This window comes from Haliotis rufescens, unplaced genomic scaffold (genome assembly GCF_023055435.1).
Source record: "Haliotis rufescens isolate VD_foot unplaced genomic scaffold, xgHalRufe1.0.p SCAF_3, whole genome shotgun sequence".
NCBI classification, from domain to species: Eukaryota; Metazoa; Mollusca; class Gastropoda; order Lepetellida; family Haliotidae; genus Haliotis; species Haliotis rufescens.
Genome location: NW_025964001.1, coordinates 981,771 through 1,195,794, shown reverse-complemented (window position 1 = coordinate 1,195,794; position 214,024 = coordinate 981,771). Strand labels below are relative to the sequence as shown.

General features: G+C 41.3%; 3 protein-coding genes across 10 annotated transcripts; 2 read left to right on the top strand and 1 right to left on the bottom strand.

Moving 5' to 3' along the window:
* The first annotated feature begins 1,651 nt into the window (after positions 1–1,651).
* LOC125384428 (polypeptide N-acetylgalactosaminyltransferase 14-like) lies at positions 1,652–35,204 on the top strand. The gene is made up of 15 exons (XM_048403535.1): positions 1,652–1,893; positions 10,407–10,561; positions 12,774–12,875; positions 13,894–13,961; positions 16,427–16,492; positions 17,633–17,754; positions 19,848–19,935; positions 20,605–20,683; positions 22,101–22,204; positions 22,632–22,758; positions 25,606–25,698; positions 28,152–28,235; positions 28,875–29,001; positions 30,584–30,700; positions 31,173–35,204. The coding sequence occupies exons 1-15, from the start codon at positions 1,786–1,788 to the stop codon at positions 31,350–31,352; spliced, it is 1,620 nt and encodes a 539-aa protein (XP_048259492.1). The 5' UTR covers positions 1,652–1,785; the 3' UTR covers positions 31,353–35,204.
* On the bottom strand, positions 35,135–186,264 carry LOC125384427 (estrogen receptor-like). 8 transcript variants are annotated; one of them, XM_048403530.1, is made up of 12 exons: positions 186,093–186,264; positions 139,116–139,159; positions 117,207–118,545; positions 109,531–109,659; positions 59,945–60,177; positions 55,250–55,363; positions 53,699–53,824; positions 46,607–46,719; positions 46,099–46,279; positions 45,525–45,666; positions 44,489–44,619; positions 35,135–43,114 (listed from the first exon to the last, which is right to left on the bottom strand). In XM_048403530.1, the coding sequence occupies exons 3-12, from the start codon at positions 118,460–118,462 to the stop codon at positions 42,831–42,833; spliced, it is 2,709 nt and encodes a 902-aa protein (XP_048259487.1). In that variant the 5' UTR covers positions 118,463–118,545; positions 139,116–139,159; positions 186,093–186,264; the 3' UTR covers positions 35,135–42,830. The 8 variants fall into 8 exon arrangements, with proteins under 8 accessions (XP_048259487.1, XP_048259486.1, XP_048259489.1 ...); XM_048403529.1 differs by lacking the exon at positions 186,093–186,264 and adding an exon at positions 185,791–185,927; XM_048403532.1 differs by lacking the exon at positions 186,093–186,264 and adding an exon at positions 185,402–185,708.
* A 13,254-nt stretch (positions 186,265–199,518) lies between these two features.
* On the top strand, positions 199,519–208,496 carry LOC124140723 (apoptosis regulatory protein Siva-like). The gene is made up of 4 exons (XM_046508434.2): positions 199,519–199,715; positions 200,172–200,579; positions 201,974–202,115; positions 207,787–208,496. The coding sequence occupies exons 1-4, from the start codon at positions 199,598–199,600 to the stop codon at positions 207,830–207,832; spliced, it is 714 nt and encodes a 237-aa protein (XP_046364390.2). The 5' UTR covers positions 199,519–199,597; the 3' UTR covers positions 207,833–208,496.
* Positions 208,497–214,024: the final 5,528 nt, after the last annotated feature.

The window sequence follows — 214,024 nt, the reverse complement described above, 5'->3', positions numbered from 1 at the left end:
AATACAACAACTGCATAACAAGTTTCAACGAGTCTAGTTCAGACAAACCAGCACTGGGTAACACGAGCATCGATCCACGCCTCAGTACTCTAATCATATCACCACGTGTCAGTTGGGTTGATAGTTTTAGCCGTTTACCACATTGGTTTACCACAAGCACCTGTATGATGCTGCTAATCCCAAGACTCAAGGCAAATCTGGGATTCGAACCCAAGAGCATAGGATTCGGGCACTCCTAAGGGACGCAACTCTGAAAAGAGAATTGCGGCGCCGTATACGACTGCCCCTTCCCCCCCCCCCCCCAACACCAGCTAAAAGTACATACAATTTTCATGAAATAAAAGTCAAGTCCTGGTTTGAGACGCAAAATGAGGGCTTTTACAAGCGAGGTCTCCATAGTCGCATAAAACGATGGGAGAAGTGTGTAACTCTTGGTGGTTCCTATGTGGAGAAAGACTAATACCTATGCCAAGTTTCATTCCACTAGGTCTATCGGTAGTGGGTCAGGGGAAATCTTTAATGAACACCCCTCGTATATAATTTCGATAGAAACAAATATCTCCATTTAAATTGAAATGAAGCCCCAGTGTGATGAGAGATTCCCTGAACCTGATGAGAATTTACGTTTTAAGGTTTTACATTTGTAATGATAAAAATAAAATCTCCGGTAGACAACTCCATAAAAAGTATATAATAAATAGGATGTTCCATGTGTCTTGTGAAATATCATGTTTCTAACATCTCGTGACGGAGAGAGGAGATATTTTCACTCGTGGCAAACACGATGAGAGAAACATGATATTTCACTCGACACATGAAATATCCTCTATTTATTAGCGTCGGACCAGCGAACGATGTAACCACTCGGCCACCCCATCGCTCCCTTACAAAGAGGTGACTCTCAACCATCTGTCAAGGAACCAGTTCTCATGGAGCAGACATTAGAGGGACATCATGCCAAAGTCATTAATACAACAACTGCATAACAAGTTTCAACGAGTCTAGTTCAGACAAACCAGCACTGGGTAACACGAGCATCGATCCACGCCTCAGTACTCTAATCATATCACCACGTGTCAGTTGGGTTGATAGTTTTAGCCGTTTACCACATTGGTTTACCACAAGCACCTGTATGATGCTGCTAATCCCAAGACTCAAGGCAAATCTGGGATTCGAACCCAAGAGCATAGGATTCGGGCACTCCTAAGGGACGCAACTCTGAAAAGAGAATTGCGGCGCCGTATACGACTGCCCCTTTCCCCCCCAACACCAGCTAAAAGTACATACAATTTTCATGAAATAAAAAAACAGTGTATAGATTGAGTCTGTACACACGGCATGCAAGCACTGACTTTATATATCAATGCACTGCAAGCGATGTCGAACATCCTATGTTTGTAGCGATTCCTGCTAGTTCCGAGATAGAATTACTGATAATGTATTTAACTGGACCGTCCATTTTTATATATGTACACAAATATACATGCACGAAATAACCCTTGTCCTATTTTATCCGTTACAAATCAACTGTTACTATTAAATACATCCCAGTTAAGGAAACTGCGGAGGGAGTAGCGTTTAACTGTTGAAGAATGGTTCCGATATAAACACTGACGGCGAGGTCACGTGACTTTAACCGCGAATGATTTGACAGCTGGTGAAATACGATATCATTCCACGACAACACAGTACCGAAGTTGGAAGAAAAGTTTCGGAGGCGATGTCGGAGTAAGAAGTCGAGAGGTTTGAGACAATGCGGACGAGGACAATTCGAATTCCTTCGTGATGAGACGCAAGAACCGGCTGTTGGGCGTGGTTCTATGGCTGTGTGCCACGGTGGGGGTGATGTACTTATACCGGGGAGTCATCATCCGCTGGCTCAAGGGGTCGGACGTGAGTGAGGTTTTCTTGGTTGCTGAGACTTATTGGGGAGGGGAGAGAGGGGCGGGGGAGGGGGTTGTCTGTGTGGGATGCCATGCAAGCGTTTGTTATTTCACTGTCCATACAGAATTTCTTGATAAGAGTCACGATACACGTGTACAGGATATGACAACCATGGGCCGTCATTACTCACAGCGCTGTATAACAACAGGCTAGGGTATTGATGTATAACACGTGGGTTTGTATACAATACATATTGCAATGATAAATTTCCTATTGAGGCATGCCGAGGCACCATACATATATTGCCAGTTAATGTTCTATTTATATTAAAGCTTATCTTCAACAAAGTACTGTTTATAAAAGAGCTTATTAAGTTAAATCATTGACTTTTCTCAGTACTTCTGAAGATGCTTATGTTTTGAGCTCTGGTATAAAACAACTTTGTTAAAAACTTATAACATTGTTATAACACAGAGATAAACTGTTATACATCATTGTAGCACAAGGTATGTAATTGTTACAGATTGTTATGAGATGTATGAAACTGTTTAATATACATTGTCAAAACACACTATACTTAAACGGTTATACATAATTATAACACAAGGTATAAAACTGTTGCATATATGGTATAAAACTATTATGACCCATGGTACATACATGTGTATATGAACGTCTGTAGTGTACAGCATGTCACACATGCGTGGCAGCCAACTGTATGCTCCTTGACAAGTATGATTAATGAAGGAGTAGCTGTTAGCTGTCAAAGCAACAAAAACACATTATTGAGAGCTAAATGAGTTTAGGATACATTGGTATCAGTCCAACTAGTGAATAACAATCAATCATCCTCAAAGACATGATATTTGTTTAGTTTCACATGTTTTTGTGCACATGTAATTTTTTGGCAATTTAAAGACACTTAAACATGTCAGCCCTGTTGATATAGTCTACAGCTATATGTAAATCGTTTTACACATGACTCTGCAGATATGTGTTTATCATTGACACAATCATGACTGCAGATATCGGTATATCATTGACACAAAAATGACTGCAGATATAGGTATATCATTGACACAATCATGACTGCAGATATCAGTATATCATTGACACAATCATGACTGCAGATATAGGTATATCATTGACATAATCATGACTGCAGATATAGGTATATCATTGACACAATCATGACTGCAGATATCGGTATATCATTGACACAATCATGACTGCAGATATCGGTATATCATTGACACAATCATGACTGCAGATATCGGTATATCATTGACACAATCAAGACTGCAGATATAGGCATATCACTGACACAATCATGACTGCAGATATAGGCATATCATTGACACAATCATGACTGCAGATATAGGCATATCATTGACACAATCATGACTGCAGATATAGGCATATCATTGACACAATCATGACTGCAGATATAGGCATATCATTGACACAATCATGACTGCAGATATAGGCATATCATTGACACAATCATGAGTGCAGATATAGGTATATCATTGACACAATCATGACTGCAGATATAGGCATATCATTGACACAATCATGACTGCAGATATAGGCATATCATTGACACAATCATGACTGCAGATATAGGTATATCATTGACACAATCATGAGTGCAGATATAGGTATATCATTTCCACATGATATATGAGATGCAGGGTCCTGGTGGGGAAGATGTCTTACATCCCCCATGTTCAATATGTGTTTATTCATAATACTGAGAGGCCATAGGCCTATAGTACATGTTATATAGTAATGGATGTATATACATTTATAAAGTAACACATTTACAGTTTCCTAGCTACATAGCAATATGCAATATGTACATTGACAGTTTTTTCGTTATCACTACATTCCTACTTGACATTAATGTAACAAATTTCTGTAAACTTGGATAACGGATATAATATTTATCAGTGAACTGTTTTCTGAGTTCAGCATACAACGGACAAAGTTGTAAGAAATGGTATTCACTTTCTACAGTGTTTAAATCACAAAACTGACAAATTCTGTGTTCTCTAGCAATCCCCATATATCTTCCCGTCTCGATAAAGAGTTCGTGTGAACCACATCTGAATCTTGCAAGTGCAATTTGAAATGTTTTTAGTGTCACATCTGATAAGTATTACTCTCCACAGAGCTGTTTTTAAAGAGGGAATAACTTGATAGTTTCTTTGATACTGATAAGGAAAAATGCCACATAGACACAACAATGTAGAGAAGTGTGTCGTGGGAAAATATGATGCTAATGTAATAGACATGTTTTCAAGCAAGTGTAAAGTAAAATACTCCATTCATGTAACTACTTCTGTAATAGCTCATACTAACAGAGAAATTGCTGTAAATCTGGAAATTAATGTGAAAATAATAGATACCGTATTTGACGTAATAAGCCCCCCGCTCTAATAAGCGCCCACGGCGATATTTGGTAATATATTTGCTAGTGAACAATCCAAATTAGCACCCCTTCCGATTGATCAATGTACACAAGACTTATTATTCGCGTATGATACGCACTCATGTGTTATATGCACCCTTATGGGCAATTAAATTCTGAAAAAAATATATGTCATATATAAACATTTCAGGCTGTCAGCATAAACAACGAAATTTATCTTTCAATTCTGTTTTTTGGCACCAAAATAATATTCTAATAAGAGCCCCCTATTTCTAATTTTGAGAGCACCCTGGGCGCTTATTACATCGAATACAGTAATTTTGATTAGCAATGTTAAAATGACAAATATGTCTTCATTAAAAAATTCAAAGAAATAGTTTCTCATTTATTAGACACACTGTCAGTTGAATAATGATTAAGACTCTCTCCCTCCAAGGTTCCAGCAGCACTGATCTTCAGAAAACTTCTTCAAGCCATTAAACATATCACAATCCTACTCCCAGAACATGTTCTACTTGTCCCTGGCTCCATCAAAGTTGAAGTCTGGTGACTGTCATTGAGCATTACTTTAGATATGTTCAACAACTGAGGAAGGTACAGAGGTTGAACACCACGCAGAAGTAGGGGGTGTGTACATCAGAGTGAACCTGTGACATCGGAGACATCAAAGGATGTGACCAGCTCATCTAGCTCCTCTGGAACATGTTCTTTGATTTTGGATCAATTTTGGATCAAAATCAAACCCTAGATCTTGACACTTGTTGAAAATGGCTTGGAGAAAAAATCCTCTTAACGAGGCTTGCCAGCCAGTAATCCATTCACACATGTGACCACAGTATTGCCCAGTGGCACTCTAATGGTGAAAACTTGGTGGTAAAGTGAAGGTGCTGTACCAGGTTTTGGCGTGTGCATGGTGAAGTAGGGCTCTTGTGGTGGCAAAGGTTCTATGGACCAAGTTTTGGCGCGTGCGGGGTGAAGTAGGGCTCTTGTGGTGGCAAAGGTTCTATCGACCAAGTTTTGGCGCGTGCGGGATGAAGTAGGGCTCACGTGGTGGCTGTATCCCTAGATTCAGCACCACTGTCCTGGATGAGGAACAGTTCAGGTTCTGGTCCTCCTGATGTTGTACAGTATCCTTCAGGCTTGAATTCTTGCTTTGATCATATTTTAGGTGGTTGCCAGTTTTAAGGTGATGCATGAGCCTTTTTGTAACCATGGCTTCCATCGCTTTGCACATATTCATTTTAAACATTATTTACTTTGCACATATTTGAAGTGAGTGAGATAGGTTGATAAGAGTTTGGTAGGGCTTTGTCTTTCCCTTGCTTTAGAAACAGGATAACTGCAGCATGTTTCCATGCTTTTGGGACTTTTCCTTTGGACCATATTGTGTTGAACAACTCAGTAAATAAGCTTTTTGGTTTGATCAGGTAGGTTTTTCAATGTCTCTTGCAACTGGTTGTGTCAAGACCAGGTGCAGTTCCTTTTCCATGTTGTATTGCATTGTCAAACTCTGCCACAGTAAATGGGATACCAGATGCTTGCTTTGTGGCAGTTTTGATATTGTTGGCATAAGCAGTTTCTCCTGTTGGAATTCTTTGCTGCAACTTTTGTTGCTGCTGATGGAGGAAAAGTGCTCAGGTAGAATGTTGGCCTTTCTTTGGCTGTATGGGCAATGTCTAACTTGGGAATTTTGTAGGTTGCCCCTGTATTTTGTGCAAGACTGTTTTACCATTTGTTTTATCATTTAGAGATTTCCAGAAGGTCTGCCATGACTCTTTTTTTATGAATCGTCTCTGAGGTGTCTTCCTTTTGTCCTGGCTGCTCTACTTGGACAAAGGCTGATTTATCCCTTTTTGACCTATTAAGGGCTTATTTCTTCTGTACTTTTATGCCAGTAGAAATGTAAGAGAACATCTTGGAGATGATGAAAGGATTAATAACTCTAAAGGTATTTTATCTACATTCACAAACAATTCCTCCAATGAACTGTTATGTTTGGTACGCCCAGCAGGATACCCAGCATGCTTAGTGGACAGTTGTAAACTCATGAACCCTAATGATATTCTGTATACTTGGTCACACCCGGTGATTGTAAAACTCACGAACCCTAACGTATACTTGGTCACAGCCGGTGGTTGTTAAGATCACAAAACCTATCTATAGTCAGACGTCTCAAATACCCTCATATGTTACACAAACACAACTTCCTCTTAATAATGTAACAAAAACAACAGACTTCCTTTAAATTATTACAATAAACGTGGGGTGTGGGGAAATTGTCTGGTGGGGAAATGTCCGGACCCCTGACCGAGAGCCCGATAAGTGATAACAACTTCTAGGATACAAAACTGGTCCAGACAAGAGGACAAGTACTAATTTCCTGCCCCTGCCATTGTAGCTGTCTTAGTTGAGTAGCTGCCACCTGCTCAATGTTCTAACAGAGTCTTCATACTTAAAACAGTGCCTATTTATGTCAGGGTGATTATTCTGGCATATGATTTACAAACTGAGGTCGCTATTTATGAAATAAGCATGTAGACAAATTAATACCCAATAATCTGAGGTAACTATTTATATATGACCTCTTACACAAGATCTATAGTCTTCTATTGATTTTCGTGAAAGGTCAATTTTACCAGCATGGAAATGGGCAATTATCAAAAATATGATTTGGAAAAAAAGTTTTAGATGTTTTTGTTCTAATATGTGAAAATGTGTGTGTTATTTGCTTCTGAATGTTTTCATGCACTCTAATTGTAATGTTTTTGAATGGTTGAAGGCTGCAATTAATCAAAACATAACTGCTTGCTGGTTTTCTTGTGTCAATGGTAAATAAACGATGGAAACAATGGTGTTTGGTGTTAGTATTCAGGAACATTTGCTATTATTAATGCTTTTTTTGGACATGATGAACATGCATTATTTATTTGAATTATGAAAACAAATTGTTTTGAAACAAGATCATTACAGGAGTGACAAAGACTCGGTTTTACTTTCTAGAGTTACTCTAAAACCATGCACAAATCACCAAAGAAAAATATGTTTTTGAGAAATGGGTTGTCCCCCTGACTTGTCAGACACATGATTTATGGTATTTAACTCAGTGAACTGTTCACACTACAGAAAGATTGATCATCTCATCAGACAATCATCAATTTTGTTAATTTGGATTCAACAGTTTTGAAGATCCACATCATAGTTCATATATCCATAACCGAGGAGCTATTGAAGTGTTAAATCAATCATTGTGACTTTATTCCCATCAACAGCAGTCAGCGCCATCTGGTGGCAAGTGCATCAATGCATACATGTTGATTTATTGTTACCTATATATAGACACACACAATGCCTTGTTCTAGCGCTGCTTTTTGATGGTGGGTTTTTATGGGTGTTTATGGGCATTGTAGAGTTGGGTATGCTCCAAGCTATACGATCACTCCATATGCTGTGAGAAACAGGACATCCCACAACCCTGATCCCAGATATATAATGATGTGAGGCCAAACTGATGTTCCTGCCCTGAAAAACTTAACATGACAAACTCCGTTTGTGCTTATTATGCTCTAGTTGTCCATAGGTGTTTTTCCAGTTTTTTTCCAGCACCAGTTTTTCACATACATGTAGTGCAAAGAAAAGCCACAAAGGAGGAGAGCCATTAAGATAAAGGGATGTTGCTGAGTGAGAGTATGATCTAATTCTAGAAGGGGTTTGTTATAGGAAGGTCTTGTTATTGGTGGGGTTTGTTATAGGGGGGTCTTGTTATTGGTGGGGTTCATTGTAGGAGGGACTTGTTATCAGAAGGGGTTTGTTATAGGAGGGACTTGTTATCAGAAGGGATTTGTTAGAGAAGGGTCATGTTATTGGTGGGGTTTGTAACAGGAAGGTTTTGTTATTGGTGGGGTTCGTTGTAGGAGGGACTTGTTATCAGAAGGGGTTTGTTATAGGAGGGACTTGTTATCAGAAGGGATTTGTTAGAGAAGGGTCTTGTTATTGGTGGGGTTTGTTATAGGAGGGTGTAGTTATTGGTGGGGTTCGTTGCAGGAGGGACTTGTTATCAGAAGGGGTTTGATATAGGAGGGATAATTTGTTATCAGAAGGGACTTGTTACAGGAGGGCCTTGTCATAGGAGGGACTTGTTATAGGAGGAGAATCTTGTTATTCGAGAGGCTTGTAATAGGAGGGATTTGTTAAAAAAGGGATTTGCTATAGGAGGGATTTGTTATGGGAGGATCTGGTTTGATTATATGAGGAAGGGCTTGTTATTGGAAGGGCTTGTTATACTAGAGATTTGTTTTAGGACAGATTTGTTATAAGAGGAGCTTTTTCTAGGAGGGATTTGTTATTGGAAGGGCTTATTATAAGGAAGGATTTGTTACAGGAGAGCTTTGTTATCAGAAGGGGATGTTACATGAGGGATATATTATAAGAGGGGTTTGTTACTGTAATGGTTCATTACAAGATGACCATATTGTAGGGGAGGCTTGTTATGGGAGGGGTTTGTTATAACAGTTTTTTGTTATAGGAGGGTCATGTTATTTGAAGGGTTTGTTATAGGAAGGGCTTGTCACAAGAAGAGCATATTGTAGGCAGGAATTATCATCTTTTAGATTGTGCACATTTATGTGCATATTAATTTGATGTAAATGTCAGGTCACCGAGTGAAGCATAAATTTGAAGTTACGACAGAGAATGCTCTACTAATCACAAAGCTCCACAGTGCTTTGTATTGCCAACCACATCGGCTCAAGCAGTAATCCCCGTCATCAGCAGCTCATCTTGCCTTAGTAGGACTCAAACACACATCCACATATCAGCATCAACCGTGTTTTTACTGGGTGCTAGTTCTATTTCATGCAAATGACATTGCAGTAGCTGCCCTTTTTTGCTTTTGTAACACCAAGGGACATTATTCCCAAAGAACGGATGACGTCACAATGAAAGCATCACTCCTTGTAAATATAGTTCGCTTTACACTATTAAAGTTTAGTGTTTAGATGGATTGTTTTGTCATGATTTATGTGGCAGTTGCTCATGGGGCACTGTCTGCTGAGCTGATGAACAGTGACAACTCCAAGTAGCATTATCCAGAGGTTAAAAAAGTGTGTATGTGTGTACTTTGTGTTTTATTAGCAGTGTTTAGAATACCTGTCTGCCCGCCAGTCTGAAACGGACAGTCAGTTTTGAAAAGTTGCACACCTGATGGTCAGGGTTTAAAGTTACCTAAATGACAATCAACCAGTTTACTGTTATTTTCTAAGAACTAACAGTAAACACTACCCTTTTGTTAAGTTTGTTTGTTACTCTAGAAAATTCTGGACTGGCAACATGGCCTGGTAACTAACATGGCCAAAGTTGACAATCAGTTGTCTGACAGAGATTTTGGGGGATTTTATGCACTGTTGTTAGCTATGTAATATACAGAGATGTGATATGTGTGTATGTACTGTGTTATAAGCAATGTAATATACAGAGATGTGATATGTATGTGTGTACAGTGTTATTAGCAATGTAATATACAGAGATGTGATATGTGTGTATGTACTGTGTGTGTTATAAGCAATGTAATATACAGAGATGTGATATGTGTGTGTGTACTATGTGTGTTATAAGCAATGTAATATACAGAGATGTGATATGTGTGTGTGTACTATGTGTGTTATAAGCAATGTAATATACCGAGATGTGATATGTGTGTGTGTGCTGTGTGTGTTATAAGCAATGTAATATACAGAGATGTGATATGTGTTTGTGTACTATGTGTGTTATAAGCAATGTTATAAACAGAGATGTGATATGTGTGTGTGAACTATGTGTGTTATAAGCAATGTAATATACAGAGATGTGATATGTGTGTGTGTACTATGTGTGTTATTAGCAATGTAATATACAGAGATGTGATATGTGTGTATGTACTGTGTGTGTAATAAGCAATGTAATATACAGAGATGTGATATTTGTGTGTGTACTTTATGTGTTATAAGCAATGTAATATACAGAGATGTGATATGTGTGTGTGTACTATGTGTGTTATTAGCAATGTAATAATTAGACATTGTGATATCTGTATATGTTTGCATTATTTCCACAGAATTACTTCGACCCAAAGTCACTGAGCTACAAAAACTACATCGGCACCATCGACGTAGAAGACCTAAAGATGCCACTACACAAACATGCCTTCAACATCGTAACGAGTAACAGCATCCCCCCTGACCGGAACCTCCCGGATGTGAGATACACTCAGTGAGTAACAGGTCATAGACAGGTCATAGACAGAGAGTAAGTACCAGGTCATAGACCGTAAGTAGCGGGTCATATACAGGTCATAGACAGTCAGTAAAGAGCAGGTCATAGACAGTCAGTAAGTAAGTAGCAGGTCGTAGACAGGCAGTAAGTAGCAGGTTGTAGACAGGTCATTGTCAAACAGGCGGGAAGTAGCAGGTCGTAGACAGGCAGTAAAGAGCAGGTCATAGACAGTCAGTAAGTAAGTAGCAGGTCGTAGACAGGCAGTAAGTAGCAGGTCATACACAGGTCATTGTCAAACAGGCAGTAAGTAGCAGGTCATAGACAGGCAGTAAAGAGCAGGTCGTAGACAGGTCATTGTCAAACAGGCAGTAAACAGCAGGTCATAGACAGGCAGTAAAGAGCAGGTCGTAGACAGGTAGTAAGTAGCAGGTCATAGACAGGTCATTGTCAGACAGGCAGTAAGTAGCAGGTTATAGACAGGTCATTGTCAGACAGGCAGTAAGTAGCAGATCATGGACAGGTTATAGACAGGTCATTGTCAGACAGGCAGTAAGTAGCAGGTCATAGACAGGTCATTGTCAGACAGGCAGTAAGTAGCAGGTCATAGACAGGTCATTGTAAGACAGGTTGTAAGTAGCAGGTCATAGACAGGTCAAAGACAGGTCATTGTCAGAAAGGCAGTAAGTAGCAGGTCATAGACAGGTCATTGTCAGACAGTTAGTAAGTAGCAGGTCATAGACAGGTCATTGTCAGACAGGCAGTAAGTAGCAGGTCATAGACAGGTTATTGTCAGACAGGTAGTAAGTAGCAGGTCATTGACAGGTCATTGTCAGACAGGCAGTAAGCAGCAGGTCATAGACAGGTCATAGACAGGTCATTGTCAGACAGGTAGTAAGTAGCAGGTCATTGACAGGTCATTGTCAGACAGGTAGTAAGCAGCAGGTCATAGACAGGTCATTGTCAGACAGGTAGTAAGTAGCAGGTCATAGACAGGTCATTGTCAGACAGTTAGTAAGTAGCAGGTCATAGACAGGTCATTGTCAGACAGGCAGTAAGTAGCAGGTCATAGACAGGTTATTGTCAGACAGGTAGTAAGTAGCAGGTCATAGACAGGTTATTGTCAGACAGGTAGTAAGTAGCAGGTCATAGACAGGTCATTGTCAGACAGTTAGTAAGTAGCAGGTCATAGACAGGTCATTGTCAGACAGGCAGTAAGTAGCAGGTCATAGACAGGTTATTGTCAGACAGGTAGTAAGTAGCAGGTCATAGACAGGTCATTGTCAGACAGGCAGTAAGTAGCAGGTCATAGACAGGTCATAGACAGGTCATTGTCAAACAGGTAGTAAGTAGCAGGTCATTGACAGGTCATTGTCAGACAGGTAGTAAGCAGCAGGTCATAGACAGGTCATTGTCAGACAGGCAGTAAGTAGCAGGTCATAGATAGGTTATAGACATGTCATTATCAGACAGGTAGTAAGTAGCAGGTCATTGACAGGTCATTGTCAGACAGGTAGTAAGTAGCAGGTCATAGACAGGTCATTGTCAGACAGGTAGTAAGTAGCAGGTTATAGACAGGTCATTATCAGACAGGTAGTAAGTAGCAGGTCATAGACAGGTCATTGTCAGACAGGTAGTAAGTAGCAGGTCATAGACAGGTCATTGTCAGACAGGTAGTAAGTAGCAGGTCGTTGACAGGTTATTGTTAGACGGGCAGTAAGTAGCAGGTCATTGACAGGTCATTGTTAGACGGGCAGTAAGTAGCAGGTTATAGACAGGTCATTGTCAGACAGGTAGTAAGTAGCAGGTCATAGACAGGTCATTGTCAGACAGGTAGTAAGTAGTAGGTCATAGACAGGTCATTGTCAGACAGGCAGTAAGTAGTAGGTCATAGACAGGTCATTGTTAGACGGGCATAGACAGGTTATAGACAGGTCATAGACAGGTCATTGTCAGACAGGCAGTAAGTAGCAGATCATAGACAGGTCATAGACAGGTCATAGACAGGTCATTGTCAGACAGGCAGTAAGTAGCAGATCATAGACAGGTCATAGACAGGTTATAGACAGGTCATAGACAGGTCATTGTCAGACAGGCAGTAAGTAGCAGATCATAGACAGGTCATAGACAAACATTAAGGGTGTGTCCAGCTCGTAAGGGAGAGTGCTGGTGCTAGAAGTGTTGCCCTCACACAATCTATATTTTTTTTCAGATGTAAAATGATTGACTACTCCTTCAAAAAATTACCAAAGACCAGCATCATCATCACCTTCCACAACGAGGCAAGGTCAACCTTGCTGAGGACAGTCATCAGGTACGTACACACATTCAGGTGGTGTGGACACAAGGGCAGCCATGTTTGTACCTATGAGAACACATGTTTGCATCTTTTCACTGTTGTAGGTAAGTGCCATAGATATATCCACAAGTCACAAGTCTATGACACTTTGGAGAAAGGACAAACCTGAAGAATGTGTAGTGAACAAGTACTTCCAGAAAAAAGACTGAACACCAAAAGCCATCCATGAACATTGAGTCCAACACATGGGAAGGATGCCTCTTCCTATGCCACCGTAAAGAGGTGGACAGCAGAGTCTATGTGTGGCAGGGAGAGCCGTGAAGATGACCCCATTCTGAAAGGCCAGTAACGTCAGCAACACCAGAAATAATCCAGAGAATCCACGATATGGTGACAACTGACCTTCAAATGACTGAATGTCGTATTGCTAGTTCAGTAGGCATTTCCCAGGAAAGAGAATGTTCCATTATCACAGAAAAGAAAGTATCAGCTCATTGGGTTCCAAATCTAGCTCTGTTTGAAGCTGATCAAGAAAGGTTCTTGTGGCTGTGGATGAAACCTGAGTTCACCGCTTCCAGCCTGAGTCCAAAGAACAATCCAAACAGTGGAAGCATTTGGCATCACCACCACCACAGAAGGCAAGCACTGTCCCTGCAGCTGGACAGGCTATGACCTCCCTGTTCTGAGATGCCAAAGGTGTCATCATGGTGGACTGTCGATGACTTCATGGAAGCTGTGGAGAACTTTTGGACAGCCATGAGAAGGACTTTAACAAAACTTGGATAATACCCCTCCAATGTGTATTAATGACGAAGGAGATTTTGTGGGAAAAAAATAACTTTAATGGCTTTAGGTCAAGTCTTTCAATATGAGGCTCAGAAATTATCAATCAACCCTTGTACGTAGTTAATGACTGAAAGACAGGATAATATAACTTCATTGTATTAAAAAAATGTATTTCAACACAAATGTAACAGTGTAAAAGAAGATTTTATGATGTCTGATTGGCTGATTCTCTGCCTGCCTGTTGCAGTGTGTTGATACGGACGCCGCTGTACCTGATAGAGGACATCATACTTGTGGACGACTTTAGTAACGATCGTAAGTATCTTGTGCAACATTGAGGTGTACAGAGGTGCTGTAAATTGAAGCACTGCACACATCTCGGATTGAAGCATTACACAACTTTCCTGTGCCGCAGATTGAAGCATTGCACACCGCTTGGATTGAAGTATTGCACAATTCTCCTGTGTTGTAGATTGAAGCATTGCGCACATCTTGGATTAAAGCATTGCACAATTTTGCTGTGCTGCAGATTGAAGCATTGCACACCGCTTGGATTGAAGCATTGCACAGTTATCCTGTGCTGTAGATTGAAGCAATGCACACATACAGGATTGAAGCATTGCACACATCTTGGATTGAAGCATTGCACACATCTCAGATTGAAGCTATACACACGTCCTGGGCAGTAGATTTAAGCATTGCACACATCTTGGATTGAGAGCATTGCACACATCTCAGATTGAAGCATTGCACACATCTCAGATTGAAGCTATTTACATGTGTCCTGGGCTGTTGATTGAAGCAGATGAACACTGTGGTGGCACATCTCAGGATCTCATATTATGTGTGTCTCCTGGAAAAGATTTGGACACATTGACTATCACATGAAGGGTCATGGTCATCCTCAAGGTCATAGGGGCGGTCGGGTAGCCTAGTGGTTAAAGCGTTCGCTCGTCACGCCGAAGACCCGGGTTCGATTCCCGACATGGGTACAATGTGTGAAGCCCATTTCTGGTGTCCCCCGCCGTGATATTGCTGGAATATTGCTAAAAGCGGCGTAAAACCATACTCACTCACTCACTCACTCAAGGTCATAAGCTAAAGAAAAATACATTTGAACGATAACTCAAGAAGCATTTCATGTATGCTAATTTGCAAAGCATGGTTTTTGCCACTTTTTAAAGGTGAGGTGAAATTGGGTTTAACGTCGTGTCCAAGATTATTGCACTTATATAGCGACGACGTGCATGCACGTGTGTGTGTGTGTGGCTGCTTGTACTAGCCCGGACTGATGCTGATTTATAGTGCTAGCCCACTGAGATACCATGCCGCAGTTTAACATGATTGAATACCCCACTCAGACACAGTATACTGGGGGCGGTCGGGTAGCCTAGTGGTTAAAGCGTTCGCTCGTCACCCTGAAGCCCCGGGTTCGATTCCCCGGGTTCGATTCCCGACATGGGTACAATGTGTGAAGCCCATTTCTGGTGTCCCTTGCCGTGATATTGCTGGAATATTGCTAAAAGCGGCGTAAAACCATACTCACTCACTCACTCACAGTATACTGACTCCGAGCCGACCAGTCCTTGTTTTAGCCCTTTAATGCTGAGCGCCAGACAGGGTATCAACAAATACCATCTTTTAACATCTTTTGGTATGATGCGGCCGGGGATCGAACCCCAGGCCTTCCGCACTCCGGGCGGACGCTCTACCACTAGACCACAGAGGCCGTCTACTTATGTATGACAAGTGATTACAGACTTCTGATATTGAAGTAGGTTATGGTGACCACCTCCTTTCAATGAGTACCAAATGAAATTCCGTTTTTGAAGCCATGTGGTGCTGGACATCTCAGGGATATCCTATCATGTATGTCTCCTTTAAGACTCTGGGAAATCATTCTTGCACAGTTATATGGCGTGTCAAGGGTCATCCTCCTTATTTGCCGCATAACTGAAGAAGGACATTCTGCAGGTTAATGAAGCTTGGGTAGGTCCCAGATGGGAAACGACTGTGTTACCGAAGTGTAACGTCACAATAAAGGTCATTTGTAAACTATGTTTGCCATTTTCACTTAACCAGTTTCTGCAGACTTTTTTGCTTGCCTGGCCATGTGTGTTGGCGCCTATGGTCCATCATCTTCCATAATATATTTTTACATTTTGGACTTCTCAGAAATAACTTGGGTTTTTGTTACTATTTGTGGGTTCAAACATGGATGTAAGTGACATGTGTATTAGTACCTAGATAAAGATGTTCTCTGGTCTGTATTAAGAGCATTGAACTTTTTCATGTAGGGAAGTTTCGAGCCAAAGTATAATTCACAGTACTTGATTTTTAAAATGATTTAACCATGTATGGATATGATGTTTATCTCTAAGAAAATATAACACATGTGTGTCAGTGTGCTTTTTCATTCTTGGATAGAAAAAAAATTAAAATGTGAGTATACTGTATTTTCTTGAGTATAGTTCATACCCAAGCATAATGCACAGTACCACCTTCTAGGTGATTCAGTATTGGGGGAAAAAAAGATATTTCAAGTATTATGTGCAGTAAAAAACTACATCGCATTTGTATTCAGGTAAACGAACAATGATAACAAATTTGGCCTATAAAATAAATTAATTTGTGATTAGACATGATGCTTTACCATTTAAACTGTATATCCTGTTCTGCTGAGCATTGTTTTATATGCAGAGAATTAGCTTATGAAAATGGATTGAAAAACAAGGCCAAATACTTTGAAGGTTTTTTTCATGAGAACATTTTGGTTTCAGCCGATGATGGACAGCTCCTCTCTGTGATACCAAAGGTCAAACTGATCCGTAACGCCAAGCGAGAAGGTGAGCTACACAGGTGTAACAGTTAATGGGGAAAATATCAGGTGTTGTACTACACTTTCAGCACATGTTGTAGGAAGTAAAGTTTATTGATTTACCGTATTTCCTCGATTAAACGTCCAGGCCTATATTTCTTTCAGATGCTCTTTACCCTCAGGGTTTAATCGCAAGATAATAATGGAGAGAAGTATGTGCTTAACACCTATCCTCCCTTCAATCATTTAATTTTGAGGCCCAGTGTTTATTTGTTTCCCGGGATTTATTCAAGGAAATATGGTAACTGAGGTTTTCATCAAAGGTTTGGTTCAACATTTTTATCCCCCTGGTTTATTTCTTGTTGAAACTACATGTATACAGATCAATCTCGTAATGAACTGGTGCCCTTTGATTATTTCTGATTTTTTAAATTTAAGTTGGACTTACACTGAAGATGAGGGTAGTACTCGTTTCTGGAGCAGAACTCCAAAACTGTTGAATATTTCTTGATGAAACTATTCAGTGGTGAACTGGTGCCTTTTGATGATTTGGGATATTAAAGATACTGAATAGAATTATTTTTTTCTTCACTGAACTGAACGTTTCCAATGGCAGTGAACCAAAAGTAAGGTATAAGTAGCCAAACTCCCTTTCTAAATTTCACCAGACCGGGGGAGATATGTCATCTCCTGATGACTCTTTGTATTTATTAGAGAGTTTTTAAGTTTACATTATGGTGACTGAGTCCCAATTGACATAAACCTAAGGATGTGAAGATTAATGGGAAAGAAATATTACTATTGTGTGTGGCAACAGATTTTGCATTTGCTGCAGAGGAATTAACAATGTTTGCTGATTAATACATGTCCACTAATTGTCTATTTATGCAAGGAAACATCAAATCTGTCTTGGTGGTAAGTGTAGCGGACTTCAAAATTTGAGCTATTTTTCTTTTGCTGTATTTTGAATTTTTAACTTTTGCCCACCTTGTAGAATTTGTTTTAGAAATACATGATAAATGTATTTTTGTCTCAGTTTATGAAAAATAATTCATTGTTAACTGTATGACCTCAAAAAGTTGAAATCACATTGGAAGATGTGATTGTTTGGAATGAAGTTATCACATGAAGTTTTCACATGATGAGAATGAAACTGGCCCTGTGTCAGGTTTGATCCGGTCTCGAGTGCTCGGTGCAGACATGGCAAAAGGTCCAATCCTGACATTCCTGGATTCCCACTGTGAGATGAACAAGGAATGGCTGCAGCCCCTGCTACAGAGACTGGTGGACGTAAGTCAGGGCCATGACCGGAGGACATGTAGGGGGTCAGGGCCATGACCCAGGGGCAATGTAGGGGGTCAGGGCCACGACCGGGGGGCATGTAGGGGGTCAGGGCCATGACCGGGGGGCAATGTAGGGGGTCAGGGCCATGACCGGGGGGCATGAAGGGGGTCAGGGCCATGACCCAGGGGCAATGTAGGGGGTCAGGGCCATGACCGGGGGGCATGTAGGGGGTCAGGGCCACGACCAGGGAGCAGTGTTCGGGGTCAGGGCGATGACCAGGGGACAATTTAGGGGGTCAGGGCCGTGACCAGGGGGCAATGTCAGGGGTCAGGGCCATGCCCGGGGGCATTGTAAGGGGTCAGGGCCACAACCAGGGGGCAATGTAGGGGGTCAGGGCCATGACCAGGGACAATATAGGGGGTCAGGAACATGACAAGGGGCAATGTAGGGGGTCAGGGTCACAACCAGGGGGCAATATAGGGGGTCAGGGCCACGACCGGGGACAATATAGGGGGTCAGGAACATGACAAGGGGCAATGTAGGGGGTCAGGGCCATGATCGGGGGCAATGTAGGGGTTCAGGGCCATGATTTGGGGCAATGTAGGGGGTCAGGGCCATGATCGGGGGCAATGTAGGGGGTCAGGGCCATGATTGGGGCAATGTTGGGGGTCAGGGCCATGATTGGGGCAATGTAGGGGGTCAGGGCCATGATCGGGGACAATATAGGGGGTCAGGAACATGACAAGGGGCAATATAGAGGGTCAGGACTACAGCCAGGGGGCAATGTAGGGGGTCAGGGCCATGATCGGGGCAATGTGGGGGGTCAGGGCCATGATCAGTGGCAATGTCAGGGCCATGATTGGTGGCAATGTAGGGGGTCAGGGCAATGATTGGGGGCAATGTTGGGGGTCAGGGCCATGACCGGGGACAATATAGGGGGTCACGGCCATGACAAGGAGGCAATGTTGAGGGTCAGGGCCATGACCAAGGGGCAATGTAGAGCGTCAGGGCTACAGCCAGGGGCAATGTAGGGGGTCAGGGCCATGATCGGGGGCAATGTAGGGGGTCACGGCCATGACAAGGAGGCAATGTTGAGGGTCAGGGCCATGACCAAGGGGCAATGTAGAGGGTCAGGGCCATAACCAGGGGGCAATGAAGGTGGTCAGGGCCATGACCAGGGGGCAATGTTGGGGGTCAGGGCCATGACAAGGGGGCAATGTTGGGGGGTCAGGGCCATGACCAGGGGGCAATGTTGGGGGTCAGGGCCATGACAAGGGGGCAATGTTGGGGGGTCAGGGCCATGACCAGGGGGCAATGTTGGGGGGTCAGGGCCATGATCGGGGGCAATGTAGGGGGTCAGGGCCATGACCAGGGGGCAATGTTGGGGGTCAGGGCCATGACCAGGGGGCAATATAGAGGGTCAGGGCCATAACCAGGGGGCAATGTAGGGGGTCAAGGCCATGACCAGGGGGCAATGTAGGGGGTCAAGGCCATGACCAGGGGGCAATGTAGGGGGTCAAGGCCATGACAAGGGGGCAATGTAGGGGTTCAGGGCCATGACCAGGGGGCAATGTAGGGGGTCAGGGCCATGACCAGGGGGCAATGTAGGGGTTCAGGGCCATGACAAGGGGGCAATGTAGGGGGTCAGGGCCATGACCAGGGGGCAATGTTGGGGGTCAAGACCATGACCGGGGGGCAATGTTGGGGGTCAGGGCCATGACAAGGGGGCAATGTAGAGGGTCAGGGGGTCAAAAGCTGTTTCTATCAATTTTGAATTTGTTTTGATCCCTATACAATGTCATATTAAACATGTCGGTAAGATGAATTTGTTGTAGTCTCCAGCTCATGGTATAAAATCTAACGCAGGGCGCATGAAATTCATATATCCCTCGTGATCCTGCTACAACTTATATCTTTATGAGGCTTAAAAAAGTAAAAGAATTGGAATTGACTTTTGAAAATATGGTGCGGGCAGGCAGGCGGCCTGTCTGGTGGTGTATTTTTTATTTATTTTGCTTGTTCAAACTAGTATGTAACATGACTCAAATGGCAAGTACGGTATGTTTTTGTCCTTATTGTCACATGGATGGATGTTTCAGGCCCCGTACAGTGTAGTTAGTCCGGTGATAGACGTGATCGACACCGAGAGCTTCCAGTACAAGGCTGTACCCGACATCCTCAGGGGAGGTAAGCAATACTATCCACGTAGGACAAGGGTGTTGTACTGTCAATATAGGACTGGAGTGTTGTACTGTCAATATAGACCCAGAGGGTTGTACTGTCAATATAGGACACGGGTGTTGTACTGTGAATATAGGACTAGAGTGTTGTACTTTCAATATAGGACTAGAGTGTTGTACTGTCAATATAGGACCAGAGTGTTGTACTGTCAATATAGGACTAGAGTGTTGTACTGTCAATATTGGACTAAAGTGTTGAACTGTCAATATAGGACTGGAGTGTTGTACTGTCAATATAGACCCAGAGGGTTGTACTGTGAATATAGGACACGGGTGTTGTACTGTGAATATAGAACTAGAGTGTTGTACTGTCAGTATAGGACTAGAGTGTTGTACTGTCAATATAGGACCAGAGTGTTGTACTGTCAATATTGGTCTATATTGTTGTACTGTCAATATAGATCTATAGTGTTTACTGTCAATATAGGACAAGAGTGTTGTACTGTCAATATAGGACCGGAGTGTTGTACTGTCAATATAGGTCTATAGTGTTTACTGTCAATATAGGTCTATAGTGTTTACTGTCAATATAGGTCGAGAGTGTTGTACTGTCAATATAGGACAAGAGTGTTGTACTGTCAATATAGGTCCAGACTTTTTACTGTTGAACTTTCAGGCTTTGACTGGAGCATGCACTTCACGTGGGAGGACCAGCCCTTGTCAACAGTGGGGAAAAAGGAGACTGACCCGGTGAAGTGAGTTACCATGGTTACTGTATGCTACTTTAAGCATACTGACCATGAAGTGGTGTTGAGTTAAGCATGGTGTAGGCAAGTGTTATATGGAATTAAGTGCTGCGTAAGTGAGCATGGTGTAAGCAAGTGTTACGATGGTGTCATGTAGAGCTAAGTGCTGTGTAAGTTGGCATGGTGTAAGCAAGTGTTATAATGGTGTCATGTAGAGCTAAGTGCTGCGTAAGTGAGCATGGTGTAAGCAAGTGTTACGATGGTGTCATGTAGAGCTAAGTGCTGCGTAAGTGGGCATGGTGTAAGCAAGTGTTATGATGGTATCATGTAGAGCTAAGTGCTGTGTAAGTTAGCATGGTGTAAGCAAGTGTTATGATGGTGTCATGTGGAGTTAAGTACTATGCAGCTCGAGACGTGCCTTCTGTTGATGGGAATATGTAGCAGGGTGTGGAGCCTTCCCGCAGATGACATCCTTACCTTGTCAGCTTGCTGACGGTGTTGACCTCTTTGGTCATGTGGACAAGGCGTCCGACCTCAGATCAGAAGGTCGGTTGTTCGAATCCCATCATGGAACTCTGAAATTTTATGGCCGCTACACTGAGAATGTAAAACTTCAAGCCAAAGTGTCCCTCAGTTAAGTGGGTGCAACCCAAAGTACAGTCACCTTAAGGAAGAAATCTGTGAGCACCATCCTGTAAGCCAATGATCTTTTGCACAATTTAGTTCCCTGGCTCAACCCTCAAATGGTCTCCTTATAGCAAGTATCTTATACTGTATAAAAGCTGCATTATCTCCCTTGGCCCATCACTGATATCTCCCCACCCTATCCACCAGCTGGAGAGAGAAAGACCAAAAACATGTATATATATATATTTATTTTTACCTCTTCTTTTTACGTGAGACAAGATATTATTAACCTTACATTTAACCATGATGATGAATTAACCCAAGGTTAAAGAATAAAATTATTATCGACATTTATCATAACAAATACAGCAAAATGACAAAACACTGCAACGCGGGACGACAATGTCTAGATTCTATAAATATATTGATTCTAACGACAAAAATAATAAAAAAAATTTAAAATGTTGATATATATCAAAAGGCCAAGTTTGAAACAAGGTTGATACAATGTTTTTCAACAAGGCAACTTTACATGAACTAAATTTCAACATTGAAACAATGGCATTTTCCTGCTGGAAACTGCTTGATCAAGTTTAATATACAAAGTGGCCAGACTTGATGTGGAACTTTGTGATATGTGTCATTGTTCCTGCCTGTTTGCAGTCAACCTGACATGACATTATGTGCTAGAAAATGCAGCACTTTATTAATTCGAGCAAGGGACACTTATATTTTTCACATTCATTTCATGGTTTACAGTATTATGATGGTGTGGTGTGAGTTGAGGGATGTATTGCAGGACCCCCATCATTGCCGGAGGTATCTTCAGTGTCAGGAAGCAGTGGTTCACCAGTCTCGGCAAGTACGACACCAAGATGGACATCTGGGGCGGAGAGAACTTCGGTGAGTATTCCTGTGATAGAAAGTCACATCCCAGATTGTATCTTGTCGTGAACATCGCTTCATATTTGTCTGCACTCAAATGCAGAGTATTAACATGTCTTCACACCATGAACGTCTTTGATCAGGGGGCGGAGCTTACACACAAGGAGGCCCGGGTTACTTCCCTTGGCTTGTTGTAAAGATCCGGTAGCGATAAGTAAAGTTGGTAACAACATACCAAAGAGATCCTAGACTACAATCTGTCCTCCAGCTTGCTTTTGAAGTCAATTTATGTTTTCTGTAAAAGTTTGTAATGTAAAGTATAGCAATGAGTTTATGCAGTTTCTGTAGATAGACACACACACAAAATCTCCAAGCTGCATGGAAATCAAGTACAGTGTGTGGATCTTTCTAGGCTGTCCGTGACTTTTTTCTTCATTATTTACAGAGTTGTCATTTCGTGTGTGGATGTGTGGAGGACAGCTTGAGATAATCCCCTGCAGTCGAGTCGGACATGTATTCCGCAAACGTCATCCGTACTCCTTCCCCCAGGGAAACTCCAACACGTACATGAAGTAAGGCTCCAACATGTACATGAAGTAAGGCTCCATCACGTACTTGAAGTAAGGCTCTGACACGTACATGAAGTAAGGCTCCAACACGTACTTGAAGTAAGGCTCTGACACGTACATGAAGTAAGGCTCTGACACGTACATGAAGGAAGGCTCCAACACGTACATGAAGTAAGGCTCCGACACGTACATGAAGTAAGGCTCCAACACGTACATGAAGTAAGGCTCTGACACGTACATGAAGTAAGGCTCCAACACGTACATGAAGTAAGGCTCCGACACGTACATGAAGTAAGGCTCCAACACGTACTTGAAGTAAGGCTCTGACACGTACATGAAGTAAGGCTCTGACATGTACTTGAAGTAAGGCTCCAACACGTACTTGAAGTAAGGCTCCAACACGTACATGAAGTAAGGCTCCAACACGTACATGAAGTAAGGCTCCAACACGTACATGAAGTAAGGCTCCGACACGTACATGAAGTAAGGCTCCGACACGTACTTGAAGTAAGGCTCCAACACGTACATGAAGTAAGGCTCCAACACGTACATGAAGTAAGGCTCCAACACGTACATGAAGTAAGGCTCCGACACGTACATGAAGTAAGGCTCCGACACGTACATGAAGTAAGGCTCCAACACGTACATGAAGTAAGGCTCCAACACGTACATGAAGTAAGGCTCCGACACGTACATGAAGTAAGGCTCCGACACGTACATGAAGTAAGGCTCCAACACGTACATGAAGTAAGGCTCCAACACGTACATGAAGTAAGGCTCCAACACGTACATGAAGTAAGGCTCCGACACGTACATGAAGTAAGGCTCCGACACGTACATGAAGTAAGGCTCCAACACGTACATGAAGTAAGGCTCCAACACGTACATGAAGTAAGGCTCCAACACGTACATGAAGTAAGGCTCCAACACGTACATGAAGTAAGGCTCCGACACGTACATGAAGTAAGGCTCCGACACGTACATGAAGTAAGGCTCTGACACATACATGAAGTAAGGCTCCAACACGTACATGAAGTAAGGCTCCAGCACGTACATGAAGTAAGGCTCCAACACGTACATGAAGTAAGGCTCCAGCACGTACATGAAGTAAGGCTCCAACACATACATGAAGTAAGGCTCCAGCACGTACATGAAGTAAGGCTCCAACACATGCATGAAGTAAGGCTCCAACACATGCATGAAGTAAGGCTCCAACACGTACATGAAGTAAGGCTCCGACATGTACATGAAGTAAGGCTCCGACATGTACATGAAGTAAGGCTCCAGCACGTACATGAAGTAAGGCTCCAACACGTACATGAAGTAAGGCTCCAGCACGTACATGAAGTAAGGCTCCAACATGTACATGAAGTAAGGCTCCAACACGTACATGAAGTAAGGCTCCAACACGTACATGAAGTAAGGCTCCAACACGTACATGAAGTAAGGCTCCAACACGTACATGAAGTAAGGCTCCAACTCGTACATGAAGTAAGGCTCCGACACGTACATGAAGTAAGGCTCCAAAACGTACATGAAGTAAGGCTCCGACACGTACATGAAGTAAGGCTCCGACACGTACATGAAGTAAGGCTCCGACACGTACATGAAGTAAGGCTCCAACACGTACATGAAGTAAGGCTCCAACACGTACATGAAGTAAGGCTCCGACACGTACATGAAGTAAGGCTCCGACACGTACATGAAATAAGGCTCCGACACGTACATGAAGTAAGGCTCCAACACGTACATGAAGTAAGGCTCCAACACGTACATGAAGTAAGGCTCCAACACGTACATGAAGTAAGGCTCCAACACGTACTTGAAGTAAGGCTCCAACACATACATGAAGTAAGGCTCCGACACATACATGAAGTAAGGCTCCGACACGTACATGAAGTAAGGCTCCAACACATACATGAAGTAAGGCTCCGACATGTACATGAAGTAAGGCTCCAGCACGTACATGAAGTAAGGCTCCAACACATACATGAAGTAAGGCTCCGACATGTACATGAAGTAAGGCTCCAACACATACATGAAGTAAGGCTCCGACATGTACATGAAGTAAGGCTCCATCACGTACTTGAAGTAAGGCTCCAACACATACATGAAGTAAGGCTCCAACATGTACAAACCTTACATCTACAAGACAAATACATAATTTCATCCAAATCAGTATTAAAGCAAACAGTAGTATCTTTCCTTGATGTATAATATTCTCATGAGACATTGTTCTCACATAACAGTGTTCTCACATTATGTTGTTCTCACATGACAGTGTTCTCACATTATGCTGTTCTCACATGACATTGTTCTCACATTATGCTGTTCTTCTCACATGACAGTTTTCTCACATTATATTGTTCTCACATGACACTTCTCACATGCTGTTCTCACATGACAGTGTTCTCACATTCTGCTGTTCTCACATGACAGTGTTCTCACATTCTGCTGTTCTCACATGACAGTGTTCTCACATTATGCTGTTCTCACATGACATTGTTCTCACATTATGCTGTTCTTCTCACATGACAGTTTTCTCACATTATATTGTTCTCACATGACACTTCTCACATGCTGTTCTCACATGACAGTGTTCTCACATTCTGCTGTTCTCACATGACAGTGTTCGCACATTATGCTGTTCTCACATGACAGTGTTCTAACATTATGTTGTTCTTACATTTCTGTTCTCACATGACACATTTCTGTTCTCACATGACAATGTTTTCTTGTGACACTGTTCTCATGACACTTTTCTCATGTGACACTTCTCACATGATAATTTTCTCACGTGACATTGTTATCACATGACACGGCTCTCATATCCTCATATCCTCCCTGCAGGAACACAAGGAGGACAGCAGAGGTGTGGATGGATGATTACAAGCGATTTTACTACGCTGCTCGACCTTCTGCACGCATGCAGGCCTACGGAGAGTAAGTTAAGTAGCTCTAGTAGTGATGCACCCATAGACCTGAACTACAGTCAATACACGGGTATTGATAATGTCATCTGATGACATGGAGTTCCCAAACATGTTCGTTACATTGTTCATGCTCCGACGTTCAGACAATGTTTGGACCTCACTCTATGAAGTTCATAATCCAATGAACTCACACAAAGTGAAAGTGAACTCTTTTTATTTTTTATATCACTTTTTTTACCTGAAAGGACGTAGACCTTGATCTTTACACAATTATATTTAGTATGTGTGACTTCATGTTTACATTGACAGCCACACAGTATCCAGCTACAGTCAAGTCCAGTTAATCCGACATTGTTGGTTGCAAGTATGTCAGATAAATGAAATTAGGTAGTATCAACGTTCGTGATCGAAAATTGGACAATTACAGAATAGATAAAGATACAAACACGTAACAAAAAATAAATAAAAATGAAATATTCATATTGTTATGTTACATTGTTAACGGAATATGTTTTCTAATCCTGCAACTTCTAAAGCTCAGCACAAAACAACTGTTACGGATTGTATGACTTATTCAAAATAATTTTAAAAGCATAATCTGGAATGGAAGTCGCAAGTTTGAAACTGGTACCACAAAGCGAAGGAAGCTGCTTTTCAAGTGGCTAACGTTAACTTCCTGTTAGTTATTTCATTGGTCGGGCATAGTTCGCAAAACATTGTTCTGAAATGATCTGTAATGGGATGTCCTCAGCGATAGCAAGAATTTGTATCTGATTTTAATGATATTGAGGTAATCTAAGCATGTGATTAATCCTATTTTCTTTATTTGAAGCATTAATTGTTTATTGTTAAGCAATTTTATCACTGCAGCCTTTGCAATATGCAGCTACCAGCCGACTTGTCTTGCATCATAAGATGGGCTGTGTACTCGCGGGCAGATGACCACAGAGTACGCTGATTACTGTGTCGGATTAACGAGACTGATTAATGAACGATTTTGGTAATTTGTTGCAAATTAGGTGTGTCGTAGTCGGGAGTGCGAGACTGTCAGATTAACGGGTCTCAATAGCACTGATTTAATCGGTTCCCATCATTAGTGTCAGATAAAGCCGATTGTCGAATTAACGAGTGTCAGATTAATGAGACTTGACTGTATAGTGTAGAATAAAATAGTTCCCCAAAGCAAGCGGTGACATGAGCTTATGTTTGCCAACATACTCAATAGGAACAACTTTTGTAGTTTCTGTACAACAAAAGTACTCAAATAATATCCTCATTAGATGAGAAAGGTAGGTTAAGAACTACCTCAGTAAGTCAGTCACAATGACAGCGCATCATAATACATTTACACCAAATAAAAGACGTCAAAATGGCCGAGACGATAAATGTGACAGGAGAGATTTCCGAAGTTTTTGATGAACGTGGTGCTATAACAAGTGTTTAATCATCACTGATCAATTGGCCGATCACTGAAAGATCGTAGGGGCAGTCGGGTAGCCTAGTGGTTAAAGCGTTCGCTCGTCACGCCGAAGACCCGGGTTCGAATCCCGACATGGGTACAATGTGTTAAGCCCATTTCTGGTGTCCCCCGCCGTGATATTGCTGGAATATTGCTAAAAGCGGAGTAAAACCAAACTCACTCACTCACTCACTGAAAGGTGATTGTAAAGATGTGTCAAATAGATACTAAGGTACATTCATTTATTGCTGTAGACTGTCACTGTAGTCTAGACATGGATCGAATCGATACCAAGGTAGTTTGGATGTGCTTTTCTTCGGTTTGTGCTCTAGGGTTGTAGCAAGGATATCCTTGAATGGACATTCAATCCAACTCTGACTTATCACAATATATGCTAAAATACTAAGTTCAAGATTAAGGGCCTAAATGAATAGAAACAACTGTTCTGTATTTATTCATGCTTGTGAACTCCCAGGGGTGCCCCCAGGAATGTGCAAGTAGTCCGTCAGTGTTTACATCATTTCAAGAATGCGGTCTCATGAAAAACATATGAACGTCAAATTGTGTCGTTCGTACACTTATGAACGCCCATTTCGTGGTCATGTGACCGACCTCTCGTCCAATGGAACAGTCGTATATTGTGTAAACTTCAAATTGCAAACTTATTATCTAATGTTTGTTGTGTATAAACTCATCAAACATTTCAAGATGTGGATGGCCAAGTTTCTAATTTGTGTTCAGAGTTGTGTACTCGAGGCATGCCTAGAAATCTTTGATAATGGGTATGAAACCAAGAATTGTCGTGATTATGTGTCTTGGATTGTCAGCACTTCCTTGCTCATGGGTTTTATTAAAGTGGCTTGTCTTTGACTCGTTGTATTGTACTCACTCCCTCGCTAACTAAATATAACGGATGAGAGCAAGAGGTGATCCTTGACCTGTTTAGGTCACAGGGTATACAGTGGCAGTGTTCAATGAATAACGTGTAGCATTCTTCTGTCTAGTGTGCAGGAAAGACGTGCCCTGCGACAGCGTCTCAAGTGTCAGACATTCCGATGGTACCTAGAAAACGTGTACCCGGAACTAAAGTGAGTGAAGTTATTTTCAAGTCTTTCAGGAATTAAATACATTTTTATTCTTCTGTAGCCATAATCTTTTCTGTGGTACACTTGTGGTCATACTTAAATGTGCAGAGTTGTGCCCCTTAGTTGTGTCTGGAACTGTTGGTCAGATTATGATCTGTTGTCTATTGGGCCCATATCCATGTTTCCTTCCACAATAACTTACTCACTCACTCACTCACTCACTCACTCACTCACTCACTCACTCACACCCACTTACTCACTCACTCACTCATCCACTCACTCACTCACTCACTCACTCACTCACTCACTCACTCACTCACTCACTCACTCACTCACTTACTCACTCACTCACTCATCCACTCACCCACGCACTCACTCACTCATCCACTCACTCACTCACTCACTCACTCACTCACTCACTCACTCACTCACTCATTTACTCACTCACACCCACCCACCCACTCACTCACTCACTCACTCACTCATCCACTCACTCACCCACTCACTCACTCACTCACTCACCCACTCACTCACTCACTCACTCACTCACTCACTCACTCACTCACTCACTCACTCACTCACCCACTCACTCACTCACTCACTCACTCACTGCTGTGTTAACTGAGTTAATGTCACCTGCAGGTTGCCAGTGAACGATGAGTTTGCCTATGGCCAGATTTACCAGGACAACCAGTGTCTGGACATCGTCCCTGGCCAACTCCCAGTCCTAATCAAGCTCCGTCCGTGTGTAGAATCAAAAGACTCGCAGGCAAGTAAAGCTCGCTGTCAGCCATGTCAGCCTTCCTGTGCTTCCCTTCCCTGTGCTTCCCTTCCCTGTGCTTCCCTTCCTGTGCTTCCCTTCCCTGTGCTTCCCTTCCCTGTGCTTCCCTTCCCTGTGCTTCCCTTACCTGTGCTTCCCTTCCCTGTGCTGCCCTTCCCTGTGCTTCCCTTCCCTGTGCTTCCCTTCCTGTGCTTCCCTTCCCTGTGCTTCCCTTCCCTGTGCTTCCCTTCCCTGTGCTTCCCTTCCTGTGCTTCCCTTCCTGTGCTTCCCTTCCCTGTGCTTCCCTTCCTGTGCTTCCCTTCCCTGTGCTTCCCTTCCTGTGCTTCCCTTCCCTGTGCTTCCCTTCCTGTGCTTCCCTTCCTGTGCTTCCCTTCCCTGTGCTTCCCTTCCCTGTGCTTCCCTTCCCTGTGCTTCCCTTCCCTGTGCTTCCATTCCTGTGCTTCCCTTTCCTGTGCTGTCCAACTCTTTTGAAACCCAAATGTAGTATGTTGTAGGCATTAAAATTGACTCAGAGAGGATTTATATATTTTGGACCCCTCCCAATAAAAAATGCTGGATCTGCCCTTAGGCAGAATAGGTTCTTAGTACTTTTGCTTGTCTGGGGATTCCTGGGCAGAATTGATCCTCAGTTCCAGTGCTTGTCTCTACATACCAGAATATCAGCATCTATGCTTGTTTCCACACTGCGATTCCACAAGTGGGAATTCCCGGGCAGATTGGGGTGTCCCTAACTATGTGTTGGAATTCCCTTGCAGATTGGGGTATTGGTAACTATGTGTGGGAATTCCCTTGCAGATGGGGGTATACCTAACTATGTGTTGGAATTCCCTTGCAGATGGAGGTATTGGTAACTATGTTTGGGAATTCCCTGGCAGATTGGGGTATTGGTAACTATGTGTGGGAATTCCCTGGCAGATTGGGGTATTGGAAACTATGTGTGGGAATTCCCTAGCAGATTGGGGTATTGATAACTATGTGTTGGATTACCTGGCAGATTGGGGTATTGGAAACTATGTGTGGGAATTCCCTGGCAGATTGGGGTATTGGTAAGTATGTGTGGGAATTCCCTTGCAGATTGGGGTATTGGTAACTATATGTGGGAATTCCCTTGCAGATTGGGGTATTGGTACCTATGTGTGGGAATTCCCTGGCAGATTGGGGTATTGGTAAGTATGTGTGGGAATTCCCTTGCAGATTGGGGTATTGGTAACTATGTGTGGGAATTCCCTTGCAGATTGGGGTATTGGTACCTATATGTGGGAATTCCCTTGCAGATTGGGGTATTGGTACCTATGTGTGGGAATTCCCTGGCAGATTGGGGTATTGGAAACTATGTGTGGGAATTCTCTGGCAGATTGGCTTTTTTGTAAGTATGTGTGGGAATTCCCTGGCAAATTAGGTCATAGGTACCCATGTGTGGCAGTAAGGTCAGATAAGCCCAGCCCAGAATCCATCATCTACAGGTAGACACGACACAGGAGGATCATCGCTGAATGCAGCGTAAACAACATTCACTCACTCACTGATGAGCCAACACATGTTATCTAACATTTCCATATTGTTGCATCAGGAGTGGTCATGGCGTAGGAAGGGGGTCATCGTCAGTAACGGCATGTGTTTGACAGCAGACGTCCAGCAGACACACTCCTACCTTGTCGTCCAGTTCTGTAACTATGGCGATAATCAGGTGAGTCCAATAAAAAAAATTCAGTAGTAACTGATGACGCCATAGTTCTTTCTGTCCCTGTCTCTATGAATTAGCAAGATCTCCATTGGCATCACCCCGTGAAGATCCGGGTTAGATGTTGTCATCAGTAGACCGTGCTTGTGGTAAGAGGCGACTAAGTGGATCAGGTGGTCAGGCTCACTGACTTGGTTGACGCATGTCATCATACCCCAAGTGCGTAGATCGATGCCACGAGGTCAATCACCGGATTGTCTGGTCCAGACTCATGTATTTATAGGGCACCATTATGTAGCTGGAGTATTGCCAAGTGAGGCGTTAAACAACAAACCATAGGCATCTGTGACCATTTTTATCTATTTGGGGCCCTTTTCTGCAAATTAGAGAGAAATTAGGACTACCACATGATTATAGTTCTTTTCAAATACTCCAAGATAACGATGTCTTGATCATGTGTGTATTGTTATCTGTACAGCGCTGGTACCGACAGAAGAACCATATCATCCACCAAGCCTCCAGCTTGTGTGTCGACAGTCACAAGTCGGAAACAGGACTGGTTCTGGCTGAGTGCGAGGATTACCTCTCATCACAGGAGTGGAAGATCACAGTGGAAAACCCAGCCAGTCAGGAAAAGGAATACTTGGATGACTTATAACATAGACAGGATGCTATAGGATGTATGACCACTGTGTTAGTGTATGTGGGACATGTCGTATGTGGATTGTGTGGCAACAGCCAGCCCTGGAGTAGGCTGGACACAACTGATGATGTGTGTTGGTGCAAGTGAACGGTTTCCTGGAGAGGAGTTCGGGTTAGAGTTGATCTCCAGGAAACTGTGCTGGTAACTTATGGATAGGGTGGTCAGGCTCAATGACTTGATTGCTAGTGTGTCAATATGCCTTGACAATGTGGATCATTGTTTCTGATATCAGTCACTGGATTGTCTTGTCCATACTTGATTATTAACAGACGGCTGTTACATAGCTCCCACACACACACACACACACACGCCACGCCACGCCACGCCACGCCACGCCACGCCACGCCACACCACACCACACCACACCAAAACACACCACACCACACCACACCACACCACACAGCATGGATCTTGGGGAGATTTTCAAAATTGATGTTTGTATTTTTTCTCTAATTTGGGATAAAACTGCCGACTATAAAACTGCATACTATTAATAAGGCTGTTGTTCAGAGAGCCACTCAAGGGTGGATCCAGCATTTTTAAAAGGGAGGGGCCAAAAATATCAAAATCCTCTCTCAGATAATTTTACTGCCTACAACATACTACATTTGGTTTTCAAAAGAGGGGAGTCTGGACCCCCCTCTGGACCCCCCTCTGGATCCGCAGATGGCCACTAGTCCGTGATTAGGAGAGACATCTCGTTTTCTCAGTGTTCAGTCTGTATTCAGCTGTGATCCCAGCTTGATTTAACTCCTGGGGTCTCCCCTTGGTTATGTGAGTGGTGTTCCTGAAGCGCCCCTATCTACAGTACCAGAGTGTATGTGACAGCTTGCAGCTGAGGATTAAGGAACAAGTCTGTAGCATTCCCTCGACACGATGCCCTGTTACTGTGTATGCAGCATACAGATGGGAGAGTAATAACAACAACATTGTTGACAGGTTGGTGTGTGATAAAACTGTTTTATCACCTACTTGCGGGCAGATGTTGTCCCAGACGTGTCATGGAGTTTAGGTGACCGTGATCCTCAAACAGACATGAAATGTACTGTTATGTCGACATATTGTTGCGTAATTATTGTCAGTGTTCTCTTTATAAAAAAAATGTGAAGAAATTTTAAATAATATTTTTATTTATTTTAAGACTTATTTTATAAATAATTTTAAGCAACACACAATTGCCTTTTTTAACTGAATATCATGTATTTTATACATGGGCAAAAATAGTTTTCTTTTAACATTGTTCAGCATTGGATACATTTTATTCAAGTTTTGTGAAATTTTTACGTGGTGTATATGTTGCCTTATATCCCCGAGAACAAAGACACACTGTTAGTGTAGTGAAGTGCCAAAACTATCTTGTAGTATTCAAGTGTATAGCAGGGTCTGACTTTGCACTTGTCATGGTGAGATTATGTATGAAAAGGGCAAGGTCTTAAAATCAAATTATTTTTTAGATTTTAGCATGCATGACTAAATACATACATGTTTGTTTGTTCTGTGTCACAGTGTGGACATTAAGCTATTTGTTATTGTTGTTTAATGGTCAGAGTATGAGCGGAAGAAATCAAGTTTTTGTGACTTTTCAGCGCTGCTTTTGAAGAAACACGGAGATGAAGCCTCTGTGTATTGTTTCTATACGAATTGTTCTTTGAATGTGACTTTTTATTGTGATATTGTTCAGTTCTGCCTATGTTTGGTGTAATTACCTATGAATTGTTTGATAGGCATTACTTAGAATTTAACGGATGACAAAGTAGACACAATTTATGGATAACAATAAAGGCGACATACGGTAAAGATGCTTATACTGATGTCAAGCAAGACTGTCTTGCTTGACAACGGTATCAGGATCTATACCGAAAAAACATCGCCTTTATTGTTATCCATAAATTGTGACTACTTTGTAATTACCTACGTTTGATTTAGTTACCTATGTTTGGTGTAATTACCTACGTTTGGTGTAATTACCGTAATTAGGTACCTATGTTTGGTGTAATTACCTACATTAGGAGTAATTACCTACCTTTGGTGTAAGTACCTATGTTTGGTGTAATTACCTATGTTTTGTCTCATAACCTACGTTTGGTGTAATTAACTACGTTTGGTGTAATTACCTACGTTTGGTGTAATTACCTACATTTGGTGTAATTACCTACAGTTGGTGTAATTACCTACAGTTGGTGTAATACCTACATTTGTCTCATTACCTACGTTTGGTGTAATTACCTATGTTAGGAGTAATTACCTACATTTGGTGTAATTTCCTATGTTTTGTCTCATTACCTACGTTTGGTGTTATTACCTACGTTTGGGGTAATTACCTATGTTTGGTGTAATTACCTACGTTTGGGGTAATTACCTATGTTGGTGTAATTACCTGTTTTGTCTTATTACCTTTGTTCGGTGTAATTACCTATGTTTTGTCTCATTAAGTATGTTCATTGATTATACGGAAGACGTATGTGCATGTTGGATGTACTGTACTCCTTGTATTAGCCCCCAACCAACTTCTAAAACAATCAGACAGCAATCTGTGTGGTGCACACCTGACTACGACTGAACATTTACACAATAATCTGTATTTTCTTGTGAATATTTTCATGGGTCTGACACACGAGATGATTGGAAGAACAGAAGAATTGCAAGACCCACAAGTACTTAAAATTTAAGAAAATATTTTACATAAAGTTGAAAACATTAATCTGAATGTTTTGTACGTACACTATGAGAAAGGTTATTTATATGTTTGTCTTTCAAATGGCTTTACCTATTGTGAATGTAACTGATAAAATAAACATGCAAGTCTTGTGCACAGATTGTCTCCCTTTGACCATGAGTAGTACAATGGCAGTTGCCCCAGTACCATATGTGAAGGAGTTCCATGTGTAATTTCAACTTGTAATATAACAAACAATGCAAGTGCTGTCTCACTTTGTTCATCTAGTCAAATTGTAGGTTGGGTTTTAGAAATGTCATGTATAGCTGTATACATATTTTTGTCACAAATGTTCAGTAATATAGTTATCTTTATTTTATCGTCTACCGAGGCCATATTCAAGTATCTTTCTTACACTATGGCCGCCATGGGGGCTCTGGTTTTGAATTTGTCCCCTGCAACCCATGCTTGGCATAAGAGACAACTTGACATGACTGATATCATGTCTTCTTACAATCATTGCTCATAATATCAATCACTGGTGTTGTCTGGTCCAGACTCAATTATTTACAGTCTGCCGTCATATAGCTGGAACATTACTGACTGGCGCATTAAGCAAACAAATCTGACACACATCATTTCCATACTACACAGTGCCGCCACAACAGAAATTGGCCATTCAGAGTTGTGTCCCTTTGCTGGGCCAGGATCTGTTGGCAGGGGTTCCTGACTTGATCCATGGTTGGTCAGCATTATTTTCAGCTTTCCCTATATCACATACATGGTATGCCTGAATGTTACAGGTTGGTTGTCGCCTGATATTACATTCACGACACACTTGAAGTAAGGTTGCGAACATTTTTGTTTTTTTCTGTTATGGCCTAATCGAAAAATACCAACTCTGATAGTGTCTTATTCTATAGATTGACAAGATGTCCAAATTTGATGTTTTTCCATATTAACCTAGAAAATGATACAAGCAGGAAATAAAGCATGGTCTGCCCTTCTTTCCAACCTGTGTTGCACAATCTGTAATGTATCCATCTGTTCACAACCTTGTTAAAACAAACAAACATGGGAAGCAGTTTCATTAATTTTAATTTTACAGTCATTGTTACTGATAAAGATGAAATAAACTTGTACAACATGTTCGTAAAGGATTTAGTTTGATTTCAAGACATGTTTAAGAGCAAAAAAGACATTGATAGATCTGCCAATAAGATGTTCAGTCAGACCATTAGTTGGTGCCGATGGCCACTATAAGACGTTCAGTCAGACCATTAGTTGGCGCTGGCAGTCACTATAAGATGTCAAGTCAGACCATGATTTGGCGCCAGCAGCCACTGTAAGATGTCAAATTAGACCATTAGTTGGTGCCGATTGCCACTATAAGACATTCAGTCAGACCACTAGTTGACGCCGGCAGCCACTATAAGATGTCAAGTTAGACCATTAGTTGGTGCTCATGACCACTATAAGACGTTCAGTCAGACCATTAGTTGGCGCCGGCAGCCACTATAAGATGTCAAGTTGGACCAGTAGTTGGTGCTGATGGCCACTATAAGACATTCAGTCAGACCATTAGTTGGTGCCAATGGTCACTGTACGACGTTCATTCAGAGCATTAGTTGGTGTCGGTGGCCACTATGAGATGTTCAGCCAGATCATTAGTTGTTGCCACTGGCTACTATATGATGTCCAGTCAGACCATAAGCTGGCGCCGATGGCCACTATAAGATATTCAGTCAGACCATTAGTTGGCGCCAACCGTAAGATGTCAATCCTGAACACTGATTGGCACCTGTGCCCACTCCAGACATCCAGTCCCCATAAGTCAATGCCAGCGGCCACTATAAGAAAACAGAGAAATTGATAGCTCTGCCTGTAAGATCTGACAGTTAGTTGTCACCTGCGGCCACTGTCTGTTTCCAGTCTGACTGTTAGTTGGTTCCAGCAGCTAAGATAATTTTTTCTGCCTGACTGTTAGTTGGCGCCAGAGGGAACTATAAATAGTCCAAACTGACCATTAATTGGCAAAAGCGGCTACTATAAGATGTCCAGTCAGACCGTTAGTTGGTACCGGCAGCCACAATAAGATGTTTAGTCAGAGCATTAGTTGGCGCCAGCAGCTACTAAAAGATGTCCAGTCAGACAGTTAGTTGGCACAAAGGGCTACTATAAGATGTCTAGTCTGACCATTAGTTGGCGCCGGTGGCCACTATAAATCCAGTCTGGTCAACAGCAAGGAATGTAGCTGTTGCTGAGAATACGATACCACAATAAGAGCATCCCTAGGATGGGGGTATGGGGCTGCCCTGACATGGGGGTAGGGAGCTGCCTGACCCCCAAAGTGGTTGGTGGTGGGGGCAGTGTGCGGCAGTCTCGTAGTCATGGCAACCTGTGCAGGCAGGGGAAGCATGCTTCACATGCAGGAAATGAGTACTTCAAATGGCATGTAGAGTATAACTGCTGGCAGAGGAGATTCTGGTTATATTCATAAAGATTTCAAGAGACTATTTCCTATACATATGATTCAATAGGGCTTCACTCCAATGTATTCTACACAAGCTTGAGGACATCAAATCTTAATTTGTATCTGTTAAGATGATAAAAATAACCTGTTATTATAACATAGCGCCAAAAGTACAACACAATATGTTTCATAACAGTTAAGAAATGCCATGTTAAAAGAGAACTGGAATTATGCTGGAGACAGATGTTGATGAAACTGCTAGCTGGTGATCTGTGTCATCTTTCGTTTGCTCCTACACCAAAACCCTGAACTTAGGAGCTTGCTAGTTCTCCTACCAGGGATACGAGCATGCTTTGAGCATTCTCTTTGTTAACATAAACCTACATCCATGTAATATCACAATTTCAATTTATAACTACTGAAATCAGAGACTTATTGTCACCTAAGATGACTGACTTGCATCACAAAAATAACTCATAGGTTTTAACCATAATCGTCCTGCATCCATTACATTACAAAACACTTTCAGTTTCAAGTGGATAAACAAATCGTTATACTTATAAAGACATCAATGTAATAAGATTTGAAAGGGTTAATGTAAGTATTCATAATGGTGAACTCTCAACCACGAAAACACCTCATGGCATGTTTCACTGCCAGCACTTGCTGCCATGGTTACCAGACTGAAGACTATGGTGCCAGACGACAAAGCTAAGCTCTGTACATGGGTATGTTAAAAAACCAGGGTACAACGTTTCAACTGTGACAGATAGGTAAGTTGCATTGTCTAAGCAGTAAAATACATTTATTGTTCTTCTGCCCTAGATCATATCTTTGGCAACTGGAACAACAAGTCCTGCAAATGCCATTACAGTGTATGTATGTACAGAACATGGTGAAACCACACGCAGAGACATTATGAAGAAAAGTACTGCTCGACAGACATGTTGCACATTGTTGAAATGTAGTCTTTCTTGGTGATGTTTGGAAAATAATTTACGAAAATAAAGGTTAAGGAATATCTAGACGGGTCACACTTGGACTGAGTAAAAAAGTCAGTATTTGTCACGCAAGATATCACCTAGGTTTTTCAAAATGTATATAAATAACTGTAAATGTATAAAATCAATCTGATCAGATATTTTATTTATCAGGTAAATTAAAAAACCATGACCCATGATGAAAAGATTTAAAAGAGTTTTTCGACTCTTTGAAACCCTGCTTTGCCACAAAATGAAACTGATGACAAAACCTAGCAAAAAATGAGGCCAAACAGCACAAATGAATAACTGTTTGATATGACCGGTCGATACACCGTTATCTCCTCACGGCAACCTAGGACAAGAAGCGTGGCTTGGTGATAAATAACTCAAGACGTGGGGCCATGTTAGACACTTGGTGATGACGTGACTAATCTTCCACAAAGCAATATTAGCAGTGAGACCATCTCAGTGCCGAGACCGAAATCCTAGCATGGAGGAGCTGTGTGGAAGGTAGCCATGTCATGCTAAAAACCAAGAAACAGAATTTAAAAAATCTCACAGAAACCATTGTAAAAAGCTAATAAAGCTGTTCAAAAAGCCCGATATTATTCTGAAATGTTAACACATTCCATTGACAGTCAGCCCCTGTTAAACAGGACAAAAGTTTAAAACTCTATGCCATGGCTGCACACTTAGTTGTCATTTAAAAATTATCCAATATTGTAATAATACCCCTTCAGCTTAACAAAAATATATATTGTTGCTAGGCAACTGATGAGTTGATGATGCAGGTATTGCTGGATAAAAGATGTATTCTTGGGTAGCCTCATCTGCCATGTTTTAACACATATTATTTTACTTTTCTCCAAACAGTTGTCAAAGTTACTCTCCCGACACGTCCAGTGTTCATCACATAGCTTCAGATACAACTCACTGAATCTTTCTCATGTCATTTCTCGTGTCACCTCTGTAAAAACATTTATATTTATGTTTCTTTGTTAAAATTTCAATCAAAATACCTATTACCATGGAAGTGTTTACTGAAAGAAAACACAATTCTTTTCTACAAACTTAACATTCTCTAAATGCATAACAATAACAATTCTTGCAATATTAAATAAAGAATTAATTTTTAAAAAACACCAATGCACATTCTGTTCAATAACAGGAAGTATAATACTCTCTAAATGCACAACTGTCAAAATTACAAAAGATAGAATATAAATTCCTTTAAAAAATCATGAAAAAGGGTGATGTAAATAAATGGCCACATCCCGAGGATAAAACATCCACATCCTTGCCTATATGCATACTCTGGGATGATACTAACACGCTCCATGACGAGGTACTTTACTAAGGTTACCACAAATTAAAGACAGAATACGCCAAACAAGTTAGCAGCAATTATAATAAATATGGCAGCATGTTGTAATAAGTTGAACTTAATTCATTCTAAGGTTAGTGATATCAATACAGAGTTGTCTCCCCTACTTCACAGCCCAATAGTCTACTAGTATCGACTGCTAGTGTGAATGAAATCAGATTGTAACAAAATCTAGTGGGCTCCAATCAATACTAGATTCGCCATCATTATAAATAGTTCATTAAAGATTTTTAAAGAAGTAAAAATCCTTCCTTATTGGTAGTTCACAGAGCGTCCATGTTACAAACGACTCATCGTCTATGATGATACCCAGGGCAGACTACTTCCATCCTATTCCCTACAGAACAAGCTTCACTTCAAACTGGAACATTTTCCATCCCAATACATCATTCATTTACTTCAGTTATACAGATAACCATGATCAAGAATAATTTCCAATCACAAAAAATTGTTGGCTAAATGTTCCAAATATGAAGTGACTTGTACAGATGAAACCAAACACACACTATAAATGACTGAAAAATGGCAGCACTCTATGTTATCAAACTTACTGCTTGGTACTGATGTATATGTGAGACAGAAGTGTTTATCTTATTCCAAACATAAAATGCAAGTCCGGAACTTTAACAAGGTATTATCATTTCAAAAATTCAAAATTCAATAAATGTTAACAAATTTACCTTGGAAAAACAACACTTAAATTGCTCAAATAAATTGAGAAGGGTCATCATATGCTTTAACTATCTAATAAACCTACAGTTATAGATATAAGCATACTGTCTAGGTTTTTGATACAGTTTGGACTAGGCATACCATGATGAAGAAGATCCCCTTGGTATTCATCTCTACCATGTGTAGGAACACTACAATGTGGGCAAATGAACCCCAAAACAGCAGAGGGGGAATGTGGGATTTCTAAAATTGTATTATCTATAGAAAAAATATGTATTATAACATTTTGGATTACATGGTTACATTTAACGCAGCTGGTGCGTAAACAACTCAGTGTCGAGAGCAGGACAACACTTCTCTCAGTAGCACTATACGAACAAGCATCTGGAAAAGCACTTTTGTCTTCAAAGAATTACTTGATTTCTTGCAGGTATCACCCGTGTCCATGTGCCATTTCATTTTCAGTAACAATAAATGTGGACATTCTACTCAAGGACTTAATACTGCCCAAGTTTTTGTAAAACTCTACAGGCCATAAATACTAAATAGATCACTCATAAAAACTTCCATATTTTCTTTCGAAAGACAACAAAAATTTTGATTTGTATCTCCATTGTGTTTCTTTTCTACAGACAACCACAAATTGTTTTGTCAAAACGGAGAGAAGTAGCCTTCACAAAACAAATAAGCAATATATCTCCCTAACAACTCATTGTTACTTTCGATACATGCTGGTGCAAGGGGCTACAGACCACCAGCAAACTTAGCACTACGACCGTGTCACTCCAGTTACTCTGCTTGCATTAGGGCACACACTCCCAGTGTTACATGGGGCATTCCTATTTTCTGCTTACAAGGGACCCTTTGTCATGTTGGGAACATTCCAGTAAAGCATTAGGCCAACCTTTTTTTCATAACTTGGATTATGCTGACTTCATAAAAAAAATTGTAACCTCAAGATGAGGTATGGCTGTGAGATTCATTTGAAAAACTTTGGACAAAAAGAAAATGATCGTTCTGCATCGAAATGCATCTAAAAAATATACATAACAACTTTGTCAACAGCTATTTTGGTCCCTATCATATTTAATTATTTGTCACCCCAACAACAAAATCCAGGGGTCTGTAATCCGTGTATTAATAAAAGATTGGCCTGATGATGTTTGCTACACGCGAGAGATGCTTCCTGTTACGCTCCTCAACCCAACATAGTCCCACCTCCCACTTTGGCTGGACACATACTACTTTCCTGAAACCATATCTTATATCATCGGAACAGCTCGTGTGATCCCCAAAGCTTTAGTTTAAATGGAAACATCCAGTGACGCAGGTATTATTTCAACTGGTATTCTGAAAGTCACACATTCAACAATTGCATGGCGCATCTGCTCTTATTGTTAGAAGCAGTCATCACTAGAGTAATTCCACCAAATGATACACAGTGAGCGAGAAGCATTAGCACCTCAAAATCAGCACCCTCATCAGTATGAGTGTACAGACACAGAGACAGGTTAAAGGTCATTAAATATAGATATATATATATATATATATCATACACTACTGCACTGAGAAAGGTGAAAACACCCTGACTACCTTATATATACTACTCAAAAGAAGTTAAAGAACACTCGTTTCCTTCAAATCACTACAGTTAATCTGCTATCACAGTGAGTGAGTGAGTGAGTCAATCAATCATTTTATTTCCAATACATATAGGCCACAGGCTTTTGTGTACAAAAGTTGAGTTAAAGTTAAACATTCAGTTTCACATTTCTTACTTCATTTGCATAATATAGTAAGAAATGCAAAACTGAGTGAGTGAGTATGGTTTTACGTCATTGTACCCATGTCTGGAATTGAACCAGGGTTTTTGGCGTGACGAGCGAACGCTCTAACCACAAGGCTACCCGACCGCCCCCTCTCTGCCATCACAGACTAAATGAAGTAATATGAAAGAATGGGGTGTTCTTTTACTTCTTTTGAGTAGTATATAAAAGTTGTTAAATATATGTCTAAATGTAGCCACCTTAACATCAATATTTTGAAATACTTTCTCTTCACTTATTCATACAAAAATAGTTACTTAGTTTCAGGACAGTCCTCCATCCTCTGGTGACCTAGACTATTCGCGACCTTGCAGGTCATTGCTGTATGTATTAGATACACACTGGTGACCTTCAACCTGTCTGTGTGTCAACACACACAAAGGGCAGCATAGTCCGTCGGCTGCTACACCATGTAATTATTCTAATAATACAAACACATTTAATTCTGGGCAATTGGTAGCTCCTCTCAATCTGAAGATAAAACCATTTAACAATATTCATACAGGATGAAACCGATTTCATGTTACCATAATTATTCAAACCGCAAAACCATGAAATATTTCATCAAGGTTTACTTAAAATTTTGCATCCTTGACAAAAGGCAATTCTTCATGTCAATCTTGACATTAAATCTGTTTTCCAAGTAATAATTTCCACATTTATTATGCGCATACATGAAATATAATTTATTTTCTGTCTGAATTACTAGAATAATTATGGTACTTAAAATGGTGGGATTGCGACACAAAGGTGATCGGCCATGACAGGGAACGTTGAGGAGGGTGAAACAATTCATGTGCTTACATCACGTCAAGATGTTGATTCTTATCATACAAACAGCTTTATACATATATTATATTGTCACTTGGTGACGGGTCTAGAACAAGACAGCACAATACAAGAAATATTAAATGCATGATGGCAGATGGTTGATGAAGCGGCTGTGGCCATGAAGTTACGTGACGATGACGTGATGGTGATGAGCATGGATGCATAGGAGATGCAAGAGGGACACTTAGAGGCCCTCGGAACACAGAACTAACAAGCACATTGATGACATGACGTAGTAGTGAAGCTTACAGCCAGATTATACACAACAAGTTCAATAAGATGGAAGGCAGGCAGGGACGAGCGCCACCTACAATTCCCGCACAACACAGCGTAGTATTAACAATGCACTTGGTGCCATATGCAAAACAATATCATTACCTCAAAAAAAAAAAAAAATCACATTATTACTTAAAAATAGAAGTCGTCCACAATCTCTCCAACGAACTGTAGCACAGTCACTATCATACAAAACTTTATCACTGAAATTAGCTTGCTCTTTGGATCAAGATGCACGTTATCACACACTCCCAGGATGCATTTCAGCTACGTTCCCATAATGCATCACTAGTGTGGCTGGGAGGAAGTGACTGCATCACATTCTACATGCATCAGTCAAGTTGTTCCAGTTCTTGCTTTCTCTCCGCTGTGGAATTGTGGGCCTCGAGCATCTCGGTGAGCAGATCACAGAATGTAACGCAGCCCTCTCGCTTCAGCTGCTGGAAGCACGCGATGCCGCGCTCGCCCGCCTGTCGGATGTGGGTTAGGAGCAGCAGCATGGAGGCGAAGTGCTGGACGTCGTCCGCGTGGTATTTCTGCACAACCTCCATCAACGCCCCCACAATTAGCTGACGCATTTCTTGGATCTTGCTAAAACTCGCCAGCCGTCGCACTTCTGAATACACAAAATACATCTGATATTGATACATTGATTAAATTAGAAAGAATACACAAAATAAATTTAAAATGTTTTTTTTGAATGAGAAACCTTGATCAAATGATATTTGATACTGTTTGTGGTTAAATTAGGAATTTCTTTTAACTCATTTCCTTGTTTGAGCACGATAGGACTAGATTTCCTGTTTTGATAATGACGAAATAATCATTGAGAGGAGCCGTTCATGAATTGTCGTGGGTGTCGTTAAGAGATATTATTCAGTGTCAGTGTGGCTAGGTGGCAATGTATCCTGCAGGACTTGGGTGCTAGAGATGTGTTGGGTGAGAATAATGACTCCTCTATTTGATATCATTGTGTGTTCATGTAGTGCTACAAACTATACAAGGTTTTTTTTAATTTAGTTGAAAATTGTACAGATGGTAATTGACTTTAAGTACCATGGTATTAATACTGCAAGGTGGCTGTGTATCAGTGTACTGACCTGCATTGACTAATACTGTAGCTATACTGTAGCTAGGCTGTGCATCAATGCACTGACCTGCATTGAATAATACTGTAGCTATACTGTAGCTAGGCTGTGCAACAATGTACCAACCTGCATTGAATAATACTGTAGCTAAACTGTGCAACAATGTACTGACCTGCATTGACTAATACTGCAGCTATACTGTAGCTAGGCTGTGCAACAATGTACTGACCTGCATTGACTAATACTGTAGCTATACTGTAGCTAGGCTGTGCAACAATGTACTGACCTGCATTGATTAATACTGTAGCTATACTGTAGCTAGGCTGTGCATCAATGCACTGACCTGCATTGAATAATACTGTAGCTATACTGTAGCTAGGCTGTGCAACAATGTACCAACCTGCATTGAATAATACTGTAGCTAAACTGTGCAACAATGTACTGACCTGCATTGACTAATACTGCAGCTATACTGTAGCTAGGCTGTGCAACAATGTACTGACCTGCATTGACTAATACTGTAGCTATACTGTAGCTAGGCTGTGCAACAATGTACTGACCTGCATTGATTAATACTGTAGCTATACTGTAGCTAGGCTGTGCAACAATGTACTGACCTGCATTGATTAATACTGTAGCTATACTGTAGCTAGGCTGTGCAACAATGTACTGACCTGCATTGATTAATACTGTAGCTATACTGTAGCTAGGCTGTGCAACAATGTACTGACCTGCATTGATTAATACTGTAGCTATACTGTAGCTAGGCTGTACAACAATGTACTGACCTGCATTGACTAATACTGTAGCTATACTGTAGCTAGGCTGTGCAACAATGTACTGACCTGCATTGACTAATACTGTAGCTATACTGTAGCTAGGCTGTGCAACAATGTACTGACCTGCATTGACTAATACTGTAGCTTGGAGTAGCAGCAGCTCCTCTTTGCCTACACTATATTGCACCATCTGCTCAGACACCGCGGCCACCTGCTCCAGGATCTCCGTCATCCCCGTGATGTTCCAGTGGTGGCTGCAACACAAAGATCGCGTCAGTCCTCCACCTCTCAACCATGGGAGACAGATAACACTCATCTACCATGTGAGACAGGAAATAATCAACTATTGATTCATGTAACACTCAACTATGTGATTTATGTAATACTCATTAACTATGTGATTCAGGTAATACTCAACTATTGATTCAGGTAATACTCAACTATTGATTCAGGTAATACTCAACTATTGATTCAGGTAACACTCCTTAACTTTGTGATTCAGGTAACATTCAACTATGTGATTCAGGTAATACTCAACTATTGATTCAGGTAATACTCAACTATTGATTCAGGTAATACTCAACTATTGATTCAGGTAACACTCATTAACTATGTGATTCAGGTAATATTCAACCATTGATTCAGGTAATACTCAACCATTGATTCAGGTAACATTCAACTATGTGATTCAGGTAACACTCATTAACCATGTGATTCAGGTAATACTCAACCATTGATTTAGGTAATACTCAACCATTGATTCAGGTAACATTCAACTATGTGATTCAGGTAACACTCATTAACTTGATGATTCAGGTAATACTCAACTATGTGATTCAGGTAACACTCATTAACTTTGTGATTCAGGTAATACTCAACCATTGATTCAGGTAACACTCCTTAACTTTGTGATTCAGGTAATACTCAACCATTGATTCAGGTAACACTCCTTAACTTTGTGATTCAGGTAATACTCAACCATTGATTCAGGTAACACTCCTTAACTTTGTGATTCAGGTAATACTCAACCATTGATTCAGGTAACACTCATTAACTATGTGATTCAGGTAATACTCAACTACTGATTCAGGTAACACTCATTAACTATGTGATTCTGGCTGATAGAAATCTACAAAACTACACAGGTGAAAACACTGACCGATCTAAATGGAAGTCCGGGGCAAACACTAGCCTCTTGCCCTCGTGGTCCATTGATCGAAATGCACAGTTAAGGAGAAGTAGCTCCATCCAGCAGCACTCTATCAGGTGCACTTGGTCACTCAGCGACAGATCTGTGTAGCCTGAAGTCACACAACACACATATAGTAACACATGGTCCTCAAGTCACACAACACACATGGTCCTCAAGTCACACAACACACATGTAGCAACACATGGTCCTCAAGTCACACAACACACATGTAGCAACACATGGTCCTCAAGTCACACAACAAATTGTGTCGACATTATTCTGCCCAGAATAAAAAACATCCAGGGTCCATTCCACAAAGCTATTGGAGTGCTAAGGTTATTGCAACCCCTGTACTTTTTAAATAGACTACGACTGTTGACAGCAGAAAACATGACGCTTCACTATTTCAGTGTTCCTTTATCAGGAAACATGTCACACATAATACAGAACAGCCTCACAACTCATACAAGTTGATCATCTAGAAAGAACAAACGGATGCGACTGCTATATCCCCAATATGTCCAGTGTGACTGTGTCGTACCTGGGACGTGCTTGGCCCAGTTTATCAAGTAGACTAGTTCTCTGTCCGCCAGCTTGACGAGTGTGTTCAGTAGATGGATGCGAGTGGGTGGCAAGTTGTGGTTGTGGTAACTCTCCAGCACAGGGAGGTCAGCTTTCTGCAGCGCCTCTAGAATCATGTGACACCGAGACCGCTTGGCGCACTGACACCAAAAACAGTTACACCAATTAGTTGTTTGGCAAGCAATCCCATATTTTAACAAACAACTCCCCATAATCATAATGCATACCATCAACTACAGAGAAATTCAAAACCCATGTTAAAAAATGTAAACAGCATGATTAAATTGTCAGTATTATCCTCAAGTAAAGTGTAAACTATGAAAACTAAAATTACAAAACTAACGCTAACTAGTTTTGTGGCAAAGTCCCATATGGAATATTGTTCCTACCATATTTGTTTAACAATGCAAAACAGCCAAACAATAGTCCTATAGTCTTCTAGCTATCCTGACTAGATGTAATCTCACCTTGGCCGATCCTCCGCTTGTGGAATTGATAGCGGCGTCGGTGGAGTCAGCACGACAACGTTTCCCCTTCCCTGCGCTGCCTCCACTGCTCTTCCTTTCTTTGCGCTGACTCCCTGTGTGTCAAAGACAATATTCAGTTCCAGGTACACACACAACTATCATCAGACATTACTGTAAGGTTCAACAAAGCGATCTTAGTGCTAACAAAACCGAAACTCCCATCCTCTATCATCGACATACGACAGTCAAAGCCATATGATCTATTCGTGAAACCTCGCCCTAGTCTCAAGTCCACAAAACAATCTTAGTGCATCCTTTCTCATAGACGCACGACAGTCAAAGCCATACGATCGTTTCACGAAACTGGGCCCTGGTCTCAATTCCACAAAGTGATTTTATTGTTAAGACGATCGTAAATCACATGCTTAAACTTTAATCTGTGACAGTCGTAGTGCAGATCGCCTTGTGAAATAACTGTCCCTGCTCACCATAGACAAGGTTTCCATTCACTCCAGGTACTGAATCGGAATGGGTATTTAATAGTAAAAGTGTGGGTCCCCGTGACATTAAAGTGCTGCATAGCTGCTGAAAGCACAGAAATGCCCACTGACTCATAGCGCTCACTTGTATGAAACCAACAAGTAAGACAAATACTGAAATGTGGAAATATATTCAAAAGGAAACACAACTGATACATCTCAAAGGTTTCAACTCATAAAATGTGAACCACCAACACTCTCGGATGAGATGAACAGATGAACACCACACCTGAATATAATGTGAAGCAAGTCTTGTCTGTTCAACACTAAAACTCATAGAGATTATTAAGTGAAGCAAGGCTTGTCTGTTAAACACTAAAACTCATAGAGATTATTAAGTGAAGCAAGGCTTGTCTGTTAAACACTAAAACTCATAGAGATTATTAAGTGAAGCAAGGCTTGTCTGTTCAACACTAAAACTCATAGAGATTATTAAGTGAAGCAAGTCTTGTCTGTTAAACACTAAAACTCATAGAGATTATTAAGTGAAGCAAGGCTTGTCTGTTAAACACTAAAACTCATAGAGATTATTAAGTGAAGCAAGGCTTGTCTGTTAAACACTAAAACTCATAGAGATTATTAAGTGAAGCAAGGCTTGTCTGTTCAACACTAAAACTCATAGAGATTATTAAGTGAAGCAAGGCTTGTCTGTTAAACACTAAAACTCATAGAGATTATTAAGTGAAGCAAGGCTTGTCTGTTAAACACTAAAACTCATAGAGATTATTAAGTGAAGCAAGGCTTGTCTGTTAAACACTAAACTCATAGAGATTATTAAGTGAAGCAAGGCTTGTCTGTTAAACACTAAATGTCATAGAGATTATCACGTGAAGCAAGACTTGTCTGTTACACTAAAACTCATAGAGATTATCATATAAAGCAAAACTTGTCTGCGAAACATGAAATGCCACAATTTGGGGAAGTCCTTCCACCAGTAAACAAAGGCATACTGACGACTAATACATCAACATTATCATCTCAAGATCAGTAACTCTACCCCAGGAACTTGTTACCAGTAACTCCTTCGACACCAAGTGCACCCAGTTACATTGAAACACAAAACTCCAATCTGAAACTATACTTAAGAAAGACTGCACCGAAATTAGGTAAACATATATGTTAAACCTTGCTAATTCATCCCTCAAGACTCGCTGTATAATGAAGTCCCTCCACGTCAAGGTTGGCAACCACACTAAGTACCACGGACTGGGAGCACTATAACATAATACTGACAAATTGGTACGGCTGTGAGCTGTGACCCAACTCTTTGTTGGTGCCACTCATTTACCATATTGCCCTGACTTACATCCAGGTAATAACGTCCCACAGCCTTTGTGCCCTAAACCCGACCCACCCCCACGATATCGGGTGTCTCTCACATCACACCTTCCCTAGTCCACGTAGCCAACATAAATCCAAGACAACAATAAGCCTCCATCCCCTGTAGACAGCATAATAAATACCCTTTTAGGGCCTTTCGGATGCTTAAGGGACCGGTCATTTATTATAGGGGTAGATGCATCAGAGGGAGTAAGGGGAGAGTCACCCCAAAATTTGACAGTCTCTAGGGGAGGGTCATTATTGCCACCACCACCCCACCCCACCTCCAAGACATGGTAACCATGTGTCACAAGGATCTTGCTGCACAACCATTGCAACAAACATCAGTTAAATCAATTGTTGTGTTTAAATGTGTTTACATGATTGTTTTGTAAAGGTTACAAATAATTTAGGTAAGGAAATACCCATATTAGCAAGTTACAATGCAAATACACTGATTGACCTGGTCCGAGCACATGGCCTTGCTAGTCTCCTTCGTCAGTTGAGACTGCTGGATCATGTAATCATTAAATATCAGAGTTAATTAATCGAAGTTACTGACACTAATTGAGAAAAATTAACTGATTAACAAAATCAATTCCCCTGTTGTTTGAACACCACTGATTCATTATGGGAATATGTCGCACTATTGGCATGAGTTAGGTGGTTAGATACAACACATGTATTGACCCCCCCTGTAGTTACTATGTGTTAAGCATGGTTCAGCATAGGTTGTACTTTCATCTGGTTCATGGAGCAGCACAATATAGAAGAAAATGTCAGCTGAGCCTTTCAACAAATTTCAATACGAAGAGACACCATTCAAAGAAACACTCCAACCACCATTTTTTGTTCCTTCTATGTATATCCACCCTTCGAAGCCCAGGGCTTAATTTACGATGAAATATGCGGTCTAAAAAGGTGATAAAACCGATTTTAGAATCCAGGCTTAAATATGCACATTGTCAGCGCTAACCATACAATAACCGTCAGCCATCACATTGTTACAGAGTTTAAGTTCCAACATGTTGGGATAACTAGGTAGATATGTTTTTGAATGTCACAAGTATTTAGAGCTAGCAAGGTTTTACTGCTATAAATTCTTGATGTCATTCCACAAGAATTTCCCCAACTGACCTTCTTGGTGATATACAACTCATCTACCGGTGCCTTCTCATATCATGGGCCTTTTATGTCCCGACTAGATCAACATTAGTTCAATGCCAACATTATTGTTTTACTAATATCATAAGCGAAAATCTAATTTAAAAAAAAGACAAAATTGATTGTATTCCCTACCAAGAGAAAATAGTCAGAAAACAACACTGGAACTCTAAGAAGCCTCCTTCCCCAACCTGCAATATTTATCAATATTTATCAATATTTATCACTATTTATCAATAACACTCAGTTAAACTATTACTGTCAGGTCATGTCACACTGTGTCTGTCCCCTCAAGTCATGCTAATGTTGTTTATCATGGTGGGCCCATGTCTGCTTCTTCATGTCTGCTCCAGGTTTACAGATAAAACAAAGAAGCGCTCCATCACTGTGGCTTCAGGAACGTCAGAATGAAGATAATTTCTATAACCCAGACAAAATGTGTCTGCAATGAGAACAAAATTAGTTTGTTTTATTCGACTGAGTAGCTGTGATTACTGAAGGGGAGAGAATGTCTCGTCTCCGCCATCCATCAGTCGGTGGCTTCGGGCTCGAGTCAGCCAAGCAGAACCATCACAGCTGCTGGAGCGTGACCAGTCTGTCACTGAGAAGCCACTGCATCATAATAATGATAGCTGTTTACCAAATATTGATCTTGTCCCAGTCTGACGACAGTTATTTATACCCTGGCCAGACAGTGAGAAGTAGGTCAGCGCCCTGTGGATTGTGTGCTACCAGAGTAGTAGGTCCACATCTGTATGACAGCGGTAACTGGCTGACAGTATGACCTGCTGGACAACAATATCTGAAGACCATCTCGAGTGACCAGTGCAGGGACAGACAGACCCAAACATCCCGGTGACCCAACGTACGCCACCAGTGTCAGTCACCAGTCAGTGGACAGGTTGCGCAGCACGTACCGACGACTGTCAGAAGTGACAGACTGGCTCAAGTGAAAGACTGTCTCAAGTGACAGTCTCTCTCTACTGAAGACTGTCTAAAGTGACAGACTGTCACAAGTGAATGACTGTCTCATGTGACTGACTGTCTGAAGTGACTGACTGTCTCAAGTGACCGACTGTCTCAAGTGACTGACTGTCTCAAGTGTCCGGCTGTCTCAAGTGACTGACTGTCTCAAGTGACCGACTGTCTCAAGTGACTGACTGTCTCAAGTGTCCGGCTGTCTCAAGTGACTGATTGTCTCTAGTGACTGACTGTCTCAAGTGAATGTCTCAAGTGACCGACTGTCTCTACTGATGACTGTCTGAAGTGACTGACCGTCTCAAGTGACCGACTGTCTCTACTGACGGCTGTCTCAAGTGACCGGCTGTCTCTACTGATGACTGTCTCAAGTGTCCGGTTTTCTCTACTGATGACTGTCTCAAGTGACTGACTGTCTCAAGTGACTGACCGTCTCAAGTGACCGACTGTCTCTACTGACGGCTGTCTCAAGTGACCGACTGTCTCTACTGACGACTGTCTCAAGTGACCGACTGTCTCTACTGACGGCTGTCTCAAGTGATCGACTGTCTCTACTAACGGCTGTCTCAAGTGACCGACTGTCTCTACTGATGACTGTCTCAAGTGACCGACTGTCTCTACTGACGGCTGTCTCAAGTGACTGACCGTCTCAAGTGACCGACTGTCTCTACTGACGGCTGTCTCAAGTGACCGGCTGTCTCTACTGATGACTGTCTCAAGTGTCCGGCTGTCTCTACTGACGACTGTCTCAAGTGACTGACTGTCTCAAGTGACTGACTGTCTCAAGTGACTGACTGTCTCAAGTGACCGGCTGTCTCTACTGATGACTGTCTCAAGTGTCCGGCTGTCTCTACTGACGACTGTCTCAAGTGACTGACTGTTTCAAGTGAATGTTTCAAGTGACCAACTGTCTCTACTGACGGCTGTCTCAAGTGTTCGGCTGTCTCAAGTGACTGACTGTCTCAAGTGACTGACTGTCTCAAGTGTCCGGCTGTCTCTACTGACGACTGTCTCAAGTGACTGACTGTCTCAAGTGACCAGCTGTCTCTAATGACTGGCTGTCTCAAGTGAATGTTTCAAGTGACCAACTGTCTCTACTGACGGCTGTCTCAAGTGTCCGGCTGTCTCAAGTGACGACTGTCTCAAGTGATTGACCGTCTCAAGTGACCGACTGTCTCTACTGACGGCTGTCTCAAGTGATTGACCGTCTCAAGTGACCGACTGTCTCTACTGACGACTGTCTCTACTGACGGCTGTCTCAAGTGTCCGGCTGTCTCTACTGATGACTGTCTCAAGTGAGTGTTGCTGGTACATTCAGTCTCCAGTCACTGAACCATTTGTTCATTTGAAAATTTTCTTGACTTTAAACTGATCCAGATGTTAATTGATGGGAGTTAAACACATTCCTGTACCTAAACTCTTCCCATATAGTCAGTATCTGTTATCTTATCCAATACACATAATTCCCCTGTAGCATAACACATAAACAACAACAAAGTGAATGGAAGTACATCCATGGATTCAACAGCTCAAGGTCACCATACAAGGAAGCTATGAGACACATGTCTCTGTATTCTTGGTCCACATACAACCTTGGTGATAGAGCGACATCAGTCAGTATCATAGTTTGTACAATTCTGCCAATTTATGGAGCACATTGTTTATACAAGCAAATGACAGATTTCTATCAGACTTGTTTTATCCCTGCAAAACATGTCTAAAGAACGTTGGTTAAAGGTCTTGGCCAACCTCATGTACCTTAGGTTTTGATCTTGAAAACTCAGCTGAAACCCGGTAAAATACGGTACTAGTATCACAATGCCATGATCATCAGATTGTTAGGGTCTAGCATTCAGATGGCATTCTGGGCATTCATGTAATCAGTCTTTTCAGGGAGGCCCCAACCCACGTGTATCAGGGAGGCCTCAACCCACGTGTATCAGGGAGGCCTCAACCCACATGTATCATGGAGGCCTCAACCCACGTGTATCAGGGAGGCCTAAACCCACGTGTATCAGGGAGGCCTAAACCAACGTGTATCAGGGAGCCCTAAACCCATGTGTATCAGGGAGGCCTCAACCCAGGTGTATCAGGGAGGCCTAAACCCACGTGTATCAGGGAGGCCTAAACCCACGTGTATCAGGGAGGCCTAAACCCACGTGTATCAGGGCGGTCTTAACCCACGTGTATCAGGGAGGCCTCAACCCACGTGTATCAGGGAGGCCTCAACCCACGTGTATCAGGGAGGCCTCAACCAAAATGTATCAGGGATGCCTCAACCCATGTGTATCAGGGAGGCCTCAACCCACATGTATCATGGAGGCCTCAACCCACGTGTATCAGGGAGGCCTCAACCCACGTGTATCAGGGAGGCCTAAACCCATGTGTATCAGGGAGGCCTAAACCCACGTGTATCAGGGAGGCCTCAACCCACGTGTATCAGGGAGGCCCCAATCCATGTGTATCAGGGAGCCCCAACCCATGTGTATCAGGGAGGCCTAAACCCATGTGTATCAGGGAGGCCTCAACCCACGTGTATCAGGGAGGCCTAAACCCACGTGTATCAGGGAGGCCTCAACCCACGTGTATCAGGGAGGCCTAAACCCACATGTATCATGGAGGCGTCAACCCACGTGTATCAGGGAGGCCTAAACCCACGTGTATCAGGGAGGCCTCAACCCACTTGTATTAGGGACGCCTCAACCAAAGTGTATCAGGGATGCCTCAACCCACATGTATCAGGGAGGCCTCAACCAAAATGTATCAGGGAGGCCCCAACCCACGTGTATCAGGGAGGCCTCAACCCACGTGTATCAGGGAGGCCTAAACCCCGTGTATCAGGGAGGCCCCAACCCCGGAGTATCAAACCCTGCAGTTTCTCTAGCTGTCAGATGCCCATCTCTGAGCAGGTCATGGGACCAATGTCCTCCTAACCATTATGCTTCTGGGATGTTGTGCAAATTGAGCAATTTCAATAAGTTATGCAAATTGCTGTATGTTAATGTTTCTAACACTAGACTGAAAACCTGAAGTTAAAATTCAAAATCTTCTTCTATAGAGATAATAGGCTTTCAGAAGGAAGGGATTATACCTTTGTTCATTCCAACTTCATAACATTTGCGAAGTCGGCATGCCTGGCAGCTCTTCCGACGATGTTTGTCAATTGTACAGTTGTTAGTTGCTGGGCATACATAGTCCACGGGACCTGCAAGACGAACTTAATTGAATTAATAATAATCTTGTAAACTGCACATACATTATGTTGTGTCATCTCTGCATCTCAACAGCAACACTAAAGATGGGTAGGCCACATCTCCTTCAGAACTATTAGGGATGCCTGTATCAATGAGACCACCCATACACCACACACACACACACACACACACACACACACACACACACACACACACACACACACACACACACACACACACACACACACACACACACACACACACACACACACACACACACACACACACACACACACACACACACACACACCCCCCTCCGTGGTGTATCAGGGAGGCCTCAACCCTGCATACCAGTGAGGCCTCCCCGCTGTGTATCAGGGAGGCCACATCCCTGTGTATCAGGGGGGTCTGTATCAGGGAGGCCTCATCCCTGTGTATCAGTGAGGCCTCAACCCTGCGTAACAGTGAGGCCTGTATCAGGGAGGCCACATACCTGTGTATCAGGGAGGCCTCATCCCTGTGTATCAGTGAGGCCTGTATCAGGGAGGCCACATCCCTGTGTACCAGTGAGGCCTTTATCAGGGAGGCCACATCCCTGTGTATCAGGGAGGCCTGTATCAGGGAGGCAACATCCCTGTGTATCAAGGAGGCCTGTATCAGGGACGCCACATACCTGTGTATCAGGGAGGCCTGTATCAGGGAGGCCTCAACCCTGTGTACCAGTGAGGCCTGTATCAGGGACGCCACATCCCTGTGTATCAGGGGGGTCTGTATCAAGGATGCCTCCCCCATGTGTATCAGGGAGGCCTCAACCCTGCGTAACAGTGAGGCCTGTATCAGTGAGGCCTGTATCAGGGAGGCCTGTATCAGGGGGGTCTGTATCAGGGAGGCCTCAACCCTCCGTACCAGTGAGGCCTGTATCAGGGAGGCCTCCCCCCTGTGTATCAGTGAGGCCTGTATCAGGGAGGCCTCCCCCCTGTGTATCAGTGAGGCCTGTATCAGGGAGGCCTCAACCCTGCGTAACAGTGAGGCCTGTATCAGGGACGCCACATCCCTGTGTATCAGGGAGGCCTGTATCAGGGAGGCCTCAACCCTCCGTACCAGTGAGGCCTGTATCAGGGACGCCACATCCCTGTGTATCAGGGAGGCCTGTATCAGGGAGGCCTCAACCCTCCGTACCAGTGAGGCCTGTATCAGGGAGGCCTCCCCCCTGTGTATCAGTGACACCCAGGTCAGAACAGATCCTCAGAGGGAGGAGCATGGAGTTCTGGAAACCTATTCTGCCCTGGAATCTGCATGGAGAGACACACAATCAACAAAGTCGCCTGACAAAGGTCCATTTACTCGCATCTTACAACCAGAAGTTTTCTGGGGACCAAATCTAACCTGGAATCTCCCCAGGGGTAGGCCAGAAAAGAGAGTGGAGTGCTACATGCCTTGATGTTTACCTTGTATGCTTCGTTTGAAAAAAGCCTTGCAGCCCTCGCAGGACCAGACACCATAGTGGAAGCCGGATGCGTTGTCGTTACACACCTGGCACAACTTGGTGGATGTCCCACTCACTGCAGCACAAGAATAAACACAATTTATTATTAAATAATAGCATAAGAACATACCAGAATATACATGATGAATACAAATTAATCAATCGGGTAAGAATTTTTAAGCCAAAAAATTTGTGAAACAAATTATATTTGCATTGAAATCATGTTACCCTCAAACACGGAGGTGCCCACTTCTGTAACCCTTCACCCATCGAATCGGGATCAATTTATGATACAACAACCAATAAGATCTGTACAACTGAATACAACGACCAATAAGATCTGTACAACTGAATACAACGACCAATAAGATCTGTACAACTGAATACAACGACCAATGAGAACTGCACAACTGAATACAATAAAAACTGTATGACTAGATAAAACAACAAATGAGATCTGTACAACTGAATACAACGACCAATGAGAACTGTAGGACTGAATACAACGACCAATGAGAACTGTACAACCGAATACAACGACCAATGAGAACTGCACAACTGAATACAATAAAAACTGTATGACTAGATAAAACAACAAATAAGATCTGTACAACTGAATACAACGACCAATGAGAACTGTAGGACTGAATACAACGACCAATGAGAACTGTACAACTGAATACAACGACCAATGAGAACTGCACAACTGAATACAATAAACACTGTATGACTAGATAAAACAACAAATGAGATCTGTACAACTGAATACAACGACCAATGAGAACTGTAGGACTGAATACAACGACCAATGAGAACTGCACAACTGAATACAATGACCACTGAGAACTGCACAACTGAAAACGACCAATGCAGAAGTGCATGTTCATGTGGAATTATACATACTTCTGGAATTTTAAGAACATTCTTCAATATACTGAAAACATCTGAAGCTATGTGATTCTTATTGCCAACCTTTTCGCACATGCAGCTCCCAACTGAGTGAGTGAGTGAGTGAGTGAGTGAGTGAGTATGGTTTTAGACAGCTTTCAGCAATATTCCAGCAATATCATGGCGGGGAACACAAGAAATGGGCTTCACACATTGTACCAATGTCAGGAATCGAACCCGGGTCTTCAGCGTGGCGAGCGAACACTTTAACCACGAGGCTACCCGACCACCCCGCATTAGCCCTTAGAATTAGCATTGTTCTGGGATCCATTTGGATTTTGGATTTTGCATTTTGTTTGTTTGTTTGTTTGATGTTTAACGCCGCACTCAACAATATTCCAGCTATATGACAGCGGTCTGTAAAATAATTGAGTCTGGACCAGACACTCCAGTGATTGACATCATGAGCATCGATCCAAGCAATTGGAATCGATGACATGTATCAACCAAGTCACCGAGCCTGACCACCCGATCTCATTAGTCGCCTTTTATTTATAAAAAGACACCTTATCTCTGAGACTAAATTCACAGATTCCAGGTTCTGACTTGCAAGAAATGCACAAGCCAAAATATGTCTGTCAATCTTCAAAAATATAAAACAAAATACTCTCATAAAAATTGACAAAATTGTGTCTTCCTTTTCAAAGCGTATGACTAATGCTGTCCAACCTCACTATGATGTACAACTTCCTGTTTCTGCACACCGAGTGCATTATCAATGAAGGGCATGAAGGAGCAAGCTGATATGCAATAAGTATTCTAATATATTCTAAACTCTTCCTGGTAGTGATCTCCATACAGTCAGACACCCACATGAATGACCTCCATCTTGCTGACCTCATCGAATGATTGCCTAATATATCTCACGCATGGTATGACCGTCCATATGATAAAATAAAAGATATATAACACACATGGTATAACCGTCCTAAAGATATATCACACTCAAGGTATAACCATCCATATGATCGCCTAATATATCATGCTCATGGTATAAAGGTTGATATGATTGCCTAATACATCACTTGCATGGTGTAACTGTCCATATGATCACCTAATATATCACATGCATGGTATAACCATCCATATGACCATCAAATATATATCGCATGCATGGTATAACCGTCCATATTATCGCCTAAAAATATATCTCACACGTGGCATAACCGTTCAAATGATCGTCTAATATATCACACGCATGGTATAACAATCCATATGATCATCTAATATATTGCATGCATGGTATAACCATCCAAATGATCTCCTAATATATCACATGAATGGTATAACCATCTATTTGATAGCATTATATGTGACAATGTCATATGCATGGTATAACCGTCTGTCTGATCACCCAGTATATCACTGCAATATCCTCCTATATTCCCTATCAAAATATATGTGACAATATAAGAAAAAAATTTCATGAGGCCTCCAGCTTCCGGATATACTTGATTATTTGAATCTATTTCAAAACAAGTGTTGAGTTAAGAATGGCAATTCATACTTGTTGACCCTGTCAGCGGAACAAACTCCACAAAAACCTTGACCTGCCACTCGGCCTGAGTGAATGGGCACAAGGAGCCGTAACACAGTGCCCCAGACCTCATGTGCTTGGTTTCATCATCGCACCTATCACTAAAATGGACACTCCAGGTTCTTCTCAATTCATAAGCTTTAAAACAGGGACACATTCTATACCTGTCTACCTCCATTGTTGAAGCAATCTACAGTCTATACCTGTCTATCTCCATTGTTGAAGCAGTCTACAGTCTTTACCTGTCTACCTCCATTGTTGCAGCAGTCTACAGTCTATATCTGTCAACCTCCATTGTTGAAGCAGCCTACAGTCTTTACCTGTCTACCTCCATTGTTGAAGCAATCTACAGTCTATACCTGTCTACCTCCATTGTTGAAGCAATCTACAGTCTATACCTGTGTACCTCCATTGTTGAAGCAGTCTACTGTCTATACCTGTCAACCTCTATTGTTGAAGCAGCCTACAGTCTATACCTGTCTACCTCCACCTGTTGCAGCAGCCTACAGTCTTTACCTGTCTACCTCCATTGTTGAAGCAGCCTACAGTCTATACCTGTCTACCTCCATTGTTGAAGCAGCCTACAGTCTATACCTGTCTATCTCCACCTGTTGAAGCAGTCTACAGTCTATACCTGTCTACTTCCATTGTTGCAGCAGCCTACAGTCAATACCTGTCTACCTCCATTGTTGAAGCAATCTGCAGTCTATACCTGTCTACCTCCATTGTTGAAGCAGTCTACAGTCTATACCTGTCAACCTCCATTGTTGCAGCAGCCTACAGTCTTTACCTGTCTACCTCCATTGTTAAAGCAGCCTTCAGTCTATACCTGTTTACCTCCATTGTTGAGCAATCTACAGTCTATATCTGTCAACCTCCATTGTTGCAGCAGCCTACAGTCTATACCTGTCAACCTCCATTGTTGCAGCAGTCTACAGTCTATACCTGTCTACCTCCATTGTTGAAGCAGTCTACAGTCTATATCTGTCAACCTCCATTGTTGCAGCAGCCTACAGTCTATACCTGTCTATCTCCATTGTTGAAGCAGTCTACAGTCTATATCTGTCTACCTCCATTGTTGAAGCAGTCTACAGTCTATATGTGTCAACCTCCATTGTTGCAGCAGCCTACAGTCTATACCTGTCTACCTCCATTGTTGCAGCAGTCTACAGTCTATACCTGTCTACCTCCATTGTTGAAGCAGTCTACAGTCTATACCTGTCAACCTCCATTGTTACAGCAGCCTACAGTCTATACCTGTCTACCTCCATTGTTGAAGCAGCCTACAGTCTATACCTGTCTACTTCCATTGATGAAGCAGCCTACAGTCTTTACCTGTCTACCTCCATTGTTAAAGCAGCCTACAGTCTATACCTGTTTACCTCCATTGTTGAGCAATCTACAGTCTATATCTGTCTACCTCCATTGTTGAAGCAGCGTACAGTCTATATCTGTCTACCTCCATTGTTGCAGCAGCCTACAGTCTTTACCTGTCTACCTCCATTGTTGAAGCAGCCTAAGTCTATACCTGTCTACCTCCATTGTTGAAGCAATCTACAGTCTATACCTGTCTACCTCCATTGTTGAAGCAGTCTACAGTCTTTACCTGTCTACCTCCATTGTTGAAGCAGCCTAAGTCTATACCTGTCTACCTCCATTGTTGAAGCAGTCTACAGTCTTTACCTGTCTACCTCCATTGTTGCAGCAGCCTACAGTCTTTACCTGTCTACCTCCATTGTTGAAGCAGCCTAAGTCTATACCTGTCTACCTCCATTGTTGAAGCAATCTACAGTCTATACCTGTCTACCTCCATTGTTGAAGCAGTCTACAGTCTATACCTGTCAACCTCCATTGTTGAAGCAGCCTACAGTCTTTACCTGTCTACGTCCATTGTTGAAGCAATCTACAGTCTATACCTGTCTACCCCCATTGTTGAAGCAGTCTACAGTCTATACCTGTCTACCTCCATTGTTGAAGCACTCTACAGTCTATACCTGTCTATCTCCACCCGTTGAAGCAGTCTACAGTCTATACCTGTCTACCTCCATTGTTGCAGCAGTCTACAGTCAATACCTGTCTATCTCCACCTGTTGAAGCAGTCTACAGTCTATACCTGTCTACCTCCATTGTTGAAGCAATCTACCAAATCAGCATTCCTACAGTTCTATGTACCTGAAGGCATCTCCTGTTTAGGGTGTGGTGCCGGAACAAGGTTGGTGCGGGGATCAATGGGTGGCAGAAACTTTTTCTCTGGGTCCAGCCCATCTGTTGTGGTTGACGTCGGCGCCTGTGGGTGTGCACCGGCCGGCAACATGCTCTGTGCATGCTGCACCTGCACCGGTATGCATGCACCTGGCGACACCATCCGCCCTTCTTCCTTAGGAGACTTGGTGCCACTGCACTCCCTGCAACAAAACAAGAGAAAGTCAGACATGCGATATAAACACCAAGATGTTCTGGTCAGACAAGTGATATATATACACAAAGGTGTTCTGGTCAGATGGGATATAAACACCAAGATGTTTCGGTCAGATAAGTGATATAAACACCAAGAAGTTCTGGTCTGATATGTGACACATATACAAGATGTTCTGGTGAGATTCATGATATATACACAAGATGTTCTGGTAAGACATGAAATATACACCAAGATGTTCTGGTCAGATATATGATATACACAAGATGTTCTGGTAAGAGATGATATATACACCAAGATGTTCTGGTCAGATATATGATATATACACAAGATGTTCTGGTTAGACATGAAACAGACACCAAGGTGTTCTGGTCAGATATATATGATATATACACCAAGATGTGACTATTGAGGCCAGTATCCTCTATTGATGGGACTATTGGGACCTGTATTCGCTACTGACAGGCTTGTATCCTCTATTGATGGAACTATTGGGACCTGTATTCTCTACTGACAGGCTTGTATGCTCGATTGGTGGAACTATTGGGACCTGTATTCTCTACTGATAGGACTGTATTCTCTATTGATGGAACTATTGGGACCTGTATTCTCTACTGATAGGACTGTATGCTCTATTGAGATTATGGAAATTATCATTTGTATTCAGCATCTGTTTTTCTGTATGGGTGATGTCATCAGCTCATCATCCTCTCTGTAACACACTGCTCTTGAGGCACATTACAATGTACAAGTATTCACCTCATATTACAAGAATATAGTGCTGACAAGCTTCAACAGCAATAACCTCAATGTTCCATCACACTACAACGAAGTGATCCATGCATGCCCAATAACCCAGTCATCTACCTCTAACATGGCATATGATAATTGTACTCCATAAAGCTGTAAACTGGTGCTGCTACATAATCACATCAGCATCTATAAAGTAATGCAGTTTTGTTTTAGGTTCTTTTAACTCGATCGGAACATAAACTTACAGTTAAAGGAAAGTACAACTTAGTCAATGATACACCCAATGTATATTCCAGCAGGGACATATGAAAATATTTATGCTTAATCAACCAACCCAAATGTGGACAGGGAGACTGCTTAACCCATCCAAATGTGGGGCAGGGAGACTGCTTAACCCATCCAAATGTGGGGCAGGGAGACTGCTAAACCCATCCAAATGTGGACAGGGAGACTGCTTAACCAATCCAAATGTGGGACAGGGAGACTGCTTAACCCATCCAAATGTGGACAGGGAGACTGCTTAACCCATCCAAATGTGGGACAGGGAGACTGCTTAACCCATCCAAATGTGGACAGGGGGACTGCTTAACCCATCCAAATGTGGTCAGGGAGACTGCTTAACCCATCCAAATGTGGACAGGGAGACTGCTTAACCCATCCAAATGTGGTCAGGGAGACTGCTTAACCCTTACAAATGTGGACAGGGAGACTGCTTAACCCATCCAAATGTGGACAGGGAGACTGCTTAACCCATCCAAATGTGGACAGGGAGACTGCTTAACCCTTACAAATGTGGACAGGGAGACTGCTTAACCCTTACAAATGTGGACAGGGAGACTGCTTAACCCTTCCAAATGTGGACAGGGAGACTGCTTAACCCATCTAAATGTGGGGCAGGGAGAATTATAAATCTATGAAAAGTCACTTCTGACAAGTTAACAGAACCTCTTTGTTTCCTAAATTTATAATTCATGGCAATTGTCTAAGCTTCGTCATATGGCTTTTATCACATACATTGCTTGCAGGGATATCATTTAGTAGCCAGCATGTAGGCTCATGTAAACGACAACATTGATTCTTGATTTATTATCTATCAATAAATATACAGGACAATGATTGGAATATATCATTTGTTGATAATGTACTTTGAAAAATATTCAGTGCAACAGAGAATGAGTGACTCACTCGATTGACTACTTGGTGAAACTAGGAAGAGGGACTGATTCATTGCAGTTGTGACACATGAAACTAGGAAGAGGGACTGATTCATTGCAGTTGTGACACATGAAACTAGGACGAGGGACTGATACAATGCAGTTGTGACACACATGAAACTGGGACAAGGGACTGATACAATGCAGTTGTGACACACATGAAACTGGGACAAGGGGCTGATCAGTGCAGTTGTGACACACATGAAACTGGGACAAGGGACTGATACAATGCAGTTGTGACACACATGAAACTGGGACAAGGGGCTGATCAGTGCAGTTGTGACACACATGAAACTGGGACAAGGGGCTGATACAATGCAGTTGTGACACACATGAAACTGGGACAAGGGACTGATACAATGCAGTTGTGACACACATGAAACTGGGACAAGGGACTGATACAATGCAGTTGTGACACACATGAAACTAAAGATGCGTGACTGTGGCAAATATTGGGCCACACTGCAGTGGGCACATCTTGCTCTCAACCAACCACTCCTGTGAGATGTGAACTAACTCACTGCAGATAAATCAATAAATAGCAACAACATACATCAAGTGCTTGAAGATTGCATGGTATGATATGGACCTCACCAGGTACAACACCAGCATAGAACACACCATATAACATGTCTACCTGTCATCACAGGAAGTGTTTTACAGGATAGAACATGTCTGGCATCACAGGAAGAGTTCTACACCATGGAACATGTCTGACACAATAGGAAGTGTTCTACAGCATAGAACATGTCAGACATCATAGGAAGCATTCTACAGAATAGAACATGTCTACCTGGCATCACAGGAAGTGTTCTACAGGATAGGACATGTCTGGCATCACAGGAAGAGTTCTACACCATGGAACATGTCTGGCATCACAGGAAGCGTTCTACAGCATAGAACATGTCTAGCTGGCATAACAGGAAGAGTTCTACAAGATAGAACATGTCTGGCACCATAGGAAGCGTTCTACAGCATAGAACATGTCTGGCATCACAGGAAGAGTTCTACACCATGGAACATGTCTGGCATCACAGGAAGAGTTCTACACCATGGAACATGTCTGGCATCACAGGAAGAGTTCTACACCATGGAACATGTCTGACACCATGGGAAGTGTTCTACGGCATAGGATATGTCTGGCATCACAGGAAGAGTTCTACAGCATTGAACATGTCTATCTGGCATAACAGGAAGAGTTCTACAGGATAGAACATGTCTGGCACCATAAGAAGTGTCCTACGGCATGGGACATGTCTGGCATCACAGGAAGCGTTCTACAGCATAGAACATGTGTGGCATCACAGGAAGAGTTCTACAGGATAGAACATGTCTGACACCACAGGAAGCGTTCTACAGCATAGAACATGTCTGGCATCACAGGAAGAGTTCTAAAGCATAGAACATGTCTGACACCACAGGAAGCGTTCTACATGATAGGACATGTCTGTCTGGCAGACATCTTAAGACACTGAGTCACTGTATTGAGAAGATTGTCTTCAAGGTTCAAATGTAATTTGAAGCATGATCAGTTAACCTGAAAGTTAATCAGTCTGGATGTGTTAATTAACTGTCAAAACTTAGATGATTTTTTTCCAAAGTAACATTTTAATTTACTTAATTGCACTGAAAATATGTGCATTGATGCCTCAACCAGGAAGCACTACAAATATCTATAAAACTAATATACAAGAAAAGAAGCTCCATCAAAATTACCGGTTCTCGAATACTAATTATACTGACTGCATGAACATTCTCCTAAAGCATAAGCCATTTCTATTCCACACAGTGTTGACTCCACCACAAAACTAATATATGTCCTGAAATTCATCATAAAGTCTCACCTGTTAACAATAATTCAAGTAAGCACCTAGAAATTGGAATACCACTCATCATGCTCATGGCAACCTTAATATATTGAAAACATTTTCCTAACCTCACCAAAATAAAATCAGATCAGCATAAATGCAAACTTCTGTCTACATTCCTGATCCCAACTGCTTAATGAATACAAATCTGTCATCTGGCACATATTCAAACAAGACCCTTAAAGATTCAGGCGAGAATTGGTTTTCAGCAACCCATGTTTATTGTAAGAGGCGATTAACATAGTCGTGTGGTTAGGTTCACTGACTTGGTTGATGTATGTCAATGCATCCCAAGTGTGTAGATTGATGCTCATGATGTCAATCACTGGATTGTCTGGCACAGATTTCATTATTTACAGACCCCCCACTGTCATACAGCCGGAATACTGCTGAGTGTGGTATTGAACAACAAACAAACAACATATTCCAACACAGTACATATACTGACTATCAATGTGGCATTCCATGTTAAAGGTGGACTCCACTCCAGCTTGTTAGAGTGATAATTACTTGATGGGTCACCATATTCACATAATGTTTCATGCATGCATCTTCAACTACAAGGATCTAGTTCAATGAGACAATCACTAGTCACTCTCGTTTAAGCAGACAGCTATCCAATTTCACACAGTGAACTAATGAACCAGTCTCAGACTGACTAGACGCAGGCACCGTACCTAATTAATGAGGCTGGCGAGTAGACATAATTACTGTTTATAATCTACAGGCTAGACCTGTTTCATGATCCTCGATCAGTTGACATTTAGGAACATGAGTGTTTATGAAAGTTTGCCTCTGTCGGCAAAATAATAATAATAATAATAATAATAATAATAATATGTGATTTATAATGAACCGAATTCCATTCACCAAGTGGATGCTCATGGCGCTACACTCTCAGGGTATAACCGTCTGTGTGGTAGCAGGGCATTGCCTTCTGTATTTACCAGAAGAGTATAACAATAATATATGCATTTATAATGATCCAAATTCCATTCACCAAGTGGATGCTCATAGCGCTAGTGCTACACTATTATTACCCTAGTCATTGGATCAGTGTACACTTGATTTTCATTCTCAGCTCCCTGTCTCCCTGGCTCCCAAGCTGCCTGTGAGGCACCAGAAGGATAACAGCCACTTAGAAGCCATGTCAGTACTTAAAACTCTGCTTCGATGCACAGCATTACAGTAGATACATCCTGAATACTTGGACAATACTAGGATATACTATATCATCATTTCTGTAACAACATACAGTGGAACAGGACCGTGATAGAATCCTGTTCTAGAAATGAATTACCCAGTAGTACACAGAAAAAAATAGTGGAAGAATGTTTTGCAACTGTGTTGCAGAACTGAAAAAAAAACTGTGCTTAAACCTTTAAACATCCTACTGCTACAGTTGTCAGTGGTATAACTTTGTAACATCCTACTGCTACAGTGGGCAGTGATATAACTTTGTAATATCCTACTGCTACAAGGAACAGTGGTATAACTTTGTAACATCCTACTGCTACACAGAACAGTGGTATAGCTTTGTAACATCCTACTGCTACAGTGGGCAGTGATATAACTTTGTAATATCCTACTGCTACAAGGGACAGTGGTATAACTTTGTAACATCCTACTGCTACACAGAACAGTGGTATAACTTTGTAATATCCTACTGCTACAAGGAACAGTGGTATAACTTTGTAACATCCTACTGCTACACAGAACAGTGGTATAGCTTTGTAACATCCTACTGCTACAGTGGGCAGTGGTATAACTTTGTAACATCTTACTGCTACACAGAACAGTGGTATAACTTTGTAACATCCTACTGCTCCACAGAACAGTGGTACAACTTTGTAACATCCTACTGCTACACAGAACAGTGGTATAACTTTGTAACATCCTACTGCTACACAGAACAGTGGTACAACTTTGTAACATCCTACTGCTACACAGAACAGTGATATAACTTTGTAACATCCTACTGCTACAGTGGGCAGTGGTATAACTTTGTAACATCCCACTGCTCCACAGAACAGTGGTATAACTTTGTAACATCCTACTGCTACACAGAACAGTGGTATAACTTTGTAACATCCTACTGCTACACAGAACAGTGGTATAACTTTGTAATATCCTACTGCTACACAGAACAGTGGTATAACTTTGTAACATCCTACTGCTACACAGAACAGTGGTATAACTTTGTAACATCCTACTGCTACACAGAACAGTGGTATAACTTTGTAACATCCTACTGCTACACAGAACACTGGTATAACTTTGTAACATCCCACTGCTCCACAGAACAGTGGTATAACTTTGTAACATCCTCCTGCTACTCAGAACAGTGGTATAACTTTGTAACATCCCACTGCTCAACAGAACAGTGGTATAACTTTGTAATATCCTACTGCTACACAGAACAGTGGTATAACTTTGTAATATCCTACTGCTACACAGAACAGTGGTATAACTTTGTAATATCCTACTGCTACAGTGGGCAGTGGTATAACTTTGTAACATCCTACTGCTCCACAGAACAGTGGTATAACTTTGTAACATCCTACTGCTACACAGAACAGTGGTATAACTTTGTAACATCCTACTGCTACACAGAACAGTGGTATAACTTTGTAACATCCTACTGCAACACAGAACAGTGGTATAACTTTGTAACATCCTACTGCTACACAGAACAGTGGTATAACTTTGTAACATCCTACTGCTACACAGAACAGTGGTATAACTTTGTGACATCCTACTGCTACTCAGAACAGTGGTATAACTTTCATCTTACTGCTACACAGAACAGTGGTATGCCAAATCTGTTTACTGTTAACGCCTTGTCTGGTGATGGCAGCAGTAGGTTGTAATAGCAACACATCACAGTCTCCAACAATCATGACTGTTGTATCACATAGGCTATAGCTACCATGACTGTTGTATCACATAGGCTATAGCTACCATAACTGTTGTATCACATAGGCTATAGCTACAATGACTGTTGTATCACATAGGCTATAGCTACCATAACTGTTGTATCACATAGGCTATAGCTACCATGACTGTTGTATCACATAGGCTATAGCTACCATAACTGTTGTATCACATAGACTATAGCTATCATGACTGTTGTATCACATAGGCTATAGCTATCAAGACTGTTGTATCACATAGGCTATAGCTACCATGACTGTTGTATCACATAGGCTATAGCTACCATGACTGTTGTATCACATAGGCTATAGCTACTATAACTGTTGTATCACATAGGCTATAGCTACCATAACTGTTGTATCACATAGGCTATAGCTACAATGACTGTTGTATCACATAGGCTATAGCTACCATAACTGTTGTATCACATAGACTATAGCTATCATGACTGTTGTATCACATAGGCTATAGCTATCATGACTGTTGTATCACATAGGCTATAGCTACCATGACTGTTGTATCACATAGGCTTTAGCTACCATGACTGTTTTATCACATAGACTATAGCTATCATGACTGTTGTATCACATATTCTCTAGCTACCATGACTGTTGTATCACATATTCTCTAGCTATCATGACTGTTGTATCATATATTCTCTAGCTATCATGACTGTTGTATCACATATTCTCTAGCTATCATGACTGTTGTATCACATATTCTCTAGCTATCATGACTGTTGTATCACATATTCTCTAGCTATCATGACTGTTGTATCACATATTCTCTAGCTAACATGACTATTGTATCACACAGTCTCAAGCTACTATGACTATTGTATCACACAGTCTCTAGATATCATGACTATTGTATCACACAGTCTATAGCTTTCATGACTGTTGTATCACAGTCTCTAGCTAACATGACTGTCGTATCACACAGTCTCTAGCTACCATGACTGTTGTATCACATATTCTCTAGCTATCATGACTGTTGTATTACATATTCTCTAGCTATCATGACTGTTGTATCACATATTCTCTAGCTATCATGACTGTTGTATCACATATTCTCTAGCTATCATGACTGTTGTATCACATATTCTCTAGCTATCATGACTGTTGTATCACATATTCTCTAGCTACTATGACTATTGTATCACACAGTCTCAAGCTACTATGACTATTGTATCACACAGTCTCTAGATATCATGACTATTGTATCACAGTCTATAGCTTTCATGACTGTCGTATCACAAAGTCTCTAGCTACTATGACTATTGTATCACATAGTCTATAGCTATCATGACTATGGTATTAGTCTCTAGCTATTATGAATATCGTTTCACACAGTCTCTAGCTACTATGACTAACGTATCACACAGTCTCTAGATATCATGACTATTGTGTCACAAAGACACAGACCGAATCACATCAACAAAGAAGCACAGGTCAACATCACACTGGCACAAAGAAGAAACAAGGACCTTCACCACTACAGTTCTGTGGAGACCATCTTTCAGCACTAAAGACCACCTCAAAGTATCTTACCCCAACTCTCTCTCTTGGCCTTAACTATATCAAGAAGGACAATGAACTGAGCAAGCAATCCCTTCCACAACTGTAGACCATCAGCTGATTACATATCCCGACAACAGGTGGCCATGGCGTTCCCGCACAGCAATGATGGTCACTGTTACTCCACAGCACCAGTGACCTCATGACCCTTCCTAGGCAGGGAATGACCTTTATCCTTGACTGATCACAGGGCTCTGCTTGGTTCAGTGTCAGGAATTACATAACAGGCTGGCTGGTATTGACCGAGGAGGAGAGGGGGGGGTGATTCAACTGGTCACTGGCTACACAGGCCTGGCCCTCCCCCTTACCTAACTACCACCACCTCCTAAGGTAACACTGCTTCCTTTCTGTGGATTGTATAGTGAGGCCTAGACTTGCGCAAGTCTCTAAGGCAATAAATATTAGTTTAAATTTAATTTCTAGATTATGTAAATAATAAGAACAAGTTGTCCCTGTAGGAGACTGAAGTCCTTAGATCCAGACTTGCCTATTAAGAGGATAGAAGTACCACACATCCATGGCTTTTTCTTTCAGTAGAGAGGCCATATATATATTCCTCCAGAGTGACACTTGTCCCCCTTCACAAGGAGGTATCCTGCACCCCTTCTGAGGTAAGAAACACTGTTCCCTCTTTTAAATCCCCCTCAAGGTAAGACCTGCACCACCCCTCCTGCATTATATAAGATACAAGATATTTTATTGTGCAAACTTTCCATCTTAACTACTGACAATATTCTATAAACTAAATAATTAGATACATAATAAGTCAGGATAACAATACAACCTATAAACACAAAATACTGTGTTATGACCAAGGATTATCTATAAGTATTCAGATTTGCTTGAAGATGTATATGTCATCCATTACATATATCCTTCTATAACCACTTCTGAGGTAACACTGGTAACATCTTCCCTCTTGCCCCTCCGGGTAAACCTTCCCCCTCCGATAATTGATACCAGTGTCTCTATCTCCCCCATAACCTGACAACCCCGTCTCCCCCTTGCTGGGATATGGACATTAAGGTATCCCCCATGCTGGGGTGGACATTAGGTAGGGGGTTGTTGGCAAGCTATTACCTAACATCATTCCCCAAACTGTACTAAAACAGCACTTACAGATGGTTCAAAGGTACATAAGGATCCCCATTAAAAATCACTCTCGGTACTTCTCTACATGTCTTTTTGTGGGATAAAAGAACAAAATTACATATTTACACTATTGTAGACATCTTGATGTTCTTCTCTACACCACTGGTTCCCAACCCTATTCCTCTGCACTCCAAACAATGCAATGATAGTGAAAATGTTACATGAAATCACTTAACATCAACAAGCATAGTACCCTGATGATATTTATCAATGTACTGAACATATTCAGAACTCAATTCAAGAAGATGACCAATGACAAAGTAAAGAAAACAAACTTCGGGGATTAAATTAATTGAAACCAAGTACAACAGTAATCTCACTCTTTTATAACCAAATCCTTCCTAAAATTTATAGCAACTTTACAATCTCAAACCTCCCATAACTATTTAATCTAAAATACCTATAACAAAAAGACATGGATTTTAAACAAAGGAAACCAAGCAATATGTAATAATCACCTTCAGTTGTTGTAATAAGAAGTTATGAGAAGCAGGTCTATGTGTGTCTCCAAAAACTATGACACAAGGGCAGCAGCAGTGACTGCATGGCCATTGTTCTGATACCTCACTTCTTAGACACTGAAGCACAATACAAGGGAAACGCTCACTGAGTCCTTGTGTAGGTCTTATCCATAAGCCAGTCACCAGACAGTCTCCAGGTAATGGACAAGCCTAAATATATCTTCTACTGCATCGATACCCTCCAAGTGGGCAGACGACAACTACAATAAAAGCACTTGATTTACAGTGTCCCTTTTCCACCATGAAAAGCAATATGGGCGAAGATTAATAAATAAACATTTTCAGTCTGCACTCTGTCTGGGAACTCAATCAGATCTTTTCTAATCCCATTTTAAATGCATCGCGCAATATCTGTTTAAAGGCCTTTGATATACAGAAGATTATGCCTGAACAGAAGGAGCCTGATAGGCCTGATTCAAGGGCTACAACAGATCGTGTGTTGAGTACAGAGAGAGGTCGGACATGCAACCACAGCAGACGAGTGCAGTGAACCCTGCCTGCATGTCTACTGCAGCCACCATTGTATGAAAGCAGGTTCTCGTCTGACTTGTAAACCACCCAATCTCACATAACCTGTCTGGTATGTACGACACAATATGTCCCTCTACACACCTCCCTCACTATTCTATACAATCTGGAGCACTTAGCGACCACTAGATAGTCCCGAGAAGCACCAGACAGCTACACATACAACATGGATGTGTGTGAAGGTCAAGGACAACTGATTACAGGCGCGACATATTATATAATACTGCAACACAAAAAACAAAATGGCTGATTTCCCCATCTTGCACAACAAGCAGTTAGGAGTTTATCTCACCCAAATGGTGGTCGGCCCAATAGATTCCTGTATGGACAGACTTGAGTGATTAAGCTAGCTATCCCAATGGCTGGTGTGAGGCAGTGGGCTGACAAAGAAAGCTTGCTGCATGTTACGTCAGTCAACACTAGCGGAATGTTTGCTCCAGTTGCCCACAGCAGTCCCATGCCATAGGTCTGTCTGTCAGGCAGGCAGGCAGGCAGGCCGGCCGGCAGGCGCTCACAGGGCCAGCCCTACCCACAACCAGCTACATCACTCACCTTTGTAAAATATCTGTCATTCGGTGACTAGCTCAGACATTAAATAAGGCTGGATGTGGCAACCCAAGTTGCTAGATCCCACAGAAATCAAACATTATCATCGAGGCCTGCACTGCAATGCAAGTATGGTTGCTAGAGTCACGTGGGTTAGGCTTGGGTTTGGAAAAAATAAGGTCACTGCAAATAGAAAGGATTTCAGTACAATGTCTCCCCAGCATGGATATTTAAACCGGAGGTGCACCTACTGGTGCATGCGATGCATTATGTATAGTAAACGATATGCTCAAAAGGAGTTTTTAACTATGTCACAAGCGACTAGGTTTCTAATGAGAAAATTAGATGGTGGGCCTAATTCAATGGGAATTTTAATGCTGTAATATATTTTAAACGTCACGTGTGCATACCAATGAGTTAAATTTCGAAGGTTTTTTTAACCCATAGGCCTCTTTTTGAAAAATCGTACGATCATGCGCAGTACAATGCCTTATATACGCAATGGTATACTTATATCTAGTTGCACAGTAGCATTGATTTTCATGATTTCTGAACTCCTATTTCTAAAACTTATTTATAACATACTATATAAGCAAACACATTCAGTTTCAGGCAAACAACTGATGCCTGAAAGCAAGTCACCAAAACAAGTGAAGTTCAGAGAAATGTCTCCTTGTGGAAACCTTTCAACACTGTTATAGTACAATTAACACTGTTGAGGAACACAAGGCATGTGCACAGTTGGTAAGTGGTTGGATGTACTTGAACACAGACAGTAACTATGTAGTTCAGACACAATGTCTACCTTGTATGCAAATATTAAAATCGTGATGCCCTTCTCATGAGTAAACAGGTCATAATTTTCATAAAGTGTTCATTCAAGTATTAATATTTTTAAAATGTAAGGATAAGAATCTATGGATGAGTTCATTCATCCACTATTTTTTAGAATGGTCCAGTCATCTTAATTTTTTTACAGCTATTTTTTTCATAAACATTTCTGTGAAAGAAAATATTACCTATATTTTATTATTTGTTAGAGTAGATAACCAGTCCTGTTGCAAGTTTAATTATTTTCCTTGCAGCTTATCAACAGACACACTGCAACTGATAGTGAGTGAGTGGGTTTAGTTGCCACTTTTAACAGTTTTCCAGTCATATACCGGCATATCAGGTAATGTTGGACGAAGCCCGATGTGATGCAGGTCTCAGATGTTTACCGCTTCGGTGAAACCCACAAGCATGAGTATGGTGCTGACAAACCTAGAAACATAATCAGGGCAAACCAGGATTCAAACCCATAATCATAAGTTTCAGGCTTGTCAAGGGATTGCTACTCTGCACAGCGAATTAGGGAGCCTTAGACAACTGGGCCAACCGTGCCCCCTTAAATTAACAATATGGTTCAATGTTTATGTTGCTACTATGAGAGTGATATTAATATGTGTTTATTACTTTGAGTTTAGGGGGACACAGATGGCACAGCAGACCATCATGTTTTAGCTGATTGCTGTTAATGGGTTCAAATCCCAGATTAACAGTGAGTATGATGATCTGTCTGTCCCTACCAGACCCATGGGTTCACCTCTAAGTGGCTGATTCAAACAACCTCCATATGTCTTACTTTCCTCTGACATGGAAGTTGAAATGCCGTGACATGACGTCATAAATTATAGCATCAACATCAGATGTTAACCAGTCTTGATTATATGTCAAAACAGATTCCATTGGGCAAAAAAGGCAAAATAACGATGAAAATAATATGAATTGATCACTGTAAATCAGTTTCAGTGCAGCATTAACCCCAACTCACGCACTCATTACTATACTGTTTTAATTCACAAGTGACCCAATCTGAGGTACAAGCATCTTCACTAATTTTCAAATCAGGCACATCACCCGAATGGTTCCTACTTTCTTCCATATGTTAAGTAGGAGTCCCACTTATAGCCTAGACTAACACTTAGTCAATGAAAACATTTCTTTAAAAAATTTTTTTTTCTTTTCTTCGAAAGGTCCTTTCCTCTTCTGCTGTTTTCAAATGTGGAATCAAGGAAACTAAACTTGGTTTTGTTTGATCTAGACTTGCCTAGGCTTTTAGTAAAAAATAAATAAATATAGATATATATATTCCACAGTCATGGCGCAGGACTACTTATAGCCAATGGTTAACTAACAAGTGCACAGAAATACCAGAGCATAAATTCCCATCTATGAAGAAAAGGTAGTCTTGGATCGTTCAATTGTGGCAATTAGTCTAATCTGGGGAGTCAATACCCATCACAAAAGTTAGTGATTAAACTCCTAGGCCTGTTTGGGCAAAGTAACCTTAGCTCTAAGACCATTGATACTACTAGACTATTGAACCATAGACCTACAAGGGTTTTAATGTGCCGATTTACTTTATCATAAGCTCACAATAGTAGTGAAGACATGGAACTTTAACATAGGCTCACAATAGTAGTGAAGACATGGAACTTTAACATAGGCTCACAATAGTAGTGAAGACCACAGATATTTGACATAGTCTCACAATAGTAGTGAAGACTACGGAACTTTAACATAGGCTCACAATAGTAGTAGTGAAGGCTTTACAGAACTTTAACATAGGCTCACAATAATAGTTGTGAAGACCGCAGATATTTAACATAGGCTCACAATAGTAGTAGTGAAGGCTTTACAGAACTTAAACATAGGCTCACAACAGTAGTTGTGAAGACCGCAGATATCAAACATAGGCTCACAATAGTAGTGAAGACCACAGATATTTGACATAGGCTCACAATAGTAGTGAAGACATGGAACTTTAATATAGGCTCACAATAGTAGTGAAGACCACAGATATTTGACATAGGCTCACAATAGTAGTGAAGACATGGAACTTTAACACAGGTTCACCACTGAAGTAAAGACCAACAATTTCAAACAAACTCACTTGTCACAATCTTTTAAATACCGTACACTTTAATTTTTCACTTTTAAATGTTCTTAAAATATTGGCTGTGTAAAATCCAAACAGTACATCATCTTGTTTCTGTTGATGGTAGTGGATTGCAAATCAAGAATTATTTATAATTCTTGACATTTCAAGGTGGTTAACTGACTCCAAAGTGTTAAAATAACTCTAAATGAGAATCCCTACATATCAAACTCCTCTGGACAAAGCTCATGTCTGTGTCTTTGAACTAACTCCATGAAATTACCCAGGTCTACTTGATCACACATCAAACCCTTCACTAAACCATTGACAGCATTTCGTTCCAAAATCAACCTCCATAGACATAATATACTAAAACACTTCACAAGATTAATAAGGAATTATTGGAAAGTTTTTTGACAGTCATTATCATGTCTGGATCTGGGGAAGTGCTATCAATTTCTGCGGAGCTTCCACCGTCTACATCAGATAAGCAAATCTTGTTGAACTAGACGAATAAATCATAGGTTTGTCCTCAAATAGAACGGGAGAAGCTCTGGTATATACATGCTGTCTATGCATGAACCGGAGAACAAATACATCAGTGATGTCTAACAATCCAACTTGTAATTGTTTTGTATCTCGCTAAAAGAGGCAACTGATAGGGCTCATCCCCAAGAGTAGTCCCATATAACCGCACATATTGTCTAGACTGATAAATAATGTTCCTTCAAATAAGCACTATTACTGGAGGCAGCTTTACATCATGGACACATCTCACCAGGTGCCACTGGCTTCATATACAATAACGCTTCTTCTCAGAAATAAGGTTTCCAGATTCCTTTTATTAAATTGTTAATAATTTTAATAACAAAATACATAATACTCCGATGAAGCTTGCAGAAAGTATGTGAAAATCCAGTAATGTAACACTGAGAGCATTGCATCTTCTACCAGGTACTGTTTACAGCCAGTGCCGGTCATAATCCATGAAACAGCAGGTCAATTTTGACAATTTTGAAATATTTGAAAGGAATACAATATGTCCGTGATGATCTCAGTTCCTCCTATAGTGGCTCGGCACCAGATTTGTTTGTTTATTAGTTATGATATAGTGCCTTGTGTCAAGTTCTGCAGTGGATGAGGAACTCGGGACTGTCTGCTGACCACCGTTACTGACCTACTGACAGTTTTATCACAAAACAACATCCTCCCCGATAAGGACATTTTCTGCGAACTTCTCTGGAGTAACAATAGAAAGAGGAAGGGGAAGCTTAGACTTGCAAAAGTCTCTAAGGCAATAATTATTACCGGTAGTTTAAATCATTTTAAAGTTCTAGATTATATAAAAAATAAGAACAAATTATCACTATAAGAGACTGGAGTTCTTACTGTCAACATATCTGGACTTGCCTATTATGCGGATAGAATTACTACACATCCATGGACTTATCTTTCAGAATAGCCTTGGTGCAAGGCTAGGAGAATCTCTTCAGTTTCAGAAACTGAAGACTTCTAGACTTGCCAAACTGTTATAGGCTTGCCTGTGAGTTGACACACGTGTTTGTGTCAGGGTGAGAATGTGTTACTAGGCTTCATGCCCTGCCTTCCTTAGCCGGTGAGAATGTGTTACTAGGCTTCATGCCCTGCCTTCCTTAGCTGGTGAGAATGTGTTACTAGGCTTCATGCCCTGCCTTCCTTAGCCGGTGAGAATGTGTTACTAGGCTTCATGCCCTGCCTTCCTTAGCCGGGGAGAATGTGTTACTAGGCTTCATGCCCTGCCTTCCTTAGCCGGTGAGAATGTGTTACTAGGCTTCATGCCCTGCCTTCCTTAGCCGGTGAGAATGTGTTACTAGGCTTCATGCCCTGCCTTCCTTAGCTGGTGAGAATGTGTTACTAGGCTTCATGCCCTGCCTTCCTTAGCCGGTGAGAATGTGTTACTAGGCTTCATGCCCTGCCTTCCTTAGCCGGGGAGAATGTGTTACTAGGCTTCATGCCCTGCCTTCCTTAGCCGGCAGATTAAAGGAAACGCAGAAACAAAACAAGTTTTGAAATAGCTTGGTTGATAATAGAAGTCTGTAGATTAAGATAAGCATGACTACATGGATATAATAATGTTTTACTGTACCAGGTGAATGCTCTGCCCTGAACAATGCATGTTTACTTGATATAGGTAGAATCCGATATGTCGTTCATTAAAGGTCTTTCACCCAACGAATGTATGTGACGTTCACAAGAAGCTGAAAACCTATATCTGGATAATTTGTTTTTATTTCTCGGACACTTATTTATTTCATATTAAGATATAAATACTCATGACAGGTCTCTGTAAACATCACAACTTCCCTCTGGGTACATATTGGACACAAATGGGTATTGTGTCACCTGCACGTCACATGCAAAACACCTCAAGTCTTCTTTTCATTATATAATGTTCAAGCCTGACAGCATTTACACAAAATTCATCCCCATTTCACACAACTAAAGTGAACAGTTTGGATAATTTACAGATTGGTATTGGAAACATTTGTTTCATCTTATCAAATGACATACGAAACATTGTACATAGCTGACTGTAGAATCCATGCCCTCAAATATCAGTGTGAACAGTAAAGTGGAATTTTATCAATATGTTTACCCATGTATCTTAAGCCCTTTAAATTATTCTTTGCTGTATGGAATATCACAAACTGGGTCTGAAGCTAGATTTATGTTTGAAAGTTTGATGAAGAAATATGTTACAAGATTAGTTGTTTCTGCATAAGGAAATCTACCAATCAGTTGAGAATGAGAATGATTATGTTGAAACATTTGGTTAAAAATAAATATATGGTCGTCTCTGCTATAATACAACAACATTTAGACAGGCACAAGGAAAGATGTTAACTGGCAGAAAGATGGAGAGATGCACCTCTCCAAAGCACCTTTAGACGGATGGATGCAGAGACGAACAGACGGATGGCTGGAAAGACATATATCCCCCTAGATTCATCTGCTACAAGGGCATACAGATTGATGGAGAAACTGACATCCTCCAAAATACCTGGCTAGACAGACAGACAGACAGATAGACAGCCAGATAAATGGGCATTCACAAAATAATATATGCCAGAGGGATAGAAACTGACAAGCAATAGGTTGTGAACTTATAAGTTGCCTTCCCTAATATACATTGAACGCGGGTCTTACAGCCAGCCACATTAATCCACACTGCCCTCTCAAGCCTAAAAGCACCGGACATATAGTCAGGAATGGGTATTCAATATTGTAGAAAATTAAGAAGTGGCCAAGTGATTCTTTACTGTCTGAAGTCTCTCCCAGACAAAGTGTGCATTATCAATAGCGAGTAAAAAGATCACCATAGGAGACTTGTCACAAGACTGATTAAAGTCTTGCTGTGTGTCTAGTGCGGAAAGCCGACATCTACCAGGAGCCAGCCTATACAATGTGTCATCACTATGGTTGTATAGAGCACAGACAAGCAGCAAAATCGTATTAAGGCTCTTTACAAGCAAATAACTCATTTAAATCATGTTATTAGACCATATCATGTTTACAGGACTTGTCTGGCCAGACAGACAATACCAAGACACACCTACTGGCGATGGAGGAAAAGTGACCACTTGAATAGCGCTGAACCTGAAATAGCTGTTAATGGCCGCATCATTTTGCCCTCCAGACATTGGTGACTTAGCACCCAGACATACATCAAGATAGGCACCATATTCATTCACATAATCATCTCCTCCTCACACCATTGGGAAGCAAATTAACATCTTTTCATCATTTCTTCGAGACATATGACCATAAACAATAAGGATTGACGTCTGCTTCACATCCGCAGCCAGCACCTACATATGGGGGCTTCCAATACAACAAATCCCCGAGCACCGAGGGCACTGAGGATTGCCCACATTCTAACACCCAATTACAAGCAAGAACATACATTTATTACAGGAGAATTATGGAGGACACTTAAACCCTACTACTTGCTTTCATCTAATTCCAACATTAAGTCTTTTACTTCCAAATCCAAAAATTACTCATCCTTTGAAGAATTCCTAATCACTGAAGAGTGAGTGAGTGAGCGAGTGAGTTGGGTTTAACGCCACTTTTAACAGTATTCAAGTTATATCGCGGCGTGTCAGCTTAATGTGGGAGGAAAGCCCGAAGTGATGCAGGTCTCAGACATTTACCACTTCAGTGAAACCCACGAGCACGGGTATGGTGCTGACAAACATAGAAACATAATCAGGGCGAACCTGGATTCCAACCCACAATCATAGGTTTCTGGCGTGCCCAAGGGACGCAACTCTGCACAGCGAATCGCGTCGCTTTAGACGACTGGGCCACCCGTGGCCCCTAATCACTGAAGAAGTAAATTGCAGTAGGTTCATGTGTCCCAGGGTCAATCAGTGAGCTGAGCAAATGTTTGCCCATTTGGAATCAAGTTATTGTGATCAGACTGTAAGCTGGCAACATGACAATGACAACAAGATGCACATGCACACCCACACCAACGTGCACACACATACACATACACATACACGCACATACACATACACATACACATGCACACCCACACCAACGTGCACACACATACACATACACATACACGCACATAAACATACACATACACACCACACAACACACAGGTTTCCTTACATCATGATAACACATGCCACCACCAAGCACACATGCATGCACACGCACACATGCACTAGTACCCCTGAAAACACACAGAAAGAGAACAGTGTTGCAAAACCTGGAACAACAAGCCTGAAATACTCATGTCCCTCAGCCAACAGTGAGTGAGTATGGTTTTACGCCGCTTTTAGCAATATTCCAGCAATATCACGGTGGGGGACACCAGAAATGGGCTTCACACCTTGTACCCATGTCGGGAGTCGAACCCGGGTCTTCAGCGTGACGAGCGAACGCTTTTACCACTGGGCTACCCGACCGCCCCCCCCTCAGCCAATATGACATGTCCGGTTGTGTGGAGCTCTACTGCCATTTTCAGTCATTGCCATTGAAATCCGAAAAAATATATTTTAAAAAAATCCCAAACTATCAAAAGGAACCAGTCCACCACTGGACTTATCTATGTGCCAAGTTTGGGTAAGACATTTCTCATGGTTTTTTAGTTCTGATCAGGAAACGAAACGTGATTGACAGAAGGACGGACGGACAGCACCCATTCCTATGTATCATAAATGGTTCTCAGACTTTCATCTAGGAGATAGATGCAGTTTAACATCTGGCTCAGTACTCAACATGTACTGGGATGGCTTCCATCCGGTGCTGGCCTCTTACCATTGATTCTCTTGTCTGTACTGATAGGAGAACCAGTGTGTATCATAATATAGGCATTGTAACACATCGATACATACTGACTGATCCTAGCTGTAGACAGGGCACCATTATGTGGCCAGTCAATTGAGACACATCGATACATAGATCTGATTACTGATAGCACAAGAGAGAGTATTACCCATACATCAATGTTTGAAACATCCTTGTGAAGAAGATATCTACCTTGCAATATGTTTGGGACTGAATACATTCCATTAAACAGTGACAAACCTGCTGTGCCAATGTTGATGCATTTCATCCTATTCCAATTACGTAGATCGATGCTCATGATGTCAATCACTGGATTGTCTGGTCCAGACTGGATTATTTACAGACCACCATCATATAGCTGGAACATTGCTGAGTGCGGTGTTAAACAACAAACAAAGAAAACCAATCTGATATCTAGCCCAAAGCTGTACAAGTTATGGGTGCCATCAATTCCTGTACATCATATGTATAAAGAGTCTTCAGGGTCCTTTCTTACATGAGTAGAACCTTTGAATTGTATTTGTGTTATGTTGACATTTACAAACAAGTAAAACTGAAAACCCCACATTGAAGAATACTGACAAAGGCAACAATGGCTTGAGGAGAGACAGAAAGGTTATAATCTGGCTGACACAACAGCCTGGTTTGGGCCTGGTTAGGGCTGTTGCCCTAGCACTCCTTGTGACAACTGACAGCACCAAAATAATTCTGACATTCACAACAAGCTACAGGCAAAACCATTGCACCAATCGGAAGTAAAAAGTCCCGAAATACAAGCTGGCCACTACCACCGTTGGTCGGCCATTTCTGGAAGGAACTGCCTAGAAGCTACTGCATTGACTCCCACCTAAAATGTATTTCCAACTACCTCCACAAAGCTGCCCAATAGGGTGAGTGGTAAACAAGGGTGTGCAGTAGGAAGAAAGTTCCTTATGAACTGATGTCCTGATGTACTGACACAATGGTATGTAGTCCTGTGAACAGTGCTCTATGTACTGATGTACTGATGTACTGACACAGTGGTATGTAGTCCTGTGAACAGTGCTCTATGTACTGATGTACTGATGTACTGACACAGTGGTATGTAGTCCTGTGAACAGTGCTCTATGTACTGACACAATGGTATGTAGTCCTGTGAACAGTGCTCTATGTACTGATGTACTGACACAATGGTATGTAGTCCTGTGAACAGTGCTCTATGTACTGATGTACTGATGTACTGACACAGTGGTATGTAGTCCTGTGAACAGTGCTCTATGTACTGATGTACTGATGTACTGACACAGTGGTATGTAGTCCTGTGAACAGTGCTCTATGTACTGATGTACTGATGTACTGACACAGTGGTATGTAGTCCTGTGAACAGTGCTCTATGTACTGATGTACTGATGTACTGACACAGTGGTATGTAGTCCTGTGAACAGTGCTCTATGTACTGATGTACTGATGTACTGACAGGGGTATGTAGTCCTGTGAACAGTGCTCTATGTACTGATGTACTGACACAGTGGTATGTAGTCCTGTGAACAGTGCTCTATGTACTGATGTACTGACACAGTGGTATGTAGTCCTGTGAACAGTGCTCTATGTACTGATGTACTGACACAGTGGTATGTAGTCCTGTGAACAGTGCTCTATGTACTGATGTTCTGATGTACTGACACAGTGGTATGTAGTCCTGTGAACAGTGCTCTATGTACTGACAGGGGTATGTAGTCCTGTGAACAGTGCTCTATGTACTGATGTACTGACACAGTGGTATGTAGTCCTGTGAACAGTGCTCTATGTACTGATGTACTGACACAGTGGTATGTAGTCCTGTGAACAGTGCTCTATGTACTGATGTACTCACACAGTGGTATGTAGTCCTGTGAACAGTGCTCTATGTACTGACAGGGGTATGTAGTCCAGTGAACAGTGCTCTATGTACTGATGTACTGACACAGTTGTATGTAGTCCTGTGAACAGTGCTCTATGTACTGACAGGGGTATGTAGTCCTGTGAACAGTGCTCTATGTACTGATGTACTGACACAGTGGTATGTAGTCCTGTGAACAGTGCTCTATGTACTGATGTACTGACACAGTGGTATGTAGTCCTGTGAACAGTGCTCTATGTACTGATGTACTCACACAGTGGTATGTAGTCCTGTGAACAGTGCTCTATGTACTGATGTACTGATGTACTGACACAGTGGTATGTAGTCCTGTGAACAGTGCTCTATGTACTGACACAATGGTATGTAGTCCTGTGAACAGTGCTCTATGTACTGACAGGGGTATGTAGTCCTGTGAACAGTGCTCTATGTACTGATGTACTGACACAATGGTATGTAGTCCTGTGAACAGTGCTCTATGTACTGATGTACTGACACAGTGGTATGTAGTCCTGTGAACAGTGCTCTATGTACTGATGTACTGACACAATGGTATGTAGTCCTGTGAACAGTGCTCTATGTACTGATGTACTGACACAGTGGTATGTAGTCCTGTGAACAGTGCTCTATGTACTGATGTACTGACACAATGGTATGTAGTCCTGTGAACAGTGCTCTATGTACTGATGTACTGATGTACTGACACAGTGGTATGTAGTCCTGTGAACAGTGCTCTATGTACTGATGTACTGATGTACTGACACAATGGTATGTAGTCCTGTGAACAGTGCTCTATGTACTGATGTACTGATGTACTGACACAGTGGTATGTAGTCCTGTGAACAGTGCTCTATGTACTGATGTACTGATGTACTGACACAGTGGTATGTAGTCCTGTGAACAGCGCTCTATGTACTGATGTACTGACACAGTGGTATGTAGTCCTGTGAACAGTGCTCTATGTACTGACACAATGGTATGTAGTCCTGTGAACAGTGCTCTATGTACTGATGTACTGACACAATGGTATGTAGTCCTGTGAACAGTGCTCTATGTACTGATGTACTGATGTACTGACACAGTGGTATGTAGTCCTGTGAACAGCGCTCTATGTACTGATGTACTGACACAGTGGTATGTAGTCCTGTGAACAGTGCTCTATGTACTGATGTACTGACACAGTGGTATGTAGTCCTGTGAACAGTGCTCTATGTACTGATGTACTGACACAGTGGTATGAAGTCCTGTGAACAGTGCTCTATGTACTGATGTACTGACACAGTGGTATGTAGTCCTGTGAACAGTGCTCTATGTACTGATGTACTGACACAGTGGTATGTAGTCCTGTGAACAGTGCTCTATGTACTGATGTACTGACACAGTGGTATGTAGTCCTGTGAACAGTGCTCTATGTACTGATGTACTGACACAATGGTATGTAGTCCTGTGAACAGTGCTCTATGTACTGATGTACTGACACAGTGGTATGTAGTCCTGTGAACAGTGCTCTATGTACTGATGTACTGATGTACTGACACAGTGGTATGTAGTCCTGTGAACAGTGCTCTATGTACTGATGTACTGACACAGTGGTATGTAGTCCTGTGAACAGTGCTCTATGTACTGATGTACTGATGTACTGACACAGTGGTATGTAGTCCTGTGAACAGTGCTCTATGTTCTGATGTACTGACACAGTGGTATGTAGTCCTGTGAACAGTGCTCTATGTACTGACAGGGGTATGTAGTCCTGTGAACAGTGCTCTATGTACTGATGTACTGACACAGTGGTATGTAGTCCTGTGAACAGTGCTCTATGTACTGACAGGGGTATGTAGTCCTGTGAACAGTGCTCTATGTTCTGATGTACTGACACAGTTGTATGTAGTCCTGTGAACAGTGCTCTATGTACTGACAGGGGTATGTAGTCCTGTGAACAGTGCTCTATGTACTGATGTACTGATGTACTGACAGGGGTATGTAGTCCTGTGAACAGTGCTCTATGTACTGATGTACTGACACAATGGTATGTAGTCCTGTGAACAGTGCTCTATGTACTGATGTACTGACACAGTGGTATGTAGTCCTGTGAACAGTGCTCTATGTACTGATGTACTGATGTACTGACACAGTGGTATGTAGTCCTGTGAACAGTGCTCTATGTTCTGATGTACTGACACAGTGGTATGTAGTCCTGTGAACAGTGCTCTATGTACTGACACAGTTGTATGTAGTCCTGTGAACAGTGCTCTATGTACTGACAGGGGTATGTAGTCCTGTGAACAGTGCTCTATGTACTGATGTACTGACACAGTGGTATGTAGTCCTGTGAACAGTGCTCTATGTACTGATGTACTGACACAATGGTATGTAGTCCTGTGAACAGTGCTCTATGTACTGATGTACTGACACAGTGGTATGTAGTCCTGTGAACAGTGCTCTATGTACTGATGTACTGATGTACTGACACAGTGGTATGTAGTCCTGTGAACAGTGCTCTATGTACTGATGTACTGACACAGTGGTATGAAGTCCTGTGAACAGTGCTCTATGTACTGATGTACTGATGTACTGACACAGTGGTATGTAGTCCTGTGAACAGTGCTCTATGTACTGATGTACTGACACAGTGGTATGTAGTCCTGTGAACAGTGCTCTATGTACTGATGTACTGATGTACTGACACAGTGGTATGTAGTCCTGTGAACAGTGCTCTATGTACTGATGTACTGACACAGTGGTATGTAGTCCTGTGAACAGTGCTCTATGTACTGATGTACTGACACAGTGGTATGTAGTCCTGTGAACAGTGCTCTATGTACTGATGTACTGACACAGTGGTATGTAGTCCTGTGAACAGTGCTCTATGTACTGATGTACTGACACAGTGGTATGTAGTCCTGTGAACAGTGCTCTATGTACTGATGTTCTGATGTACTGACACAGTGGTATGTAGTCCTGTGAACAGTGCTCTATGTACTGACAGGGGTATGTAGTCCTGTGAACAGTGCTCTATGTACTGATGTACTGACAGGGGTATGTAGTCCTGTGAAAAGTGCGCTATGTACTGATGTACTGACACAGTGGTATGTAGTCCTGTGAACAGTGCTCTATGTACTGATGTACTGACACAATGGCACGTGGTCCTGAGTACAGTGCTCTATGAACTGATGTATTAAGATGGGCACATGGTCCTGAGTACAGTGCTCTATGAACTGATGTATTGAGATGGGCACATGGTCATGAGTACAGTGCTCTATGTACTGATGTATTGAGATGGGCACATGGTCATGAGTACAGTGCTCTATGAACTGATGTATTGAGATGGGCACATGGTCATGAGTACAGTGCTCTATGAACTGATGTATTGAGATGGGCACATGGTCATGAGTACAGTGCTCTATGAACTGATGTATTGAGATGGGCACATGGTCCTGAGTACAGTGCACAGGTCACAAATCAACAGCAAGAAATGTTAAGTGAGCGTTAAACCACACGTTGTCTATACATTGCAAGTGACATAAAAAATAAAAGTACACTGTTCATTTAACAAATACTTTGGAAACTGACATATTGTGAAATGTATGAAACACTGTTTGGAGTGGCATTTATACACAACTCATTCACTCACTTCAGTGTCATGAGAAAACAGTATAACTACTAGTCTACCCCAATGGCTGAACACAAGAAAGGTAGTCGTCATGACAACATTCCCAACACTCACCCATGTAGTCAACATTTCACTCACTCACGCGCCCACCAAGCAGTCATCATTTCACTCACTCACGCGTCCACCAAGCAGTCATCATTTCACTCACTCACGCGCCCACCAAGCAGTCATCATTTCACTCACTCACGCGTCCACCAAGCAGTCATCATTTCACTCACTCACGTGCCCACCAAGCAGTCATCATTTCACTCACTCACGCGCCCACCAAGCAGTCATCATTTCACTCACTCACGCGCCCACCAAGCAGTCATCATTTCACTCACTCACGCACCCACCAAGCAGTCATCATTTCACTCACTCACGCGCCCACCAAGCAGTCATCATTTCACTCACTCATCCCTGCCTAACATCACATATTCATCCAAATGTTAAAAATTTCAAAATGAAATGGATGACAAGTGTCTGTAGCTGCTTGGATAGATCTTGTAAGATGTGACATGAAATCCTCACATCTCACTATCACTATAAGCATATTCATAAACATCCTTTTGTGCAGTGAATCATTTGTGAACCCTGTGGCCAATATACAAAAACTCTCACCACGGCATAGCTTAATGTCCCACTACTCGAAGCAACAAAATTCAAACCAACTGCTAGTCAAAATCTGACTACCTCCTGTTCTATCTGATCAAGTACTGCAGTCAAGTGGAAACACTTCCTTCTGGCTGTTATGAATGTGTGGACAAGCAGCATCAACAGAATCTCTGTGCATTAATCTCTCCCTCACTGTGATGCACACATCCCCAGCAAAGCACACAGACATTTTGAGCAAAGCACATTTATTCTCCTGAATAAAACACACATCATATTCACCTGAACAAAACACACATCATATTCTCCTGAACAAAACACACGTCATATTCTCCTGAACAAAACACACATCATATTCTCCTGAACAAAACACACATCATATTCTCCTGAACAAAACACACATCATATTCTCCTGAACAAAACACACGTCATATTCTCCTGAACAAAACACACATCATATTCTCCTGAACAAAACACACATCATATTCTCCTGAACAAAGCACATATCATATTCTCCTGAACAAAACACACATCATATTCTCCTGAACAAAACCCAATATATTGTATGAAGAGTGAGTGAGTGAGTTGTGTTTAACGCCGCTTTTAACACTATTCCAGTTATATCACGGCGTGTCAGCTCAATGTGGGAGGAAAGCCCCAAGTGATGCAGGTCTCAGACGTTTACCACTTCGGTGAAACCCATGACCACGGGTATGGTGCTGACAAACCTAGAAACATAATTGGGGCGAACTGGGATTCGAACCCACAATCATAGGTTTCTGGTGTGGCCAAGAGACGCAACTCTGCACAGCGAATCGCGGCGCCTTAGACGACTGGGCCACCCGTGCCCCCTTTGTATGAAGAGAACTTGGATGCCTCAGTATAATGGTCAGAGTTACGTCCGTTAGTCATGCCAGAATCCAAAGATCATGGGTAAGAAATCTCTGATTCCCTGATTCTTGGTTTGTCAGCACCAAATCTTTTCTCTAGAACCTGCAACCTTGCTCAGTAAGCTGACATGCTGTCAGATACCGTATTTGCTGTAGTAAGCGCCCTGATAAAATAATTTTGCACTTATAAAATTGTATCAAGAGAAACAAGTATCTGAAAGTGTCATCAGATACAATTCATTTAAAAAAACTCATTATACAGTTGATTCTCAATTGACAATGCATTTAGAGTAAATCGACGTATCCATTTTAGTGATACCATCAAATGCATAAATTGAAGAACCTCCATACTTCCATCACCAGTAGATTGGTAGAAAATGTGTGTACATGTGACTGCTATTTGCGGCTTAGTTTATGAGAAAATACACACAGCAATCTTAATTTCTGCATATAAAACAATACCTAGCAGAACAAGAAGTACAATTTTAATGGTCAGTCATCATGTCAACTGATATTTTATGTCAAATTATACATTTTTATTGACCTGAATTCCCTCAAGGGATACGATGTAGTTCTTTACCACGGATAATATGATGTTGACCAATAGCTCTCAGTCACCCGTGCAAGTTGCGTATGCACTAATCAACAAAAAAAACATATGTCAGTGTGACTGCGTCTCTCTTTTTTTTTATCCCTTGTTATGATATCCGGTCTCAGGTTGCATGTCCGGTAAGTATACTTCCTCGAAAATATTCGGACAGTAAATGTTAAAATGTCACAACCGGATAAGTCTGTCGCACAAATCGGTTTCCCAATCCCTGGTAATAAATCAATGCATATATCACATAGATATCAAGGTATATTTCACATAGATATATCAAGGTATATATCACACACATATTGATATATATTTCACAAAGATATATCAATGTATAAGTCACAAAGATATATCAATGTATATATCACACACATATGGACATACATTTCGGATAGATATATCAATGTACATTTCACGTAGAAATATCAATGTATATATCACACACATATTGATATATATTTCACAAAGATATATCAATGTACAAGTCACACAGATATATCAATGTATATATCACACATATATCAATGTATATATCACACACATATTGACATCCATTTCGGATAGATATATCAATGTACATTTCACGTAGAAATATCAATGTATATATCACACACATATTGATATATATTTCCCAAAGATTTATCAATGTACAAGTCACACAGATATATCAATGTATATATCACACAGATGTATCAATGTATATATCACACACATATTGACATACATTTCGGATAGATATATCAATGTACATTTCACGTAGAAATATCAATGTATATATCACACACATATTGATATATATTTCACAAAGATATATCAATGTACAAGTCACACAGATATATCAATGTATATATCACACATATATCAATGTATATATCACACACATATTGACATCCATTTCGGATAGATATATCAATGTACATTTCACGTAGAAATATCAATGTATATATCACACACATATTGATATATATTTCACAAAGATATATCAATGTACAAGTCACACAGATATATCAATGTATATATCACACACATATTGACATACATTTCGGATAGATATATCAATGTACATTTCACGTAGAAATATCAATGTATATATCACACACATATTGACATATATTTCACAAAGATATATCAATGTACAAGTCACACAGATATATCAATGTATATATATCACAGATATATCAATGTATATATCACACACATATTGATATATATTTCACACAGACATATCAATGTACAAGTCACACAGATATATCAATGTATATATCACACAGATATATCAATGTATATATCACACAGATATAATCAATGTATATATCACACAGATATAATCAATGTATATATCACATACATACTGAAGTATATCAATCATATATACATATATGTATCTATCAAGGTTTGCATTGCTCCCGGTGCTTTAAGAAGGAAGCAGGCATTGATATCTAGGCTGAGATGAAAATATCCCACTTGAATTCATCAATCACCAGTTTCCTGGTAGTCCATGCTGCTGACAAATGAAGACCCTTCTGTATCTTCTCAGACAGAGTCTAAACACCAGATCATGGATTTTTTACACCTCTAGCCACAAATAACAAACTTCTATGCTTCCAAAATTGGTGTAAGTATGCATGGTTTAACATCAGTTATGAATCTGAAAATATTTCTCTTTTTTAAAACATAACATAACTAGTTCTCTTATTACCAGTCCTAAAGTCCTAAATATAATTACCAACCACAGTGTGCTGATAGTGGACAGAACAGTCCACAAAACCAGTTATTAACTATTTGATTTTCCAAGACTCAAGATATCGACCAATAAATTGTAACAATGCACATATTTATACAATTATGGAAAATTTCTTTACATCAAAAAGTATCATATAATGTACTCATAATTCTTATGTTAATCAGAAACTATTATCATACGAACACAAAAATAACAATAAAAATAATGTTGCCAAATCAAGAAAAGGGACATAACTCTGGTTTCATATTTGTCCTTGATCATATTCCTAACTAGAAAAATAGGCAAGGTTTTAAAAGGGAGCAGTCATTCTCTATCAGTTAATAAGGACTCGTCATGAAGGACGAAAACATTTTCCAAATAGAAATGTGAATAGGCTTAGTAAATGTACTTTATGTCTATATAAGATGAGAACACAAGGCCACATCAAAACTAGACTGAAATGAAATGGACATAGACTTTTTTTCTTTCTACCACATAGTGGGGAAAAGTAGACACAAAACATATATACAAGGTGCATACGACCGATTTGGTTAAATAATCGTATCTGTGCATCCCTAACGAATTTTTTATGTTCAATGTAACTTGACCATTACAACCAACAATGGAGAATTTTAAAACATTATGTATTAATATCAAGACAGAGCCTTATAGCTCCCACAAAATCACCTAATATGGTATGACTGCGTATTTACAAAATCCTGTGCGAGACATTACGTCATGACATCACTAATGGCCGCCATTTTGAAACGTGCACACAACTTATCATAATCCTCACTACATACACACATTCTGGATTAAAATTTGAACTTGTTTTCAAACCTTTTCTTTTAAAAAAACATGCGATATATGATTTTTTTGTATATTTGCGATATTGGAAATCGTGTATTTTATGTTATATTTGAGATGTGTATTCTACGTGTGCTTCCTTCCTCTAGACTGCTCACTTGACTAACATGCCTTCCCGCCCGTCTGCCTGCCCAGCTGCCCGTCTGCTCCCATGTCTGAGTAAGGTGAATGCATTCTGTAACTAAGTAAGTCCATGTCTACATACAAGTCAAGTATTGATCACACATACATCAGACAGCTTAATCATACATCGACTGCTCTGCCAGTTTATATACAATTTGGACAAAAACTCAAAAACTAGTTGTTGATAATTGTGTAAAACAAGGTCTGTCTAGACAGCCGGTGTGAAGGGGTGACAGCGAGCTCATTAACATGCAGACAGTATTATTATTGGCTACAAATACCAGGGTGGAAAATATTGAAGCCGATATGTAGATACCAGTCGGGGAAAATGAAAAAAAATCCTCAGATAATAACGAAATGTATATTTTGTGTTGATAGCTAAGCAGAGGTCAATCAATACATGAGACTAGAGATCAAGATCCCCTATTCAGCATTAAGTGAATATTTACTGCGGAACATGTTCGGCAGGTTTGTAGACATGATAAATTCAGTTCACATCTATATCATTACATCTGGCCTTGAAGCTATTGCACGTGGAAGAAATTAACAAAATTCTTTAACAATGACCCCCTTTTTGCTCCCCACAAACCCTGTTATTTCAGTATATATGATAATATTAACATATCAAACATAACGCTCAACATTTCAAGATAAAATGTTCCACGTAATTTCAACGAAAAGGCTGATCATCTGAAAATAAAAATATGCCGTCAACGACAAACAATGACACAGTAAACCCAAACTAGGACTACCACAAAGCGGCCTCAGTCGGAAACCTCAGGGACATAGTGTTGTCTTATCAATGATGGCAGCCAGCATCGTCATGGACGGTTAAGACAGCACTGTTTGGTAGACGACATCCAGAGGACCAGTACTCCATGCTCCATACAAAGCGTACTACAAAACTCGGCTCTCTGTCTCTACACTCTACATTCAAAACCAAGGGCTAGGTCATGTCACATTGACCCAGGTTGATGCGACCCAGAAAGAGTTCCCAAACAAAATTGGTCCTCCAACAGTGACAACATTGTATGCTTTAGTCTCGGAATGATATAAAGACTCCCAATGCACAGGCTTCATGGAACACCGTGTGAATAATGATATATCACTGGTGCATAATGCAATTGCTGTAATCAGATTGTATACTTTGATTCATTTGCACAGCACGACTCCATCACTCTGTCATATCCATATGGTGTACCTAATGGAATGGAAGCTACCAATTTCTGTTGACATGGCATGATTTATTTTAGGAAGATAAATCACACATATTACAGTTCTTGAAAACTGTAAATTTAAAGAACCTGATAAACACAAAGAAGACCAATAAATTTATTTATCTTAAATAACAACAGCCTCACACAGTGTATAATAAAAGAAAAATAATTTTTTCCTATCATTGGAACTAAAACAAGTTGAAGAGCAGTATCACAAACACATGCACAGGTCAATGTGAGACCCAAAGAGACAAACATCCTTCCTTGTTCCCTGTCAGATATTGTCAGACAAACATCCTTCCTTATTCCCTGTCAGACCTTATCAGACAAACATCATTCCTTATTCCCTGTCAGACCGGAAGAGACAAACATCCTTCCTTATTCCCTGTCAGTCCTTATCAGACCAACATCATTCCTTATTCCCTGTCAGACCTTATCAGACAAACATCCTTCCTTATTCCCTGTCAGACCCGAAGAGACAAACATCCTTCCTTATTCCCTGTCAGTCCTTATCAGACAAACATCCTTCCTTATTCCCTGTCAGACCCGAAGAGACAAACAGCCTTCCTTATTCCCTGTCAGACAAACATCCTCCCTTATTCCCTGTCAGCCCTTATCAGACAAACATCCTTCCTTATTCCCTGTCAGACCCGAAGAGACAAACATCCTTCCTTATTCCCTGTCAGACAAACATCCTTCCTTATTCCGTGTCAGTCCTTATCAGACAAACATCCTTCCTTATTCCCTGTCAGACCCGAAGAGACAAACATCCTTCCTTATCCCCTGTCAGACATTGTCAGACAAACATCCTTACTTATTCCCTGTCAGACATTGTCAGACAAACATCCTTCCTTATTCCCTGTCAGACCCTATCAGACAAACGTCCTTCCTTATTCCCTGCCAGACCCTATCAGACAAACGTCCTTCCTTATTCCCTGCCAGACACTATCAGACAAACATCCTTCCTTATTCCGTGTCAGTCCTTATCAGACAAACATCATTCCTTATTCCCTGTCAGACCCGAAGAGACAAACATCCTTCCTTATTCCCTGTCAGACATTGTCAGACAAACATCCTTCCTTATTCCCTGTCAGACCTTATCAGACAAACATCCTTCCTTATTCCCTGTCAGACCCGAAGAGACAAACATCCTTCCTTATTCCCTGTCAGACAAACATCCTTCCTTATTCCGTGTCAGTCCTTATCAGACAAACATCCTTCCTTATTCCCTGTCAGACCCGAAGAGACAAACATCCTTCCCTATCCCCTGTCAGACATTGTCAGACAAACATCCTTACTTATTCCCTGTCAGACATTGTCAGACAAACATCCTTCCTTATTCCCTGTCAGACCCTATCAGACAAACGTCCTTCCTTATTCCCTGTCAGACCTTATCAGACAAACATCCTTCCTTGTTCCCTGTCAGACATTGTCAGACAAACATCCTTCCTTATTCCCTTTCAGACATTGTCAGACAAACATCCTTCCTTATTCCCTGTCAGACCTTATCAGACAAACATCCTTCCTTGTTCCCTGTCAGACCCTATCAGACAAACGTCCTTCCTTATTCCCTGTCAGACATTGTCAGACAAACATCCTTCCTTATTCCCTGTCAGACCTGAACAGACAAACATCCTTCCTTGTTCCCTGTCAGACCCGAAGAGACAAACATCCTTCCTTATTCCCTGTCAGACCTTATCAGACAAACATCCTTCCTTATTCCCTGTCAGACCCGAAGAGACAAACATCCTTCCTTATTCCCTGTCAGACCTTATCAGACAAACGTCCTTCCTTGTTCCCTGTCAGACCCGAAGAGACAAACATCCTTCCTTATTCCCTGTCAGACCTTATCAGACAAACATCCTTCCTTATTCCCTGTGAGACCCTATCAGACAAACATCCTTCCTTATTCCCTGTCAGACATTGTCAGACAAACGTCCTTCCTTATTCCCTGTCAGACCTTATCAGACAAACATCCTTCCTTATTCCCTGTCAGACCCTATCAGACAAATATCCTTCCTTATCCCCTGTCAGACATTGTCAGACAAACATCCTTCCTTATTCCCTGTCAGACCCTATCAGACAAACATCCTTCCTTATTCCCTGTCAGACCCTATCAGACAAACATCATTCCTTATTCCCTGTCAGACATTGTCAGACAAACGTCCTTCCTTATTCCCTGCCAGACCCAAAGAGACAAACGTCCTTCCTTATTCCCTGTCAGACCCTATCAGACAAACATCCTTCCTTATTCCCTGTCAGACCTTATCAGACAAACATCCTTCCTTATTCCCTGTCAGACATTGTCAGACAAACATCCGTCCTTATTCCCTGCCAGACCCTATCAGACAAACGTCCTTCCTTATTCCCTGTCAGACCCTATCAGACAAACGTCCTTCCTTATTCCCTGCAAGACCCTATCAGACAAACGTCCTTCCTTATTCCCTGCCAGACACTATCAGACAAACGTCCTTCCTTATTCCCTGTCAGACCCTATCAGACAAATGTCCTTCCTTATTCACTGCCAGACCCTATCAGACAAAAGTCCTTCCTTATTCCCTGTCAGACCCTATCAGACAAATGTCCTTCCTTATTCACTGCCAGACCCTATCAGACAAACATCATTCCTTATTCCCTGTCAGACCCGAAGAGACAAACATCCTTCCTTCTTCCGTCAGACCTTATCAGACAAATGTCCTTCCTTATTCCTTGTGAGTTCCAATCAGACAGACATTCTTCCGTATCTACCTCGTGAGACTATCAAACCAACATCTTTCCTTATCTGCCTTGTCACACAGAACTACACACATTGAATGTATTGTTCATTTCATGATTAAATGTTTAAAAGCAAGGGAAAGAAATTAATGGACTGTTTCCAAGTTATTTTTTGTTTGTTTGTTGTTTAACGCCGCACTCACCAGAATTCCAGCCATATGATGGCAGTCAATAATTAATTGAGTCTGGACCTGACAATCCAGTGATTGACATCATGAGCATCGATCCACACAATTGGGATACGATGACATGCATCAACCAAGTCAGCAAGTCTGACCACCCAATCCCGTTGGTCACCTCTTATGACAAGCATGGGTTGCTGAAGATCTACCCCAGATCTTTGTGGGTATCAGCGCAGACAGTGGTAACATTTGGTATTGGCCACAGCTGTGTGACAACCAGTGCAAGTCATGGATATACATACAGCAAATTACACGAATAGAGATGACACATAATTATTTGATCTATTCATCAAAACACATTACCTCAGTAAATTTTAACTTATTCCTCCAAATGAAATACAAACCACAATATTGTGTAGATTCCCCCTACCTTCCCCCTCCCGTGACCTATTCCCAGCAGTACGGCTGATAACATCCAAGTCCTGCTATCTGAGAGTCCTCTTGAGTCACATTCATAAGAAAACCAACTTCTCTTTCAACCTTTAACACAAGCTGATTTGCATGTAAACCGTTTCTGGTTGACCTCTTTACATATAAAATTTCTATTTCGAACAAGCACCATGTTTGGTAAGTTCACTATCGACTAACTGACATCAGAAGCCTATGTTACATTTTTTCCTATACTCATACTAATAATCACCTAAACCGCAGTGTCTTCTTATCAATACAGAGGAAAGAGCGAACTCCCAACACTGCATCTGTTGCCTGTTATTATCCTAACTCTACAGTGTCTGCTTGTCAATCAATAGAGGAGAAAGTGAAGCTCCTGACACTGCAGTTGTTGAGTGGCAGTAACCTCACTGTGGAGATAATCTAGACAGAGTTACATGCCCTTGCCTGGTTGATTGCTTCTCCAAGTGACCAGCACTATCTGATTCTTGAGCCACACTGATTCGTCATCATGATAGTATTATTTCTTATTAATGGATATAATGACAAAATAACTATTACTAAATTACTTGTAAGTATACTGAACAAAATAAGTTAGGGATCATGAATATTTGTGGGACTATTTTATTGTAATGAGAGCAGGCACACAACTACAGATAAATATCCCCCCAAATATTAATGATCCCTAACTTTTTTCGTTCAATATATCACACTATGCAGTTCCCTATTATGTTACCTATTTGTTTGTTTTAAATGGTCACTTGCCAATACTGCAGTGCGAAACACTCACTCACTCACTCACTCACTCACTCCATGACACAAGTTGTGGAGGTGATACTAAATCACCAACAGGTGCATCTGCTCCAACTATGTTTACATATCAAACAAATTAAAAACACATTCATTCAAAAGAAAATAGCTTCAACAAATATTGATGAACACTGACAGGGAACCCCTTCTGTATAACTTGCACAAAGACCCGGTTAACCCTTGGTAATTTGCACTGCATGACCGACACTAGCCACTGCAAGATGGCACTATAATCTCTGTCAGCTATTATGTTACACAAATCCACATCTGTTGCCTCAAACCGGTGTCGGTGGGGCCAGCCCAGACACAGTCCCCTATCTCAGACAGGGGTAAACAACCACAGAAACACTGGGGCAAATCAATCAGTGAATCTTTAATCTGTTTCAAAGCAGTTTATGCAGTAAATGTGAACTTGAGGCGTGTTGGGTTTCACGTGACACAGCAATCCCGCTTATCTTGCACACGTCTTGACACACACTACATACTCCTGATCCTAGTTACCATGAGTCAGATCTCACACCACATAATTTGTGCCAGCACTAGTTCCTACAAAAATATCCAAGTGACTAATAGAAATTGTTTAAAAATTTCATTACAACATGTTCCAATCAACAGTTGATTGATTGATTGATTGTTGTTTAGCAATAGCACTCAGCAATAGTCCAGCTATATGATGACAGTCTGTAAATAATCGAGTCTGGACCAGACATTCCAGTGATTGACATCATGAGCATCAATTTACACAAATGGGATACGATGACATGCATCAACCAAGTCAGCAAGCCTGGCCACCCAATCCCGTTAGTCGCTTCTTACGACAAGCATGGGTTGAGGAAGATTAATTCAAACCCAGATCTTCACTGAGTCCCAATCAACAAAATCAATGGGGTTTTTTGTTCTCAATATCGTAGGGCAACAAGTTGAACTTGACAAGAAATTCTCAAAAACTATGCAATGAATAATAATGACTCAGTTTTCATTTGCTACGTGACACCTTGACATCAAAGGCATCCGAAGACCGTGCCATAGTGCCCTAGTCTGTGGTACTGATGATAATCAACTACAACGTGATCAGCAACATTGTCAAGTAGTACATTTCAGGGCATCAAACACTTGATACTGATCATTGCCTAAGCTTCTAAAACAAAATGAATAAAAGAGGTGAGGTGAGGGGAAATGGGCTTTAATGTTGTGTGTGTGTGTGCGTGTGCGTGTGCGTGTGCGTGTGCGTGTGCGTGTGCGTGTGCGTTTTTATTAGTTCGGCTTAATGCCGATTTATAGTGCTAGGCAACTGTGATACCATGCCACAGCTTAGCATAAATACCCTACTCATAGTATACTGACTCTGAGCCGACCAGTCCTTGTCTTAGCCCCTTAATGTCGAGCGCCAGTCAGGGTAACAACAAGTACCATGTTTTAACGCCTTTTGGTATGACGAGGGATAGAACCCCAGACCTTCCGCGACACCAGGGAATAAGAGAGACAACAATGAGGTCATCATTACAAGATCTAACAGACAGACAGACAGACAGACAGACAGACCCCATCTCAAAAGTAAATATATATTGCAAAGATATAGTGTATCAACCAAGAATCAAAATTTTAACAAGGAAAATCATTATTTGTTGCCTTGTGTCTTTATTTAGTTAAATGAAACCATTCACTCTTCATTTTGTATTCTGTATTCGGGATTTATTATGAATGAAACACTTCTACAATTTGAGGGGACAATGAATGGGACTTATGACCAGTTACAACAAACAACCTGTTTCAGGTGGGGGGTGTCTAAAATGACAAGTTCAATTGTGCAAGTAACTTTAACAGTAAATCACAGAGCCATGGGTAATTTCTTTGTCAAACACTAGAAATAGTAAGAATTACTAAATCTTATACCAAAAACATAAGTACAAAGTGAAAACACCGTATTCAACAACGAATCAGCATTATGCAATTTTTAACCAAGGCACACATTCATAACACAAAGGTTAAATGCATGGGAATAACCATTCAGAACTTTAGAAAGAAAGTAGATCTAGAAAGTAGATCTAGAAATGTGTCACTGTATGCAAGTGTTGGTTTTAAGTTTCAAGTTCTAACTCTGTCCTTAACCATGAGCTCAAGCTAACGACTGGTATGTTGTTTGGACATCAGTCTCACCAAATTATCCACATCATAATACTTATCTGTCAGAGAAATCTTTCCACAGGTACCATGCTTTGAATCTTTTTATCATAAACATAGCAACAAACTTGAGTTGGAACATCTGCCGTCGCAATCCAACATGGAGTTGCATGATGCCATGTAGACAAAATACTTCAATCACTCACAGTTTATAATCAGTTCTAAATGAACCACGGAGATGCTGAATGCTTTATTGATGACAACAGTTAGTTGATTGATAGACCTACTTGGATGCTGACACACAAGGAAGGCACCAGTACCTCGTGGTTCATCTCACACCACTGACCAGTGGTCAGTGTCCATGGTCCAGAGAGATCACCTTCACAATCTGTCGTGTTTTATTGACAGGATTAAATTTAGGGTGAGTTGGGTTTATACGTCACTTTGAACAGTATTCTAGTTTTATCAGATAATGGGAATGTTTCTTAGGATGAAGCCAACAGATAATATATCAAATATCAAAGATCAAGTACTTCAGTGTTTACAAACAAACATGGTGTCGCCTTGTCATTCAGCGATCGAATCGGGAATCTGTAGAAAGTACTGGGATAATTGCTATCATTATCAAAAGAATAAGCTTAATGTGGGAGGAAAGCCCGAAGTGATGCAGGTGTTAGACGTTTACAAATTGGGTGAAACCCAAAAGGCACAGGTATGGTGCTGACAAACCTAGAAACAAAGTCAGGACGACAAGGGATTCGAACCCACGATCAGAGGTGTCTGAGGTGCACAGCAAATTGCGGCACCTTAGCTGTCTGGAACCCCCCCCCCCCCCCCCCGATTTAATAAGAAAACATGGCAACATAGCAGACAAAAACTACCCTAATGTTTAACATCAACGCTTCATATAAACTCCTGGCTTGAAATGTTCCCATCTGGTGTGCTCATCTCCACACGCATGTCAGCATGTCATAGCAACAGATGTTGCTCTAATCTTTGCTTCTAGTATATACAGCTGTATACAAGGTATAAAACCATTCCACTTGCTAAGCAATCCGCCTGTCTGAGAAAAATATGATCTCGGTAATTTATGTAAAAAGTTGGAATCATGAGAAAAGGGTCTTCAATAGAAAAGTTGGAATGGCTGAACTGGGCACCTGGGTCTCCAACCCCAACTCATACAGCAAGACAGGGTTTTCAGCCATTAAGTCCTCAAGAAAAAAGTCACAAGTTGGAATTTCAGAGATTTCCACGGTAACTCCAACATAGATCAACATGGAGACGGAGTAACAAATGTTATATTTGGAATAACACTTTCTTAGTAAAGTACAGATTCTTGTACTTTTTTTGGGTTGAGTCCCATCTGGGATTCGAACCCACATTGCCAGAGTGAGGCATCTAATCGCAAGCACACAAAATCAGCGATCTAACCCATTCAGCCTCACTCTGGCAGTGTGGGTTTGAATCCTGGAAGGGACTCAACCCCAAAAAAGTATTAGAACCCGTTGAAGAGATCTCACACGCACAACAAATTTTAGCATTTACCTTCTAACTACATACAAATGACAAAAAAATACAAGAAATATTAACCTATGCTTTTGAAAGATATATATACCCCATGGAGACGTAGGGTAGAATGTGCAATACCCCCGGCACCCATTGCTTGTTGCAGTAGACGACTAAATTGGGAACCTGTAGGAACTCTGGGATAGAGTTGGTTATCACCTATGCTGGTTGGATGGGCAACTAAATGGATCGAGTGGTCAGGCTCTGGGCCTTGGTTTATGGCATGGCCATGTACCCCAATGGCATGGATCGTTGCTTATAATATTAATCACTGGATTGTCTGGTTCAGACTGGATTATTTACAGGCCACTGTGTTAAAGCTGGTAGACTGCTGAGTCGGGTGTTAAACACCAAACACACACACTGAAAGCTGCATGTAGACAAAGTCCAGGAAAACAATATTTATTGCAACAGATGGCTGCGAGCTGATATTTGAAGTACTTAATGTGTATATGATAGAATAACATCTAGTCTCCAAAATGAACATATTTTACAAATGAAAACAGTTGTTAAATTATAGTTATGAAATATAATAAAAAGAATCCCAGAGTATATTAAACATCTGTACTCATGTATTAGCAAGTTTAGAACAGAACCAAACTGTGTATTCCCAATGTAGAGGACGCCCTCATATTATTCCTAAATTGTTCATATCACATAATCCCCTTTCATAAAACTTAGGAGTTTCCACAGATATGGTGCCTGAAGACAATGCTGTGACTCACTGTCGATTCCTAATAAGGTAACAAAGACATATACATGCACAGTGTACTTCAAATAACCACTTTATATAATTATTAGCTTGGGAATCTTCCAGGAGTACCTTTTATGGAATGATACATACAATGTCATGTTTCAAAATAAAACAAAGATTGTTATTTTCAGAGTATCAAAAATAAGGTCCACGTCTATAATTTCTTTACCGACGAATTGACTGATCATTACACAAAAATTAAAACGGGATACTTTTAAGTTTAATTTTGTTAGAAGATAGAAGGACATTATTTCTTAAGGATCGGGTTAAACGGTGATATAAGAGGGAACAATGGCTAGAAACAGTCCTTCCATACAACAGTTTCCTCAGCCGTGAGACAGAGGAATGCTGAACACCATATCCTGTTTAGGTGCAGAAGAATGAGCCAAACTTCTCCTGACTCAAGGAAAATCCTACTGTCGTACTCAACCCAAATAATATTTTCAATGCACTTGGTCTTATCTCACTTTCAAGGCAAAGACGGCAGAGATTAGCAAAAGTGACATTTTTAGTAAATATTTCAGAATAATATGCAGTACATTTTCTTGTATTTTCACGGGACCTTTGTAAATAACACAACACATTTGGCTACCGACTAAACATTCTCTACAAACATGAAATCATCATTACTTTTTTAAGATAAGAAAACTTCCTGCTCACATTTCCTACATTACGTAGCAGGACAACCCAAATTGAGTACAACCCTTATTAGGATTAATATGGTGAACACAGGAATTCACTATTTTCTTGATGGGGCTTTGCGCTTATAATCCACCTTATTGTTGCTGTAGCGTATATACAATCATCACCATTATTATAAATCGTTTTATAAGTATTACATTAGTGTCAATAATAGAAGCTGAATTTGTCATTTGCAATTCATGTACAACCTACATTATGGATATCTCCATAGGGCAATGCCATTTGTCTCCGTTGTCACGGAAACCCCACTACCCGACATCTTACCAACAGTATCACGCACAAAAGTAACAGCAATGTTAAAAATACAAGAAAAATACAACTGTGATCAATTTTGAAAGAAATTCAAATGAATATGAAATATACATATATGTTTAATATCCCTTTATTGTTATATATTCCAAATATATTAATTCCCATAAATACTTCAACCAAGCACACCTGAGCCGTGTACTGACAAACACATTTACCTATAACACAACATTAATATAACACAACATTCCCCAAAGCGACCTCCAGTCTCATCAGGTACAGGCTTCAAACCTTTTTTTATGTTTTTGTAAGCTGTTCCAAGGACAAAATATTAAATATTCAAAGAGTCGTTGTGTTTTAGTATATCCTGATTCCTTAAAAGGTAACATGAATACTTTGAGATGCCTTGATAAGATCCAGGGAAATTAAGACTCACAATAATCTGTGGAAAGACTGCATGATTATTAATGTATAGGATAATGTCTGGCTTTTGGAGAGATGTTCAGTACTCCAGCATGGACCCAAACCAACATATTTCAACAACCCAGACAACTCACTAATCCTACAAAATCTGTAACCTCTTACAAAGTCATAATATTACCCTCCTCATCTTATAAAAAACCAAGCCATTATTATTTTCCAATTCTGCCTTTGTGGCCCATTAATATCCTATTTACCATCACACTGAAGCATGACTGACTTGCGACAACGGATTGTGATGTATTATGTAATACCGAGGGGCAGGCTCAATCAGGCGTGTGAACTGACCAGCTATTTATAGCTGAGCCTGCTGATGTAATGACAGAAGAGTACCTACCCTTGTTTCTCTGTTAAGAGTTTCAGGATAGACAAAGCATGTTCAAAATCCTCATCCTGAATAGCGGCTGCAGCCATCCCATCACTTAGTCCAGGGATGGAGAGATGGTCAGCGGGGTGGGCTGTGGCTTCAGGGTGCACATGTCATGGCCGTCTCCTCCAGGGAAGGGGGACTCCAGTGTGGCCGGTGAGTGGACAGAGGTGACAGGCTTTTGTGTTAGATCGTGGTTATAACCCAGACACGTTCAGGCAGACGATACCGGCTGCGAGTTTAGTTGGACCTGAGCATGCATGCGCATGATGTGCAGACAACACCACGTGCACTGACTGCGCGGAGAGCCACTCCCTAAACTTCAGTCACCCGAGCTTGCAGTCTGCCACTTGGGGTATCTCTGCTACAGTAGACAGTCCCCTGTCCTAACTAGACACGATTGTGCAGTAGCCAGACAATGGGGAGGCTGCAGCGGTATAATGAGGCAGGTCGGGGATAAACCTTATACAAAAACAGGATGTGCACAAATCATTTCGTAGCACAGGATTCTGTAATGTTGTAATAGCAAGAAGTTCCTGCTCCTTCATCTGCCCTCAGTCGGACATGGCGCTATAGTGAGGCTTGTATGTAGAGCTGCACCGGCCTAGTGGTCACTTACTTCGTCTGTTAGGGAACCCAACATGGAACTGAAACTGACCAGTGGTGTGTCAACCTGAGTCCGATGTCCGGTACTAGACGGTCAGCACCAGACCTGGACCACCCCTTTGCTCAGGGATGACAGGGCTAACTCGCTGCAATAATGGGCCGTTGGCAAGCCAGACGCTGTAACTAAACTCATACTGGTAGACTCTTGCACAGAAATCCAGACAGGCTTTTTTTTTCCCTTCCTGTCCTTGCAAATGTATAAATGGCCAGCCTAGAGGATCAATCTCCCTCAGACAAATCTGGGAATAAGTTACGCAACTTAAACAGCCATGTCGCTTACTTAACCATTATTTAACAGCAGGCCAGCTAGGCATTAAACCCTGTCATCCTTGAGTAATTCATTTATACATCTGATAAATTTTCTCCCAATAATGTTCCAGTAAAAGCTTATACAAACTTAAACCTGTAGTTTTCATTTAATGTAAGTCTTTTGCTGATATTCATGTTATATTCTGTAAATGTAGCTGTTAAAAATTGTTAATACTCTAAATGTCAATAACATGCAATGTACTCTTTAACACATGGCCTGATGTTCTCTACTGCCATTGGGTAATTTAATACAGTTAGGGAAAAGATCCAAATCTATTTCAAACTTTAAATACTTGGTCGATGAAAATATGTAAAATGAGATGAAATATCAACACTTGGTTCTAATTTAGGTGGATGCATTCTTGTCTAAAAATGTTATACAGTGAAACCCTCCAATTCTGGACACCTCAACAATAAATGCATGGCACATCCTACACAGTTACAGGGATATCACTATATTTCAATGATGTCTTGATTTGAAACTTCATTATCTGGATGATTTGATTGGTTGACATGGCTTCACGATAAACAAGATGTCCAGACTGACAGGGTTTCACTATAAACAAGATGTCCAGATTGACAGCATTTCACTATAAACAAGATGTCCAGACTTTCAGGGTTTTACTATAAACAAGATGTCTAGATTGACAGGGTTTTACTACAAACAAGATGTCCTGATTGACAGGGTTGAACTATAATCAAGATGTCAGGATTGACAGCATTTCACGATAAACAAGATGTCCAGACTGACAGGGTTTTACTATAAACAAGATATCTAGATTGACAGCATTTCACGATAAACAAGATGTCCAGACTAACAGGGTTTTACTATAAACAAGACGTTGAGATTGACAGCATTTCACGATAAACAAGATGTCCAGACTTTCAGGGTTTCACTATAAACAAGATGTCCAGATTGACAGCATTTCACTATAAACAAGATGTCCAGACTGACAGCATTTAACTGTAAACAAGATGTCCAAAATTTTATAAGGGTTTCACTATAAACAAGATGTCCAGATTGACAGCATTTCACTATAAACAAGATGTCCAGACTTTCAGGGTTTCACTATAAACAAGATGTCCAGACTGACAGGGTTTTACTACAAACAAGATGTCAAGATTGACAGCATTTCACTATAAACAAGATGTCCAGACTTTCAGGGTTTCACTATAAACAAGATGTCCAAACTGACAGGGTTTCACTATAAACAAGATGTCCATATTGACAGGGTTTCACTGTAAAAACAATGTCCAGATTGTCACAAATAACTGATTTATTTAAATTAACTCTTGACGTACAAAGTCCTCCTTTTCTACTCTCCTACGAGAACCAAAGCACTAACAGGTAGATTGACAACAAACAAATAGGCAGGAATTAAGATTAAATATGTGTAAGCCTAAAATGTTTTCGATGTTACTTTGTGTAGCAAATCTCAACATACAGTACATCTCAAACAGCAGGCCATTCAATATGTCACTGTAGCCTATATACCACAAGTACTCACACATTGACAAAACAATAGAAGTTTATGTTCTTTCAGTCGCATAGGGGATGCAGGTCTTGGACATTTACCCCCTTGGTGTAATCAATGGGCACGGGCATTGTGCTGACGAAAACTAGGAACATAATCAGGATGAACTGTGATTCGACCACATGATCACAGGGTTCTGGCACATCTAAGGACCACAACTCCACAGAACAAATTACAGCACCTTAAACAACTGGGCCACCCGTGCCCACTCTGACCAAGGAAGGCAGCCAGGAGTGAACGTGGAGCTGTACAGGAGGAGTGAGTGAGTGAGTGAGTGAGTTGGGTTTAACACCGCTTTTAACAGTACTCCAGTTATAACGCGGCATGTCAGCTTAATGTGGGAGGAAAGCCCGAAGTGATGCAGGTCTCAGACGTTTACCACTTCGGTGAAACCCACGAGCATGGTGGTATGGTGCTGACAAACCTAGAAACATAATCGGGGCGAACTGGGATTCGAACCCACAATCATATGTTTCTGGCATGCCCAAGGGACGCAACTCTGCACAGCGAAATCACTGCGCCTTAGACAACTGGGCCACCAGTGCCCCCTCGTACAGGAGGAAGCAACGAGTAGAAATAGACTTCAAATACAACCATCTAACCTTTGGACTGTGTGTCATGACCCAGGTACAGCAGGACCGTGTCGGAATAGAAATCGGAACAAATGAAATATTTCGATTGACCGGCTCACATGCTTTACAACGACAGATATTTCAAATATATTGGGGATTATTTCCGAGATATCTTAGATCATAAATTAGCGTTACTTAAGAAAGTATGGCTCATTGAAAATGGCAGCAGTTTTGGCAACAGTGCAACATGCACAGGTCATGTTGAAAAACATAAGGCTGGTGATATGGTCATCAAAAAACATATTGAAACCTCATCAACCACAACAATATACTGCAGTTGGAATATATAGAGCCAAAACAGGGAATAACATAAATAAAGAGGAAAGCCAAAGGGTTCGCCAAAACATGGACCTATTTTTTAATGGACACACACACACCCTGGCAAACAACACAATTCTCAACAGCACATTTTACAAATATATTAATGTCAGTAAACTTTCCACCGACATATTGTGCTAAAATAACTTTGCATCCTTTCTGAAATATCAAATAGTATGTCTCCAGAGAGAATTAAGACAATTTTATAAAAGGTCACACAGAGTATTATAACACCACTAAAATGTTAAGCCAATGATATCATCAGTTCACAAAGTATGCCAATTTGCTCGTCTTCATTTTTTATGCGGCATGTCAGTTATACAGAGATTTAAAGATCAGATGAGCTTTTCCAGATGGTTTTATTACTTGTACGATATGATCACTACTTTTTCTTTTATCTAACAGTGGTTAGGTAAGTATATATGCAAATGTTGAACAAATACTTGTGTGTTCTTTGTTCAACAATTCTGCAACAAAGTGACCTTTAAAGCTTGCCGTAAAGCTGTTGTTTAGAAAGGCTTGTGCCGAGCCAGTCCAGAATTATCACTTAAGTAAGTTTGCATACATGTGCACAGACAAAACGTAACAACTCGATCGAGTTACCGTCTTCATCTTGACAAAGGTTAACATTTTGAGAATCGACATTCACAGACCAATCAAGCTAACATCAAAGTAATTTATATATTGGCGACGAGACACAAGTGTCGAAAAATGTCATCTTGCTTACGGTGAATATTCTTCAGACAAGAGCGAGCTACTGGTATATCCGTCTCGATTAGATACAAGGTGACTAGACAGCATTGATTGACCAGGCCTAGTGAGACAGCCATCTCGGCACACACCACCAGCGACAACATTTGCATTAATGTCCAATCAGACACTCTACATTATGTCTAAAAGTTGCATTAAGTAAACTTTTTTGATTTGCTAAAAGTTTATCGGAGCCACTGATGCTAAGCAAAGAGCATATGTACAATACTCAGTTAACCCTCCATGTGCTGAAGATGTCACAGAAGATGTCTCACATCAGGGCAGGGATGTGAGAGGGTTTGATTCATAACAAATCATGTATCTGTTCCTCAGACTTTATCCTACTTCATCACATCATGAAAGATAGTCATGGGTTTGTCTTCCTTTCCTTCTCACCTGGGTGTAAAAGTCTGGCAGAGAACCAGCTGATCAGACAAGGAAACTGACAGACATGCATTTATGTATTGTTTTAGAACTAATGAAGGCAACGGGAAAATATCTGCAACAAGTTTCCTTGCCTGAAACTGTTATCTGTCATGTTATTTGAGAAATGAATCTAAAATCGTACTCTACTGATCATCAACAATTCATCAACGAACATTGCCACAATTCATCACTATTCAAATCTAACTTCTTAATGTCTTCTGCTATTACTCTATCTAATCCTATCTAACATACCCCTGTTATACAGAGTGAGTGAATATGGTTTTACGTGGCTTTTAGCAATATTCCAGCAATATCACGGCGGGGGACACCAGAAATGGGCTTCACACATTGTACCCATGTCGGGAATCGAACCCGGGTCTTCGGCGTGACGAGCAAACGCTTTAACCACTAGGCTACCCGACCGCCCCTCTTTTTATACAGGAGGCAAACAGGACACAGAATTGTTGTTTTCATCTAAATCTTCACCCAGATGACTTTAAAAATGGCCAGCATGTATATTCACAAAGAAATATTCATCTGGCCTTTAGCCTTAATATGCTTGAGTTATTTGACTAGGTGACTTATAGAAGTCAAACTGATGGATCAAACAAAATATCCTTTCATTCACACAGAGGCTATCTGTGACATGACAGGGACTTCCCCGTCTCCTATACACTGCCTACATTGTCTATGGCCAACAAGACAAGCCAGGATGGCATCCACCTGTATGTACTTACACGGTAGTCATGTCAGCTAGAGGTTGGCCGCAACCAGAATCAAGGGAAGCAACTCCAGACAAGATCTGCATGTACACCCTCTGCATCCGAGCTGCTATGGAACTAGTCTTCAGCACAGTTATATAAGATGGCGTATGTACGTAGGTGCTAATATCACTGTCACACCCTCATTCAATTACCTTATAAAACCGTTAAATTTCAAAAATAGTTTAACTTCAACCATCATTTCTTGCAATTTCATTTTAGATTTTTCAACACAAGTCCTTTCATTACAGTACATAAAGATTCAAACTAATGAGGAACGTTTCCCAATACATTTCTGTCGACACCGTATGCTCTTAAATTGACAGAGACAATAATGGAAGCCATCCCATCCTAATTCTTCATTCTGACCATGCTTCTTATGGAAGTATAGAAAAGGTTACATTACGTCATGTCCTATCATATATCAAACACTCAAGAAATATACATGCCATGCCTACCTTTGCATGATCCCATCGTGATATACGTAACCTATTTCTTTATCAAAAACACTTCTAAATAAAGATTACTCCAGAAACGTACAGCGGAATACTTTAATGGAATTCAATGTCGATAGGAAGGTGTGTGCTACTAGCCGCATTCACTCAAAGACTGACGTCATTTAGTCTGGTTCCCAAGAACTAAATTCAAAATAGCTTCACCTTTTCTGAATTAAACTCAAACCATCTCTAAACCTAAGCTTCAAAAAAATCTTCAATACTAGAAGTAGGCTGTGGATAAAGACACTCTATTCAGTATGAATGAGGTCGTTTACCAGGACTACAGACAGCCACTGATGCAATTCACTGTATCCTCACATCACAAGGAAAAAAAATATCATACATGTGTACAACTTTATTTGATGTCACGAGACAAGACGACAGTTACTCTGCCCTACATTTTCTGTCTGCAACAAAAGAATGCACACAAAGCCTTTGTGCTTATTTCTATTTTGGATTTTACTATTTTCAACACTGAAATTGATTCCAACAACCCTTTGACTTTATGAGAGGTTATAGATAATCTCTGCGGTTAATAGACTAGCCTAAGAAGTGCCATATCGGCTATTAATTCCCGCTCACTGCGTCACCAGACGAAGCTGGCAAGTGCAGCAAGCCCCTATAGGCAGATGTGATACATGTATATCTGCGCGACTTGTCTGCACATTCACTCGCAGCTAGACTGCACTCGCCGGGACGGAGATCAATACACAGTTAACGTGTAGCGACAACCTCGGCGGCTGTGTGATCGGGTAAGTTGAAGTGTGTGCCTAGTGTCTAGTCAACCCTCCCTCTCGGCACAGCAACCACTTCCATTACAGCAACTTGCTGTCTAACACGGCCTTATTAGTCAGCAAGTTGACTGTACACTGCAGGACAAGCGGAGATGCGGACAGGCCGAGTGTCACTCCTTCTTAAAGATTCTCCTCTCGGGTACAGGAGGCAAAAGTGGCATTAATTGCTCAAGCTAGACATATTTGGTCTTGGGGCTACAGTTTATAATATCCTTATTTCCGATGGACTTTCTGCTCTTTGCAGTCTTTTCTGTACACAAGTTCCTTACATTTTCAATCAAATAAATTTATTATGTTATTGGAATATAAGAACAAGTGCAGAAGCTTGTATCAGTAATTTTGGAAACAGCTGAGAACACTCATGTGAAAGGCTTTCAGTCATTAAACTTTTAATGATATGGATGATAGAGTGTTCAAGTACACATGATAGTAGCAATGTCAGAGCAGAGTGAGTGAGTGAGCGGGCATGGTAAACCTAGAAATAAAATTAGGAGTAATCTAGAATTTGCACCAAGGAGCCTGCATTAGAGTTGCTACACTGCACAGTGGATTACCCATATGCAATCACATTGTGCAACAGTGCTAAAACAATAGTAATCCCACTGTGCAACAGCTTGAAAACAATCGCAAACACATTGTACAACAGTTTAAAACAATCATAATCACATTGTACAACAGTTTAAAACAATGGTAATCACATTGTACAAGTTTTAAATACAATAGTATTAAAACATTGGCAAACATTGTTGTACAGTGTTGAAGTATAATCACATTAATGTACAGCCTGGAAGTACAATAATCACATTGTTGTACATTGTTGTACACTAAACAGTGACATTATGCCAGGTAGTCCAGAGCATACAGTGGAAGCCCCTGGGATGTATCCAATGCCTGGTAGTTTCAAACTGATAGCCTAGTCGTGGCCAATGTCTACAATATTTACCACAATTTTAACCTGACTGTATGTTAAAAATCTTTAGTTTAAAATAAGTTAAAACTTTTCCTGACAATTCAAACTCAAAATGTTTGAATAGCCCAACTTAATAGGTCTTCAGCAAACAATGCTTGTCACAAGAGGAGACTAACTGGATCGGGTGGTCATCGTAATCATGTCATCGTATCCAAATTACGTAGATCGATGCTCATGATATCAATAACTGGCCTGTCTGGTCCAGACTTGATTATTTACAGACTGCCATCACATAGCTGGAATATTGCTGAGTGCAGCGTTAAACAACAAACAAACAAAAACACAAGTTGGAATTTGTTTAATTTAAATAAAATGCATATAGATGCAAAAATGTAGATTTAAATGTGTTTATTTCTTGTAATATAAATGTTACTTACCTAACATGTAGTACGTTCTGTTTGATGGCTAGGTCAGATGTGAATGAGGTTGAGTTGAATGTGTCAAATCCCGCATAAGTCAAACTATTCATGTGGTTCCCCAGGAGTTCGAGACAACGACGTTTGACTCTATAAAAGAAGTTAAAGAACACCCGATATATTCATATGACTATAGTTAATTTGTCATCACATGAAGATTAACTTTAGTCCTATGGAAAAATTAGGTGTTCTTTAACTTTAGTTGAGTAATATACATATAATTCAATGTGACAACAACAGAACCAAATAAACACCTTCAGCTTGCATTGAAAGTTAATATTATGATTTCTCTCATGATGCATGAGAGGTGAGTTGGCATAAAGGGGAATCTTCCTTTGCACCTACATGTATATATACATCCAACAGCTTTCTGACATCCTACCTGAGCCACAAGACACCCGCAGTTACCTCCCTTGCAAATGCATACCTCAATACACTGAAGAACTAATGAACAAGCATCTTGTTGCCTGACTGTGGTACGGCAGGTAAATCACTTTATCCTTCTCCTGCACAGCTACAAACTAACGTAAGCCTCCAAATTTCATTCAATAATACCCTCCCGACATTTCAAGGTGTGCCCAAACTCTATCTGACATCAGCAAAGATCACCTGTACAACTCCTTCAGGTCGTCTACAAACATTACATACAAAGACAAATAAATCAAACAAAAGCAATCTTTTATTCATTTAGCAGTCTGTGACTTAGCCCCTTGTCCAAAGCCCAAGTCAAGTAAAATTCTGTTTGGTCTACAGTTTCGGGGTGCTTCATAAAATCAACATCTTTATAAAGAGTTACCTCCCTTAGACCACATTCCTTTTTTTCCAGAGGGCAAAACATTCAAGTCGTTAGTCCTCATATCACGGGTCTAGGAATTCATTTGAAAATGAACTACTGGTAATTTCTACAAATCCTGTGGCTACCATAGGTATTGAACATGTTACTTCTGGTCAGGGGACTACTGACAGTTTCTGATGCAAGTCTACATCTTGAATACTATAATAATAATTTATTGATAAAACACCGAGTTCCAACTAGGCTGCCCACAGGTGCTTGACATTATTATTACCCCAGTTAATGAATCAGTGCTCACTTGATTTTCATTCTCAGCTCCCTTGGGAGTATAAAACCCAAGGTTCCTGTGAGTGAGTGAGTGAGTGAGTTTGGTTTTACGCCGCTTTTAGCAATATTCCAGCAATATCAGGGCTGGGGACACCAGAAATGGGCTTCACACATTGTACCCACAAGGTTCCTGTGAGGCACTAGGAGGTTAACACAGTCACATTATCATATCATCCTACCGGGTACCCCTTCACTGCTGGGTGAACAGAGGCACATTTCGAACAAAGTCCCTTGCCTAAGGAGACACCACATGTTACATGTGCTTCAGTGTGGGGCAGCCCAAGAAACTGTCACAAGTCAAGCTTACTACATAAAGGCAATCTCACCAGTGTTTTCTGGGTATCAAATGTGTCATGTCATTCAAAATCACTTTTTAAAATTTGATGATCATGTTGTTGTTTCAAACTGCCTTTAAATTTTTAAGGCATATCACAGTATAAGCAAATATCAGTTTGAACCTTTTCCTGTCGAAGTGATATGAGCTCACTGTGTAATCAAATCTACATATTTACATATATATTTTCAAAACACAAAGCTGAATGGAACATCGTTTTTTTTATAAAGATATAGGTTGGTCAAGAGATAACTTATTCAGAAGTACCACAAGTCTGTAGAAGCGCCAACATTCCCTTGTGATGTCACAATTGAACAAGTGACATCACACTGTAACTTTGTTATAGTATGATGTCACACATAAGGAACATATTTGGCATTGCAATCAATCAACTTCTTTCGAAAATATGCTGTTAACTATGTTATCTACACACAAAAATCAAATTAGCAAATTTGAGTTTCTATGTAAAAGAAATAAAAACAATCAATTTTGTTAGATTTGAACACTTCAACTTCATGCTACACTGTATATGCTTAAGTCAATAGACCAATAGGCCATTGGGAGTTAAAATATACATATATAGATCCATTCAGCTACTGAATGTATGCACAAGAACTACACAATCATAGGGCACTTAACTTAACTTAATCATAAACATACTAACTTGTATTTTATCAAAAAGTGAAAACAAGAACTGATATTATCATATTTACATTGATATTAGAACATTTCTACAGCTAATGGGGCAATATCTTTTACACCCTTTTGTCGAGAACATGCATGTGACATGATGTCTAAAAAGTCAGGTGAAATAAAATCTATAGCACATCCTCCCTCTCTCTATATATCCTTCAATAACAAGCACTGTTCAGCACACTGGACAATGCCCTTCTACAACAACGTTAACACTGTGGAAGGTGATACCAGGTCATAAACCACCCCATCCACTGTTTGAAGACTACTTAACTGAGGTCATTGTGAGGTCATCCTCAGGTCAACATGTGGCTGTGGGAAGGGGAGGGGGGTGTCTGACCACCACTGGGACATTTCATTATCCTGCCTAGGTTTGCTTGGCACTAAGCCTGACAAGGCTGGAGACAACACTGTCATGCAGTGATAGCCCACCTGTCCCTTACCTGCTATCACCTGTGTGGGCATCAGGCAGCCATTATCTCAAATATTTACACCCCTTGTCATACATATTGTAATTACAAGTAAAAAATATCATCTATTCCAAATCTCAAAATTCCCAAATTCTATATAAGCAACCCCTAAATCCCCTTTCGCCCCTTTCGGGCCCGTGTGCGAAATACGCATCAGTCGGAAAGCGCACGTCAAATCTCCAAAGTAAGTAAGTAAGTAAAAAATATCACTCTCACACAACTACCTATCATTTACAGGCAATCCATGGAATCCAGACCATAGACCATAATGATAACAAGGTAGAAACACTATATGGATAACAACTTCTTTACTCTGCTATTATGGCAACGTTTCAGTATAGACTTCCTTGACAACTATCTGCATCAAAATTTCGCAATAACAGTACATTAAAAAAGTTGTTTCTTAGAAAAACTTATCAAACATAACATGCACCCACTCACTCATGCACCCATACACACACATTGCTTTTGGTTTCCTTGTTTGGATGTCAGTCCAGGGTGGTTGGGAGGGTTCCCACAGAAGACTTTTGTCCAAACCAGCAAAACCATAACACATGCTGAACGTTGTTTTGTCTCAGGCCCATCTCTGGGACAGTGAATAATGGTTCATGTATTTAAAGCAGAATATTCAAAAGTTTTCCACTACCTTGATACTGACATACAGGCATCTGCTTAATGCATAAATATGTTTCCTAAATGTTATGACGTCATGTAACGTCATAGTTCTCCTAAATACTATAACATCATGGAACGTCATAGTTCTCCCAAATGTTATGACGTCACGTAACGTCATAGTTCTCCTAAATGTTATGACGTCACGTATCGTCATAGTTTTCCTAAATGTTATGACGTCACGCAACGTCATAGTTCTCCTAAATGTTATGACGTAACGTCATAGTTCACCTAAATGTTATGACGTCACGTAACGTCATAGTTTTCCTAAATGTTATGACGTCACGCAACGTCATAGATTTCCTAAATGTTATGACGTCACGCAACGTCATAGTTCTCCTAAATGTTATGACGTAACGTCATAGTTCACCTAAATGTTATGACGTCACGTAACGTCATAGTTTTCCTAAATGTTATGACGTCACGTAACGTCATAGTTTTCCTAATTGTTATGACATCACGCAAAGTCATAGTTCTCCTAAATGTTATGACGTAACATCATAGTTCACCTAAATGTTATGACGTCACGTAACGTCATAGTTTTCCTAAATGTTATGACGTCACGCAACGTCATAGTTCTCCTAAATGTTATGACGTAACGTCATAGTTCACCTAAATGTTATGACGTCACGTAACGTCATAGTTCTCCTAAATGTTATGACGTCACGCAACGTCATAGTTCTCCTAAATGTTATGACGTCACGCAACGTCATAGTTCTCCTAAATGTTATGACGTAACGTCATAGTTCACCTAAATGTTATGACGTCACGTAACGTCATAGTTTTCCTAAATGTTATGACGTCACGCAACGTCATAGTTCTCCTAAATGTTATGACATCATGCAACGTCATATTTCACCTAAATGTTATGACATCTAGTAACTATATGTTACAACTTCATGTCCGTTATTCAGTAATGGCCTGATGAGGCATACGTGGTACGAGTTGAAATGCTAGCTAACTTAAACTGTGTTCAATCTTAGCATCATCATTTGCTTCATTCAGTGTCAAGATGATGAGAGCCAGTGGAAGAACAATTTTTGACACAATAATCATGTGTACCTGAAGATGATGTTAGCAAGTATCTGAGGTAAGCACAGGTAAGCACAGGTAAGCACATTGAAGCACTTACCTTTCTCCACTGAGGCAGCTGGTACAACTGAAGACATGGTGTGATGCACAATTAGATCTTAGAAATAGAGAGCAACTATTTCACACTTTACAACTATTACCAAGACAACAAACAATTTTGATAATATGATTTGTCATGCCGAATAATGTTGTTTGGTTTAAAGAATCATTATTGTGCACCACACCATCCAACAGCAGAAAGCAAGCTACAGTAGCAGAGCCAAGGAAAATATCATAGTACTGACTGCATAATGACACAATAAGTCGTGGATAAAAAAATATTTGAAAAATACTTTCACACAATTGATTCGCATGAGAATTTAGTATTCATCACAAATTCTTTTTTTCAAACTCCTTTTTCAATCATTATAATTCTATTTGTATTCTCAAATATTTCTGATAAAAAGCAGAGAAATAAAACTTACTGATGGTATTTCACTCAAATTGACAGCAGGTGATCGATTCTTCTCCCTTCCTTACTGCATCACTCACGATATATTGTGTCACATGCAACCATTACAACATTGTAAAATCATGAACAGTAGATATTGCAAAACATTGCTTTAATGAATATTTTACTTCATAGGAACTGATTGACTAAATTTCATATCAGGGTTTAATCGACCCTTATGTGCATGGTCTTACCAAGGAAGCAAAAGGACCTTATACTAAATAAGAAAAACAGCTGACAATAGTTGCCTTGTTTTGCAATACTCACAATTCTATTAAAGAAATAACAAAGGCACACATGTTGTAGAGCCATTTATTCATGATATGAGATGAAATTGATGAAGAAAAATACAACACAGAATGAAATGCCCTAATATGTGAATGCAATTATTATACAATTATCCATGCAAGAAACTATCTACTGGATACTGCATTCATTGATGAGTTAGTTTTGCTGATTCAAGGAACATAAAGCTTCTTAATAACATTTGTTCAAGAAGGCATTGAAGTTACACCTGCATGACAGCAGTGATACAGGTGGTCTCAAACTATGGTTGATAAATGCAAGGTTGCCATGATCAGAATTTACATTTCAAGGTTGATAAGGGAGATAACTACATTGGTGAACTATGCAGTGAGAGTTATCCCCCTTCATTCCTTACAACATGTAAAATCTGACTGCCAGTATGATACAGGTGGTCTCAAACTGTGGTTGAGAAATGCAAGGTTGCCACAATTAAAATGTACATTTCAAGGTTGATAAGGGAGATAACTATGCAGTGAGAGTTATCCCCCTTCATTCCTTACAACATGTAAAATCTGACTGCCAGTATGATACAGTCGGTCTCAAACTGTGGTTGAGAAATGCAAGGTTGCCACAATTAAAATGTACATTTCAAGGTTGATAAGGGAGATAACTATGCAGTGAGAGATATCCCCCTTCATTCCTTACAACATGTAAAACCTGACTGCCAGTATGATACAGTCGGTCTCAAACTGTGGTTGAGAAATGCAAGGTTGCCACAATTAAAATTTACATTTCAAGGTTGATAAGGGAGATAACTATGCAGTGAGAGTTATCCCCCTTCATTCCTTACAACATGTAAAACCTGACTGCCAGTATGATACAGGTGGTCTCAAACTGTGGTTGAGAAATGCAAGGTTGCCACAATTAAAATGTACATTTCAAGGTTGATAAGGGAGATAACTATGCAGTGAGAGTTATCCCCCTTCATTCCTTACAACATGTAAAACCTGACTGCCAGTATGATACAGGTGGTCTCAAACTGTGGTTGAGAAATGCAAGGTTGCCACAATTAAAATTTACAAGGTTGATAAGGGAGATAATCATGCAGCGAGAGTTATCCTCCTTAGTTCATCACACAATGCTATGCTGCAGCTCTGGGTTATGGAAAACTGAGGCAAAATGGCATAGCATTAGAAATAATAGCCATATCCATTTTGCTTGCTTAATATACATATATGATGTAATATAGGATCAAGTTAAATTGGTTTGGTAAGTGTCAACAGTACAATATATTTTAGAAGAAAATCTCAAGGGTTTTGTCAACACTGAATTCCAAACAGTGAAACTGGACATAAATTCAATAAAATAATACATGATGTAAGATTTCTGGATATTACATTAAACTCTGAACTGCCAAGACCCAAGATCAGTTCACTAGATCTAATTCAATCATTTATCTTCTATTATATTTCATTTGTTGCGCGACTGTCCAACCTTGAGAATTACTTCCTCAATACATTAGATGTCAAAAGATGTAAATTTCTCTGACGTGTGATGTTGAAGGCACAGCCTAACATGATGTGTGGTCCAGGATGTCTTCAGCGCCACTCATAAAGAAACCACAGCAAGCTCAGCAAAGTGAGTGGCTTGCAGGAAATAGCACCAATTTGAAATTTTCCAGTAGGGTGAAATGTGCCACAAATTCATTAAACATTGATAATTGATACAGTAGTTTTAAGTAAATGTCCATGCATGTTTTTCTTTGGAATATATTTTGCTTGTGAACATAGTATGAAGTGTTACACCACAATAAACAAATAGAACTATGCACCCTGGACTACACACAGAGATAAGACAGGAAAGATGGCTGATCTAGAAGACTACAGGTGGACTGGACTATACAGATGAAGGAAGGAAAGAAGGCTTATCTAGAAGACTACAGTGGACTGGACTATACAGATGAAGGAAGGAAAGAAGGCTTATCTAGAAGACTACAGTGGACTGGAGTTCACAGACCAAGGAAGGAAAGATGGCTTATATAGAAGACTACATGTGGATTGGACTATTCAGAGGAAGGAGGGAAAGATGGCTTATCTAGAAGACTCCAGTGAACTGGAGCTTACAGACCAAGGAAGGAAAGATGGTTTATAGAGAAGACTACAGGTGGATTGGACTATTCAGATGAAAGAAGGAAAGAAGGCTTATCTAGAAGACTACAGGTGGATTGGACTATTCAGAGGAAGGAAGGAAAGATGGCTTATATAGAAGACTACAGGTGGATTGGACTATTCAGATGAAGGAAGGAAAGAAGGCTTATCTAGAAGACTACAGTGGACTGGAGTATACAGATGAAGGAAGGAAAGATGGCTTATCTAGAAGACTCCAGTGAACTGGAGCTTACAGACCAAGGGAGGAAAGATGGCTAATCTAGAAGACTACAGATGAAGGAAGGAAAGAATGCTTATCAAGAAGATTACAGTGGACTGGAGTAAACAGATGAAGGAAGGAAAGATGGCTTACCCTAGAGGACTACCAGGTAGACTCTCCTTGCCGGAAATGCCACTATCTGTGGAGACAGATGACCGTGAGAGCGGGGCGACGGGGAAGGTCTGGACCTGGTCGCTCAGCAGGACTGTTGGTTTGCCCCCTGTTAGGATGCTCATCACATTCGGGGTCACCTGAGTGAGCATGGTGCTCTTCAGTCCTGGGATCCCATCACCCTGAAGGAACTGAGTTGTATCTGAGGTACATTTTGTTGAAATCCCTTGAGTGTTATTGAGGTAACGACCTGTTGAGGTCAAAAGAAGTTTATCATGGTCGCCCAGAGCAGAATGCTGCTGCCCTGTAGCTGCAAAAGCCACGAAGGCTGCCGCCGGCAAGGTGCCGGTACTGCTGGGGCTGATGTCTGGATGGTACTTGAGGTCAACGTCCACCCCACGGCCAAACGGAGCGCAAACCTTCTTGAGAGACAAGTCATAAGGCTCGGAGGTCGTAGTCTGGCTGTGAGGCGAACACACTGAACTGTTATCCTGTAGGTACGGAGGTAGCTGATTCACTAGAGCACTTGCCCCTGAAAATGTAGTCGAGGTACACGATCTGGTCAATGAGGTATTAGAAGGAGGTAGTTGGATCATCGACTGACAGAATGCAGGGACAACATTTGGCTGCTGCTGCTGCTGCTGCTGAGGATGCTGCTGCTGCTGATGCTGGTGCTGCACCTGAGTGATGACTGTCTCTGAGACAAGTTGCTGACCCTGACGTTCAAGAACCTGAATATAATGCCCCTCGGTAGTTTTGGATGCCAAAACATGACCAAAAGGTGGCATGTTTTTGCCGGGCATTTTGAGAGAAAGGGTATCATGTAAGTTCTTTTCCCTTTGGGCCCTTCCTGAGGCTGAGCTAGCTGCCGTGGCATTCTTGTCAGGTCTGGGGTTGTCTAGGTGTTCTGCATTGTGGGGTGGAGATTTCCCTTTCCTTGCAGGAAGGGAGGTCTCAGGGAGGTATTCCACTTTAACAGATTCATCACGTTTTGCACAAAGTTCTTTCAGAATATGAACATGTCCCTTATTGTCATGGGCCAGTTTCTTTGACACCCCCTCCCTACCATGCTTAGACTTGGTTGGTGTTTCATCCTCCCCAGATGATGCCGGTGGTGTTGCTGCCGGGGTGGATGCTGCCGTCGCCAACTCAACATTGGTGAGTTTGGAAAGCTCCTCTTTGGATAAAAACTGCTCAGCAGATGTAGGCCCTGATTTTGGTTTCTTTGGAGGAGGCATAATGTTGCGAGGGGACCTATGTGCATTCTCTGCTGGCAGACTTGCGGATGATCATGTTGACATAGAGATGCAGGTCCCACAATCTGAAACACCAACAAACAAATCAGAATCAAGGAAATAAGAACGGCAGACAAAATATGTTCTTTCAATCACCTGACAACACTTATTTTATTCTATCAACATGTTTCTAATATATCTTTGACCTTGCTTTTACCTAGCTTTTCAATAAGGTCACAGATGTTTGACCTTTAACAAACTCAAACATGAAGCCATCCCTGTAAATAATTATCTGGGCAATCTTCAGCTCACAAAATCCTGGATAAGACAATTATCAAGCAAAATTATCCCTACAAAGTTATATTATATAAGACTTAAAAGAAAACTTTAAAGCCATAATTTGCAAATATAACTATATTCACAAATGCTGTTATCCAAACACCTTTTATGTCAATCAAGATATGTGCACTGATTACAAAGTTGCTATTCATCCACCCTGTGTCAGAGGCAGCCAATACACAGACAGGAATCACACTAGGGCATCACATCTTGTATCCCCTTGTGAGCCTGTTGCTCTGAGGCAGCCAATACACGGACAGTGATTACACTAGGCATTACAGCTTGTGTCTCCTTGTGAGCCTGTTGCCCTATGACAGAGGCAGCCATGACACAGACAGTAATCACACTAAGGCATCACAGCTTGTATCCCCTTGTGAGCCTGTTGCCTTGTGACAAAGGCAACCATGACAGACAGGAATAACACAAGGGCATTACAGCTTGTATCCCCGTGTGAGCCTGTTGCCCTATGAAAGAGACAGCCATGACACAGGGAGTAATCACACTAAGGCATCACAGCTTGTATCCCCTTGTGAGCCTGTTGCTCTATGTTAGAGGCAGCCAATACACAGACAGTAATCACAGTTGTGTCTCCTTGTGAGCCTGTTGCCTTGTGACAGAGGCAACCATGACACAGAGAGTAATCACACAAGGGCATTACGACTTAATACCCTTGTGCTCCTGATGATTCACCCACTTGCAGGATAATAGGTCAATACTTCATGTCCAAGGAGGGTGACCTGTGCATTACTACTGAAACAGTTGACCTGAGGTCACAGCTAATCTAGCACCTGGAGCCTACTAGTGGTCAACTCAGGCCACTGACCGATGTGATGTCGTTCAGACAATTTTACATTAAAATGAATTAGTTTGTATAAGATTGATTAAAACATTTGTAATCATTTTAAACATGACATAAATGAATACATTTTACCACACTTTCCCCATGGGATTAAATCTTTGACATTTCTAAAATCTAATTGTAGAAGTGTGTGGACTCATCCTACAGATGACATCCTTACCCTGTCATTGGTCATATGGACAAGACCCATGAAGAATAGGTCTTCAGCAACCCATGCTTGCCGTAAAAAGCGACTATGCTTGTCATAAGAGGCGACTAACGGGATCGGGTGGACAGGCTCGCTGACTTGATTGATGCATGTCATTGTATCCCAATTGCGTGGATCATTGCTTGTGATTTCAATCACTGGATTGTCTGTGCCTTACTTGATTATTTACAGACCACCGTCATATAGCTGTAATAGTGCTGAGTGCGGCGTTAAACAACAAACAAACAAATCATATGGATAAAGTATTGGATCACAAAGTCAGTGGTTCAAATCCCATAAGTTCTATTGCCACTACAAAAATATCAGTAAAGTTGCTCCCATCAATACATACATGATTATCTGAAATCACTTTCAAATTTAGATGGGAAACTAATTCTTACTAACTGGTTCCACAAATTTAATATTTTCATGAGTAAATTAGATTTCATTTCATCTGGTCCCTTACACAGCCCAGTATGTGCCTCCCACAGGAGGGCTGAACCAACCTGACTATTGTAGTACTCATTATTTACCTGCCAATAACAGCAAGATATATCAACAGTGAAATAGATTGTGCTAATGGGGAGAGTTTATTTGGTAGTAAGCACTGCAAGTTTGACTGAGCTGAACATACCAAGGGAAGCAACTCTTGCAGGCATAGCTACTGTTAAGTCACATGATGCAACACTGTCACTATTTACAAGTAAAATATTGATTAGTAATATAATTTCCAGAAAAACTGAGGCTGTCTCGGTGCTGTGCTGAGCTGGCGACTGAAATGGGATCACGGCAAATGATTTCCCGCGAGAACCATGGCAGGTACAAAAACACTGAGACAGGTTAAAGGGGAGGGGAAGGAAAAACTGCCAAAGTCTGTGGGTCATGACTCCCTAGGACACAGGAAGTTAATAATGCACTGCAATATGAAAGCAATGTGGAATTTAATTATTCACGGAACGTCCAGTAACCAGCAAGCACAGCTAAGAACCTCTGGTTTCACCGAAAGTCCAGTTACCAGCAGGCTTGGCTACCAACCATGTGATGAAACCAATCACAACAATATCTATTTAAATACATCTCATTACAACATTCAGTGTTTTCACCATCTGGTTTTAAAATAATCAATTTCCACCAAACACAATTTTTATGCCACTTCAAGAGTGAGTGAGTGAGTGAGTTTGGTTTTACGCCGCTTTTAGCAATATTCCAGCAATATCACGGCGGGGGACACCAGAAATGGGCCCATTGTACCCATGTCGGGAATCGAACCCGGGTCTTCGGCGTGACGAGCGAACGCTTTAACCACTAGGCTACCCGACCGCCCCGCCACTTCAAGAATTGATCAGTCATTTCAACCAGAGATGAAAATCTCACATCTAGGAGCTACTGTCCAGATATTATGCAATAACCCCAATTTAAACAAACTGTTTTAGAATTTAATTTCTTAATGTAAGAAAGCAGTGAGTTCACTGTGTAAATCTGTGTAGCAGAATTACATAACGTGGGCACACCCATTTTTATGTTCATTATGCAATAGATGCAAAAACATATTAAAATCAATTCTTAAAAATTAATGTGTCAACCTTAATACACTGCATATTTAATCATTAACACACACAAGGGGCGGTCTGGTAGCCTAGTGGTTAAAGCGTTTGCTTGTACATAGAAGACCCGGGTTCGATTCCTGACATGGGTAAAATGTGTGAAGCCCATTTCTGGTGTCCCCCGCCATGATATTGCTGGAATATTGCTAAAAGCGTAATAAAACCATACTCACTCACTCTTTAACACACACAATACAACACAAGGGTAGGTAAACATTTGTCCGAAAAAACTTCAAAGCCTTTTCAAGGCTTTTTCAAGGAACGTATAGTCAAATTAAAGGCAAATATGATCCTGGATCGTATCGCATTCATTGGGCAGAACACTTGCAATTCAACCAGTCATCACCCAAACAGGGTTTTGAAAATCAGCAAAGAGGTTTAAGTTACTTGTTATCATGCAGCATTATTGTACATGTCACGGACATTCGCAAGCACTCTTATATTCAAATAAATAGCAAAACAAATTATGCATGTAGTTAGGGTGCAATTCAAGTTCTTTTCAAGTCATGTGGTTTATATTGAAGGCCTTTTCAAGGCAAACTAAAATTAAGACCTTTTCATGCCTCGTGCGCATCCTTAACACAACAAAATTTTGCAAAAAGCAAAACCAGGTTCTCATTTTATCGTCAGCCAATCAGATAACAGTAATCTGTTAGTGAGCATGATCTAATTCTTTTTCAGTCCAAGGAAACATAAACACACAAAAATGTGCTTCATTAGCCAATCAAATGCCACAGAATCACATGCAATTTATATATTATCAAATAAATACCAAAAATAATGTGGTTTTCCATTAGCATGCTGTTTCAAGTCAGTCATTCGAAACTCAGGATCTTGTTTATAATGGTACTCTCTGTACACTATTAATCTCTGGACGACAGGTGGGTGAATCTTCTATTGGGAGTTGAAAGAGGAAACAAATTATCGATGTATTCACTCTACTAACAATAATCATGGTAATATGTACGGGAAATCTGTCACACAAAGAGGTGAGATTATTTCAAGTACCTTGACTTGTAATGGATATTTTGAACTGTGTCTAGCTGGGTTCAGACTTATTGTGAGTGGACATGCGTGAAGCCTGTGTGGGTGTGAGAACAGTGTCCAGCTGGGATCTCCGGGATAAGGTGTTCCCGGAGACTGGTAATCTTCAGACTTCCCTGCCCCATCCCTAAGCCAAAGTAACATATGACTCCAGTAAACAATCCTTAACGGTATTAAGGTCTTCAGGCTGAAGGAATAATGTGCAGATGCAGTAGTGATACAAAGGCTCTTAAATTAAGGGTCAGTCACAAAACTGAGGAAACTGAAACTAACTGAAATCAAGCTAGAATAGTAAACTGTGGATGGTGATTCTGAGACACTATTTACACATTAACTACTCAAAAGACATGCCATGACAGATTAACTATAGTCATGTGATTGAATGTTCGTTTGTTTGTTGTTTAACGCTCCACTAAGCAATATTCCAGCTATATGATGGCAGTCTGTAAAATAATTGATTTTAGACCAGACAATCCAGTGATTGACATCACGAGCATCAATCCACGCAATTGGAATACAATGACATGCATCAACCAAGTCAGCGAGCCGGACCACCCGTTTCCGTTAGTCGCCTCTTATGACAAGCATAGTCACCTTTCACAACAAGCATGGGTTGCTGAAGACCAATTCTAACCTGGATCTTCACAGGTCTATAGTCATGTGAAAACAATTAGGTGTCACTTGTTTGATAGGCATTACTTAGAAGTTGGCGGATGACAAGATAGACACAATTTTATGGATAACAACTTCTTTAATACTGTATTAAAGAAGTTGTTATCCATAAAATTGTGTCTATGTTGTCAATTAGGTGTCAGTATATTTGCTGATACTGGTGTATCATGGAACAATAGTTTAGTAGCATACATAGTCGTGTACTTTCATGAGAAGTTAAATAAAGTGTGCTACATTTACATGATGTAGGTATGGAGGCTGAGAATAACAACTCATATTCACCTTCTGTCAGGGATATATTGATATGTGTCCGTGGTGTGATCATGTCCCTAGGGATGTAATGATTCATCAAATAATTGATGCATCACAACCATTGATGGTCCGATGGTAATAAAGTTAAATCAATAGCTGACACAAATGCAGCACTACACTCTGATATATACAATGAACACAGCTCCTGATACTAAGCAACTTGACCTTTTGTCTTGAGACCTTGCTTGAAGATAGGTATTTGTTTGTTGCTTAACGTCACACTCTATATTCCAGCAATATAACAACAGCCTGTTAATAATAAAGTCTGGACCAGACAATCCAGTGACTGATATTGTGACCATGGTCCATGCCATCAGGGTACGATGACAGGCAGTCACCCAAGTCACCGAGTCTGACCACCCGTTCAATTTGGTCAGCTCTTACAAACATCACCAATTCCTTGAAGAGAGGGGCTGTGGGGTAGCCAAGAGGTTAAAGTGTTGGCTCGTCACGCCGAAGACCGGGGTTCGATTCCCCACATGGGTACAATGTGTTAAGCCCATTTTCCGGTGTCCCCCGCCGTGATATTGCTGGAATATTGCTAAAAGCAGCATAAAACCATACTCACTCACTTCTTAAAGAGAGATTTATACCTATCCACGCACAAACCCTCAGACACTAATCAGATTATCTCCCCTAACACCTTCACAAACAATCTGCTGACTCCAGGATTTGAAAGACATGTTGTCATCATGTCGAACAACAATTGACATCTACCAAGGAACATTGACTTCTACCTTTTCTGAACTTATAGTAATACCAATCAAACTGTTGAGAATTGCTATAACACTCTGCAATTTGTCAGAATTCACATTTTAATCGTAAATAACATGTCTGTATGATAGTGGTGATTGGACAAAAACTTAGTTAAATGAGATTTGAGTAAGACTTTTATGATTGGTTGACGAATGGGGTTACTGCCACAGTCGGTTTTTAAATTGCTTTATGGATGTGTACAGGTAACACCTGTCAGTAGGTGTGTGTGTGTGGGGGGGGTGGGAATGCAATTTAATTATATTTTTAACTCTTCTCCTCCACTAGATGTCAGCTGGTATGAAAAATAAAAATGGGAGGAGAGCCTACAACACAGCTGTTGTTTTAACCAAAGCAACCTGATCAATTCAAGCAGGTCTACTGTTGTGCATCTATGCATCCTATCAATATCAGGAACAACAAAAAGCTATTTTGACGCCCATGTTTAAATTATGTCAACCTAAGTATTTCAGTAGTCCAAAGTAACAGTAAGTTTTACGTCGCTTTTAGCAATATTCCAGCAATATCACAGCTGGGGACACCAGAAATAGGCTCCACACATTGTACCCATGTGGGGAATCGAACCCGGGTCTTTGTCGTGACAAGCCAACACTTTAACCACTGGGCTACCCCACCCTGCCCTCGATGTGAATTATCTAAGAGATTGCATGGACTCCCCAGAAGCTGATGCCCCATGGTGGAACACCATACATACATTAATCTTGGAATGATTCATAAACATGGATCATTTAAATCTGCCATTTGTCTTCCTAGAGACAAGGACATGAGAGCCTGGTATGAAATAGAACATTCCATGACAGCACCATCTCAACTCTGTCGATATACGTCTGTGACTTTACCATGTTTACAGATGTTTTAATCTATTCCCTATTGCAACTACTAGCGCCAAGGAGTTGGGAAGACGATTACTATCAAGACCATGTCAAGATCCTTTTCGAGTATATGTAACACAATATCTATCAACATTGCTGAACAAATTCTTAATGTACTGAAGAAATCTTCTAATATTGGTCCATTGAGCGAATGCAGCTTACACCTTATCTCTCTGTACATATTCTTACAAGCATCTCTAAATACTACATTAGGCCTGAAAGCTTAACCTTAACAGACTCCACTAGGCTGTCAGGGAACACTGTTTACAATTCGGAGAGTAATTGGCTGCACCATCAATACAATCGGTTTACAAACATGTATTTGTTTCCAAATTCATGACTAACTGAACATGGTATGTCCAGTGGACAGGGACAGCCACAGACCCCTCATGTCACACACAAACCAAAATGTTTTGAACTTGTACATTGTTTATGTGTGCGAGGATAAAACTACCAGTTGAAGTGGGTTGTGCCCCTGCCTGTGACAGGCCTTTGAAATGCAGATTCTGGTTCGAAAAACACATGACACACTCTAATTTCCTTTGCCAAGATGCTGTTTAAAGAGTGACGGCATATCGGGAAAGGGAATAAGAGGTATGGTTTTACGTCGCTTTTAGATATATTCCAGTCATATCATGACAGGAGACACCGGAAATGGGTCTTCACACATTGTACTTATGTGGGGAATCGAACCAGGGTCTTCGGTGTGAGGAGCCAACCACTCCTCTCTCTTCATTGTGTACTCCAGTACGGATTTGTATTGGATGGTATTTCCAGTGTTACGTCCTCACTCAAAACTCATTATGGCGTGTATAATGCGCATCCCTTCGGTAATGCAGTACATTATTTCTAAAGTCAGCTCTAAGAGTACAAATACAGACACCAACCAATAACACTCGTTATCAACCTGGTATGTGTTATTGGTGCCTTGTAGTTGTATAATCTGAAAAATGTAATGTGTCCCACCCCACTGCTGCAAGGAAACAAAGACACTGACCATGACATACTTCTCTCTGGGTCCATTCACCTGGACCCACTGCCTCAACAACCTTGGTTAGGTCATCATACTAATCAGTAGACACGAACAAACCACTTGACCGGTATATTGATCAGTAAACACCTACAACCTGACAACCACAGCTTTTACACACATACCACCTGACCACACCACAGCAATTTGTACACACGTGACACCTGACCACACCACAGCAATTTGTACACACGTGACACCTGACCACACCACAGCAATTTGTACCACCTGACCACCACACCGATCAGTACACACGTACCACCTAAACACCAAACCAATCAGTACACACGTACCATCACACCAATCAGTACCCACGTACCACCACACCAATCAGTACACATGTACCACCACACCAATCAATACACACGTACCACCACACCAATCAGTACACACGTACCACCTGACCACCCACACCAATCAGTACACACGTACCACCACACCAATCAGTACCCACGCACCACCACACCAATCAGTACACATGTACCACCACACCAATCAATACACACGTACCACCACACCAATCAGTACACATGTACCACCACACCAATCAATACACACGTACCACCACACCAATCAGTACACACGTACCACCACACCAATCAGTACACACGTACCACCAAACCAATCAGTACACACGTACCACCACACCAATCAGTACACACGTACCACCACACCAATCAGTACACACGTACCACCACACCAATCAGTACACACTTACCACCACACCAATCAGTACACACGTACCACCACACCAATCAGTACACACGTACCACCACACCAATCAGTACTCACATACCACCACACCAATCAGTACTCATGTACCACCACACCAATCAGTACACACGTACCACCACACCAATCAGTACACACGTACCACCACACCAATCAGTACTCATGTACCACCACACCAATCAGTACACACGTACCACCACACCAATCAGTACTCACGTACCACCACACCAATCAGTACTCACGTACCACCACACCAATCAGTACCCACGTACCACCACACCTATCAGTACTCACGTACCACCACACCAATCAGTACATACGTACCACCACACCAATCAGTACACACGTACCACCACACCAATCAGTACACACGTACCACCACACCAATCAGTACACACGTACCTCCTGACCACCCACACCATAAATCAAAACACATGTATGCAATCTAATCAGCTGGCTTATTATCAACCTGACTAATCCCAGTAATGACGTTTCATCCAAGATGTCCGCCGGCACTCACACTGACACGGATTGAGTGGCATGCCCTCCTTCAGCCAACACTGTATCGCCTTCATTCTGTTCCTGCATGACAGTCAGCAGACACAAAGACAAGACTTATGACACGAGCCAATAATGCCCCTTGTCTTGTCACCATGTGGACCGATGACAAATGGCCATACAGAAAACAGAAGTGTACACAGCACTCCATATTTTGTACAAGAAATTGACTACTGTACATTCTGTATTTGATACTGCTTATGAGCTATGTTTATTTACATATGTTGGATTCTTATGAGGAAAGGGCAGTGGGGTAGCTTGTGGGGACAAGTGTTTGCTTGTCATGCTGAAGACCCGAGTTCGCTCCCCTTCATGGGTACAATGTGTGAAGCCCAATTCTGGTGTCCCCTGCTGTGATATTACTGGAGTATTGCTAAAGCACTGTCATGGTGACTGATTTACGACACCCATTGTCTAAAGAACATTTAATTGCTGTTATTTATTAGATGCTAATCCTATTTGTTAATCCCCATTTTTGTGTACATCGACCGTCTGCCATCCTGAACAGGATGTGCAAGTATGTCACTGATGATTTGCTGTTTACATTTATATTTATTACTTACTAAATGTCAGGTGACCTTGGCTATATAAGCCTTGGTCCAGAGAGATTGAGAGAGGAGAGCAGAGAATGATTGAGAGAAGAAAAGGAGAGAAGGGGGGAAAAAAGGTCTTACCCTTAGCCTAGCTAGGGTTAGGCTGGATGCTCCGGGGCACCAAGACAACGAGCAATACCACTATGTGCTGACTTGGCACATAGTGTCATTTGTATGTATATATCTACATGTATAAAGTAAAACAGTATATACTGCAAGCCATCGTCTCCAAGTTGTCACTTCCTACTGAGAACCATACGTCGGCCTCTTGCATATACGAGTATGCAAATTGTTCATTAATCAACGTCAGACCGACACGCGTTGATAGTTCACTCACTTACTCACTCACTCACTCACTCACTCTTGTTGCAAATGCTTCTTAAACATATTTACTAAGGATGTGATATATTCTTACAAAATCCTTAATGGACACTCTTAATACCAGCAGCTTTCTGCCATTCCCATATTTCACAGCCACAAGTCATAACATCAAACATTGTACCAAGTCGGGAATCAAACATTTTTGGTGTGATGCGCGGAAGATTCTATTAGAAGCATCAACTTACATCTCTTTAAACAACAGATCGACTGGGACACATTGAGTTGTAGAGAACTGTAGATGTACTCTAAGAAGACAATGATGAAGCTGTGTGGTTCATCCACACACAAGAGCATATGTTTGTATAAAGATCAGCATACCAATAATTCAACTATCATCCCTTTTTCAAAAACCAAAAGATTTGACATTTTTCCTGTATTCAAGGATTCCTTCACAGAACAATGTTTAACCTACATAACTTTATTTTGGAGACTTAATGTTAGCCTACCCTGTGAAAACCAAAGTATGAAATTTGAGGAAGAAAGCACAACTCTCTGTAGGGACAATGACTCATCCATGAGCATGAACCAATACCAGAGGATCGGTGGGTTTGGCAGGAATAAAAACAGCAAAAACCATTCTCCCTTGCATGATGGTTGTATTATTTAGTTTAAAATGGCAGGAACGATTTACATAAATTCAAAAACTTATTCTTATCAATTTTGCATACTGAATTTCATTTTTAATTCTTCACTGAAACTAATGAACAGTTATTTTTTACCAACGCAACATGACTGCCTTTTATTACAGAGCTATAACAGCATCAGTAACAGCACTACTCGATCAATGCATATCTTCAAATAATATTCTAAATAATCTATAAGGAAACTACAAAACAAAAGTAAGATTGGTGAAATTGTCTTCCTTATTTACACAACAATGAGGAATCAATGGCTTAAACACCACTACAAAATACAAGGTTTTTGCTCTGGGCAAATTTTCATACAAAACAATTATTCCCACCAAGAGACATTTCCTTCTGTGTTCCATAACAGTTTCACATTAATAAAAATGTTCATTCCTGTTACATTCACATCATAAATGAACTCCAAACATCACACATAAAAAACATAAATATTTTGCTTTCATTTTGTAGAACTATAAAGTTACTCAAGACCTACTATAATGTGAAGTGGATTTGACAGACAGACAACACATCCTTCACCCACCTCTGAACTGGGAAAGTCAGGACACAATCCACTCAAGGAGTACTTCCACAGTTACCCCCACTTCTAAGAATGGTGTCTCGCTTCCTGTTGAGTCTGTGACAATACCGCATATATTCCTTCCTGGCACCAGGTGTTATAAACTTATATCATCACCTGTCCACAGCAGCACTGAATCCACACAGCTTCCCAGTCACAGTCTAACATTGCAGAGGCTGCATCCAAACATACATAACCTTGCTGGGTTCGGGGAGGATTGGACATATTGTATTATTGGTAGGCTATGGTGAACCGGGGTCATGTCTTGGTCAGAGCAGAATAACTGCCCACTGATGGCTATAAATAGCCTGTTGACCTGGCACTGAACCCACTACCTGGTCTCCGGCAGAGCTATCCTCACATGACCCCATGGAAACCTGGGCAGTGGCAGCCATGGTGTCAGGCAGTGGGGGACCCCCCTCCTTCCCCCCTAATCACTGTCCACCCTTCTTCCCACCCATCTCAAGGCTGTATCCTCAGATGAACCCTGCCTTTGTGAGAGGGAGAGCTCGGGGGGGCTTCCATATTGTCTCCTTTCTCTTGTCAGTGATCGCCCCTCATGGATTTTACTATAATTATATATCCCTCATCTTTTGGAATTTATCCTCTACTTATTATAATCCCCCAGACACTCTCTCATTAAATGATTCAGGATGAAAAATGTAAACGGAAGTGTAAAAAATGTCTTCAAGGTCATATAAGTTTTTGCTACAGAAAAATATCAACTTACAAAACCAATTGCTATGTTAAAGAAATAAATGTAGAAGATTTTAATTAACTTTTGATGTTATTTTCTTCATACAAACATTTGAAACATAATTTGTTTGATAGGCATTACTAAGAAGTTGACGGATGACAAAGTAAAGAGCATTTATGGATAACAACTTCTTTATTTACAGTAAAGGCGACTTTTCGGCATAGATCCCCATAGCCTTGCTTGACAACAGTATAAGGATCTATACTGAAATGTCACCTTTACAGTATATAAAGAAGTTGTTATCCATACATTATCTCTACTTTGTCATTTGAAACATCATCATATATTTCTTACTTCTTTCATACTTTGGTACAATCCATAATCATTCAACTAAATATATTATTCATTTTTGTCTGTCATTTTTTTATATTTATTTGAAATATTGTCTTTGACCGAACATTTGGAAATATGTTTTCGTTGCTACTCTATGAAGTCCATGCATATCTACTGCATTCATAAACATCGCTATGGCACGATGAAGAATACACTACATGGTCAGGACCACAACAATCAACAACTACACTCCATGATAACATACAACTACACGTTCAGTAATCATTGTAATATCTTAGATTAACTACTTTGATCCTTAAATCCTTCCCTAAACATCCTCAACTTAATCAACTTTGGAAGAATGTCTCTGTGACCACTGCTCATTCCTTTAAGACGAACACTATTTCACGTCTTGTTGTAAATATTAACATGTAAGGCACTCCCTATTTAATTCTTTTTCCTAAAAAGAAATAAGTATTTTGAAAGCCTTACAGACAAAAAACTAGCTTATTCTTTTCAAATATCGAACCAGGTAACTAAGACATAATCAGCTGTCACATATACAATTTAAATAAACCTAAAATACTCATTTACGTTATAACAGAAAATTTATGTATAGGTACCTTGAATTGTCATCTTGACTGATTATGCATGTTTATATAGTTCATAAAATAATGGGATTGTTACTGCATGGAACACCTGCACAATAGATACCTCTTTAATAAGTCAATTTCAATATCTGCTGTGATACACACAAACATGGCAATTATTTATTTGATATCAAATTACAAAAATGCCAAGGTTATGGTAAATTTCAATATCGCTGCGATAAACACAAACGTGGCAATTTTTATTTGATGCCAAATTACAAAAATGCTAATGTAATGGTGAAACAATGCTCAAGAGAGTCAGTGTAGCATATAGTGGTATTTAATGTAATGTTCCTATTGCTGGTGACTGAGGTTGGCCCAGGTGAAGTCCAGTCGGTGGTGGACCCAGCATGACCCGAGGCCCGCTGGAGTATGTGCAGGCAGCACAGGCATGTCGGCTAAACAAGATCAAGTCCCACTGCAGTCAGTGGTCAGCCTAGCCCGTTGCAGGGGTCAACGCCCGGTCACACCACTCGCTGTGTGACCAGGTGGCTGTGGTCTTTGTCAGCCCATGGACACAATGCCATTTCAAGGCTGATGTAACAGTGTACACATTACAGTTCCACCAACTCCACACAGCCGATATACACAGTCAGGGCCAGTGTGTGGCCTTATCTGACAATCAGTGAGCATAATGACGCAGTGTAATTTGGCTGTTGTGGGTATACATCCTGGCCACTGCTTATATCAACACACAGTTTTCAGCCAATCAACACTAGGCTTGAGCAGAACCACAGAGGTGTCCTGAGACGGAGTGAGACGAAGGCCGAGGCATGTGGCACGCAGTCAGCCATGTAGCCAGCCATCCTGGCTGAAGTAGCCATGTTAGGCTGACCCAGGTCACGCGAGGGCAGGCCAAGGGCAGGCCAAAGATGAGGATGCTGCTAATGCTGCAGCCACAGTTGACGTTCTGCAGCCGCCATTGCTTATGTTGATGAGCTAGTTTCACATGTAGATTGAGATAACAAAATTTATATTCTGTACAAGTGACAGTTTATTTACAAGATCTTTAAAGCAATACCTGTCAGTATTATCATATTGATACAGAAAATGTTCTAAAACATACCATCACATCATTAATTAATAATATATTGTTTTTGACATTTCCGGAGGGGAGGACGTAAATATTGGTCTCCTTGGAAATATTGGTAGTTTATCAACATATTTATCATGTTTATGTAATGAATCTACATTCACGATAATAAAAGATGGCTTTAGTTTGGCAGGTAGTATGAATAGCTGTCTTGCATTGCCAGTAGCAATCACATAGAATAAAGCTCAGTGATACGCTGAAAATATATGATTATGATAGAAATAAATGACTCCATTTAAATTGAAAAGGAGCCCCAGTGAGATGGGAGATTTAGAATCTGAACCCGAGGAAAATCTAGACTTGCTTCTTTAGGGCTTCAGCATTACAGAAAGGGCTGGGTGGAAGGGAAAATATAATGGTTCAGGGATTGAGACAGACTTGCAATCACCAGGTCACATGTTTTGTCGAAATCCTTTAAACAACTTCAGTGTCACTTCCTTCCTACTGTAAACTGGTAAAAACTGTCTGGCCGGAATTCCTTTAATTTAATATATTAGTGTTGTCTTAGCATCTTAACTGTAGGCCTCTCGTGGGGATCTTGGGTTAGAACAGGTCCCCAGCAACCTATGCAACCAAATGGATCTGGTTGACTGCATGTCATAATACCCTGGTTCGTTGCTCATAACATCAATCACTGGTTTGTCTGGTGTGGACCTGAATATTTACAGACCACTGTCATATAGCTGAGTGCGGAGTTAAACAACAAACAATAGTATTTGTTTGTTTGTTGTTTAACGCTGCAATCATCAATATTTAAGCTATAGTATTTAAGGCCAGTAAATAATCAAGTCAATCCAGTGATTGACATCACGAGCATCGATCCACACAATTGGGATATGATGATGTGCTTCAACCAAGTCCTGACCACCCAATCCCGTCACCTCTTATGACAAGCATAATCGCCTTTTACGGCAAGCATGGGTTGCTGAAGACCTGTTCTACCCCGGATCTTCACAGGCCTGCAAGCATGGGTTGCTGAAGACCTATTCTTCCCCGGATCTTCACAGGCTGGCAAGCATGGGTTGCTGAAGACTTATTCTATCCCGGATCTTCACAGGCCGGCAAGCATGGGTTGCTGAAGACTTATTCTACCCCGGATCTTCACAGGCCGGCAAGCATGTGTTGCTGAAGACCAGTTCTACCCCGGATCATCACGGGCCGGCAAGCATGCGTTGCTGAAGACCTATTCTACCCCGGATCTTCACAGGCTGGCAAGCATGGGTTGCTGAAGACCTGTTCTACCCCGGATCTTCACAGGCCGGCAAGCATGGGTTGCTGAAGACCTATTCTACCCCGGATCTTCACAGGCCGGCAAGCATGGGTTGCTTCAGGACCTATTCTACCCCGGATCTTCACAGGCTGGCAAGCATGGGTTGCTGAAGACCTATTCTACCCCGGATCTTCACAGGCTGGCAAACATGGGTTGCTGAAGACCTATTCTACCCCAGATCTTCACAGGTCCCAAAGGGACAAATGGCAAGGTAGTTCATTAATATGCATAATGATTAGTAGAATTGATCAAAGCAATTTTGAATACTTACCAAGAAATAGCCGATTACAAATGGAAAATTTATATATGCTGCTGATAGTGGATGATCGTATATCTTGGCAGTATCAGTTTAGTCATACACAGTAAGGATATCCTTACATTTTCTGGAAACATTTATAAACATACACTTAACTTAGGGAACTAAGGGGAGGGATACATCATAGGATGTAAAGGGGATGCAAGCAGTCTTGCACCATGACTATGGAATATATATACTTCCTGTAGACTTATCACAGGACACAGTTATTCACATGTCCTCTATCCAAGGCCACATGGTGTGATTCATTGTCCACACTTTTCACTGTATTTTGTTATCATGCTCATTGTCATTATTTAACAATATAGCTATGACTCTAATACAACATGATGTGTGTCTCTCTTGGAACGGAGACACTGCTTAAAGCCGCATTTGTAGTAGGAACTACAGCACCCTCGGTGGGCGGAGCTTATACGAGTGATCTGACAGGTCAATATGACAGTATGATAACACACAAGTCATTGGTTCATGCGTAAACAATATAAATGGTTTTACTTAGGACTGGCACATCTTGTAAAATACATCACTTCTGCAGATACACATTTAGCTATTGCAAGGTTGCTTCATAATGCAGAAAAATATGGAAACTTGAGTCATTAAAACAAATGACTTATAACCATGATGACCTTCTATATATACCATTATAAAGTGGCACAGTACTATTCACTATTATACCATATAACTTCCATCAGAATGTAGAGACGTACTGTTTTGTATCAATATTAAAAGAATATAGCAATGCAACAATGTTAAATAGCTATAGTGTAGTTTTTATTAGCTAAATAGTAGAACATTTATATACATAGTATATATGGAATATAAAATAGTATACTATCAACACTCAGTCCAAGTGTTAAATACAAGCAACAAACAGTGCTAGTTAAAAATTTATACACATTGTACACTATTTCATATACAATATACACTGTCAGCACTCAGTCCTAGTTTTATATCCTGTCAGCACTCAGTCCTAGTTTTATATAACGTCAGCACTCAGTCCTAGTTTTATATACTGTCAGCACTCAGTCCTAGTTTTACATACTGTCACAATCAGTCCTAGTTTCATATACTGTCACAATCAGTCCTAGTTTCATATACTGTGAACACTCAATCCTAGTTTTATATACTGTGAACACTCAATCCTAGTTTTATATACTGTGAACATTCAATCCTAGTTTTATATACTGTGAACACTCAGTCCTAGCTTTATATACTGTCAGCACTCAATCATAGTTTCATATACTGTCAACACTCAATCCTAGTTTTATATACTGTGAACACCCAATCCTAGTTTTATATACTGTGAACACTCAGTACTAGTTTTATATACTGTCAGCACTCAATCATAGTTTCATATACTGTCAACACTCAATCCTAGTTTTATATACCGTCAGCACTCAGTCCTAGTTTTATATACTGTCAACACACAGTTAAAGTTTTATTAAGTGACAACACTCAGTCCTAGTTTTATATACCGTCAGCACTCAGTCCTAGTTTTATATACTGTCAACACTCAGTCCTAGTTTTATATACTGTCAACACTCAATCCGAGCTTCATATACTGTCCACAATATGTCCCAGTTTCATATACTGTCAATACTCAATCCTAGTTTCATATACTGTCAACACTCAATCCTAGTTTTATATACGCTCAGCACTCAAACCTAGTTTCATATACTGTCAACACACAGTTAAAGTTTTATAAAGTGACAACACTCAGTCCTAGTTTTATATACCGTCAGCACTCAGTCCTAGTTTTATATACTGTCACAATCAGTCCTAGTTTTATATACTGTCACAATCAGTCCTAGTTTCATATACTGTCAACACTCAATCCTAGTTTTATATACTGTCAGCACTCAAACCTAGTTTCATATACTGTCAACACACAGTTAAAGTTTTATAAAGTGACAACACTCAGTCCTAGTTTTATATACCGTCAGCACTCAGTCCTAGTTTTATATACTGTCAACACTCAGTCCTAGTTTTATATACTGTCAACACTCAAACCTAGTTTCATATACTGTCAACACACAGTTAAAGTTTTATAAAGTGACAACACTCAGTCCTAGTTTTATATACTGTCAACACTCAGTCCTAGTTTTATATACTGTCAACACTCAATCCGAGCTTCATATACTGTCCACAATATGTCCCAGTTTCATATACTGTCAACACTCAGTCCTAGTTTTATATACTGTCAACACTCAATCCGAGCTTCATATACTGTCCACAATATGTCCCAGTTTCATATACTGTCAATACTCAATCCTAGTTTCATATACTGTCAACACTCAATCCTAGTTTTATATACTGTGAACACCCAATCCTAGTTTTATATACTGTGAACACTCAGTCCTAGTTTTATATACTGTCAGCACTCAATCATAGTTTCATATACTGTCAACACTCAATCCTAGTTTTATATACCGTCAGCACTCAGTCCTAGTTTTATATACTGTCACAATCAGTCCTAGTTTTATATACTGTCACAATCAGTCCTAGTTTTATATACTGTCACAATCAGTCCTAGTTTCATATACTGTCAACACTCAATCCTAGTTTTATATACTGTCAGCACTCAAACCTAGTTTCATATACTGTCAACACACAGTTAAAGTTTTATAAAGTGACAACACTCAGTCCTAGTTTTATATACCGTCAGCACTCAGTCCTAGTTTTATATACTGTCAACACTCAGTCCTAGTTTTATATACTGTCAACACTCAAACGTAGTTTCATATACTGTCAACACACAGCTAAAGTTTTATAAAGTGACAACACTCAGTCCTAGTTTTATATACTGTCAACACTCAGTCCTAGTTTTATATACTGTCAACACTCTGTCCTAGTTTTATATACTCTCACCACTCTGTCCTAGTTTTATATACTGTCAACACTCAATCCTAGTTTCATATACTGTCAACACTCTGTCCTAGTTTTATATACTCTCACCACTCTGTCCTAGTTTTATATACTGTCAACACTCAATCCTAGTTTTATATACTGTCAACACTCAAATCTAGTTGTATATACTCTCACCACTCTGTCCTAGTTTTATATACTGTCAACACTCAGTCCTAGTTTTATATACTCTCACCACTCTGTCCTAGTTTTATATACTGTCAACACTCAATCCTAGTTTCATATACTGTCAACACTCTGTCCTAGTTTTATATACTCTCACCACTCTGTCCTAGTTTTATATACTGTCAACACTCAATCCTAGTTTTATATACTGTCAACACTCAAATCTAGTTTTATATACTCTCACCACTCTGTCCTAGTTTTATATACTGTCAACACTCAGTCCTAGGTTTATATACTGTCAACATTGTCCCAGTTTTACATGCTACCAACAATCACCCAGTCATGCCCGGAAACATTCCCCAACATGTCAGCTTTTTCCTTTTTCGTGATTTCCAAACGGAACACATGAAATTGACAGACTAGAATGGATGACATAAGCTGACATATTACCCCCGAGGCCAAGTTCACTGAAGACATTGCCCTGGCTCTTCTTGTGTCTCAGGCTAATTAATCAACATATATATATTTGCAGGTGACATCTGAAAAATATGAATAGGCAAGAGGGCGGTTTATTTTCCTCTCGGTCATTACCCGTGCACGGGTTCAGGAGTTCAGCATGTAAAATGCTCAAATGATCGAATTTGATGAAAATAATTTTCTAATTGCAACATAGATACCAATTGCAATATTTTTGCCTTAAAACCCTAAAAGTCAAGGATACAAATTTGAGAATAATATGTCATGAATATTGAGTCAAGTTTTTCTAATATGTAACTTGGGCTTCTCAACTGTAGCCTGTTTCAGTGAGAGAAGATGACACAACCTGGATGGTAGATAGAAAGTCACTGAAAGGATGAACCTCATCATCATCATCATCATCATCAGCAGCAGCAGCAGCAGCAGCAACAAATTATTTGTTTAATCATGCAACCAACAAGGACTAGCAGAAAGTATCAACAATCCCAGCTCTCTGTCTTCTGGGAATTCTACGTTAACAATTTCAACTTTCTTTCTCCTGGGAATTCTACATCAACAATCTCAGATATCTGTCAGTGGTGTCTAGGATTTCTACATCAACAATCTCAGATATCTGTCAATGGTGTCTAGGATTTCTACATCAACAATCTCAGATTTCTATCAATGGTGTCTGGGAATTCTACATCAACAATCTCAGATTTCTGTCTCCTGGGAATTCTACAACAACAATCTCAGATTTCTGTCTCCTGGGAATTCTACATCAACAATCTCAGATATCTGTCAATGGTGTCTAGGATTTCTACATCAACAATCTCAGATATCTGTCAATGGTGTCTAGGATTTCTACATCAACAATCACAGATATCTGTCAATGGTGTCTAGGATTTCTACATCAACAATCTCAGATATCTGTCAATGATGTCTAGGATTTCTACATCAACAATCTCAGATATCTGTCAATGGTGTCTAGGATTTCTACATCAACAATCTCAGATATCTGTCAATGGTGTCTAGGATTTCTACATCAACAATCTCAGATATCTGTCAATTGTGTCTAGGATTTCTACATCAACAATCTCAGATATCTGTCAATGGTGTCTAGGATTTCTACATCAACAATCTCAGATATCTATCAATGGTGTCTGGGATTTCTTCATCAACAATCCCAGATATCTGTCAATGGTGTCTAGGATTTCTACATCAACAATCTCAGATATCTGTCAATGGTGTCTAGGATTTCTACATCAACAATCTCAGATATCTGTCAATGGTGTCTAGGATTTCAACATCAACAATCCCAGATATCTGTCAATGGTGTCTAGGATTTCTACATCAACAATCTCAGATATCTGTCAATGGTGTCTAGGATATCTACACCAACCATCTCAGGTATCTGTCATCTGGGACTTCATACCTGGAAAGTGGTTGTTTTTTGTATACTGGGGCAGGACAGAGAAGAATCTTAGGCCCCCAGCCAAGGTAATGGTTCCTGACAGCCTGTGTGGGGTAATAGTTGTCTTAAAGCGGGACTCCTGAAAAGGCTGCATTCATAAACAAAACGAAATGAAAATGCAGCCTGAAATGTTTGATTTCAAAAGCAGTTTCTTTGATGAATGTCATCTGTACGTACCTCATTGTGATTCCATAGCGGCTTGTGCCTATTAGTGTCCCATGCTGAAAAATAAAGGTCATCAATCAGCGAGTGAGTCAACATCATTTATACAGATTGTTTGTTTGTTGTTTAATGCAGCTATATGACGGTGGTCTGTAAATAATCAAGTCTGGACCAGACAATCCAGTGATTGATATCATGAGCATCAATGCACATAATGGGGATACGAAGACATGCATCAACCAAGTCAGCGAGCCTGACCACACGATTCGGTCAGTCGCCCCTTACGACAAGAACGGGTTGCTGAAGACTATACCCTTTGTGACTATGTAATATTCAGGGTTAGAAACTAACAGTTTTCGTCCACTAGTCCTTATAATGATAACGTATAGCAAAACCCTTAAAAAGGGCAAATTTCTACTAGTCCTTATGATACCTTTACCATTGGGCAGTTTGGCAAGGACTATAGGACTAGTGCCAATTTCTAATGCTGATAATATGCAGATGCCGCATATCATATCCCACTTCTGATCTAACCTTGTCAAACATGCAGGTTCAAAACTATACCCTTACACTTTCCTTATGTTACTGCTCTGTCATTGACATCACAGCCCTGCCATTGACATCACAGCTCTGCCTGCCATTGATGTCACAGCACTGCCATTGACATCACAGCTCTGTTATTGATATCACAACTCTGTCATTGACATCACAGCTCTGCCTGCCATTGACGTCACACCTCTGCCATTGACATCAAAGCTCTGCCTGCCATTGACATCACAGCTCTGCCTGACATTGACGTCACAGCTCTGTCATTGACATCACATCTCTGCCTGCCATTGACATCACATCTCTGTCTGCCATTGACATCTAAGCTCTGCCTGCCATTGATGTCACAGCTCTGTCATTGACATCACATCTCTGCCTGCGATTGACGTCACAGCTCTGTCATTGACATCACAGAACTGCCATTGACGTCACAGCTCTGCCTGCCATTCACGTCACAGCTCTGCCATTGACATCACAGAACTGCCATTGACGTCACAGCTCTGCCTGCCATTGACATCACAGCTCTGCCATTGACTACACAGCACTGCCACTGACGTCACAGCTCTGCCATTTACATCACAGCACTGCCATTGACGTCACAGCTCTGCCTGCCATTGACGTCACAGCCCTGCCATTGACATCACAGCACTGCCATTGACTTCACAGCTCTGCCATTGACATCACAGCTCTGTGATTGACATCACAGCTCTGCCTACCATTGACATCACAGCTCTGCCATTGACATCACAGCTCTGCCTGCCATTGACGTCACAGCTCTGCCATTGACATCACAGCTCTGCCTACCATTGACATCACAGCTCTGCCATTGACATCACAGCTCTGCCTGCCATTGACGTCACAGCTCTGCCATTGACATCACATCTCTGCCTGCCATTGACGTCACAGCTCTGCCTGCCATTGACATCACATCTCTGCCTGCCATTGACATCACAGCTCTGTGATTGTCATCACATCTCTGCCTGCCATTGACGTCACAGCTCTGTGATTGACATCACAGCTCTGGCTGCCATTGACGTCACAGCTCTGCCATTGACATCACAGCTCTGTGATTGACATCACATCTCTGCCATTGTCATCACAGCTCTGCCTGCCATTGACATCACAGCTCTGCCATTGACATCACAGGTCTGTGATTGACATCACAGCTCTGCCATTGACATCACATTTCTGGCATTGACATCAAAGCTCTGCCTGCTATTGACATCACAGCTCTGCCATTGACATCACAGCTCTGCCATTGACATCACATCTCTGCCATTGACATCACAGCTCTGCCTGCCATTGACGTCACAGCTCTGCCATTGACATCACAGCTCTGCCTGCCATTGACGTCATAGCTCTGTCATTGACATCACAGCTCTGTCACTGACATCACAGCTCTATCACTGACATCACCGCTCTGCCACTGACATAACAGCTCTATCACTGACATCACAGCTCTATCACTGACATCACAGCTCTGCCACTGACATAACAGCTCTATCACTGACATCACCGCTCTATGCCTGACATCACAGCTCTGCCACTGACATCACCGCTCTATGCCTGACATCAAAGCTCTATCACTTATATAACAGCTCTATCACTGACATCATAGCGCTATCACTGACATCACCGCTCTATGCCTGACATCACAGCTCTATCACTGACATCACAGCTCTACCACTGACATCACAGCTCTATCACTGACATCACTGCGCTATCACTGACATCATAGCTCTACCACTGACATCACAGCTCTGCCACTGACATCACCGCTCTATGCCTGACATCACAGCTCTATCACTTATATAACAGCTCTATCACTGACATCACCGCTCTATGCCTGACATCACAGCTCTATCACTTATATAACAGCTCTGCCACTGACATAACAGCTCTACCACTGACATCATAGCTCTATCACTGACATCACCGCTCTATGCCTGACATCACCGCTCTACCTCTGACATCACCACTCTATCACTTATATAACAGCTCTACCACTGACATAACAGCTCTATCCCTGTCATCACAGCTCTGCCACTGACATCACTGCTCTATCACTGATATCACAGCGCTATCACTGATATCATAGCTCTACCACTGACATCACAGCTCTATCACTGATATCACTGCGCTATCACTGATATCATAGCTCTACCACTGACATCACTGCTCTATCACTGATATCACTGCACTATCACTGATATCATAGCTCTGCCACTGACATCACTGCTCTATCACTGATATCACTGCGCTATCACTGATATCATAGCTCTGCCACTGACATCACTGCTCTATCACTGATATCAATGCGCTATCACTGATATCATAGCTCTACCACTGACATCACAGCTGTGCCACTGATATCACTGCGCTATCACTGATATCATAGCTCTGCCACTGACATCACTGCTCTATCACTGACATAACAGCTCTACCACTGACATCACAGCTCTATCACTGACATAACAGCTCTATCACTGACATCACAGCTCTATCACTGACATCACCTCTCTATCACTGACATCACAGCTCTATCACTGACATAACAGCTCTATCACTGACAACACCTCTCTATCACTGACATCACAGCTCTATCACTGACATAACAGCTCTATCACTGACATCACTGCTCTACCTCTGACATCACCGCTCTACCTCTGACATCACCGCTCTACCACTGACATCACAGCTCTATCACTTATATAACAGCTCTACCACTGACATAACAGCTCTATCCCTGTCATCACAGCTCTACCACTGACATCACAGCTCTACCACTGACATCACAGCTCTACCACTGAAATCACAGCTCTATCACTGACATCACACCTGTACTATTGACAGTACAGCTCTACCACTGACATCATATTTTATGCCTGTTTCAGTCACCTCTGTTAACAATGAGTTGGGCATAGCTATAGCATACCCCTACTTTCCACAGCGTACCACTCAATACACCAGCAGTTTTGTACATGTTTGTTCACTGTTTAACGCCACAGTCAGCAATCTTCAAGCTATATGATGGCTCTCTGTAAATAATCGTGTCTGGACCAGACGATACGGTGATTGACATCATGAGCATCAATCCACGCAATTGGAATACGATGACATGCATCAACCAAGTCAGTGAGCCTGCATGTCATCGTATCCCAATTGCCTAGATTGATGCTCATGATGTTTATCACTGGATAGTCTGGTCCAGACATGATTATTTACTGGCCACTCTCATGTTCTGCGTGAAACAACAAACAAACAAACAAACAAAACTGAAGACAGACAATGGCCAATGACACAGGATCACATTGACAGTCTCCAGGTTAACTAAGAATTTTATCAGTACAAGAAGAGCAGTTGTATGTTTGTATTATTAGTACAGACGTGTTCTAGGATTGAATCCCACAGATACTCACCCATCCTTTCACAACCTCTTACTCACATAACCTCTCATACACTAATCCACTCACTCACTCACACAACCACTCACTCATACCTCTCACTCACTCACAAAACCACTCACTCACTCACACAACCACTCACTCACTCACACAACCACTCACTCATACAACCACTCACTCACACAACCTTTCACTCACTCACACAACCTCTCTCACTCACACAACCACTCACTCACTCACACAACCTCTCTCCCTCACACAACCACTCACTCACTCACACAACCTCTCTCACTCACACAACCACTCACTCACGCACACAACCTCTCACTCACACAACCACTCACTCACTCACACAACCTCTCTCACTCACACAACCACTCACTCACTCACACCTCTCTCACTCACTCACACAACCTCTCTCACTCACTCACACAACCTCTCTCACTCACACAACCACTCACTCACTCACACAACCTCTCTCACTCACTCACACAACCTCTCTCACTCACACAACCACTCACTCACTCACACAACCTCTCACTCACTCACACAACCTCTCTCACTCACACAACCACTCACTCATTCACCCACCCACTCACTCACTCACACAACTTCTCACTCACTCTCACAACCACTCACTCACAGAACCACTCACTCAATTGAATGAATCAGGCAGGCAAAACATGTTTTAACAATGTTGACAGGAAACCTTGGCAACGCGTATTGTTATCAATCTGATTAACCACTGATCAAGAGTGTGAGCATTGACTTACACTACCTGTGTAAGGAGACACATGTCAGAGAATGTTAGTCTCCATGGTTACACATCCATGTTCTCTTCAAACAAACAGGGAGGCCACCAGACCTCATCAAATCACTCAATTGAAAAATCAAGCAATTGTAGACCTTATTCAGCTATGATGTATCCAACTCAATTATAAGTTCACTTGTGTATTTGAAGGTAAATAAAACCTAACAATTAATTCATTTTCAAACTAATTCTCTCCAGAAAAATAAACATTTAGATGTCAATGTCACTTTTTACTTTAAGTCTTGTTGACTTTTTGCTATCATAAAAGAGGTCATGTATAGCAAGTACAAAGAGGGTCAAGCATAAATACACCTGTTGATCTGAAAAGGAGGTGTTCAGAGTAACCTCCCTTTCACACAGTCACCAGCAGTCATCACTTGTTTGTAAACATAACGGTCCGTCAGTTGCGAGTTCAACTCCAAGCATGGATGTGGTCACCTATCACAGTGGGGAGTTTTGACTGGTGGCATCGATAGTATAGCAAACGCAAACGGGCTATCACTGTTAGGAGCTTGCAATCACCAGCTGTCACTGTGCCACACAAACAGCAACAGGGGTCATGTGACATGTGCTACACAGCAGGCAGGTAATGTAATTCAAGGCCAGCAACCTTAGTATATAGGTAGCACGGTCAAGGCCATACATATGACAACTGCATATTTCATGACAACCAACGGTCTGAGGGAAGGTGTATTCTGATCCACAATCCTTTACAATAAGCATTGGGTAAGATAATACAGACCTTTCCAAACCACAATCCTTTACAACAAGCATCAGGTATCGAACATCTTTCCAAACCACAATCCTTTACAACAAGCATCAGGTATCGAACATCTTTCCAAACCACAATCCTTTACAACAAGCATTAGGTATCGAACATCTTTCCAAACCACAATCCTATAACAAGCATCAGGTATCGAACATCTTTCCAAACCACAATCCTACAACAAGCATCAGGTATCGAACATCTTTCCAAACCATAATCCTTTACAACAAGTATCAGGTATCGAACATCTTTCCAAACCACAATCCTACAACAAGCATCAGGTATCGAACATCTTTCCAAACCACAATCCTACAACAAGCATCAGGTATCGAACATCTTTCCAAACCACAATCCTTTACAACAAGCATCAGGTATCGAACATCTTTCCAAACCACAATCCTTTACAACGAGCATCAGGTATCGAATATCTTTCCAAACCACAATCCTTTACAACAAGCATCAGGTATCGAACATCTTTCCAAACCACAATCCTTTACAACAAGCATCAGGTATCGAACATCTTTCCAAACCACAATCCTACAACAAGCATCAGGTATCGAACATCTTTCCAAACCACAATCCTTTACAACAAGCATCAGGTATCGAACATCTTTCCAAACCACAATCCTACAACAAGCATCAGATATCGAACATCTTTCCAAACCACAATCCTTTACAACAAGCATCAGGTATCGAACATCTTTCCAAACCACAATCCTTTACAACGAGCATCAGGTATCGAATATCTTTCCAAACCACAATCCTTTACAACAAGCATCAGGTATCGAACATCTTTCCAAACCACAATCCTACAACAAGCATCAGGTATCGAACATCTTTCCAAACCACAATCCTACAACAAGCATCAGGTATCGAACATCTTTCCAAACCACAATCCTTTACAACAAGCATCAGGTATCGAACATCTTTCCAAACCACAATCCTTTACAACGAGCATCAGGTATCGAATATCTTTCCAAACCACAATCCTTTACAACAAGCATCAGGTATCGATCATCTTTCCAAACCACAATCCTTTACAACGAGCATCAGGTATCGAATATCTTTCCAAACCACAATCCTTTACAACAAGCATCAGGTATCGAACATCTTTCCAAACCACAATCCTACAACAAGCATCAGGTATCGAACATCTTTCCAAACCACAATCCTACAACAAGCATCAGGTATCGAACATCTTTCCAAACCACAATCCTTTACACCAATCATTGAGTATAGGGGACCTTTCCAAACCGTAATCCTATACAACAAGCATCAGGTATCGCAGACCTTTCCAAACCATAATCCTATACAACAAGCATCAGGTATCAAATACCTTTCCAAAACACAATCCTTTACTACAAGCATTGAGTATTGCAGACATTTCCAAACCACGATCCTATACTCAATGCTTTTACTGAAATTTATAACCTTAATACGCTTTATATTTGAACAAGAGTCATCAGGCGATGACATATCCCCCAATCTGGTGCAATTCGGAAATGGATTGGCTACTTATTCCCAGCGTTTGGTACACTGCCACTGGATACCTTCAGTTCAGTGAAGAAAAAAATAATGCTGTTCAGTATTTTACAAAATCCCATATGTTCAAAAGTTTCATCCAGAAATATTCAAAGGTTTTGGAGTTCTGCTCCGGAAACAAGCACTACCCTAATTTTCAGTAAAGTCTACTTATCATCATGAAAACATAAAAACATAAAACAACAAGAGTTTGCCACTAACGTGGCTATATCCCCTGCCCCTGTTGCAGAATTTATGACATAATTGAATCTAAACAAACCCTAACCTTTTTTAACCGAGGTGGAACTTGTCATGGAAATTGTAAAAAAAAGATGAGTTTGGAACCATGTCCATCTTGTTGCCATGAAAAACGTAAAAAATAAATATTTCTAAAATTTCTAAATAGCAAAAGGCACAAGTTCAGCATGTACCTGACAGACCTGCAAAGTTTGATGAAAAAATATTGAACGGATTATGAGTTATGCTCCGGAAACTAACCCTACCCTCACAGAACCTAAGTCCATCTTGTTGCCATGGAAACGTAAAAAATAAAAATTTCTAAAATTTCTCAATAGCAAAAGGCACTAGTTCAGCATGTACCTGACAGACCTGCAAAGTTTGATGAAAAAATATTGAACGGTTAATGAGTTATGTTCCGGAAACGAACCCTACCCTCACAGAACCTAAGTCCATCTTGTTGCCATGGAAACGTAAAAAATAAAAATTTCTAAAATTTCTCAATAGCAAAATGCACCAGTTCAGCATGTACCTGACAGACCTGCAAAGTTTGATTAAAAAATATTGAACGGTTTATGAGTTATGCTCCGGAAACGAAACGTGATGGATGGACGGATGGACGGACGGACAGACGGACGGACGGACAGAGCCCGTTTCTATATCCCCCGCCAACTTCGTTGGGCGGGGGATAAATAAAAATCCCAAATCATCAAAAGGCACCAGTTCCCAACAAGACTGATCTATAATAGAAAGTTTTAACAAGAAATATTTAACGGTATTGGAGTTCTGCTCTGGAAACAGAAAACGGACAGCTGACGGATGGATGAACGGACATGCTGATCACTATATCCCCCTTTTTTTCAAACTGGGGGGAAAATAAAAAAGGATTTGTGCATCCATAATTTGTCCCTCCCTGACATCAGCATGGGTCCAATGTTGTGACATGACTGACTTCAGACAACTGAAAGGACACATGTACAGACCTGGAGGATGTCAGTGACAACTCATTGATAAACACAATAAAGGTACATGAAAAAAGTAGCTTGCATGACCATAACTATTATCTCATTGTGGGTCAGGTCACTGTCCTCTGCTCCATGAGGCAGGCTAGGTCAGATCGACCCGAGAAGGATCCCAATGGATCATGCGCAATGCACTCCTGTCGAGTTAGTCTGCACCATCACACTTGACGGCCTGGGTATGATAAAATCAGTCAAGCTTTAGCATGATTAGTAGGCTTGCTTCAGGGCTGAACTGAATGATGAGTCCATGTTTAGTATTTTTATCCTCATAAAAGGCAAGTCCAGATGAGCGGGGAGTATGTAGGATACCTGTCTTTTATAGGGACAACTTGTCCATAATATTTATATAAACTAGACATGATAATGTACACAAATAGTTAATGCCTTAGAGATTTGTGCAAGTCTAGATGATCAGCTTCCATTTAAAAACTAACAAATGTTCACCTCAGGTGATTACTCTTCCCGCTGCTACAATTTTTTAATAAAAATACTGAAGGCAATGTTTCTTTTGATAAGATTGGTTGCAGATGTCCATATGTTCCTGTGCCCCTTGACATGTTTTTATGTTTGTCTGTTGTTTAACGCCGCATTCAGCAATCTTCCAGCTATATGACGGTGATCTGTAAATAATCGAGTCGAGACCAGACAATCCAGTGATTGACACCATGAGCATCAATCCAAGCAATTGGGACCAATGACATGCATCAACCAAGTCAGCAAGCCTGACTACCCAATCCTGTTAGTCTCCTCTTACGACAAGCGTAGTCGCCATTTACAACAAGCATGGGTTGCTGAAGACCTATTCTACGCCCGGATCTTCACAGGTACCTCGACATGTGAAACTATTGCACAAGAGTTTGTAACATGGCCCCAAAACATAAGTTATAATTAACCATCCAGACATTGTTAACTGGATGTATGCTTGTCATAATCATGTGACAATTATCCCCTTAACGTTGACCCATTTATCCAAGTATCAAATTTGACTTGTCCTTGTACAGGGCCACATACCAAATTTGGTCAAAAACAATCCTTTTTGTTCAGGTTATGTTGAAAAATGGGAGCCATAACTAGAACGGGGGGGGGGGGGGGGGGGGGGGGGGGGTGGATGTCACTGACCACATCCCTGCATAAGCTTGACTGGCCTCACAAGTATTTAACATATTCCAGGCAATGTGAGCGTTCTGCAACATTGTCACCATTCATCATGTTCATGACAGACAGCCTTCTCTGACACTGGTAGTTCAAACTGTGCACTCTTTAACACACTGTGTTCATATCTACTGTATCTACAGTGCCTCTCAGGAACACCGAACATGATAAACTCAGGGACAGTGCATCTTATCTACACAGAACATAAAAATTCAGGAGGTGAGATGAAATGGTGTTTAACGTTGCATCCAAAATTATTGCACTTATACAGCGACTAGCATGCACATGTGTGTGTGTGTGTGTGTAACTGTGTACTAATCCGGACTGATGCTGATTTATAGTGCTAGCCCACTGAGATACCATGTCACATTTTTTAAAACATGAATACCCCACTAAGACACAGTATACTGACCTCAAGCCGACAAGTCCTTGTTTTAGCCCCTTAATGCCAAGCACCAGACAGGGTAACAACCAGTACCATCTTTTAATGTCTTTTGGTATGACGTGGCCGGGGATTGAACACCAGACCTTCCGCTCTCTGGTCGGATGCTCTACCACTAGATGGAGGTGGACCATTAAAAATCCAGGAACAGTCCATTTTATCTACACTGACCATAAGAACTGAAGAGCAATGCATGTTATCTACACTGAGTATATAAACTCAGGAACCATTCATCTTATCTACATCTAACATGAGAACTCATGAACCATGCACGTATGCAACACTGAACATAAGAACTCCACATTAGTCAGCTGGGCATACTGGCGCCGATCTATCCTTAAATCATGAGAAGAAGCATGATGAATGTGCCTAGACAGGCTACAGGAACAGGTCAGTAAAATCATTCTAGTCTCACTGTCAAGAATGAGTGAGAGAGTTGGTATTGTTTTATGCTGCTTTTAGCAATATTCCATCAATATCATGACTGGGGACACCAGAAACGGTCTTCACACATTGCACCCTAATGGGGAATCGAACCCGGTTCTTTGGCATGATGAGTGAATGCTTTAACCATTAGGCCACCCAACCGCCCTGTCAAGAATGGGGCACTGCTGGATCCTGTCAAGACAACTGATCAAATCTTCCTCAACAGACAAGGAAAGTGGTTGTTCATAACTTCAAACCCATGTTTTTCTCGCCATCAAACTTTGTATTTGAACCCCCCTAGAAGTCTAACCTCAAACCGCTCTCTTTCTCGCCATCAAACTTTGAACTTGAACCCACTAGAAGTCTTAACTTCAAATCCCTGTCTTTCTCGCCATCATACTTTGTACTTGAACCCCCTAGAAGTCTTAACTTCAAAACCCTGTTTTTCTCGCCATCAAACTTTGTAAGTGAACCATCTAGAAGTCTAACCTCAAACCCCTGTCTTTCTCGCCATCAAACTTTGTACGTGAACCCACTAGAAGTCTTGACTTCAAACCCCTGTTTTTCTCGCCATCAAACTTTGTATTTGAACCCCCTAGAAGTCTAACCTCAAACCGCTCTCTTTCTTGCCATCAAACTTTGAACTTGAACCCACTAGAAGTCTTAACTTCAAATCCTTGTCTTTCTTGCCATCAAACTTTGAACTTGAACCCACTAGAAGTCTTAACTTCAAATCCCTGTCTTTCTCGCCATCATACTTTGTACTTGAACCCCCTAGAAGTCTAACTTCAAAACCCTATTTTTCTCGCCATCAAACTTTGTAAGTGAACCATCTAGAAGTCTAACCTCAAACCCCTGTCTTTCTCGCCATCAAACTTTGTACGTGAACCCACTAGAAGTCTTAACTTCAAACCCCTGTTTTTCTCGCCATCAAACTTTGTATTTGAACCCCCTTAGAAGTCTAACCTCAAACCCCTGTCTTTCTTGCCATCAAACTTTGAACTTGAACCACCTAGAAGTCTAACTTCAAACCCCTGTTTTTCTCGCCATCAAACTTTGTATTTGAACCCCCTTAGAAGTCTAACCTCAAACCCCTCTCTTTCTTGCCATCAAACTTTGAACTTGAACCACCTAGAAGTCTAACTTCAAACCCCTGTTTTTCTCGCCATCAAACTTTGTACTTAGACATGCATCAACAATTTGATATGATGACATTCATTAAACCAAGTCAGCAAGCCTGACAGCCTTTCACATACATTTCAATGTTAGTCATTTGAACTCTTCAACAAAATTTCCTAATTTTGCAACAGAGGATCCCAAAGAATTTAGTTCTGGACTTGGAGGCAGCTTTAGCCCATGCTTTCTGTCAGGCGACTCACAATACATCCTAACCCCTATGTCGTATAAACTACTGAATATCATTCTGATAAGCTTGGTGACACACATTGATATCAGCCAATGAGATGCCTGACATTGATAACTGCAGCTGAATCATGCAGTAATCGAAATATACTGTCATTTTCCGCTGTTTTGTTAAAGCTTGTTTTGTAGAGTGTTCACTAGCAGTGTGCCGCCAGGTACACAAAGGCTATCTATGTGCAGGAGCAGCTTCAATGACTGCAACAGCATAGCCGAGGCTGACTCACACGATCAGACAAACACAGCGACAAGACATGCAGATAAGAGCCGTGCCAGTGATGGGTTGGGTCGGTGTAACCTGTCACATGGAAGGCCATCTCAAGTGCATGTCAAAAGCTTGTTTCCTTTGTAATACAGTATCGAAATCATTTAAACAAGTGCAACATTACTTGGGCTATTTAAGCATTCAAATGTGACGGCCAGTTTTTTAAGTACGATTTGACAACCAGGACGAAACTAACATGATCTTACACAAGCATGCTAATGCACGCGGATGAATACACTGTTTACATCCTACGTCACAAGGTCATGTGATTAAGGTCACAAGACACCTGTTCCACTTCGCAGTATGTTATCATGAAATACAATCAATTGATGTGGGATATTGACCAAGTGATAACCACATGACAACCCTCGGCTGTTTCTACATGCAACACAACATCACATGACACAGAACATAGTCCCCAAAACAATACTCTAATTTGTTTACCATCACTAACTTCTGCATGAAAGATTTGCATTAAAAAAACAACTCAAACAAAACATTAAATATTTCGTACCATTTCAAGACGTAATACTACAATCACAACAGGGAATATGCAGGGTCATCTACAGCGCGAAAACTATGCACACAAGATGCATTTAATTCGGTCACGATCAGGTCGTCGTGACCCCACGTGTTTCCGCAGGTGCTCATTTTACATCTCAAAATGCACCCACATCAAATAAAACTAAAGTTTTCAATCATACATTCGTGTAAAACAATAATCTACACTTTCAGCCAGAACAAAACACAAGAACAGTCCACGAACATTTCAAACAGTGACATGTCAACATGGTGCTACATACATACTTGATCGGAAAAATTCCAACAGCTTAAGTACAGGAAACGTCACCAACACAGTGCATTCAATCCAGTGCAAGCACCTCACAGCTATTCCATGATACTGGGGCAGTGTGCAGGATACTATCTATGCAGGTTAGGTCGCAATGACCTCACATGGTCCGCTAAACTGCACAGCGCACAACATACAGCTTGTCATTATATCACAAGCCACATTGACCAAGCTGTGCTATTATTAACATCAGCAACACGCAAAAAACATCAGTGATGAAAACATATCACAAACGTGACAATAATGAGCTTAAAAGCAGAAAAACCGTAACCAACATACCCATACAAAACGAACAAAGTATTCAACTTGTAGAACATCATACCTTATTCACAACGCAGGCTTATGTAGTCCAAATCAATAACGTATCTCTCAAGTACAAGCCTTCTGTGCTTGTTGTATACCCGCTGTGCAGCAACCTAGGACCAGAGACAACCACATCCACGATGCATGCCATCACTCACATCCACCACCTCAGCATCGCTGCCACAGTTTGATACATGGGCAATAGTGTGGAGGTGTTTATATACCATTGACATTGCTACAAGTAGGCCATTCAGTTCACAGAGAGGAAAGTCGCCCCGACCTATCATGCTGCTGCTATTAGAGGTGATCATATTTAATCAATATTTACCAGCCAACAATATAAAGGAACCGCGGACAGAGCAAAGGCTCACCAACACCAGTATTCCTAAATAAACCAGCAGTTTTTGCCTGACCGTATCAAGACGGCAGCAATGGCTTACAGGTTTCTCTTTTCTCAGTCCATCAGTTTGTGGTGGTGGCGGTAATTTAGCTGTGCTGGCTTAATGTGAGGCATTCAGGTACTCAGTATCTACGACAACTGGACAACACAAGACATCTCATGCATTCCTACAACAGCTGGGTTAGCGCAAAAGAAAAAGGAGTATGACTTGTTAAGGCAGTATTGTGCCTCAACATCCATGCTGGCAGCCCTATCAATAAATTGGCATTGATATACACCTGTTGCTCAACGACATAAAAGGCATGTGTGTTTTGACGTGTAATGTGTTATTGATTGTTCCGATGTACTGCAATTGGCTGTAATGTAATATGTTGAACAAACCCCCGCTACCAACATGCAGTAATTACCACAGAACAGTGTTGTAGTTTTCCCAGGTGCGTCCAGTTTTTAGGAACTTAAAACAATCAATCGAACCACACACCTGGTACATCAGGCAAACAATCAACCCTACCTGTACAGGTAAACCACACACCTGGTACATCAGGCAAAACAATCAACCCTACCTGTACAGGTAAACCACACACCTGGTACATCAGGCAAAACAATCAACCCTACCTGTACAGGTAAACCATGCACCTGGTACCACTGCACATCAATCAACTCTACCTGTACAGGTAAACCACGCACATGGTACCACTGCACATCAATCAACACTACCAGTACAGGTAAACCACGCACCTGGTACCACTGCACATCAATCAACTCTACCTTTGCAGGTAAACCATGCACCTGGTACCAGTGCACATCAATCAACTCAACGTGTACAGGTAAACCATGCACCTGGTACCACTGCACATCAATTAACTCTACCTTTGCAGGTAAACCATGCACCTGGTACCACTGCACATCAATCAACCCAACCTGTACAGGTAAACCATGCACCTGGTACCACTGCACATCAATCAACCCTACCTGTACAGGTAAACCATGCACCTTGTACCACTGCACATCAATCAACTCTACCTGTACAGGTAAACCATGCTCCTTGTACCACTGCACATCAATCAACTCTACCTTTGCAGGTAAACCACGCACCTGGTACCACTGCACATCAATCAACTCTACCTGTACAGGTAAACCACACACCTGGTACCACTGCACATCAATCAACCCTATGTTTACAGGTAAACCACGAACCTGGTACCACTGCACATCAATCAACCCTATGTTTACAGGTAAACCATGTACGTGGTACCACTGTACATCAATGAACTCTACCTTTGCAGGTAAACCACGCACCTGGTACCACTGCAAATGAATCAACTCTACCTTTGCAGGTAAACCACACACCTGGTACCACTGCACATCAATCAACCCTATGTTTACAGGTAAACCACGCACCTGGTACCACTGCACATCAATCAACCCTATGTTTACAGGTAAACCACGCACCTGGTACCACTGCACATCAATCAACCCTATGTTTACAGGTAAACCACGCACCTGGTACCACTGCACATCAATCAACCCTATGTTTACAGGTAAACCACGCACCTGGTACCACTGCACATCAATCAACTCTACCTATACAGGTAAACCACACTCCAGGCTTTGTTAACTATTTCTGTGGCACAAGAATATGTGATCTGATGCCAAGATTAAATACCTGATAAAATGCATGGGTGTTCAGTATTAAACATAACCAAACAATGCTCAATGCATCAGGAAAGGTTCAACCTAACGTGCCTCCTTAAACAGCTGATCACGGCCATATCCTCTCGCCAGGTTCAACAACAGGTGAAATATCTTGTTTCCTTGACAAAATGAAGTGCTGTCATTAATCATGTTAATGTCAGATTATACTGACCTGATATTCGTTGTTTTGTAAGGAAATATTTTGATAAACAACTAAAAATACAAGATAAACATTAACAGAACCGGGCACAACCAATGTCAAGGTGACACGACCTACAAACGTGTGGCCCACCATCCTTGACAAATTTGAAACACTTTTACCCTTACGGGACCTGCCATGTATAAATGAACATGTCTATTAAAAACAAGAAAAATACATCCAAACATATCAACAACATTGCAGCCGAAATAAACAATAACAAACGCCAACTCACAGCCAATGCGTGTATGAATACATTGTTTACATCACGTGATCAGCAATCGCTGATAGACACGCCTACCAAATAAAATCGGAAGCGAAATATGTCAATGAAACGAAAACTGTCCGAAGACTTAGAATTCAATGTGTGGCCCACTAATGAAAAAGTATGAAGTTGAAAAGGGTGCACTGCACTGTATGGAGACATTATGAATACATGGAGCCGTTTTACTTCCGCATTCTGTAAACATCAGTGTAGGAGAACCTCACACTGGTATATACCTATAGTCAGAATTGGACAAAATACTCACTTCACAAAATACAAAAGGAAGAAACAAACCATGAAAACATGAATTATTTGTTTCAAAGTCCACCTAAACAAACGCTAAACCTGCCATTCATACTCGAGGCTTGAGCGTGGCTTTCCATGTCACATACATTTGCCTTGACGAGCTCAAGCTTAGGGTTTGATCAAAAGCAGACATTATTATCACGAAATCATATCAAGTAAGTATTTCTTCATCTTGGAATGCATGAGTTAGAACAACTACATGTGTACATGTACTAACTCATGAATTCCAACATGAAGAAACACTTACTTGATATGACTTCATGATAATAAATGTACACATGTTAACTTTCCGTCCCGGGGTTGACTACAGCTGGTACAGACTATTGCATAGTGTGCAGTGCGTCTCAGCTTGCTGCATTGTGCACCAAAGGAACACAGCCTGCGCCGCGGGTGCAACAACAAATTACTACAGCCAGAACACACTGCACAGGTCACGTTATCCTGCAGCGATGAGGTCACCTCGACCTCACGTGCAACAGGCTGGTGTGTCAAAACATGGGTGTCTCCGCCTCAACTTCCTGAGAGGAACACGAGTAGTGAAATGTATGACTGTTTCTCTGATTTGGTTTCAATTGTTTCTGAGAGTTTTATTTGCTAATTGTCCCTGCCGGTGTGTGTATTATCATAGAGAAATCATGGAAAGGTGGGCGGAGATATGTGCGCGTAGGAATACATTGTGTTTGTTGACATCACGTGACGAACCGGCGAATGAGGACACGCCTCCTCAATCGTTAATATGACAACCATCACTTAAATGTTAGAATTTTGTACTGTTTGTTGCATTTGTCTACACTGTTATACCACCACAACATTTCTACGACCATGGAGCATCTCTAGGTGAAGGCACAGTAAAATTGGTAGAATTCTTACTTGTTCGCGAAATCGCTTCCGCATTCCACAAGAAGCAGAAAAACATTACCTTATTTCTAAAAAACTTTGGGCCTCAACTGAACTTTTTTCCAGAAAAAGATCATTTTTTAAGAATTCATCATATTATAATGTTTTAGTTTTCAGATAAACAAAAAGGAAATATTTTTCACAACAGGTCAAATTGACCTCACGTGCAACAGGCTGGTCTGTCAAAACAAGGGTGTCTCCGCCTCTACTTCCTGAGAGGAACACGAGTAGTGAAATGTATGACTGTTTCTCTGATTTGGTTTCAATTGTTTCTGAGAGTTTTATTTGCTAATTGTCCCTGCCGGTGTGTGTATTATCATAGAGAAATCATGGAAAGGTGGGCGGAGATATGTGCGCGTAGGAATACATTGTGTCTGTTGACATCACGTGACGAACCGGCAAATGAGGACACGCCTCCTCAATCGTTAATATGACAACCATCACTTAAATGTTAGAATTATGTACTGTTTGTTGCATTTGTCTACACTGTTATACCACCACAACATTACTACGACCATGGAGCATCTCTAGGTGAAGGCACAGTAAAATTGGTAGAATTCTTACTTGTTCGCGAAATCGCTTCCGCATTCCACAAGAAGCAGAAAAACATTACCTTATTTCTAAAAAACTTTGGGCCTCAACTGAACTTTTTTCCAGAAAAAGATCATTTTTTAAGAATTCATCATTTTATAATGTTTTAGTTTTCAGATAAACAAAAAATGAAATATTTTTCACAACAGGTCAAAGTGACCTCACGTGTTTCATCGGTTAGCCATGTGCTTCCGCAAATTTGAATTGTTGTTACTTGACACAACAGCACAATATTTCCCTGCCAGACACGCAAAACAAATAGCATTATTTTCACTTACAAAATCTTGTAATGAGAAGGCAACATTAATTTCATACACTTTAAAAAGAAATCCTTGTAGAATAGTTCTTTGCAATCCATATAAACTACAGATGCATGCAACCAGTTACATCTTCTCTCTTCTTTATTACCATAATTTAATCAGAAGAACCTGCAGGATCAGTTCATATATCAGATACATACATCCTCGTCCTCCCTGGCATCCACATGAGAACATACCACTGCTAATTATTCAGACCAAACTGAAATGACATTGAAGTCACACAATGTCTCCTATTGTGATCAATTACATGACTGCGTCCCTAGATAACCGACTTCAACAAAGATAAAAAATAAGTTTCCTTAGCGTGTGTACAGCCAATGTCATAACGACATGGCTACCAGTTTGAATCAACAAATTGCGACTGCACATAGCTATGCAGAAGAGGATCTCTGGAGCAAAAAACGTGTCCATGTCCTGCGAAGCATTTCAACAGCAGAGGCTTAAACTGAAGCAATCCATATTACCTCTGTTGCAAGCAACATAACAACAAGGTCATTAGAAACAACACAAAATGGGCGCAGTTAGTATGGATGCAGTACAATTGTATAACTGCTTGTTACAATCAGCTAGTCTACAGCAGTTTCATAAGGAAGCAGTCAGTCACCACTGGCAACAACGCCCACCCAATAGGTTCCATGTGATCGTCTTACGCTATTGGAAATTTAACCATGTGCCTATTGATCCATGGAATAGAATGTACACCAGACTGTCTACACATGATGCAACAGGACGTCATCTGTCATTGTGTCAGTTTCAGCAACATTAACTGCACCCTGGCTACCCCGTGTGGGAGTCTGTGGTGTATGCACCCTGTCAGATCTCAGTTAATCTATGTGGATGACACAACAGCTTGATGGTATTTACATATTGGGTCACCTCGACCTCACGTGCTCCATATTCTTCATAACACCCACCTGTACATTTATCTCCCAGTCTTGCCTTGACAGTAGAAGAAAATCAATATCAATGTCAAAATAAATTGACAGCAATAAATGCATTCTCTTGCTTATAGAAATTTAAGATGAGATCGGTAAATGTTCCAGGAAACTGACTGATGGTGATCAAAATGTCTTCAAGTCAGTCTGTGATCATAACATTTGATGCTACTAGCCTGAACATGGTCTTAGCATCATCTTCAGTAGATTTTTAGTGTTATTTAATTTACTGTTATCACCTGAGGTAACTAGACCAAACAGATTTTTACTAGGCAGACTGACTAGTTTTCAAATTTGGTAATCATATAGAAGAATGTCCAACCAAAAGGTGATAAAATCATGAAAATGTCCTAGTGCCTTTTGTCTCCAGCAAAATCTGGGCATAAATATGTATTTTGTTGAGAGTGTCAAGCCAAGAAATTGAACCTCAGCTCATGTTACAGATGGAATGGACATACGTGGCAAGAAGTCCACTGATGGTGCATCGTGGTTGACCAATCGTCAACATTCATTAGACATCATCACGTGATGGAAATTTGACATCAAACCAATACATATACTGAACAACAAAAGTTCCTGTGACATTGAATAAGATATAATGCAAAGTTATGTTTTTTACCAAATCTGAAACAATTTTTGCAACAGATAAAAGACTCCTGTAAGTGTTCAAATGGTTTAATTTGCCATATTGACTTCAGAAAATGTGTGATTTCATAAAAAAAATGAGCATGCCAAAATGTCAATTTACAAATCAATAACGTGTGTGGTCACCTCTGGTTGTGATGCAAGCAACACATCTTCGTCTCATGGAATGGACCAGGCGTCACACAAAGTACTGTGGGATATCTGTCCATATCTGCTGGGGCATGTTTCGAAGTTCCTGGAGTGTCTGTGGAACACGTGGTTGACGTCGAAGGCGCCGATCCATCTCATCCCACATGTGCTCGATTGGTGAGAGATCAAGGGAGCGAGCCGGCCAGGGGATGACATTCACGTTGTTTTGTTGAAGAGAATCCTGAACAAGTTGAGCAATATGAGGCCGGGCGTTGGCATGTTGAAAGGTAATGCCTGGGCCATGACGACGCAAAAAGGGTAGAACAACAGGGCCGATGATCTCATCACGGTAGCGCTGTCCATTGAGATTTCCCTCTACCACTATCAAACAGGTCCTCCGTCTTGCTGTAATCCAAAAGCCTACCATAACGCTGCCGCCCCTGAACCGATCTTCTTCAATGACACAATGATTGACGTAACGTTCACCTCTACGTCGGTACACTCGAATCCGTCCATCGCTGTGGCTGAGGTGAAAACGAGACGCGTCAGTGAATAGAACTTGTCCCCCACACATCAACCTACGTCAGTGTTGGAGGGAGTCACACACGTCAACCTACATCAGAGTTGGAGGGAGTTATACACGTCAGTCTATGTCAGTGTTGGAGAGAGTCACACACGTCAACCTACATCAGTGTTGGAGGGAGTCACACACGTCAACCTACGTCAGTGTTGGAGGGAGTCACACCCATCAGCCTACATCAGAGTTGGAGGGAGTCACACACGTCAACCTACGTCAGTGTTGGAGGGAGTCACACCCATCAGCCTACATCAATGTTGGAGGGAGTCACACACGTCGACCTATATCAGTGTTGGATGGAGTCACACACGTCGTCCTACATCAGTGTTGGAGGGAGTCACACACGTCAACCTACATCAGTGTTGGAGGGAGTCACACACGTCAACCTACATCAGTGTTGGAGGGAGTCACGCACTTCAACCTACATCAGTGTTGGAGGGAGTCACACACGTCAACCTACATCAGTGTTTGAGGGAGTCACACACGTCAACCTACATCAGTGTTGGAGGGAGTCACACACGTCAACCTACGTCAGTGTAGGAGGGAGTCACGCACTTCAACCTACATCAGTGTTGGAGGGAGTCACACACGTCAACCTACATCAGTGTTGGAGGGAGTCACACACGTCAACTTACATCAATGTTGGAGGGAGTCACACACGTCAACCTACGTCAGTGTTGGAGGGAGTCACACACGTCATCCTACGTCAGTGTTGGAGAGAGTCACACACGTCAACCTACGTCAGTGTAGGAGAGAGTCACGCAATTCAACCTACATCAGTGTTGGAGAGAGTCACACACGTCAACCTACATCAGTGTTAGAGGGAGTCACACACGTCAACCTACGTCAGTGTTGGAGAGAGTCACACACATCAACCTACATCAGTGTTGGAGGGAGTCACACACGTCAACCTACATCAGTGTTGGAGGGAGTCACACACGTCAACCTACATCAGTTTTGCGAGGAGTCACACACGTCAATCTACATCAGTGTTGGAGGGAGTCACACATGTCAACCTACATCAGTGTTAGAGGGAGTCACACACGTCAACCTACGTCAGTGTTGGAGAGAGTCACACACATCAACCTACATCAGTGTTGGAGGGAGTCACACACGTCGTCCTACATCAGTGTTGGAGAGAGTCACACACGTCAACCTACATCAGTGTTGGAGAGAGTCACACATGTCAACCTACATCAGTGTTAGAGGGAGTCACACACGTCAACCTACGTCAGTGTTGGAGAGAGTCACACACATCAACCTACATCAGTGTTGGAGGGAGTCACACACGTCGTCCTACATCAGTGTTGGAGGGAGTGACACACGTCGTCCTACATCAGTGTTGGAGGGAGTGACACACGTCAACCTACGTCAGTGTTGGAGGGAGTGACACACGTCAACCTACGTCAGTGTTGGAGAGAGTCACACACGTCGACCTATATCAGTGTTGGATGGAGTCACACACGTCGTCCTACATCAGTGTTGGAGGGAGTCACACACGTCAACCTACATCAGTGTTGGAGGGAGTCACACACGTCAACCTACATCAGTTTTGCGAGGAGTCACACACGTCAATCTACACCAGTGTTGGAGGGAGTCACACATGTCAACCTACATCAGTCCTTTATTGTATTTTTGTTCACTTTTATGCTACTGCGATAATCAAACATGCCTTGTGTTTACATATGACACTTCAAACTGGTAGAACCCATCAACATTAAAAGTTCCCTCAGAATCTGATCAAGGAAGCTTGAAAAGATGGCAAATGCCAGACAAAGCATGGTTGTGTCAGCTTAAGTCTCCATTGGTTTGGGGCTAAGAACAAACAGAACCAATTCAGACATTGACATATACCACCTACATCCAGTAAGGACACACCCTCCACCAAGCATGACACATCCCAACAATACCCATTGCACTGACTTGGGACAAGGCTGTGTACAGCTCCTGAATAATATTATTCACTGAACTGAAACATTTCTCCATGTACAAAAACATAAAATATTATTTCTGGCCTATCAACCTGTTTTGAATTTTCACACATTCATACATGACCAATACCGATCCGTGTCACCAAGTCACGTTTCTCCAATGCACTCCAACGTCCCCTATATTGGTTGCCAAGGGTAACAGTCTGTACCCAATAATCAAGACAAAAAGAAACCCCATTATCAGGCAGAGAGCCAGTGATGAGAGAGAACTCGGTGACACTGACACTAACATGTCACTATAGACGATAACAGACCACGTCATTATAGGTCATAATACCCCATGCCTCACATCTGAAGTCATCTTGCATAAGTCATCCATTTTTAATTTCCCATCAGATGCTTGGCGTGTATAGTAACAAGCAGGTGATACTGAATGAATAGAGACATGTTCAAATAGTTGTGTACAGGCTAGATAATATAGGATATAAGCCATGTCCTCATAGTTGTGTACCAGCTAGATAATATAGGATATATTGGTCATGACCACATAGTTGTCTACCAGCTAGATAATATAGGATATATAGGCCATGTCCACATAGTTGTGTACCAGCTAGATAATATAGGATATATAGGCCATGTCCACATAGCTGTGTACCAGCTAGATAATATAGGATATATTGTCCATGTCCACATAGTTGTGAACCAGCTAGATAATATAGGATATATTGGCCATGTCCACATAGTTGCGTACCAGCTAGATAATATAGGATATATTGGCCATGTCCACATAGTTGTGTACCAGCTAGATAATATAGAATATATAGGCCATGTCAACATAGTTGTGTACCAGCTAGATAATATAAGATATATTGGCCATGTCCACATAGTTGTGTACCAGCTAGATAATATAGGATATATAGGCCATGTCCACATAGTTGTGTACCAGCAAGGTCTGTATGACCTTGGTCAGAGGATCACCAAGATTTCCAAATATTTTACAACAAATACATTTTGAGGGAGGATAGAAGAAAACAGCTGACACAGTATCAGCTCATGAAAATAATATAATTGTGTTCCTGCCATGTTGCAGCAGAGATTGTTGTAAGTTCATTTGTACAGGTTACCAGTGGCAGCAACTGATTGAACCACTGGTAAAATGTCAAACACGACAGTCCAAAACATTAGAATGGGACACTTTCTAGAAGTCTGTCTGTAGCTATATATGAGTGACATGTAGGCAATTTGAGATCTTGTACGACCTTACTTGCACCTCATCTACTTATGAACTTTCCAAGTGTGGATTGGATAGCTATTTGGAAACATCTATCTGTGACAAAATTCTGGACAATCGTGGACTTATTGCTGCGCCACTTATATGACCCCTTGCCTTGCCTCTACAGTACCCTCTCAGTGGACTAGCAGCTTGTGGAAGAGACACAGAAAGTCTCTGTGTTTGAAAACCCTTGCCCTTAGAGACAATGCTTCATGTCTCAAGGTCAAGTCACCATGACAGATCTAAGGGTATCAGGTGGATTCCTGGTCTGTGAGTGTAATGTGTAATGTGTAATGTGAAACATCTCCAAATAGTTCCATCAGAAGGGGAAACCTAGGCTTTCTGGACCAAGTGTCTCAGAGCACCAAGTGCCAACCTCTACTGCACTCAGTTTGTTGTTTGTCCTTTAACTCTGTATATATTTCAGTTAGATGATGGCAGACTTTAAATAATCACGTCTGGGCTAGACAGTAGAGAAGAGTATCGTTTTGTATCTCACAATAAGATTTGTATCACGATACGGACTGAGGATACTACAGCTATCACAATACACCACATCCTATAGTAAAAAAAAATCGATGAAATCACTGAAGTACAGCTCTGAAACCTCTTTCTTAATCGTGTTAATACATTTATTTATTGTTATCTCAAAACTTAGACAATAAAAACCACAACATCAAAACAGTTATAAATGAAGAGATGGTTATTAAATGTAACAGTTAATCGGCACGTCCCAGCTACCTTGTGTTCTGCCATATTTACAGGTGGCGCTATCCTACTTCTGCCATTACAGGAGATAACTCTATTAGTTCATGTTCTATTTACAGCGATCTCACACACTGCCGATTCAAGTATTGTGTTCACCTAAGTATCGGTGATATCGTAGGTATCGGTGCATCGTTACAGCCCTACTAGACAACCTAGTGATTGACATTGATATTATGAGCAATGCCCTGCACCATCAAGGTGCCACACACTTACCTTGTCGCTCTATTACACGACCGACCCATTGCAGAGGAGTGGGATATAACCAGTATACCTGTATATTGCAATACGGTCGTCAGCAACACACATATCGCAATACAACCTTTGTGTATCAATATTTTCCATTACAGTCACAGAACAATTAATATACATATCATATTAATTATATCTACTATCTTGAGACATTTGCATGGACTGAGTTCCTATCAAAACAGCACACACTTCATTCAGTTAACATTAACACTCCCTATTGATGATGTAACAGGTAGTCTCATTTATCAGTACTCTCAAAACCCATCTTGCAATCTGATCTCTTGATTACCGTATTCGACGTAATAAGAGCCCCGCTCTAATAAGCGCCCATATTTGCTAATATATTGAATAGCTAGTGAACAATCCTAATTAGCACCCCTTCCGATTGATCAATGTTCACAAGACTTATCTATTTGTGTATAATACGCACTCGTGTGTTATATGCACCCTTAATTATGGGCAATTAAATTATTGAAAAAATATCTGTCGTGTATAATACGCACAGACTTTTCTTTGTATCATTTCAGGCTGTTAGCATAAACCACAAAATTAACGATCTTTCAACTCTGTTTTTTGTTCTCACGAAAATTATATTCTAATAAGGGCCCCCTATTTCTATTTTTGAGAGCGCCCTGGGCACTTATTACGTCGAATACCGGGGTGAAGTATATATATATAATTTGGGCCCCAATACATATTGCAATATGTCGCAATACAGTTCTCCATATTATGATATATAAGATAGCTACACGATGAATCGCAAAGAACAAAAAAGTACAAACCTTGGAAAACATTGTTCTATCATGTCGCAATTTCTGAAGATTCAAATATGCGCTCACAACTTGATGATGTTATATAATGGACGATGTTATTTTTTAGAGGGAAGTGTCTATTAAGATGTTTCCCATAGATGTAGCTGGTCTACACAGATAAACGCAGTGGCGGACTATCGTGTCCAAAAGAGGGAGAGATATGACAATCGGTATTAGGAGAAAAGGTACAGATAATCAATGTGATGATTGTGAAAATATACAGGAAAGACCAAACTTAACTGGACTTGTCCAATATTTCCAACATTTCCGACATCGAATACCATTCTGGGAGTCATCATTATTAAAATTTGAGTCAATATTTTTAAAGCTTGTACATTTTCTAAACACCCTTTAAGAGCCTGTACATAATGTTGATATCTCATATAAGAAATAAACGACTGCATCCCTCCTGGTTTATTCTTCCTGCTGTGTTTTATTGTACGGTAAACAACTCCCACTCATATATTTTCTAAATATTGTAATATGATTCATTTGCCAATATGCCAACCCTGACCAATGGAGTCGTCGCATGTCACAAGCAGGGTTTGTCTGGGCATAAGCCTTACCTGAAATAAGAACAGGTGCACTAAGTGTTTGTCAGTGTGGGAAGGAACTGGCCTTTTTCCTTGGAATCCACAAAATAACCTTCTGATATTTGCAGTGATGTATTATTTAGGCCATTAACAGCCAATATACAGTAATTATTAACTATAAACTAAACACAGAGAAAACTAGGATAATGAGATTGCAAAGCGTCAAAGATTAAAAGAGGTTGATACTAATTAGATTAGCAACAAAACAAAGGCTTGTGTCATGCTTTCTGTGACCTCTTATATGACCTTGAACTTGACCTTACCCAGACATAATCCATAATCTAATTAGGTCTCGCGTTGTCCCTGAGACCGTGTATGTCAGATTTGGTTAGAATCAGATAAGATGGACTGAAGGTATCAAGGTTATGAGCTTTTTATATAATCACAGACCTTTACCTTCAATCTTATTCCTTGTAAATACTACAGGGATTTAGTCATGTCCATATAATGAGTTCAAGTCAATCAACTTGCCTTTGAAAAATGCCACTTACTTCTGAAACGTGATTGAAAAGTATACGGTATAAGCACCAGCTGCTAATTAGAGAAATATCAAAACCAAATATTTCCACAAACATAAATAAATATTGGGCTTAAAATGTGGTTGAAAAGTGATCTTTAGAGAGACCAGGTCAATATTCACGCATCAAACATAACTAACAGCATCAAACATTATGAGACTCAAACATGATCAGAAACCAGGTCAATATTCACACCCATCAAACACACCCAACTCCATCAAGTACAACCAACCCCATCAAACACAACCAATACCATCAAACACTATCAGAAACTTGTTTGATAGGCATTACTTAGAAGTTGGCGGATGACAAGATAGACACAATAAGGATCTATACCGAAACATCGCTTTTTACAGTATTAAAGAAGTTGTTATCCATAAAATTGTGTCTATCTTACTATCAGAAACCATGGTCAAGACAGTCAACCATCCTGGCTGTTCATCGATCTCAAAGAACAACTGGGTTTCATAAGAAATGTAATGACAGGAGAATATAGATCTTTGGTGGAAGACTGGGAAGAGGCAGGCTGCAGCTAGCAGAAGCAATGATAAGAGAGTAAACACTGCTTCGGCCTCCAGTCCTCCAGTAGTTGGTTCCGTCAACTTGAAGACGTCACCTGAACTCGGTGGGAATAACCAGTACAGGACAACATGAGCTGGACCACGGCTGACCTTCAGATGAATATATACCGTATTCATCGTAATAAGCGCCCACGGCAATATTTGCTAATATATTGGCTAGTGAACAATCCCAATTGGCACCCTTCCGATTAATCAATGTACATAAGACTTATTTTTTCGCGTATAATACATGCTCGTGTGTTATATGCACCCTTAATTATGGGCAATCAAATTCTGGAAAAATATATGTCGTACATAAACATTTCAGGCTGTCAGCATAAACCATGAAATTTATCTTTCAACTGGGCGCTTATTACGTCGAATACGGTACTTACCGATAAAAGAAACGTGAGCCATAGAAACATATAGATAGTATTACGATAAGAAGGGATGTTTCCAATGTGCATCACTTGATAACAAAATTAACAATCAGTGTTACTATTCTTATCAAGATATGCTGCATGTGATTTCCAAACTCTACACACTAATACTGCACGAGACAAATGGTGCATCTCGAGTCATGGATCTTTGACGTCACGTGTGATGCGTTCATGAGTGTCGGTTCACTCAGCATAGCAGTATGTTCATTTGTGCATTGAACCAATCTAATATCTCTTGAATATGAGTAATTCATATATTATTATTAACCAACATGCTGGTATTCACATTTCTTTTCGTGGATAAAAAATCAGAATAATGTCAATGGTCTTGGTCCGTCCTCCTCTGTACATTCTTCAACATCTTTCCACTCACCAAACACCAAAACTCTTCTCGAAACTATTAAACATATCAACATGAAGCATGGTTTCTACAAAAAGTAGGATTTTTCTTTGAGAAAATATGTCCCAATACGTGGGATTTGTCAGATGTAAGATTTTCGACATGTGACAATACAAAAACAATAGAACACATGTGTATTACTTCATTTGTGAGTGAGTGCGTATGGTTTTAGCAATATTCCAGCAATATCATGGCTGGGGGACACCAGAACTGGGCTCACACATTGTACCTAATGACGAGCAAACACCTTAACCTCTAGGCCACCCCACTTCATTTAAGAAGCTTTCATTTGAACATATCAAGATGTTTTTTAATTATTGATGTCTGCAGTATATCAAACCGTAACTGTCTTCATGGCTATCATAAAACATCTTCCTGGGACAAGGGAGGTCACTGACTATAAAAGTCCAGTTTCCACCGTTGCTGAGCCAGGCTGGAATTTCAAGGCTCGATCGTAGCGCCACCAGTGGCTATTACGAGTTATGTCCCTTCTATGTCTCTCCTATTGTCCAATATGATTCCAACTTTCATATCACATGCATTTGCTTTAAAAAAAATGGCAGTGCCGAGTCTTTTATAGGCAGTTAACGCCCTTGCCCCAGGAAGAAAATCATCAAAATTCATGAATCACTTTTGCTTTGTATGAATACATAATTTACAATTAAGTTCCATTTTGATGTTTTTCAGTTGCATTTATTAAAAATCCACAAATTATCTAAACAACAACTAACCCTTGAATTAAATCCAAAGAAAAGGGAGAGTGACTTGAATAAAAAATATTGTTTCACTTCTGAACCTACATTAAAAACAATGTTAACCAGTATTATTCCCACACTCGAATCTCTCAGCCTCAGTTTGTTATTGGTCTATGGCATCATTCCCCTTAACCTCTGAGCTCTGATCCACAGTCTTTCCCACACACTCCGCCCCCCATGACCATGACTACCATCAGTTGTCATGAATATTGGAGATTCCCCTTCCGATCACAATGTCACATTCCCCCTCCACTCACTATGAAAGGAAATACATTCACCAAAAAAAGAATAGCAAATGCATTTTTTTGTGACATTTGGTGGATACATTTAATGGAGAGAAGCTGAATGTTCACCTATGACACACGTTACCACTCTTGGCACTAGTCGCAGACATGACATGTCCAAGGTCAAGGCCATCTGTAGTCAGCATGGTATGTGCCCATCGTGTGAGTCAAGAACTGCCTGACATCTCCGTCCCATGGAATCAATGAGGGTAGGAATCACATTGCACATGTCTATCCAACTTTGATGGGATTCAAATCTTGTGATCGAGAGCAGGACCAGAATGTTGCGTAGGTACGTTGTGAGTCTGGCATTTTCATACTAGAGTACAGCTTGGCGTTCTGAATGTATGGAGAATTTCATTGCACTACTAATGCAGATTCTATCTACCTCCTGTATGCAGACTGGTGCAAAACATGGAACACTATACACATATGTTCCATCTGCACAACAAAGTATGTGTGTCAAGCGGGGCATTCACAATCACTAGCTACCACAATCATTGAGCTAAGCACAAAGTTGTCAATATCCCAAGTTGCCTGAATGTTTGGCAAATCAAAGTGTGTTATGCCATAAGGGTAGCGTTACGTCAATGAGACCCGGGCATGGCAGGAATAAAGCAAGATGGTCTCATTTCTTTAATTGCACTACTAGATTCAGATCTCCTCTTATCAATAAAGAATTCTTTAAAATAACAGGCAATTGTCAACATCTACCATTAAACATCGGTTCTATGCAGCCCGCCTGAAAGCAAGGAGTCCTGTGAAGGGTTGCAAACAGCTTACCTAAGGCACCAAAGATTGGGGAGGACGAGGCAACACTAGGTACGTGCCATGCACCAATAGCGCTACACCATGTATACTAGACTGACAAATCAAGGTTTTGCCTCCAATTCACAATTGGCAGAAAATGTTGTTAGCGAGGTAGCAACGAGCGTTATGCCAGAGCAAAATGACCATGATCGGTATGGGGGCTGTAGCACATTATTACTATTATATTATACATTTATAAAACTGCAGGTATCAAGTTACTAGTATCTGCTCAAATGCGGTTTAATTTGTTCCCCGACCAATGGATCTGTTTGCATTCCAGTTATCTTCTCAACTTCCTGGGGAGTATATGACCCAAGCTGCCAAAGGGCGCTAGAAGGTTTTTACATCCACTTCACATATCGGGTACCCGTTCCCTGCTGGGCAAACAGAGGCACTTTTGAACTGAGTCACTTGCCCAGGGTGACACCACAAGTTTTGACACCAATGTTTCGGGTGTCTGTACATATTCGTGTTTCCACCATCGGACGAGTGAGTTCTTTTGAGTGCACAGGGTGTATCTACTGTTCACTTGGGGCAGTGACAACACTGTAAAGACCTGTGAACATTGTTGGTTCCAAGGCTGAATAACAACCCGGTCACTAGCGGGATACGATCTCAGCACCTGGTGCTTGCTAGCCTGCTGCTTTTGCCAACTTGCCCACTCCGCCCCAATATGACAGGCAAAATGACTGCAATTTCATTAACACATAAATTTTGATGTTTGTCCTTTTAACTTTTATATTTATGTTGCTTCAGCTGATTCTTCCTTTTCCCACACAGGAAGTGTTCCTGTGGGGCTTCATGCAATCGACTGAGGTGACAGGGAGAAAGCAATCTCCCACTTTCCATGTCCAAGAAGACACAGAAGATCCTTCAGGAAAAACAATGAGGTTTTTAGTCCAGCAACAAAGGAAATATTGAGTACTTCCGGGGTCATAATCCAAAACAAGAAATGACGATGACAGCCATGATACATTTGCTAAGATCTCTCATACTTAACTGGAGAATGCAAAGACAAACACAACCTAGAACTGTAGAAGTTAGACTAACACTTAGTCAATGAAAACAAGTCTTCAAAATAATATTTTTAAAAATTCAAAAGAACCATACCTCTTCTGCTGTTTTCGAGACTTGGTTAGTTTGATCTAGACTTGCCTTGGCTTTCAGTAACAAAAAAATACCTACAAAATCTTAATTCCACAGTCATGGTGCAGGACTACCAAGAAGTCATCATTGAAGACTGGAGCCATGTTTCACTAATCAAAGGATCACATCTCATCTACTTTTTCCAACTATGATCAAAGGGTATGCTGTAATAGCTTTACAGCTTTTCAAGCTTTACGTTCAGCATGCTGAATTAATTCAGGTTGCACACATCTGTGTGGCTGGGAAAACCAAGAATAATAATCAGGGTTTGAACTCATATTCCAAGGGACGCAATTCTGCACAGCCAACTGCGGCAATACGGTTACACTGAACGCAAACACACAAAGCCTCCTGTTACTCAATCTCATTAAAATCAGAGCTTAGTTCTCGCTACCGCCAAACTAAGGTCTGAGGACATCTCATTACGGGTCACGTCAGACCTACCTTTCGCGAACTTTGACCGACCAATAGAATGACTGACAAGACGTCGACATTAACCAATCTGATGGCAGCTTTCTTGTGCTTTACGGCACTAGTTTCAAACTTGCAACTACGCTTCGAAACATTTATTGACAAATTCTCGATTACAAATTTGAAAACTTAACAAAAGAACATTCTGGAAAGGCTAATAGATGGCCTAGATTGTATGGATTCAGTCGTGAAGTCCATAACTTTCGTTCAGAAAACCATTTTCAATGTTGCATGATTAGAAAACACATTCCAACTGTCACTTTCCTGATCTGGTAAGCAACGCTCTGATTGGTCGGATGAAAGGTCATTCTGACGTGACCTGTAAGATTTCCTCAGATCTTTATTTAGCGGTAGAGAGAACTAAGATCTGATTTAAGTGTGATTGCCTGTTACTTTGAACACCCTGTGTATACATTGTTTATATGCCTATTCCAATGAATAAAAAAAATATCGGTGCCTAAGACGACTGGGCTACTCACCCAGTAGCATCTAAACGCTGGTATAATGCGTCTAAACAATGCTGGTATGATGCATCTAAACGCTGGTATAATGCATCTAAACAATGCTGGTATGATGCATCTAAACGCTGGTATAATGCGTCTAAACAATGCTGGTATGATGCATCTAAACAATGCTGGTATGATGCATCTAAACAATGCTGGTATGATGCATCTAAACACTGGTATAATGCGTCTAAACAATGCTGGTATGATGCATCTAAACAATGCTGGTATGATGCATCTAAACACTGGTATAATGCATCTAAACAATGCTGGTATGATGCATCTAAACGCTGGTATAATGCGTCTAAACAATGCTGGTATGATGCATCTAAACAATGCTGGTATGATGCATCTAAACGCTGGTATGATGCGTCTAAACAATGCTGGTATGATGCATCTGAACAATGCTGGTATGATGCATCTGAACAATGCTGGTATGATGCATCTAAACGCTGGTATGATGCGTCTAAACAATGCTGGTATGATGCATCTGAACAATGCTGGTATGATGCATCTGAACAATGCTGGTATAATGCATCTAAACAATGCTTGCATGATGCATCTAAACAATGCTGACATGATGCATCTAAACAATCCTGGTATGATGCATCTAAACAATGCTGGTATGATGCATCTAAACAATGCTGGCATGATGCATCTAAACAATGCTGGTATGATGTCACATCTACTATGATGTCACTCAACAATCCAAGTCACCAATGTTGCCTGCATTACGTCAATCAATAGCACAGAGAGTATTGTCATGGCCGATACCGTCAGAGGCTCCTTATTATGATTGTTGCCTAATAACATACATGTTAAGTGAAATAATTTAGAGTTAGGAATTTCTTAACAGATATTTTCATATTTATTTATATGTTTCATAAGTACACATATCATGCATTATACACATTTGAGACATATATAGGTGAGATATATGGTCTGTAGCCACAGTGGTGCATGGTTCGTCCCCTTGGATCCTAAGTATCACTATGAGTAAGCGAGTGTGTGAGTAAGTAAGCGAGTGAGTGAGTGAGACTGGTTTTACACTGCAATATTCCAGTAATATCACGGCAGGGGACACCAGAAATGGGCTTCACACAATGTACCCAAGTGGGAAATCGAACCCGGGTCTTCAGTGTGATGAGCAAACGCATAAACCACCAGGCTACCCAACCGCCCCGAATCGTTATGAATACATACAAGCAGCCTGTATTCCCAAACAAATGCAAGCTGGTTTTCTATGTAAATCTGTACCTAACAATAGGAACAATTATTCCATTGGTATGTATACTCACCACCAAAAGAAACATGAACCATAGAAACTATTAGAGAAGTATGTACATTAAGAAGACATATTTCCAATGTGTACCACATAATGACAAAACTAATAATCAGTCAAGTGTTACCATGGTTACCACAGTGTCTTCATTCTTATCAAGATATGCTGAACATGATTTCCAAACTATACACGCTAATCCTGCACGAGACAAATGGTGCATCTTGAGTCATGGATGTATGACGTCACATGTGATGCATTTATGAGGGTCGATTCACACAACATACCAGTATGTTCATTCGTGCATCAAACCAATCTAATATCTCTTGAATATGAGTAATTCTACACATATTAACCAACGTATGGTATTTGCGTTTCTTTTGTCAGTGAATATACAGACAAGCAGCCAGTATTCAAAAACAAATGCGAGCTGGTTTTGTAGTAAACCTGTACTTAACATATGTTCCACTGCTATAATGAACAAGGCCTTGGCATAAAGCTGTATCGATCCTTTGTTTTGCGCACACTTACTCAACATTTTGAAATGGCAATGCCACATCTACTAACTACTAGAAGGTAATCTGGAGGCTAATCTGATAGATACAATCTTGCAATAAGTTAAGCCATTGGTCCATTTTGTCCATGCCTCTACAAGCAGCCAATTTGATTCCCCTCTCATTATAAGTGAGGCATGATGAAGCCTAGCCTTACTCCAAGGCTGTACTGAAAGATGAGTTCATGGATGTGCAGGGTTCACTCTAGGAATTTTCTGACATGGGCCTTTTATATAAAAATTTCAAATATTCCAGAGGTACGCCCACACTTGCCCATACAGCGCAATGTTAAAATGGCCCATTGTACTTAAAAATGTGGGGCTTTTTCAAATTTTTGGCTAATAGCACAAGGTCCCACCCCAAAATTATCCCTTGATGAGTAGTAATTCTATCTAATTCTAACACTTCCTAAAAGGCAAGTCTAGATATGTGGACAGTACAATCTAAAGACTCCAGTCTCTTATAGGGACAACTTGTTCTTATTATTTACACAATCTAGAAATTATCATTTAAACTAATAAATACTGCCTTAGAGACTTGTGCAAGTCTAGGCGAAGCTGTCTGCCACTGGCAGGGACAGTTCTTTGAAAACACAGAGGAGCTCAGGTGGCCCAGCAGAGTTGCATGCCAGAAACCCTTGATTGTGGGTTCGCATCCCACCTTGCCCTGATTATGTTTCTAGGTTTGTCAGCACCATACCTGTGCTTGTAGGTTTCACCAAACACTTTGGGCTTTCACCAGCTGTTCCCACCAAAACTTCAAGCCTCATTGTAAACGTCCAAGACCTGCATCACTTTGGGCTTTCCTCCCACAAGCTGACACGCTATGACGTAACTGGAATACTTTTCAAAGCAGCTAATAATCCAAATGGAGACAAGGGTCATGCAAAAAGTGGCATCTTGGGGCAGCCTTTGGTATTGTGTAGCACCAGTATTGATGGAGTATCGCGATATCACATACATTGTCGAATCAAGAGTTATACAAGATTAATGCTTGAAATTGCTTATTTTTTAATAACGAAGACAATGCAAAACATTTGGTCAGTTGGTAAATACATAAATAGAAAAACAAAATGTATTTCCTGATATTTCCTCCCCATCAATGTGATCCATATCTAGTATACATTAATGTCATGGCACCCATGCAGATTTTCAGACAGGGTCAATAACTACAAAAAACATGTTTGACCTATTTAATGACTGAAAAATAGTGCCATGGCACTGTTGTCAACATTAATATTCAAATATTTTCTGCACAAAGACTAATAACTAACACTAAAATCTAACTAGTTGAACAACATATGATCTCATCCCAAGGAGAAACATACATGCAGTGTGACAATTTCAGAGAAGTTTCCAGAGAATCTGAAAGGACGGTCAAACAAAGCCACTGAACTATAAGATATTGCAAACAAGAGTCATCAGAAGATGACAAATCCCCCTGGCCCCCACAAATTCGAAAGAACAAATCATCTGATTGTTACAGCAAGTCCTACAAGTTTGATCTGTCCAACTTGATGAGAGTATTTCTGTCTACTCTGTCTGTCAGATTACAAGAGTAGTTGTTGAGCTATCAAAACAACACCATGGAATTGGGATTCGGAACTTTGTATTCATATGTCACTTGTCAGGTCTTCTTTAGCAAAGATATGAGTTAGTGGATGTCACACAGGTGTTACACAGCTGATCCTGTAATCTGATGCATTACCAACTGTAGTTACAAATAGTTACTGAAGCTCACCTTTCACATTAAACCTATGAAATCTTATATATTGCAGCTTACTAGAAACATAAAAAAGGATAAAAACAAAAATGCCTAGCTTGCAAAAGGCACCAGTTGACAACCTGGTCTTTGTGTATGCAAAATTTCAGGAAAGAATACCGTATATGACCGCGTATAAGCCGAATTTTGAGGACCAGAAAAAATATTCTGTAGAAAGGGGTCGGCTTATCCACGGGATACACTTTCATGATAGTATTTTTCAGATCGTGATCTGTCAGAAACATCGCCTGAATGACGGTCCGATAGATTACAACTTCCCGAAAATTTGGAAGTTGCCACGACTAGAGCCATTATTGTTATAAATTATCAATAAAGTTATTATTATACACCAATGTTGTCATTATTACAAAAATGTTATGCATGTTACTACTTCTGATAATAAGTTTTCAATTGAATGTTCAAAGTTTATCGTTCTTCATGAACTCCACAATCTTTACATGTAACAATATATGTAATTCACAGCATAATATATAATCCCCAGATGAAATCGCCAATAGCTATTACGTACGTTTTGCAAAGTTCATAAATTGATAGTGAACAAGTGTCTACCTTTATTGAAAGAGGCAAGTAAACAACTGTATCGGCGAGTTATTCCGTTCGCCATTTGCAAAAACATGTGATCAGCTGTTTCCTGTGACGTCACAAACAGTGACCACTGTGATTGCTTCCTGTTGTTTAAAAAGCAACATGGTACACAAGGAAATGAGCACTGATAATAATGGGCCGATTGGTATTGTCATGTTGTTTACACACAAAAATTCAAGTTGTCGGTGCTTAGCGATCGTGTTGGGAGTAGGGGCTTAATTCCTTTGTTTTCGAGAGATTAGTTTAATAAACTGGAGAAGCCTGTGAGTAAGTGATGGTCATTCAATGTGTTCATAGTATGATAGTTTATTTAATTCAATTGGATTAACATACAATAGTGGTGTAAAGGGGGTTGTAAAAGTTGGTATATTTTTACTGACTGACATTCTCATCATGAGTTTGAAACGAAAACACCATGCTTATGATGCTGAATTCAAACTGCGAGTCTTCGCTCTAGCTGATATATTTTCTCACGGGTTCATAATTCTATATACACCGATTCACAAAATGGTGCTTGTTGTTGATGGCAACATATAACGATCATTATGAGAATAAAAAAAACCAAGAGAAACAGCTTCCCACATTATGAAAGTGGATGACTGGTTTGTTAAATCTTTATTAGAAATAATAATGACTTTTTCAATATAATTACAATGTTTTTCATCTTATATTTTTTAATATCTGTGAGTACCGGCACATGTCTTGCAGTCCGACTTGCAGTGTTTTTTGCCTTTCACTTCCTGGTTCGGCTTATCTGCGGGTCATATCATTTTATTTCGTATTTCAATGGTCAAGTTAACACCTTGGCTTATCTACGGGGTCAGCTTATCTGCGGTCATATACGGTACCTATTAGTTTTAGAGATATGGTCCGGACAAAAAAAATATTACAGATGGATGGACAGACAGATAAGCTAATTATAGCAATTATACAAACATACATAACAAATTTCATCACATTTTGAGCTAAAATAACAGTAATGGCCATCAAAGTTCTAGTTTTCAGAGTGGTCGAAGTGCAAAGGTGAAATCAACGTCAAAATAAATAAATATCACCAGAGCTCCAGATAAGCTGCGTACCTGCGTAAAATACGCATCAGAAATGCAGAAATACGCAGTAAAATAAAATCCAAGCGTATCAAATACGCAACGAACATTACAGATACGGTACAAAAATAAAACTTGAGTGTATCATCAAAATATTGTGAAGTAACCCTGCGTATTCGATTAGCAAATCAGCATCTTATTTTGAAATTATAAACGGGCATTCTGTCAACCTTGCCAAACTCCACGATGACAGTTACATCATGATCATTTGCCATCACACTTTCGTGTGGAAGTATCGTGGTATTTTTGAGTCCTATAAAGCTCTCGAACCCACACGACACCAGTTTGCAGGGACTAGATGAATATTTAACTTAAATACCCACATGTGAAATTTGAATACCCAGATAGAATTACTGATACCCAATGATTTAAAAATGCATGTGTAAAATACCCACAACACCAAAAAGCTTATCTGGAGCTCTGTATCACCCAAAAGGAACATATATATTGAGACCCACTAATAACTAAACATATACCAAATGTAATGTAATGAGTAAAAGAGGGCATAAATAGATTTTTCAATATGGCTAGTGACAGATGTTTGGAAAAGAAATGTGTGTTTAAAATAAATCATTATTGGGGCAAGTGTAAACAAATTTATGCGAGTGCAAGGAAATGCTGACAAGGTATTGTGGTAGAGTCACCCATGAGTACATAGATCACACATGCGAGTGTCTTGCAACATTCAAATCAAAATACATTAAACTAAGTTAATAACGAAAAACCCTTATAATCATGATAATGAACTGACCGATATAACAGACTTATCCCCTTCCACATGGCGGTGGGTAATATTTATACTGTATATCAAGCAGAATCTGTGATATATTTATAGTTTTACACCTCTTGACAGAATGCTGCAGCTACTTCTATCCATTACAACCCAGTTATGATGAAAAGCTATAATGATCTAACACAGATGAGTGAAAAACTATAAAGAGTGACTCCATCCCGGGATCCTGCAGACTGAGAGAATTGAACCATGCTAGCACAGTGGGGGGTTACATTGCTATATTGGCAGCTCTCCAATTAGCAACCATTTTGGTTGCCAAAATGTGATTTAAATTTATGATTGGTGACCGAAATATATCTTCTGTTCACCACTTGGCTACCTAAAAATATACATCACTGGCAACAATAATTATTTCTGATACGAATAATGTTGATTTGTATAATATTGCATATGTACTTGTTCTGGGGTATTTTGTACCCTGTTAAAAATTGCATTTCACCAAATTAAGACTAACAACAAATCATCTGGTTCCGATGATCCAACGGACCCTAAAAAATGCTTCCGTCCCTAATGCTTTTTCACTATTAATTAACTTGATTGACATTTGCTCTGAGGTTTTCTTGATCGCCAGTTTCCCAATTGCAAGGGAACTCGTATAACCGCACTTAACGTCTGTATCAATGAAAATCCAGATGGCTCCAAGCAGCGGTGCAAGGATTCAGTTATGCTAAATGATTATACTGTGTGCAGTGCATCAAGTTTACGAACTTCTGACATGCGAAGACAGTTCTGCTTTACTTGAAAACACCATGTCAAAGTACTTTTCAATCTTGGCATAGCAAAAACACAATCGTTCCATGGAATATTGTGAGTGAAAAAATGACAGTTGCATTGGAATTAATAATTGTGATGATCTACAAGATTCCAAGACGATGGACGCAAATGAAGACACAGGGAATACATCCACCACAGCAACAGTCGAAAGTTATCACAATCGGTTCTTTTGAGAAGAAATTGAAACAAGAGTCATCAGAAGACAACAAATCCCGCCAGCCCCCAGAAATTCAAAGGAACAAATCATCTCACTGTTACAGTTAGTCAAACTTGATGAGAGAATTGCTATCTAATCTGTCTGTCTGTATACAAGAGTAGTTATTGAGCTATCAAAACAATATTATGGAATTGGGATTCAGAACTTTCTCAGAACTTTCTGTGTCACACCACTGTGAACAGAGTCAAAGTCAAACTTGATGCCATGGAAACAGAAAAAATAAAAACATAAAAATCCCTAGGTAGCAAAAGGCACTATTTGACAACCTGGTCTTTGTGTGAGCAAAGTGTCATGAAAGAATACCTATTAGTTTTAGAGATATGGTCCAGACAAACACACCACTAAGAACAGAGTCAAAGTCAAACTTGTTGCTACGGAAACAGGAAAGGAAATTAATTTTTTTATATTCCTAAAATGCAAAAGGTACGGCTTGATTAATACAATGAAATGTGGATGAAAAATATAGTTGTTTTTTAGTTCTGCTGTGGAAATTACCCCTACCTCCATTTCAGCTATTGTATTTGTTTTGTTTATTTGTTGTTTTACGCTGCACTCAGCAACAAACAAAACAAACAAAAATCTAACTTGTTTCAATGAAAACGGGGTAAAATACATGTACCAGGTTTGGATAAAAAGTCTTTCACAGTTTTCAAGTTGTGATCCCGAAATGACACCCACCTACCACACCCCTTTTGAGACAAGGTCCAAATTGTTTCCAAGGAAATCGAGAAAAATTAAAATGCCAAGAATCTGCAAATAGAAAACGGCATCACTTCAGGATCTGTTTGATTTATATGCCAATTTTCGATGAGAAATATATGGATGATTTCCATCCTGGTCTATACAAGCACAGTGGGAGGGTGGCTTCATCCTTACTGGTCTATACAAGCACAGTGGGTGGCTTCATCCTTCCTGGTCTATACAAGCACAGTGGGTGGCTTCATCCTTCCTGGTCTCTATACAAGCACAGTGGGTGGCTTCATCCTTCCTGGTCTATACAAGCACAGTGGGTGGCTTCATCCTTACTGGTCTATACAAGCACAGTGGGTGGCTTCATCCTTCCTGGTCTATACAAGCACAGTGGGTGGCTTCATCCTTCCTGGTCTATACAAGCACAGTGGGTGGCTTCATCCTACCTGGTCTATACAAGCACAGTGGGTGGCTTCATCCTTACTGGTCTATACAAGCACAGTGGGTGGCTTCATCCTTCCTGGTCTATACAAGCACAGTGGGTGGCTTCATCCTTACTGGTCTATACAAGCACAGTGGGTGGCTTCATCCTTACTGGTCTATACAAGCACAGTGGGTGGCTTCATCCTTACTGGTCTATACAAGCACAGTGGGTGGCTTCATCCTTACTGGTCTATACAAGCACAGTGGGTGGCTTCATCCTTCCTGGTCTATACAAGCACAGTGGGTGGCTTCATCCTTACTGGTCAATACAAGCACAGTGGGTGGCTTCATCCTTCCTGGTCTATACAAGCACAGTGGGACGGTGGGTTCATCCTGCCTGGTCTATACAAGCACAGTGGTTGGGTGGCTTCATCCTTCCGTGTCTATACACGCACAGTGGGTGGCTTCATCTTACTGGTCTGTACAAGCACAGTGGGTGGCTTCATCCTTCTTGGTCTATACAAGCACAGTGGGTGGCTTCATCCTTACTGGTCTGTACAAGCACAGTGGGTGGCTTCATCTTACTGGTCTGTACAAGCACAGTGGGTGGCTTCATCCTTCTTGGTCTATACAAGCACAGTGGGTGGCTTCATCCTTACTGGTCTATACAAGCACAGTGGGTGGCTTCATCCTTCCTGGTCTATACAAGCACAGTGGGTGGCTTCATCCTTCTTGGTCTATACAAGCACAGTGGGTGGCTTCATCCTTACTGGTCTATACAAGCACAGTGGGTGGCTTCATCCTTACTGGTCTATACAAACACAGTGGGTGGCTTCATCCTTCCTGGTCTATACAAGCACAGTGGGTGGCTTCGTCCTTACTGGTCTATACAAGCACAGTGGGTGGCTTCATCCTTCCTGGTCAATAAAAGCACAGTTGGTGGCTTCATCCTTCCTGGTCTATACAAGCACAGTGGGTGGCTTCATCCTTCCTGGTCAATACAGGCACAGTGGGTGGCTTCATCCTTACTGGTCTGTACAAGCACAGTGGGTGGCTTCATCCTTACTGGTCTATACAAGCACAGTGGGTGTATTCATCCTTCCTGGTCAATACAAGCACAGTGGGTGGCTTCATCCTTCCTGGTCTATACAAGCACAGTTGGCGGCTTCATCCTTACTGGTCTATACAAGCACAGTGGGTGGCTTCATCCTTCGTGGTCTATACAAGCACAGTGGGTGGCTTCATCCTTCCTGGTCTGTACAAGCACAGTGGGAGGGTGGGTACCTGGCTTCATTGGGGCGGCATACCTTCATCCTCCCTACTTTGTTTCTTTTGAAATATGTGGCAGCAAAGGCCTCCTGCCACACAAACTGCCACAAGTGAGGCAAGGGGTGTGCTCGCTTGACTTTTAAATGTCATCAAAACCATACCACACCCAGGGACACACTACAGTTAAATGATGTTTGGAAAACTAAAACAATATTTAAAACATACTCTTTAATTAAATAAACTTATTTAAGAGCTTGTTTGTTTGAAATCCAAATATCCACTTCCAGCCCTGCATTATCGTAATGCCAATTTATGGTTAATGCACTGGTTTCTTACGGACCAAATATTTGTGGATGCATGACAAATGAATACCGAACAACTAAAATTCTTGTCCAACAACCTCGACTATGTTTACTGTGTAAAGACTTATGTGTGTATACAATGAGTAGGCTCTAGTACACAACTGTAAGACAGGAAATCTCACCTCGACCAAACAAATGGCTTATCCTACTCAATGACCTATTAACTCATGATCTATAAACTGACTTTATCTATATATAATGACTACATTCTCAGTGATTATACACATAAGCGATAATTTTCAATGAAACTTCCAGCAAGGGGTTGACACCTGAATATTTAGCTTTAGATTACTAACATGATTACATCAAAGTTTCAGAACTCAGAACACTGCCATATGCAGCACCCTTTGGTTTCAAAACCTAATTTAGAAAACATGCAATCAACCTGATTAAAATCAGATCTTTATATTGTTGAAATTTAAAAATCCTGTCATTTTAGAGCTAAATGGCATCTACAAAAGGAAGTACATATGTACCATCAAAGGATTATATGTCTTCTGCATGGCTTTCGTTCATCAAAATCAGAATTTCTGAATTCAGGCAAAAGGAAAGTAGCTGCATGATTACCATGGACATCGTGGAGGGGGACATTGTGGAGGGGGACATTGTAGAGGGGGACATCGTGGAGGGGACATTGTGGAGGGGGACATTGTGGAGGGGACATTGTAGAGGGGGACATCGTGGAGGGGGACATTGTGGAGGGGGACATTGTAGAGGGGACATTGTAGTGGGGGACATTGTGGAGGGGGACATTGTGGAGGGGGACATTGTAGAGGGGGACATCGTGGAGGGGGACATTGTGGAGGGGGACATTGTAGAGGGGACATTGTAGTGGGGGACATTGTGGAGGGGGACATTGTGGAGGGGACATTGTAGAGGGGGACATTGTGGAGGGGACATTGTGGAGGGGACATCGTAGAGGTGGACATTGTGGAGGGGACATTGTAGAGGGGGACATTGTGGAGGGGACATTGTAGAGGGGGACATTGTAGAGGGGGACATTGTGGAGGGGGACATTGTAGAGGGGGACATTGTGGAGGGGACATTGTAAAGGGGGACATTGTGGAGGGGACATTGTAGAGGGGGACATTGTGGAGGGGACATTGTAGAGGGGGACATTGTGGAGGGGACATCGTAGAGGGGGACATTGTGGAGGGGACATCGTAGAGGGGGACATTGTGGAGGGGACATTGTGGAGGGGACATTGTAGAGGGGACATTGTGGAGGGGGACATTGTAGGGGGACATTGTAGGGGGGGGGGAGATTGTAGAGGGGGACATTGTAGAGGGGGACATTGTGGAGGGGACATTGTGGAGGGGGACATTGTGGAGGGGGACATTGTGGAGGGGGACATTGTGGAGGGGACATTGAAGAGGGGGACATTGTGGAGGGGGACATTGTGGAGGGGACATTGTAGAGGGGGACATTGCGGAGGAGACATTGAAGAGGGGGACATTGTGGAGGGGACATTGTGGAGGGGGACATTGTAGAGGGGGACATTGTGGAGGGGACATTGTAAAGGGGGACATTGTGGAGGGGACATTGTAGAGGGGGACATTGTGGAGGGGACATCGTAGAGGGGGACATTGTGGAGGGGACATCGTAGAGGGGGACATTGTGGAGGGGACATTGTGGAGGGGACATTGTAGAGGGGACATTGTGGAGGGGGACATTGTAGGGGGACATTGTAGGGGGGGGGAGATTGTAGAGGGGGACATTGTAGAGGGGGACATTGTGGAGGGGGACATTGTGGAGGGGGACATTGTGGAGGGGGACATTGTGGAGGGGGACATTGTGGAGGGGACATTGAAGAGGGGGACATTGTGGAGGGGGACATTGTGGAGGGGACATTGTAGAGGGGGACATTGCGGAGGAGACATTGAAGAGGGGGACATTGTGGAGGGGACATTGTGGAGGGGGACATTGTGGAGGGGACATTGTAGTGGGGGACATTGTGGAGGGGACATTGTAGAGGGGGACATTGTAGAGGGGGACATTGTAGAGGGGACATTGTAGAGGGGGACATTGTAGAGGGGGACATTGTGGAGGGGACATTGTAGTGGGGGACATTGTGGAGGGGACATTGTAGAGGGGGACATTGTAGAGGGGACATTGTAGAGGGGGACATTGTGGAGGGGACATTGTAGAGGGGGACATTGTAGAGGGGGACATTGTGGAGGGGACATTGTAGAGGGGGACATTGTAGAGGGGGACATTGTGGAGGGGACATTGTAGAGGGGGACATTGTAGAGGGGACATTGTAGAGGGGGGCCATTGTGGAGGGGACATTGTAGAGGGGGACATTGTGGAGGGGGACATTGTGGAGGGGGACATTGTGGAGGGGACATTGTAAAGGGGGATTTGTGGAGGGGGACATTGTGGAGGGGGGAGCTACATGATGTACATATTTACTTGTGACTGACTTGCTTGCCATGGGTAAGATTTATTATCCAATCAGAGGTAGAAACTAACAGTTTTAGTCCACTAGTCCTAACAATGATCACATATAGCTAAAGCTTTAAAATAGCAAATTTCTACTAGTCTTTATATTCCTGAACTATTGGGCAGTTTGGCAAGGATGACAGGACTAGTGCAAGTTTCTTACTCTGTCCGATGATGACACCCTAATCCCAAAGAGGTAGAAGGCCTGATTTCTTATGCAAACATGGCATCCTTTTTCTTAGTAATGACTTTTTTTATTACTTTGTATCACATACTAAAGCATGTCAAGTGTAAGCCAACATGTCGGCATGATAGTACCACAAGTGAGTCACTTCAAGTTCAAGGAGCTTTGATTCAACACATCTACCATCTGTTCACATCAATGTTTCTATCTGTGTAACTTAAGGATGGGCTCTCAAACATCCTTTTTGTTCATTCATGTTAGACTGACAGGGTGGAAATCATAATTTGCTATAAATGCATAGATAATGAGAAAGGGACCATGAACCCTTGAGAGGTGGATGTAGACTTCAGAAAGCCTGAATAGGCTGTAAAATTGACACAATGAAATGCACTAGAATGTGGGTAGTTATCTTGCCACTCATCATGCTCATCGCTGAATAATCAGAGCTTTTTCACTAACAACCACAACCTACAACAGTTTTACAATTGTACACTAGTCACATAAGAGCATATTAGCAAACCAGTTCATCTAGTCACACCAAAGTGTATTAGAGAAACTGTTTTTTTATAGTAACTTCAAAAAGCACACCTTGGCCATTTTTTCCATTTACAACGATCACTCTAAATATGAGTGGTGATAGGCTTGTGGTTAATGTGTTGGCTTGTCATGTTAAAGACCCGATTTTAATTCTCCACATGGTACAATGTGAGAAGCCCATTTTTGCTGTCGCTAACTATGTCCTGTCCATCGGAAGCTCCGACAGGCCTTGTAAAAAGGCCAGACACACAACCAACTCAGAAATAGATTCCCATAATTTGTACGACCCTGTTCCTGAAACAAATCAACTGACAAGACTGGTGAATTTTGATAATAAGTAACCAAAAAAACAAACAACTTTGAGGACTGATTCATCAATAACCATGGCAACAACTTGAAGATGTGGGCATCACTGAAGTAGGGATTCTGATCATTTGGCTAAAATTAATTCATAAGCATAACTTTGTTTACCAAAAATGTTCAAATAAAGAATACCCACTGCAAAGTCTTGAAATGCCAGGTCCTCAATAGGACAAGGACTGATGCTGTCCAAGATGTCCGTAGCAGTATTTAGATACATTGACATTTTCTTCAACAGACAAGTGATCATGAACAGTATTTGAAGATTGTAAACAATCTAAACAGAAAAAGAACCAACTTTTCCTGGGCATATTTTCTACATAGTACATATATATATGAACACTTAACACAATTTAATATACTTGTAAATAAATGACAGTCGATGCCAAACAAGATACCTTCACATATTACAAATTCAGAAAGGTGTGCATCAAAATTGTATGCAATCCAAAATATGTCTATAAATAATAGAAGCCTTTATCAAACCGTTCATACCAGTGATAGGATTACATTTACTGTTTTCTCTTTTACAAGTGTGCCAAAGATGTTAAGCTGTGCCCTTTGGAATTTAGCATGCCAACAAGAACAGCCATCATTCAACTCGGTGAATGCCATGTAACCAAGGCAAGATAATAAGCAGTTGTAAGTATTAATGTCTACCCCTTGGCTTTTTGCTCAGCTCGATATCTCATTTCTGAATAACCAAATGTATTTAGTGAATCATACTATGCATTAAGCGTGTTCACACATTCATCATTTTCAATGTGTTTGTCACGTTTATCTGCGGTTTGATAAAATAAACATTGTCAATAGGTATTGTTGTTAAGCGTGCCCTTCGGGCATTGGGAAGTTATTTTAACCACGCCATCGGCACTAAAATACAGAATTTTGAACTCTGTCAACAAAGGATATTACTTTTTGGACGGAAAAAAGCGTATCACAACATTCATGCTTTATCGGTGATTTAAGGAAAACTGACAAAATACTTAAAGTCACACAATTCATATAACACAGACATACATACAAATTCAGCAATATATGTCAAAGAGAGAAAAGAATCAAAACAATGGCATGCCGAACATAGTAAAACATAGCTGAACATTCACCTGTTAAATAAGACGTGATCAGGACACTTATGAGTAGTTATTGCAATGACAAGGACAGGTCAACATTATGCAGCCAATTTGTATAGTATTCATTTGCATAAAATTAAATCTGTCTTTATCACTAAACAGTCAAGGGAAAAACACTAAAAAATGTGAAACCATCAAAAAAAACAAATAAAATTGGAGAAAAATCACAAGTTACCTAATGTTGAAGAAGGTTGAAAATGTCAACAAACGAAAGAGTCCTGTCTTCGGGAGCTGTGTTGGCAGCCGCTTTAGACAGTGTCGAAGCATGCAGGTTAACTGCTCATAACAACAACACTATGAAAAAGTTGACAAAATTAAATGTCACACCATTGCATAATAGTGTTATAACCCCTACAGGAGCATAAGAGGGACCTGAGATGGCCTGGCCTGTCTCCTTCGACCTTACTTGACCCGAATCGCAAGGCCCGGTTAGAACATGGAGGGTTGAGTAACAGCAAGGCTCGCCTGCCTGCTGCCTGCTAGCGACGTAACAAGCTCCAAGCCAGGTCTGCGCACTGCTAAGAACATATGATCAATATAGCCTCGGCGAAAAAAATAATTTACCTCGTTCTCATGGCCGTGTGTTTGTAAACTCTGGAAAGTGATGCTGTTTTGTAGGATAGTCGAGAAAGATTTCGTCCGCTGCCACAGGATCACATAAAGTTATTTCGGGTCATTCAGTCGCCGTGTCAGCGTGACCTTCTGGGCTACCTACTTAGCAGAGGGTCAACCACCGCGCTTTAGGCGAGAGATGGCCGCTGCCCACTCGCTATGCAGCTATGACACGTCACTAAACACATATAAACCAAATGCACAACCCATGTTAAAAGCATGCATCACAGTTAAAAGAATTGAGATATACTTACAAAGTCGAAAGTCGATTTGCACGTAAGTACCACGACCGATGGAAGTATGTAGGTCATGTGTTTATCGGGAGGTCAGTAGAACACCTAAGGTGACGGGTTCACCTCACGGTCATCTAATGACCAACCAGCCATCTCATTAGCGGCGCGTTACGCCCAATATCAGATTGCAACAGTACTAGAATCTATCTGTACTCAAATCAATTGTCCCTATGCGTTCGAAGAGATTCTTTTCCTCGAGACTATATTCGCGTAGACTGACAACCGCATCACTGCTTTGCTTGAGAACTACTTTTCGATTGTACTGATTGCTATCAAACCCGTTGGCTTGAGCATGCATGACTGCGAAAATTCATGTTAAAACCCGACATGTCAGTCACATAAATGAAATATCAAGGCCATACCCACCCATGCATGAATATTCATGAATGATCGTTTCTCAATTTATTATGCTCAGTAATTAATATGTTTACATGTGGCATTGTTTTATTCGACAAATGTGGCCTTGAAGAGCAGACACGGGAAGGAGGAGTTACGATACATTAGTGAGCCAACGATCACAGATCCGACACGCGGCTACTGTGGAGGGGCATTCGCTTCATCCAAATGCGGCCATAAAAAGTGTCTGAGCTATTTATATTCTGGGTTGTCCCAGTGCACGAGGATTGCGCTGTCTTGGTTTGGTGCATCCAAACATGATTACACTGATGATGTAGCCTCATAGATGTAATTCAATATGCTATATATTCAGTTCCGTAAAAGATGTCAGTGGGGGGAAAAACTATGTATCGTGAAACATATGTACGAGTAACGGTTGGTTTAGAACTCTCATGATATATTAGAACAGAAAATGTTAATTACAGATTTGTTACCCACCCCAAGATTTCAGTACAGCTTGCACATTATTTCCATAAAGGACAGATATAGATAAATGTAAGATCCTTGTCATTTTTAATATGTTGGCGGAACATGACAAAATTAACAGTGCATGTGATACATTTGTATACTCACAAAAATAACATGATTGAAATTTAAGACCTTACATTTAGGGCAGAAAACACGAAAGAAATAGTAAAGTAGAGTTTTCAAATTTTAGGGACAGCAGAGAGCTTTCAGTAGGCGTTTTCTACCCCCAACTTTGATGTGTCATAATTGTTTGGTGTGGCCATCAATATTTGCTAATAAAGTAGCTGAGTTACATACTTTCAATGTTCAAAGCGGCGTTAAACCCAACTCACTCACTCACTCACATTTTCTCAATGCCTTTCTTTTATTCGAGTAAAGTACATGTATATTAATGTAATAGACAAAGTTCGAGTACAATTAGCGCCATACTTTGTTTTATGTCATTATCGGTGGTTCGGGCGAATCCAGCACTTTCTTTTGGAGGGGTCCATAATATCAAAATCCTCTCACAGATAATTTTACTGGCTACAACATGCTACATTTTGGAGTCAAAACAGTTGACGCAGCTTATACCGCTCACAAATCTTTGCAAACACCGTAGAGTTCGCGTTCAATTCTGTCATCGTGGAATGGAGATAAACAAAAAAAAAATTTAAATTGAGAGCAATGGTACCTGGAGATTTGACAGCGCTTAATTTAACACATGAGTGAGTGAGTGAATACGGTTTTATGCCGCTTTTAGCAATATTACAGCAATATCACGGCGGGGGACACCAGAAATGGGCTTCACACATTGTACCCATGTCGGGAATCGGACCCGGGTCTTAGGCGTGACGAGCGTACGCTTTAACCACTAGGCTACCCGACCGCCCCTTTAACACATGAAAATTCACGCGGCGCTTTCGGTTCCACATTCAGTATAACGCTTCAGTCAAATCTACAGGTTGGTTGGTTGGTTGGTTGGTTTGTTGTTTAACGCCGCACTCAGCAATATTCCAGCTATATGACGGCGGTCTGTAAATAATCGAGTCTGGACCAAAAATCCAGTGATTAATATCATGAGCATCCATCCACGCAATTGGGATCGATGACATGCATCAACCAAGTCAGCGAGCCTGACCATCCGATCCCGTTAGTCGCCTTTTACGACAAGCTTAGTCACCATTTACGGCACGCATAGGTTGCTGAAGACCTATTCTACCCCGGAATCTTCACGGGTCCAAATCTACAGGAATCATAGATGTATAGGAGAAAACACTATGTGTTAACCAACGAATTAAGAATCCACGATGTCGACGTGGGAAAGGTATTACCTCGCTACACACCCGTCTACGAAGCTTGCATTGCACAATGTAACGGTTTCAGTGATGCGTCATGACGTCATGTGTTTATAACGCATTGTGACGTCATAATAACAAACGTCTCGGTTGGGCTACACAAACGGGCACCTGTAAGCAGACATTTCGTTGTTCTCGACATCACTTGGGAAACATAACGTACGCTTTCTTTAAACAAATACTGAAACTGTTTACAAACTTCGAGCAGTATAGATACAGTTCATCATTCTTCACTCTTCTTAGTCAGATTTTATTTTTAAACTTGGTTTACGAATCCGTCGACACCAAATAACTGAAATCTGAAAAAAGTATTAAAAAAGGTGAAAAGCACTGGGGTTTTCAATTCCAGAAATTTGTAAAATGTTGTTTTTTTAAACAAAAACAAACACTTACTGTCGCCATCAATGTAAACATATTATTTATTTTTAAATTAAAACCTGTTGAAAATGTATCTTAAAATCTTCAAAACACTGTGAATTGTGAGGAATCACGAGAGAAAATTAATAGATATATTTGTAATTGGAAATTTTTATGTATAGTTTGTATATCAACCTACGGACCCCTACCTAACATGGACACTCATGCACTGTAATGTGTGGCGATTTCTAAATTTTATTTGGGTACTCAAACTGACATGGGCCTCCTGGGAATTATTTTACATATCTGTTCCAGAAAATGCTTGAAAAATAATAATTTGTCCTCAGGTTTAAGCCCCACATCCTGACGGTCTGTCCGCAGTGCCAAAGACAGTCACGTCCTGCCTGTGTGTCCGCAATGACAGAGACAGTCACATCCTGCCCGTGTGTCCGAAGTGACAAAGACAGTCACATACTGCATGTGTGCCCACAGTGACAGAGACATTCACATCCTGCCTGTGTGTCCGCAGTGACAGAGACAGTCACATCCTGTCTGTGTGTCCGAAGTGACAGAGACAGTCACATCCTGTCTGTGTGTCCGCAGTGCCAAAGAAAGCCTAATCTGTCTATGTGTCCGCAGTGACGGAGACAGTCACATCCCGCCTGTGTGTCCGCAGTGCCAAAGACAGTCACATATTGCATGTGTGCCCACAGAGACAGAGACAGTCACATCCTGTCTGTGTCCGCAATGACAGAGACAGTCACATCCTGCCTGTGTGTCCACAGTGTCAGAGACAGTCACACCCTGTCTGTGTGTCCGCAGTGACAGAGACAGTCACATCCTGTCTGTATGTCCGAAGTGACAGAGACAGTCACATCCTGTCTGTGTGTCCGCAGTGCCAAAGAAAGCCTAATCTGTCTATGTGTCCGCAGTGACGGAGACAGTCACATCCCGCCTGTGTGTCCGCAGTGCAAAAGACAGTCACATCCTGCCTGTGTGTCCGCAGTGACAGAGACAGTCACATCCCGCCTGTGTGTCCAGTGACAGAGACAGTCACATCCTGCCTGTGTGTCCACACTGACAGAGACAGTCACATCCTGCCTGTGTGTCCGCAGTGGCGGAGACAGTCACATCCCGCCTGTGTGTCCACACTGACAGAGACAGTCGCATCCTGTTTGTGTGTCCGCATGCAGTGACAGAGAGACAGTCACATCCTGTCTGTGTGTCCGCTGTGACAGAGACAGTCACATCCTGCCTGTGTGTCCACACTGACAGAGACAGACACATCCCGCCTGTGTGTCCGCAGTGCAAAAGACAGTCACATCCTGCCTGTGTGTCCGCTGTGACAGAGACAGTCACATCCCGCCTGTGTGTCCGCAGTGACAGAGACAGTCGCATCCTGTCTGTGTGTCCGCAGTGACAGAGACACTCACATCCTGCCTGTGTGTCCGCAGTGACAGAGACAGTCACACCCTGCCTGTGTGTCCGCAGTGACAGAGACAGTCACATCCCGCCTGTGTGTCCGCAGTGACAGAGACAGTCGCATCCCGCCTGTGTGTCCGCAGGGACAGAGACAGTCACATCCTGTCGATCTATCCGCAGTGACGGGAGCAGTCACATCCTGTCTGTATGTCCGCAATGACAGAGACAGTCACATCCTGCCTGTGTGTCCGCAGTGACAGAGACAGTCACATCCTGAGTGAGTGAGTTGGTTTTAACGCCGCTTTTAACAATTTTCCAGTTATATCGCGGCGTGTCAGCTTAATGTGGGTGGAAAGTCGAAGTGATGCAGGTATCAGACGTTTACCATATCGGTGAAACCAACGAGCCCGGGTATGGTGCTTACAAACCCAGAAACATAATCGGGGGGAACCAGAATTCGAACCCACAATCATAAGTTTCTGGCGTGCCCAAGCGACGCAGCTCTGCACAACGAATCGCGGCGCCTTTAGAAGACGACTGGGCCGTCACGCTCGTCACGCCGAAACCTCGGGTTCGATTCTCAACGTGGATGCAAAGCGTGAGACCCTTTTCTGGTGTCTCCCGTCATGATATCGTGCAATATTGCTAAAAGCGGCGTCAAACCATACTCACACACTCGATGTATTACTGCTTGCTTGTTTGTTGATTAACGCCGCACTCAGCATGAGTCCAGCTATATGACGGCGGCCTGTAAATAATCGAGTCTGGACCAGACAATCCAGTAACTGAAATCATCAGCATCGATCCACGCAATTGGGATACGATGACATGCATCAACCACGTCAGCGAGCCTGAACACCCGATCCCGTTTGTCGCCTCTTACGACAATCATAGTCGCCTTTTATGGCAAGCATGGGTTGCTGAAGGCCTATTCTACCCCGGATCTTCACAGGTCTGATATATTACTGAACGCAGCGTGTTTATTAACATTCATTCACTCATTGTGGGGCGGCGATACTCGTTTACAAAAAGAGACACCGTTCTACTGCATGACAAGGGCTGTATTGTAGATGGAAGCTTGTGGACGTGTTAACCTGATAAAGACAATGGACAATTCGCCTGATAACGAACGGCACGCCGGCAGATAGTCTAGCTTACGACCTGGCTCTCTCTCTCACCAGACACTTACTGATATTCCGAAAACACGCACTTAGATAAGATCGTTCAGACTGTTGTGTGTTCGGCATGACCGCGTGATGTTGTCTTCCTTCTATGATAAGTGGCGGCAGATCAACCCAACACAGATACCATTCCACAATTCCGCGAAATCACATGGTCACATATGTTTCATATTTTTTTGTCACACAAAATATTAATAATATTCCCATTTTCATCAAATGAACGTCAGAAAATGAAACTCGATACAAGACTTTTGTACTAATATTTCACAATAAACTAAACTAGTGTGACTGCGATAATTGAGCAACCACTTTACTCAGTGTTGACAATAATCAGACAACCTACACACTGCTTTTATGGACTTGTATATGTAACATTTATAAAGACAAAATGTAAGAATTATCAATATATATTCAAAGCAGTATAGTGTTTCTCCACTTCATGATTACTGATAGGATTACAGGGTTCGCGAGGTATAAATTGACGCTTAGACCGGCTCCCGATCGAAACATGTTTCGAAAGGAAGATTCTGTAAACACCACTGACCATTCTGAACAGAACCAGTACCCCGTGTATGCTTGTTGCCAGTACCCCGTGTATGCTTGTTGCCAGTACCCCGTGTATGCTTGTTGCCAGTACCCCGTGTATGCTTGTTGCCAGTACCCCGTGTATGCTTGTTGCCAGTACCCAGTGTATGCTTGTTGCCAGTACCCCGTGTATGCTTATTGCCAGTACTCCCGTGTATGCTTGTTGCCAGTACCCCGTGTATACTTGTTGCTAGTACCCCGTGTATGCTTGTTGCCAGTACCCCGTGTATGCTTGTTGCCAGTACCCCGTGTATGCTTGTTGCCAGTACCCCGTGTATGCTTGTTGCCAGTACCCCGTGTATGCTTATTGCCAGTACTCCCGTGTATGCTTGTTGCCAGTACCCCGTGTATACTTGTTGCTAGTACCCCGTGTATGCTTGTTGCCAGTACCCCGTGTATGCTTGTTGCCAGTACCCCGTGTATGCTTGTTGCCAGTACCCCGTGTATGCTTGTTGCCAGTACCCCGTGTATACTTGTTGCCAGTACCCCGTGTATGCTTGTTACCAGTACCCCGTGTATACTTGTTACCAGTACCCCGTGTATACTTGTTGCCAGTACCCCGTGTATGCTTGTTGCCAGTATCATGTGTATACCTGTTGCCAGTACCCCGTGTATGCTTGTTGCCAGTACCCCGTGTATGCTTGTTGCCAGTACCCCGTGTATGCTTGTTACCAGTACCCCGTGTATGCTTGTTACCAGTACCCCCGTGTATGCTTGTTACCAGTATGATTATATAGTTTCGATTATTTACAGATTTAAATAAATAAATGGCAGCAAAGGGGGTGTGTCTGATCCTGGCGCAGTCAGGCTGGTTAGGCTCATCATCAGCTCAGGGCCCTTGCCCCCTCTACACGCAGCCTGGAACAGCAAATGGAACTCTTAGGAAGAGCTGCCAAGTCGAACCCACCCAGAACTTTTCGGAGAACGTGAAGACTCTTCAACACTGCAGCCTTCTGCATTACCAAGATTGTCAGAAGGGCTGTATTCCTGACACCAAACCCGGGTACTCTTCCAAAGTCAGACAACAGATTGGAGGTACCACCCCAAAGGCAGCGAGAACAATGGGGAGGTCCGCATATTTGCCATGTTTTTTCCTGAATCTTGTCAGTCATAATAAGTAGTGTCAAAAGGGACAGAAATTTCAATGATATAAATGATTTCACTGGATTTATCAAAAGGGACAAGATCGGGTTTGTTGGCCAAGATAGGTCTGTGGCTGTATATACAGGCATATTCCAAAGAAATTTGTGCTCATCATTTTCCATGACGCCGTCTACATATTCTGGGTCGTACCATGGAAGGACCTCTGTGTCAAAACCACTAGCATGGCAAAAACGGTAATAAAAGATTGGAGCCACTCCATGTCGCTTAAACAACTGTGCCCGGGCATCCACTGACAATCTGTTGGACAGTCTCATTACATCCATTGCATAATCTACATTTCATATTCACATTTTTATGCAAAATCACACACTGGCGGTTTCGAGTGGTAAGTGATTGGTTCTGAGATGCAAACAGAAAACTTTCTGTTTCGCTTTTAAGGGCAGCTAGCCGGCTTCTTCCAAGCGAAACACTCTACAAGGTTGTCTAACGTCTCACCACGCCTGCACATAAACTCGATGCAGTGGTCGTTCAGAGTCTGGGCCGATTTGATATGGCACTTCGCATGGCAGACACTCATTTCTGTACCTTCCGGCAGTACAGAGCAATCAAGAAAATTAACATTGGCATGGAGGCTATATCCCACATCCTTGGCTCGTTTAAGAAAACTGTGGAATGTCTTGTTTTCATGTTGAGTCTTGACACGCTTCACTGGAGGATAAGACAAATAAATGTGTGCAAAATGTTATCATGAATAGCGTCCACGTTATTATGATGATGATGATGATGATGATGATGATGATGATGATGCCCACTGCATATAAAAGGAAAAAGGAATCTCTACTGGCTCGCGAATGCATCGTTATTTTTTTTATGTGTAAAATGTCTTGCTGAAGAAATATCGATGAGTTTGCCTGCTTTCACATACAAATTATTAGACGGTCATAGCATTTTACATTTTTTTTGAAATATCAAATCGCACAGTTTATGAGAGTCCAGGGGTCCAGGAAGGCGCGATCTAACAATCCATTCCCGCCCACTCACGCTAAAAGCGATTGCCTGGCCACATATACGTGGAACAAATGCTCCAAATAAAATCGATAACCATAGACATTGGTCGAATCGCCATGGTTGGTGTTTTTTGCCCGAGAAGGGACTTGACCTAGAAAACTGTCTCGCTGAAGATTGTGCAATCCATCCCAGCACCAGTTACCTCCCTTTAAGTAATGCTTACATAACGTAGCATGGAAGGATGAAGTAACGTGTTATCTGATGCTGAGGCTAAGTTTACACCGCACACTGCGACTGGCGGAGTGGACCTCAAAGGGGGCAGTAGGTCAGATCTCACGTCGGAGGTACGGTGTACTCATCCTTCGTGACGTCATCTGTCACTGTGCACGTGCTTGCATTTCAAGGACACGTCTTTCAGCCATGTACATGTACATAAATGTTGCCGTCAAGACGTGATTGTATGCATTGGGCATTTAGTGTTCAAATGAGAATGAAAATGTTTAATCAGAGAGAAATAATGTTGCATATATCAGCGTCGGATTTGCATATGTTTACTGAAACCAGGCTGTGCAAATACATTGTTACTATTTGCGTTAATATATAACTATATCGGGTCCAATCCAACCAAATTATCCGAGAGATGTATTAATATTTAGCAGTAACCTCACTTAGTTTGTTTTGTTTATTGTTTTACGCAGCATTCAGCAACATTCCAGCTATATGACGGTCTGTACATAATCGAGTCTGGACCAGACAATCCAGTGATTGACATGAGCATCGATCTACACAAATGGGATTCGATGATACGCATCCATCAAGTCAGCCAGCCTGGTCACCCGATTCAGTTAGTCGCCTCTTACGACAAGCGTGGATTGCTTAAGAGTGAAGAAAAATTCTTCCCCATCTTCCCGAGACAAGCGTGTCCGCTAGCCTGTGTCAAAGCCTTGTTTCTGCTTTGATAAAAAAGGCTAGTGGACGCTCTTGCCTCGGGAAGATGATTCTAACCAGGATCTTGATGGGTTTACTTGGGGAGCTGGGAATGCAAAGTGAATGTATATGCAGACAACAGGGGTCCGTTTACGTGCATGAGAAGCAGTGGTGACAGTGCTCGCTCCTGTTTTATTTATTTATACGCAAATGACTGTATCAGTAATTTTAACAATTGTTTAACCGCAAAGTTTGCAGATGACGCAGCGCTGGCCGGATTCATAGCGTAGTTTGAAATTTATTATCGCTCCCAAATTTCAAAATTTGTCCAATGGTGCAAGATTAATTTTCTTCCTCCAAATGTTAAAAAGACAAGGAAACGAAATTCTGCCTGTTGTTACTGATAACGAAAATATTGATTTGGCTGACAGTATCTTGGCACCATTATTGATTCGAAACTCACTTGGAATGCTAACACGGAGCATATTTATAAAAAGGACCAAAAGCGATTTTATTTTCTTACGGCGTCTTAGGTATTTGAAACTTGATAATACAATTCTCTGAGTCTCACTGTTTTAAAGAACATTTATTCAAAGCATTTTAGTTAAATACCATTCTTTGTCATCGTGATCGTGTTAAATGTTCTACACGTTTTACTTGTGGTTATATAAGTAAGTATCTTATTTTCTTATGTACATATTTTAATATCATATATTTTGTTTTCATATTTTAGTGCTAATCGACAGTGCAACATGAATACCCCTTGGAAAAATAAGGCCTGTCCTGTCTTATCTCTTATCTATATAACTTTACAAGCATACGTAGGATGAGATGATAATGTTAATGTTAACCTCAGCGCCCCAGGGGCAGCTTCTGCTGTATACTCCCCGGGGAGCTGAGAATTAAAAACGAGTCATACAGGCCCATAGTTTGTCTCCCATACCCTAGAGAATAACTTCAAAAACGAATCCAACTCAAGTCTGGAATGATTTGGCAAGTCTAGCTTGTCAATGATGCGCATGTTGCAGGGGCGCCATGCAACCGTGGTGTTCTGCAAGTACTTCTATATATGGGGAATGTGAACTTTTGCCACTGGTCTAAATCAGTATTCAAGATAAATTAGGCCCTACCTGTCCTAAGAAATTGTGACCTCAAGTGACTTCTCTAGCACGCGTCCCCGAGGACAATACCGCGGCCGATAACGCGCTGACTGCCCAATGGTCACTCGCAGTATAAGGTATACCGCTGACCTCGCACCTGCTGTGCACTGACCGCATTCTTTACGGTGTCGGTCAGTCATAATATTAGGCAACCTACAATTACAAGACACGTGCTACAGGGTGTTTATCGGTCATTATACAATTATACTTCACGTGCTCTAGGGTGTTGATCAGCCATTATACAAAATACTCGCGTAACACAGCATACTCATTTAGCACGTGCTCCAACGTGTTGTTCAGTCATTAATATACACGTGCTACAGAGCGTCGGTATACAATATACACTTGCTATTCGGAGCTTCGGTTAATCATTAGCCTATACAATATACACGTGCTACAGAGAATCGGTCAATCATTAGCCTATACAATATACAGGTGCTACAGAGCTTCGGTCAGTCATTAGCCTATACAATATACACGTGCTACAGAGAATCGGCCAATCATTAGCCTATACAACATACACGTGCTACAGAGCTTCGGTCAGTAATTAGCCTATACAATATAAACGTGCTACAGAGAATCGGCCAATCATTAGCCTATACAATATACACGTGCTACAGAGAATCGGCCAATCATTAGTCTATACAATATACACGTGCTACAGAGAATCGGCCAATCATTAGCCTATACAATATACACGTGCTACAGAGAATCGGCCAATCATTAGCTTATACAACATACACGTGCTACAGAGAATCGGTCAATCATTAGCCTATACAGTATACACGTGCTACAGAGAATCGGCCAATCATTAGCTTATACAACATACACGTGCTACAGAGAATCGGTCAATCATTAGCCTATACAGTATACACGTGCTACAGAGAATCAGCCAATCATTAGCCTATACAACATACACGTGCTACAGAGAATCGGCCAATCATTAGCTTATACATCATACACGTGCTACAGAGAATCGGCCAATCATTAGCCTATACAGTATACACGTGCTACAGAGAATCGGCCAATCATTAGCCTATACTGTATGCACGTGCTACAGAGAATCGGCCAATCATTAGCCTATACAGTATACACGTGCTACAGAGAATCGGTCAATCATTAGCCTATACAATATACACGTGCTACAGAGAATCGGTCAATCATTAGCCTATACAACATACACGTGCTACAGAGAATCGGTCAATCATTAGCTTATACAACATACACGTGCTACAGAGAATCGGTCAATCATTAGCCTATACAGTATACACGTGCTACAGAGAATCGGTCAGTCATTAGCTTACACAACATACACGTGCTACAGAGAAACGGCCAATCATTAGCCTATACAGTATACACGTGCTACAGAGAATCGGCCAATCATTAGCCTATACAGTATACACGTGCTACAGAGAATCGGTCAATCATTAGCCTATACAATATACACGTGCTACAGAGAATCAATCAATCATTAGTCTATACAATATACACGTGCTACAGAGAATCGGTCAATCATAAGCCTATGCAACATACACGTGCTACAGAGAATCGGTCAATCATTAGTCTATACAATATACACGTGCTACAGAGAATCGACCAATCATTAGCCTATACAACATACACGTACTACAGAGAATCGGTCAATCATTAGCTTATACAACATACACGTGCTACAGAGAATCGGCCAATCAATAGCCTATACAGTATACACGTGCTACAGAGAATCGGTCAGTCATTAGCTTATACAACATACACGTGCTACAGAGAAACGGCCAATCATTAGCCTATACAATATACACGTGCTACAGAGAATCGGCCAATCATTAGCCTATACAGTATACACGTGCTACAGAGAATCGGTCAATCATTAGCCTATACAATATACACGTGCTACAGAGAATCGGTCAATCATTAGCCTATACTGTATACAGGGAACTGAGAATGAAAATCGAGTGACCACTGATCCTTGGTAATAATGTTAGCGCGTTGAGCAGACATCTTGTGTATCTAAGCCAGCGCAATATAAGGACACCATTATTATTATTATCAGTATTAAACTGCAGAGCGTCGGTCAATGATTAGCCTATACAATATACACGTTCCACAAAGCGTCATTCAGTCATTATGCAATATACACGTTATACACGGAGCCGTGCGAGAATGGCACAATGGAATGCCTTAAATGAACTCGGATTGATGGATATTTAACTATGTTTACAAACAGCGGTATCCATTATTCCATCCTTCACCGACATCACGTTGCTCATGGATTTTCTACCTACAATATTATGTGAATACACGTGACATAGTTAGTGGGACAACGTTATTGAAACGTGTCTGAGTGGGAATGTTTGTATGCGGTCTTTGGCAGTATCGCAACGAGGGACACCAAGAATGTGCTCCACATCGCACCATTCCTGTGGAGAATCGAACCCGGTACTTCGGTGTGGCGAGGCCACACTGGACTATATCACCATATCTGCTTCCAGGGATAAAAAGTAAAACAACTCATTTGAAATTAAAAATTCTGGCATAACAAAAGTCAATCCTATCATGGTGCCAGCTAGGGTTGGGACTAGTCCAAATTTATTACCCGGGCACCAAGCCCCTATTACCCGACCCTACCCGGGTACCCACTGTAGGTATCAGGAGGTGTCTCAAAATGTCCGATTGGAAATTTTTTTAGTACAGCCCTGGCAAAACGTATTCAATGCAGGTATTAAACAATCTGGTCATTCATACATTGAAGTTGAATTAAGTTATGTCTTTATTCAACCATATGAAAAATCAGAAGGAATGGGTGTATAGTCAGAAAAAAATACGAACATTAGTGACTTGTAGTGTAACCATAGAGTTCTAGATATTTTTTGTCATTAAACAATATGTCACGTGACTAGCCACGGGTCCGGGTAGTCCTGTGGGTACCCGGGTCCTACCCAGTACCCACCCAATTACCCGTCCCAACCCATAGTGCCAGCCGTCCTCCTTGTCACAGGTTCTGAGAAAGTGTAGAAAACTAACGGACGAGCGCCTACATGGGGCAACGCGTCTAAAACCGATTTAGATATTTCTCGGTCCTGATGAACTTCAGAACGAGCGCTACTGGCGTTCTTCGTGTATTCACATGTCCTGGTTACCTATTTCGTGTATTATTAATTACATATGAAAAATCTTCCAATAAAAATTCCCGTCTCTGTAATTTTGGTCTCCGTTCATATATATCACAAGTCAGTTGCATTCATAGCGGCATAATAACTACAAACATTCGGCAATAAATAACAAGAGTTATTAACGTTTTACAAATAATACGTTTAAGTGTTTTGTTTATCATTGTTTTTAAAGCGCTTAGCTGGCTACAGCAACAAGAACCAACAGTGGCACCAGTTTACAACGCAACCAAAGGGAGGTAAGCAAGCAAGGGAGCAGGCGCATGCGTCAGTGATCGGAAATGCTGTTATTTCCCGCGAAACTGTCAACAACAAAGTCTCGACTCGGTTGTTCAGTTGGTGTACGTTTTCAGCATGCCCAAGCGATCTAACCCGTTTGGTGAACAGTCACCCCTGCAGCTTAAAACTCATGTTGGTCAAAAGGAGGTGGATCTTGGCGTTGCACAAGACGAACTCATGAAGTCTGTATACGGTGCGTATTTATACATGCCCTGACAGTCATTTCTCGACCTCAGAGTCCGACCCTGTTTTGAATACATGATCTACTTACTGGCTGTCAGTATGACAACTCATATAAGTGTGGAAAATTCGGATATCGTTTCCGAATCATACAATCTTACGTTTATGGCCCAGTTCGGTGTTTGCTGTAACTGGGAAAGAGGGGTTCACAGTAACTCATAATCATTCCGTTTGCTACGAATCATGACTTCTTACAGGGGGCCAATGAGATTGGCCTTAGGACTATGCTATTTTAGGGATACCCTCCATTTAATGAAACATTTTGTCACTGTTTTTGCTGTGATACCGATATGATGACAAAGGTATTAGTTAAAATTTACACCTATTTCAAAACACATCAGTAACACCTTCATGCCCTATTTTCTTCTACAAAAGTGAAATTAAAAAACTAAAAAAAACTCCATTTCAGAGAAAACCAGAGACATATTGTTCAAAGGATCCCAAAAAGCTTTCACTAAAGAGGTTGTCTTTGATGCCAATGACAACATGATGTGGCAGGCCTCGGGAGAACCGACATCATCACGCAGCCTGCTGCCAGGTCAGATGTGCCTTGACCAGTGTGGTCATCTGACCACGCCTGCAGCAAAAAGTGAAGAGACGGAGATGCGCATGACGGCAGACGAGGATATGGCAGTGGGAATGACCGAGTGCGGAGATGCTGGGTCACGCCTTCCGGGTCAGCTGTGTCTTGACCACAATGGTCAGCTGGTCTCATCTACCGGGGTTAGTGGGGATAAGTCCGCTGGGGGCGCAGGTACTCCTGGATTCTCCTTCAAGAAACAATCAACTTTTCCGTCTTTAAGCTTAAAACCAAAAGGCAAGCTAAATATTTCATTTGGAGGGTGTTTGTTTTCTTTGTCATTTTGTTTCTATTTGTGCACTTTCTGTGTTGTTTGATGCACTGTTTATAAAAAATCAAATGTAAAATTGAAACATCACGTGTGATTCCCCACCATGCACCCTCCCCATCTTCATTGCTTGTTTCTTGCATTGGTTCATCCATTTCAACATGTACAGACCTGACCATGTGACGCACCTTCCAAAATGTTAGTAAAAGTTCATGTTGACCGACTTTCCAATATGTTCACTGGATATGTTCAAGTTAGCATGACAAATATGATGATGTAGAGCCATTATTTACCACAAATGTTTGGCAATGTTTTACTCATGTTGTCTCATAACATCAGCTTATAAGGTGAGCTTCAGTGTGTTAGCGTCTCACACCTAGGTTTAAAGAAATACAATTAGAAATTGAATTAGCACTAGTACTGGTAGCGTACCTTCATGTTTTTTAGATGTGTTATTTCATGGTTCATTGTTTGAAATTAATCATGAAAGTTATGGGATCCTTTTATGATCCTTGTGTGAAAGTACAAATTTTGAGGGTACCCACATCATGTAGATTCATATAGTATACAAGCATCATACCTTAATGGTCCCCTTTGTTTCGAACACTGGTTATTCCTGTGCACATTACCATTCTACTTTACTCCTTGTAATTGTCAGGTAGCCTAGTGGTTAAAGCTTTGCTTGTCGTGCCGAAGACCCAGGTTCGATTACCCACATAGGTACAATGTGAGAAGCCCATTTCCAGTGTCCCCTGCCGTGATATTGCTGGAATATTGCTAAAAGCGGCGTAAGACCATACTCACTCACTTTGCATTTGTGAGAATATGAAGACCAATTTAATTGCTTGTTTTTTCATTGCCAAAATAACTGAAGGCAGGAGGGCAAAAAAATATTAATCACTTTAAAAAAAAAAGAAGGGATTTTATTTTATTTCTGCATTGTGTCTATAAACATTATCTTTCCTGAAGTGAATCAGACAGAACAAACAGTCAAAATGTCCAAGGACTTTAAATACGTAGGAAACAGGTTAACAGCCCCAAAGAATTTTTTTAAAGACTAGTCCAAGACTAGTGTCCTCACTTGTCTTCAGAATTTGTAGCTAGTCCTACTTGAACAAGACTAAAATTTCTGTCAGTTTCATTCAGTTCCAATATTAGCTAAATTGAAGTGTTGAGAACTGCTTCAGAATTATAGATGTCAAATGCTACTAGTCAGTGAGGACTACCTACCGTCACTGGCTTTTCTCTTGTCATCACCAAACTTAAGTAGCCTCGGCCTAGCAGACCAACATGAATTTAGAAGCCTGGTGTGGCCCAAACGGATGTACCATTACTTGAGCATGTATTTTTTTCATACTTTCAGCTGCATGTGTCAACTGTCGTACCTCTGCCCCCCGAGGAACATTCGCGGCCTGCAACTTCTGTGAGCAGGTGAAGTGTTCCTCTTGCAGCACCAGGTGCACCCAGTGCGGCGGGGACTTCTGTCAGCTCTGCTCGGTGCTCAAGTAAGTGTTCCCTTGCCTTTTGGAAAGAACACGAGTGACAATGCCCCTCAGACAGATACTGATGACAGTGACACTCGGACAGAACACTGATGACAGTGACACTCGGACAGAGCACTAGAGACAGTGACACTCGGACAGAACACTAGTGACAGTGACACTCGGACAGAACACTAGTGACAGTGACACTCGGACAGAGCACTAGAGACAGTGACACTCGGACAGAACACTAGCGACAGTGACACTCGGACAGAGCACTAGTGACAGTGACGCTCAGACAGAACACTAGTGACAGTGACACTCGGACAGAACACTAGTAACAGTGACACTCGGACAGAACACTAGTAACAGTGACACTCGGACAGAGCACTAGGAAAAGTAACACTCGGTCAGAACACTGATGACAGTGACACTCGGACAGAGCACTAGTAAAAGTAACACTCGGACCGAGCACTAGTAACAGTGACACTCCGACAGAACACTAATGCCAGTGGCACGTGGACAGAGCACTAGAGACAGTGACACTAGGACAGAGCGCTAGTAACAGTGACACTCAGACAGAACACTGATGACAGTGACACTCGGACGGAGCACTAGTGACGCTGACACTCGGACAGAACGCTAATGCAAGTGGCACGTGGACAGAGCACTAGAGACAGTGACAGTTGGACAGAGCACTAGTAACAGTGACACTCAGACAGAGCACTAGTGGCGGTGACACTTGGACAGAGCACTAGAGACAGTGACACTTGGACAGAGCACTAGTAAAAGTAACACTCTGACAGAGCACTAGTGACGGTGACACTCGGACAGATCACTAGTGACAATGACCCTTGGACAGATCACTAGTGACAGTGACACTCGGACAGAGCACTAGTGACAGTGACACTCGGACAGAGCACTAGTGACAATGACCCTCGGACAGATCACTAATGACAATGACCCTTGGACAGATCACTAGTGACAGTGACACTCGGACAGAGCACTAGTGACAGTGACACTCGGACAGAGCACTAGTGACAATGACCCTTGGACAGAACACTAGTGACAGTGACCCTTAGACAGATCACTAGTGACAGTGACACTCGGACAGATCACTAGTGACAATGACCCTTGGACAGATCACTAGTGACAGTGACCCTCGGACAGATCACTAATGACAGTGACCCTTGGACAGAACACTGGTGACAGTGACCTTCGGAGAGAACACTAGTGACAGTGACACTTGGACAGAGCACTAGTGACAGTGACCCTCGGAGAGAAAACTAGTGACAGTGACACTTGGACAGAGCACCAGTGACAGTGACCCTTAGACAGATCACTAGTGACAGTGACACTCGGACAGATCACTAGTGACAATGACCCTTAGACAGATCACTAGTGACAGTGACCCTCGGACAGATCACTAATGACAGTGACCCTTGGACAGAACACTGGTGACAGTGACCTTCGGAGAGAACACTAGTGACAGTGACACTTGGACAGAGCACTAGTGACAGTGACCCTCGGAGAGAAAACTAGTGACAGTGACACTTGGACAGAGCACTAGTGACAGTGACACTTGGACAGAGCACTAGTGACAGTGACACTCGGACAGAGCACTAGTGACGGTGACACTCAGACAGAGCACCAGTGACAGTGACACTCGGACAGAATACTTGTGACAGTGACACTTGGACCAACACTAGTGACAGTGACACTCGGACAGAGCACTAGTGACAGTGACACTTGGACAGAACACTAGTGACAGTGACCCTCGGAGAAAACACTAGTGACAGTGACACTTGGACAGAACACTAATGCCAGTGATAAGTGGACAGAGCACTAGTGACAGTGACACTCGGACAGAGCACTAGTGACAGTGACACTTGGACAGAGCACTAGTGACGGTGACACTCAGACAGAGCACCAGTGACAGTGACACTCGGACAGAATACTTGTGACAGTGACACTTGGACAGAGCACTAGTGACAGTGACACTCGGACAGAGCACTAGTGACAGTGACACTCGGACAGAACACTAGTGACAGTGACACTCGGACAGAGCACTAGTAACAGTGACACTCGGACAGAGCACTAGTGACGGTGACACTTGGACAGAGCACTAGTGACAGTGACACTCGGACAGAGCACTAGTGACAGTGACACTCGGACAGAGCACTAGTGACAGTGACACTCGGACAGAACACTAGTGACAGTGACACTCGGACAGAACACTAGTGACAGTGACACTCCGACAGAACACTAATGCCAGTGGCACGTGGACAGAGCACTAGAGACAGTGACACTCGGACAGAGCGCTAGTAACAGTGACACTCAGACAGAACACTGATGACAGTGACACTCGGACGGAGCACTAGTGACGCTGACACTCGGACAGAACGCTAATGCAAGTGGCACGTGGACAGAGCACTAGAGACAGTGACAGTTGGACAGAGCACTAGTAACAGTGACACTCGGACAGATCACTAGTGACAATGACCCTTGGACAGATCACTAGTGACAGTGACACTCGGACAGAGCACTAGTGACAGTGACACTCGGACAGAGCACTAGTGACAGTGACACTCGGACAGATCACTAGTGACAATGACCCTTGGACAGAACACTAGTGACAGTGACCCTTAGACAGATCACTAGTGACAGTGACACTCGGACAGATCACTAGTGACAATGACCCTCGGACAGATCACTAGTGACAGTGACACTCGGACAGATCACTAATGACAATGACCCTTGGACAGATCACTAGTGACAGTGACACTCCGACAGACCATGATGACAGTGACCCTTGGACAGAACACTGATGACAGTGACACTTGGACAGATCACTAATGACAGTGACCTTCGGAGAGAACACTAGTGACAGTGACACTTGGACAGAGCACTAGTGACAGTGACACTTGGACAGAACACTGATGACAGTGACACTTGGACAGAACACTGGTGACAGTGACCTTTGGAGAGAACACTAGTGACAGTGACACTTGGACAGAGCACTAGTGACAGTGACACTTGGACAGAACACTGGTGACAGTGACACTTGGACAGAGCACTAGTGACAGTGACACTTGGACAGAGCACTAGTGACAGTGACACTCCGACAGACCATGATGACAGTGACCCTTGGACAGATCACTAATGACAGTGACCCTCTGACAGAACACTGGTGACAGTGACACTTGGACAGAGCACTAGTGACAGTGACACTCGGGGAGAAAACTAGTGACAGTGACACTTGGACAGAGCACTAGTGACAGTGACACTCGGACAGATCACTAGTGACAATGACCCTCGGACAGATCACTAGTGACAGTGACACTCGGACAGATCACTAATGACAATGACCCTTGGACAGATCACTAGTGACAGTGACACTCCGACAGACCATGATGACAGTGACCCTTGGACAGAACACTGGTGACAGTGACACTTGGACAGAACACTGGTGACAGTGACCTTCGGAGAGAACACTAGTGACAGTGACACTTGGACAGAGCACTTGTGACAGTGACACTTGGACAGAACACTGATGACAGTGACACTTGGACAGAACACTGGTGACAGTGACACTTGGACAGAACACTGGTGACAGTGACCTTCGGAGAGAACACTAGTGACAGTGACCCTTGGACAGATCACTAGTGACAGTGACACTCCGACAGACCATGATGACAGTGACCCTTGGACAGAACACTGGTGACAGTGACACTTGGACAGAACACTGGTGATAGTGACCTTCGGAGAGAACACTAGTGACAGTGACACTTGGACAGAGCACTAGTGACAGTGACACTTGGACAGAACACTGATGACAGTGACACTTGGACAGAGCACTAGTGACAGTGACACTTGGACAGAGCACTAGTGACAGTGACCCTTGGACAGAGCACTAGTGACAGTGACACTTGGACAGAGCACTAGTGACAGTGACACTTGGACAGAACACTGATGACAGTGACCCTTGGACAGAACACTGGTGACAGTGACACTTGGACAGAGCACTAGTGACAGTGACCTTCGGAGAGAACACTAGTGACAGTGACCCTTGGACAGAGCACTAGTGACAGTGACACTTGGACAGAGCACTAGTGACAGTGACACTCGGACAGAACACTGATGACAGTGACCCTTGGACAGAACACTGGTGACAGTGACACTTGGACAGAGCACTAGTGACAGTGACCCTTGGACAGAACACTAGTGACAGTGACACTTGGACAGAGCACTAGTGACAGTGACACTCCGACAGACCATGATGACAGTGACCCTTGGACAGATCACTAATGACAGTGACCCTTGGACAGAACACTGACGACAGTGACCTTCGGAGAGAACACTAGTGACAGTGACACTTGGACAGAGCACTAGTGACAGTGACACTTGGACAGAGCACTAGTGACAGTGACCCTCGGGGAGAAAACTAGTGACAGTGACACTTGGACAGAGCACTAGTGACAGTGACACTCGGACAGAGCACTAGTGACAGTGACCCTCGGAGAGAACACTAGTGACAGTGACACTTGGACAGAGCACTAGTGACAGTGACACTCGGACAGAGCACTAGTGACAGTGACCCTCGGAGAGAACACTAGTGACAGTGACACTTGGACAGAGCACTAGTGACAGTGACCCTCGGAGAGAACACTAGTGACAGTGACACTTGGACAGAGCACTAGTGACAGTGACACTTGGACAGAGCACTAGTGACAGTGACACTCGGACAGAGCACTAGTGACAGTGACACTTGGACAGAACACTGACGACAGTGACCTTCGGAGAGAACACTAGTGACAGTGACACTTGGACAGAGCACTAGTGACAGTGACACTTGGACAGAGCACTAGTGACAGTGACCCTCGGGGAGAAAACTAGTGACAGTGACACTTGGACAGAGCACTAGTGACAGTGACACTCGGACAGAGCACTAGTGACAGTGACCCTCGGAGAGAACACTAGTGACAGTGACACTTGGACAGAGCACTAGTGACAGTGACCCTTGGAGAAAACACTAGTGACAGTGACACTTGGACAGAACACTAATGCCAGTGATACGTGGACAGAGCACTAGTGACAGTGACACTCGGACAGAACACTAGTTACAGTGACACTCGGACAGAGCACTAGTAACAGTGACACTCGGACAGAGCACTAGTGACGGTGACACTCGGACAGAGCACTAGTGACAGTGACACTCGGACAGAGCACTAGTGACAGTGACACTCGGACAGAGCACTAGTGACAGTGACACTCGGACAGAACACTAGTGACGGTGACACTCAGACAGAGCACTAGTGACAGTGACACTCGGACAGAACATTAGTAAAAGTGACCCTCGGACAAAACACTAGTGATGGTCACCCTCAGTTAGAACACTAGTAACAGTGACCCTGGGACAAAACACTGACGACAGTGACCCTTGGACAGAGCACTAGTGACGGTGACCCTCGGTCAGAACACTAGTAAAAGTGACCCTCGGACAAAACACTAGTGACATTGACCCTCTGACACCTGCATCAGAGAGTCTCATCTGCCAACCCTTACACATAGTCATCTGTTTCCCCCAAGTCTTCACTTTTCAATTCTGATTCAAGATCGAGACCATGTTAAACTATATATACAGAGGCATATGTACAGACAGGGTCATGTAAGATCTTGACACATCTGTCCACAGTTACGACGAGGCAGTGGAACGACCCTTCTGTCTCAACTGTTCCTGAGAAGACTGTTGGCAGTCATCCTGCTTCACGACACCAGTGCTCTCCCCTTCAAGTGATGTCAGTTCTATCTCCCGCATGACACAATCCTGGAGGTCGTCCTGAGCCTTGTCCTCTGAGTTCAACCAGCCGGACCACGCCACTTGGACCAAGTGATAACAAATGAAATCAGCCATGTTAGATTGGACATGAACTCTCCCCAAGGTTTATTGTGGGAACACAAAATGGGTCCATAGTGTAGTATCTTACCAAGTGGTCATTTTCACAAGAGTTGTTCAGACACGTACATTGTTTTAGTGCTATAATGTTGAAGTAAGACAAGTTCTATGGATGAACAACTTCTTTATTACAATTGGTGCGACATTTCGGTGTAGATCCTAACGCCTTTACCAAGCAAGTGATGGATAGTGCTAAACAACATAAGTATATATAATTACTAACATCAAAGTTTATACAGTAAATTGATTGATGGACACAGAGAGCTGATTAAGATAATTGGAAGCCAGTGGATGACTAATGGACACAGAGTCAGCAAGCAGACTGATAGAGATGCTTGATAAAGGTGTTAGGATCTACACTGAAACATCGCATGCTTGATAAAGGTGTTAGGATCTACACTGAAACATCGCATGCTTGATAAAGGTGTTAGGATCTACACCGAAACATCGCATGCTTGATAAAGGTGTTAGGATCTACACCGAAACATCGCATGCTTGATAAAGGTGTTAGGATCTACACCGAAACATTGCATGCTTGATAAAGGTGTTAGGATCTACACCGAAACATCGCATGCTTGATAAAGGTGTTAGGATGTACACCGAAATGTCGCACTAATTGTAATAAAGAAGTTGTTCATCCATAGAAGGGGCGGTCGGGTAGCCTAGTGGTTAAAGCGTCCGCTCGTCACGCCGAAGACCCGGGTTCGATTCCCGACATGGGTACAATGTGTGAAGCCCATTTCTGGTGTCCCCCGCCATGATATTGCTGGAATATTGCTAAAAGCGGCGTAAAACCATACTCAGTCAGTCATCCATAGAACTTGTCTTACTTCATCACACCAACTTCTAAATGCCACTAAAAGAAGTGCTGTAATGTTGCAAGTCTTCTGTAACTGTTTTGTAGTAACTTAAAAGTTTTACTTTCTAAAGTGGGCAAACCAATGTAAAGTGAGTTTTCAGCCCAAAGCAGCTGATGAAATGCTTAATAATTCTAAAACGCCAATTGTCATAATTCAGTGAAACCAAGGAAAGGATAGTGATTACTTCTACAAACTCATCCTTATTTTCCTTGTGATTTACTGTGATTTTCTTGAGTGGAGGGAGTAGAGAGTACATGGCCAATCCTTGAAAGCTGTGTTGAATCTATCTGCCGATGCTGTGATTGTGCACCGGTACAGCCTGGTATCGTGGGGACTGTCCACGGAGGTAGCTGCAGTTATCTCCCTTTGATGCATTTTGAGGAGTTGTGTTCTGGTCCTCTGACCGTGTGTCACTCGTCCAAGAGGTCATGTTCTAGCACCCCACAGCAATAATGACTAAGTCGTATCTCAACCGCAGATTTGCCAGGCCTGGACTGAGTATGTTAAGGTTGATGTGAAGTTGCCTCCATTTTGATGTCGTAAAACATATTTACCTACACCAAAAGTGTAATTCTAGTGGGGGTCATTGACCAGAAATTTCAGTATTTATATTGACTCAAAGTATCACAATATATCAATTGATAATAAAATTAATTCCGTGTGTGAAAAGGTAAAATATGAAGACGTGCAATTAATCAATTTAATGCTAAGTACGAACTATGTGGATTCATGAAATATTTCAAATTGAATTCTCTGTCTTCTCATTGTCTAAACCATGGTAAACACATGTAAAGGTTTCACAGGCAGTGAATTATTAATATGATACATGTATCTATATTCATAAATTTGTATCGATAGTGCATCGGTATTAACAATTTATTGGTACATCGATATCAAGACTTACGATGACATCCCTAGGTTCTAGCATTGTTTATATGTTGCTCCAAGAAGCAAGAAATTGCCTTCTTAACTGCAGTGTCTGTATTTGTACAGTGATCTTGTTGCCTGTGTTTGAGGTATCTTCTCCCCGGAGTTAGTTCCCCTTGTTGACACTCTCTCAAATGGCAGCCTTGTTCACGACCCTAGACCAGCTTTTGTATCTGAAGCTCAAGCATATTTTTTTCTGTGTACTCAAAACAAGTTTATTCTGATTCGTAAATATGTGTTCCATAGCGTGTTGAAATTCTCCATCTCCTCTTTACTGTGAAATGTTTTATGACTGGTTTACCCGTGAATGATATTGTACGTGATTGTGCTTGATGCGGTTATGTGTTTATTGAATGATTATAGGTATTATATATCACATTGTATTATCATGATTATGTTAGTGATCACATTGTTACCTGTCAAATTGTATATTTGTATAGTCTCACGACACTTCATCTCAGATCATAACAGTTTGCACTATGCACAGTGGCTTGTTTATCAGTAAGTCTCTTTTCTTGTCCAGGCTGTAATATTCATGGACAGATTCTCTTTCGTCTGTTTTGGAAGGAGTAGTGTGTTCCTATCTAGTCTTTCATTTCATCCAAGCAAGTGACACAGCATTCTGTACAGAAGCTACTGGACTGATGGCCCACCTTTAGAATTCAGTACCACAAACTTTACAAACAGTACCAAAGAACGTAATTTGTGAATTGTTGTTGCCAGATGTACTGCCGAAATAACGCAGTGTGACAGTGTGGCTGTGTGACAGTGTGACTGTGTGGCTGTGTGACAGTGTGACTGTGTGGCTGTGTGACAGTTTGACAGCATGGCTGTGTGACAGCGTGGCTGGTGTCATTGAATGAGCCCAGTGATGTTGAGAGTTTTCAAATTTATTTACTAAATATAGCCTGTGTTGGTGTATTTTATGGCAAGCGTTTATTTTCAACATAGTTATGTTTGTTGGTTTCGACTTAATTCATGGGGCTAAAGGGATCTTAAATTAGATCTTACATGCATACATTGTGTAATGTATTTTCGATTCAGTAATTTTCATTATTATCGTCAGCCACAATGTGGTGTGTGGGATACAGGAGGAGTTTCAGCCATCCTAATGCCCGTCTTTCCGTCTGCTTCTCTATGGGGATAAATTGTCTCAAAAACTATTAAAGTTAGAGAAGTGAATTTTACACACTGATATTAATGGTCATGATCTTAAATGGGTTAAAAAATTGGTGTCTTGAATTCATGTTTTACAGAGTTATGGCCCTTGCTCCATGTTTTGCCGATTCAGGTTCAGATTCAGTTTCAGAATTCCGGGTCATTTGACCCATAGTACATTACACATATCTAATATTTGTAGGTGCATATTAATATCTTCTTTGATACAAAGAAGTTTGTACAAAACTTTTGGCAACTTAAGCAATTTCTGTGAATTTTTAGAAGTACACAAGTTTGCTGCAGCCAATATAGGATTAGAATTATCTGTACATTCTTCCAAGTACAAATTATTTTCTACTGCATAACACGGGCAATAAAATAATACACAAGGAAGAGAATTTATGGATGTCAACTTCTTTATTATGAAGAACACAATGTTCAGAGTATATACTTACTCCATCAGGTGCCATGGCACTGTTTTCTTGCTTCTGATGACGTAAAGCAACCCTAGTCTCTTCTTAAGTCTTTATCAGACTTTTATTATCTTTTATAGTTAACTTCAATATTATTATTATATACTAGTGTATGAACAAACAAAATTCCAATATACTCACTGGCTGAGATAGTGATATCGGATATCTTGTTATGGTTGGTTGGTTTGTTGTTTAACGCCGCACTCAGCAATATTGCAGCTATATGACGGGGGTCTGTAAATAATCGAGTCTGGAGCAGACAATCCAATGATTGACATCATGAACATCGATCCATGCAATTGGGATCGATGACATGTATCAACAAAGTCAGCGAGCCTGACCATCTGATCCCGTCTTGTTATGCATAGGATTGCAGTTTATTAGGTGTTGATGCTGCCCACTTCCAAACCTTGCCATTCAGAACTCCATCTTTCTTTTCTTTTGCAATGGATGATTTACGTTAGTGATTCCAGGCATCTGATGCGAGAGATAGCCAGTCATCATAATACATTCTAGTCTTGAATACACAATGCCAGTCCCTGAGTTTGTTGGGGTTTGATGCTTTTGGTATGTGCTGGTGCCTCGTTCCAAATCTCATTGACCCGAGGTCCAGGTAAAAACTCTGTATTCCAGGGTCTTCTGGACTTCTCCTTCAAGGGCTTCAATTTGAAGATGTTGGCTAGAGGAAACTGTCATGGGACTTCCACCCAAGGCACCTTCACTCACCACATTTGCTCAGATATGAATCGGAGACCGACTCACATTACCTGTCATTGTGTTCCCTGCCAAACTTGTATAGTAACGAACAGGAATGCGCCAAATGACATTGGTCTACTCTTTACCTTTGACCCTGTTCCATTCTTTACTGTAACCGTTTAGGCATGACTAGGTAAGTTTGCACTTCGTTAAACAGTGTGGACGTAGCTCGGTAAACAATCGCAAGGTTCAAGTCTGACACATCTATTACAAAAACTGTTTGCTGGTCTCCATGACAGAGATCGTCCTTATGAGTTGTCCTGAATTCTGAAGATGCTGCATACAGTGTTATGTAGCTGTTGTGACATATCTGATTCATCGCAGTGTAACAGAGGACATGCTGCAGTAGATCCCTGTCTTGTTGTACAGGGTGCTGCCGCCACTGCCACCTACATTGTAAGAATGTGTTGATTGTGGTACTGCAATGACACAGCCAGCAGCAGGATGTCTTGCTATGAGCCGGGACACAAGTAACAGAGCACATCTGTACACCACTTTAGATTGTAATGTTCTATTTGTCAAACATGTCAAAAACTTCGCAAACCATTGTATGTTTAGTATCTGATGCTGTTAGAATGATAATACTATCAGATCATGTTGTATCTTTATATATACACACATCCATAATATATTGGTTGGTTATTATTAAATTCATAAAAAACAAACAGTTGTGTTGTGTATGTGTACTGGTAGTGGACCACAATATTTTACTTCTCGAAACAAGTAGAGAACACAATTGCACACTCGGTAAAAAGTATTGATTCTTACCTAAATATTTTCTTTAATAAATGTTACACCAAACACTAATTACTATTGAAAATGAGTTGTGAAAACGTCAATATATTCAACCATTGCAACATACTTGACACTGCCAACTGTAAATCGTTTAGTGTGCCACGTATTTGGTCATACTGTCTATGAGAAAGATGGCTTCGCACCACCAGTAAGAGCACATGCAGTATCGTGTTACGTATTTGATCATGAGCAAGGTATTGTTATACGTATTGGATCGTGAGCAAGATATTGTTATACATATTGGATTGTGAGCAAGGTATTGATTCGGATCGTGAGCAAGGTATTGTGATACGTGTTGGATCGTGAGCAAAGTATTGTGATACGTATCAGATCGTGAGCCAGGTAATGTGATACATATCAGATCGTGAGCCAGGTAATTTGATACGTATCAGATCGTGAGCCAGGTAATGTGATACGTATCAGATGGTGAGCCATGTAATGTGATACTTATCAGATCGTGAGCCAGGTAATTTGATACGTATCAGATCGTGAGCCAGGTAATGTGATACGTATCAGATGGTGAGCAAGGTAATGTGATACATATCAGATCGTGAGTCAGGTAATGTGATACGTATCAGATGGTGAGCAAGGTAATGTGATACATATCAGATCGTGAGCCAGGTAATGTGATACGTATCAGATGGTGAGCAAGGTAATGTGATACGTATCAGATGGTGAGCAAGGTAATGTGATATGTATCAGATGGTGAGCAAGGTAATGTGATACATATCAGATCGTGAGCAAGGTAATGTGATACATATCAGATCGTGAACAAGGTAATGTGATACATATCAGATCGTGAGCAAGGTAATGTGATACATATCAGATCGTGAGCAAGGTATTGTGATATGTATCGGATCGTGAGCAAGGTATTGTGATACAAATCGGATCGTGAGCCAGGTAATGTGATATGTATCAGATCGTGAGCCAGGTATTGTGATACGTATCAGATCGTGAGCAAGGTATTGTGATACGTATCAGATCGTGAGGTAATGTGATATGTATCAG

Bases quoted from the DNA above. Each gene is read 5' to 3' on its own strand.
- LOC125384428 (XM_048403535.1), top strand. From the start codon at position 1,786: ATGAGACGCAAGAACCGGCTGTTGGGCGTGGTTCTATGGCTGTGTGCC. The intron at 13,962-16,426 runs GTAAGTATCTTG...TTTTGGTTTCAG, and splicing joins GGACGACTTTAGTAACGATC to CCGATGATGGACAGCTCCTC. The intron at 25,699-28,151 runs GTAAGTTAAGTA...TCTTCTGTCTAG, and splicing joins CGCATGCAGGCCTACGGAGA to TGTGCAGGAAAGACGTGCCC.
- LOC125384427 (XM_048403530.1), bottom strand. From the start codon at position 118,462: ATGCCTCCTCCAAAGAAACCAAAATCAGGGCCTACATCTGCTGAGCAG. The intron at 60,178-109,530 runs GTAAGTAACATT...GTTTTGTTGCAG, and splicing joins CAGAACGTACTACATGTTAG to GGAGTGCAGTGGCACCAAGT. The intron at 45,667-46,098 runs GTACGACACAGT...GTGTGACTTCAG, and splicing joins CTGGGCCAAGCACGTCCCAG to GCTACACAGATCTGTCGCTG.
- LOC124140723 (XM_046508434.2), top strand. From the start codon at position 199,598: ATGCCCAAGCGATCTAACCCGTTTGGTGAACAGTCACCCCTGCAGCTT. The intron at 200,580-201,973 runs GCAAGCTAAATA...TCATACTTTCAG, and splicing joins TTTAAGCTTAAAACCAAAAG to CTGCATGTGTCAACTGTCGT. The intron at 202,116-207,786 runs GTAAGTGTTCCC...ATCTGTCCACAG, and splicing joins CAGCTCTGCTCGGTGCTCAA to TTACGACGAGGCAGTGGAAC.